The 284,249-nt window shown below is 44.7% G+C and overlaps 5 protein-coding genes, 1 non-coding gene and 1 pseudogene across 13 annotated transcripts; 3 read left to right on the top strand and 4 right to left on the bottom strand.

The window, feature by feature from the left end:
• The first annotated feature begins 6,998 nt into the window (after positions 1 to 6,998).
• Positions 6,999 to 33,341, top strand: FNDC7 (fibronectin type III domain containing 7). The gene is made up of 12 exons (XM_066353332.1): positions 6,999 to 7,061; positions 7,569 to 7,587; positions 13,739 to 13,993; positions 14,761 to 15,021; positions 15,438 to 15,695; positions 18,858 to 19,112; positions 21,519 to 21,776; positions 22,319 to 22,573; positions 24,066 to 24,320; positions 27,548 to 27,808; positions 29,306 to 29,335; positions 33,310 to 33,341. Exons 1-12 carry the CDS (start codon positions 6,999 to 7,001, stop codon positions 33,339 to 33,341), a joined length of 2,202 nt encoding a protein of 733 aa, XP_066209429.1.
• A 4,393-nt stretch (positions 33,342 to 37,734) lies between these two features.
• STXBP3 (syntaxin binding protein 3) lies at positions 37,735 to 84,870 on the top strand. The gene is made up of 19 exons (XM_066352720.1): positions 37,735 to 37,893; positions 48,511 to 48,560; positions 49,140 to 49,221; positions 52,245 to 52,321; positions 54,903 to 54,981; positions 56,744 to 56,844; positions 58,657 to 58,811; positions 60,519 to 60,609; positions 63,567 to 63,691; positions 65,658 to 65,753; positions 65,882 to 65,939; positions 68,101 to 68,166; positions 70,529 to 70,609; positions 71,702 to 71,840; positions 72,127 to 72,233; positions 72,773 to 72,865; positions 76,737 to 76,822; positions 81,161 to 81,309; positions 82,842 to 84,870. Exons 1-19 carry the CDS (start codon positions 37,845 to 37,847, stop codon positions 82,934 to 82,936), a joined length of 1,779 nt encoding a protein of 592 aa, XP_066208817.1. The 5' UTR covers positions 37,735 to 37,844; the 3' UTR covers positions 82,937 to 84,870.
• LOC136383685 (U2 spliceosomal RNA) lies at positions 57,656 to 57,840 on the bottom strand. The gene has a single exon (XR_010747493.1). It is a non-coding gene; the product is annotated as a U2 spliceosomal RNA (small nuclear RNA).
• Positions 84,871 to 138,550: 53,680 nt separating the features above from the next.
• GPSM2 (G protein signaling modulator 2) lies at positions 138,551 to 196,710 on the top strand. 3 transcript variants are annotated; one of them, XM_066353341.1, is made up of 16 exons: positions 138,551 to 138,807; positions 155,840 to 156,125; positions 166,187 to 166,408; positions 166,753 to 166,888; positions 167,183 to 167,325; positions 167,994 to 168,117; positions 168,200 to 168,315; positions 171,717 to 171,872; positions 172,700 to 172,808; positions 173,598 to 173,727; positions 176,438 to 176,508; positions 183,574 to 183,750; positions 185,368 to 185,536; positions 186,286 to 186,500; positions 193,352 to 193,575; positions 196,615 to 196,710. In XM_066353341.1, the coding sequence occupies exons 2-16, from the start codon at positions 156,070 to 156,072 to the stop codon at positions 196,688 to 196,690; spliced, it is 2,124 nt and encodes a 707-aa protein (XP_066209438.1). In that variant the 5' UTR covers positions 138,551 to 138,807; positions 155,840 to 156,069; the 3' UTR covers positions 196,691 to 196,710. The 3 variants fall into 3 exon arrangements, with proteins under 3 accessions (XP_066209438.1, XP_066209439.1, XP_066209440.1); XM_066353342.1 differs by lacking the exon at positions 155,840 to 156,125; XM_066353343.1 differs by lacking the exon at positions 196,615 to 196,710 and having other exon boundaries at positions 193,352 to 196,285.
• CLCC1 (chloride channel CLIC like 1) lies at positions 195,353 to 223,838 on the bottom strand. 4 transcript variants are annotated; one of them, XM_066353346.1, is made up of 12 exons: positions 223,701 to 223,838; positions 216,381 to 216,521; positions 215,890 to 215,991; positions 212,281 to 212,388; positions 209,195 to 209,416; positions 208,857 to 208,997; positions 207,476 to 207,569; positions 205,032 to 205,129; positions 204,620 to 204,766; positions 200,061 to 200,402; positions 198,006 to 198,266; positions 195,353 to 195,632 (listed from the first exon to the last, which is right to left on the bottom strand). In XM_066353346.1, exons 2-11 carry the CDS (start codon positions 216,507 to 216,509, stop codon positions 198,045 to 198,047), a joined length of 1,605 nt encoding a protein of 534 aa, XP_066209443.1. In that variant the 5' UTR covers positions 216,510 to 216,521; positions 223,701 to 223,838; the 3' UTR covers positions 195,353 to 195,632; positions 198,006 to 198,044. The 4 variants fall into 4 exon arrangements, with proteins under 4 accessions (XP_066209443.1, XP_066209442.1, XP_066209441.1 ...); XM_066353345.1 differs by having other exon boundaries at positions 198,017 to 198,266; XM_066353344.1 differs by having other exon boundaries at positions 195,353 to 198,266.
• On the bottom strand, positions 200,545 to 201,939 carry LOC136383433 (proteasome subunit alpha type-1 pseudogene; annotated as a pseudogene).
• A 5,083-nt stretch (positions 223,839 to 228,921) lies between the features above and the next one.
• WDR47 (WD repeat domain 47) lies at positions 228,922 to 283,821 on the bottom strand. 3 transcript variants are annotated; one of them, XM_066352844.1, is made up of 16 exons: positions 283,331 to 283,821; positions 271,255 to 271,390; positions 269,975 to 270,141; positions 267,766 to 267,849; positions 263,861 to 263,945; positions 260,950 to 261,752; positions 254,384 to 254,510; positions 246,962 to 247,140; positions 244,569 to 244,829; positions 241,634 to 241,709; positions 238,972 to 239,129; positions 235,787 to 235,956; positions 235,064 to 235,234; positions 234,163 to 234,294; positions 232,177 to 232,395; positions 228,922 to 229,938 (listed from the first exon to the last, which is right to left on the bottom strand). In XM_066352844.1, exons 3-16 carry the CDS (start codon positions 270,130 to 270,132, stop codon positions 229,796 to 229,798), a joined length of 2,766 nt encoding a protein of 921 aa, XP_066208941.1. In that variant the 5' UTR covers positions 270,133 to 270,141; positions 271,255 to 271,390; positions 283,331 to 283,821; the 3' UTR covers positions 228,922 to 229,795. The 3 variants fall into 3 exon arrangements, with proteins under 3 accessions (XP_066208941.1, XP_066208940.1, XP_066208942.1); XM_066352843.1 differs by lacking the exon at positions 271,255 to 271,390; XM_066352845.1 differs by lacking the exon at positions 271,255 to 271,390 and having other exon boundaries at positions 254,384 to 254,507.
• Between the last annotated feature and the right edge of the window lie 428 nt (positions 283,822 to 284,249).

Here is a 284,249-nt window from a genome sequence, read left to right as displayed (position 1 = left end):
AAATGATGTGTCCGAGGGCAGGAGGGATGTCTGGGAGTGGTGGAAGAATGGAGTATGAATGAGTGCCCATCAATCCCATATTGTCCAATTGTCCTGAACACTCAGTCCTCCATATTTCTTCTCTACATCACTAAACAATTCTTTTCTCTACAGTGGCAATTTTAAATCTTTGCTAGTTTCTCAAGTCCCCTGCACATCCACACTTATTCTTACTCCACATAGAGAGACCATCAGGTAAAAAGTCAACTTTCTGTTTTCTCTCTAATATGATAACTGGGGTTTAATCTTGGACCAAGAATAAGAGATGTCAGTCTAGAAAAGTAGAAAGGACCCTTTTTATTTGCATTGTTTCCTAATGGAACTGCTCAGCAGTAACACTCGTAATCTGTTTTAACAGCAACCAAGAAGTTGACATTGGCCAGAAAACAGTTGTTAACATAAAATCATTGTGCTTCCAGACCATTGCTTCTCCCTCTTCTCTAAATGTCCTCAATCCTCTAGAGTTTAGGCCTTCAGATTATACCATCCACTATCCCTCAGTTGTTTGTGTCACCCACAGACCTCAAAAGATACTCCCCTAGTATTTAATATGTACTCGAAGGGTTTAACAGATGACTCAATACCTCCTCACTGCTCCTGCCTTAATTCTTGTGTTCCAGTACCAACCAAACAAACTTTCCAATACTCAGGTCTCAGTGTCTTGATCTGACCTCCAATGATATTTTTCCCTCCACCCAACCTGTTGCCAATTCCCATGGTTAAGCCTAGAACTGGACCAATAACTGAAACTCCTCCAATTTCCATTTCAAACATCCCATACTGTAATCACCAACTCCTATATTTTTTGTTTCCTCTAATATCCTTTCCAACAATCCTTTTTTTTTCTTGAGAGAGCAAGAGAGGGGAAGAAGAGAGATGAGAAGCATCAACTCATAATTGCACCACTTTAGTTGTTCACTGGTTGCTTCTGATGTGTGCCTTGACTGGGAGGCTCCACCCTAACCAGTGACCCCTTGCTCAAGCCAGCAACCTTGAGCTCAAGCCAGTGAACTTGGGATCATTCATGTTGATGATCCTGCACTCAAGCTGACAACCTCAGGGTTTCGGACCAGTGTCCCAGGTCGATGCTCCATCCACTGCGCCACCACTCGTCAGCATCTTTTCTCACATTTCCTTAATTCCGTTGGGTTCTCCCATCTCTTGCCCCTACCAACTTTTCCTTCTCCGCTGCAGCCCCTTCAGCATCCATTGTAAACACCTTGGAGTGAAATGGTTGAGTCATATAATAGGTGTATGGCTTAACTTTTTAAAGAGATAGCCTAATTGTTATATAGTTGTACCATTTTCACATTCCCACCTGGTATATTTCCAGTTGTTCCACATCCTTGCCAAGTTTTCTTTCTAATTTTAGACACCTAGTAAGTATGCGGTGGTATTACATTGTGGTTCTAATGTGCATTCTTCTGTGACTAATGATGGCGAAGAATTTTTTCATGTGCCTATCTTCTTTTGTGAAATGTTTGTTCAGATAGTTGTCTATTTTTTATTGAGTTGTTTTCTTATTATGAGAGTATATACATGCGTACATACAGTTAAAGTGTTTTAAATAAAAAATCTGAGGGACCCTGGTCGAGGAGCTCGGTTGTCTAGAGCGTCATTCCAATACGCCAAGGTTGCAGGTTTGATTCTTAGGACACATACAAGAAGGAACCAATGAATGCATAAATAAGTGGAACAACAAATCAATGTTTCTCTCTCTCAAAATCAATCAATAAATTAATTATTTAAACATATTTTGGATGCAATTATTTAAACATATATACTATAGCAAATATGTAATTTGCAAATATTTTTTCCCAGTTTGTGGTTTGTCTTTTTATTTTCTTACTAGTGCAGAAGTTCTTGATTTTGAAGTCTAATTTATTAATTTTTATTTATTTATTTTTTAAAATTAAATTTAATGCAGTGACATTGATAAATCAGGGTACATATGTTGAGAGAAAACATCTCCAGATTATTTTGACATTTGATTATGCTGTATACCCCTCACCCAAAGTCAAATTGTCTTCCGTCACCTTCTATCTGGTTTTCTTTGTGCCCCTCCCCTCCCCCCATCCCCTCTCTCTCCTTCCTCTCCCCATCCCACCCCCCTGTTACCATCACATTCTTGTCCATGTCTCTGAGTCTCATTTTTATGTCCCACCTATGTATGGATTCATATAGTTCTTAGTTTTTTCTTATTTACTTATTTCACTTCATATAATGTTATCAAGATCCATCCATGTTATTGTAAATGATCCGATGTCATCATTTCTTATGGCTGAGTAGTATTCCATAGTATACATGTACCAAAGCTTTTTAATCCACTCATCCTCTGACGGACACTTGGGCTGTTTCCAGATCCTCGCTATTGTGAGCAATGCTGCCACAAACATGGGGGTGCATTTCTCCTTTTGGAGCAGGTCTATGGTGTTCTTAGGGTATATTCCTAAAAGTGGGATAGCTGGGTCAAAAGGCAGTTCAATTTTCAATTTTTTTTTTTTTTTTTTTTTGGTATTTTTCTGAAGCTGGAAACGGGGAGAGACAGTCAGACAGACTCCCGCATGCGCCCGACCGGGATCCACCCGGCACGCCCACCAGGGGGCGACGCTCTACCCACCAGGGGGTAGATGCTCTGCCCCTCCGGGGCGTCGCTCTGCTGCGACCAGAGCCACTCTAGCGCCTGGGGCAGAGGCCAAGGAGCCATCCCCAGCGCCCGGGCCATCTTTGCTCCAATGGAGCCTTGGCTGCAGGAGGGGAAGAGGGAGGCAGAGAGGAAGGAGGGGGGGCAGGGGTGGAGAAGCAAATGGGCGCTTCTCCTATGTGCCCTGGCCGGGAATCGAACCCGGGTCCCCCGCACGCCAGGCTGACGCTCTACCGCTGAGCCAACCGGCCAGGGCCTCAATTTTCAATTTTTTTTTTTTTTTTTTAAAACCATTAATGATCTTTATTTATTTTTTTTTTACAGAATTTTTTTCATGATTTTTAATTTATTTATTATTAATTTTTAGAGAGGAGAGGGAGAGACAGAGAGAGAGAGAGGAGAGACAGAGAGAGAGAAGGGGGGAGGAGCTGGAAGTATCAACTCCCATATGTGCCTTGACCAGGCAAGCCCAGGGTTTCGAACCGGTGACCTCCGCATTTCCAGGTCCACGCTTTATCCACTGCGCCACCACAGGTCAGGCTCAATTTTCAATTTTTTGAGGAATCTCCATACTGTTTTCCACAGAGGCTGCACCAGTCTGCATTCCCACCATCAGTACAGGAGGGTTCCCTTTTCTCCACATCCTCGCCAGCACTTATTCTGTGTTGTTTTGTTGATGAGCGCCATTTTGACTGGTGTGAGGTGATATCTCATTGTGGTTTTAATTTGCATTTCTCTAATGATTAATGAGGTTGAGCATTTTTTCATATGTCTATTAGCCATCTGTATGTCCTTTTTGGAGAAGTGTCTATTCATTTCTTTTTCCCATTTTGGATTGTTTGTCTTCCTGGTGTTGAGATTTACAAGTTCTTTATAAATTTTGGTTATTAACCCCTTTAGATGTATGGTCAAATATGTTCTCCCATTGTGTAGTTTGTCTTTTTTATTGTCTTGTTCTTTTTAGTTTGTCTTGTTCTTATTGACTTTAGCTGTGCAAAATCTTTTTAGTTTGATATAGTCCCATTTGTTTATCCTGTCTTTTATTTCACTTCCCCGTGGAGATAAATCTACAAATATATTACTCCGAGAGATGTCGGAGAGCTTACTGCCTATGTTTTCTTCTAAGATGCTTATGGTTTCACGGCTTACATTTAAGTCTTTTATCCATTTTGAGTTTATTTTTGTGAATGGTGTAAATTGGTGGTCTAGTTTCATTTTTTTGCAGGTAGCTGTCCAATTTTCCCAACACCATTTATTAAAGAGGCTGTCTTTACTCCATTGTATTTCCTTACCTCCTTTGTCAAATATCAGTTGTCCATAGAGTAATTTATTAATTTTTTAATGGATCATGTTCTAAGTGTTGTATTTAAGAAAGTTTTTTCTCCTGACCAGGCAGTGGCACAGTGGATAGAGCGTCAGACTGGGACACGGAGGAAACCAGGTTCAAAACCCCAAGGTTGTTGGCTTGAGCACGGGCTCACCAGCTTGAGTGTGGGGTCACTGGCTTGAGCATGAGATCATAGACATGACTCCATGGTCACTAGTCACTGGCTTGAAGCCCAGGGTCACTGGCTTGAGCCCAAGGTCACTGGCTTGAGCAAGGGGTCACTCACTCTGCTGTAGCCCCCAGTCAAGGCACATATGAGAAAGCAATCAGTGAACAACTAAGGTGCCACAACAAAGAATTGATGCTTCTCATTTCTCTCCCTTCCTGTCTGTCCCCCTATCTCTCTCTGTCTCTGTCAAAAAATATTTTAAAAAAAGAAACCTTTTCCTAAGATCAAAAAGATTTTCTCTTATTTTTTTCTAGAAGTTATATAGTTTTAGGTGTTACATTTCAGTCTGTAATCCATTTTGAGTTAACTTTTTATAAGCCGTGAGGTATGGATCAAAGTTCGTGTTTTTTATACATGGTTATCAAATTGTTTCAGTATCATTTGTTGAAAAAACTGTCCTTTATCCACTGTGTTTCCTTTGTACTTTGTTGAAAATCAATTGTCCATATATGTGTGCGTCTGTTTTTGGACTTTACTCTGTTCAATTGATCTGTTTATCTTATCTTGATGCCAATTCTTATAACTAATGTTGTCTTAATTACTGTAGCTTTATAAGTCTTGAAGTCAAGGAGGGGTAAATTCAGCACTTTTTACTCTTGGTTGGAAGCAGAGGTCTAACGGATGATTTTAATTTCCGCTCCACCATTTAATACGTGTGTGATCTCATACAAGTCAGTTAATGTTTATTTATCATTTATGCACTTGTTTATTGTTAGAATTAAATGTCATAGTGCTTGAATTAAATGTTAATATTATTAAGAGCCTGGGCCCTGGCCGGTTGGCTCAGCGGTAGAGCGTTGGCCTGGCGTGCGAGGGACCCGGGTTCGATTCCCGGCCAGGGCACATAGGAGAAGCACCCATTTGCTTCTCCACCCCTACCCCCTCCTTCCTCTCTGTCTCTCTCTTCCCCTCCCGCAGCCGAGGCTCCATTGGAGCAAAGATGGCCCGGGTGCTGGGGATGGCTCCTTGGCCTCTGCCCCAGGCGCTGGAGTGGCTCTGGTCGCAGCAAAGCGACCCCCCGGAGGGGCAGAGCATCGCCCCCTGGTGGGCAGAGCGTAGCCCCTGGTGGGCGTGCCGGGTGGATCCCGATTGGGTGCATGCAGGAGTCTGTCTGTCTCTCCCCGTTTCCAGATTCAGAAAAAAGAAAAAGAAAAAAAAAAAAAAAAAAGCCTGAACTGGGGAGAAGGCTCTGGAAATAGAGGGTTGGAGCTGCAGGGCGGAATGGGATGGGTGGCTTTACTGGGCTCACCAAGGACCTCTCACTGTCTTTCCCAGCGTGGGGACATGTTCCTGCCCTTTCATCTTTATTTTCTTCTTTTGAGATATAATTGAACAACAAAAAGAAGATAAAATGGACAAACAGTGTGTGTAAGTTTGAGGTGTACAACGTCTTGGTTTGAAACATTTATATATAGTGTGTCCATAAAGTCATGGTGCACTTTTGACCGGTCACAGGAAAGCAACAAAAGACCATAGAAATGTGAAATCTGCACCAAATAAAAGGAAAACTCTCCCAGTTTCATACCTATTCAGTGCAGTTCGATGTGGACTCATGCACAGATTTTTTTAGGGCTCCTTAGGTAGCTATCCCGTATAGCCTCTACAGACTCGTCACTGACTGATGGCCTACCAGAACGGGTTTCTCCACCAAACTGCCGGTTTCCTTCAACTGCTTATCCCACCGAGTAATGTTATTCCTATGTGGTGGCGCTTCATTATAAATGTGCTGATATTCACGTTGCACTTTGGTCACGAATTCGAATTTAGCGAGCCACAGAACACACTGAACTTTCCTCTGAACCGTCCATACCTAGACTGGCATGGCCATGGGCTGCTCTGATGTATACATGGTGTTATGTCATCATCTGCACATGCGCGCATGCTGCCACATCATCCTACAGAAACTGGGAGGGTTTTCCTTTTATTTGGTGCAGATTTCACATTTCTATGGTCTTTTGTTGCTTTCCTGTGACCGGTCAAAAGTGAGCCATGACTTTACGGACACACTGTATTATTACACTGTGATTATTACTGTAGCGTTATCTAAGTCTATCACATCATTAAATTATCGTTTATTGTGTGTGTGTGTGTGTGTGTGTGTGTGGAAAACAGTTAAGACCTAGTCTCTTAGCAACTTTTAGGTTTATAATACAGCATTGTGGACTGTGCTGTTCACTAGATCTCCAGGACTTCTCTATCTACTAGTTATAATTTTGTACCCTAAGCCACACCTCCCTAATGCCCCCATTCCAATTCCCTCCCCAATCACCTTCAGTATTGAACTTTTGCAGCAAATGGCACAACAACTTCCAACAGACACAATCATAAGAACAACAAAGGTGAAAAAGGATAAATCAAACTGGTTAGGATCTCCAAGTTAGAAATGATCATTTCCCTATCTCAACTATTTTCTATACAGCTTTGTAATATTTTTATTTAGAAACAAAAGTTTTCTTTAAAAGAGAGCATTCTACGTATTACCTTCAAACCCAGCTTGCAGGAGCTTTTTGGCCAGCTTGGCGTGGCTTTCTTCCACTCTCTTTTTTTTTTCAGACTTTGCAATACCTGTCCTTGCCTTTCTCCAAGTGGCCCTAGTTACAGGTCAGCTCCACACAGAAGGGGAGGAGCTACTCACCAGGGTCTGTTCCCAGCATCACAGCCCCACATCCCGGCGACCTACGGTGCTGCCCTCCTGGGGACCAAAAAGGACCCTGATCACGCATGCTACCGTGTTCCCTGTGAGTGCCGTGTCCAACACGATGGCAGGTGGGCCCAAGAAATGTTTGTGTTTGATTGGATTCAGTCTTCTCTGTATTAAAATGGTGAGTTGACCATTCTAACCTTCCTACAACTATTTAGGGGTAAAAAAAAAAAAAAAAGATGTTCATTATCTTTCTCTTTTAGGGCCCAGGGGGTGAGGAGCTTAGAAATCAAAGTACTTCGGGACCATACCAAAAATTGTATGCTTGTGTGTTTGAAATGTGATACAATTTTCTAGAGAAAAAGAACAGAATTATCATTATATTTTAAGAACAAAGATTTCTGAAAAATCTGTCAGCAGCTACTGACTTAGTTCAATAGGTAGATTCAGGGAGAAAAATGAAATAGTAATAAGATCTGCCTCCAGCCTCTGAATTCTATTTAGGGTGGTTTTGTGGTAGATTTGAGTGTTGGGGATGATTTGTACAAAGAAACACTATGGATTGGAAGATTGCTTGCATGATGTGTAAAAATGTGTGATGAATTTATCACCACTCTGATTGATGTCTTACATTTCCCCAAATGGTGCTTTTCTTTATGGTTCTAATTTTCTAAACTTTCCTTTTCAGGTTGCTTCAGCAAAAACAGGTAAAGTTGTTGAAAATACAAGTTTACCCATCCCATCTTGGATTTTAATTTTCACTGTTAATTCTTAGGCTACTGTGAAATATAAAGGGCATACCAAAAACAAGTATTCAATATTTTCAGTTGGTTTGGTTTTTTTTTAGTGTGTGTGAGTTTTCTAGCATGCGTGAGAGAGAAAGAGATAGCAGGAATAGACAGACAGGAAGGGAGAAAGATGAGAAGCATCAACTCATTGTTGCAGCCTCTTAAGTTGTTCATTGATCGCTTTCTCATACGTGCCTTGACTGGGGGGCTCCAGCTGAGCCAGTGACACCTTCCTCAAGCCAGTCAACCTTGGGCTTCAAGCCAGCAACCTTTGGGCTCAAGCCAGCAACACCATGCTCAAACCAGCAACCTCGGGGTTTTGAACCTGGATCCTCAGCATCTCAGGCCAATGCTCTATCCACTGTGCCACCATCTAATCAGGCATATTTGTTCTGTTTTGTTTTGTTGTAGTATTCAATATTTTCTGAGCATTAAACAAATACAGAACAAACAAACAAAACAACAAAGATAAGTCCTTGTAAGATGGTCTTGAGTACTGAAATGTATGCTCATGTAGCTATGGGTGCTATGGATTTTCTCAGTAAAATATTACAATAACCATGATTGCAGTCAAAGAGGCAAAATTTTAGTCTTACTTAGTGAAGAGTCTAATTTACCATATTTCCTCATGTATAAGACACACCATTTTTCGAAAAATTTGAGGTCTAAAAACTTGGTGCATCTTATACAGTGGTTGTGGCATTTCAAATGCCATAGATGGAACTGAGGACGAGGCAATACATGAAGACAGTGATTTGCCATCAGACACAGATTAGGACAAGCTAATGTATGGGAGTTTCGACAGTGATGAGGAGTTGTATGAATTTTATAATGAATAAATCTTGAGTTCAATAACTTTATGTAGCCTGACCAGGTGGTGGCACAGTGGATAGAGCGTCAGACTGGGACATGGAGGACCCTGGTTCGAAACCCTGAGGTTGCCGGCTTGAGCGTGGGCTCACCAGCTTAAGCGTGGGGTCGCTGGTTTGAGCAAGGGGTCACTCTCTCTATTGTAGCCCGCTAGTCAAGGCACATATGAGAAAGCAATCAATGAACAAATTAAGGTGCCACAATGAAGAATTGATGCTTGTCATCTCTCTCCCTTCCTGTCTGTCCCTCTCTCTGATACTCTCTCTGTTTCTGTCAATAATAATAATAACTTTATTTAATACTTTTTAAAAAAATATTGGTCCCCAAAGCTAAGGCATGTCTTATACATGAGAGAGTCTTCTACATGGGGAAATATGGTATATAACTTTTCTTATTTGTCTTCTGAAGAATTAGAAAAGGAAACTAGAAATGTTTTTACTAAAATATCCTGATGTGATGCTCTACTTTGATAAAAAAAAAAAGATTTTATACTTCAAATATTACATACTTAAAATACAGGCAATGATAACTCAGAGAGCTGGAGAAAGGCTTTCTTTAAAAAAATTTTATTACCATTTTTCTTGAACAAATGAGTGAAGGCATGGAAAATGTCCCTAATGGCCTCTTCTAGCACCTACATTCTAGAAATCTAAGCCCCCAGAATAGAACTTCATATGCAGTGGGATTAGATGGTCTGACAGGACCTTATAATCTTGATTCTATCACCAGTAAACTCTCATAGCAATTCAACATAAGAACAATTGTAATTTATTATTTTATCTCTACCATAGTAAAGGAAGTATAACTAAGGCAATTTCAAATTTGATATTAGACATATGGCTGAGCTATAAAGTGCACGCATATGCAATAGATTTTTAAAAATCATTTCATGCTTTATTCTTATTCATTTATCTTATTCTTGAGAAACCTTCAGAATTGACCAAGAAGCTATTAGAAGGACTATTTGGCCCATATACAGAGTGATGTTTTCTGTTTTTATTTTTGTTTGTCTGTTTGTTTTTTAGTGAGAAGAAGAGAGAGAGAGAGAGAGAGAGAAACAGGGACAGACAGACAGAAAGGGAGAGAGTGGGAAGCATCAATTCATTGCAGCTCCTTAGTTGTGCATTCATTGCTTTCTCATATGTGCCTTGACCAGGGGGCTACAGCAGAGCGAGTGACCCCTTGCTCAAGTCAGTGACCGTGGGCTTTAAGCCAGTGACCTTTGATCTCAAAGCCAGCGACCATGGGGTTATGTCCATGATCCCTCTCTCAAGCTAGCAACACTGCACTCAAGCTGTTGAGCCCATGCTCAAGCCAGATGAGCTCATGCTCAAGCCGGCAACCTCAGGGTTTTGAACCTCGGTCCTCAGCATCCCAGGCCAGCTCTCTATCCACTAGACCACTGCCTGGTTAGGCTATAGAGCAATTTTTTTTATCAGTGGCTTTAAGTGGACACAACATAACTTTGCTATCTCTTAGAGGACCCAGGACCCACTCACTGAACCCCAAAGGAGACCCTTTTTCACTCCTCACTATTGGAGAGGAAGAGTAGGCAGGCTGAGATACTGGTGAGGCTGTTAATTGATAGTCCTGTCTTTTCTATAGAAGGATGTATGTTATTGACACTGTGTAGGAGGTTTCCTTTTGGGTGTGTGTATTTTGATTCTCTTTGGGCTCTGGCGTCAGCTGTCTGTGTCTGGGCCCCAGGCTGTGCAGGCTAATTTAAATCTCTTGAGTTGGTAGAAGGCACAGATGCTGAGCATCAAAGGGTTTCACTTCTGACTCATTGCAATGGCTGATCGCACCTCTGGGGAATGACGTTTTCTCTTTCATCACTGTGTAAGTGGGCCAAACAGAACTGAGAAAGAGTGAAGACCTGCTGCTAATCTATGGAACCCTGCACATCCCACTCAAGCTGTTCTGCGCTTTAAGGGATACAGTACAGAGGTGTTGATCTTCTTTCACTGCTGTTCCTGTTCAGATCCTGCCCTAGAACCAAGTGATAAACAGGCAAACCCGTAATCTATCTCTCCAGCTTTGCATACCCCAGCCTCCTCAGGATGCCACCTCCCCTCCCACCCCCACCCTTTGGCAGTGCCAGGCAGTCTGGCTTTTCTAAACCCAAACTTGCTCATCCTGGTACACACACACACACACACACACCCTTGTTACCTTTCAAAGTCCTGTTCCATACACTATTTCACTTCCTCTTTACAGCAGTCCTAAGATGTGTTCTACATTTCTACGTATATCCTAATTATGTAGGAATTGTTAATATTCTGCATTCTCCAGGGCAAAAACTGAGGCTGGAAAAGCTTAAATGACTTGCACCTGTTCCCAAGCAAAAGTAAATGGCTTACACCCAGATACAGTTCCTGAAGTCAAACCCTTGCTGTGTTTTACCACACAACCCTGAGTTATTTTTTTATTCAGGGATAGGAGGGGAGGAAGAGACAGAATCCCGCATGCACCCTGACTAGAATCCACCCAGCAAGCCCACTAGGGGGCAATGCTCTGCCCATCTGGGGCACTGCTCTGTTGCTCAGCAACCAAGCTCTTCTTAGTGCCTAAGGCAGAGGCCAAGGAGCCATCCTCGGTGCCTGGGGCTAACTAGCTCTAATCAGTCATAGCTGTGGGAGGGGAAGAGAAAAGGGGGCAGGGGGGAGGGAGGGGTAAAGAAGCAGATGAGCGCTTCTCCTGTATGCCCTGACTGGGAATCAAACCCAGGACATCCACATGCCGGGCCAACACTCTACCATTAAACCAACTAGCCAGGGCCTCTTTTTTTTAATTTTTTCTTTTATTAAATTTTTTTAGATTTATTGATTTTAGCAAGAGAAGAAGGGAGAAAGAGAGAAAAAGAGGAATGTCAATCTGTTCCTATAAGTGCCCTGACCTAGGATCAAACCTGTAACCTGTTTGTTTCTAACCCACAGGTTAGCTAGAGCCTGTGGGAGGAGGCTCCAACCAACTGAGCCACCCAGCCAGGGGGACCCTGAGTCTCACCTGCTGAAACAGGTTTCCTGCATCACTCTTGGGCAGATATGCCTCTCCCTGCTCAAGTCAGTGGTGCCAGTTTTGCGGAGTCTTTGGTCCCCTTGATAGGTCTGCGAGGAATTTGTCTGTGTCCCCACTGGTCTTTTATATTCCTTTCCAACCACTCCACAAATGCACTTTCAGGCCTCCTGGTCAATGGCTAGTTTGGTTGTCATTTTCTCAGGAAGTCATTCCATTTCAATGAGCAAGACTGGCCCACGTAGAAGATGAACCTCGGGGACAAAGGAAACATTAGGAGTGGAGTAACACCACAGGCTTAGAGAAAAGATGCCGTGTAACACAGGACAGACGCCTTGGGCGGCAGGAAGGGGATGCATGTGTGGGAGGAATGAAAGGGGGAGCCCCTGCTGGAGCTGTCTGTCCTGCAGGTGGGAGAGGGGACATAGTGCTCCTGCCAAGCCAGCTTCTGCTGACAAACGGCTAAGATGGGCAGGCCTGCAGCCCCCCCCCCCCCCCAGTGTATAGAATCATCATGATTTTCTTCTGATGGCAATGGAGACCGTCCTGGGTGATGTTCAAGGAATGCCTGGCCAGGGCACAGTGGAGACTTTGTTCATCCCTGCAGCACGGTTCTCTCTGAGCCGCTGCCAAAGCCAGCTCCCCGGGCTGTTGGTACAGAAAGAGGAGGCTGTCTGTATCATGCACATAGAAATTTGGCAGGTGGGGGCGGCGGGGGTGTGTGTGTGTGATATTGGCGAGTCATACATGTGATCTGTATTTACTCTTCCTCCTCTTTGCCCTCGAGTTATGTTTTGAATTTGGCATATAGTGATTTTACCCAGCAAATGCTCTGCGTTAAACATCAAAGGCCAGGTGCCAGTTTCAAACCTGAGACCCAGCTATTTTTGTTTGACCTTTTCTTCCACTTGGATTTATATCTGGGGCTTCATTGTGTCTGTGGGTTTTTGCAAAGTGGCGAATCTGAATACCATGCTGTGTCCCCTCCTCCATACTGAAGGTGCGGGAATGCCTTGAACGACATGAACATTCATAACACCCTGGAAAACCACGGCCAGGCCCAGGTCAGGAGGGAGCACAGCAGCCCCTATTAGGCTGAAGCAGATACGCTGATAAGGAAAGGGTGAATAAGGTTTATTTTTATTTTATATCAAACAATCTGAAAATGGTGCCATTCTAATGATGCGAAAAAAAGTACGATGGCATAATTCTAAAACAATATTCAATTCTCCCTGCTTCCTCTATTAGATTTAATGCTATTTTTGAAAGTGTGGTAAGTGCATGAATGGAGACTCAGCCAGGGCAGAGGCGGGGAGAGAGGTGGACCCTCACTGGAGGCGGTGGGGCGCATTTATGGGGCAGGGAGTGGAGATAGTGGCAGAGCAGGCTGGGAAATTCCCAGGATGCCAAACTAGAGTAGAATCTATTTTTTATTTTTATTATTATTATTATTATTAATTTTAATGGGTGACCTTGATAAAACAGGGTACATATGTTCAGAGAAAACATCTCTGGGTTATTTTGACATTTGATTATGTTGCATACCCATCACCCAAAGTCAAATTGTCTTCTGTCACCTTCTATCTGGTTTTCTTTGTACCCCTCCCCTCCCCCCCTCTCCTCCCCCCCTAGAGTAGAATCTTCTGGAAGGAAGTCCCTTCAAGATCTTCCCCTCCTCTTAGGGATCTTTTCTCACAGCCATTCCCACTTTTATTTAACTCTAAAAATACAAAAAGTGCAAATTGCCCTGGCTGGATAGCTCTGTTGGTTAGAGCATCATCCTGAAGCACAGAGGTTGCTGGTTCAATCCCCTGTCAGGGCACATACAGAAACAGATCAATGTTCTTGTCTCTCTTTCTCTCTTTCCCTTCCTCTCTGTAAAAAGTCAATTAAAAATTTTTTTTAAATGCAAATTATCCCAGAGGCCAGTGGGATAACCTCTTTGACATCCCATTAATGAAAGGTTTGAACTTTCTGGCTCTCATGGGGAAGGTAGCTTTGCCTTTCTTTTCTTTTCTCTTTTGTCTTCTTTTCTTTTCTCTTCTCTTCTTTTCGAATCTGGAATGTAAGGGCAGAGTCTATGTCTGAGGATGGTGTAAAAATGATGTCATTTACAAAGTAAAACAATGAAAGAACTTGTTCTTACAGGTGTCTGCCTAACATACAACTTCCAAATCTCTTTCAGCTCCTGATATGCCCACTATTGATCAAGCCTATTCAAAAATCAGCAACAGTATCACTGTGGAGTGGGCTTCAGTGCCAGGGGCCACCAGCTATCTCCTCACGGCCAGAGATGGAGACACCGTCGTTGAAACTGTGGTGGCCAATTCCCCAGGCACCGTGACGGGCCTGAAGGCTGCCACCTTGTACCAAATCACGGTCAGTTCCATCAGTGCTGCTGGGAGAAGCCAGGCATCTGCTCCAAAGCAGGCAAAGACAGGTAGCTGGATGCCTCTTCTCTGTAGAGCCATGCTTGTGGCCTGGGTCACTTACATGCAATTGCATGGTGTAATTTTGTTGTTGTTGTTGTTGTGGCATGATATAATTTTGTGTTATGTGAGTGCCTATGGGTCAGGGCCCAGAAGTAAAAGCCACCAAATGATGTCTTTTGGGAATGTGATCATCTGTGAAGAAGGTGGTATTTAAATTTAGATGCTTTGCTCTCCTGGGCATCTTTAAAAGCATCCCTGCTTATAAATCTCTGGAAACGGGGTTTATGTTTTTAACTTCAGTTATCCATCAAGACCATGCTGAGTTAAGACACACAGAAGGATTCTGCTGCATTTTGACTTGTTTGGAATAAAAACATTTGGAGTTTGTCATCCGCATAACTTAAGTGGATTTGAAAAAGTTGTAACTAGGCATATTTCTGAAAGTTTGTCTGCATAGTAAGATAAAATAAACCATCCATTCCCCCACTGACTTATATTATGATGACAGGGATGTTTTATCTAATTTCTTACCATCCTGCTGTTTCAAGTAACGCCTCCTATTAGAACTTCCCTGTTCCCCATTCTTAGGCTGAGCTATTTATAATGAACACACATTTAAATGGCAGTTCTTCATGAACTCTGCCGTGAATCCTTTTGCAAAGCAAGTCATTATTTCACAATCTGGATCATCAACCTCGGAATACTTATTCCTAAGTAGGAACTCCCCTCTGCCAGACTTTTGTCACGCCAACAGACGTGTTTCTGTCTTTTGCAGTGTTGGCCGCCCCGATTCTGGAAGTAAGCTCTCCAAGTTCAGACTCCATTCTCGTGCAGTGGGAAGCCGTATTCATGGCCATTGGATTCTCTGTGTCCATCATGCGAGCCAATGGCTTGGGTAGAATGTGGAAGGAGAATACCACGAACACCGCCTTGACATTCACCAGTTTAGACGCGGGGACTCTCTACACCATCAAGGCCTATGCCTGGAATGTCAATGGAACCCCTGGGGACGACTCCACCTGCAACCAGAGAACCAGTAAGGCTTCTCAGCCCAGCCCCCCAAACCTCCTTTTTGATTAATGAGAGGGGCTGTGCGTGGCAGAGCACATCCAGAGCAGTGTTAAGGGATAAGTACAGAGCAGCTGGCAGCAGCTATTTAAATTTATTATCAGTTTATTTATAGAGCCTTGACTGCTCCCCTTGGTAGTTGAAATGCTTACGGCATGATTAAAGAAATGCTGATTCTATAGAGGCTGTAATTAGTAAAGATGACATCAGTAGGGTCAGCCCTAATCCAATATGACTGATGTCCATACAAAAAGAGGAAATTTGGGCCCTGGCCAGGGAGAGCTCAGATGCCTGGAGCACCATCTGATTAGCCAGGGTTGCAGGTTCGAATCCCGGTTAGGTTTGAGGTGACGGCAAGATCATAATAGTTTCTCAACAATGTAGGTCCTCGTGCTCCAGCCGACATTCAAGTCTCTTTCGATAGCGGGGCTCTGACGGCGTCTGTTTCGTGGGCCCCGACAGAAGGAGCCTTCAACTACACGGCGGTGGCCCGGAGCGAGGCCTCCGAGCTGCGCTGCAGCACGGCGCGCAGCGCCTGCACCATCGCCGCCCTGCGCTGCGGGACCGAGTACCTGGTCTCCGTGTCGGCCGGCAACGACGCGGGGTGCAGCAGTTCAGCTTCGCCAGTGGCCCTGACCACCGGTAGGTAACCAGGAGCCAGGTCGCCACAGCGCGCTGGCGAGCCAAAGTCACTGCCGTGCGGGCAAAAGGGGTCCCCAGACCCTGTTGCAGAACACACCGCAAGAAGTGAAAAACGAAGGCCCGGTCGGAATGAGATCATTGAGTCGGACGGACCGAGGAGTTGGAGTAATCAAGCTGATAGGGAAACCAGATACTGTGTGTTAGAACAAGCAGACTTCTTTGAAATTTCGGAGGCCTGGCTCCTACCCCAGCCCTTCCCCTAGTTCCTCTTCCATTTGTCAAGTTGTCAAGGTCCCAGTTATGCACAGTTTGAACTGCCCTGCAGCAGAGTGGCCTCCTCTCCGCATCATGTTTGGCAGACCTAGCGTTGGCGGGAGCGGTTTTTTAAGATAAAGATGGGCTGTCTGTCGTCCTGAATATGCGTTTAGATGGCCCCTCCGTTTATTCTTATCAAAGACATAAAGACACAACAGAGGTTTTATGTTTATGGAGGTTTACGCCTCTGTTTAGAAATATCGATGTGTTTGGGGGATGAGAACAAACATTTAGTGAAGACCTACTATATCCCGGGCATCATAAATATAGCATTTTTTTTTAATTCTCATGTGCATTCAATGATGTACGTTTCATTGTTTCCCTTTTTAGATAAGAAAATTGAAGCTCAGGGAAGTTAAATCATTTTCCCCCCCCAAGGGCCCAATGACATTCAGTTCCTGAACCATCTGGAATTCCAGTCCAAGTTTGCCCAATTTCAAGTCTCTAAGCCGAAGAAAATGTAGATAACTACAATAATATTCACCTTACCCCAAAATTCTAAATGATATCATTCTAAATAGAAAAGGCAGAGAGGAAAAGAGCCATGATCAAGCAGACAAGCTCTATTTCACAGGAAAAACGTACAGTCAACCTTTTAGATCATAAATAAAATCATAATTACGTTAAATCAAATCATAATTATGTTAAGGTCACTGATAATAGCTTAGTGACGTGATGTCTCTTTTATCAACTCCAATTTAAGGTAGAAATGGTCACGAGGATGGGATAGCAGAGAGCGAGGGAAGAGACGGTATACTTTTGCTTTGCTTTTCATCTGGAACCTCCAACCCAGGAATTTGTCAAAATGAGCACAAAGGAAATGGGGAGGGGCTCCCGCTCTGTGTTCCCTAGGGCGTTCAGAAAACATGGAGCTGGCCTGACCAGGCAGTGGTGCAATGGATAGTGTCGGACTGGGATGCAGAGGACCCAGGTTCAAGACCCCGAGGTCGCCAGTTTGAGCACGGGCTCATCTGATTTGAGCAAAGCTCACCAGCTTGGACCCAAGGTCGCTGGCTTGAGCAAGGGGTTACTCGGTCTGCTGTAACCCAATGGTCAAGGCACATATGAGAAAGCAAGCAATGAACAACTAAGGTGTCGCAAAGAAAAACTTATGACTGATGCTTCTCATCTCTCTCCGTTCCTGTCTGTCCCTATCTATCTCTCTCTCTGACTCTGTCTCTGTAAAAAAAAAAAAAAGAAAAGAAAACACGGAGCCGTTCCTTTGGCCACAAACACGCGACTAGGCAAGAAAGGTGATGCTGTAGACATCAAGGGAATGGGCACTGTTCAGAAAGGAATGCTCACAAATGTTCCCATGGCAACAGTGTCACCCAGCATGCCCTGGGCATTGTTGGAAACAAGTTAAGGACGAGAGTCTTGCCAAGAGGATCAATGTTTATATATTGAGTATATTAAGCATCCGAAGAGCCGAGATAGCTTTCTGAAAAGTGTGAAGGAAAATGATCAGAAAAAGAAGGAAGCCAAGGAGAAAGAAAGGTACTGAGGTTCAGCCGAAAGGTCTGCCTGCTCCGCCCAGAGAGGCACCCTTAGTCAGTGAGAGCCCGTGGGGAGGACTCTGAGCTGCTAGAGCCCGTTCCCTAGGAACTCATGCCATGATATGTATATAAAGAAAAACAGAACCCAAAAGCAAAAAACCTCTGTACTGTTAAAAATGTTTCTCTTAATTAAGTAGAACTGTGTTCTTCGCTCCCCCCAAAAATATTTAAATAAAACTTTGTGTCCCAAAAATAAAAAAAAGAAATACACTGTCAAAATCCCAGCGGTTCTGCCTGATCAGGTGGTGGCACAGGGAATAGAGCGTCGGACTGGGATGCGGAGGACCCAGGTTCGAGACCTCGAGGTCGCCAGCTTGCGTGTGGGCTCATCTGGCTTGAGCAAAGCTCACCAGTTTGGACCCAAGGTCACTGGCTTGAGCAAGGGATCACTCAGTCTGCTGTAACCCCACTGTCAAGGCACATATGAGAAAGCAATCAACGAACGACTAAGGTGCCACAACAAAAAACTGATGATTGATGCTTCTCATCTCTCTGTGTTCCTGTCTGTCTGTCTCTATCTATCCCTCTCTTTGACTCTAGCTCTGTCTTTGTAAAAAAAAAAAAAAGCCCAGCGGTTCTGAGTTCGTCAGCTAATGTTAGAGAGAACCATCCAGTGTGTTTCAATCTTGGCTGCACATTGAGAGATTAAGAGCACCCGGAGAGCTTTAATAAAATCCTGATGGGCTGGCCCCACAGAAGACCAATGAAACAGAGTTGCAGGGAATAGAGTCTGGATATGAGTAGTCTGTAAAAGCCCCTCCATTGATTCTAACATGCATCCAGGGTAAAGTGCCATCAAAAGGGTCCTGCACAATTATCGGTCCGGGAGGCATCGCTGCAGTTTGTATGCAATGCAATTAGTCACAATCATGAGAACGACCTTATCAATAAAAGAGCTATGTTTAGAAAGTTCTATGTGTTTCCTGGGGCTGAGAATTGTGTAGTCTATTTTAGGAAGATTTCTATTGGAGCAGACTAAAATTTTAAAAGCTTAGAGCTCGAAAGAATAAACTTTAGTTGAATTCATTCATTCAGAAGACTTCATTCTTTGCTGATCCTGGCATCGCCTTAACACAGAAACAATATTAATGCAATATTAACCAATCCATGCCTGTTTCTGACACAGTCTGGCATGCATATGTGAGACAAACTTTTTAGGACATGTGAGAATGTCTCACTGGCTTGCACATACTGTTTGATGTCATCTTCGTCCATAGTGCCCTGTATCTTGGACAGTTGCAAAGATGCAAAGAAAATCTCTCACGATTGCTTATTATTCATCATTTCCTAGTTGCTTGTGCACCTGGAAGAGTGACGATCCAAGAAGATCCCCCTGGCCACCTGTCCGTGTCTTGGTCCAGCGTAGACCTGGGTGATCACTACGTGGCCTTTGTGAAGAGCGATGATGGCTTGGAGGTGCACTGCAACACGTCCCTCACCCGGTGCAACTTCCTGTCTGAATGTGGCTTCACTTACTTTATCAGTGTTTTTGCCTATAACAAGGCAGGGCAGAGTGCTTTGGGTGATGTGTTCAATTATACCACAGGTAGGATGCCCTTGATGCTTGTAAAGGAAGTTCTGAGTTTGCTCCACTTAGCAATAGAATGGATCGCTATTACATAGTCTTCCTGGGGTCATTCTAGGGTCAAGAACAAAATGTGAATCTCTTCTTTCACTTTTTTTTCCAGACTAGGAAATTTTGGTTTTGTGGACCCAGGCTTAACAAGAATGCAAGGTTGCAGAGTGAAAAGAGGGATGAGAGTGTAGTTGTTCAACCCTACTCTGAAAAACTGAACCCTCCACCAGAGTGTACTTGGTGTTCAGCATTGTGCAAGAGATTGAACGGGGTGCAATCCTTGGTGCAAACCAGAAAACAGAGATGCAAAGATGCTAGTAGTGTGGAGGGCTTTGCAGAAAGACACCTGGGTTCAAGTCTGAACTTGACCACCGACTTATTTGCAAAATGAAGACAACGGCATTGACCTTACTAGTTCCTTAGTCTCCTCCGCTGCAAATTGGGGCAAATAACAAATAATGAGAAAGTGAATATGAAAAGTGTTTGTATATGATAAGGCACAATGCAAATATTTTTATTAATATCATTATTATTGTTACTGTTAATTTTGTCCCCTAGGCTTGGATCTTGTATGGGGCAGGGATTATATTTTTGGGGGTTTTTTTTGTTTGTTTGTTTTTTGTTTTTGTATTTTTCTGAAGCTGGAAACGGGGAGGCAGTCAGACTCCCGCATGCGCCCGACCAGGATCCACCTGGCATGCCCACCAGGGGGCGATGCTCTGCCCATCCGGGGCATTGCTCTGTTGCAACCAGAGCCACTTTAGAGCCTGAGGCAGAGGCCATGGAGCCATCCCCAGCGTCCGGGCCATCTTTTGCTCCAATGGAGCCTCAGCTGCGGGAGGGGAAGAGAGAGACAGAGAGGAAGGAGAGGGGGAAGGGTGGAGAAGCGGATGTGTGCTTCTCCTGTGTGCCCTGGCTGGGAATCGAACCCTGGACTCCTGCACGCCAGGCCGACGCTCTACCACTGAGCCAACCGGCCAGGGCGGGATTATATTTTATTTATCTCTTCATCCTCAGTGCTTATCATAGTGTGATTGGTATATGAGAGATGCTCAATTTTTGAAGAATGAATGGAATGAGTGACTTAAAATTAGCCGACTATACTTACAGATAAGAATACTACACTATAACTATGTAAAAATCAATACTAGCTGGATTCTAATACATTTTTACCAGGGTGAGGGAATCAAATCATCAATGCCTTTGGAATTTGGAGTAAGCGGCCTCCTGGTCTCAAGAACACAGGGGGTTCTTCTGGAAGGAGTGACCATGAATTGGGTCTTTAAGAATGGGTGGGATTAAAAAAAAAAAAAGGCTGATCAGGCGGTGGCGCAGTGGATAGTGATAGACTGGGACGTGGAGGACCCAGGTTCGAAACCCTGAGATTGCCAGCTTGAGCGCAGGCTCATCTGGTTTGAGCAAGGCTCACAAGCTTGAGCCCAAGGTTGCTGGCTCAAGCAAGGTGTCATTCCATCTGCTGTAGCCCCCAACCCCCATCAAGGCACATATGAGAAAGCAATTAATGAACAACTAAGGTGCTGCAACAAAGAGTTGATGCTTCTCATCTCTCTCCCTTCCTGTCTGTCTGTCCTTATCTGTACCTCTCTCTGTCTCTATCTGTCCCTGTCACAAATAAAGAACGATTGATGGGATGTAAGTGGGGTAGAAGCATCCTAGACACACTCCAAGCTGTCCCCATTTGTCTGTGAGGTAATGTAAGGTCTCTTCTAAAATCTATTTATATAAGCCCTGGCCAGATGGTGCTGTGGATAGAACATTGTCTCAGCACACTGAGGTTGCAGGTTCGATCCTGGGTCAGGGCACATTCAAGAAGCAACCAATGAATGCACAACTAGATGGAACAACTAATTTTTCTCTCGTTTCCTTCTCTCTCTCAAAATCAATGGGAAAAAATCTACTAATATAATGATGCTGTCTGTCCTCCTCTCTCCCCCAGCCCTGTTCTATCTGGTTTAGTGTCTATAAAGACAGATAGGATCTAGAATTTAGAGGAAGTATGGTTTTGTCAGGCAGAAGAGGGGAATGACCTTCCCACAAAGGGGTCAGCAGTCTTCGAGGCACAGAGAAATGACAGCACAGGTGTACTGGGGCATTGAGGAGTCTGGTGGGGCAGGGGACCACCCTAGGAGATGCAGCTTGAACATGATGGCTTGTAACGAACTTGAATGTCATGCGTAGAGGATTTATCCTCTACCTACCGGGTGTTAGGCCAAGTTCAGAGCTGGACAGACCTCTCCTGAGAGTCTTGTGATAATTTAGGACAGTGACAGAGTCTGTGCACGGGGAGGTCAGTGTCCCCCTGTGACCACATTGCTTCTGAGCTGACCTCTATCCTCTCTCTGTTCCTTTGTCCAGCTCCCTGTTGTCCCAGTGACATTAACCCAGTGTTGGTGTCCAGTGACAGAGTGGAGATCGTCTGGTCTCCGGTCCGTGGTGCCGAACTTTATGAAACCAAGGCTGTGGACGGGTTCAATGTGGTTGAGTGCAAGGACACCGTTCCCGCCTGTACCCTCTCAGCTCTGGAGTGTGACACCGAGTACAATGTCACGGTGTATTCCTTCAGCGAAGTCCGGGGCAGCAACACGTCATGTGCCTCTCGATTCATAACCACGGGTATGAGACAGCTACAGTTTCACTCACTGACCTCTGCATGACCCACCACAGCCCTGTCCCCCAGGACGGGCCTTCAGCACCAACTATCACAAAGCTGACTCCCACTAACTACTCTTTGTGGAGACTGTTAGAGCCCCTGTCTTCCCAAGGAGGGGCAGAAGAGAAGGTGGGAGAGGGAAAGTGGGAAAAAAGAAAACAAGAGAGGAGCCTGTGGGGATGGTGGAAGGGTTTACCTGTCAGCCATCCACACCCCCCACTTGTAAGGGCCCAGCCTGTATTCACACCAGGAGGGTTATGACGTTAAATGTTTGCCTTAATTTCCTCTGTTTGTGTAGTCCAAAACGCTCCTTAACGTTTTCTGCTTAGTCTGACGTTCTAGGACCCAAACCCATTGGTCAATGGCAGCAAGGTGTCCACGCCTGCTATGGTTGAAAGTGACGCTGATCTCATCCCCCTGGGAGAAAATCAATCCGTTTCAGAGCCAATGGCCCAGGTGGTATATTTGATCTCACTGTTTCAATTAACCATCTAAACTCTCTTAGCTCCTTGCAGTCCTGAAATCAAGAGTGTGTCGGAGGACGCCTTCTCCGCCATCCACGTGCGCTGGAGATCCAGGAACCAGGGCGCCACCTACACGGTGACCGCCCTGGGCGAGGAAGGGCTGTACCGGTGCAGCAGCGCCGGCCAGTCCTGCACCCTGGGGGGCTTGCCCTGCGGCTCCGTGTTCTCTGTCACCGCCGTGGCCGAAACCCAGGCGGGGCGGAGCCTGCCCAGCTACCGTGTGCCCCTGGAAACAGGTACGTGGCACCCCCAGCCCGAAAGCTGACTGCGGTGGGGTCCTGAGGAACTGTTTCAGTTTGTGAATTTTTTCATGTGATCTACCTTAAGTGTGATAGAAATACATTAAACTCAGAGGCCCCGTCTCAGAAAATAAAACTGTCACCATTTGGACACAGACTCTGTAAAAGTATCATCAGAGGACTCTATTCATACTCTGACATCAAAGGGGGAATGCGTTGACTCTGCAAAAATATTTGTTTAAATGCATATTCCCCCCTGACACAATCCACCAAAGCAGCTAACAAGTGACCAAGAGCTGGCTTTTATTTATTTATTTATTTATTTATTTATTTATTTATTTATTTGGCTTATAGCCCCTTTTACATCTTTCTCTAAACAATGCTTTTCAAGTTTTCGAGTTTCTGTTTCCTAATTGGTAAGGGTGGGTAATGGGTTAATTAATTCTGCAAAGCCCTTTCTCTAGGACCTGCTGCATTGTAAAAGCAGGATGAGAGAAAGCTGTTATTGCTTCATAGTATTGTGTGTGAATGAAATTTAGGACACTCCTTTAAAGCCTTTGGACATTATTTTCTCTTGTACACAATGATAGAAGGCACTTTGGACTATAAAAGTTGAAATGGAAAAGGCAACAGTCTAGAGACAACTCCTAAGACGCAGGAAAATTCTGCATATCCCTATATTCTATATAATGGGTCCCTAAGAATAACACTTGGCTGTGGTATTCCTAGGTGGCTAGGAATATTTCAAGATTTTTTTTTTTTTTTTTAATGAGAGAAAGAGAGGGAAAAAAAAGAGAGAGAGAGGTGCGGAAGACAGACAGGAAGGGAGAGAGATGAGAAGCATCAACTTGTAGTTGCGGCACTGATTGCTTCTCATATGTGCCTTGACAGGGGGGCTCCAGCTGAGCCAGTGACCCCTTGCTCAAGCCAGTGACCTTAGGATCATGTCTACGATCCTGTGTTCAAGCTGGCGACCTCGGGGTTTTGAGCCTGCGACCTCAGTGTCCCAGGCTGATGCTTTATCACTGTGCCACCACTGGTCAGGAAAGCTTTTATATCAATTATATACTATAAATTGCATGAGAAATGCAAAATACATTTAATTACAAATGCTGTGCAATGTAATATTAGGAGAAGGCGTACATGCAACTGCTGCTTTAAAATTTGCGACTGGAACTGTTAAAGTTGGGGGACAATGGAGTGTTTTCTTAATCTGACAATAATTGAGTGGAACCTCATATTACCCACAGCCACTTAGTGAGCTGTGTTCTTGGGGAAAGCACCCACTATATATTTAGTTGATGTTAAATGATGCATCAGAGTAAATGAGATTTTGCTTGACAAAAAAAAAATTTTCATGAACAATTGAAGGTTTGCAAAATTTAGGCTATTGAATAAAACACAGACAAAATACCATCGTGTATCCTTTTTCACAAATAAAACTCCATGGAAATTAACCTCCAGTTCTTTCTCTTTTTCTTCATTGAAGTGCCATGTTGTCCAGCCAATCTGACAGTAGCTCAGGTCACCCAATCAGTCGTCAACGTGAGCTGGACTGTCGGGACCGGGGCCCTAACCTATGTGACAGTTCTGGAGTCACGCACTGGACAGGCTAAGTGTCACACCCATCAAAACCACTGCCTCCTGGGATGCATCACATGTGGCGTCAATTACACAGTGGCCTTAAAAGCGATTAGTGCCACCGGGTTGACCGCAGACTGCACCTACCAACGCTATTCCTCCAGTAAGTGAGCTCTCAGTTCTAGCTTTACGGTATCGATAAGGAGCTCGACTCCCCATTATACATCCAGGCTTACGACCTTCCTTCTCATTTAAAAAGATGCTGTATCCCTACCTACCTTACATTATAAATTCAGATTGTGTTCCACAAAGTTTAGTTTTCCCCTTGACCTAGAACGTCGAAGCTCCAGAGGCTGCCGTCGACAGTTGACGAATGAACTTCCCTGGTGACAGGTTCAGGGACACATTTTCTGAAGAGAGGACAGATTTTTGTACGACGCAGCCCCCCGCAGCAGAGTAACTCAGCCTGGCAGGGTTTTTGGAAAGCACTTAGAGCTGACATTCTATTTGGCTTGAGTTTTTCTTCTCGTTCTTTCTTATTGTGCTACTACCTCTCTCCTAAACCATCCCAGGTCCTCTTACGGTTTCTTCTTTCTACAAGCTTAAAGAACGCTGTCTGCTGACAGTGGTTTTTTTTTTTTCATTGTTGTTGTTTTCTTTTTACTGACAGTGTTGTATGTCGTTCTTCACAAAGACCAAGCCATCAGGGAAGAGCGGGTGAGGGAAGAGGCACCGGTTAGCAAGTGGGGTTTCTCTCGTGTGACTCTAGTCCACCAAAGTGGCTGCTTGCAGCACTGTTTTGACAAAAACGGAGGATATCTCTTGGGCCAAATGGGAAAGAGCTCCATGATCAGTTAGTTATGTCTGTCCTGGGGCATGGGACAGGCGAGTTGACATATACTTTTGCCATCCCAGGGGTAGTAGAAAGAGTCTGCAGCTAGGAGTCTAAAGACATGGCTTCTCGTAAGCTCTGTTGCCTTATTTTCTCGGGTTCTGTTTCTGCACTGGGAAGAGGAGTAAGAATAATCATAATGTGAAAGCATTTATAGCGTACGACAAGTATGTAAGCTGGTCTAGAGTGTCTTTTGGCACATTATCCTTTGTTGGATTTGCTGCCTAAGTTCTCACCCTGATATCCAGTTTTGGGAAGATATCTCTTTGCTTAACTTAACAACCCCCCCATTTAAAATTTTTTATTTATTTATATATATATATTAGCAAGAAAGAGAGAGAGAGAGATAAAGGAAAGGAGAGAGATGAGAAGCATCAACTTGTAGTTGCAGCACTTTAGTTGTTCATTGATTGCTTCTCATATGTGCCTTGACTGGGGGTGCTCCAGCTGAGCCAGTGACCCCTTGCTCAATCGAGTGACCTTGGGCTTCAAGCCAGTGGCCATAGGATCATGTTGATGATCCCACACTCAAACCAGTGACTCTGCCCTCAAGCTGGTGAACCTGTGCTCAAGCCAGTGACCTCAGGGTTTTAAACCTGGGACTTCAGCATCCCAGGTCGACACTGTATTCACTGCACCACCAGTCAGGCCCAAATTTGTTCTTTTTTTTTTGTATTTTTCTGAAGCTGGAAACGGGGAGAGACAGTCAGACAGACTCCCGCATGCGCCCGACAGGGATCCACCCGGCACGCCCACCAGGGGCGACGCTCTGCCCACCAGGGGGCGATGCTCTGCCCCTCCGGGGCGTTGCTCTGTTGCGACCAGAGCCACTCCAGCGCCTGGGGCAGAGGCCAAGGAGCCATCCCCAGCGCCCGGGCCATCTTTGCTCCAATGGAGCCTCGCTGCGGGAGGGGAAGAGAGAAACAGAGAGGAAGGAGAGGGGGAGGGGTGGAGAAGCAGATGGGTGCTTCTCCTGTGTGCCCTGGCCGGGAATCGAACCCAGGACTTCTGCACGCCAGGCCGACGCTCCACCACTGAGCCAACCGGCCAGGGCCTGCCCAAATTTGTTCTTAAAGAATAAATCCAATGGGCCTGATTATCTATAACTGAATTTTTTATTATTATACAATGACACTTTTTAAAAATTGATTTGATTTGAGCTAGAGAGGGAGAGATTTGTTGTCCCACCCATCTATGCATTCACTAGTTGATTCTTGTACGTGCCCTGACTGGGGATTGAGCCTACAACCTTGGCATTTGTGATAACACCCTAACCAACTGAGCTACCCTGCCAGGGCTATACAATAACATCTTTATTTTAGATACTGAGAAACTGACTATTTGGTGTCCTGCTTGACACCTAATGTATGACCTGCTCAAGGCATTTGGAAAAGAAAAAAAGGTACTAGTCAGCTAGCATGGATGAAGTGTGATCAGCAAAGCTTGGTCACGGGCCTGCTGTGTAAGTGACTGCTCCTCTGGTGTCATGCTCAACACGATAGGTCTTTTCAATAGAACTGAAAGCAGTTCCTTATATTTAAATTCAACCCCACTAAGATCATATGAAACTAGGGTATTCTGAAGGCTCTTGACAGGGATTCTGGGCATTTGACTCATAAGGTTTGACTCATGCACAACACATATCTGCCAAGTGTGGACTCTTTTTGGGGAAAGAGAAACAGAAAGGGAGAGAGAAATGAGAATCATCAACTCATAGTTGTGGCACTTTAGTTGTTCACTGATTGCTTTTCATACATGCCTTAACTGGAGGAGGGGGCTCCAGCCTTACCAGTGACCCCTTGCTCAAGCCAACGACCTTGGGCTTCAAGCCAGTGACCTTAGGGCTCAAACCAGCCACCATGGGATTGTGTTGATGATCCCAGGCTCAAGCCAGTGACCCTGTGCTCAAGCTGGCGAGCCACGCTCAAGCCAGAGACCTCAGGGTTTCAAACCTGGGACCTCAGTGTCCTAGGTCAACACTCTAGTCACTGCACCACCACCAGTCAGGCAAGTGTGGACTTTTTAACTCATTATTATTCTCTATTACAAATCCATGCCGCCTGACTGGTGGTGGCTCAGTGGAAAAGGATCTCTCTGGAATGCTGAGGTCAACGGTTCGAAACACTGGGCTTGTCCAGTCAAGGCACAGGGGAGAAGCCACTACAAGTTGATGCTTCCTGCTCCTCCCTCCCCGCCTTTCTCTTTCTCTCAAATCAATAAATAAAATCTTAAAAAAAAAAAAAGTTTTTAAAAATCCATGTCCCCCACACATATGGATTTCTTTCCTTTTTATAGTCTAGTGCATTTTTCTAAACTGTTTTTGCACATATGTTTCTAGTCACGTGGCCCACTGCGGAAAGGACTGACTACCTCGTCAAATCTTGCTCTGACCCTGTATTACTTAGACTAAGTAATCCTAATTGTCTCCCCCGTAGTAATACAGGCCGTGGGTGTGCGCGATGGGAACAAAGGGTCTGTGTCTGTGTTTTCATCCTCAGGTGCCTGCTGCCCGCTGGGAGTGAAACTGTACAGGCTGGGCCCTGACGGCATCCGGGTTGGCTGGCACGCTGCCAGGGGCTCCGCCAACTACAGCACCGACCTCTATGGCTCCAAAGGCATCTTCACATGTTCCCCAAGCCCCGGCCTCAGTTTCTGTGACGTCACCGAGATACCCTGTGGGGATGTCTACACCGTGATGGTCTCCCCAGTGGCTGAGACAGGGCGGAAGCTCACTTTCTGTCCAAAAAAGATATATTCAGGTAGAGCAACTTAGGACCTTCTGTTTGAAACTAACCCTCGACTCAGCCTACGAATTTAGACCTGGGGCACTCACACTTACCTGTGGGGAGGAAGGTCAAAGAGGGTGTGACATTTCTACATCCTGTGGGCAGATTCTGGCTGCTGGGGACCCCCAGCCTCTTTGGGATCATGATGCTTTTATTATTATTGTTTGATTTGGAGACACTACCTTCCCTCTCCCTCTCCTCTCCTTTAGGAAAAGGACCAGATGCTTGCTGCATAAATAGTAAAGAAGCTCTAAAGTGATTTTCTGCTTTGGAGATTTGGGGATAGATTTTTAACATAGTCTTAGAGATAATAATAGACATCCTGGTATATTAGAAATTAAGATACTTGAACTTTAATTTGCTCAGATTCAGACTCATGACTGAGAAAGAGTTGGAGGATCAGAAAAAGAAATTTATAAATCATAAGCTAGATTCGGCAATACGTGATCACAAAACATGACTGTCAGTCAGTGGGTGCCGTCACAGGAGAGCTGGTAGGAAACGTCAGCAGTTCCCCTTCTCTGCGTTCCAGCACCCGCCTTCTGCTGCCTTGCCCAGGGCATAGCCATAGAGTTTTTATATATGTCTAAAAAAAGAAAAGAGAGAGAGAGAGAGAGAGAGAGAGAGAGAAAGAAAGAAAGAAAGAAAGAAAGAAGAAAAGAGAGGATGAAGAGGATAAATAACAGCTTGGAAATCTTGACTGGCAACCAGAACCTGAAATTTCCAATTGCTCATAGGTGACAAGAAGGTGCGAGAGGGCCCCTGGGGATGGCACCAGGCCAGCTCCTTGTCACGCAGTGTTCTCACTGTCCTTGGCTGTCACGCTCTGGTTCCTTATTTTTTCATTATCTTGTCCACAGGACAAGCTGGCCCAAAGCTTGGCCCTGTGGGAAGGGACAGGAAGAGGTTGTTGGGATGGGGATGAGCTCTCAGGAAGAAGAGCCTGCACACTCATAACAATATTTCATCATATCTGCATAATGTTGTACAGTTTGTCAAGTGTTTTCACATTGAATGCTCAAAAAACATGTCATTGAATGAGCTCAATTTTTCTGGTAAAAACCATGCATATGGGGAAAATTTTATGGTTTTTTGTTTTCTTCAGTGTTGGTGATGACTTACTCTGATAATTAGGACAATACTGTAAAAGATAATAATGAGTAATATTTATCGAGTGCTATGTGCCAGCCACTATTATTAGGTCTTTACATGTATTAACTGATCCTTATTGCAACCCTGTGGAGTTGGCATCCTTCTTCTTACCACTTTATAGATAAATTGAGGCACAGAGAAGTGAAGTGACTTCCCCAAGGTCGTCCTGCTAGTGGTTTGTCTCCTTCTCCCGTCACCCCAACTGGGTCTTACTCATCCTACGGTTCACTTTCCCTTCATTCTTTCTCAGGTTTTATCTTCCTCACCTTAAACGTATCAATGAGCAGAATTTAAATGCGGTGTTTTTATTTCTTGCAGTCACCTGCTCCGGAAGTACACTTGGAATGGGTAAGTCATTTTGCTCCCGAGTGAAACAAAAGGGAGTTTCTTGGTTGCACTTTAGGGTGAGAGTGAAGTCGGGATCAAAGGCAGATGCTAGGGTGCCTGCTTCTGGTTGGACAGATGTGCCCAGTGGAAGAAAAGGGGCGCTGAGAGGGAGGCGGGAGGAAAGACGATGCTCACTGCCTGCTTGCGTGTGCTGGTCCCGTCTGGGCTGTTCTGCGTGCTCCGCGGAGGCCACTGCTGGGCCAGGCTGCGGGGACGACACGCAGCATTGGATGTGCCATCCCAGTCGGTAGCACGTGCTGCTTCATGAGGAGTGCTTGCCGCACTCTTCTAGGGGCCGCTTGAGTTTGGGCCTTGGAACAGCCCCTCCCTGGGAATATTATAAGCCCCAAACGACAGACGGGACATGCGCGCATGCACACGTATTCCGGGTCAGACGTGCCTCCCGGTCTGGGCCAGCTTCCCGTCTGCAGTCTCTCTCCGGGGCTGCAGTTCCTCTCCCAACCACCGCTGCTCCGAGCACCGCAGGACACCTGCAGGTCTGAAATAAACATAATACCTATTGATTTTTAAAGAGTTTCTGTTTCCAGTGACTGCAGGGAAACAGGTCTAGCTTATTAAAAAGAAATTGTGAAGAAACGTCTGAGTTATAAAAAACTACTTCAAAGACACTCCCAAAGTACTAATGACCTAGTCTTCCTTGAAACGCCACAGGCCTAGGTCTGCATTCTTGGAACCTATTTCTAGTATTAGAGCTGGGTTTCTTTTTGTTTTTAATGTTTTTATTTATCTATTTTTAGAGTGAGAGAGGAAAAGAGAGAGAGAAATATATTGACTTATTTTTCCACTTTTTCTTGCATTCATTGGTTGATTCTTGTGTATGTCCTGATGGGGGATCGAACCCACAACCTTGGCGTATTGAGCCATTGCTCTGACCCACTGAACTGCCTGGCCAGGGATATAGCAGTTTTTAATCAGTGCTTTCCTGAGCTGTGGAGGGGAAGTCAAAGCATCTTAGGGGTTCTTAGTAGGAGAGGAGTTGTGTTATATACTGGCTTCCCTAAGATTTTGTTAAAGAATGCTTTTTTTTTATAATTAGTTTAAAAATATATGTTTTCTTTTGAGAGAGAAGAAGGGAGAGAGAGAAAAGCACCAACCTGTGGTCCCACTTAGCTGTGCCATTGATTGCTTCTTACACGTGCCTGGACTGGGGCTCACCAATGACTTTGGGGTCAAGCAGGTGCAATGCCCCCAGATGGAACTCCATCCACTGTGCCACCAACCAGGATGCAATGTGTTTTGGGTGTTTTTTTTAAGATTTTATTTATTGCCCGACTGGTGGTGGCGCAGTGGATAGAGCATGGAGCTGGGATGCTGAGGTCCCAGGTTCAAAACCCCGAGGTTGGTTGCCAGCTTGAGTGTGGGATCATTGACATGATCCTATGGTCGCTGGCTTGAGCTCAAAGGTTACTGGCTTGAGCCCAAGGGTTACTGGCTTGAGCCCAAGGTTGCTGGCTTGACTAAGGTGTTACTGGCTTGGCTGGAGCCCCTGGTCAAGGCACCTATGAAAAACAATGAATAACTAAAGGAAGATAACTACGAGTCGGTGCTTCTCATATCTCTCCCTTCCTGTCTGTCTCTTGCTCGCTAAAAAAATAAGTAAAATAAAATAAAATTATTGATTGATTTTACAGAGAGAGGCAAGGGGTGGAACGAGAAGTAGTTGCGTTACTCTTCAGGGGTCCCCAAACTTTTTACACAGGAGGCCAGTTCACTGTCCCTCAGACTGTTGGAGGGTCGCCACATACAGTGCTCCTCTCACTGACCACCAATGAAAGAGGTGCCCCTTCTGGAAGTGCGGCAGGGGGCCGGATAAATGGCCTGAGGGGGCTGCGTGTGGCCCGCAGGCCGTAGTTTGGGGACGCCTGCTGTTCATTGATTGCTTGTCGTATGTGCCTTGACCTGGCAAGCCCTGGGTTTTGAATCAGCAACCGCAGCGTTCCAGGTTGGCGCTTTCTACTCATCACGCAACCACAGGCCAGGCCAGGGCTCAATGCTTTTTAAAAAATGCTTTGAAAACCACCACTCTTAGACTTTGCTACTCGTCACCAGAAAGCTTGTTCAACAAGTACAATCTCAGCCCCGCCCTGATGTACTAACTCCCAGCTGGTTCACATGCATGTTCAGGGTTGAGAAGCCCTACTCAGTAGTAGTTCCCAGACCTTGGTGTGTATCAGAAAGTCCCGGAGAGCCAAGAGAGAATGGAGAGGCCTAGGCCTGTTGAAGTGGGACGGGCCTCTGTAGTTCTACCTGGTTCCCAGGAGATTCTGATCCCGGAGAAGTATGAGAAACACTTTTCTGGGTCACTACGTCCCTTCTCCTGTTCCTGTCGTCTGCCCTGATCATTGCTTCTTCCTTCCTTAGCCGGCTCCCGTCTCCAGCCTGACACCTGCCTCTTTCTTTAAATAGATCCTTGTAGAAATCTTGCAAGACCCTCAAAAATAAGAATTAGCTGAGTCATGTGAGGGCCTCTGCATCACACGCAGTTCACCATGTCGCCAGTGTTGGCACTTTTCTCTCTGCACACAGGACCGGTCACATTAGGTCTCTGGGTGACACGGGGCCTCCTGACATGCTAGGGGCCGCCTGGGAAATTTTGTTACTGTAAGACTTTTGGCTTTCTTTGACTCTTGGATTTTCCTAAAGATTTTCTTTCTTTGTTTATTATTTATTATTATTATTACTTCTTATCCTAAAACTTTTAAACAGTATGAATGGATCTTTTAACGAGACAGATCGAGGTTCAAATCCTGCCCCTCTCCACTTGCCCTCAGGCAAGTTGCTTCAGTGATCTCCAAGCCTAGGTTTTCTCAACAGAAAATGGGAATAAACAATCACCTCCTAAGATAGTGTGAGGATGAAATGAGATATAAATGTTGGACCCAATGACAGACCCACAGTAAGCACTGAAAAAATGGAAGTTATGAGCCTTGGCCGGTTGGCTCAGCAGTAGAGCGTCGGCCTAGCGTGCGGGGGACCCGGGTTCGATTCCCGGCCAGGGCACACAGGAGAAGCGCCCATTTGCTTCTCCACCCCTCCGCCGCGCCTTCCTCTCTGTCTCTCTCTTCCCCTCCCACAGCCAAGGCTCCATTGGAGCAAAGATGGCCCGGGCGCTGGGGATGGCTCTGTGGCCTCTGCCTCAGGCGCTAGAGTGGCTCTGGTCGCAACATGGCGACGCCCAGGATGGGCAGAGCATCGCCCCCTGGTGGGCAGAGCGTCGCCCCTGGTGGGCGTGCTGGGTGGATCCCGGTCGGGCGCATGCGGGAGTCTGTCTGACTGTCTCTCCCTGTTTCCAGCTTCAGAAAAATGAAAGAAAGAAAGAAAAAAAAAAAAAAATGGAAGTTATGAGTATTCAGTATCAGCTTAAGCGCATATCACATTCTGTTATATTATGTGCCAGTGATTTACATCTGATGAGCTACTTCTAAGATATTTGCATTTTAACCACAGTCTTCATAATACCCTAACTCATTGGTTCTCAAACTGTGGTCCCAGGGCCAACAGCATGGGCAACATCTGGGAACCCCCTAGAGGTGCAATTTCTGGGGATCCACCATAGACCTACTTAACCAGAGATTGGTCTTTGGGCCTTGTCAGGGCCCAGACTTAATTGTTTATTTTACTGATTTTAGAGAGAGGAAGGGAGAAAGCAGAAGAGAGGCAGGAACATCAATCTGTTCCTCTATGTGCCTTGACTGGGGATCAAACCGGCAACCTCTGTGATTCCGGACGATGCTCTCACCAACTGAACTATCCAGCCAGGGCAGGGCCCAGATGCTTAATTGGTAACTTTCTTCCTGTGAGATAGCATTTCAGATCAAAACGCAAATCTAGATCTCAGAGATGTTTCAGGACTCTTTAAGAAAATGTCTGCATATTTCACGTATCTGTGGCCTCTTCCTCCCTGTCCGTCTCAGTGATTTACAGAGGGAAGAGAAATGCAGAATGACAGAGCGAGCCTCAGATGACCACGGAGACTTGATTGACCTAGTGAGTAATTTGAATTGACATCGTGTGACTCAAAGGCAACATTTTTTGTTTTTGTTTTTAAAAATTCTCCCCACATCTTTTGCAGGGTTGTCTCAAATATTAGTACAACTTGAGATGGAAAAGATCTATTAGAATACACAATGTATCTAGGATAGGACAAACTCTTTAGAAGAACAGCTCTGACTACTTTCTGAGAGCAAGGGCAGGTGTGTCCTCACCTGCGCAGGACTTCAAGATGGGCTGCAGAGAGGACTCAAGGGAGACATGGATCCAGAACGTTCTCTGGAAAGCGGCCAGAGCGAGCCGGCATGCTGGGAAAGTCCTGGACACGTGAAAAGTCTGCTTAGGCGACTCCTTCTGAGCTCTCACCTCCAGACGCACCACAGACTTCAACGCACCCACTTCTTAAGTGACCATCGACACCAGCACCAGCCACATAGGCCTCTAACCATTCAAGGGCTGGGATGTTCGCTCCCAGAGAAGGTGAGGTCAAGCCACCAGAGACACCACTCACCTCCAAACAAACCCCGAGGACTTCAGCATAGGGTAGCCAGCAGCAGCTGCCTGGCCACCTGTATTAACACCCTCATCTCAAACTGGGAGGAAGCATAGCTGCATGCAGGCTTCACCAAGCCAGAGCATCGGGTGATCTGACCTCTGCTGAAGCGCCTGGGAAAGCTGAGCTGCTGGCCTGTTGCTAGAAGGATCGCAGCCATGCGTTTAAATGTGCAAAGACTTGGGATGGAGAACAGCCAGGGGCAGGGCCTCAAACTGACATACATGCATCTTTTTCTGGGGTGAGGGGAGGGCCATCAATCTTGTTGGATGTATCCCCCACTCATACTGTAACAGTTTTTTCATCTTTGGAGAGGAAAGGCCATGATTATATATAATATAATCTGTTGTACCTAGAAAATTGTGTGTCCCTTGAATGCCTGTAAACTTATTATAAAATGGTACAAGTAGGACTCGTGTAGCACACACACAACCGAAGTGTTTACTCCCCCAAAGTACAGTATAGCTGTGAGGCCATGAACTAGTCAGGAACAACCACAGCGTTCTGTCCAGAAGGAATTGGAGTGTGGAGTCGGGATTCAGGTAAACTGAGAGAAAGGGCAACCTTCCCGATTTCTGTCCTCTTTCCCTTTCTCTGTAAGAACGATGAGACATATATAACGTGTCACTGATGGAGAGACATGCCCAGAGCATCTGCTCTTGCAAAGGAGACCAAACACAGATCTATAACAATGAAATTTGCTGCCTCAGAGAGCCCGCATGTGGAGGGTTGGCTGTGGTCCACGGCTGTTCCCAGAAATGAACGGGACTTGGGCCGGGGCACCCACATCATTCAGGGGACTCATTACTTAATATAGACCCCCAGGCACCTCCCCCCCCCCCCACACACACACACCAGAGATTCTAACTCAGGAGGTCTGGGACCAAGCCTGCGAATCTGTGTTTGTGACCAACTCACCAAGTGATTCGGACCTGTGGCCACGTTTGGGAACTTTAAAAGGCTTGCCTTGGTGAACTCGTCCTTGAAGCAAAATTTCAATAATGGGAGGTTGAGAAGTGTTCAAGGATAACTGAGGCATATTCAAATTTTTTAGTTTATTTGGGCAGAAATTGATTTGAACTTGGCAGCTGCAAGCTGGAAGTGGTTAGGAGCCTCCACTGATGGGAGTAGGGGGAAAGACTTCTATAGAGAAGAGGCTGAATTAAAGCAAGATAGTGTTTGATTGGCTATGGCTCAAGCTGTTGCCTTATTTGGAAAAGCCTAGTTGGCTGTTTGTGATTGGTTGTTCTTAGATTTTGATTTCTTATCTTTGAGGTATTTATAGGCTTAGGTAGGTCGCTAAGGTATCAGAACCACCGCAGTCTAATTAATTTAACAGAAGATACAGGACTGTGGTATTGAGCACAGGCTGATGAGATCTAGAGGGTTCAGAGTGGGTCCATGCCCTGGGAGGGCATCCGTGAACTGGGGCAGCTTTCTGGGCTGTGGTCCAGAGCCCATGTGAGACTGTGCTAAGCCCTGTCGCCAGCAGAGTGTGGACTCTGAATCAAGCAGTGTCCATGGCTGACCGGAACAGCCAAAGAGCCGAAGGCAAAGGCCAAGTGGAAGGCCAGGATCCCTGGTTCTAGGACACCAGAGGGCTGGGACCAGGACAGCCATATGGAACAAACACCAGGTCACAGAAAATGAAATGACTGTCTACTTAGCTAGGCATCAAAGGCTGGGCTGCTTTGGTCAGGATTCCACAGAGGTCAGTATGGCCCACGCCGAGTGAACATAAAACCAAAACATGGATGAGTGTAGCACATACTACACACTTCTGAATGCTTTCCACATGCTCATTTCATTCTCATAACAACCCCATGAGCTGGAAAATAATATTATCGCCTTCATACAGGGAAGGAAAGTGAGACCCAGAGAGGTCAAGTAATCCACCCGTGTTTACACAGCTAGCCAGTTCAAATATAAATTCTCAGGGGGCCAAGTAAGTATGTAGCATTAATCAGACCTGCTAATCCATGATATCTTTATGGAAAATATTTCTCTGGATTATCATGATTAAGTCATCAATTATGAATGAAGAAGACCCGGGGATAGGATGGTGAGCGAGTGACTCTAAAGTAGAGCTTTTACACTCAGCTCTTGCTTGTTTTGGCTGTTTATCCACTCTGTAAATTGTACGAAGATTTTTCATTCCTGACCAGTGTCGGTGGACTTTACCTTCATGCCATGTGTCATGTTCAGGAAATTCAAATTCATTGTTCGATTTGTTTAGGCAAACAAACTAGAGGAGACTAGAGAGACAGCTCAGAGAGGTATGCAAAGCCCAGGGAGCAAGGGGGGCGGCGGTATTGTAGGACGGGATTGGCAATGGTCTTGGAGCCATCTTGTGGCCTTTCATGCCTTATTTAATTCCTCTGATGTTTTCACGTCTGTAAATTGGCAATGAAGATCATCTTGTTGGGTTGTTGTGAGGTTTCAGGTTATAGTCAACACATAAGTGCAATGGAACTGAGGAGTTTGGGGTCACACCGCTAGTGAGATGCACAGCCAGGCTGTGCAGGGTGTGGATCTGTGTCAGAGTGTGACTAAGGCCCACACTTGCTATTTTATACGGCCTGCCACCCTGGAATCTAGTCTTCAGGGGCATGAGACCTGGCTGCACCCCATGTGATGCAAGTCAAACTTCCTACCCAGAAGGACCTTTCTGTGTCATTCCTGGACACCTGGTCATTCTCAAGGGAAAGGAGATGGAGGCACTTCATCCACCTCCCTTGTCTGTCTTAGTTTAATCTTACAGGTCAAGGAGCTGCACTTCTAGAAGGGTGAGTCTGCCCTGGCAGAATGTCTCAGTGGTAGAGTGTCGGCCCAGTGTGTGGATGTCCCAGGTTCAATTCCTGGCCAGGGCACACAGGAGGAGCATCCATCTGCTCTCCACCTTCCCCCCCTCCTTTCTCTCTGTCTCTCTCTTCCCCTTCTGCAGCCAAGGCTCCATTGGAGCAAAGTTGGCCCAGGCGCTGGGGATGGCTCCATGCCCTCTGCCTCAGGCGCTAGAATGGCTCTGGTTGTAACAGAGCATCACCCCCTGGTGGGCATGCCGGGTGGATCCTGATCGGGCCTATGCGGGATCTGTCTGCCTCCTTGCTTCTCACTTCAGAAATATAAAAAAATAAATAAATAAATAAATAAGCCTGACCTGTGGTGGCGCAGTGGATAAAGCGTCGACCTGGAAATACTGAGGTCACCGGTTCAAAACCCTGGGCTTGCCTGGTCAAGGCACATATGGGAGTTGGTGCTTCCAGCTCCTCCCCTCTTCTCTCTCACTGTCTCTCCTCTCTCTCTCTCTCTCCTCTCTAAAAATGAATAAATTAAAAAATAATAAATAAATAAATAAGGGTGAGTCTGCACTGTCCTGTCTTTTTCTTATGGCTTGGGACTAGCAGAACTTGACTTACAATTTAAAACATAAAAAAGAAATAACGAGTGCATTTGTTTAAAATTTTCAGCAGTTGAATCTATTCAATTAAAAGAGGTCAGGGCTCCAGCTTCATTTCTTATATACTCCTTGACTGGAAAAACCATTCATGCTGCTAAAAATATTACGTGGAGAATCCCTCCCTTCTATAGTACCAACGAATTCAACATTTCTTAGATTGTGCCTGCACGTTTTGTTGTTGTTTTTACTTCTGACGTCACCCGACGTCGAACCCTAGGTGATCCAGGCTCCCGCTAGGGGGCGAGCGAGCGCCCACGGAACTTCCAGCCGCTCTGCGCAGCCTCCGCCCAGGGGTGGGCGGGAACCCCGTACAGATGCGCATGACGTCACCAGAGGGCGCGCCCGAGTGGGCGGGGCCACCCCGGGCCACCCCACCCCGAGCTCCCCTCCGCGGGCTGAAGTAGGTTGCAAGCGGCAGGCGGCGGCGGCTAATCCGCGGCGTCGGGAAGATGGCGCCGCTGGTGACAGAAAGGGGGCTGAAGAACGTGGTGTGGCAGAGTGAGTGCGGTGGGGGAGGGGCTGCGAGAGAGGAGGCCGGCGGCGCCGGCCTGGCGTTCCTGCCCCAGACCGGCCTCCCCGTGGGGGCCGCCGCGGACACTTGTTGCTCCGGGACGCACGTCCCTGCGGGGACTTCCTCCGCTTCCCTTCCTGACCCCGTTTCTGGGCAGGGCAGGGCGCGGGGACGCAGTCTGGTCGCGGCGTCGGGCGCCCGCTTGCCCGGCAGGCGCCGGCCCGGAGCCCCGCCCCGGTGAGCGGCCGGCGCGGCGTTTCCTGCGCGCCGTTCCCTGCGCGGGGCTGGGCCGCGGCCCCCGCTCCGCCGCGGCGGCCGGGCCGGGCGCGCCCCCCGCCGGGGGCGTCTCCCTCGGGGACGGTCGGAGCCCGCGCCCCGCGCTGCAGGTCCCGAGCGCCGCTTCTGCTTTGGGACCGTGTTAGGACCCAGGTCGGGGTTACTACTCCAGTTTCCCGTGTCCTTAAAAAAGCAAAACAAACAGCTTGCTGTCAGCTCACACCCCCTTCCGCCGTTCCTACGGGGCCCCCTAGGTCCACAGTTCTCCAGCGGTCAGATCTCGGGGCGCAGCCGCGCCCTTCCACGCGCGGGGCAGCTCCCTGTTGTCAGGACGGTGCTGCTTTCTGGTGACGGCGGGCGGCCACTGGCGTCACAGCCGCTGCGGACCGAGGTCTGCCGGGTGGGAGAGGGCGGACGCCACCGAGCAGGCAGAACCACCCTGCTGGGCATTGCTGGAGGCAGAGTTAGGGTCTAGCCGTGGAAAGGGAGCAGCGTCTAATTAGTTGTTCTGACTCCGGCTGGTGGGGCGAAGAGCAGAAATGACTGCGTTAAAATTCTCGGAGTTACAGAGTTCCTTGCGTGACATTGAAACTCAGTTGAAATCAATAACTGCCATTGTGTGAAATATACCAGGCACGGAAAGACAAGTGTATAAAAGAGAAGGAAAAAAGGGGAGGAGGATTACGAAAACACTTTTTAAAAAAATGGATAATTATTGGCTTTATGTTTTTCAAGATTTACGTGGCTGACTTTTTTTTTTTTTTTCCCCTTCATTTTTCTGAAGCTGGAAACAGGGAGAGACAGTCAGACAGACTCCCGCATGCGCCCGACCGGGATCCACCCGGCACGCCCACCAGGGGGCGACGCTCTGCCCACCAGGGGGCGATGCTCTGCCCCTCCTGGGCGTCGCCATGTTGCGACCAGAGCCACTCTAGCGCCTGGGGCAGAGGCCACAGAGCCATATCCAGCGCCCCGGCCATCTTTGCTCCAATGGAGCCTTGGCTGCGGGAGGGGAAGAGAGAGACAGAGAGGAAAGTGCGGCGGAGGGGTGGAGAAGCAAATGGGCGCTTCTCCTGTGTGCCCTGGCCGGGAATCGAACCCGGGTCCTCCGCACGCTAGGCTGACGCTCTACCGCTGAGCCAACCGTCCAGGGCCCGTGGCTGACTTTTAAGATATGGTAGTTTTTTAAATCGCAGCTAAACAAGAGTTACATGAAAACGGGGAAGGAATTGTGTTGAATAGTTTTTAACGTAAATTCTGGTCCTTAGCACCAGCATTTATCAAGACAAATAAAAGGGTTAAAGTTAGTAATGCCAGTCTCGATAGCATGGAAACTAGGCAGGAGTGGGAGAGTTTAGAGGTAACATTTTCATCCTCTGAGGCAGCACCAGGATATCTAGATGGGAGAGTCAGATGAAGGAGACAGGAGACTGAATGGAAGGGAAGAGACACGAGAGTACGAAGTAGTTCTTTTTTTTTTTTTTTTTTACACAGAGACAGAGAGAGAGTCAGAGAGAGGGACAGATAGGAACAGACAGACAGGAACGGAGAGAGATGAGAAGCATCATCAGTTTTTCGTTGCGACACCTTTGTTGTTCATTGATTGCTTTCTCATATGTGCCTTGATCACGGGCCTTCAGCAGACGGAGTAACCCCTTGCTCGAGCCAGCGACCTTGGGTTCAAGCTGGTGAGCTTTGCTCAAGCCAGATGAGCCCGCGCTCAAGCTGGCGACCTCAGGGTCTCGAACCTGGGTCCTCTGCATCCCAGTCCGATGCTCTGTCCACTGCGCCACCACTTGGTCAGGCCGAAGTAGTTCTTAAACCCTGGCGGGGCAGCTCCTCAGCTGGTTAGAGCTTTACCTCCCTACACCAAGGTTGGGTTCCATCCCCCTAGGCCCTAGGGGCACATACAAAAATCAACCAATGAATACATTAATAAGTGGAATAACAAATCAATGTTTGTCTCTTTCTCTAAAAATCAATAAGTAAAAACATTAAAAAATAGTTGTTACAATCTTTTTGTAAATAGAAACACAACAGGGGCAAGATACTGCAGTTCCGTCAGCATTTGGTGAATAGAGAGAGAGAGAGAGAGAGAGAGAGAGACAGAGAAGGGGAGCCTCAGATCTATTAGCAAAAGATGATGGGGTCTGAAAGAAATGAGGAAGGAGTCTCCTTTGAGGAGGGAGATTCATACATTTGACTGGGAAAAGGCCTTGCTAGGCTGAAGATAGTGCAGGTAGTTCAAGGTAGAAAGCTAAATGATGTTCAATTTACTCACGAAGTAGGGAGAAGGGAACTAATTGTTTTGAATGTTTACTCTGTGCCAAGCACTCTGTACACATATTAACACTTAGTGTTAATCTCTGATTCACAGCTTTTATAGCTGCATTATTCAAAATAGTCAAAAGTCAAAACAACCCAGATGTCCATAGATAAATAACGTGTGATATTTCACACAATGGAATATTGTTAGGCAATAAAAAGGAATGAAGTACTGATACATGTAGCAATGTTGATGAACCTTGAAAAAAATTATGCCAAATGAAAGAAGCCAGTCACAAAGAGACACATATTGTATGAAATATCTGGAATGGACAATCTATAGAGACAAAGGAAATGAGTGAGGGGGTGGGGATTCAGCCATGTTAGCTAAGATGAATGGTTTCCTTTTGGAGTAATGAAAATGTGCTAACATTGATTATGGTGAAGGATGCACGACTGAATATACTGAAAGCTACTTAATTGTACACTTTGGGTGCATTACAGTTGACCGTTGAACAACACAGATTTGAGCTGCACGCATCCATTTATACAATAATTTTTTCAATAATTTTCCTGTACTGTTTCCGATCTGGGGTTGGGAGTCTGCAGATGCAGAGAGCAGATGATACACATTGATCTCTGCCATTTTATATCGGGGACTTGAGCAGCTATAGATTTTTTGTATGTGTGTAGGTGAGGGTAGAAGGGCTGAGTCATCCTGGGACCAGTCCCCCACTGATACTGAAGGACAGCTCTAGAAGTTATCTCTTCCTGGGGAGTCAAGTCATGCATGGATTTTTGACTGCACGGAGGTGGTGCCCCTAACTCTCCGCATTGTTCAAAAGTCAACTATAGCCTGACCTGTGGTGGCGCAGTGGATAAAGCATCTACCTGGAAATGCTGAGGTCGCCGGTTCGAAACCCTGGGCTTGCCTGGTCAAGGCACATATGGGAGTTGATGCTTCCAGCTCCTCCCCCCTTCTCTCTCTCTGTGTCTCCTCTCTCTCTCTCCCTCTGTCTCTCCCTCCCCTCTCTAAAATGAATAAATAAATAAAAAATAGTTAAAAAAAAAGTCAACTAAATGTGGTATGCAAATTTCATCTCAATAAAGCTATTTAAAAAAACCTGATAAAACTATTAAAAATAATTTTAAAAACCTGATAAAACTATTAAAAATAATTTTCACACCCTGGTCTTTTGGCTGCAGGGTTAAGCTGTGACATGTCTGTGACTTTTTTTTTTTAATTGATTGATTTTAGGGAGAGAGAGAAAAACACTGATATGTTATTCTACTTATTTAAGCATTCATTTCATTGGTTGACTCTTGTATGTGCCCTGACTGGGGATCATACCACAACCCTGGTATATTGGGACGATGTCTAACCAACTGAGCTCTCAGGTCAGGGCGTGTCTATGCCTTTATGTTTAAACCTTAGTTGGGAGCCCAGTCTGGTTCAGTAGTCTCCTAACTGAGCCTGTAAGTCCTTGTTCTTCCTCACTCCAGTCACCAGGCCAGTCGCTGCCAGGATAATTTTTCTGTAACAGTAATGTGATCTGCAGGGCTGGAGCTTAAAATTCAGAACAGACCCTAGCAGAATGCACTGGATAACAATGCTTGTTAAAAGTCAACAGTAGAAGCCTGACCAGGCGGTGGCGCAGTGGATAGAGCATCCATGGTCGCCGGCTTGAGCCCAGAGATTGCTGCTTGAGCAAGGGGTCACTGGCTCGGCTGGAGCCCCCTCCCCTAAGGCACTTGTGAGAGAGCAATCAATGAGCAACTAAGAGTGCCACAATGAAGAATTAATGCTTCTCATCTCTCTCTCTCTAAAAAAAAAGTCAACAGTAGATCAGTTTATTTTATTTATTTATTTTTTAGCCAGAGACAGGAAAGGAGAGAGGAAATGAGAAGGATCAACTTAGTTGTAGTACTTTAGTTCATTGACTGCTTCTCATAGGTACCTTGACCAGGAGTCTCCAGCCAAGCCAGTGACCCCTTATTTAAGCCAGCGACCATAGAATCATGTCAGTGATCCCATGCTGAAGCTGGTGACCCTGCACTCAAGCCAGCAACATTAGGATTTCAAACCTGGAACCTTGTGTCCCAGGTTGACACTCTATCCATTGCGCCACCAGCAGTCAGGCAACAGTAGATCAGTTTATAAATTCTCCCAGTTTTAGCTACCTGAAGTCACTAATTTATTCAGGAAATATTATTGAATTCCTATAGAAATGCAGCAGAAGGTAGACAGGTTCTCAACTTTCTTGAAGCTTGCATTCAAATGGGGAGTAATAGAAAATAAATATGTAAACAAAGAATTAACTATTTCCATTTGTGATAGGAGCTACTGAAGGAGGTGGATCAGGAAAGGTGTCTCTGAATAGGTGACATTTGAGCTGAGTCCTTTAGATCTTATGTTAACATGAGAAGGAACTAGCCATTAGGCACTACCCTTTAAAAAATAAACTGCTTTGGTGCAAAAGGTACATTTATTTGCAAAACTAATTCCCATACTTAAAATCAATGACGAGTGCTTGGTATTTCTCATTTGTCACTTTTTGCTACAGGGAAATGGTAGCAAAACTGTCTCTGATAAAATAAAAATGTTTTAATAAAATATGTTTAATTAAATAAAAATATAATGAAGGCCTGACCAGGTGGTGGCACAGTGGATAGAGTGTCAGACTGGGATGCAGAGGACCCAGGTTCGAGACCCCGAGGTTGCCAGCTTGAGCACAGGATCATCCGGTGTGAGCAAAGCTCACCAGCTTGGACCCAAGGTCGCTGGCTCGAGCAAGGGGTCACTCGGTCTGCTGAAGGCCCACAGTCAAGGCACGTATGAGAAAGCAATCAATGAACAACTAAGATGTCGCAACGAAAAACTGTTGATTGATGCTTCTCATCTCTCTCCATTCCTGTCTGTCTATCCCTATCTATCCCTCTCTCTGACTCTCTTTCTCTGTAAAAACAAAACAAAACAATGAAGTTTATTTAGAAAATAAACATGAGCCTGACCAGGCGGTGGCGCAGTGGATGGAGCATTGGCCTGGGATGCAGAGGACCCGGGTTCGAGACCCCGAGGTTGCCAGCTTGAGCGCGGGCTCATCTGGTTTGAGCAAAAGCCCACCTGGTTTGAGCAAAAGCTCACCAGCTTGAACCCAAGGTCGCTGGCTCAAGCAGGGGGTTACTCGGTCTGCTGAAGGCCTGTGGTCAAGGCACATGTGAGAAAGCAATCAATGAGCAACTAAGGTGTTGCAATGCGCAATGAAAACTGATGATTGATGCTTCTCATCTCTCTCCATTCCTGTCGTCTGTCCCTGTCTATCCCTCTCTCTGACTCTCTGTCTCTGTAAAGTAAAAAAAAAAAAAAAGAAAATAAACATGACAAAACAACAGTAATTAAATCCACCAAAAGCAAGTACAAGCCACTATCTTTTTCCTTTATTCAATACAATCTTTTTTCTTTCTTGTCTATAAACAGTAAACTAATCTAATTTCTAAAATTTGTATTTTAGAGGAAACTTTATAGAAAATGAAGCTAGAAAAATTATAAGTATTGCCCCTTTTCCCCTTTTTTCTTCTAGTCTTTATATAGCTTCATGTATATATATTTTTTATTATTTGTCATTCCCTGGCTACCTTTTTTAAAACATTAGCATATTTTCCATTCTCCTTTGTAATCGTTATAGTTAACATTTTAGTCGTTATTAAATACTTTGATGTGGCAAAAAGTTTTTATTTATTTTTTTAATTAATTTTAATGGGGTGACATCAATAAATCAGGGTACATATATTCAAAGAAAACATGTCCAGTTTATCTTGTCATTCAATTATGTTGCATACCCATCACCCAAAGTCAGATTGTTCTTCGTCACCTTCTATCTAGTTTTCTTTGTGCCCCTCCCCTCCCCTCCCTCTCTCCCTCCTTCCCTCCCCCTGCCCCCCCGTAACCACCACACTCTTGTCCATGTCTCTTAGTCTCGTTTTTTTTTTTTTTTTTTTTGTACTTTTCTGAAGCTGGAAACGGGGGGAGAGAGAGTCAGACAGACTCCCACATGCGCCAGACCGGGATCCACCCGGCATGCCCACCAGGGGCGATGCTCTGCCCCTCCGGGGCATCCACTCCAGCGCCTGGGGTAGAGGCCAAGGAGCCATCCCCAGCACCCGAGCCATCCTTTTGCTCCAATGGAGCCCTGGCTGCGGGAGGGGAAGAGAGAGACAGAGAGGAAGGAGGGGGGGGGTGGAGAAGCAAATGGGCGCTTCTCCTATGTGCCCTGGCCGGGAATCGAACCCGGGTCCCCCGCACGCCAGGCCGACGCTCTACCGCTGAGCCAACCGGCCAGGGCCTTAGTCTCGTTTTTATGTCCCACCAATGTGTGGAATCCTGCAGTTCTTGTTTTTTTTCTGATTTATTTCACTCTATATAATGTTATCAAGATTCCACCATTTTATTGTAAGTGATCTGATGTCATCATTTCTTATGGCTGAATAGTATACCATAGTGTATATGTGCCACATCTTCTTTATCCAGTTTTTTTTTTTTTTTTACAGTGATTAAAGCCTTTAAGCAAACTCTTGGCCAATACAGCAAGAATCCATAAAAGAGTAGTGTCCTTAACAAGTTCACTAAGTCCAAGTTGGCCCCAACACCATGCCAAGTCCCTGATAAGTGCAACCCAACGCCAGTTCAGTCTGTTAGGAGCTGTCACAAGGAACAGGAGTCCAGGAAAGGTCCACATCCAGGAAAAGTCCACATGGCACTGGAATTGTCACAGTTCTATACTTTGCAGCTCACGTCCAAGTCCCAATCACCACTGCTTCTAGCTGGTAATGATTCAGGTAGACTGGAAAAGCCATCTGCAGCATGTGTGGAGATGGAGCTTCTGTTTTCCTCTGCCTGGAGTGATGAGACCAGGTTGCTTTTCCCTGGAGCTCTGCGACTGTGGCTTGGTAAAGAGAACCTTGGGATACTCTAAGTTCCCGCCACGCGAGTCTCTCCCGGCTGCCGTTCACTCGGGGAGCTGGGCAGCCCTCTCCGCGTTTCCGCTTTTCCTACCAGTCTCAGTGTGGCTTCGTCAGTGTTCCTTGGTTGAAGAGTCCTCTTAGTTTAGTCCAAAGTTGGTTTTTCCAGATGATAGTTCTTAAAATTATTTTGTAATCCACTTTGGTTCTGGGAGGTGGATGTTGGTACGTCTGCCTACTCCAGCGCCATCTTGTCTTCTCCCGCAAAAAAGTTTTAATAGCAGAAAAGGTTGTAGAATAAAATCAACCTAGCTCTCAACCCAGACCCCTATCCTTCCTCTTCAAAGATGAACACTCTTAGGTTTTTTTTCTAAATTCTTGAAGTTTTCTATGCAAATATAAGCATGTATAAAATATGTTTTTGTTTTAACCAGTTATCTTTCTTTTATGTCTTTTTTTATTCTGGTCACATTTTTTTTTTTTTTGTATTTTTCTGAAGTTGGAAATGGGGAGGCAGTCAGACAGACTCCCGCATGTGCCTGACTGGGATCCACCCGGCATGCCCACCAGGGGGCGATGCTCTGCCCATCTGGGGCGTTGCTCTGCTGCAACCAGAGCCACTCTAGCGCCTGAGGCAGAGGCTATAGAGCCATCCTCAGCGCCCAGGCCATCTTTGCTCCAATGGAGGCTTGGCTGTGGGAGGGGAAGAGAGAGACAAAGAGGAAGTAGAGGGGGAAGGGTGGAGAAGCAGATGGGTGCTTCTCCTGTGTGCCCTGGCTGGGAATCGAACCCCAGACTTCTGCACTACAGGCCGACGCTTCACCACTGAGCCAACTGGCCACGGCCTGGTTACACTTCTTTAAGTTAACAATCATTTCAGTTTGAGGCATGTAGATTCTTAGTTCTGTATTGTGTATTGAATTCAGTCCAAGGAGAGATGAGCTATAAGATTTGTGGAAAACTGAAGGACTGCTGGGGATTATGGGAATCGGGGGAGAAGTTTGTCAGAGTACAAACCCCCACTTAGAGGACGAATCTGTTCTGGGGTAATGCACAGCACTGTGGTGACTGTAGGTAACAATACTGTGCTGTGTACCTGAGAGTTGCTAAGAGAGTAGATCATGAATGTTCTCACCCCAAAAAGAAATGGTAATTATATGAGGTGATGAAAGGGTTAACTAACACTATGGTGGTAATTATATTGTAACATGTATATGAAATCAACACCTATACTTAAAAGTTACACAGTGTTATATGGCAGTTATGTCTCAGTAACATTGGGGGAAATAAATTGAAGGACTGAGCTGATGAAACTTTGATGATGAATATGGTCTCTGAGGAAGAGTTTAAAGCAGGCACTGCAAAAGTTGAGCAAAGTCAGTCTTGGGATATACTGTAGCTATATTTGGAGTGCTAGAGAACTGGACATAGGTCAAGTAATTTTCATTAGTTTTTAAAGGAAATACCTTTTTAGTTCTGTAATTTTAGTTGATGTTGTTTCCTCTGATTCCTTTTCAAACATACCTTACCTGTGACCACATCACTTTTTATGGATGCCTCTAATTATATTTTAATTATATTTCATTTATTACATGCTACAAAGTACTACAATTTTCAAAATTAATTGAAAATTAATAAAACCTAGTAAATGTAGGAAATTGTCTTATAAAGTAGAATAAGATATTTTTGTGTATTGTCTATGTATATTCTTTAATATGTAAGGAAAAATAGTGAACTAATTTTAAAAATATATTTAGTTTTAAAAATTATTGCAGAGAACATATTAATAATTATTGATTGCAAATCAAGACTCTATATATTTGTATCCTAATGTTGTGACATATTTTATTAAAAATTAAAATGTAGTAAATCAGGAAGAAAACTATTTACCCAGTTTTGATTGTCAGATGTACCTGTAATTTAGCAATGGGCTAGTTAGGGATAGTCTTATGGGTTTTTGTTTCATCTTACTTGAGATGTAAGTAAATAGGGGAAAACAAATCAGATAATACTTTTAGAAATATTTATATTTTCCAGATGTTTATATACTTAAATATATTAGCCTTTTTTATTATACTCTTATTCTCAAAAGTTTAAAAATATAGCACAATTTAAATGTTACCATATAAGTTAAGTATTAAAGAGAACTGGATTTCTCCATAGAATTTAACAAGTATATGTGCTTTTCATATCGCTTAGCAGAATTTCTTTTATTTATTTTATTTTTATTGTTTAGTGAGCAGGGGAGAGGCAGAGAGACATACTCGGCATGCGCCCAGACCAGGATCCACCCAGCAAGGCCACTAGGGGGCGGTGCTCTGCCCATCTGGGGCCATTGCTTCATTGCTCAGCAACGGAGCCATTTATTTAGTGCCTGAGGCGAGGCCACAGAGCCTTCCTCGCTCTGGAATCAATCGAGCCATGCTGGAGGGGAAAAAAGGGAGGGAGGGGTGGAAAAGCCAATAGTCGCATCTCCTGTTTGCCCTGACTGGAATCCAACCAGGACATCCACACACTGTGCCTACGCTCTGCCACTGAGCCAACCAGCCAGGGCACTTAGCGGAATTTCAAATTGGATTGTTTCCCCAGCCAGCTTGGACCTTTTGAGTAGTTATTCTATTATTTTATTATATTTCTGGGGTTTTTTTTGGTTTTTTTTTTTTTGTTTTTTTGTATTTTTCTGAAGCTGGAAACGGGGAGAGACAGTCAGACAGACTCCCGCATGCGCCCGACCGGGATCCACCCGGCACGCCCACCAGGGGCAATGCTCTGCCCACCAGGGGGCGATGCTCTGCCCCTCCGGGGGGTCGCTCTGCCGCGACCAGAGCCACTCTAGCGCCTGGGGCAGAGGCCAAGGAGCCATCCCCAGCGTCCGGGCCATCTTTGCTCCAATGGAGCCTTGGCTGCGGGAGGGGAAGAGAGAGACAGAGAGGAAGGAGGGGAGTGGGGGTGGAGAAGCAAATGGGCGCTTCTCCTTATGTGCCCTGGCCGGGAATCGAACCCGGGTCCCCCGCACGCCAGGCCGACGCTCTACCGCTGAGCCAACCGGCCAGGGCCTATATTTCTAACTGTTGATTAAAATTCTTACCTTTTTTTTTTTTCAGAGATAAAAGCAACAGTGTTTGATGACTGCAAGAAAGAAGATGAATGGAAGGTAAAATTTGTATATTTTGCCCTTATATTGAGGATTTTAATATCTTGGCCCCATTACACTTCTATAAGAGTAGAGTCTGGACCCATACTGCTTCTGTTCAAACCCTTGTTTCACTTAATAGTGTGGGCACATTACTTGTCTCTCTGTTTCCTTGTCTATAAAGTGGGGATGGTAGTACCTCACAGAATAGTTGTCAATATTAAAGTGAATTAATCCATAGAAAATGCTTAGAACAGTGCCTAGAACCATTATTATTAATTCTATAAAGTTGTACTTTATAATTTTAAGAAAATTTGATGTTAAGCATAACATACATTTAAAATGAACATTCCCTACTTCAGAATGGAAGTATTTCAGTTTGCTTACTTGTCTGTAATACTACATATGCAAATATTGAGAAATGGAATCTCTACGTCATACAAGTTAAAAGATGAGCTGGGATCATTTTATCTACTGTCCTGATATTTTAATTTTATGTTATAAAAAGTTTATGTTTGAGTCAATTTAATGGATTAAATTTTTTTTGGTGAATTAGCAATCAAATATTTATACTGTTTTTCAACTTATATTCAATTTAAGATAATGCTTTTAGATGAATTTACCACTAAGCTTTTGGCATCGTGTTGCAAAATGACAGATCTTCTAGCAGAGGGAATAACTGGTAAGTGTTACCAATACTCATCATGAAAACATTTCTTACTGTGACTGGAAAGTTCTGAGTATTAATAGACTGTAGTTAGTAATTTTGTTTCTAAGCAGGGTCTAGAAATAGAGAGAGAGAGAGAGATTTTATAACTCTAGCCAAATGAGTTTGGGAAATAGCGTTGAACAGAGCTAATCGGGTTTCTTTAGGACTGCGGAGTCTCTTCTGGGCCCCGGCACAGGTATAGTACGGATTCAGTTTTCTAAACTCCCTTGGCCACAGGGGGCTGCTTCTGAGGAGTGCTTCACAGGACTGTGTCGGCAGGTGGCTGTGGGCTGTGCTCAGCACCCTCCAGAGTCAGCCAGGCTCCCCTGTGGGCTTTTTTGTTTCATTTTGTTCTTTTTTTAAAAATTTTTCAGTTACAGTTGATACTATTATTTATATTAGGTTTAGGTGTGGTTTACTGTGGTTTAATCAAAATCATGTCTACTAACGTGAACTTGCCCCAGTCCCTTAGAGTTCCACAGAGGCTCTCCTGAGAACCCCCTCTGTGAGCCCGGGCCTGGCGGGTTCAGTGAGAACCCCCTCTGTGAGCCCGGGCCTGGCGGGTTCAGTGAGAACCCCCTCTGTGAGCCCGGGCCTGGCGGGTTCAGTGAGAACCCCCTCTGTGAGCCCGGGCCTGGCGGGTTCAGTGAGAACCCCCTCTGTGAGCCCGGGCCTGGCGGGTTCAGTGAGAACCCCCTCTGTGAGACCGGGCCTGGCGGGTTCAGTGAGAACCCCCTCTGTGAGCCCGGGCCTGGCGGGTTCAGTGAGAACCCCCTCTGTGAGCCCGGGCCTGGCGGGTTCAGTGAGAACCCCTCTGTGAGCCCGGGCCTGGCGGGTTCAGTGAGAACCCCCTCTGTGAGACCGGGCCTGGCGGGTTCAGTGAGAACCCCCTCTGTGAGCCCGGGCCTGGCGGGTTCAGTGAGAACCCCCTCTGTGAGCCCGGGCCTGGCGGGTTCAGTGCTCGGACTGCTCTCCTCCAGCTCATTCTGGAAAATACTCAGCAGCTCAGTACTTGTCTTGGACTTTTAAACAGTAGATGAGAAAAAAATGCACATATAATGCTACTTCAGGGGAGTAAAGTCAAGTAAAAAACTTTAAAAAATTAGACTGGGAATTAGATGATTTCTTTGTCACTATGACAGGAATAACCATAAAAACCTTTCTTCTTTCATCATTTAATGTCCACTTTTTAAAGAATTAAAGAAGTGATACTTTCTGTTATTGCTAACCAGACATTTCAGAAGATTTCCAAAGTCTGTGTTCCAATCAGATCACATATTTTCACACTTGAACACATCTGTTAGTCTCTGAGCATAATAGTGTGTCTAGTGTAAGGGCACCGTTAGACCCCTCCTTTTGAGTATGAAACACTAAAACTGAGGAAACACAGATTCATCCTGGTCAAAGATAAAATTACCGCTGTGGGGAATGGACATAAAAGTAAAATTAAGTGTTTTCTTGGAAATCTTATTTGCTATCCTTCCTAGTAGAAACTATGACAAACTTGTATTTTTCTAGTATACAGTCAGGATGAGAAGACGTATCCTCATATTTAAAAGAAAAGTCCAGCAGTGTCCTCCCTTGCATGTCAGATTAATGCTTTTAATTCTTTCTAGGGCCTTGCCAACACAAGCCTTGAAAGATGGGCTCTCTTGGTTTGTAGAATACTTTAGCTTTAATAGATAATTTGACAGCTTAGAGTTTACTAGTTTAAATTCACATGATTTTATGTTAGGTACTTTAATAAACTTCTTAATTCACTAGTGAAAATATGTGAATTTACAAATTATGGTAATGTTTCTTTCTTGAAAATTGTTTTATAATATTAATGTGTGGTTTTAAAAAAATAAGAGTTAATTAGAAATTATTTAAAGAATATTATAGAACTATAGTTAAAAACTTGGGTCTGGAGTTGGACAGATCTGGCTTGGAATCCCGCCTGTTCTATTTTATATCTGTGTCACTTGGACAAGTTACGTAACTGCCTTATTTTCTTTTTATTTTACTCATCTGTTGATTTGAGTGAGAGAAAGAGAGAGAGAGAAAGCGCATTGATTGCTGTTCCACTTATTTGTGCATTCATTGGTTGATTCTCGTATGTGCCCTGACTGAAGGTCGAACTCGCAGTCTTGTTGTATAGGGACAGTGCTCCAACCAGCTGAGCTACCTGGTCACGGTCACTTCACTTCTTCAAACCTCAGTTTCCTCACTTGTAAAATACTTACTGAGTTAGTATGAGGTTTAACAGATAAAGGGCTGCTATCTGGTATCATACTTGCTATTATTATAGTAGAATGTTTTTAAAAAGAAATACATATTTTAACTTTTAATGCATTTTTCTTGGTTTCTTCATGGCATGTTGATCACTTATGCTGGTAGATCTAATTATGAAGTAACTGCTTTAGCTTCTTCTCTCAAGATGAGCACTTAGTCCAGAGGTTAGCCTTAGGGAAAACACATTTTTATGATTTTTTTATAATATAGTCTTTTTTTTTTTTTAAGTGAGAGGAGGGGAGATAGACTCTTGCATGCACCCCGACCGCGATCCACCAGGCAACCCCTATATGGGGCACACCCTCGAATCAACCGAGCTAATTTTTAGCGCCTGAGGCAGGGAAAAAGTAGCAGATGGTCTCTTCTCCTGTGTGCCCTGACCAGGAATTGAACCCGGGACTTCCACACGCCCAAGCAGACGCTCCACCACTGAGCCAGCCAGCCAGGGTCATCATTTTTCCCATCCAAACACTAACCAGGCCCGACCCTGCTTAGCTGACGAGATCAGACGAGATCAGGCGCGTTCAGGGTGGTATGGCCGTAGATTGGGGTCATCATTTTTAAGATTTTTTTAATTTAGCAAATGAAGGGAATGTTAAATTAACCATGATATCTAAATATGTTTTTCTGTTATAAATTAGAAGTACAATAAACATTATTTAGAGAATGTTTTGAGAGTATAAATATGTGTTTATATAAAATGACCTTTTTTATTTTGTTAGTTGTGGAGAATATTTATAAGAATCGGGAACCTGTCAGACAAATGAAAGCTCTTTATTTTATCTCTCCAACATCAAAGGTGAGTATTTTGAATCTTTAAAAAGTGTTTTCACTATTGACATGATTTTTTCATAAAAAATTCAAAGTAATATAATATTCTTTATTGGAAAAATAGTGCCATAAACTGGACTTCTTAGGAAAGTTTTCTGTTAGAAGGTTGTTCCATTTGCACTCTCCTCGCTAAGAATATGTAAGTGAAAAAATTCCCATCTCCTCCATATATGAGAGCAGAAGTTAATTGTATAAAGTGTTAGGGTTTCTTTGAATAATTTGTGATTCATTCAGTTCCTATTCAGCCATAATGTTTACAAGGATAGAAATATGCTTAAAAGACATAATCTTGGATTAATCATTTATCTTAGTGATTTTTCTAGCATACATATGTGGATATGTATATACACATGTATGTGTGTAGCTACGCATACATTGTTTTTTTTATGCCAAAAGAATTTCTTTAGCTTATAATCCAATCATAATTTAACTCATACTTAAAGCCAGACTTTTACAGCCAAATAAAGTATCAAACTTGTTTATTCTGTCCAATATCTGAGAATGCATTTTCCAGCACATCCTCTGGCTTATTCCCATATAGAATGTTAATTTGACAATTCCAGTTTCCTTTCTTCTAACTCTGGCAGACAGTAAGAAAAAAACCCATATATTCACTATTTAATCTCTAGATATTGATGGGTTTTAATGACATTTTATATCTTATTTGTTATATCAGTTTATAAGATAAAATTCATGGTTGAAAAAAATGCAAGCTAAAAGCACCATTTTTTCACCTAATAAGTTGGCAGAGGGATATTTTCTTAAAAGTATATATGTATAGAAATCTCACGTTTAGTTATTGGTGGGTAGTGGAGCAGCAATTACTATAAACTGATGGGAGTATAGATTGATACAGCCTTTTTTGGGAAATAATTTGCTGTTCTTTATCAAGAACCTTAAAATGACCTATATTCTCAAGTTTATTATAAAGAAGTAATCAAATATATGGTCATATTAAATTCCTAGCAATAAATAAATCCAATTAAATTTTTAGCATTAACAAATAATGGTGTGATAGACTGTGTGGCCATTGAAAATGAAGTTTCTAGGATATTTTAATGATCTAAAGTTTATCTTTAATGTTAAGTGACAAAAGCAGGATACAAAATTGTATATTCAGTAAAGGATCAAAGGACTCAGAGAAATGGTACCTTAGTGTGACTCCTTGTTCTACTACAGCCAACTCCATTTCTCTTCTTGCCCTTAATTACCTATTGGATTGTACAGGCCTCTGGGTGCAAGTGAAGTTAGGGGCTCCTTGCACAGTGGTGGGGAAACCTGGTGTGAGACTCACTTCCTTAGGGGCTGGGCAAGCACTCGGAGGCCAGACCAGAGAGTTCCGAGGCAAGAATCAAAAAATGACAGATTTCAGAAGAGTTTGGCTCTAAGAGATCTGTGAATCCAAGAGGACAGTTCAGTTGGTGTCTCAGAAAAGCCCAAAGCCCAGGTGTCTGTTGGCTTTTATACCTTAGCCCTCAGGAGGAAAACTCCTGGGCCTTCCTCCTCTGGTATCAGTGTCTCTATTTAGGATACTCCAACGACTGAACTAAGCTTCGAGTGAGTTGACCAAGAAAAGCAACCACGTATCTAGTTGGGTCAAGCTGCTAGAGAGAGGAAGTTCAATAGGAAGAAGGAAAATGTGCATCTAGCAAAATACAGCTGTGCGGAGAGAAGGATGGCAATCTGGACGGAGGAATAGTGAAGAGTGCACGTAACAAGATTCTAATTAGCACATAAAAAGCTTTCTGCAGCCAGAATTCTCAGTTAAACAGTTAATTGAAGAAGAGGAGAATGACTTGAAATTTGAGTAATAGCCTGACCCTAGAGGATCAAAATGGAATCTCAAAGAAAAAAAAAAGAAAGAAAACAAAATCCCAAAAATCATGGGGGGGGAAAGAGACTTGCAGGATAGATTCATGAGATCTAACAGAAATATGCTTTAAGGATTTTCGGAAGGAGAAAAGGGGACAGATGAAGGAGAGAGAATTAAATGTCTTATTTTTTTTGTTTCTAGAACATTGCATTTTTAAAACTAGCAGTGTGGGGTCGTATTCTACTAGACTGTATTACCTGCTGTTCCTCCTCCTTGCAGTTACCTGCCAGCCTCTGTCTGGGTTTTCCCTCTAGTCCCCTGACAGTGTCAGCTCCTAGCTCAGTGTCACCCGCTTCCACACTCTCCAGCTGTGGTCTCAGAGGTTTCAGTGTCTAGGTAGACGATACTTCCAGAGCGTCCGAGGACTTGTCCTTGATCTGTGTCTTCCAGTGGTCTTGCCTTGCGTGTTGCTGCGTCTTCCCAGCAGCCCCTTGATCGGTTCCGGGCCTCCTCATCGCCACGTGGCTGTTCGTCCGTGCGGCCTCGCTACTCACTGCATTTCTAGCTCTCTCTGGCTAGACAGCGTAGCATCTTAACAAATGTTTATAAATTACACTTTGAGATAGTTCAGGTTTTATTTTATCATTGAGATAAAATAATCTTAGTTATTTCAAAAACTAGCAGGGTTAAATTAGAATTTCATGAAATATATATTAATATCTAATCTTTTTTTAAGTCTGTAGACTGTTTTTTACGTGATTTTCCAAGTAAATCGGAGAACAAATATAAAGCAGCGTATATATACTTCACTGACTGTAAGTAGCTTTGCAAAAATCATTGCTTTATTGTTTTAAATCCTGTTATTATAAAGTATTTCTAATAATATGCCACTACCAATGATTTTCTATTCCAATTAGGTTAGAAAGAATAAAAAATATAAGATCTTATGTATCCTAATTTATGCTAAGGTGATAAGATATTAAAAGAAGTCATCCCAATCTAGTTTCAGAAGACAATCATTTTGCTGGCATACAGAGTTGGGGGCTTTGTGGAGGGGGCAAGCCCTTAAATTCTGTGCTGCTCACAGGAAGAATTATTTTTTAAATCAAAACTTCAGTTGAGGATTTGATTATGTAATAAGAAATAAGACCATTTGGGAGGGCACTGAAGCAACTGCCATGCATTTGGCCAATATTAAGGGAGAAAATTTATCACACTTGTCTTACTACGCCCTACATTCAAATAGAAAGCACCTAAATGAGCGGATCACAGAGAAGTTCCAAGACACACATAATTCTGTTTTATGTTCTATCTTACATAGTTACACTGCTAAGTAAAATGTCATTAATCTCTACTATTAGAGATTAATCACTTTAAGTAGTATGTTATTTTTCCTGTTAATTATTATTTATGTCGTGCCTAGTAGTAGTTTGCATTTTTTTAAAAGTGTCATATAAGTGCCTGGCCAGGCGGTGGCGCAGTGGATAGAGCATCAGACTGGGCTGCTGAAGACCCAGGTTTGAGACCCTGAGCTTGCCAGCTTGAGCGTGGGCTCATCTGGTCACCAGCTTGGACCCAAGGTCGCTGGCTTGAGCAGGGGGTTACTCAGTCTACTGTAGCCCCATGGTCAAGGCACATATGAGAAAGCAACCACTGAACAACTAAAGGGCCGCAATGAAGAATTGATGCTTCTTATCTCTCTCCCTTCCTGTCTGTCCCTATCTATCCTTCTCTCTGACTCTCTCTCTGTCTCTGTCAAAAAAAAAAAGTGTCATATAGGTATTTGTCATTTAAGTAATGGAACTGATAAAATTTAATGAATGTGATCCCTTTTAAGGAATCTTGAGGCTAAAGAACTTCATGTTAAAAGACATAAGGAACTTGGGGTGGTGAACACACAAAGCAGTGTACAACTGATGTAGAATTGTATACCTGACACCTGTATAATTTTATTACCCAGTGTTACCCCAATTAAATTTAATTAAAGAAAGACAATATGCTAGAAGCTAATGGCTGATATCCTAACCTAAATTTAATGGAACTATCAACAGGTAGGTTAAAAGGGGGAAGAAAAAATGGGATGTAAAGAGGTCCAGAACTTACAGGTTTAGAGTCTTATCATTTCTTGGCATCAAAGAATTTCCTGTAATTAAAGAAAAAATGCACAGTTTGTGTGGTGTGGTTGCACTTAGTGACCGACTTAGAAAAGTAGTGTAAATTCCTACGAAGTTCTGAAGGTCCTACAAGATTTTGCTAAGTCATGAGTTAGGTCCTGCTTTTCCTCCCTGACAGTTTCAGTGTGCTGTGTTAGCAGCTTTCTGAGGAAATAGATCTCAGGTCGTGGCTGATGGGGATGGGGCAAGTGTGATTTCCTGTAGAGCCCGCTCGACTAGGGTAGACCTGCTCTGTAAAGGGCAGAACAGTGTTCACATGTTCTCCGTCCTCATAGCAAATTACTTTGTGAAGGTCAGTAGCTTATATAAAATAAATATTTCTAGATGTTAGAATGATGTATTCAAAAGAGGAAAAAGTTAGATGGAGTTATATGCTTTATTTTTTTCTTTTTTATCCTCTCAGTTTGCCCTGATAGTCTCTTTAACAAAATTAAGGCTTCTTGCTCCAAGGCTATAAGAAGATGTAAAGAGATAAATATTTCCTTCATTCCACTTGAATCTCAGGTACTTTCTATTTTTTTTTTAATTTTAGTTCATAATGGACTTTAAAATTTGATTTTATGAGCTTATTTGTTAACAAGGTATTTTTTACTTATGTGTTTTTAATGTTTTACTTACGTACTTGGTGAATTTTGAACGATCCACAAAGAAACATTTCCCATGAGGAAGGTAAGAACATGAGCACTTTATTAGAATACAACATTAATAATATTTGGAGTTTAAATGTCACATCTGCCAGTGTCCTGTGTATGTCAAGTTTTACAGCACAATTTGATTATGAGATCAAATGATTTTGAACACAGTCTTTGTTAGACGACTTTGAGCAGCTCATTAGCTACAGCTGAATCTGAGGTTCAGGCTGCTGCTGGTTGCGATGGGCTATTTTTTTTTTTTTTTTTCATTTTTCCGAAGCTGGAAATGGGGAGGCAGTCAGACAGACTCCCGCAAGCGCAGGACCGGGATCCACCCGGCATGCCCACAAGGGGGCGATGCTTTGCCCCTCTGGGGCGTCGCTCTGTTGCGTCCAGAGCCATTCTAGCGCCTGGGGCAGAGGCCACAGAGCCATCCCCAGCGCCCGGGCCATCTTTGCTCCACTGGAGCCTTGGCTGCGGGAGGGGAAGAGAGAGACAGAGAGGAAGGAGAGGGGGAAGGGTGGAGAAGCAAATGGGCGCCTCTCCTGTGTGCCCTGGCCGGGAATAGAACGCAGGACTCCTGCACGCCAGGCCGACGCTCTACCGCTGAGCCAACCGTCCAGGGCTGAACGCCGCTTTTCAACAACCCTCCTGCTTTTTGCACCAAGCACCTTGGCCCCCATGGGGGGTGCACTGTTCCCGGAAGTACTGCAATACCGGGTTGTGGAGTGGACGGAGCAAGCTCCTATTCCATCTCCCAGCTCCAAAAATCCATTTAATATATTGTCCTTGGATAGACAACGTATCAGATATTAAACTGATAAGAACAGATACTACACTTGATCTTAGCCAAAGGCCGAGAAGCGATCGATGGGCTATTTTAAGAGAAATGAATGTGTGAAAGGAAATGCAATTAAGTTGATTCATAATTCATCCGTTATTCTATAATGTTTATTATGTACCTATTTTTACACTTAATTCATTATCTTAGGCTAAGAGGGATTACTGTTGTTTCTAAAAAATAAAATAAAAATTAGTTTAGTGGGGAATTCTTAACCCCAATTAGAGAGCTGCTGCTTTCATATTCTTCAAAGAGCACAATTTTAATAAGTATCTAATCCAGTTCTTTGCACACAAGTAAGTGCTTTGTTAGTTGAATGAATAAACATGTCTGTGAGGTCACTGTCCATCTGATTAAGACCAATACTGTGGCGCAGAGTTGTGTCTTATTAGGAAATATATCTCTATTTTAAGACAGAAAGAGTACAAGCTAAAGGAACGAAGACATGTCAACTATGGTTATTCTCTAGAAAATTTTTATGCCAAATATTTAGACCAATTTTGGTTATATTTCTTTGTGCCAAGTATTAGATACTTTAGTTTGATTGCCTCAGATTCCTCCATCTGTTGCACAGGTAGTGAAAAGCACAGTGCTATCTGTATATGACACGAGAATTGAAGGAGAGAGGTAGACTAAGCAGGAGAGGAGAGTGAGAAAGAAAGGATGAAATCCAGATGACAGAGAATGAGATTTGATTAAGGTAAACACACAGTTGTTTCAGAAAACGCCATGGTTAGTGCAAGTATTTTTTTTTAATGTCCCAAACAATAGTCACATTTTTCTTGCTAAATTTTAAAAGTCAAGTCTCCACATTGACAGTGTGACTTTTTTTGGCTCACTTAGGTCTATACTCTTGATGTGCCAGATGCGTTCTATTACTGTTACAGTCCAGACCCCAGTAATGCAAATGGGAAAGATGCCGTAATGGAGGCGATGGCTGAGCAGATAGTCACAGTGTGTGCTACCCTGGACGAGAATCCCGGAGTGAGGTACAAAAGGTAAGACACTCAGGAGTGTCTCTTTATGTTCTGATTTCTATGTGCTTTCCAGCAGAGGCAGGTCATGTCTGTGCTTATGTGTATTGGTTTGCAGAATTTTCCTTGTAAAATTACGCTGTACTGATAGGAGATTTAAAGTGTGAGGTTTAAGTTTCAAATTAACTAATAGCCTCTGTTACTGAATTTTACAGCTTAAATTTGGAATGATTTGTAGGCGTGTATTTTTTAATGTTTATTTTATTGATTTTAGAGAGGGAGGAAGGGGGGAGAGAGAGAAGAGGCAAGGATCTCACAATCTGTTTCTGTATGTGACCTGACCGGGGGTCGAACCAGTAACCTCTGCTTTTCTGGACAGAGCTCTAACCAACTGAGCTATCCGGCCAGGGCTGCATGCATATTTTTTCATAAGTTTAAGGAATGCTTGGAGGAAATATCTTTGTTGCCATATAGGGGCTACAGTCTTACACTTAATGTTTCATTAAATTTCCACCAAATTTAAATGGTCATATTATCTGGATACTGGTTATAGTATCTAAATATCGATGGTATCTAAGCCTCTAGTGATTATTGTTCCAATTTTGGAGTCTGTGTTGCCAAAGCCAAAGTGAGCACCTTAGTGGCTATCTTTTTTCTTTTTTAAAAAAATATTTTATTTATTGTCTCTGGCTAGTGGCTCAGTGGATAGAGTGTCAGCCTGATGTATGGACATCCTGGGTACAATGCCATGTTAGGGCACACAGAAGAAATAGCCAGTGGCTCTGTTAGTTCTTGTGTGGCTCCGGGCACTGAGGATAGCTCCCTTGGAGCGGATCAGCTTCGGGCGCTAAAAATAGGTCAATACTCAAGCACTGGCCAGATGGATCCCCATCGGATGCATGCGGGAGTCTGCCTCACTATTTCCCCTCCTCTCACCTAAGTGCAAAGTAAATAAATAAAAGAGTGATATGTAAGATTTTATGTAAAAGACTATATTGGAAAGTTGACTAAATGTTAGCACGCAGGGAAATCTCACGCTTCTAATGGAGGGATAAATGGTCAACTAATTTGGAAAATAATATGGTAATATCTAGAAACGGTGAAAATGTACACTATGACCCAGCAGTTATACTTTTAGATGTAATATATTTAGAGAAACATGTATGTGGTGATATATGTACAAAGATTTTTTTCAACATTGTTTGCAATAGAGTAAAATTGAGAATTATGTACTTAAATATCCATCTTTAGGGGAATGAATACATAGCATTTAATAAAATTAAATGATAGAAGTATATATAGAACTAAAATGAATAAATTTGGTGCTATGCCAATACATTTAGATCTCAAACATATATATAATAGTAAGACTGTATACTGTTAAAATATATGTAAAACATATATATAAATAGTAATGGCAGGAAGAATACACACTGAATTCATGATAGTGGTTTCCTTGGGGGTGGAGAGGGTAGAGGTAGGGAAAAGACCAGTAATTTGGAAGGGAATAAAGGGAGCTGCAATTTTATTTATAGTTTTTCTTTATAGTAAAAAAATCAAGCACATACGATAAGATTTACATGATAAAATCCAGACAAATGGGTATAACGTTCTATTTGCTTTCTTATTATATGACCTTTTCTATTAATAATTTGCATGGTGTACTTTTAGAATTCAGCTTTATGGTATTGTCTTGAAAGATAATTGTTTGAACATTTTTTTCATTGTTAGTAAACCTCTAGATAATGCCAGTAAGCTTGCCCAGCTTGTTGAAAAAAAACTTGAAAACTACTACAAGATTGATGAAAAGAGCCTAATAAAGGTAATGTTTAGAAGGCAAACAGCGATTTTGCATAAAGTCTGACATTTTTTTATAAGCCAAGGAAACTATTGTTTATTTTCGGTATTGATTTGGGAATCATTAGCATAGATTTCCAGTATTGATTTGAGAATCATTAATATGGATGGTAGTGGTAACCTTAATAGCCAGTGTGGCTTAGTGGGGAAGATGAGGAGTCTGCTGGTACTGTATCCAAATGCTGTCTCTACCATTTAATTCATAGATGTGTCAATTTGGGCAAATTATGTAACTTCTCTGTGCCTAAGTTTTCTTATCTATAAAATGGGGCTAATGAGAAAATACCTATTTTATAAAGTAGGGAGAGGATTAAATGAGTTGATATGTATGTAAAGTTCTTAGAATAATACTTGCCTCTGAGTAAACACTTGATAAATAGAGTGATTTCTGTTATTACTAGCTCTGTGACCATGGACAGGCTATTGACTCTGAGTTGTATTTTCATATGTGAGGTGGATGATATAACATATAGCTTGTTTGGTTGGTATGAGGATTAGGTGAGTTAACATGTGTTTGGCACATACAGTAGGGTTTAATAAATGACAGCTGTTACTATCTTACGAAGATAGTATAAAGTAGTCACAGACTAAGGTTGGAACCCGGGGAATACCAGCATTTAGACATCACTGGAAAACGAAGAGCCTGACAGGTGGCTAGAGGGCTAGGGAACCATATTACAGTAGCTAAGGCATGAAAGGAAGAGACTGTAGGATTGTTTAGAGGAGGAGACAGGCAAGGAAACCACCAATTCCTACGCTGTGTGATGAGCGGAATGTGGGAGGAATACATAGGATGTAGTGGGAAGATCAGCTGGGGCTTCCAGTTCTCTCACAAGTCCTGGAAGGCATCCTGGAGGGGGAGGCCCTTGGGCTTGAAGAATGTGATAGAAGAGGGATTTTTTGTTAGATAACAGGTATTTTGAGCAGAGGCATAGAGAAAAAGGGCAAAATTCACAATCAAACACCTTGACTATAATGGAGGGTGTAAGCTTAGGTGTATTGTTACTTTAGAAATTTTAAAGTTACTAGTTTTTGCTTTGGAGGTCAAGTGAAAGCTGTTGGTTGTAGTTATTAGGACAATGGCTCAGTACACAGAGCATAGTAAATAGTCAATAAATGTTTTTTGAATGAGGGAAGGGCTATATAATCAGTGTGTTAATAAATATCCTTTAGTCCTTTATGATTTCAGTGGAAAAAGGCAAACCCCACAAAAATAAATAAGTAAAATAATTCTTTCCATTCTTCCTGCCTGGAAAATTATAATTCTTTCAGATGCTTGATACCTTTCTTCCCTTCATTCAAGGACCTGACAAAGTGCCATCTCCTTTTTGAAGCGTTTCCTGACTCTTCAGGTCAAGTGATGCTTCCTCCCACATCCTATCCTAACCCCACGCCCTGATACAGCAGTTCTTTCTCCTGTTCATATTTCTGAAGACTCATACTTACGAAGTGCCAGGCTGTGCTAAGTGTTTCATGGTATCATTACATTTCATCTTTACAATAATCTTTTTTTTGTAATTTTTAAAAAGATTTTACTTACTGATTTTTGAGAAAGGAGAAAGAGAGAGAGAGAGAGAGAGAGAAGGGGGGCACACAGAGGAGCAGGAAGCATCAACTCATAGTTGCTTCTCGCATGTGCCTTGACCGGGCAAGCCCAAGGTTTAGAACTGGCCACCAGCACTCCAGGCCCACGCTTTACTGAGCCACCACAGGCCAGGCTACAGTAATCCTGTAAGCAGATGTTCCTACTGTATTTTGTTTTACAAATGAGGAACAAATTAAGCAATTTGCCCGAAGTTATACAGCAAGATAGTGGTCATGGCTGCATTCAAACTTAGATCTATGGTTCCCAAAAGTCAGTGTTTCTAAATACTAAACCATATTAAATAAGGTTTATTTAAATGAGTCAGTGGTTAATTACACATTTTTTTAAAGATCCATCCTGCCTGACCTGTGGTGGTGCAGTGGATAACACGTCGACCTGCAACACTAAGCTTGCCAGTTCAAATCCTTGGGCTTGCCTGGTCAAGGCACATATGGGAAGCAACTACTATGAGTAGATGCTTCCTGTTTTTCCTCTCTCTCTCTCTCTCTCACCCCCCTTCTCTCCAAAAGTAAAAAAAAAAAACAAAGATCTATCCTATGTGATTGACATCTGCTGTATGTAAATATATAGGAAATGTTTGTCTAATGAGTCGTAGGTATCTTACTGCTTTGAATAATCCAAAGAATTAATTACTTTTTAAAATGAAGTATGAAAGATACTGATATTAACACTTATTTTTCCCAGCACTGGTTATTCACTGTTTAATGATGAGTGCTGTTTGTGAATTAATGAGAGTAGGCTCTCAGTAAGATTTATCATCTAAGCTGGCATCAGTGTTCTCTTTAAATAGCATGATGGTTAAGAGCACGGGCTGTGGAGTGAATCTGACCTGGGTCAGAATCTCTGTTCGGCCACTTACTAGCTCAGTGATGTGGGCAAGTTAGTTTTAAACCTTCATGCCCTCATTGTCAAGTGGGGATAAGATCCCTGTCTCATCCGGTTGTATAAGAATAGCATTTGTATTTCTTGCTTAGCAATGTGTAGCACAAAGAGATCAATGACAGCTACTTTTCATAATTTATATCAGTTTTAGTGTTTATGCAGTTGAATTCCTAAGAAAATAGATTTAATACAAGCAAATATTATTTTTTAAAGGAATTTTTACAATAGTATTGAGCATATCCTCAATCTAATTACAAAAGCTTTTGGTTTTGTAGTCTTGGTTTCTTTTTCCCTGTTGTTTTACTCAGCCTTTTCTGCTTTAATATAATGTGACAGAACTTAGAAAAAGTCTGCTTTTGTTTTCTAAGATAATCTAATTGTGTTCACACAAAGAAATGAAAGTTTCTTAAGATAATTTTATCTCATTATTCCAGGGCAAAACTCATTCCCAACTGCTAATAATTGATCGTGGCTTTGATCCCGTGTCCACTGTTCTGCATGAACTGACGTTTCAGGCAATGGCCTATGACCTGCTGCCCATCGAGAATGATACATACAAGCAAGTATAACTTGACGGGCATGTAACGGGCTGATACAAACAGGATTAAGAGCAGTTTGTGATTCTTGTAGGCACCAGAAATCTAAAGCCTTTTTTATTCCGAGGCTTTATCCTTCTCTTTCGCCTATAATTGTCATTTATTAAAAGTATCTTGACCTTCTAAGTTAATGGGTAATTAGACTGCTTTGAAGCTTTTTGGTGTACTTGCTTTCTAAACTATGTGTACAACAAAACTACATTTAAGCAGATGGAATTTTGACTTCACTTAATGTTAAGAGTAAATGCCAGGCCCACTGCTGTATTACTGAAGTGGAAACCATATTCAAACTGGCAAGGCAGTAATTATTCTGCATCACACCCCCAAAAGTATCTGTATGTGTGTCCTGTCAGTGCAGTATATTCTGAAATGTTAGAAGATTGAACAGGATATCTAGTGAGATACACATAGTGTTATCCATTTTGGTACCTCTTCCTGACTTTTAACTCTGACATAAGCATATTTAGTTTAATTTTTTTCATTGATTTGAGAGAGAAAAGGAAATGGGATGGGGGGGCGCTAAGAGAAGCATCAACTCGTTCCACTTAATTGTTCCATTTAGTTGTGCACTATTGATTGCTTCTCATACGTGCTCTGATGGGATTGAACCCATGACTGTGGCATGCCAAGACAATGCTTTATCCACTGAGCCACCCAGTCAGGGCCATATATTTATTTTAAAAGTAATGTCAAGTAGAAAGTTAAATGAAAAAATGAGGTACCTTTTCTATCAAGGAATTATTTTACTGTATCTTTTTTTTTAACCCTTTGAGTACTACAAACGTTCATGTACATCCTCATGCCTCCTGACCATCCAGAGTGCAATCATAGATGTACAATGGCAACATTAAAAAAAGGCAAATGTTTGTTCTTCTTGTTTTCATAATTGGTTATCAAACAAACATGATTTTAAGTTAATAAAACTGTAACTGGAACTAATTTCATTAAAAAAAACAAAACTCCTGGGGGTCAGCTAGCATGAAAAAAACTCACTACTCAAAGGGGTAATTAAGTGAGAGGCAGAAAAGCAGAGAAACAGACTCCCACATGTGCCCTGACCCAGGATCCACCTGCCAAGCCCCCTACAGGGTTATGCTCTGCCCATCTAGAGCCACTGCTCCATTGCTCAGCAACTGAGCTATTTCAGTGTCTGAGGCGAGGCCATGAAGCCATCCTCAGCATCCAGGGCCAACTTGCTCAAACCATTCAAGCCATGGCTGCAGGAGAGGAAGAGAGAGAGTGAGAGAGAGAGAGAGAGGGGAGGGGGAAACATGGAGAAGCAGATTGATTAAAAAGAAATTTTTTTTTATTTTAGTGAGAGAAGGGGAGGTAGAGAGAGACTTCTGCATGTGCCCTGACTGGTATCCACCTGGCAAGCCCACTAGGAGGCGATACTTTGCCCATCTGGGGCCATTGCTCTGTTGCAACCGGAGCCATTTTTTAGCACCTGAAGTGGAGGCCATGGAGCCATCCTCAGAGCCCAGGGCCAACTCGCTCTAATTGAGCCTTGGCTGCAGGAGAAGAGAGAGAGAGAGAAACAGGAGTGGGGGTGGAAAAGTAGATGGGCACTTCTCTTGTGTGCCCTGATAAGGAATCAAGCACGAGACATCCACATGCTGGGCTGATGCTCTACCACTGATTTTGGTTTTATAAAATAACATTTTGCTAACCTAAAACTCTTCTGATAATGACAGCTAAATCTAACATTTGAGGTAAAAATGTCTTGGTAGGCATAGCACTTTGATTTTTAATATAAGGATTGCAATATGTCTTAGTTTTGAGTAGATATTTATTCATGACCCCCATAAAGTAGTGGATAGTTCTCTTCAGTTCTTGAGCTATGTCTTAAAATCATTCTTTATATAAATGTTTCTTCCACTTTTGGGAGGAGAAAAATAATCCAAATGTTTTCCCTCTGCCTCCTTGTAGATATAAAACAGACGGGAAAGAAAAGGAAGCAGTCCTCGAGGAAGACGACGACCTGTGGGTCAGAATCCGACATCAGCACATTGCGGTGGTGTTAGAGTACGTGGGGCTAGTCTCGTGTTCATGCATATTGTTTGGGCACTAAATACCTGAAAATGCAGTTTGTAATCTTAAAGTGTCTAAAGAATTACACCGTAGAAATGTAAACAATTCTCTCAATTTGACAGGGAAATTCCCAAGCTTATGAAAGAAATTTCATCAACAAAGAAAGCAACAGAAGGAAAGGTAGGAGTCTTATTTAACTTTCAAAATAATGATGAAGGTGAATTCTTTTTTTTTAAGTGAGAGAAGGGAAAATAGGCTCCTGCATGCGCCCCAGCTGGGATGCACCCCTGTCTGGGGCTGATGCTCGAATCAATGGAGGGGAAGAGAGAGAGAAGGGGAGAGGGAGAGAGAAGGAGATGGTTGCTCTTGTGTGTGCTCTGACTGGGATCGAACCATGCCCGGCCAACGCTCTCTCCACTGAGCCAACCGGCCAGGACCATGATGAAGATGAATTTTAAAGTTTGTTTTAGCCCTGGCCGGTTGGCTCAGCGGTAGAGCGTCGGCCTAGCGTGCGGAGGACCCGGGTTCGATTCCCGGCCAGGGCACACAGGAGAGGCACCCATTTGCTTCTCCACCCCTCCGCCGCGCTTTCCTCTCTGTCTCTCTCTTCCCCTCCCGCAGCCAAGGCTCCATTGGAGCAAAGATGGCCCGGGCGCTGGGCATGGCTCTGTGGCCTCTGCCTCAGGCGCTAGAGTAGCTCTGGTCGCAACATGGCGACGCCCAGGATGGGCAGAGCATAGCCCCCTGGTGGGCAGAGCGTGGCCCCTGGTGGGCGTGCCGGGTGGATCCCGGTCGGGCGCATGCGGGAGTCTGTCTGACTGTCTCTCCCTGTTTCCAGCTTCAGAAAAATGAAAGAGAAAAAAAAAAAAAAGTTTGTTTTAAACTTTATTCTATCTATTGAACTTTGCATTTTGGGAGATTTTGAACACACAAAAGTAGAGAAAACGAACTCCCATGTACTCACTACCTAGCCTGAGCAGTTAGCAACATTGTGCCTATCTTGCTTCATTAAAGTTTATTTTTAAAAGGACATTTAGATACTTCCATTGATGCATTGTGTTAGGTGTTTTTGTTTGTTTTGTATTTTTCTGAAGTGAGAAGCGGGGAGTCAGGCAGACTCCCGCATGCACCCAACTGGGATTCACCCGGCATGTCCACTAGGGGGCGATGCTCTGCCCATCTGGGCCATTGCTCCATTGCAACTGGAGCCATTCTAGCGCCTGAGGTGAAGGCCAGGGAGCCATCCTCAGCGCCCAGGCCAACTTTGCTCCAATGGAGCCTTGTCTGCAGGAGGGGAAGAGAGAGACAGAGAGAAAGGAGAGGGGGAAGGGTGGAAAAGCAGATGGTCACTTCTCCTGTGTGCCCTGTCTGGGAATCAAACCCAGGACTTCCACATGCTGGGCCGACCTTCTACCACTGAGCCAGTCGGCCAGGTTTTTTATATTGAGTTATGATTTTCCTAAATATTGTATGTAGATATTATGGGTGGTACTTACAGAGGCTCTGGATGACGTTCTCTCAGCAGAGAGGAATGAGTTCTGTTCTGGCAGGTAGTTGATTTGCTGATGATTAACCTTGATTCGGTTGAGACATCATGTAGGCTTTCTTGTGTTGAGTGGACTTCAGCCTTGCTCTTAGTCTGAAGACATAGTTCTAGGACTGACTGTCTGGAGTGTTCACTTAGGATCTACTTGGTGTGGAATCAGAGAGTATTGGTATTTTCTTAGCACTAAGATCCCTCTGAAATCTCTGTCCAGCGCTTGGCTACCCAGCAGTTGTTCTGTGCTGGGCCTTTAAGAGTTATGCCCTGTGCATGTGCCGCTTAGTGTTGGGCCAGGGGACCAAAGGCAGTCAATCCCTCTGTACATCTTTGAGTTACATAGTGACCGGCTCTTTTCTCCCTAGCACCCTTTCCCCCAAATCCTACCTTACCAGTTTCTAACTTGAATCTTTTCCCCCTCTGCCAGAGAGACTTGAATTTGAACTCTTGATTCCTTTCAGTGTGTTCTGGAAGTGTCCCAGGGAAAAGCGGGGTTTAGTGCAGGATCACCTTCTGTGCTTGCCTTTGCTCAGGTGTCTTAGCTGTGAGCTGTTTCTTATTCATTGCCTGAAAGCTGTTGTCTTACTTGTTCTGTCCGATCGTGTTTTTGTTTATGGAGAGAGAATAATTTTGATATCAGCTACTTTATTGTGATTGAAACTGAAACATTTTAAAATTAGTTTTCTTAAATGTGTCAGATATTTAGTAAATTAATAAATATTGAACACTACAGGACTTTAAAGTTGTTATATATAATAACTAAGTCATAAGCTGTTTTTAAAATGTTTTATGTTTTCCTAGACATCACTTAGTGCTCTCACCCAGCTGATGAAAAAGATGCCGCATTTCCGTAAACAGATTTCTAAGGTAAGCAGAATGCACGTGAGATACCTTACCATATATTAGTCCATCTGTTCTGTGGTCAAGTTTAGCAGTGCGTGTCATGGAGTACTTGGTGTTAGTTGTCCTGTTATTCTAGTTCTGAGAAATATCCCAAATAACTAAGCTTTCCAGTATTATTCTAGATTTAACCATATCCAACTTAAACTTTTTCATATCTTTGTCTTGAATAGCCATACAGAGAATGTTTTAGCATTTATCAGCTTAATAAGAACATTTAACATTGGATAGACTGGTGATTGTTATTCTATTTGGTTCTTTAATAGTTATTTAGGAGTAAACTGTGTGGTCAGATAAACTATATTTGCTGTTCTAGTTTTGTTTTATTATTTTTATTTTTTGCATTTTTTCGAAATTAGAAGTAGGGAGGGAGGCAGTCAGACAGACTCCCACATGCACCTGACCAGGATCCACCCGGCATGCCCACCAGGGGGTGATGCTCTGCCCATCTGGGGAGTTGTCCGTTGTGGCCGGAGCCATTTTAGCACCTGAGGCGGAGGCCATGGAGCCATCCTCAGTGCCCGGGCCAACTTTGCTTCAATGGAGCTTTGGCTGCAGGAGGAGAACAGAGAGAGAGGAAGGAGAGGGGGAAGAGTGGAGAAGCAGATGGGTGCTTTTCCTGTGTGCCCTGACCGGGAATCAAACCCAGGACTGGGCCAATGCTCTACCGCTGAGCCAACTAGCCAGGACTTGCTGTTCTAGTTATTCTTATCAGTTATCAGAATAATTGTTACATATTTTTATCATATTGTACCCTAATTATGAACCAGTAATATAAATTCAAAGTTTTTCTGCTAGACTTTAAGGACTTGATTTTTTTTCAAGATTTTTTTAATTTAGAAATTAAATTTAATGGGATGATATTGATCAGTAAGAATACATAGGTTTCAGGCAGGTAAACATCTCTGTAGCATTTGAACTGTTGATTATGCTGTGTGCCCATCACCCAAAGTCAAATCATTTTCTGTCACCATATATTTGTCCCTGTTTACTCTCCTCCCCCCTCCCCTACATCCCCTTCCCCCAGTAACCCCTTCACTTTTCTCTATGTCCATGAGCCTCAGTTTTTTTATATCCCTCCTATATGAAATCACATAGTTCTTAGCTTTTCTTGATTTACTTGTTTCACTCAGTACAATGTTCTCAAGGTCCATCCAGGTTATTGGAAGAGTGGAGAAGCAGATGGGCGCTTCTCCTGTGTGCCCTGACTAGGAATCAAACCCGGGACTTCTACACGCCAGGCTGACGCTCTACCGCTGAGCCAACCAGCCAGGACCAAAAGAAATTTTTTTAATGTATTGATATTTAGAATGTGACGAAGGTAGAGAGTCAGGGAGAGATAAGCATCAGTTTGTTGTTCCACTCAAGCATGCTGTCATTGGTTGATTATTGTATGTGCCCTGAAGAGGGATCAAACCCGCAACCTTGGCGTGTCAGGACAGTGCTCTAGCCAGCTAAGCTACCTGGCCAGGGCTGAAATTAAAGTGCTTTCTTTCGGTCAGCTATTTCAATCCTTTTCATCTTGTGGCACACATAAACTAATTACTAAAATTCTGTGGTTCACCAAAATATGTACTCTTTTGTTGACCTGACCAAAAAAAAAAATTGATATAATTTTGATTCATTCATATAGACAGCTATTGTGTTTGCTGTTGTCATTTTTTTATTTGACAATCTAAAGGAAAAGAGGTCAGTGCCCCTGGCTAATCAGATATTGCATGCTTATTTATTTTTGTTACCACGACTAATTTAGTAAGGTCTTAACATCAGAAACTATAAAATCTGTAAAAAAGTTAGAAATTAGAAGCTATAAAAGAAAAGATAGACATGGTTACAAAAAACTAAAAATTTTATATGATGAAAGTATAATGAATATAGTATATGAAAAAGTTAAATGATAGACTTGTATATTACCAATAATACTGCTAATAGTCAAAACACTCTTACAAATTAATTTAAAAAGTGTAAGCAACCTAATTAAAACAATAGGAAAAGGCAGTTCACAGAAAAACAAATTGATATGGCTAAAAACATGTAAAAGGTTGCTAAAACAGGACTAGTTCAGGAAATGTAAATTAAAGAAATACTATGTCATTTTTTAAAGTTCTTAATTTTTTCAATTGAATTTATTGGGTTGACATTGGCTAATAAAATTAGCTAGGTTTCAGGTGTACAATTCTATAACACATCATCAGTGTGCTGTGATACATTGTAAATATATATTGTGTGTTCACCACCCCAGATACTGTATGTTTTAAAAATTGTTGCGGCATCACTGAAAATTGCTGCTTTAAATGATTGATTTTTTTTTTTTTTTTTTGCTTTTCAGCAAGTTGTCCATCTTAATTTAGCAGAAGACTGCATGAGTAAATTCAAGTCTAACATAGAGAAGCTCTGCAAAACTGAGCAGGTACGGACAGTTAGAAACTCCTAGTTCCACAATAGATTTCCCGGGTGAACTTTCCAGGGTGAAACCTGACTCTGCTCACACAGTGTGTCCCGAATCACACCATCTCTCTTAGAGGGGGACTCACCTGTGCCATCTTTAATACGTCGTTCCCCACCAGTATTAACAAGCAGCTGGACGACACCATAGTAAGCAAAGCAAGGCCTTCCTAGTCAGTGATTTTTGGTTGAATGGGATGATGTGTGTTTGGAGCATTACTTCAGGTGGCCTGGTGGCAGGCCGGTCTCAGAGGTGCAGCATTGAATGTAGCATCCTGCACGGTGCTGGGCAGGCACAGTAAACTTGTGTAAGAAGCTTTTTGTAATGGGGAACTTTAAATCAATGCTGTCACAGGTGTCCTCAAACTTTCTATAAAAACCACCCACCTTTGCAGTGCTGGTCAACCTGGTCCCTACCACCCACTAGTGGGCGTTCCAGCTTTCATGGTGGGCCAATCGCGATGCCGTTTGGTTGCTCTGCTACTGCCCACCATGAAAGCTGAAACGCCCACTAGTGGGCGGTAGGGACCAGGTTGACCAGCACTGCAAAGGTGGGTGGTTTTTATAAAAAGTTTGACAACGCCTGGTAGTTTTAAATATTCCTGCAGTCACATTAAAAAGATGAAACAATTATCATTAATTTAATATATGTGGCTTCACCCAATCATTATATCCAAAACATGATCACTTCAACATGTAATCAATATAAAAAATTGATTAGTGGACTAGTTGACATTCTTCCCTTCACACCGAGTCTGTAGAACCTGGTGTTTTCACTCACAGCACATCTTACTGCAGACGGGCACGCTTCCGTGCTCCGGGCCACCCGTGGTTCTGGCCACCCCGCTGACACCGGTTGATAGTAACGGTTCCTTTCTCTCTGGATTAGTTTTTGACTTTTTACATTTTCTCCAATCAGTAGTTTACACACGACGCTCACATTTTCCTGTGAAATGTCATCAGTATTCCATTAAAATTTGGCAAGATTTTATCATGGATATTTTTAACTGGAAATGAATTGGGGTTATGGACCGCTGACGGTGTCATTTCCATTAAGGACCTGGCACTTGGCACTGATGTGGAGGGACAGAAAGTGAAAGACTCCATGCGGGTGCTCCTTCCAGTTCTGCTCAGCAAAAACTACGATAATTATGATAAAATACGAGCGGTCCTGCTGTATATCTTCAGTAATAATGGTAATGGAGACTTTATTCATCTTCATGAATATACAATACCCAGCTCTAAAATCACATCGTAGTAAGTGATTTACTAAAGATCATAAGAGAATTTTAGAAAATTCAAAGGTGGTAGCTGAAATTGCTTAATATAAATAAAAGGAAAAATATAAAATTGGGAGAAGGTTGAAGGGTATCCGATTTAAATGTTTGCTTCCTATTTAACAAGCATTATTTGTGGGTACTATCTGAAACCTAGAAATGATTGTGATAGCAATTATATGACTCACGTTTTTAACTATCTAAGGAACTACGGAAGAGAATTTGGACAGGTTGATCCAGAATGTAAAGATAGAAAATGAGAGTGACATGATTCGTAACTGGAGTTACCTTGGTGTTCCCATTGTCCCCCAGGTAAGAAATCTTACATTCTGTATATACTGATGTGTATGCACGTGTGGGTGTTTGCATTAAATGTTTTCTTACATGGGAATTCATGTGGACAGTCTTCTTAATTTCACTCTATAGATTTGGTAAGTAAAAAATTAAAATTTTGTTTCCCATTTGTAATTTGGACAAATACATCTTCCTCTGAATTTATGCCTGATAGCTTCTGTTGTGATTTGCTATTTATGCTTTTCTCTTTGTTATTCATTAATAGAAAATTTTGAAAGAATTATTTAGAATCTCACTCTTTCCCATCAAATTTTATAGCACCTTTGAGTAAACATATTTTCTGGTACTATTATAAATTTTATCATTAAAGCAAAAAATACTATATAGTCATGTGTCCACACCTGTTCAGATTATTTGAGTAGGCATTTCCATTCTTAGTTTTAATTAAATACAACATAGTATATGCTGTATCTTAAATATTGTGGTTAGAAAACTTAATAAAAGAGTATCACTAAATAAATTATTGCTTTTTCAATTTTCCCCTCTAATTATATTAGTCTTCACAAGGCAAACCATTAAGAAAATACCGGTCTGCAGAAGAAACTTTTCAACTCTCTCGATGGACTCCATATATCAAAGATATTTTGGAGGTAAAATTCATTACATTTTACTTATACCCTGACTGCCTTTCTGTGGAGTATTCTTTTTTATTTATTTATTTTTATTTTTATTTATTTATATTTTTCAGAGACAGAGAGGGAGTCAGAGAGAGGGATAGACAGGGACAGACAAACAGGAATGGAGAGAGATGAGAAGCATCAATCATCAGTTTTTTGTTGCAACACCTTAGTTCATTGATTGCTTTCTCATATGTGCCTTGACCGCGGGCCTTCAGCAGACCGAGTAACCCCTTGCTGGAGCCAGAGATCTTGGGTCCAAGCTGGTGAGCTTTGCTCAAACCAGATGAGCCCACGCTCAAGCTGGTGACCTCGGGGTCTCGAACCTGGGTCCTCCGCATCCTAGTCCGACACTCTGTCCACTGTGTCACCACCTGGTCAGGCACTGTGGAGTATTCTTAGCTCTCTGTAAGTGTACCTGTCAGTCTGACCCTATTTATAAGTCAGGAATTTTCTGCGTTACTTGTGGGTTCACAAAAGAAGGCTGTATCTGGGCTCTAGGGAGGAGAGGAAACTCTTGTGTGTTTGTTTGTTTGTTTGTTTGTTTGTTTGTTTGTTTTACAGAGACAGAGAAAGAGAGAGAGAGATAGACAGGGACAGACAGACAGGAACGGAGAGATGAGAAGCATCAATCATTAGTTTTTCGTTGTGCATTGCGACACCTTAGTTGTTCATTGATTGCTTTCTCATATGTGCCTTGACCGTGGGGCTACAGTAGACCAAGTAACCCCTTGCTCGAGCCAGAGACCTTGGGTCCAAGCTGGTGAGCTTTTGCTCTAACCAGATGAGGCCGCGCTAAAGCTGGCGACCTTGGGGTCTCGAACCTGGGCCTCTGCATCCCAGTTCAGTGCTCTATCCACTGCGCCACCGCCTGGTCAGGCTGTTTGTTTATTTTTTATCTTTTATTTATTGATGCTAGAGAGAGAGAACATCAACTTGTTTTTCCACTTATGCATTCATTGATTGTTTCTTATATGTGCACTGACCGGGGACCCTACCCACAACCTTTGGCATATTGGAACAACAGTCCAACCAACTGCTATTTGGCAAGGGCTTGGAGAGGAGACTCTTTTTTTTTTTTTTTTTTTTGTATTTTTCTGAAGCTGGAAACGGGTGGAGAGAGTCAGACAGACTCCCGCATGCGCCCGACCGGGATCCACCCGGCACGCCCACCAGGGGGCGACGCTCTGCCCCTCCGGGGCGTCGCTCTGCTGCGACCAGAGCCACTCTAGCGTCTGGGGTAGAGGCCGAGGAGCACATCCCCAGTGCCCGGGCCATCTTTGCTCCAATGGAGCCTTGGCTGCAGGAGGGGAAGAGAGAGACAGAGAGGAAGGAGAGGGGGAGGGGTGGAGAAGCAGATGGGCGCTTCTCCTGTGTGCCCTGGCCGGGAATCGAGCCAATCGGCCAGGGCAAGGAGAGGAGACTCTTAAAGATTCTTTCCTTGAAGTCCTTAAAGAAACACCACTGATTACATCCAAATAAATAAATAAGCAAATAGATAGATAGACTGACAGATAAATAAGCATGCTTTACGGAAAAAAACTGCTGTTGTTTTAAATGTATTTGTTATTAAAATGTAAACCTCACTATAGCTTGCTATTATATCCAACAGGTAAGGTTTGTGCTATTAGTATCGTTTGCTTTTAGAAAATATTCAATTGTAGGAAATTAGAAAATAAACTAATAAAGATTATATTATATTATGAACTCAGTCAAATAGTAACATTGATTCTTCAGTCATAATTATATAGTTCCATTTATTCTAGTTTTCCTTTGACTTAAGCTACAATTTCTATTTTCCCTTAGGATCTGATTGGGTACAATTTATTACTATATTTTTTCTGTTTTGCTTGGGCTAATTTTATGTCACACGTGCTTAATCATAGATGAAAAGAAAATTTTGAAGAATTTAGTCTTTATTTTCTGTAGCATATAATTTTTATAATGATGTAGAGCTAACTAGTTTTTCTTGGCTTATATTTTTAAAATAAGAATTAACTGTCTTGAACCCTTTAACAAAGATTTGCATTTTCAAGATTTTATTTATTGAATTTTTAGAGAGAGAGAGAGAGAAAGGGGGGAGGTTTTTCAAGATTTTATTTATTGAATTTTTAGAGAGAGAGAGAGAGAGAGTGAAAGGGGGGAGGAATGACAAGCATCACCTCATAGTAGTTGCTTCCTGCATGTGCCTTGACTGGGCAAGCGCGGGGTTTCAAACCAGCAACCTCAGCGCTCCAGGTCAATGCTTTATCCACTGCGCCACCACAGGGCAGGCAAGGTTTGCATGTTAAACTCAGAAAATCCACATTTGGCTCAGTGGTAATCTAAGACCTTCAGGATTTCTCCTGGAACTTGGTTTCTTCACTTCCTGCAGTCTTACTGAAATACGCGTGTACTGCTGAGTCCCCTGCACCCACTCACTAGTACCATTTGTACCGCCATGCTGAAAAGCAGCGGTCCCCAACCTTCTTTGATCACGTGCGCTTAACCGTAGAAAATATAAGCGTGAGCCTACAGCATGACTATATAAACTGTATACTGTAGTAATAAAACGTATACAGTGTATCCATATGCATAAGTATATCATAAAATATAACCCTAAGAAAAAGGAGAACTTTTAAAATGAAAATTCGCCTTATTCCTACAGATTGTCTTGTTTACCCTGGGCCAGAGGTGTACATCTTGTAGAGACACTGCTCTGATGGGTGAGGCCTGGACTCTCCGGAAGTCTCAGAGCTGTGTCAGCACTAGGATGGTACTTAGAAATCCCGAGGACTCTGGGCCTAATGGTTCTGATAAGATGCCTGGAACCCTCCCACCATGGGGGGACCCTCCCAATGAAGAAATGTAGGCATGCAATAAATACTGGTTTAATAAGTAAGTAAGTGATTACATTAACTTTTGAAGCAAGTGAGATTTGTAAGGTTCAAAGAAAGGGCTAACCTTACTTTATTAAAAATTTATATATCAGCCCTGGCTGGTCAGCTCAGTCGGTTAGAGTGTTGTCCCGAAACAAGGTTGTGGGTTCAGTCCCCAGTCAGAGCACACACAGGAACCAACCAGTGAGTGCACAACTGAGTGGAACAACAGATAAATGCTTTCCTTCCCCTACCCCCTCTCTCCCTTCCTCTCTCTGTCTCTCTAAAAATCAATCAATAATTTAAAAAAAATTAAGTCCTGGCTGGATAGCTTGGTTGGTTGGTGTGTCTGCCCGAAGTGCAGGGGCTGCTGGTTCGATCCCTGGTCATGGCACATACCGGAATGGCTAGATGTTCCTGTTCCTGTCTCTCTCTCTCCCTCTCTCCCCCTACCTCTCTTTTTTTTTTTTCCATTTTTCCGAAGCTGGAAATGGGGAGGCAGTCAGACAGACTCCTGCATGCGCCCAACCAGGATCCACCCGGCATGCCCACCAGGGGGCGATGCTCTGCCCCTCTGGGGCGTTGCTCTATTGCATCCAGAGCCATCCTAGCGCCTGAGACAGAGGCCATAGAGCCATCCTCAGCGCCCAGGCCATCTTTGCTCCAATGGAGCCTTGGCTGCGAGAGGGGAAGAGAGAGACAGAGAGGAAGGAGAGGGGGAGGGGTGGAGAAGCAGATGGGCGCCTCTCCTGTGTGCCCTGGCCGGGAATCGAACCCTGGACTCAAGCACTCCAGGCCAACGCTCTACCACTGAGCCAGGGCCCCCAACCACTCTTTAAAATTAAAAAAATTTTAAAAATTAAAAAAATTTATATATCCTTATGTTCTTTGATTGTAAATACATATTTTTAGTTTTATGCAAAAGAAGTAAATAAAAGTATTTTGGAATTTATTTTCATGATGGTGTTAACTCTTTTCTTCCCTAGGATGCCACTGATAATAGATTAGATTCAAAGGAATGGCCGTACTGTTCCCAGTGCCCAGCAGTGTGGAATGGCTCCGGAGCCGTGAGGTAAAGCTGTACATCAAAGTCAGGGACATTTTTCCGATGCTGCTGCACACCAGTGATTGAAATGATACACTGGTTCTCTTTCTATTGGCAACTCTCCTTGAAGCATATGTTTTTTCTTTTTATATAATTGTGTATTTCCTATAATGAATATGCAACGCTTTATAAAAAAACTTAACAAGCAGTTTTTCTTTATAACCTGTTTTAAGTTAAGTCCAGGTAAGCAATAATGAAAAGGTACTTTATTATGAAAGGTACTTTCATGAAACTTTAAAGAGTTTTTCCTCCATCATTCTTCACATAGCAGAGGGCCCAGTGTTTTTTGATAGTTTATTTGTTGATGAAATACTTGAAATATTCAGAAAGCTACGGAGAAGATTACAATGCCCACCTTTATCCTCAGTGTCAGCTTAACAAATGAATCTTCATAAATTTGATCCAAGCTTCCTGTATCTAAGCCTCCGACTTGACTGTTCTCCCTTTCCCTGTCCTGAGCTTGGTGTTTGTCACTCACCCGCATAGCTCTGTGCATTTTCTACAGATGTTTATATTCTTTCTTGTGTGTGTGTGACCGAGACAGAGAGAGACAGAGAGAGGGACAGATGGGGACAGACAGACAGGAAGGGAAAGAGATGAGAAGCATCAATTTTTTGTTGTGGCACCTTAGTTGTTCATTGATTGCTTCTCATATGTGCCTTGACCAGGGGGCTACAGGAGACCGAGTGACCCCTTGCTCGAGCCAGCAACCTTGGGCTTGAGCCTGCAACCTTGGGCTCAAGCTGGCGATCTCAGGGTTTCGAACCTTGGTCCTCCATGTCCTGGTCTGACACTCTACCCACTGCGCCACCGCCTGGTCAGGCATATGTTTATATTCTTAACAGTATATGTAGAGTTGTGTTTTGCAGAATTTTTGTCTTGGTCTTTGGCTTTCAGCAGTTTATGGTATGTCTGAGTGGTTCTCTGTATTTATTCTATGTGGGCTTTATTGAGTTTCTTGGATCTGTAAGTTAATTCTTTTTATCAAACTTGGGACATTTTTATTACTTCTTCAAATTACTTTCTGCTCGTTTGTTTCCCTTTCCCTCCTCTTACGAAGTTCCATTGCACAGATGGGGAAGATCTGACATAGCCTCATGAAGGCTCTGTTCACTTTTCTTTCTGTTCAGGTGTGATATCTGTGGATCCATCTGCAAGGCTCTGGGTTTTTTGATTTCTCAAATCTGCTATTGAGCCATCTAGTGATTTTTTTTTCATTTAGTTATACTTTTCACATTTAGAATTTTCATTTGTTTTTGTTTTTAGTTTCTGTTTCTCTTTTGAGATTCTCTATGGTTAAGTTGTTAGCATAATTTTCTTTAATTCTTTAATCCTATATAATACCTGCTTTGAAATGTGCTAAATTCACCAGCTGGGTCCACTCACTTGATGGGTGTTCTGACCTTATGTAGGGTGTTGTCTCCCAGTCCCTACTTACATGATACCGAAAGCTTATCTCCTTGTTCAACAGGTGAACACCTATAAGCCCTTCGTTGGCTAAGATTAGACTAATACTCCACAAGGCAGACTCAAGTCCATTTACCACTCTAGTTTTTTGGGGTTTTTTGTTGTTGTTGTTGTTGTTGTTGTTTTTTACAGAGACAGAGAGAGTCAGAGAGAGGGATAGATAGGGACAGACAGACAGGAACAGAGAGAGATGAGAAACATCAATCATCAGTTTTTCGTTGTGGTACTTTAGTTGTTCATTGATTGCTCTCTCATATGTGCCTTGACCGGGGGCTACAGCAGACCGAGTGACCCCTTGTTCAAGCCAGTGACCTTGGGTCCAAGCTGCTGAGCTTTGCTCAAACCAGATGAGCCTGCGCTCAAGCCGGCGACCTCGGGGTCTTGAACCTGGGTCCTTTGCATTCTAGTCTGATGCTCTGCCTGGTCAGGCTACCACTCTAGTTTTTAGCTTCCTCTGTTACTGCTGACTCTTGAAGATTTCTCTGGTTTACCTTTTACCTTAATCTGTGCCTTTGAAAGATATTTGCTCTTATTTAACCAATGCTTCTAGGTGCTTTCTAGAGAGAGAGGTTCAGGATCTGGTGATTAGTAAATTTTTTATCTCTCAGGGTGCAAAAAAATAGCAGTGTCTTACACACGTATGTGGAACAAATGAAATGTAATCTCTGTCCTGAGCTTGCTCTTCAGAACTGTAGAGATTCCTAGAATCACGTCACCCTTTGTGCAGTCTGTCTCCTTAGTTTTCTTTCTTACTCTGATCCTTTATCTTTTGAAAACTGTTTTAAGCCAGAGTTGCACTTTTCATACGTCTTTGATTTATTTTGTGTGGTCACCGAGAGTATACTTGTTCCTGTTCATCTTTCTTTCAAAACTAGCACCTAATTCTCTTCCCCTTTCTTTGTTATTACCTCCTTGTTCCTTAAGGTGGCAGATGGCAGTTGTCATTCCAGGCTAGGCTGAGACTTATTACAGGTGCCCTGTGGGATCCTCCCCTGCAGGGTCCTGGAGGGCATCTTGGGCATGGTTTCCAAAGTGGCAACAAGATGATCCATTGGGTGCTTATTTTTACCTAAAAAAGGGAGGATTTTAAAAATAGGGAGAAATATGCTTTATTACTATACACTAGTACACATATATGACTTATAAACTAATATGTATTTTAATAGATGTATATAAATGGTTATTTTGAAATATTTATTTGCTTTTCAAACGTAAGCTCACATTTTTTACCAGTGGGGCGTGGGAACCGGAGGAGCCGATTCCTCTGGTCTGGACCAGTGCTGCCCAGTGGCTCTTCCTTGCAGTGACGGAGATGTCCTGTATCTGCATTGTCCGGTTTGGGAGACACCAAACACGTGGAGCCACTGAGCGCTTGATATGTGCCCATTGTCACTGAGGAAATGAGCTTTTAATTTCATTTTAATTAATTGAAATTTAAAGAACTTTGTGTGGCTAAGTGGGTGCTGTACTGGACAGCGCATATCTACAGCCAGCTGGGGAGGAAGTGGTAGAAATAACGGCTGCTGTTTATCGCGTGTTTTCGTGGTACCAGCCTCCATACCAGTGTGTTCTGTACGTTACTTCATCTAATCCTGAAAACAACCCTTGGGTTTAGAAGGTTAAGTGACTTGCTGAAAGTTATATTGAATTAGAAACAGGATTGGAGTTGAAACCCAGGTCTCTCTTTTAAGAGCTTTATTGAGGTATATATAATTGACTTAATAATATTTTATGTGTTTAAAGTATACAACTTGATGTTTTGATATGTATACATTGTGAAAAGATCACTACAAATATATTCATCACTTCACATTACTGTTTCCTTTCCTTTTTGTGTCTATGGTGAGAAGACTTAGTTTAAGATCTACCCTCTAGGCCCTGGCTGGTTGGCTCAGTGGTAGAGTGTCGGCCTGGCGTGCGGAAGTCCCGGGTTCGATTTACGGCCAGGGCACACAGGAGAGGTGCCCATCTGCTTCTCCACCCCTCCCCCTCTCCTTTCTTTCTCTCTCTCTCTTTCCCTCCTGTAGCTGAGGCTCCATTGGAGCAAAGTTGGCCCGGGTGTTGAGGATGGCTCCATGGCCTCTGCCTCAGGCGCTAGAATGGCTCTGGTTGCAACAGAGCATCGCCCCCTGGTGGGCATGCTGGGTGGATCCCGGTTGGGCACATGTGGGAGTCTGTCTGACTGCCTCCCCATTTCCAACTTCAGAAAAATACAAAAAAAAAAAATCTACCCTCTTGGCGACTGCAAGTCTCCAAGACAGTTTCCTTGACTGTAGCTCCCAGGCTGTACGTTAGCTCTGGACGTATTCACGCTGTGTAACTGCAGCGGGTGCCCTCTGACCAGCGCCACCCTGTGGCCTCTCCCCTCAGCCGCTGGGAGTGCTGCTGTCTTCCGTCCCTCCCACCACCTTACTCTGTGGAGTCCCCACAGGGGGGTCCAATTCCGGGTCAGCTCCAAATCAGGGCCTGTGACACTCCCCGCCCCCGTATCTTTAAAGCCTGTAGTTTGTGCTACCTTCTCATTTCTTTAACTTCAGGGAGTCATAGACTTTTTAGATACATTATTTCTTCCTATGAAAGAAGTCAGAGAGGGTGTTAGCTCTGTTTTGGAGGTGAAAGTGCTGAGCTAGATTATGAGTGATTTGTCTACACTATCAGATCAAAATTAAACTTGCAGCGGGGCTGACCTGCCTAATTCCTGGTGCCCAGTCCTTACACGGTTGTTTCCTAAAACCAGTGTACCTGGTGCCAACTTTGAATTTGCTTGATGCAGACCTTTTGAAAAGTCTGTCCGCAGCAAGGATTTGGAAGTAGGACATGTTTGTGTTTTATTTTCAGTGCTCGTCAGAAACCCAGAACTAATTATTTAGAGGACCGGAAAAGTGGGTCAAAACTGATTGTTTTTGTTATTGGAGGAATTACATATTCTGAAATGCGTTGTGCTTATGAAGTTTCTCAGGCACATAAATCCTGTGAAGTTATTATTGGTAAGACTTGTTTTCCTCTTTTCTATTTTTTAAAACAAACTCTAAATACAAAAATATATGTGTAAAACTTTATCTTGTATTTTACATTTAGAGCTGAATGATTGGAAGCAGAACACCTGTTTTAATCAAAGTGTGTTTTATCTAATGTACTAGAGATTTTTCCTGGTTGACCTTTTGATAATTTTCTTTTGAGTCTCCAGTTTTTGAGGGAATAAGCTTCAAAATACTACATTCTTGGCCCTGGCCGGTTGGCTCAGTGGTAGAGTGTCGGCCTGGCGTGCGGAAGTCCCGGGTTCGATTCCCAGCCAGGGCACAAAGGAAAAGCACCCATCTGCTTCTCCACCCCTCCCCCTCTCCTTCCTCTCTGTCTCTCTCTTCCCCTCCCGCAGCCGAGGCTTCATTGGAGCAAAGATGGCCCAGGCGCTGGGGATGGCTCCTTGGCCTCTGCCCCAGGCGCTAGAGTGGCTCTGGTCGCAACAGAGCGACGCCCCAGAGGGGCAGAGCATCGCCCCCTGGTGGGCATGCCGGGTGGATCCCGATTGGGCGCATGCGGGAGTCTGTCTGTCTCTCCCCGTTTCCAGCTTCAGAAAAAAATACAAAAAAAAAAAAAAAATACTACATTCTTTAAACATTAAATACGTCCTTTCAAATCTTAGGTTCTGTACTTTTCTTGCTCTCATGATTAAATAATTTTTGAGACATTTCTACAGAAATATTTTGATTTATTTTGTGAATGTGGACCTGACATTGTCAAGGCCAATACGTGGAATTTCGTTTTAAGAATTTCCGTCTCAGGCCCTGGCCGGTTGGCTCAGCGGTAGAGCATCGGCCTGGCATGTAGGAGTCCCAGGTTCGATTCCCGGCCAGGGCACACAGGAGAGGCGCCCATCTGCTTCTCCACCCCTCCCCCTCTCCTTCCTCTCTGTCTCTCTCTTCCCCTCCCGCAGCAAGGCTCCATTGGAGCAAAGATGGCCCGGGCACTGGGGATGGCTCTGTGGCCTCTGCCTCAGGTGCTAGAATGGCTCTGGATGCAACAGAGCGACGCCCCAGAGGGGCAAAGCATCGCCCCCTGGTGGGCATGCCGGTTGATCCCGGTCGGGCGCATGCGGGAGTCTGTCTGACTGCCTCCCCGTTTCCAGCTTCGGAAAAATGAAAAAAAAAAAAAAAAAGAAGAAGAATTTTCGTTTCAAAGCCACTGATACATAAACTGTCCTGACCCAAGCTTCAGTCCTCAGCGCTGCGTAATGGTTCTCTGCGCCCGCACAGTGACTGTTACGTCATGAGGGTAGAGTAACCTCTGTCAGTACTGGCACAGCGTAGACAGAGCACCAGGAGCGGCGGTGTTTCTGAAGGTGAAGAGGAAGGATTGAAGTACTACAGTCTAGGCAGATTTCAGGACGGCGTCATATAAAAATTTTGTTAAATTGCCCGAGACTGCCAACTTGGGATATTTGAAGGATAAGACAGTGTAGTTAGCCAAGGAAAATCAATTTAACTGCTGGCTTCTGAAAATTTATTTTTTTTCCTACCAGGTTCTACGCATATTTTAACACCCAAAAAGCTGTTGGATGACATAAAGATGCTGAATAAGTCCAAGGATAAAGTCTCCATCATTAAGGATGAATAGTGTTTCAGGAGTGGGGGGAATTCTTATTAATACTCTCAGCTAAGCCAGATTCAGACGGTGTTGCTGTTATACAGTTTAAACAATGTAAATATTTATGGAATAACGACTTTTCAAATATATTTTCTAAAGGACTGCTGCTTATGATTACATATAATTGGATTTGCCACTTCTAATAATTTAAATATTGTTGATACTTTCTTGATAATGAGAAATATTAAAATGCTTTCAAAAGGAAATTTTTTCATATTTGGAACAGAATATAAGAGTTATGGGTAATTTTTCACAGCTACGTGTGTACATACTAATTACTTGTTAGATACTTATCTTTTATGAGGAAATATAGTTTTTGGCAAGAGAATGATTTTAAATGAAAAGGTTATAAAATTAAAAACTAAATGTGTATGTATATAGGACGATTTTCTAAAAGTACAGTTTTTCTTTCAACTGAAATTCATAACTTTTATATGTAAAATAATTGCCGTAAAATTAGAATGATTGCTAGATAGAACACAATTTTATATAACTTTGAAATCATGTGTGTTTAAATTGGAAAACCAAAAAAACCCATGAACATTCTAAGAAAAAAAATATTAGTAGTTACAAAATTATCTTTGTTTTGGGGGGAGAGGTCAGGGAAGTTAGGAAGTTTAAACGGTCTAAGCTAGGGAGTTAGAAGGAAGAAAAGGAATGTACCATAATTTTCCCATCAAGATAACCTATTGATTTAAAAAAACTAATGTAACGTGTGTGAAGTTGGGCAGTACTGTCACACACCACTAAACAACAGGGATACTTTGTAAGAAATGTGTCATTAGGCAATTTTATTGTGCGACATCGAGTGCACTTACACACAGTAGGTGGTACAGCCTGCTGCTCCCGGCTGCAAGCATGCTACTCTACAGAGCAACAGGAGATTAAACAGGCACAAGAGAAAGTGAGGCAATCGAGAGACATGGCAAACACAAGACATACGAGGTGGTGGCTGGCATAGCACAACCTATGTTATTTTATAGCGAAATTTTTTTATAAGTAGAAAGAGTACACTCTAAATTAATACTAAAAAGTACAGCAAGCACATAAACCAGCAACATGGTTGTTTATTATCGAGTGTTAGGCACTGTACATAGGTATATGTACTATACTTATATAAGTGGCGGTGCAGTACGTTTGTTTACACCAGCAGCGCCACAGACACGTGAGTGATGCGTTGTGCTGTGATGGGATGGCTCTGATGTGCCCCAGTGGTCGGCAGACTCATTAGTCAACAGAGCCAAATATCAGCAGTACAACGATTGAAATTTCTTTTGAGAGCCAAATTTTTAAACTTAAACTATACAGGTAGGTACATTCCTTACCGAGGTAGCGCCTACACGTGTTATTTTGTGGAAGAGCCACACTCAAGGCGCCAAAGTGCCGCGTGTGGCTCGTGAGCTGCGGTTTGCCAACCAGGGTGCCAGGCGATGCCATTGTTCAGTCCCATAATCTCAGGCGAGCACTGTGTCTGTGTGGTCCCTTGATGACCAAAAACATCATTATGCGGCCCATGGCTGTATAAGGGTCTGTCCGTACATGTTGTACAGAGGGACCGTGTTAACACAGGTGAAGTACGTATCACACAGAGGGAACACCCTGACTAAATCCTTAGTGTCCTGTCATAGGATGGATCATAATTCTATATACTACTCGTCTTCAGAGTTCTGCTTTTACAACTAATGCTGCTTTGTTGGGGTACAGACTTCCACAAATATTTCTATACTATAAATTTCTAGCAGTGCCATAGCTGCTCAAAGTATTTAAAATAATTAATAACTGCACCATTTTTAACTTTTATGTAGATAAATTCATCGCTTTTCCTTTGTGGCTCCTGAGTTTTTATATTGTACATAGAAATACCTTTGGCACCCAACATTATTAAATCATTGTTTCTCCTAGAACATTTTGATATACTCATTTTATTTTTTACAGATAACTCCTCCATCTGGGATTGATTTTAGTGTGAGAATGTATGCTAGGTATTGTCTCTTAGCACTTGGCATTATGCCCTGCCTCTCGACTTCTTTCCAGAGGGGATGAAAAGCTAAAACTGCTTTGCAGACTAAAGGTAAGGGTTCGGAATGGATTAGATTCGCCAGAGATTTGCACTTGGCCCGATTTGGGAGGTCAGGCAGAGGCCCTGCACCGGAGCCGTGCCAGTGGACAGGAGGTGTTTGTAGGAACCAGACTGCACGTGTTAGTGTCTGCCACCTGCTTCCTGGGTATGAGGCAATGCTGGTAGCAGCTGCACCAGCCTTCTGTTCCCTGGGTCACAGATGGTGATAGGGCCTTGAGTCCAAAAGTGTGGTGAGCCCAGTTTCTGTCCCTCCAGAGTATCTGTGATTTTTAGGGACCTAATTCTCGGTATGAAATCCTTTTCTGTTTGAAGTCTCCAGAGGAATTGCTGTTCCCACAGTGAACCCTGACTGATAGGTATTTCACAGGGATCAAGCTTTATTTCTTTCTAAACAACCAGCTATTTACCAAGTTTTATTGGGTGCCGAGACCAGCTTAGCAGTGGGTGTGCACAAAAGGCAGGCACTGTGGGACTTAAGAAAAAACACGGAAGACACAACAGAGAAAAAAGATGGGTACGGGGGACTCCCAGCCTCTGGAACTGAGAGCCCAGAGCTCTGCAGCCTGGTCGTATTTGTTTCTTTAATCAGCAAACAAGTCAGCAGAGCGTAGGCTCAGGAACGGAGAAGGGTGCTTTCACTAAAACCTGGCAGGGATGCAGGAAGTGGCTGAAAGGCGCAGAAGCTTCCACTAAACAATCTTATCGGTGCTTACGGGGCCAGCGTCCTGCCCCCGCGGGACTTGGCATTCCGAAGTCTGCGCCAAGGACGTGTGCCAGGGCGGCATTTCAATTTCCGGCCGTTTTCCCTACAATTGGGGTATTCCCTTTTACCCCAACTAATCTGAAATGCTATCTTCATCACAGAGTAAATTTATGTTTGTATTTTGGTCTATTTCTGAATTCTGTTTTATTGATCTATAGTTTGTATTTCTTTTCCCCTATTTTAATTCATCTTACGTTTCAATATATGGTGGATATAATCTCTATTCCACCCGCCTCAGTGATCACTTTGCCCTTTTGCACATATATTTCAGGCTTAGACTTGGAGAGACCCTCTGCTTTCTAAATCTCTTACTGAACTTGAAGACAAGCGATCATCTCCCATAAATTCCTTAGTATAAACTGATCTCTCATCCCCCAGAATTAGCACTTACAGATTCTGATATCAAGACCCTGAAAAAAGGTCCTGTGGTTGGAGCTGAGAGCCCCGCCCGCTGTCTCTGAAGCCCCGTGGCTTCCTGTGGCGGCGTGCTGGGTCTGGACAGGCCGGGCTCCACTGCTCACCCTCTCAGAACACAAAACCGCAGCAGTTCACAGCGCAAAAGTTTCTGGATTCGAGCCCAGGCAGCCCAGGTTCTGGTAGCTTATGTTGTAAGACGCGCTGCCTTCGTACCTCAGCTGAGTTGTGGGTGCCGGGGACCCTTTGTGAATCCATCAGGATGGATGCAGGCAGGTTTCTTTTAAAGTCAAAGGAGCAAGAAATGCCTGACTCCACAGCAGAATTTCTACTACCAGACTTTTTGGGTATTAAATGTTTCCATTGATTTGAGAGAGAGGTGAGGAGAGAGAGACAGACAGAAACCTCAACTTGTTCCACTTAGTTCCATTTAGTTGTGGACTCATTGGTGGTTTCTCATATATGCCCTGACCGGGGACCCAACGCACAACCTCAGCACACCAGAATGACCTTCTATCCACTGAGCCACCCAGCCAGGACGAGGTGTATTTTAAACAGTTCATTAATCATAATATTACTCCCTGGCTTGGTAGCTCAGTCGGTTAGAGCGTTGTCCCCATGCACTGAGATTGCGGGTTTGATCCCAGTCAGGGCACATACAAGAGTAACCAATGAATGCATAAACAGGTGGGACAACAAACTGATGCTTCTCTCTCTCCCTCTGTCTCAAATCAGTAAGATTACAATAGGAATGAATGACAAACAGATGAGTTGGTTAAAGTGGATGGCTCGAGCTTGCTCCTAAGGAGGTAAGAGCTGTCCCCTCACCCTGCTGTGGGTCCTGGATCCCTCCGCAGGAAGCAAGCACAGAGGCCTCCGCGGTGGAAGCTGCCCAGTGCCGGGACCACACCACCGCCCTCAGCAGTCCTGGGCTCCGTGACTCAGCACTTAGAGAGACAATTACTTTTACTCAACAGGCTTGTTTTTCTGGTTTTCTTACTGCAGCAGAATCAGAAGAGAGGTCTGCCCGCGCTGACACAAGGAAGTTGCGTGAGGGAGGAGACGCGAGGCTACAGAATCAGTAAATATAAAACTACCTTTGTACGTCCCAGCCTGCCAGCACTGTCCCAGCACGCCGTAGGGACGCTGCCCTACTTCTTCCGTTCCGGGATCAATCATGTTGCAGTCGTCAAGCAAATGTAAAATTACATCAGAGGACGATTTAATAAATATTAGCAGAGACGGTTATAATTTTAACTCAAAAATGACTACAGTAGTAAGTGTCTCTAAAGGACACGCTGAGGGATGAGGAACATTCGTTTATGGTCCTGTCTAGCCTGGGTCCCAGTGCCCGGGGACTTGTAACTGTGTGCAAAGTTGTGTTCACGTGTCGCTCTTCCACGGAGTGTTAGGGAGGGAGAGGCCGTGGCTTTCATCAGCTTCTCAAAGAGGAGTGAACCCCAGAAAGGCTCAGACCCAGTGAATCGCCTCAGAACACTGAGCCAGAGAACCGTGTGCTTTTCCACCTGGGAACAGGACAGTGACAGGCACAGAACGAGTTAGCAGTTGTCATTGAATTTAGGTATGTGGTGACCCTGCGCGTCTCCTACACACACAGTTGAAGCTCGTCTTTCCTCTTGAAAGACCGCTGTCCGTTTCCACTGCCTTCCTGATAGTGCCACAGCTTAGAGTGGATCCAGCTCATCAGAGTCCACCCTCTAGCCTCTGCTTCATCTGCCCGGGCACCTGAGACTGGTCTCCAGGCCTCGGAGTTAAAAATAACCCATTCTCCGGCCAGCTAGACCAACAGCAGCTGCCGTGGTCACCACACAAATCTTCCAAGTGGGAAGGGATTCAGCTCTTCTTCCCACCGAGCAAAGCTCTGGCGGTTGGGGAACCGTTTCTTGAACATTTGGTGTGAATGCAGGCCCCGGGAAAGAGAGAGAGACCCAGTCATTTGCTGCTGTCATTAGGATGGTGTAACTCAGTCTTCAGCAAATCCTAACCTCATTCTGACAGTCTGCATGAAACGTCAATTTCCTGAATCCATGGACACGGCTCTAATGAGTTGTTTTCACTTTTGCCCAATTTTTTTTTATTTTTAATTAATTTATTTATTACAGAGACAGTCAGAGAGAGGGATAGACAGGGACAGACAGACAGGAACAGAGAGAGATGAGAAGCATCAATCATTAGTTTTTCATTGCACGTTGCAACACCTTAGTTGTTCATTGATTGCTCTCTCATATGTGCCTTGACCGCGGGCCTTCAGCAGACCGAGTAACCCCTTGCTGGAGCCAGCGACCTTGGGCTCAAGCTGGTGAGCTTTTGCTCAAACCAGATGAGCCCGTGCTCAAGCTTGGCGACCTCAGGGTCTCGAACCTGGGTCCTCTGCATCCCAGTCCGACAGTCTATCCACTGCGCCACCACCTGGTCAGGCTACTTTTGCCCCAAATTTTATGAACCTCTTGGAGCTGGGACTATCATTTTCGCATATTTCTGACTGTGAGAGATCTGTAGTCAAATAATTTACAAGCCTATCGGAGGGTGTCATACAGTACAGGAAGTTCATGGGAGGCCCCCTCTTCCCCCAGGTTCCCAGCTCTGTTTCCTAGAGGCCCCCCGAGCACTTCTGTGTCCTTTCCAGAAAGCATGTGTGCCCTTTGAAAAACACACAAGACACACACATGTATTAGACGGCATCTTGCTTTCTCACGGCCTTGCCATTTAATCCACCTCACGCTTCCCAGAGGCTGCAGAGTGTCAGTTGTATGGCTGTCTTTGTTCACGGAAGGTCGCGGAGGATGTTTGGGTTTGTTCCAGTAGGTGCTGTTCCCATCAGGGCTGCATGGCCGTCCTCCCTCCCACATCAGGGCCTGCTGTGAGTCACCTGTCACCTGGGAAGTAAACTGCTAGCGGTGGAAAGGGCACATAGGACTTGATAGAATTTCCACCAATTTATACTTCCCCCAGCAGTGTATGGGGCACCTGTCTGCCCATCCCACTGACAAGGGGTTTTCCAAGCTTTTTTTTTTTTTTTTTTTGGGGGGGGGGGCTATACTGAAAGGTAAAAATACATTTTATTGTTTGATTTCTTTTATTATGAGTTTGGAATAACATTTATTTTAAAATAAGTACTTGTTGATTTTTTTTTAATAATCAGAGATTCCCTTTTTTTTTTCATTTAAGTACTCTGTGTTCCCCATCTCTTACGATTTTGGCATTTTCTCTAGAAATTCATCCTCCTAAATTGGTGTAATAAGTAAAATATTGGGGGGGGGGGAGATCAAGATTTCTTTGCATTAAAAAAAAAAAATCCTCAGTTGCATTGCGTCAAACTAGTATTTCAGTCAATTCCTCCACCTCTGCACTTTGGCAAGATCTTCTGTGATAGTTCTGATCATTTGATCAGTAGTTTCTTTCAAAACCATTGCTGTCCTCAGGGCGTAATCCAAAGATGAGCTTAAACCCTGCAAAGGAAGGGTGCACACATTTTAGTCACAGGAACTTACTGCTCCTGTTAACTGGCTCTCTCACGCACTGCGAGGTGGAATTTTGGAGTGCTCTGTTTGCCACAGGTCTGTTTCTGTTTTGGAGGGTTAGTTTCCTAGGAAACCAGCCTGAGATGGAAGATATTTTTTAGGGCAAGGGGCAGAAAACAGCCCAACATGTGACTGAGGAGCATGAATCAGAGGGTGAGGTCAGCACCCCGCTGGGCTGTCAGCCCTGCTGCAGAGCAGAGGTCTGGGAGAAAGAACAGCTCGTGGGGGCCGCTGAAGGGGACAGAGCCACTGAGAGGGCAGGGATACAGCGCGGACACGCAGAAGCATTTGACAGTGGCCTGGGATTAGGGTTCCTGATTCAAAAATAGCACGTGGCTGGCAGCTCCAACCCATGTCATTGGCACAGGCACATGAGCGGCAGGGACAGCCTCTGCTGTCTTCTCGCCTGGCCCAGGGGACCCTGTAGCCGAGGCACCACCCACAAAACTCATTCTCCGGGAAGTTTCCCTTGGAACCGGTTTAGGAATGACAGACACAGCATGTGGCTGCTCCGGCTGTATGTCGTGATGTCAGTGCTGAGCAAAATTGTTTTTAGCAGAGCAGTTTGGGATGCCTCTACACTGTAATCGTTTAAAAGCCATCAATTTTGTGGTCATCAAGACCAACCGTACAAGCTGCAAGGGTTCTAGAATGTTCTTTCTGAGTCCTCACCTCAGGCTTCGTTTCGCTGGCACTGCTAGGGGGTCTCACGGGTTTGCTTCCAGAAGTCCTGCCGGGGTGGGAATGCGGTGAGGGCGTAGCCAGGTCTGAACTGCAGGCTGTGGGAGCCTTTGGACTTTCTCTGGAAGGCAAAAGCACATCGGTACCCGTGTGAAGCACCCCCTGCCCTGGGCGGGTCGGTGTGCCCTGCCATGACCTGGTGTGCGGGTTGGCGTGCGGAGGCCGGGCACCCTCGGCCTGCTGCGGCCCTCACGGTCCCCTTGTGGCTGACCACAGCTGAGCTGCAGAAGGAGGTAGTTCCTGTGACCGTGAAGGGAGTTTCCTCCTGGACCCTGTCTCCTTTTCTCTTGGCACAAGAGGAGGCAAAAGTCCAGAGAGGTTTTGATTCGGGTTTCGTTGTTTTGGGGTCTGCCTTCTCCCCTGCATGTTTACAGAGCAAAGCGCACCACTCTGCCCGGCGCAGGCTCGGAGTCTGCTCGTTCCGCACCAGCGGGGCACTCCCACAGCGGGCGGCCGCGACAGTAGGAACAGAAAGGCAGCACCTCTTTCAACAGGCTCCCCTGGACCGTGACGCCGTAACTAGGAGGCTGTTCCTTAGTGATGGTTCCGAGTCTGCGCCTGCGGGGGTAGGGGTTCCGGGGTTCAGTCCCGTAAAGGGCGCTGCGGGGAGTTATGCTTGGCACAACCCTGAGGGGCGCCACAAATCCCGGCCGGGCGGGTGGGCCGTGGGCCACCCTCCTGTCCTCCCCGCTCGAGGCTCCTGCTCAGCGCGGCTTCTTTGGTGCATACACCTCTGTGAGCGGACCGCCTCCGGAGAGCCTGACTTCAGGTGCTCGGGACTCGTCGCCGCCCTCCACCCCCTCCCCTGCCACGTTAACCACAGTTGGATCTGTCCTCCAGCTGAGAGGGGGTTCAGTGCCAGCCCCCGCTAGTGAAGACTCTGGGCAGGGCGGCTCAGGGGACAAGTGTGGGCAGCAGAGACCTCTGTGCCCACACTGTCACTCGCTGCATCAGCAGTAATAGCGTCACTTGGAGTGCTTATGAGCCGGTGTTTTTCTAAGTGCTTTCAGAGTATTGACTCAGTCCTCAATGAATTCAGCACTATTGTTAGTCCCATTTGGGGAATAATGGAGCAGCACAGTGGGGAAAGGGAGGCACGGAGAGGTAACACAACCTGCCCAAGGACGTAGAGCCAAGGTGCAAACCCAAGAAGTTTCCAGAGGCCCCCTTCTCAGAAACACTACACCACTCCCGGCGAGGGCAGTGGGTTCAGACTGAGATGAGAGCGTGGTATCAGAGCCGCACCACTCCTGAACACGCCAGGGGTCTCTCCACGTCAGAAAGCTCTCTTAGACTGGCGTGCTCTCTTCTCCCCCCACCTCCCCCTGCCGGTTTATTCATACGTGTCCTTTGGAGCTGAGCTTCCCCAAATTAGACAATAGCACCCTGAACGCCCTTGCAGGCACTCACAGACACTGCCTCCTCTGCCAAAACGGAGCTCTGTGAGGCAGGGACAGTAGTCGCCTTTGTCACTGAGTTCTCCGTGGCTGGTACAGCACCCTGCTGTTGACACAGATATTTGTTGAGTGAATAAATGAGCGATTGAAGAATTATCCAGACTTGAGTTTGAATCCTGACTCCGACCTTGGGCAGGAAGTTTAATGCACTAAGCACATAGTATGCACCCAACCAATGGGTAGCCATGTTTATCATTACTACTAATAAAATAATACTTACTTTCCTGGAACAGGCTCTTGTGCATCTTGAGGGGATTTTGAATTTGCTGTCTGGGAGTGGATCCAGTTTGGTTTTGAACAAGCTGAAAAATGTTGGCTGTGGTTAAATTTAGATCAAATATGATGCCCAAATGGTGGCTATGTGGGTAGCATTTCCTGAACTTTTCTATGTGAATGAAATATTTCATGAAAGTTTAATAATTAAATAAGAAAATTGGGGAACATAGAAAAAAAAGAACTTTCTATCAAGTGTTCTGAATTCAAAGAATCCAGGAAAATAAATTTAATTTTTAAAAGGAGTTTTATTGGCAGACAGGAGACCAGGAGTCTAGACTCCCTGGGTGCTGCTGTGTGACCTGGGCATGTTGTCTGACTTTTCTGGGCTCAACGACTTCATCGGAAAACGGAGGGATAATATCTCCCAAAAGGTTGAACCAAGTGGATTCCTGAATCCTCTCCGATGTTAGGAGCAGAGATTCTAGCAGTCAGAAGCTCACACGTCACTAAGACAATTCTAGAAAATAGGTACTAGACAGAGAGGATAAATGTTTTAAAGCCACCCCTTTCGCCTCCTCCCTCTTTCTCGCCACCTTCCCCTCTTTCTCCTTCCAGGTCTCTGTCTTGTTCGCTGGTCTCCAGTAGCGAGACTTCACTCCTCAGGAGGCCCCGTTTGACAAGGGACTGGGAGAGGTTGTCCCTCAGGCACGGACATCACGACAGTACCAGAAGGTCCAAACTCAGTCACGTTGACCACCCAGACTTGAGTCGTGATGAACGAAGACACTGATGAGCTCAGTCTCAAGCCTTCGGATAGTCTTCAAGTACAACTTTGGGTTTTATTTGAGACAGAAACTCGGAGCTGGAAAAGACCTTGGGGTCAGCTGGCCCGGTTCCACCAGTCTGCTACCCGCCATGTTCTGACAAAGCACGCCATCTCCCAGCGTACAGAGCGGTTTCACGACCTCACGCCACAGCCTTCTCCATTTTCTGTTCATTCCAGGTTCTGGAAGGTTCTTTTTTAACCTTGAGCCAATGACACCTCCCTGTGGCTTCGACCCTCTCGACCACCATACAGTTACTAATGGAGTTCAAGGTCACATTCACATGACCCGGGGGCTTGCCTCATCCATCTATTGGAGTAACGGTTCTCATGAGCTGCAGACGCAGAGACCAGGACAGTGGAGAAATCTGCCCTGTCAGTTCTGCAGCCACTGATGTCACCTTGACAGTACATCCAACCGGATGATGTGGCAGCTGAGGTCAGTCAGGTAAATGCCACGGTTGAGTCCTAGGCCTTCCCGGCCCTGTCCCCAGAGAGGGGGAGAGCGCTCTGAAGGGGTGACCTTGCCCACAGGAAGGGGTGTCAGAGAACCGGGGATGGCTGTCCGTGGCAGAACAGGGAGCGCTTCCCTCCCGCCTCGCTGGCTGAGCACGCCCCACTGCGCTCAGCGCCACCACACTCTGCTGCGAGGTCCCCTTGTCACGGGCGGGCGCCTTCCTCAGCGGGTTGTGAGCCCTCGGCAGGGAGGGGCCAGGTCTTCATCTTGACAAACAAATGCTTGTGAGGTTTTAATTTTTTCCTAAGCAAAATAGTGCACTGAGGTGACCAGTGATGTTTAAAGAGTGTGAAAATAGCCTGTTTGGCCTGACCAAGCGGTGGTGCAGTGGATAGAGCATCGGACTGGGACGCGGAGGACCCAGGTTCAAAACCCCAAGGTCGCCAGCTTGAGCGCGGGCTCATATGGTTTGAGCAAAGCTCACCAGCTTGAGCCCAAGGTCGCTGGCTCGAGCAAGGGGTCACTCCGTCTGCTGTAGCCCCCGGTCAAGACACATATGAGAAAGCAATCAATGAACAACTAAGGTGTCACAAAGAAGAGTTGATGCTTCTCATCTCTCTTCCTTCCTATCTGTCCCTCTCTCTGTCTCTGTCACAAAAAAAAAAAAGAAAATAAAAAGAAAATAGCCTGTTTGTTTACATGCTGACTCTCGGTGGGGATGTATTTATAGCTTTTGCACTCCAAATAATAATAGTAACAGTGACAATTATCAGATTGGTCCCTTGTTCAGCAAATGTTTATGGTTCCTTACCAGATGTCACTGGTATAACACTAACTTGCTAAGTCCTTGGTTAGGATCTTGAATCTCCCAGCCCCGGCCTGACCTCTGGCCACCCGGATGCCAGGCCAGGTACCTGGTGGCCGGCTGGCGGGCGAGGCCCCCTGTGGACAGAGTGGCTGGTGTGGCGTGGTCTCCCATGCCCGGAGACTCGGCTGTTTACAAACACGGGGTCATGCAGGCGATGTACTTACAAGGTGAAGAATGTTTATTTTCGTTCAAAAAGCGGAGCTGGACAAAGGGGCTTCCTGCGCTGTGACTGAAGTAATTCTGCCCTGGCGTGTTGTATCTGTAATGGAATTCTAAAAGGCAAAGATGAAACCTGTGACCCATCGCTCTGGAACAAACAGCCGTCCCCACCTGCCTTCTTCCCAGGCCCCAGCCACCCTCACCTTTAGGTGGCCCTCCACGGCGGCCCCTCGGGGAGTCGGCAGTCTTGGTGGCGCAGGCCGCACGTCCATTACTTGGCAGTCCGAGTCCTGCAGCAGGACCTGAGAAAACCCACGTCACACAGAGGAAGGGTGAGCCTCTCGCTTACGGCCAAGTGTGGTGTAGCGAGTAGAGCTCTGACCGCACGTGGGAAGCAGTGGAAACCACGGTGCTTACCTCCCTGGCTGTGTTACCAAGGGGAGTTTCCAGCCTGGGAGTGGCATCTGTGACCCCCTTCTGACAGCTGAGCGATGTTTTGAGAAGTGACAGCTCAGATGAGAAAGTGTCAGCTCGCCTGGCACATGTGGGCCTGAGCGAAGGCCCCGGAATTATCAGCCCGTCTTGCTTTTGGAGTCACGTTTCCAGATTTGCCCCAATAGGCCCGCATTCTCTTCTCAGTCCCTGCTGTGGCCCCAAGCTGTGTTCTGTCGCCCAGGCAGTGGGATCGATGGTTTTCCCCCGATGTCAATCAAGCCCGGACAGGAACCCGAATCATGGCTTTGCCCTCACAGTGCTGGAAGTAGGGAGCGGAGAGGCCGCTGGTGGGGGGCATGAGTCTGGTGCCGGCCGAGGGGTTGTCCAGCAGGCTCTGGGCAGCGGAGCCTCCAGATCAGGCCAGAGTGTGGGAGCCCGGGCACGTCAGGCTTGGGTGTCCAAGCAGCATCTGGGCTCCGGCTCCAGGGGAGATGAGGCCAGAGGACAAAGCCCCTGCCAGTGCTCCCAGCCTCGCTGCGTTCAGGATCGCACTCCCTCGCAGCACCCGTCATCTTCCAGAGTGTAACTCATAGACGAGGGGAGCTTTAGAAAGGTTTTCTTCTTCCCCAAATCGCACTCAGTCCAGTCATTGGCTGCCTTTTGAGCCTGAACCCAAGGAAATGACCAACAGAGGACAGGGACATACCTGGAAGGCTGTGTGTGCAGTGGAAAGAACAAGAGATCAGACAGGCCTGAATTTGAAGCCTGGCTCTGCCACTTAGTTGTGAAGGTTGGACATACGTCCACGTATTCTTTGACGTGTTGTTGAGGAGGTGGGATGGACTCAGTGATGCCTTCTCACAGAGAATAAAGCGATAGTGAGGCTGTGTGACTTCCGAAGCTAGGCCACAACGCTGAAGTTTCCAGTCTTGTTCTTTCTCCTGGATCGCTCGCTCGGGGGAAGCCTGCCTTAATGACACTCAGGCAGCCAATGGCCATGTGAGTGGCCATCTTGGAAGCAGATTCTCAGCCCCGTCAAGCCATCAGGTGACATCGTGCTGGCCAGCATCTCACCTGCAGCCTCGTGAGAGACACCGAGCCCAGACCACCCAGGTGAGTTGTTTCCAAATTCCTGCCCCACAAACTGAACAGTAAATGGTGTCTTGAGCCATTAAATTTTGGGATGTTTTGTTACCCACCAGTAGATAACTGATACACCACTGCTTCGACCCTGGCAAATCACTTAATGTCTCTGAGCCTCTGTTTCCTTACCATAGAGGTAATAGTTGCTACCTCACAGGGGTGTTTGTGACCGTTAAATTATACACACTGGGTCAACAGTTCTCAAACTTTTGACTTCAGAGCCCTTTTATACTCATAAAATTGAGGACCCCAGAGACCTTGGGTGTACGTAGTTTTCCTACCCTGTATCGTGATATGTGTCACTTCATATACCTGTGCAGGAAACTGCCCCCTGCTGGAGAAGAGCTGTCCTACAACTTCAGTCAGCAGAAGATGGATCGGTAGAGGAGTATCTACCTATAAATTTCAAATCATTTTTGCTTGTACGAATCATTTCCATCTTTCCAAGACTGAATGGGCAGTATTGAGGCTTTAAAAAAAATCGTTTTTAACTTATTATATAATTTAAAAACAACAATAATCCATTTCGTATTTAAAAAAACACACACATGTTTTTAACCAAAAATCTTTTGAAAATAAAAAAGAAAATGAGAAGAGTGGCATGTTTCCTGTTGGGCGAGAATCTGGACCGTCGGGCCTAACATGGCAGCGGCACCCATCGCAGCAGGCCACTCGGTCTGCGGCCGCGCCGGCCTCGCCCGGACGGAGCTAGAAAGAGGACTCGTGGCTCCCTGGGAGGGCCTCAGGGACCCCCACGGGCCTCCTGGCCACGCTTGGAAAAGCTCTGCTCTGTTACTGCGTCTGGTATAGTAAGCGTTCAATCAGTGAAACCTATTGGTATTATTAGAACTCGTGCCCTGGCTGTGGTAGCTCAGTCGGCTAGAGCATCGTCCCAAAGCACAGAGGTTGCCATTTTGATCCCTGGTTGGGGCACATACAGGAGCAGGTTGATAACTCCAGTCTCTCTTTCTCTCCCTTCCTCTCTCTAAAATCAATAAAATAAAAACACTTTTAAAAAAAGGAGATGTGTCATCCACAGAGAAGGAAAGCACTGAATGTGACGTAGACAAGACCCTGGCTCGCAGGCTGCACGAACGGAGGCCCCCTTGCTGCAGCCCTCGTGGGCTCTCTGGCCCCGGGCTCCTCACGTGGAAATGGGGCAGATGAGGCTCGGGGTGATGTCCATGCTCAGGAGCTGCCCGGGTGGGCAGGCATGGCCCTGCCTCTTGCCGCCCCAGGCCTTCTGCCAGGGGACTTCCTGCTTATCTCTGAGACAAGCTCCTGTGACTGAAAGTCGCTGAGGTCATGCCCCGTGCTCTCTGGGTCCCCTCCCGGCCCTCACTTTGTCCCCCTCTCTGAAGTGTGAATGGACAAGTCAGCAGCCACTCCAGTGGGTAAGCGCTCAGGTGGCCCTGGGGTCACACTGGAAGGTGACGGCACCGAACTGGGGCCACCTGAGGACTGAGTTCACAGAGTCCTGCAACTGCACAGAACAGGTCCTGGCACGTTCACCCTACCTGACCATGTCGAAGTTAAATCTATTTAGTTTTTTATACATTTTGAGTAAAAAGTACAGCATGCAACACCCCAGCCTAGGCCACACTATTTGGAGTGGCAGATGGCCAGCTGACCCCCCCAGGAATAGACCCCAGAGTGGGGGCCAGAAGACGGAGCACCCGAGGCCCCAGGCCCCCCAACTTACTGGGCATTGAGTCTGGGTGCAGTGCCTGTTCCGGAAGGGCACGGGGACTCCGCCCACAGCTGGTCCTCCTGTGGCCTCTCTCCTCCTGCCTTTGTTTCCTAAGGAAGGTGCATAATAAGGTCCCGTCAGCTCTCGGTAAGCTAGGACAGAGACAACGAACGTCATTTCCCGTGTCAGAGCCTGGAACCCTACGGCAGTGGCTTATCCTCAACACAGGGGTCCCCTCGGCCTGCCTGGTCGAGACTTCCACCTGAGAAATCCTACCCAGCACACTTGGGCCTGATAAGAACATACTCACCAAACATTAAATCCGCTGTGTTCCCTGGAGGGTAATAGCTAATCATCACACATGCTTACACAATAGAGAAATTTGAAGTTTGGAATGATAAAATTTGCCAGGGTTTTTTTCATATTTATGTCTCAAAATCAGTTCTGCTCAGGGGAGCCGCTGTGCTGTCAGTACGGGTCACACGGCTTTGACTCGGGAAGTACAAGCCGAATGTGTCCCGAAGTCCATAGCGTGGATGTCGTCCAGTGTGTGTGGGGCTAGAGTCTAGGGGGCACCCGGGCTTCATCTTACCCGTGCGGGGCCACCAGAGGCATCAGAAAGATGCCCTGCACTTGTCGCTGAGCCGATGCGTCCTGTGACCTGTCAGCTGCTGCCGAGTCCCTCTCTCCCAGAAACTCCAAATCCTCCAAAGGAATTCTAGTAACAACTCTTACAGCTCTGGCTCAGCCTCCGGGATACAACAGCCCCCAGGGGAATTGCTCGTTCTTGGTGTGGAGGGCACCGTGCCCCAGAATCCTGGTGGGAGTGGTGACGCAGGAAGGAGGCTGCTTCCCAGGGGAGGGTGTGTGCCCTCGGAGGGAGCTCTCGCCAAGTGCACACAGGGCTCGCTGGGCCGAGTCTGTGGGTGGGGGCTGGGGAGCCAGGCCCTTCCCGCCTCACGGAGAAACACGCAGCCCCCCTGAGTCACATACTTTCTCACACCTCGTTGGCTTGTTGGCTCTCTCCGCCCTCCTCCTCTGGGGCATTTGAACATCTGCTCTCCAAAGTGGAAAACCTGGCTCTCACTCAAGTGAGTTCAGTCCCACACATGACTTTCTTTTTCTGCCTCTTCCAAACGCCTTTGTGCACTGCTGTCTTCCTGCGGGGCAGTTCTGCTTGAGAAGACAGTTCTAGCAGCTTCAATCCCATGTTCCGCATCAGAAATAACACAAAGGGACAAGCACCTGACATGCCGCCTCGGTGTCATTTATCTGCTCACACACCCTACTTTGCAAATACCCTGCAAGCACTGTCCATCAGCAAGCTTTGTAAAGAACAGACCATGGGAGAGAGAGCTCATCTTCTAAGAGTAAAGAGTGCAGTAACCCTCTGTTCTGTTAACTCCTCGGGGTTATGTCCTGGACCAAGATTCAGTTTACTAATCACAGTATCTCCTCTCCCCAGCAGCGGGCTCGCTGGTAGGTCTGGTTTTACCCTTCATTGCACTTTTCTCCCCGTCTTGTCCATCATAACGGAGTAAAGTTAGTCTAGATTCTAGTCTAGTCTAGACTAGAACATCGGTCTCCCTAGGGTCCAGGCTAGGAATTTGGAGAAGCATTTAGTACCTTGAATGCTTAGTGAAAATGTTTTCTAAATGTAAACTGTTTTTATTATACTTATTAAAAACCTAAAAAAAATCCAAAATACATATTTTAATTCAATAAAAATAGTAAGCCCGGGATGACTCAGGGAGTCAACACCCTCAGTGCCCCTTGGGTCTACGCTCAGAGCTGATGACTGACATCTTGGTTTAAGGTCCTGAGCCACACCCGATGGCAGTGAGCACATTTTAGCGCAGAGACCATGTTGGGGGGCAGGGGACTCAGTGGAACACCGAGGACGTGTGCCGTTCCCGCGGTGGAGTGCTTCCTAACAGGAAACCTCAGTCTTTCAGGCCTTGCCGGCCGCTGCTGTCAGAGTCCAGTATGCACGTGTCCTAGTGGTTGCCAAACAGCTCCTGCCTCCTTGACCCTTGACCCTTGACCCTTCACAGCTGACTCAGCCAGGCTCTGGCCTCAGCCCCGTGGTGCCTCCTGACCTCAGAGGTGGCGCCTCTCAATCGATAACTGATCGGAGCTTTGAATAAATGATTCCGAATCCACTGGGCTAACAATTGCTCTAAAACATGAAGGATTTCTCAGGGTTGTTTATCTACAGCTTTGTACACAATTTACAACTTACTGCCTTGAAGATCTCTTGCTGAGTAGCAGGGAGAAGGAGCCGTGTGATGTGGGGTAAGGTTTCTTTCTGGTGGGAGCAGGGGGAGGGGGCAGAGGTGGGACCCAGCAAGGAAGATTTTCACTGGGCACCGGGAGAGAGGTGACTGGAAGCTGGTACCCAGTGGTGTAAAACAATACTCTGTTCAGAGGCGCCCACAGGACAAACCACCTCCCGGTGCTGTAGCCATGATTCTCAACCAGGGGAGACTGAAACAGTTCCTAACAGGGCTCCACCCCTGGCAAGGCTGAGACCGCAGGTGGGGCTGAAGCGTATGCAGGATTAAGATCCTCCCTGGTGACTCTGATGCTGTCCCCAGTGGAGAGCCACAGCTGCAGGGATATGTGAATCGGGAGGAGGCTGGGCTCGGTGCCTGGCCCTGATCTGCGGTCCCGTAACCGGGCCAGTGGCTTCTGGCCCCCGGTCAGGGAGCTGACGCCCACGCCCACTGGAGCACTATCCCAGGCCCGGCTCCCACCCACCCTGGGGGTTCAGCGGCCAGATGCCCTCACCATTCAAGGACCCGGTGGCACAAGGCACAGCTCCAACCGGTTGTCTCTGCGTGGTCCTGCCTTCCGGAGGCGTTGTGGGGGTCCTCCTGCACCACAAAGCACACAGCTGTGGCTGTGACCAGGGAAGTGACTCCCCCTCCCTCTCCCCCCACCGCTGGCACACAGCCCAGCGAGCAGCACCACTAGGCCCAACTCACCAGGTCGGGCGGGCCCTCTTGGACCTGCTCAATCAGCTCAGCTGGGCCTGCGCTCGACCGGCCTGGGGCTTAAAGACCCCCACCCCCACGCCCCGCCTCGACTTCTTCCCTCTCCACACCTTTAAAAACCGAGTTTACAGATGAGAGGGTCCTTTCCCCTTTTTATATCCCTTAGTTTCAAATTACCCCAAGCTCCGCCACAGTATGAACCGATTTTAGAAGATAATTTTTACATATATCCATCTGACCCTTGGCTAGCAGAGCTCTAGAAGCTTTTCCAAAGAAATACATTCCCCTAAGACTTAAAACAAAGTCTGGGGACTGTCTAGAGGCCTCGATTCCTGTTGGCCTGCAAGGGCCGACCCCGCCCAGCGTGGATTTCTTACCACGGCTTTACTTAGGCAAACAGAAGAGAAACACACCTTTCTCACCATTATACACATCAGCCTGTAAGCATCACCGTGCAGATGGCTTTTTCCGTATTTGAATTACTTCCTCAGGCAGCGTCTGGGTCAAAGGTTGCAAACGCGTTTGTGTGATGATATGAATTGCCAAATGGCTTTCCACAAAGGGACTAATTAATTACACAGCCACCAACAATGCGGGCCTCTCTGCAACCGCACCTTCCTCTGTGCCAGGAGTTACTTGTTGAAAATGGTTTTGTTAATTTAATGGGGGGGGGGGGGCACCTTGCGTTAATCAGCCTGTCCTCTGATACGAAAGGAGATAAATGTTCGCCCGGATGCCTGTTTATTAGTCGTATTTCCTACTTGTGACTTTTTAGTTTATATCTTTCGTCCATTAATTTTTTGGAGGGTTTCGGGGTTTTCTTATTCATAAAAACAAGCATTCGTCGAGCGCTCATCGTGCCAGGTGCTTCTCCCTGGCTTCCTGTGCTTCTTCCCATGTCCTGGCCCCTGCTCCCCATCTAACGGAGAATAACCCGAGGCTCAGAGCACGGAAGCCGCCGGCAAGGCCACACGGAGCAGCAGGTAACACACAACTGGGGGCAAGGCCACATGAAGCAGCAGGTAACACACAGCTGGGGGGCAAGGTCACACAGAGCAGCAGGTAACACACAGCTGGGGGACAAGGCCACACGGAGCAGCAGGTAACACACAGCTGGGGGACAAGGCCACACGGAGCAGCAGGTAACACACAGCTGGGGGACAAGGCCACACGGAGCAGCAGGTAACACACAGCTGGGGGACAAGGCCACACGGAGCAGCAGGTAACACACAGCTGGGGGACAAGGCCACACGGAGCAGCAGGTAACACACAACTGGGGGCAAGGCCACATGAAGCAGCAGGTAACACACAGCTGGGGGGCAAGGTCACACAGAGCAGCAGGTAACACACAGCTGGGGGACAAGGCCACACGGAGCAGCAGGTAACACACAGCTGGGGGACAAGGCCACACGGAGCAGCAGGTAACACAACTGGGGGCAAGGCCACATGGAGCAGCAGGTAACACACAGCTGGGGGCAAGGTCACACGGAGCAGCAGGTAACACACAGCTGGGGGGCAAGGCCACACGGAGCAGCAGGTAACACACAGCTGGGGGACAAGGCCACACGGAGCAGCAGGTAACACACAGCTGGGGGCAAGGCCACAGGGAGCAGCAGGTAACACACAGCTGGGGGGCAAGGTCACAGGGAGCAGCAGGTAACACACAGCTGGGGGACAAGGCCACACGGAGCAGCAGGTAACACACAGCTGGGGGGCAAGGTCACAGGGAGCAGCAGGTAACACACAGCTGGGATCTGCCCCTCCCCCACAGGCCATGTTCCTTGTGCCCTTGGCAGAGTACTTCGTCTACGAAAACCCTCATATGAAACTTTCTTTGCTCGTAACATTTCCCCAGGTGTCTGCCTTTATAAAAAAGAAAATTGTGGTTTCAGTTTTGCAAACATAAAATGTTGATGTCAAAGAGGAGGTGGAGCCCTGGCCGGTTGGCTCAGTGGTAGAGCGTCAGCCTGGTGTGCAAGGGGTCCCGGGTTCGATTCCCAGCCAGGGCACACAGGAGAAGCGCCCATCTGCTTCTCCACCCCTCCCCCTCTCCTTCCTCTCTGTCTCTCTCTTCCCCTCCCACAGTGAGGCTCCATTGGAGCAAAGATGGCCCAGGCGCTGGGGATGGCTCCTTGGCCTCTGCCCCAGGCGCTAGAGTGGCTCTGGTCGCGACAGAGCGACGCCCTGGAGGGGCAGAGCATCGCCCACTGGTGGGCAGAGCGTCGCCCCCTGATGGGCATGCGGGGTGGATCCGGGTCCGGCGCATGCGGGAATCTAACTGTCTCTTCTCGTTTCCAGCTTCAGGAAATACAAAAAAAAAAAAAAAAAGAGGAGGTAGAAATGGCCAAGACACGTGAAAATGGGTTAAATTTTACAAGAAGTCAAAGAAATATAGCTTAGAACCACGAGGTGCCGATTTCCACCCATCACTTTGTCAAAGACAAGGAAGAAGAACCACAACGGTGGTGTGGGCCGAGGTTGGAGGCACTCCCCAACGCGGGGCGTGGGCGTGGGCTTGGGCGCTGGCCACACCTGCCCCAGGCCAGTGGGTCAGGATTTCCCGTGCGCCCTTGGGCCTTTATTCTAAGGAAATAACCACCTACAAAAAAGTTTGCATGCAAAATGATGTTACCTGGGGAAAACTAAATGTCCATTAGTAAGGGATTGGCTAAATGAGTCAGGGTACATCCATACAAGGCAATACAATACAGCCCTTAAAAGTGAAGCTGTAGCCTTATGTTCAGTGACGGGTTGAGATCCCCACAATTTAATGTTAAGTGAACAAAATAAGAGCACAAAACAACCCATAGAAGTAAGATTCCATTTTTGCAAAAATGTGTGTGAGTCTTCAGAGAATAAAAGACCGGGCTGAAATATGGGAACATATTAGCAACAGCACAAAAAGACCATTTAAAAACAAAACAAAAAAAACTTAAAATACTAGCAACAATCTGTGAAATAAATATTCCTTATACTTTTCTCTATTTTCTGATTTAGAGGAGGGGCCATCAGCGTATCTTGTTTTTGTCATTTAAAAAATAAAGTTTTTCCCCCAGTGCTTTCTTTGATCACTTCCCGGCACCTCGCATTTAGGGCAGGTTTACCTTGCAGACTGTGGGGAGGGGTGCCCCAGCCCGGAGACTCAGGGTCCATGTGCTCTGAGCCAGTCTCCTGACCTTTCTCAGCTCCCAACTGCTCTTGTGCAAGCAGTCCTTGCAAACTGTAAAGCTCTGAACCAGCAGAATCATTAATTTACCACTTCTTATAATTTTGTCATCATGTTAGACCGCGGGGGTTTTAATCCCGGTGTTTCCCGTTTATTCATAATGAAATCATCTCAAGTGCAGCCCCTGACCAGCTGCACTGGCCTCACCTGGGAGCTTGTTAGAAGGAACCGCGGAACGCAGGGTCACGCAGACCCAGGGTCACGCAGACCCAGGCGTCGGAAGCCTGCGTTTCTATAGGCGCGCGGGTGACTCCGCCGCCCACGCCCACGCGCGTGGGACCCTGCTCTAGAGCAGCGGCCCCGCGGGCTTCTGGGTGCTCACGGCGTGGGCACCGCCCCCGGGATGCCCTCCGTGCGGAGTCTGCTGGTCTAAGGACTGTCCGTCTCAGGGTCCCGTCAGCAACGCCGGCCCGGGCGGAGGGTCAGCGCCGTGACCTGGACGGAGCAGGACCGGCCGCTGGACGTTACCCTGGAATCCGAAGACGACCTCAAGGCCACTTGATCTGGTTGGTCTGGATTTGGGGGGGGGGGCAGTTTGTTAGAATCCGGTCCTGAGGTACCTGGGGCCCGGCTTTGGGGGATTCTTTGGTTTTCCTTTCATCTGAAGAGTCGTAGAAGGTTTAAATTCAGCACCCCTGGGTGGGTGGGAAGGAACACTTGGAGTAGAGTGCGGTGGGGACATCCTGTGGCCACTCGCCCTTTGTCGTCTTAGCCGTCCGGCCTCCCGCAGAGGTCCTCTGGGCGCTCGGGGTGGGGGGAGCCTGAATGGGGGGGTACAGGTCCCTTCTAAGTGGAGCCACTCGGACCCTCCTCCAGCGGGGCTGCGTAGGAAGCGCCTGTCGCTGTACTGTTCTTGCAGGGACCTTGGGGGCAGGGGACCAGGTCCTCAGAGGAGGGGGCCTCCTGCATCGTGCGGGGGCGCCCCTGTCCCCAGGACAGGGACTGACGGCAGGTGCGCCTTGGGAATCTGGGGAGGCACGCTGAGCGACATGTTAGGGCTGCAGCCCCGCGACAGGTGACTTTAAATCATTCCTGCATCCTGGTGCAACCCCCGGGCACCATCACCTCCCACCGCCTGGCGCCCGGGACTCCTCCTCCAGCTGCCTCTCCCTGCGCCCCAGTGGTTCGAATGCGGGGTCCTCTGAAAACCTTGCTCCACCCTCTCTCCCTAGTGACCCTGCCCTCCCACGCTGAGTGACTTCTCATCATATGGCGGTACTAATAGTCCTGGTGGCTGACATCCAGTTACCTAATACACTTTCGGTGCGCTGGACCCTGTTTTCAGCACTTCACCTATACTATATTAGCTCACCTGAACCCGGTAACAATGTCTAATCAGCTCCCAGGGGATGTCCGTGCCGCTGGTCTGGGGGAAGCACTTGGACGTGGTTTCATCAGGGGTGGGCGCCCTGGGTCTAAAACGGTAACGGCCAAATTATAAGCAGCGCTCAGTAAGAATTTGTTGGTTCAGAGCTTCACAGTTTGCAAAGATGTGGCGGAAGGGGAGTTGGAAGCTTAGACAGGAATTATCCTCATTTTACAGAGGAGGAAACTGAGGCACAGGGGTTATGTAACTCCCAAGGTCACAAAGATGATAGGGGACAGAGCCAGTTTTGGACGCCGGACATCACAAGGAAATGCATGATCACTTCCTGTGTAGCCCTTTTAACCTTCTGTAATTACCTGTCAGTTTTATTGGTTCCTGGTGTGCGTCCCTCACTGAAAGAGAAGCGAGTTGGGGGCAGGAGGTTGTTTATGTCTCTTACCCCCCATTCTGAGAAAAGTGTCTGGTGTTTAGCCATAAACATTTGCTGAAAGAGAAACCAGTAATACTAGCAGTAGACTCTTTCCAGGGCTGCTTATCGCCAAGTGGTAGAGTCCTCATCATTTCATGGCAGTGCTGGGACCAAGTCAAGAAGAGCACACCCAGACCAGAGGGAGCTGCTGGGCGGGGCTGGGCTGGCGCCCGGGCTCCCACACACACCCCGCTGCCAATTCCTCGGCCCCGTTCCTGGCTGCAGGGGTAACATGCCCTGAGTCTGGGAAGCTGCGTGGGAAGCGCTCACGGTGCTCCGAGTTGACTATTCTGAGCACTGAGCCTTACCGGGCATTCGGTCAGATGTTTGGGATACAAAGGCACAAGCACAAATGAGACACAGTGTTATGGGGACACAGACCAAGCAAAGAACCCTGCCTGGGGTGGCCCGGGCGGGGAGGGGGCTGGGTGTGAAGTTATATAAATGGCCTAGCTCGGCAGCTGGGCCTTAAAATGAATGAGATTGTGCCAGGAAGGAAAGTGTATTGAAGACAAACCCACTCCTGGCAAGGCTAACATTTATCCAGGGTGGGGCAAAAGTAGGTGTACGGTTGTTTCTATGGAAAATAAGACAATAACTAATAATTAATAATACAAGATTAACTCATGTGTTTCACATACTCGCGACTGTAAACCTACCCTTGCCCCACCCTGCATAACTTCCAACATCTGGTCCTTAACTCTGACAAAAACCTATTTCGAGTCTTGAATATCAGCCGTGGGCTGTGTCTTTAAAGTACTGTCTGAAACAAAAGAATCAATTTTGGGCAATTATCCCAATGATTCCATTTCTCAGAATTTTAATTTAGTCTGAAATGTTCTGATCGTGTGGAGAGACAGTGGTGATTGATTTGAATTCCTAATCTTGCAGCCTGAAGACAATCCGAAAGAATTTAGCTCCAGAGAGAGAAAGTGCAGACGTGGGCTCGTGGAAACAGTTCTTGCGCCGAGTGTGTTATTCTTGACTCAGAAGAGCGAGTACAAAACCATTAAGGGGGAAAATGATTTCTTCCAGGCACACTCCACAGAACGTTCGCATTCATCCAGAAGAAACAGCTTTTCGGCTGTTCATCAGCTTAAACTGCATCGTTCCAGCCTGAACTAATCCGATATTTCAAAACCCAACACTTGAAATAGCTTCTAAGTTTTCCAAGCTGGTTCCATTTTAAATTATATGATTCGTGGGACTTTGGGAAGTTAAATTTTATGAAATATGAAAATAGAATTCCACAATTCCGTGAATTAGGAGTCTGTGAATGTGCAGAAACCATTTTTCCTGGCATGAGATTAGGCTGTAGGTGGCTATCTTACCTCCTTTGAGGATGGGGAGGACGTGGACGGCAGGTCATCCGTGGTGGTCGGGAGGCTCGCGGGAGCGGGGCTGGCCATGGTATGTCTGCCTTCGGTGTTCCCTTCAACATCTCCAGCCGGCATCTCCAACTGGAAGATCCCACCTTCCACTTTCCTAAGTAAACAAAAACAGGCCTCTTACAGGGTGTGCAGCCACATTCTAATTAGTGACAACAGTTCTTGCATGTAGCATTGATCTGTATGATTAAGTGGTCTGTCCTCAGAAAGGAGTGATGGTGGATAATGATGACAGGCACCCTGTTTATAGCTAGCTTTACTTCGATCGGAGGCCTGGGGCCTCCTCCTGATTTTTTTATTCATTAGCTGAGTGTCCTTGGGTAAATCACTTAATCTTTCTGTGCTTCCAGTGTCTCAACATTAACAAAGAACGTGTAAAGTCTCCCATGAGGAAGCATGCTCCTGGCCCTGGCTGGATAGCTTGGGTGGTTGGAGCCTCGGTCCCGAAACACAGAGGTTGCCGGTTTGATCCCGGGTCAGGGCGCACACAGGAATAGCTCAGTATCTCTCTCTCTCTCTCTCAAATCTATAAAGAAATTGACCAAAAACAAAAAACATGATCCTGGACAGGAATACTCATTGCAAAGGTTTTAACTCTCCCCAAACTACTCTGTGAATTCAACACAATCCTGAACCAAATTCTAATGGAATTTTATTAAGGAAAGTTGGTGAGGTGATTATAAAGTTTTAATAAGAAGAGAGTGCAAGAATAGCTAAAGAAAGTTTGAAAAAGTAGGAAGCATTTCAAAATAGATACTAAATGATAGTTGTTGGAAACCGCGTGGTTAACGTGGAAATGGAGCCCTAGGCCAGTGGGGTGGAACAGACCTATCCTAATACCCACGGAGATTCTGCATATAATAAAAGTGGCCTTTCCAACCAGTGGAGAAAGCCGGCCTGTTCATTCAGCAGTGGGACAAAGATCTAAGCATGAAAAACCTATTGATAATAAAATAAAGTATAGGGAACTATGTTCTACCCTAGCAGGCAGAAGAGGGTTTGGCAGGGGACCGGGAGAGACTGGAAATTTAAAGAGAAACGATACAGCAAGCCGGAGGTCATGGGACGAGACAGGGCTGGAGAGGTTGGAAAGCGAGTGAGTGAAGGAAGGAGGGGGGCTGACACATGCAGATCTGGTGATGGAGAAAAGTCATTTCTGAGGGGACCTGTGCCCCTTTCTGGAAGCAGAGACAGTAACACCAGGGAGACGGGCGATGGAGGGAGAGCCCCGTTTCTTGGCTCCTTGGCTTTGGGGTCGGTGTGTGAAACAGTCAAGACCTGCAGACTACGTTCTGACAAACAAGGCTCAGGACACCAGCCCCCTTTGCATCTTCTCTCTTAAAGGCGATAATAAGAAGGTTTTAATAAGAGCTCAACAGTTGACTTCAACAAGTGATCGATCAGTCAGTGAATTTGCAGAATTCTTTCCCTTGCAGAAAGCTACCTGCTGTGACCTTTGGGCTCAACACCTGGAAGGTTCTGGACATACCAACACCTCAAGGGGCTTCATGGGCTTCTGCCGATTGACATGTTACCCATGCGAGGACGAGAGGACCAGCCTCAAACTGAGCAGCTTGCTGAGCTGAGGTGGCTTTACTGAGTTTGGGGAGAGGCTCCGGTACAGGGGATGTCATTGCACTTGCAACTCTCTCAGTTTACCCTGGCGCCAGGCACAGTGTGGGTGTCATCGGGATACAGAAGGCATGGGTTGCATAACTTTGTTGTAATGTGCTCACAGGCCTGTCTTTAAAACTCCTGCCAACGAGTGGGATTCCTTGGAAAGTAAATATCTTTACTCTGTTTTTAAACAAATAGGGAAAACATGTGGAGATTTTTTTTTTTTTTCTCCTGGAAAAAAATCATTTTAAAACCCCATCCTTACTGTCTAATTACACGGTATTGAAATAACACTAGACAGAGGTTCCATTCATTTTGAAAAAGTAAAATTGTACTTTGGGGCGAGTACCTCAGGTCGCAAGTGCTAAAAGGTAAACCATTAAAATATTTTGGCATCTAGGATGACTCGTGTAAAAATGCCATGAATAGAAAGAGCTGAACTTAACAAATATCGAGCCCACTAAATGGATTCTTTTAATTCATAGCAGGAAATTATATGGAAACAATCCCAGCCTTGATTCCTGGAATACATCTTAAAACTATTTGGGTTGGAACAAGAGAGGACCACAGTGCCAGGAAAATGTCCTGTTGGAAACTTCGGTGTGAGCAAGCGTCCAAGTTTCTAGTGTGGATTAACTAGGGACTCATTGGACTTTAAGGGTTTTTTTGTCTGTTTAATGTTTTTATTTACTGATTTTGAGAGAGAGAGAGAGAGAGAGAAAAGAAAGAAAGAAAGAAAGAAAGAAAGAAAGAAAGAAAGAAAGAAAGAAAGAAGCATCAATCTGTTTGTTCTACTTATTTATTCATTCATTGGTTGCTGCTTATATGTGCCCTGACCAGGGGTCAAACCTGCAACCTTGGTGTATGGGGACGATGCTCTAACCCAGGGATCGGGAACCTATGACTCACAAGCCAGATGTGGCTCTTTCGATGGCTGCATCTGGCTCGCAGACAAATCTTTAATAAAAAAAAAATAACGTTAAAAATATAAAACATTCTCATGTATTACAATCCATTCATTTCCTACCGCTCATGTTCATGGTTGCAGGTGGCTGGAGCCAATCACAGCTGTCCCCCGGGACAACACCAAATTTTTATTGGATAATGCATAACATACACGGGTTGTTGTATGGCTCTCACAGAATTCCATTTTAAAATACGTGGCATTCATGGCTCTCTCAGCCAAAAAGTTTCCCGACCCCTGCTCTAACCAGCTGAGCTATCTAGCCAGGGCTGACTTTTAAGTTTTAACATTTTCCCTTTGTTGGGATCTGTGGGTCCCTCACCCGAACACTAACCAACCTGACAATAGTCCTCTCCTGCTCACTGTCCCTGTGGAAATACCTGTGAATGAGAAAGAATGGAGAGAAGGAAGACAGAAGGAGCTTGGAGAGGGGAAAGCCGTCTGGGCTTACGCTGTGTGCCTCTCTAGGGTTCTCTTGTGTTCTTCTGGGTCTCAGAACCAGTTACAGTGGTACCTTGAGATACGAACAGACCAACATACAAATTTTTTAAGATACGATCTGCGACTCGGTCCATACTTTTGTTCTAGATCCGAGCAAAATTCTGAGATACAAGTGGTGGTTCGGAAAGCTGCCACTAGTTGGCGTGTTGGCGCACGGGTCCTGACTGACTTACGAGCTCGGTTACAGAACGAATTAAGTTTGTATCTCAAGGTACCACTGTACAATGAAACCCAACAAAATGCAGACCCGTGGCACAGTCGTTTCCTTCAGGTGACAACTGCTCGTTTTGGGCACGCCAGCTGAGTCATCGCCCAGCTGAGTCATCGCCCAGCTGAGTCATCGCCGGGCACAGGACCTTTCCCAGAGCAGGGATTCCTTCCTCTTTGTTGCATGGGGTGACACCTGTTCACTGGTGGCACGTTTCTTTACTAACCCTAGACCTTTCTGGACCGTTGGTGTCTCTCTGAGCACTAAACCAGCAGCCGCGTCAGAACCCCACCTAAAGGAGAGCTCTTCTCCGACCCTTCCGCCTCTCGCGGTTTAACCCTGACCTTTCCGGATCGAAGTCACTGGCGGCTGGGGGTTCCTGCTTGTGGACTCGCTGCTGTAAAGTCAGATGCTTCTCCTTGTCGGCCACAGACTCCTGCTCCAGCAGTTCAAGGTGTCCCTGCACTTTCTCCAAGACCTGTAGCAGAGAAGTCACTGTGGTCATTCACACAGAACCCCATGGGTTGTTTTTGCCCCAAACCAGTGAGGGTGTACCATCCTTCTCCTGGCCAAGGTTTTGTTCCAGAGTCTGAAACCTAAAACACAGACAGGAGCCACCTCAACATTCACACAACCCTCGTCGCACAAAACCAAGATGTTTAGCTTCTCATTTCTCTCCCAGAACCCAACCAGAGGCCTCTGGGGTCCCCTAATAGGACATCAGTAATCCTACGTATTTGCGATAATAATCCTACATATGTATTTGCAGTAATAGTTCCACATGTTTGCAGAGTGATTTTTAGCTCCTAGAGCACGCTCCCCCATTCATTATCGCATTTGATCTACACACCAGTGTTGTAGATGTTGCAAAGTAGATTTTTTTTTTTTTTTTTGGTATTTTTCTGAAGCTGGAAACGGGGAGAGACAGTCAGACAGACTCCCGCATGCGCCCGACCGGGATCCACCCGGCATGCCCACCAGGGGTGAAGCTCTGCCCCTCCAGGGTGTCGCTCTTTTGCGACCAGAGCCACTCCAGCGCCTGGGGCAGAGGCCAAGGAGCCATCCCCAGCGCCCGGGCCATCCCTGCTCCAATGGAGCCTTGGCTGGCTGCGGGAGGGGAAGAGAGAGACAGAGAGGAAGGAGGGGGGGGGGGTGGAGAAGCAAATAGGCGCCTTTCCTATGTGCCCTGGCCGGGAATCGAACCCGGGTCCCCCGCACGCCAGGCCGACGCTCTACCACTGAGCCAACCAGCCAGGGCCACAAAGTAGATTTTATTATCCCGGTTTTATAGCGGAGGAAATTGGAGCTCTAGGAAGTAGTAGTATGTTTAATGCCACAGAGATCTTAAAAAGGGACTGAACTTAGAGGACCTGGGTTGAGTCGGTGGCACTGAGAGGGTCGGATGGGGAAGAGACAGCTAGAAGGTTGGCCACAAGCTGTGAACGGGTCTTCCAGACGCCACTGCACCCAGCGTCACCCGGGGGAATGTCTAACCGCGCGGGTCAGGGTCTTGTCTTGAATTGTAGAGGCTTTAGCCCTGCAGCCCCAGGCGGTAAGCATCCCGAGCCCTGCCGGTGTCTGGCCCTGGGCTGGCAGTGTGAGAGACTCAGAAGTTACACCAGTCACAGTCCCTAGACTCAGGGACTTTATTCCAGTTGGGGAAAGAGACTGTGGACCGGAGTTCTTCGCCACGGCTCAGTGGAAGAAGTGAGACTTACGTCAGGCTCGAAGGATGGGCAGTGCTCATGGAAATGGGGAGGAAAGGGTGATTTGAAGAGAGATTCCCAGGAGCAAGAGTAAAGCATGGTGGGGTGAAAGGATCAGACACGCCAGGGTTCAAGTTCAGACTCTGTCACCTACTAGTTGTCTGATTTTAGTGACCTGGAACTCTATACTTCAGTTTGCTCATACTGTGAAAATTAGATGAGGTAATGCTTAGCAGGAGCATAGTGCATACTCAGTAAAGGGAAGCCATCACCACCATTGTTGATTCTTATCATTGTTAAGACTGAATAAACAAGTTTGGAAACATACTGGCTCTTGGGTATAAAAAATGGCAAGTGTGGGATATGTTCTCCTTTTCTCCCCCAGATCCTTCCTCCGTCTTTCTCCGCCCCTCCCCGAGGCTGACCTTCAGTTGACAGCCTCAGCCGGAGGGAGGGGCTGCAGGAGGATGGGCTAGGGGTCTCCGTTTCCCTGATTCCCTCTGCCCACGCCACCATGCCTGCCTGTCTCTACCAAAGGCCACAGAGCTTGTCAGCTACTCCACAGCTGCAGCTACCCCCTCGGGCTCCTTCCCCCGTCCCTTCTGCTCCACTGTTGTTCCGTGAGGTCCTTCCCGTTGTTCATTGGTCTCCCTTAGCCTTGGCCACGCTGTTAAATAACGCCGTGTTCGACTCTCCCCGGTGACTCCACTGCAGCAGGCCACCCAGGTCCCGCCGGGCCGCTGACTGACTCTGTAAATCTCACAGACAATGCTCAGGGTTCTAGCGTGGGCCCTGGGCAGGATGTGACAGGCGAACCCTGGCGGAAATGAGGAATTTGGAAAAGCTAACAGCTTTGAATGAAGATATCTGTATCAACAAATTCTACCTTGTTGAACGAGGGAGAATTTTCAGCAAGAGCGGGATATCCGAGGTGACACGAACATTTGGAGGGATGGGTGAGAAGTTAGGACTAGTAATTGAGGAACAGGTAGCACAAAACTGACGTTAAAGCCACAAGAAAAGAATTCAAAGGAAGGAGAAAAGAGAAGGAAACCAACCATAACTTATAGTTTAGGGTCTTGGATTTTGAGTCTCAGAAGAAGACAGGACACAGTTTCCTCACCATACATGTTCCTCGTTTAATTCTCATAACACCTCTGAGACAGGAAGACAGTCTACATGTCTGAGATCATACAACCAATATGCAGAACTAACGAGGACGGCTCCAAAATCAACATGCATTCCCCTGCGCTCTGCTGCTCCGGCCCCGAGAAGGTTAGCTCCAGCCCTGCATGGCCATCTTCCAACACCGAACCAAAGGGGCCTGGGACTCTCAGACCACGGCTGACCCTGTCAGGAGGCACCTCTCCTCTCCTTCCCAGCACGGATCCCCACACGCCCCTAACAGCAGGAAGAACTGTCCTGAGTCGAGGCCTCAGAAGGCTGGTGCCTTGAACCCGTTCCCCCTGCTTTTCTTGGCCCTTTAAAATTCTCTCTTCTCCCAGTTCCCGAAAGCCTGGGTTTTTGGAGACTGCCTTTATTACTCACTGCTCAATTCCTCTGGCAGTCTGGCGTCCACAGAACCACCACTTCATTGAAACGGGCTGGCCAAGGTCCCTCGTGACCTCTGGTTGCCAAACCCAGGCACGCCTTGCTTTCCTTCCTTCCTTGAACACTGGATGGTGTGGCCCACTCCCCGCTTCTTAAAGTCCTCTGTTGATCTCGGCTTCTGCAGCTCTGCCCCCTCCAGGTCTGCCTTGACCTGTTCAGTCATTCCTCATAGGCCTCCTTGTGGGCCCTCTTCTTTCCCCTCCCCTGGTTTCTATTTCCCATGACTCTAACCTTGGGCTTCACTGCTTCCTCCGTGTTTTTTTGTTTTTTTGTGTTTGTTTTTTTGTTGCTGTTTAGATTTTTTTATTTATTCATTATAGAGAGGAGAGAGAGAGAGAAGGGGGGAGGAGAAAGTGAGAGACAGATTCCTGCATTCACCCTGACTGGTATCCACCTGGCAACCCACCGTCTAGGGTTGATGTTCTGCCCACCTGGGGCTGCTCCATTGCTTGGCAACCAAGCTATTTTAGCACCTGAGGTGAGGCCATGGAGCCATCCTCAGCGCCTGGGACCAACTCACTCCAGTGGAGCCTTGTTGCAGGAGGAGGAGAGAGAGAAAAAAAAGAGAGCAAGAAGGACGGGGAAGAATGAAGAAGCAGATGTGCACTTCTCCTGTGTGCCCTGACTAGGAATTGAACCTGGGACTTCCACACGCCGAGCCGATACTCTATCACTGAGCCAACCAGCCAGGGCCTACTCTGTGTGTTTGCCTGGGCAATCTCATATATGCCATAGCTTCAACCCACACCCATATCCAAATTTACACTACTGGCCCAAACAAGTCTCTGAGGTTGAGACCCATTGCTCTAATTGCCTCCTGGACCTCTCCAACTGTATGTCCTATAGGGAGCTTAAAGTGCCCCACACTGAACTTGCCTCCTGCCTGCCTCCCACACCCATTCTGAACTGGATCCTCCATTTTTATTTCTGACCGTGGTTGCCCACGCTGGAGATCCGAAATCCTTCCAAGCCTCCTTCCTTCCTGTACTCGCCCCTGTCGGTCTGCCCCCGCTCCTGACAGCCTTCGGCTGAGCCCCCTCATGCTCTGGCCTCGGTTCAAGCCCTCCTGGCTTGTTCCCTGGCTGCAGCTTCCCAGCCAGGCTCTGTCCCGGAGGCCTTGCCCGTGGGCCGCGCCCTTTCTTGGCTTTAAACCCTCCCGTGTTGCCCTCACTCAACCTCAGGCTGAAATCTAAGCTCCTCAGCGTGGTGCACGGGGCTTCACCGTGTCGTCCCCGACCCCTCTCCACACGCACCCTGAGCTCCGTCTGGTCAATGTCAGAGCCGTGCGGTCCTCACACTCTCGGCACTCTCTGGGCCCCGGGCCCCTGTACCTGTGGGTTCCTTTTCCTGGATCACCCGTCACCCACTACTCTGCCAGGCTCACCCAGACTCGTCCTGCGACACCCAGCTCGGAAGCCACTTTCGGGGAGCCTTCCAAAGTGCCCTGCTCCGACGGGCAAGGGTGAGCCCCTTCTAGGCTGCCCTCAGCGCCATCGGTAATCTTCCCCAAGCTGCACGGCGCCTGGCTGCTTACCAACCTGTTGTTCCGAGGAGACTGTAAACCGCTTGAAAAAGAAATAGTCTCACCGTCCAAATCCCTAGAGCCTGGTACAGAGCCTGGGGTGTAGGAAGTACCTGATACATTGTTGGTTGAATGAATGAATGAACAGGTTATTTAATTAGTATGGTGAGTGAGTGAATAGTGAACCGTGTCTCCAGCATTTGGATCCTCCCGCGTCTGTCTGTGCCGTCAGGTTTCTGCAGCACAGCCTCCCCTGAGCTTCCCTTGTGTCCTTCCGTCAGGACTTCCGACCACCTGTCCTGCTGTTGACCCAGTGGCCCAAACTGCATCCTCAACGTCGCCCGTTTCTGGCTTTAGCAGCCTCAGCTCTGGGCCCCATGGCCAGGGTCCACCCCACTTCCTGCGACCCGGGCACTGATGAGCAAGGCTGTGGTGGCTACAGCCCAAGTTACTGATTTGATTGAATACAACAAGCAAGGGTGTGAAACCCGAAGATTTTGATCTGAAAAGCACAGCTTCAAGATCAGTTTTAAGTTTCCAAAGTTTTACATATTGAGTGTCCAGAGCCTGGCAATTCTTGTAACCTGTGTCCCCGAGGCCCCGTCACCCCTGGCTGGGCTTTATAACCAGCCCTTCCTGACAGCAGCTGGGCTGTTCCCTTGAACCTAGCCCAGTCCCAGATTTATTACGGGGTGAGTGGTGAGGAAAAACAGCCATAAGTAACAGATCCCAGAGAAGGAGAGAGAGGGCTGCACACACAGAGAAACCCAATTCTAAGCTCACTTAGCCCCTGCAAAGTGAAACCCCTGACCTCAAATAGTCGATGGGCTCTGAGTCTCAGCGTGTTGGGAAGGTGGGTGGGGAGAGGGGTGGGAAGATGGGGTGAAGGGGAGAGAGAAAACAGCACACATTAAACATGAACACAATTTTGTACTAAAGAGTTACCCTAGAACAAACCTGAAATAAGTTATTGTTTCCTTTTTTTTTTGTATTTTTCTGAAGTGAGAAGCAGGGAGGCAGAGACAGACTCCCACATGTGCCCAACTGGGATCCACCAGGCATGCCCACCAGGGGGCGATGCTCTGCCCATCTAGGGCATTGCTCCATTGCAACTGGAGCCATTCTAGCACGTGAGGCAGAGGCCATGGAACCATCCTCAGTGCCTGGGCCAACTTTGCTCCAGGGGAGCCTTGGCTGCAGGAGGGGAAGAGAGAGAGAGAGAGGAAGGAGAGGGGAGGGTAGAGAAGCAGATGGGCGCTTCTCCTGTGAGCCCTGACCAGGAATCGAACCTGGGACATCCACACACCAAGCCAATGCTCTACCACTAAGTAAACCATCCCTTAAGGATCTTAATTCAATTCCATTTAGCATTAATCACTAAGGGCAGGATATATGTATGACACAAGGTCAGGCCTCTGGGGGAAGTCGGGGCTCTGGAGAGCTGAAGATAAGATTGCTGCCCTTAACTTCCAGCAAAACGTTGCCACCAGAGCATCTCCCCTCCTGCCAGTGCAAAGCCCACGCGGGGCTCTAACGCCCTGTGTGTTTACCCCTGTCAGAGTCCCTCGGGAAGAGTTTAAGAGCTCACTAAGTCATTACCAGCCGCTTGTCTCGCACGTGGCAGGGAGAGTCCTGTGTAATGCTTCTGGAAAATTCTTTCACCTACAGTGAAAAAAAAAATACAGCATTTCATTAATGGCACGGTGTTCCGTGTTTGAATTTGGTTACTTCTATTATTCATAGCAGGCTTTAAAGGTATTACTTTATTCTCCAGTTGTTTGGTCTGCTCTTTCAGCTCCTGACACATCTTCTCCCCTTGGGAGAGCTTTTGGAATATGTCAGAACTTGAGGAAGGGCCTTTCTGAGAGGTTGGGGCCAGCCTGAAGAGACTCGTCTCGGATTCTGTTCCTGTGTAAGGAAGAACAAGTTTTGGCTACCATTCATCTCAAGTTCCGTGCAGATGAAGTACTGAAAACAGATGTCAGTGACAGTCACCACCATGTGCTATTTATTTACTCACTTATTTGAGATTGTATTTATTTATTGATTTTACGGGGTGGGGGGCGGAAGAAGTATCAACTCATAATTGCTTCACTTTAGTCGTTACTGGCTTGTTGCTTCTCCTGTGTGCCTTGACCAGGCAAGCCCAGGGTTTCGAACTGGCAACCTCAGTGTTTCAGGTTGATGCCCTAGCCACTGTGCTGCCACAGGCCAGGCACCATTTACTATTTAAAAAAAAAAAAAAAGTTTTCAAAATGTGTATCTAACTGAAAGAAGTTTAACAACACTAGTACCTGTGAGATGTCCTTGGCCGATATGTACTGTGGGCTCCATCTGCATAATTAAGGATAAGGAAACATTACTGCTGAGGCTGATCAATGACATCACTATCCCCCATGACCTGATGATGTGTTCTGGTCACAGAGGCAGCCCAGTGCTGTGTCAAGAGCCAGGCCCTGATGCCAGGGTTGAACTGCTGCTCTCTGACGCTTGACCTGCTGGTGACTCGGGGCGATTCCCACGTCGCTACAAACCTCACGTTCCTCAGCAGTCAGATGGGGAGAGGAACCGCGCCTACCTCGCTGGGATGTTACCAGGATTGAATGTTAAGTACTTAGCATCCTACCAGGCACGCGGTAAGCACGGAGTACATGTTAGCTGTTACTACTGTCCACGTCTAGGGGGAGAAACAGATTTCCGAATTCTCACGATTGGAAGCAGGCTGAGCTAAATGCCCGACGGACCACGGAACAGAGGACAGGGAAGACTGATTGGGGGTTCCGGGAGGCCCTGGGGCCGAGGGGCACTGAGGCCGTGAGAACCAGCAGGTCTCTGGCGAGCAGAGCGGGAGGCCCCGTGTAAAGCAGGAGTTCGGCCTGTGCGTGCAGGGGCTGAGGGGGGTACGGGGCCAGCCAGGTAACTGAGGACGACTTCTAGGGGCGGGAGCTCGGATGTGAAGGGTAGGATGAAGTTCAAGATGGGGAACTCAGATTCAGGGTGGAGGAATTCGGATTTTATTCCAGGATGTGTTATTGCTAGTCCAGCCCGAGTCCTCCCACGAGGGCCCCCACTGGGCTTCTGAGAGGTCACAGTACTGGGTCAGAACCGGAACCCGGAACCTACGAACTAGACCGTGGACACGAGGCCCCGATCGTGTGTTTCCTGGGACGGCCTTCACTTACCTCCGCCCGCTGCACAGGCCCGGCCGTCGGTCTCCTCTGCTCTGCTCCCTCGAGGCGGCTTGGCCCCCACAGGCTCTCCAGAATGTCGCGCACAAGCGCTAACCTCTCTCTCAGTCCAGGAGCGAAGCTGGCTTGTTTCTCCACTTGGTCCCTTTCGGGGATGTTCCCGCTGGGAGCGGCGGCGGGGAGGTCAGAGCCCCGGCAGTGGCCGCGGTGGAGTCTGACTCCGGGGCCTGCGCCGGTGGTTTCCTTCGGCCGCGCCCGGGGTGCCTGCCCCTGGCGACCTGGCTGTGCGTTGCTGGGACTCTTGGTTTTAGTCAGAAACTGGGGGCTCTCTGGACGGCAGCTATCTGCAGTGGCCCCGGGCTGTCCTAACTCAGAGGCGGCTCCTTCTGTCGTGGCCGGAGCGTCACCGGTCCTATCGCCGCTGTCACCATCCCTCTGGGGGCTGCGCTGGTCGGCGAGTTCTGGGGTTTGCTCTTGTGGCCAAGAACTCGTAACATAACGCACAATGATGTTTTTAACAACGGCCTCATCAAACCCGTCAGCGTTCGAGATCTCTGGGAGAGTTTCACTGTTAATGCCTGAACCTTTTAAAAACTCCTCTTTGGACAGATCGTGCTGCAAAATGCCAGAAACGCCTGGCTCTGCGAGGTCTCTGTTCGCAGGACCACGGCGGCTGGGGGAGCCTTGTGGCTCTTGGTCGGGTTTTTCCTTGACGGCGCGCTCGGGCTTTTTATCCAGAGCCGGGGCCGCGTCCGCGTTTCTGCGAGTCTCTGTCTGGGTACCCCGATCCTGACGGTCCTCTGCTGTTGAACTAGTTTGATCTGAGACATCAGGGAGGGCATTTTTCCAGGGAAAGCTGTGATCATCGTAAGTCTTAGTTTGGGAGAAACCCCCATCGTCAAGCAGATCCTCCCGTCGCCTCGAAGTCCCCGCTTCTGAGAAACGGGCCTCGTCCATGCGCGCAGGCTGACCTCCGTCCTCGGCGGCGGCCCCGGTGTCCTGAATTGTGACACCAGGGTGTTCTGGCTTTCACTGCCTGTCTTCACTGTGTGTTCTGTTCTGTGCAAAAGAGGAGAGCCTGGCTGTGACCGCTGTCAGAGTGACGTACGGAGCTGGCTGGTCCTGCTGTCTGTGCCGGAACAAAGTGGAGAAATTGCTATAAGCGTGCAGGCCGAGGCCCAGCTGAGAGCTGTCCCACCTGCTGTGGTGTGGACACAGCCAATGGGCTATAAGCCGGGGGGAAAGCAGGGTTGGGGGGGGGTCAACATTTCACTCATTAAATTGAGGAAGACATTGGTCTCTGGTTAGTGACCAAATATTTATCAACCTCTCGCAGGAAATGCTACTTATTTGGAATTTATTTTCTCCCCGAATCGGAGCTTGGGACGCAAGTAAAGGACCGATTTCTAGAAGTCCTGCGGCATCCCTTTTCCACACGTCCCTGTGGGCCCCGAAGCTGTGTGACACTAAAAGCAGGCTCGGCGAGCACGTGACCTCCACCCCTCTGTCCTGGTGCTCTTCCCTCCGTCCTGGTGCTCTTCCCTCCGTCCTGGTGCTCTTCCCTCCGTCCCCACAGAGGCTCAGGTTCCCGCCTTCCCCTGGGAGGGTGGGGAGAAGCGGGACTGGCTGACAGGACGTCCCTCTGAGCACTGGGACCCGCCTGCCACCCAGCCTCCCTCTTCGGGTTAGAGCTCGGGCAGTGGGGCTGCCTGGCTCCGAGCACCCCCAGAAGTGGCCAGCCTGGGGGGGTAGCAATGTATCTTGGGGGTGCCCCTGACACTGGTCAGAGCAAAACCAGCCGCCATGTGGTATGTCTTTTTTTTTTTCTTCTTTTAAACAAAATTAAAAACGTCCTTCTAGAGATCTCTTCTTGATTTGTGAACTTTTGGTATAACTCCTCGGAAGTAGTAAGATTGCCTCCAGTTCAGGGGGAGTCGCTGAGGCTCTGACTCAGCCAGGGGACCCGCAGCCGCCGGCCCGTCAGTGACCAACTTGCCCACGTAATGACGGGGTGGCTGAGTGGCTCGCTGCGGCCCTCTCCCCATCTAGACTATTGTGAATCTATGAACTTGTGATGACCTAAAGATCTAAAGTAATGTTTCACCCCCCCTAAAAAAAAATGGAACTGAACTCTCCAAGAAATAAGGAGTACAAACTAATGTGGTAAGACATCTATTATATATTGTACAAAAATGTTAATTTATAAGTAGCTGCCAGTGTTATTAGAGAACTCAGATCCAAAGATATTTTGTTGACCCTGGCCAGGTAGGGTGGAGTGTTGTCCCCATATGCCAAGGTTGTGGGTTCAATCCCTGGTCAGGGCACAGGCAAGAGTTAACCAATGATGTCAAGGATACATGGAAGAACAAATCAGTGTTTCCCTCCCCCTCTCCCCCAACCCCTCTCTCTCTCACCCCTCTCTCTCCCTTCCTCTCTCTCTAAAAATCAATATTTTTTTTTTAAAAAAAAAGGCCCTGGCCAGTTGGCTCAGCAGTAGAGCATCAACCTAGCATGTGGAAGTCCCGGGTTTGATTCCTAGTCAGGGCACACAAGAGAAGTGCCATCTGCTTCTCCATCTCTCCCCCTCCCCCCTTATCTCTCTCTTTCTCTCTTCCTCTCGAATGCTTTGATCAAAGTTGGCCCTGGTGCTGAGGATAGCTCCATGGCCTTGCCTCAGGTGCTAAAAATATTTCAGTTGCCAAACAACAGAGCAGCAGCCTCAGATGGGCAGAGCATACCTGGTAGGGGACTTGCCAGGTGGATTCCAGTTGGGGCACATGCAGGAGTCTGTCTCTCTGCCTCCCTGCCTCCAAGCCTTTCAATAATAATAATAATAATAATAATAATAAAAGATATTTTATTTAAAGTGAGAGAGAAGGAGGAAGAGGGGAGGGGAATCATCACTACAGCATCACTTTAAATTATTTACAGCGCCCAACATTTACCGTACAATGAGAACGATCTTCATGAACACGAACAGCACTATAGGCTACTCCAGCTCGAGTGGAAGAACAGGGACAGTGCTTCCCAGGGAATCGGAGGCACAGTGGGAAAGCAGAGCTGAGAGACCTGGATTTGAAGTCCAGCTTCCCTACTCGGGCTTACGTCATTGGGCAAGTTACTGAACTTTTCTGAGTCTTAGTTTCTTCTTCTGAAAAGTAGGAATAATGACAGCTAGTTCACAGGCTTGCCAGGTGAACGTGAGCTAGTAATGCATGGAAAGCTCTTGGAATAGCACTCAGCACAGAGTGAGCATTCAGTAAATGGTAGTTTAAAAGGGGAAAACAGGACCAGCCTCAGTGTCAGCATACTGGGGAATGCCCAGGTACAGGAGGCAAGGTGCTCTTCAACTGTGGGGATGTTTAACGGACAAAGGAAGAAATGGCATGCAAGAGACAATGTCTCTGTAAGAGCCTTGAAACTATTTTAAAATCTCCCTGTAAATAAATTTATTATTTGATGGTGAAAACTCCCACTAAATAATTTTAAGCAAAACATTGTTTAGGACATCCAGGTGGCCAACGGGTGCATTAAAAGATGTTCAGTATCACTAACCATCAGGGAAATGCAAATCAAAACCACAACGAGCCATCACCTCACACCGGTGAGGGTGGCTGTCCGCAAGAAGACAAGTGACAGGTATTGGCGAGGATGTGGAGAAAAGGAAACCTTTGTGCACTGTTGTGGGGATGTAAATTGGTGCATCCACTATGGAAAACAGTGTGGAGGGTCCTCAAAACATTAAAAATAATCTACCATATAATCCAGCAATTCCATTTCTAGGAATAGACCCAAAGGAAATGAAAATGGGACGTCAAAGGGATCTCTGTCTGCATTCCCGTTTGCTCACATCGTTCACAGTAGCCGAGAAATGGAAAAAAAACTCAGTGTCCATCAACGGATGAATAGATAAAAAAGATGTGATCTATATAAATATCATAGAGTATCATTCAGCCACGAGAAGGAAGGACACCCTGCTGTTTGTGACAATGTGGATGGATGGACCTTGAGCACATCAAGCTAAGTGAAATAAGTCAGAGAAAGACAAGTACTGTCTGATATCACTTCTATGTAGAATGTAAAAATAGCCATACTCATAGAAACAGAGTAAAATGGTGGGTACTCAGGGATGGGGGTAGGGGGGAAGGACAGATGTTATTTAAGGGCACAACCTTAAAAATGGTACATGAGCCCTAGAAATCTAGAAATCTAATATGGTATAGTGAATATAGACAACATTATATTCAAACTTGCTACAAGACTGGAACTTAATTATTTAACTCACTGAAAAGAAATGATAAGCCCTGGTCGGTTGGCTTAGCAGTAGTCAGCTGGTGTGTGGATGTCCCGGGTTCAATTCTCGGTCAGGACACAAAGGAGAAGCAACCATCTGCTTCTCCACCCCTCTCTCTCCCCCTTCTCTCTCTGTATCTCTCTCTTCCCCTTCCACAGCCTCGGTTGGAGCAAGTTGGCCCGGGAGCTGAGGATGGTTCTATGGCCTTGCCTAGGCACTAAAATAGCTCAGTTGCTGAGCAACAGAACAACCATGCAAGATAGGCAGAGCATCACCCCATAGGGGGCTTGCTGGGTGGGTCTCGGTCGGGGCGCCTGCAAGAGTGTCTCTCTGTCTCCTCGCTTCTCGCTTAAGAGAAAGAAAAGAAAAGAAATAATTATGTAACTCGATAGAGGTGCTAATTATCAGGAGACTGGCAATTATATAATCACAATATATAAATGTATCAAATTAACATTCTACACCTTAAAATTACACATTTTAATTTTATGTGTCAAATGTATTTAAAATTTTTTTTAATAGTCCAAGTTTTGAGGGAAAAATCAGACTCTCTTGAAATGTCGCCAGAGAAAAGAAAAAGATGAATTCTAGTTTTGTAGGACTCTTAATGACGTGAGCTACAGCCCCAAACTCATCCTCACGCCTTTTCTGCATCTCGAGGTGCTAATGGCAGAGCTCCAAGGAAGAACAGACCCTTTGCCTACCAAATGCCCGTTCCTAAAATATCGTTCCATTTAAACTGATAACATTTATTTTTTTGCTAGAAGTCTTTTTAAACTAAGAAAAGAGAGACCACCAAGATAAACCAGAAGCCTGAGGAACTCTCCCATTACACAGAAGAAAGCAGCTTGTTGTCATTATTGTTATTCCCTTTTTGTTTGGGTACAAAATAGCAACAAAAAAAAAATTTTTTTTTTTCTGGTAAAAGACAATCTACATTCTTAGCATTGTGAAGGGCCCCTTACAGCTAGCTGGAAGAAACAGGAACATCTTCCCACAAAGGTAGCAGGCTCCATCTTGGACTCCAAAGGTTCCTTCAAAGAGATTCTGGTCGGAACCCAACAGAACCCAATTTGATGACTGAGTTGAGGCGGCCACACTGGGGCGGGACTGATTATGCAGCCCTCCTGGCCATTGTGTGCTCAGCGACAGCTCACAAGTGACCTGGGCGTGAGCACAGAGCAGACAAGGCCAGCACGTGCCAGGGGCCCAGCCCTGTGCAAACACGGCGGCCTGTCCCCCATCAGGAAGGGACCGCGGGCGCTCACCACGCGGACGGCCTCACTTCATGATGACGTCTGCATCTGGTTCTGACGCGCTGACGTAAGCTCACTCGCTTGCCCCATTTCCGAGAAGAAGAAAAAACTGTGGCTGGGTGGCTGGGAACCTGCTGAAGTCCGTTCAGCACTATGTCTACAGATGGAGAAACCCAGGATCTTTCGTGCTTAGAGGCCGTCGACAGCCAGTGAATCATTGTCTCTGGCTGGTGAGTGATGTTTGGTCTACTTGCTAAGCCCATTTAGTGATCATACAAATGTTAGGTATCAGAGGACCGTTTGCGTCCTCAAAGGAAAACTGTGGGGTCACGTGCCTGTGACAGTCTCTTCATCTCACCCCCGGTAGCCTCTGTTCTGTGTCTGCGAGCTTCCAGACAGCCGCATCTGACCCTGGCACCTTCCCTGCCTCCCCGCACTGAAGTACCAGCCCATAATGCTCTCAGGCCCTGGACCTGGCTTCCAGCATCTGCCCTCCTGGCTATGATGAAAATCGGAGCTGACTTTTGGAGGCAGCACTTCCACAACCCAAATTCCTCTTACTCGTCTCCACATGCGTCATTAAGAACATGAATAGACTGCAGTGAGCGGCATTGAGTGTGCAACGCCATGGTATTTTGTACTGCGTATGCATCTCGCAGTCAACACAGATTGGTAAGGCTGTGGCAGTAGCAACAGAAACTCACCTCTCTCAGGGTCTCTGGACAAGACGGAGTGAACCAGTCGGAGGGCCTTGCAGCACAGATGAGCAGTGCTTTCATTCAGAATCACCTTGCCTGTTTTCAGGAGCTGGAAGTTGGCTGCAATCAAACAACAGAACAGAAATTAAGCTTCAGAATTGTGGTGGGCTTGCTTCTCCTGGGTTCCGTCAACCGCAAGAACTCAGCTTTTGAAGATTACGTGGGGAACTTCTGATGTGATCTAAACTTCAGTTTGGGGGGAGGGGCATCATTTCAGAGCGTTCAAAAATACTTAGTTGGACTCTTAATTTTCAAATTCTCTCCCTCTAATTCCTAGCGAATAGGAGAAGTCGCAGAATAGTGCGTGCTAGGCCACGCCCAGAGGTCAGGTGTCTGTGGATTTGGTATCCAGTGGATGGTGTTTCTAGATTAGAATATTTTCAATGGTAACATGAGCCAGGCTCCCTCCGCAGTGACTGCCTTTGGCGACACTCTGGTAACCCTATCAGCAAACTTGATCTCAGAAATGCGGGTGCCCACAAATGCATCAGGGTCTACAACGGTAACCATACACCCTTCGGTGTGGCTTCAGGCTGTCGTCGTTGAGTGGCAGAAGGGAGACACTGTGGTGGTTACAACAAATGGATCCAGTCCTCCCCGGAGAGCCAGAGAGATCTATTATTTATAGTCTTAGAGATGGAGGCCTCTGGGAGTGCAATGAGTTTGATGACCAGCCGTTACAAATTAATTAGCTGGGAACTAGTCTACAAGTCAGAACAACAACAAAAATTTTTTGAAACTGAGCAAAGCAGTATTGAGAAAAGTATCTTGGTATTTTACCAGCAGCCTTTGCTTCTTTCTCTTGACCTTTGAGAGGTCAGCGCTGTCTTTTTATCCCATTTTCCCATTGACGTGCCCACATAATTATCATAGAGCGTGTAATTTGTACTGGAAGCCATGAACCTTTACTGTGCTTTGGGGACATTTAGAAAACTCTTGCCAATTAATTTCCTAAGAATAATTCTAATGACAAATTTTAAAACACTGATTTAAAGAAATAAAATAATAATAAGACTTTGTCTCCTTTCCCTAAACTTTCTAGCTTAAGTTTGGCAACCTCTGCCTAGAGATAAGAAGAGCCAGAATATTTTAAGAAAACTCTTTTTCTTTTATTTAAAGACATCCTTCTCTCCCCTGCCTTTCGCTCCCAGCCAAAAGGAAGAATGTTGACTTAAAATGATAAATTAAAAAAAACATACTGTATAAAATGTCAAACATATTGTATAACCGGATCTATGGTTCTCAAAGTGATTTATAAAACATGATTTTGAAAAAAAAAAAAAGTCTATCCTTGTGTTAGGGAAAAAAAACAATCTAGAGGATGAATTCCCCAAATCTCAATGTGCTAGGCTTGCAGGTAAATTTTATTTTCTTATTAGAACTGTTCATTCATTTATTAAGAAGATTTTTATTGAGTATACCTATTAGTTGAAAGTCACTATGCTAGATCCTGGAATGAAGGGGAAATGTAGAAAATGGTTAGGAGCGTGGACATGGGTGCCAGAATGAGTTTGTAGCTAGGCTGTACATACTACCCACCAGCTGTACAACTTTGGGCAAATTGCTTAACTTCTCTGTTCCTCATTTTCTCCATCTGTAAAGTGGGGATATTAATAGCACTGCCACATAGGGTTGTGAGGATTTGGGGAACTGATTTTTTTTTTTAAAATCAGCACTTCATTGCACTTAGTATGGGCCATATACTGTTTGGAGAACTTTACAAATATTCATTAATTGCATGCAAAGGATTTAGAGTGTTGTATATTATATAAATGGTCATGCGTGCTGTGAGAGATAGGAAAAGGAAATGAGACAGGAAGGGAAGGATTTCTGGAGAGAGGAGAGGCAGGCAGGGCTTCCAGAGATGGAGCCAGAAGGATGCAAGGCTGGCCCTGCAGAGCCCAGCGGAGTGGTCCCAGCCGGGGCAGGACTGGGGGTGCGCACACCTGAGGCTGGAAGAGAACTCTGTATGTTGTGGGGGGGAGGGTTGAAAGGAGCCAGGGTGGGTGGTGACTGCAGATTAAGGACAAGGACATCTTCCCGATATGAGACAGGTCGTGGAGAGAAAATGAATGGAACCGGGTGATGTGCTTTGTCACGCTTTCTCCTATCAATATTTTCCTAGTATTTTACAGCAAATATCGGGTGAATCATCAGGAAAATGGCCCCAGAAAGCAAAGGAGACAATTGACCTGAAAAGAAATATACATGGCATTTAAAAATATGAAAAGTTGATTACTTTCAATTAGAACAGTTTGTTCTGCAGGTTAGACCAGCGATTTTCAACCTTTTTCATCTTGTGGCACACATAGACTAATTATTAAAATTCTGCAGCACATCAATATATATGATATGTATATATTTCCAATCTGACAAAAATAAATGTATAGGTATAATTTTTATTTACTTACACTGGACAGTTATGTTGGTTTTGTCATTTGAGTTTTTTTGTTGTTTTTTATTTGACAATTGGAGGAAAAAGAGCTCATGGCCCCTGACTAGTCAGGCGGTGCATGTTTTAAAATTTCTTGTGGCACACCGGTTGAAAATTGCTGGTGTAGACATCTGTAGTCCACGAACATTTACTGAGGACTGACGAACCACTTGCCATGGTTGTCTGTCCCTCGTACAGGCGCCTCCTGCTCTGGGGACAGCAGGCCGTGAGTTTGAATCACGGTTCGGTCACTTGCTAGGTCCACAACTTCGGGCAGTTCACCTAACCTGTCCAAGCCTTTTCTTACTTTGCAAAATGGCGATGACAGCTTTACGTCAAAGGGTTCATGTAGAGATAAAATAAGATGATGCCTGTACTAAGTCCAGGGTCTGTCATGCAGTAAGGCAGCAAATGGCAGCCATTTACTGCGGAACCGAAGTCCTCCCGTCGCATTGGTCCCCCCCCCCCCCCCCCCCCGCCGCGTTGGTCCCCCCCCCCTCCCGCAGCGTTGGCCCTCCCGCCTCATCCATCCTCCCGCCTCATCAGTCCTCCCGCCTCATCGATCCTCCCGGCTCAGCGGTCCTCCCACCGCAGTGATCCTCCCGCCTCATTGGTCCTCTCACCACAGTGGTCCTCCCGCCTCATCGATCCTCCCGCCTCATCAGTCCTCCCACCGCCGTGATCCTCCCGCCTCATCGGTCCTCCCACCGCAGTGGTCCTCCCGCCTCATAGGTCCTCCCGCCTCATCAGTCCTCCCACCACAGTGATCCTCCCGCCTCATAGATCCTCCCACCGCATCGGTCCTCCCGCCTCATCGGTCCTCCCGCCTCATCGGTCCTCCCACCGCATTGGTCCTCCCGCATCCGGAAATGTGTGAGAGAGGAACACTCTCCATGTAAGCGGGGTGTGCTGGACTTGGGTTATATCTACTTCAGCTTTAACGCATGCAGAGAGTTTAGATCACTGTGTGGCACATAATGTCTGATAAGTACTAGCTTTAAAAAAATTATGAACGACTACATAAAATATATCTTTCAGTACTTTACAGTTTTAGCTTTTGAAGTCAATCTGTATGGCTTTCTATAAGAGAGGACGATTTGAAATGTAAATTATGCCCTTGTAGAAAATAACCCCCATTTTTTGTATAAAGCACAAAGCTCTTCAAATAGTAATCAAATAGACCCTACCACACACACATACATACACAATGATGAAGTAAATATTACCTAGTCCAATGCTATAATGCCAGCTTTATCAAGACAGTATTAGCCGCCGTATTAGAATACAAGAGGTGACAGCCACAGAAAAGGTAAACAATACCTAATGTTTAGCCTTTTATCATAGGCTAGTGTAGGCTTAATAGACACTAATCAATGAGGACGCCTGCACCCATGCAGGTGCGGTCTTTCCTCCCCCTCTCACGCCTGTCTCGGTATCATCATCTGAGCCACGGGACCTCAGTGCAGGGCTAAGCAGTTTAGGACCGGAAATAATTACCTGCTCAAGAGATGGAAATAATTACCTGCTCAAGAGATGGAAATAATTACCTGCTCAAGAGATAACAGTACTTTGCATCTTAATGAACCTTTTTAACCAAGAAGATCCAGCCACATTAGAGACTCTAAGCACCTGCAGGGACTTTTTTTTTTTTTAATATATTTTTTAGATTTTATTCATTTTTAGAGAGAAAGGAGAGAGAGAGAGAGAGAGAGAGAAGTAGGGAGGAGCAGGAAGCATCAACTCCCATATGTGCCTTGACCAGGCAAGCCCAGGATCTCGGACCAGTAGCCTCAGTGTTCCAGGTTGATGCTCTATCCACTGTGCGACCACAGGTCACCCGCAGGGACTTCATGAGCATCTTCCTTGAACTCGGGGAACAGATTGGAGGCCAGGAGGCCCCTAAGCCAGAATCACACCGCAGGTCCCTGACAGCGAGAGGTCGGTTTCTTGGATTCCAGTATTAGGTGGGATGTGAAGCAAGTGAATGTTTACTGAGGGCCTACTATGCGCTAGGCCCTTTGTACCATCTCATCCATCCTCTCACAGTCCCCCCAAGACAAAGGCTATGCCATCCCTCCATTCAGACGAGGAAGGAGCTCAGAGGAGTAGCGAGGGTCAGTGTGGTCCCAAAGCCACCTTGCTTCCCCTCCTCTCAGACCACGTGCCACTCAGTGGAAGAAAAAATAGACATGGTCAGACTCACTGCAGCTTTTCTTTTTTTCTCTTTTTTTTTTACAGATACAGCAAAAGTCAGAGAGAGGGACAGACAGGAATGGAGAGAGATGAGAAGCATCAATCATCAGTTTTTCATTGCGACATCTTAGTTGTTCATTGATTGCTTTCTCATATTTGCCTTGACCGTGGGGCTACAGCAGACAGAATAACCCCTTGCTCGAGCCAGCAACCTTGGGTCCAAGCTGGTGAGCTTTGCTCAAACCAGATGAGCCCGCACTCAAGCTGGCGACCTTGGGGTCTCGAACCTGGGTCCTCCACATCCCAGTCTGACGCTCCATCCACTACACCACCTCCTGGTCAGGCAGCTTTTCTTTTTTTAACAGATGTAATTCTGTTAGTTGATTCTATTGCTGCTGTAACAAATTATCACAAACTTAGTATCTCCCAGCTTCCAACAAGGCTGATTATCTTTCTGTGCTGGAGGTCCGAGTCTGCAACAGGTCTCACTGGGCCAAGAACCAAGGTGTCCGCAGGTTCCCGGGGGCAGCTCTTGGGGACAATTTCCTCACAGCTTCCAGCTTCCCTGGCCTGTGGCTCCTCCTTCGTCTTCAAGGTCAACATCACAGCATCAGAAGCTACTGTACAAATGCCTCCCTTTTTCAAATTCTGCTGTGATTACAAGATTGAAGGCACTCAGATAATCCAGGATTGTGTCCCCATCTCAAGATTCTAAGCTTGCCTGACCAGGTGATGGTGCAGTGGATAGAGCGTCGGACTGGGATGTGGAGGACCCAGGTTTGAGACCCCGAGGTCGCCAGCTTGAGCGCGGGCTCCTCTGGTTTGAGCAAAGCTCAGCAGCTTGGACCCAAGGTCACTGGCTCGAGCAAGGGGTTACTCGGTCTGCTGTAGCCCCACGGTCAAGGCACATATGAGAAAGCAATCAATGAACAACTAAGGTGTCATAACGAAAAAAAAACAAAACTAATGATTGATGCTTCTTATCTCTCTCTGTTCCTGTCTGTCTGTCCCTATCTATCCCCCTCTCTGACTCTGTCTCTGTAAAAAAAAAAAAAAAAAAAAGATTCCAAGCTTAATCACATCTGTAAAAGTCCCTTTTGGGATTCAAAGTACCAGCTGGCCAGGTTCCAGGGATGGGCGTGGGCATGTTTGGAGCCACATTTTGCTTACCACGGCTCTCCTGTTATATTTGGAGAGTTCTTAGAACACGAGCATTCGTGCCTTGTCATTTCATCCCCAAGCAGTATCTCTTGTACTTCCGAGAGGACAGGTACCCTCAGAGCCCCTCCTAACGTGGACCTTTGTCATCCCATGGAGCGCATTTGTGGAGATACAGTAAATACTGGAGGGAATGCCTCAAAAGGAAGAAGTTTTTAAAAAAATGACAAATGAGAACTATTGACATGCAGTTACATGGATAGATTTCAAAATAATTATGTTATTTGAAGGAGGACAGACTCCCCCCAAAAAGAAACGAGTACATACTGTGATGATTCCATTTTAGTGAAATTCTACAAAATGCAAAGTCCGTAGTCTATAGTGACAGAATGCAGGTCAGGGGTTGCCCGGAGGCGGGATGCAGGTTGAGGGAGGGGTGACAAGGCACGAGGAAGCCTGGAGGGATGGTGGACAGGTCGGTTGTAGTGATGGTGCCACAGGTGTGTACCTATGTCCTACCAATGTCAGAACTTAGTGACGTGTACACTTCAAACATATGCTATTTATAAGTCAGCTATAGCTCAATAAAGCTGTTTTTTTTAAAAAAAATAACAATATAGGAAAAGAAACTTTAGAATACTCCCAAGCAGACAAGAACTTCATAAATGAGGTTACAGAGCCCAAGAGAAATTGTATCACTCTGCAGTAACTTTATCTATGTAGCTCTTCAGAAAATTCTAAACACCTCTTTCAGATGTTATCATTCTAGGATGGCGCATTTGGGTGTTTATTTTGCATATTGTCTAAGCTCCTTAGCGTGACTTGCGAGGTCCTTTGTGGCCTCCAACCTCTCCAACCTGTCTTCCAACCTCCACAGCTTGATTCGAAGTTCATGCTTCAACAATGCCAGGCTATTTATAGCTGCCAAGCTCACCTGTTTTTTTTGTCTCCATGTGTTTGAATGTGCTGCTCTCCTCTCCACCTGGATCGCCCTTCCTTGGCTGGGAGAGCTCTCACCACTCCACCCCCTCCATCCCTCCACAGACTTCCTCAGTTGCACTTTCCCCACCGTATTGGCGTGACTTGTCTCACATCTGTCTCTGTCACCAGCCCACCTGTACTCCCAACCTTGGCGGATAGCAGAGGCTCGACAGTTATCTCATGGAGTTAGAAATCCTCCCAGTATGTCACAGAGACACACGTCAGAGCCAGTGGGGTGTCTGTGGGAGGGACACTGGCCGGCAGAGGGGTTTGGATGTTGACAGGCCAGGGGGGAAAAGCACGGCCAGGAGGTTGGTGGCAGTGACCCCTCCTGCAGCCCGCCCCAGCTAGAGCTGCAGGATTTCAGACACATGCGGGGTTTGGGTCATTATAGCTCCTGGACTTGGAGACAAGGGGTGGGGGTGGGGGTGGCACAGGCTGCTGGCTTTCAGTCCCCGGAGACCAGGGTACACACGAGGCACAGAGCTTCCTGTACAAAGAAGGATCACATCCAACATGCCAACGGGGCCTTTATTAAGAAACTAAAGATAAAAAGTGTTTTCTCTATGAACACCAAAAACATCCTCTCCCTTAGCGTGTCAGCGGAGTGCAGAGCACCCCAGGGAACACCAGCGTCCTGTCCCCAGCTGCAAGCACCCGCCCTGCTTGGCCCCGCCCAGCCTGCCAGCCACGTGGCCTCTCACTCCTCCCCCACTCTGTTCCCCGGGCACCCGTCTCCGGCCCCTCCAGGCTGTTCTGTTCGCTCTGCCTGAAGCGTCTGCCCGCCTTCCTCCTCCACCTGGTTCTTTCTCTCTCATCCCTCAGCACGTCGCCTCCTGCAGACCTTCCCTCTCTCCTTTACGAGGTCCGGTCCCTGTGATGCAAGCCTTCAGAGGGCTGTGTGTGTCTTCTCGGCAGCGTTCATCACAGTCATAAAACACTGATGGGAGGACAGGGGAGGAGGCTGGGAGGAAGGGAGACCCGGTTGCCTGCTTGGGGAGAGAGGGAAGAGGCTACGTTATAAGACACCAGCCTCTTCCTGGCTCAGCTCCTTATTAATTGAGCCCTTGAAGATGTTACCGAAGTGATTTGAACCTCATTTTTCTCAATTGCAAAATGGGGTTGAAGGGTGTTTGCGGAGAGTCGATGAGACAGGTATATAGAGGGCCTCACCCAGTGTCTGCCCTGTGGTGGGTGCTCAGTGGATGTCAGAACCCCCCCCCCCCCAGTCCTCAGATGGAAGGGCGCGGAAGCGTAGACGTTTAACTGAGAAAGCTGGACCGAGAAGAAGTCTTATACCTCACATGATAGAAAGGGGGGCGTCTGTGAGCCTTCCAAGTGGGTTTGAGGGGCTGGGAGAACTCGCAGGTACCTGAAGGAGAGCCTGTGGACGGGTGGGGTGGGGTGGGGGGCAGTTGTAGTGGGTTGTAAGCGGAAGCGATGCAGCGAATTCATAGACACTGACGTGGTCGTGTTGCTCAGTAGTCCTGAAAGATCTGCTGTTCCCTGCACAGTCCCGCCAGCATGCTAGCCAGGATCTGCAGGAGCGGTACGCCTGGTTTCGTGGAAGGAATTTGAGCTAACTGGGAGGTGAGGCACCTCAAAAGTACTGGCTTAGTTCTTTCTGTCCTGCTGAGGTCCTACTGGTGCAAAAGCAAACAAGCAAAGAGATTGGGTGGGAAGGGTCAGCCCATCTATCTGAGGTGGGGTCCAGCCACTAAGGTAGAAAGAATGCTAACTGACTGCAATTTTGATTCGTATGACTTGCCTGTCAAAAGGAACCTCTGGGCACGTTTGCAATCCTATAATTAAGAGTGATAATAGTGTCATAAAGCAGAGGGTATTTATTATCTTCAGAGGAGAACATCGGAGTACGCATACTATCCTAAAGGCAAACAGGCTCTTAGAAGTTAGGGTAGTCATGACCATCTCTCCCTTCCTCCCTAAGCAATCCACCCTACTAAGTGACCTTGGAGTAATAGGGTGTTAATAAGTTTCATTGTGCAACTTCTCTGGCACGTGACCCCACGTGAATTAAAAGCCCTGGCTTGCTTTGCTAACCGGCAGCCTCCAGATCTGCTGGAAAGCGGCGATATTGTCCACCTCAACTTTGGAGAACCCCCAAAGTTAACCCTGCCCAGGAAAATGGGGCTACGTCCTGGTTAAAGCCTTGAACTGCTTACTTGCTTCTCCTCGTCAGGCTTCGTAAACCTTCTTTGTCCCTAAAGCGTGGCATGGTTCACCTGCTTTTACCGACTCCTGTCTTGGGTTTAAAATGGGAAGTTCTGCATCCTGGGACCCCCTCAGCCCAGGAATGGTTAGTTAGTCAACCTGTTGTAGAACAGAGTCCCTCACCCCCGCCAAACCCTAGCCTCTCTGTTATCCCATTACCCCTGAGCCCTTAATTCTGTTTTATATCTAAGTTATTGTTTTTGTTTTTGTTGTTGTTGTTTAATTCAGTGAGTGTCAGGGAAGCAGAGACAGTTTCCCACATGCACCCTGACTGGGATCTACCTGGCAAGCCCACTAGGGGGCAGTGCTCTGCCCATCTGGGGCGTTGCTCTCTTGCTCAGCGACCTGAGCTCTTCTTAGTGCCTCAGGTGGCCATGGAGCCATCCTCAGCTCCTGGGGGCAACTCATGCCAATGGAGCTATGGCTGCAGGAGGGGAAGAGACAGAGAGAGAGAGAGAGAGAGAACTGAAAGGGGGGAAAATGGAAAAGCAGGTGGTTGCCTCTCCTGTGTGCTCTGACTGGGAATTGAACCCAGGACATCTACACACCAGGCGATGCTCTACGACTGAGCCAACCGCCAGGGCCATTTCTAAGTATTTTTTATAGAAAGCCACAGAGAGAGACACTTATGGGGAATATGCAAGTCCATGTTAATTTTTTGTTTTTAACCTTTCTTTTTTTATTGCTTTATGTATTTTTGCTTACTATATAAATGTGAAAAGTAGAGGAAAATGTAAAGAGTCAGAATGCTTCAGTATAATTCCTTCTAGGGTACAGTAAATGGTTTACATGGTTGGGCTTATAATAATATAGTTTTGCAACATGCTTTAATTTTTTTAATATCAAGAACATTTCCCCATGTTATTAAAAACTTTGAAATAAATACCAGTTTCAATAGTTATATCCACTACATGGCTGTATTGTGATTAATCATTTCCCTAATGACAGGCATGTGGGTTATATCCAGTTTTTCAATGTTTTAAAATAACAGTAAACATCCTCATCTGTGTTTTAAGTTATTTCCTCAGGATTGATTCTTAGGTGGGATAATATTATAATAGATTATAGATATTTTAATGCTCTTAAAATACAGGGTAGGGCAAAAATAGGTTTATAAATGTTTGTATGGAAAATAAAAAAGTAATTAACAAATAATAATACAAGAATAAACTCTGTTTTGTGTACTCACAACTGTAAACCTACTTTTGCCCACCCTGTATATGACATTGATTTCAAAAAGTCTGCCCAAGTGACATAGAGTGGAATATTGATATAGTCTATATAACACTGAGAAGTAATGTTAAAAAAAACTTTATCAATTACAAAAAAGGTATCCCAATATATATATTTTTATTTTTATTTATTGGTTTCAGTGAGAGAGGAAGGAGGAGAGAAAGAAAGACAGGAACATCAATCTGCTCCTGTATGTGCCCTGACCAGGGATTGAACCAGCAACCTCTGTGCTTTGGGATGATGCTCTAACCAACTGAGCTATCCAGCCAAGGCCCAATATTGTTTTAATTTGCAATACTTTTTTTTTTTTTTTTTTTGTATTTTTCTGAAGTTGGAAATGGGGAGGCAGTCAGACAGACTCCCGCATGCGCCCGACCGGGATCCACCCGGCATGCCCACCAGGGGGCGATGCTCTGCTCATCCGGGGCATCGCTCTGTCGCGACCAGAGCCACTCGAGCGCCTGGGGCAGAGGCCAAGGAGCCATCCCCAGCACCCGGACCACCTTTTGCTCCAATGGAGGCTCGGCTGCAGGAGGGGAAGAGAGAGACAGAGAGGAAGGAGAGGGGGAGGGGTGGAGAAGCAGATGGGCGCCTCTCCTGTGTGCCCTGGTGGGGAATCGAACCCGGGACTTCTGCACGCCAGGCTGACGCTCTACCACTGAGCCAACCAGCCAGGGCAATTTGCAATACTTTGATAATTGATAAGGTTGGACATTTTTCAGCAGGAGAGTTGGATAGGGTATCTAGGTCATTATTGTCAGAAATGGAAGTCTACAGAGTGATTTTCTTCATTATTTAATCTGAGAAAGTCCAATTTTTCAGAAAAGGTAAAAGCATAATATATGAATAGACTAGTATAAGAATAGTGTATCTATATGTATATATATCTGCAAATATCTTTTACTAGACTCAATTGTTAAATTTGGTTTATTCTCTTTTTCTTTTTTGCTGAACTGTTTGAATGTACGTTACAAAAGTCATAGTGTTTTACCCTTAAATATTTCAGCTTACATTTTGTAAACAATGCATTCTCCTATGTGATCATAATTCCATGTCACATGTCAGAAATTAACAGTAATGCCCTAATATTATCTAATATACAGTCTATATTAAAATTTCCCTGATTATTTCTTAAATGACTTTTATGGTCCTCTCCTCCCTTTCTCTCTCGGATTCAGGACTCCATCAAGATTCATCTTTTTTGGTTTCTTTCTTTTTATGACATTGATGTTTTGGAAGAGTCTAGGCTAGTTGTCTGGTAGATTTGTCTCAAATTCTGGATTTGTTTCACAGTGCTCTTTAAAATACACACACACACACACACACACACACACACACACACACACACACACACACACACATATACACACATGAAGTCATTCCCATGCTGAAAATTTCCCAATGGCTACTACAACATTTAGAGGAGAAGGCCCAAACTCGTTAGCTTGGCTTCCAAAGGAAGGCCTCTGTGTCCTGGTATGACCTCGTCTCCAATGTTCTCCTCTCGCTCGCTTCACCGAAGGCACAGTGGCCCGCGCCCAGATTCTCAAACCCACAAGACTTGTCCTCACAGGACTTGGCATTAGCTGTGCCCCTTGCCTGATGAGCTCTTCCCTGAGCTTTGCTTAAAAATTGCCTCCTTCTTATCATTCAAATCTCATTTGAATACCGTCCTCTCACAGGGACCTTTCTTCCCTGGACCCTCAGTGTAAAGCGGTCCCTGGGTCCCTGACCCTCACATTACCCAACCTTGGCTTCTCTGCCTGATACCTCTCACAACTGGATATTTTTCTTCTTTTTACTGAACTCCATGAGAGCAGGGGCTGTGTCCTGTCTTGCTCATTGCTATGTTCCCAGCACCTAGAACGGTTCCTGACACGTAGCAGAAACTAAATACTTGCTGGATAGCGTAATGAGTAAGCTGAAAGTGAGGGCAGAAAGCGAGCCAGCCGTTGAAAGAGCCTGGGGACAAATATCTAGGCAGAGGGAACAGCCAGGGAACCCCCGAGACCTGGTCTGTTCTGGGGTTCTTGGAAGTAGGGGGGGGGGCAGGAGGGGACAGGTTGATCAGGACAAGATGACTGAGGCTTTGTGGGCCATGGTAGGAAATTGAGATTTTATTTTAAATCAAATGTGAGGTCACTTCTCAAGTAGAAGGGTGATGTAATCTGATTCATGCCTTTAAAGAGATCATTTAAAAGATAATTCAACTTGGAAAAAATGGAGATAACTAATCTGGGCGATAGGAAATCACATGTGTTGGAAAAGATTTGCAAGGGGGAAGTAATGATTCAGTGGACGTTTCTAACTTGATATATTGTATTTTCTTTGTGGCTTTCACATCAACACCCAGGAAAGAATTCATGAGTAAGAAGGAATCTTAATGCTACGTGTGAGATAGCACAGCCAGCTAATTCAGTGGTTGTTTTTGAGTACCTGATATTAAAGGTAATTGTTGACAATAATGATAATAGCTATCATTTACTGAGAGCACTGTGTTAACCACTTAAAACTTGCCTCGCTGAAGCATAACAACCACGCTTATGGAAAGAAGACTTACTGCATTTTACAGTTGAGGAAACTAGGATAGGTCACTTGTTCCAGGCCAATGAACGAGTCAGTGGCAGAGGTGGGACTCCAATGTAAGTCTAGTTTGATGCCACAGCTATTATTTTAACCAGTTTGAGAAATGGTGTTTGGATCAGTGGTTATGACCATCATTCAGAGAGACTGAACCTGGGGGTTTCTTTAACATACCCTGAAGCTTACAGAAGCATTTACATTTCATTTCATAGAGTATTATCTATTGGAGAAATAGTCTCAGTAAATCGGTCAGATTCTTTAGCCCAGAGAAACTCTAGTCTTGGTATTTTTGTGAAGAACAATCTGACACCTATTTTTTCATTAACTTGATAGGGAGAGGGAGTGAATGGAAATAAGATTTATTCTGCCCAATGTATTTGGAATGTAGCTACCCTGTAACTGAGTAAAACCGCCTCCCAGGTTTCCCGGGAACCACCTAAGTTTGCTTTTTTTAACAGCTGCCAACGCCAGGATGTGACAGCCTCCAGAACTGAGGCCGCCTTGTTCAGACCTTCACACGGTCCCTCTGTTCCTTTCACAGAGGCCTCTTTTTCTCAACCCGCAAATCCCACTTGGGGGACCGGTTCTCAGGCCTTGAAGAGCCCTAAGGGCAGGAGGCACTTGTTTGGGGCTCCATCTTTTAAAGGGGTCTGGACTTCATACCGTCTCTGAAGAACTCTTTTGGGACGATATCGTCGCTCCACCCACAAATTAGTGTTTAAAGAAGAAATAAGAGGACAGGAAAGCAACGTCACTTTGGTGGTCGCAGACAGGTCCCGGAGCAGGGGAGGACCCAGGCCCCCCGGGGTCCAGCTCACACTGACACTCAAGGCCCCGCCCCTCCCACCCGGCCCCGCCTCCCGCGCCGGCCATTGGCTGGTCCGAAAGACGCGGGGCGTTGTCGGTTTGAATGGGAGCGACTGGCGCTGTAGCGCAGGCGCAGAGGGCCCAGTAAGGGTGGGCGGTGCTGTGGGACCCCTGGCAGCGGTGGGACCTGCGGGGCGGGAGAGGAGAGCCCTGGGAGCTCTGGCTCACGTGACCTGTCGCAGCGGCGGGCGCTCGGGCCTCCCGAGGTGCCCCTGCCTAGCCAGGCGCCCGCGGCGGGACCCGCCGGGGGAGGGGACGCGGCCACCCGCCTGTCGTCCGAGGCGGCGGCTGCTGCAGCTTCTCCTCGTCCGCCGCCCTCCGGACCCGCCGGCCCGCGGGAGGTGAGTCCCGGGGGCGCGTTTGGGGTGGAGGGGGGGGTGACAGGGAGTGTGCGCGCGCGGGGTGGGCTCCGTGGCCGGGGTTTGGGGGCGACCGCCTTTGTTCGTGGCCCGCCCCGGCCGGGACGGGGCAGAGGAGCCGCTCCAGGACGGGGCTCAGCCGCGTTCTCGTCGGTTTTTAAACGCGGCTGGAGCTTAACAGCTGCGCTCGCTGCTCATTTTAAATAAAAAGTAGAATGGGACACAGTGACTTTCGGTGTTTTCTGAGTATGAGTCACATACGTTAAAAACCCTCAGCCCCGTGGAATTGCACCCCGGGCCGATCGCATGCACCTGGAGCCGTGCGCGTGCAGCAGCCACCTGCGTTTACCACCCCGGAATTCGGGACCCTTGGGGCCCCTCCCATCGGTTTACCGTGGAAACTGGTCGTTGCTGCAAAAAGTTTTAGTAAGCCTAGAAGGGTAAGAAAGCCCTTTCCTGAAACTCTGTAGAATATCTTCGAGTAGGAAAAAGTGGACAGACAGCCTGTAGTTTCCTTGTTTGAATGGTAGCCAGGTAGGTCCTTTTAACTACGGTACATAGTATCATTTGAAGTTGATTAAAGACGAGTCAGGATGGAAATTTTGCCTTAATGCATAATTTAACCCAAGCGTAGGTTCTTGGCTCCCTTTTCTGTCGGCCTGTGGAGGAGTCGGCAGTGGTGCGTGCGGGAAGGCCACCCCCTCGGCGAGCTGAGTTTTCTAGCTGCCACTTGAGACGGGTGCACCGAAGATTTACTGCCTGATAACCAACCGCCAGCGCGGTCGCCGCTGATAAGAACCACTCCTGCTTGCGCTGGCTCTATTCGAGAAGCAGCTGTGGCTGATGGTTTAGAAGTGAGTAAGCAGCTTGCAGGGAAGGTCACTGTTGGTGACCTGGCTGTGTGTAAAGGGGGGGGGGTTCGGGTTGAGGGACAGTCTCGAACTTGCGCTTCTTGACACCTCAGCGTGGATTCGCTCCAGCCAGCTCTTTCTCCTGCTATTATTTCTAGAAGGAGTGGAGCGGCTACAAAGTTAAAAGCTGTGTGGTATTGTGGTAGAGGCTTTTCCCCCAAAGTCCTCTTTGGCTAGATAAGCAGTTGTATTTTCTTCCGTTTTTAAATCAGCATTGGGTGTTACAAATGTTATAGTTTAAAATAAATCTCAGACTTAGTAGGCTAATTACAGCAAAGATAAGCTATTGACTTTTTTTTTTAATGGCCTTGTTCTTAAGGAGCACATATTTCTAAGATTTACCGAAAAGATACAATTTGCCATAAGTTCTCAGGAATTTAAATATCGAAAACCTGCCATAGAGAGGTTGTTCTAAACTAGTCTAATCGACATGTTCTTTTTTTTGTTGTTTGTTTGTTTGTTTTTTACTAGTAACAACAGCAGCTATTATCATTACTACTAGCTTAATGGAGTACTTTTAAGTAGCAGAGCCAGGCATTGGGTTAGGCGCTTTATAAATCATGTCTCTAATCATCACAACACATGTTGGTTAAGTATCATTATGCCCAAACCAACTCTGAGAGTTTAACTAGCTTAAGATCATATAACTAATAAGTTGCCCTGCTGATATTCAAACCAGAGCCTGATCCCTGAGCACATGCGGTATTGCTTTGCTGTGTTTGAACCTCCCCCAGGTTTCGGAATCCATTAGAGGGATATAATCCTGTGTTTAAGGTGCCTGAAGGTGCAGTGTTTTGTTGTGAACTGTGCAGAAATATTTCAGTCTTTCTTTTAGGGCTGCTGTCTTTTTTTCAATACCTTATAAGTCACATAACATTTTCAAAATTCTTTTTAATCATCTTTTTAAAAACATTTAAGAAAACCCAACACTTTCCTGAGTTATTTACATGAATGTGAATGTACTCTTTAGTGTAGAGAAGTGTGTTAAACTGTGGTTTTCTCAATGTTATAGCAATCTTTGCTTCTTTGTAATAGTTCCGTTCTTCCCAGGCAGGAAATCAAAAAAGTTTGTTGGATGTCAGTTGTGTGCAAAGCAATTTGTTTCTGGAGTTTTTGCAGTATCTTGTTCTGACTCCCTATCTGTTGCTGCCTGTTGGACTTCACACAGATCCAACTTTGCTATTCCTTCCTTGAAAAACTGTAAGGTTCCCCTTATGTAAACACAAGGCCAGACAGGTGCTGCCGCCGCATATTCCAAGTCCCACCTGGTTTAGGAGTCTTTTACTTCTCTCTCCCTACGCCTCCCCCGAGGGCTTGTCCTGGCAACGTTGTGTCTTCCCACTCCCCCTGCTTCTGAGCCATTCCCTCCATTCACCCAACAAAGGTCTGCTGGTCCTTCATGGTGCAGGACAGATTTTATTTCTTCCAAAAAGCTTTCCTTAGCCCTTTTTACCAAGAATCAGCCTTCCCATATCATCTCCTAACATTACCAAATTGAACTGAATCATTTTTGCAAAGAATGGTGTAACTTTTGGAAGGAGAAGACAATTACATTTTCCTGTGAAGAATTCTTAGTTCAAACTCTGTTAGGGATCCCATTTAGGCATTTCTAATCTTTTTGCATTTGGGTTTTATTTATGCTTAAAAATGTATTTAAAACCAGTTTTGGACCCTGGCCTGTTGGCTCAGTGGTAGAGGCCTGGTGTGCAGGAGTCCTGGGTTCGATTCCCGGCCAGGGCACACAGGAGAAGTGCCCATCTGCTTCTCCACCCCTCCCCCTCCCCCTCTCCTTCCTCTCTGTCTGTCTCTTCCCCTCTCGCAGCCAAGGCTCCATTGGAGCAAAGTTGGCCTGGGTGCTGAGGATGGCTCTGTGGCCTCTGCCTCAGGCGCTAGGATGGCTCTGGTTGCAACAGAGCAACGCCCCAGATGGGCAGAGCATCGCCCCCTGGTGGGCATGCCAGGTGGATCCCGGTCGGGCGCATGCAGGAGTCTGTCTGACTGCCTCTCCGTTCCCAACTTCAGAAAAATACAAAAAAAACAAAAACAAAAACAAAAAAAAAACAGTTTTGCCTGGTCCTGTTAAGAGAACTGACTTATTGGCATTTACATAACTTAAGAACAATGTTCAGTTGAAAAGACCACTTCTCAGCCCTGGCCAGGTAGCTTAGAGCATGGTCCTGATATGCCAAGGTTGTGGGTTCGATCCCCAGTCAGGTCTACGGCCATACCACCCTGCATGCACCCGATCTCTTCTGATCCCCAGTCAGGGCACAGACAAGAATTAACCATTGACTGCATAAATAAGTAGAACTACAAATCAGTGTTCTTTTCCCCTCTCCCCCTCCTCATAAATCAATCAATGAAAAAGAAAGGACCACTTTTTTTCTACTTTACTTCTGAGTTTTTCATAAATATATTAATTGATTTAAGCTGATAGCTGACCATCATTGGTACTAATAAATGGCTATGGGTCATATTATCTTGTGATGTGCTAACCACTTTTTCTAAAGTTGTGTTCTCTCCATTGTTTACTAATTAGTATTTATCTTTTTCTGACATACTGTCTTCATACAACTATTTTGAATTTTACTTCTTTGAGCTCCTTTTTTTTTTTTTAATTGAGAGGTGAAGAGGCAGAGAAACAGACTCCTGCATATACCCCTACCGTGATCCACATGGCAAGCCCCCTTGCAGGCGATGCTCTGCCCTTATGGGGCCGCTACTCCTTTGCTCAGCAACCAAGCTATTTTTAGCACCTGAGCCAAAGCCATGGAGTTTTCCTCAGTGCCTGAAGCCAACTTGCTGGAACCATTTGAACCGTGGCTGTGGGAGGAGAATAGAGAGAGTGAGGAGTGGTGGAGATGATCACTTCACCTGTGTGCCCTGACCGGAATCGAACCTGGGACTTCCACTCACTGGGCCAACACTCGACCGCTGAGCCAACTGGCTAGTGCGAGAGCTCCTATTAATTGTGTCATGTTGGTTCATTTTGTGTAGGCCCTAAAAAGATAAAAACAAATAAATAAATTTATATTTATTAACAAAAGATTACATATGGATCAGAAAGGGCAAGGACTTACATGTATGCAGGGGTTTTTGTTTGTTTTTGTTTTAGAAATTGGGTTGTTTTAGAAATTGTTTCATTGATTGATTAGTGTGAATGGTCAGTGTTTTTGGATTACAGACGTTTTCTTGTGATCCCTTCATCTTATAACCTAAACAATCATTTGGAAAGCACTGAAAATATAATTGGCATTGATTAAAATTTTAAATGTCCTTTTTTAAAGTCATCAATGTGTTTTTATAAACTTGGTATTATAATATGTATATGTATTCAGAATTTTGTGTTTATAATAACTAGAAAATTTTGCATTTTTCTTATGCAGGTTAGAGATTTGCAAAAGGTTACTAATTTTACTAATGGATTAAAAGGACCATCTCTAAAGTTGTCTTATAGGAGGGAGAATTAACATTATATTTTTGCAAACTATGGGCTTCAGTTTGATGAGAAATAGAACCAAGTAATAGGGATAAAAATACTATCAATAGTTTATTCTAATGAATATATTCCTTTTTCCTTTAGTTGAACACATTTATATTTTTATTTTTTATTTATTTATTTATTTATTTATTTTTGTATTTTTCTGAAGCTGGAAATGGGGAGAGATAGTCAGACAGACTCCCGCATGCACCGAACCGGGATCCACCCAGCACCCCACCAGGGGCGAAGCTCTGCCCACCAGGGGGCGATGCTCTGCCCCTCCCAGGCGTCTCTCTGTTGCGACCAGAGCCACTCTAGTGCCTGGGGCAGAGGCCAAGGAGCCATCCCCAGCACCCAGGCCATCTTTGCTCCAATGGAGCCTCGCTGCAGGAGGGGAAGAGAGAGACAGAGAGGAAGGAAAGGGGGAGGGGTGGAGAAGCAGATGGGCGCTTCTCCTGTGTGCCCTGGCCGGGAATCGAACCCGGGACTTCTGCACGCCAGGCCGACGCTCTACCACTGAGCCAACCGGCCAGGGCACACATTTATATTTTTTAATGTAAATAAGTAATCTTGTTGGAACAGGACTTTTGATTCAGTTGCTGCTTCACAAGGGTAAAGGTAGCCAAGATTAGGGATTTTGCATAAAATAAATTTCTTGAATTTATTTACTTATTTATTCTTTTGAGAACGAGAGAGACTGGGAAGCATTCATTTGTTGTTCTAACCGACTGAGTTAACCCGCCAGGGCTTGTCCTTGGAATTTTTAAGCAACTGCTTCATCCTCTATTGAATTGTGATTACTGAGCATAGTGATTACAAAACAGTAGTTTAATTTATTGATTTTAGAGAGAGTGGGAGAAAGAGTGACATCGACCTGCTGTTCCACCTACCCACACATTGACCGGTTGATTCTTCTATGTGCCCTGACCGGGGATTGAACCCACAGCCCTGGCGCATGTGGATGACACACCAACCAACTGCTCTATCCAGCCAGGGCCACAAAGCAGCACTTCGAATTAGTGTTTCACTGGCGTAATTCAGATGGATTCCATTGATGATTTATATATAGGGCTCCTTAGCCCTGGCCGGGTAGCTAGAGCATGAGCTTGATACGCCAAGGTTGTGGGTTCTACACCCAGTCAGGGCACATATAAGAATCAACCAATGAATGCATAAATAAGTGGAGCAGCAAATTGATGCTTCTCTCTCTCCCTTCCCCTCCCTCGTTCCCTCCATCCCTCTCTATCTCAGCCTTTCTCTCTCTCTCAAATCAATATAAAAATGAAAAGAGAGCCCCTTTCTAGTTTACAATGTCACGAAAAACATTCAGTATTCAGCTTCTTCCTAAGTTGCCAGGGACCGTTAGACCCTTGGAAGTCAAGAGACCTGCTGGTGCCTCTGCAGTAGTGACCCAGCCCTAGTGCCTGGTGCGGGGTTGGAAACTGCGCGGAATTACAGATACTGTGCATTCCTCATACAGTGGACTTACACTCGGCCTTCCTCACTGTTCAGTCGCACTGCTAAGAGGAAGGCTTGAAACAGTCAAATCTTTCTTGTAGATGACATTTTGTTTTAGTATTTATCTAGTTTGAAATTTCATATATGGCTTTCATTAGTATTTTGGTTGTGCAGGGAGTGTAATTCTGTGGTGTCCTTTTAGTGGTATATGATGGATAAAAATATAAATGTTCCTCACTAAAATGGGAAGTTTATGTATAAAGTAGTCCCCACTTACCCTTGGGGGGTGGATTGGTTCTAAGACCCCCAGTGGATGCCTGAAACCAGGGACAGTTAAACCCTGTATTTATTGTTTTTTTCCCTGTAAAAACATACTTTTTCATGAAGGAAGCACTTTACAGCCTCTCTGGCATATCCGAATTGCCAGCATCACTACTCCTGCCCTTTGGGGCCATTGAACACAAGCAGGTGTGCGCTGCACTCAAGCGGATCACAGCGGAGGACGCAGAGTGACTGAGGGTGGGAGGCGTGCGCTGCACTCAAGCGGATCACAGTGGAGGATCCTGAGTGACTGAGGGTGGGAGGCGTGCGCTGGCCCAGGGAGGATTCATGTTCCCGGCTGGGGAGGGGGGATGTGAGAGAGTCCACCATGCTTCTCAGAACGGCGTGCAATATAACATTTGTGAATTGTTGTTTCTGGAATTTTTCACTTAATGTTTTTGGACCACGGTTGACCGCAGGTAACTGAAACTGCAGAAAGCAAAACTGCTTGTAAGGGGAACTACTGTGAGTCAGCTGTTTAGAATGGTGAGCTTTTAGGTGTAAACATTTGAAAATGAAAAGCAATTCTTATATTACTAGAATTGATTTTGGATTTTAGTACACTGAAATGGTTGCATTCATTGTTTTATATTTTTAATGTCCACAGCTCTGTACCTTACCTATATTTTAAAAAAAATATGCCAAGAATAAAAATGAGTTTGAAATTAATAGCGCCTTTATTTTACATGTATTGGATACCTTTCATAATGACCCATGAGAATTAATTTCAGACACACTTGGGAACCCTTCTCACTGGGGAGTATACCTCTAAGATATAGATTTATTTGGAGTCTAGAACCATTTTAATCTATATTTTGAAATTCTGTTTATTTAGCTAATTGAGAGTCACAAAGGGCTTATTAAAAAAAATTATAAAAACGTGTATGTGCCAGCAGTTACACTATTAGTTACCCTTGTTTTCTAAACTAACTTGTCCTAACATTTCACAACTAACATTGATTGTTGCAGACTTCAAGATAAGCAAAAAATTAAGACTTAGCCTTAATTGGAGTACATGCTGTAGTAGTATATATTTGCTTAAGGCAAACTTTATTGATACAGTTTTACAGCATAACCTGTAGCAAATTTGTGTTTCTGCAAAATGATAGCAAATAAAATGATTTGCTTGACTAATGCTGTAATTGTTATTATTTGGGGCTGTGTAACTCACATTTGATACATATGACATTATCAGTGAACATGAAAGCCATCTTCAACAGTATAGGTAAAGGTAGATATGCACACACATTATCTTGAGTTATCTTTAGTTCACAGTATTATGCAACAGCTTGAGTATGTTATTGGCTTATAGATTGTGTTGAATAAAGAATCAGAACTGTTATGCGTTGCTCTAATTTTTTTCTCCTATTACAGTTTCTCTAATTTTGCTACTGACTCATTGCAGTGATAACATTTAGATCTCGTTGGTACTTTTTAAAAATTTTAGTTTTTTTTTAAAATTTTTTTTTTTGTATTTTCTGAAGTTGGAAACCAGGAGACAGTCAGACTCCCACATGCGCCCGACCGGGATCCACCCGGCATGCCCACCAGGGGGCGATGCTCTGCCCATCTGGGGCATTGCTCTGCTGCAACCAGAGCCATTCTAGTGCCTGAGGCAGAGGCCATAGAGCCATCCTCAGCGCCCGGGCCAACCTTGCTCCAGTGGAGCCTTGGCTGCAGGAGGGGAAGAGAGAAACAGAGAGGAAGGAGAGGGGGAGGGATGGAGAAGCAGATGGGTGCTTCTCCTGTGTGCCCTGGCCGGGAATTGAACCCAGGACTCCTGCACGCCAGGCCGACGCTCTACCACTGAGCCAACCAGCCAGGGCAAAAAATTTAGTTTTAAAGCTGTGCAAAAACTCAGGAATATCAGCCACTCATTTCTAGTCTACAACCCCATCCTTTGCCATTTATCAAATTTTATTGATTTCAGCTTATCTCAATCTTGATTTTCTTTATTTTTTCAGCTATTATTTGTGAATATAGCACTTTACCAAGTGCAAGTTTAATGTAAAGTATCCCATTATTTCTCCTCTCTGAAGTATCACTCTTGCAATCCAATTTGTCAGTCACTGTGTCTATTCCTACTGTTCCATCAGGCCTCAAAATTGGAAATCCTTTACTTAATTAAACAATTTTTCAGTTACAGTTGACATACAATGTTATTAGTTTCAGGTGTACAATGTAGTGGTTGGGCATTGTTAGGATTGATGAAGTGATCACCCACGGTAAGTCTAATACTCACCTGGCACTGGACACGGCTATTACAATGTTCTTGACTCCATGCCCTGTGCTGTGCTTTACATCCCGGGGGCTGTTTTTATAACTGGCCTCTTAATCCCTCTTCCTTTTCAGCTGTCGCCCCTCTTCTCTGTCCTCCCTCTCATCATGAACGGATGTTGGATTTTGTCAAATGCTTCTTCCACATCTGTTGATGTGATCATATGATTTTTATCCTTTATTTTGTTTATGTAGTGTGTCCTGTTAATTGACCTGTGGATACTGTACCAGCATGGCATCATGGGAATAAATCAAACTTGATCATGATGTATGATTTTTTTAGTGTATTGCTGAATGGGTTTACTAATATTTGAGAATTTTTACGTCTGTGTTCAGCAGAGAGATAATGTCTTTGCCTACCCTTGATATCAGGGCAATGCTGACCTGTAAAGTGAGTTTGGGAGGCTTCCCTTCTCTTCAGTTTTTTTTTGGAATAGTTTGAGGAGGTTAGGTATTAATTCTTTGAATGTTTGCTAAAATCCACCTGTGAAGCCATCTGGTCAGGGTTTTTTGTTGGGAATTTTTTTGATTACTAATTCAGTTTCATTAGTAGTTATCGCTGTGTTTGGATTTTGTTTCCTGGTTCAACCTTCAAAAATAGTATGTTTCTAGGAATTAATCCATTTTTCCCCAGGTTGTCCAATTTGTTGGCCTATGATTGTTTGTAACATTTTCTTATAGCCCGTTGTATTTTAGTGATGTCGGTCGTCACTTCTCTTTGATTTCTGATTTTATTTATTTATTTGGGCCCTCTCTCCTCGTCTTTGTGAGTCTGGCTAGAGGTTTATCAGTTTTGTTTATATATATTTTTTTCCCCCTTTTGTGACAGAGACAGAGAGAAGGACAGATAGGGACAGACAGACAGGAAGGGAGAGAGATGAGAAGCATCAATTCTTCATTGCAGCTCCTTAGTTGTTCATTGATTGCTTTCTCATATGTGCCTTGACCAGAGGGCTACAGCAGACTGAGTAATCCCTTGCTCAAGCTAGTGACCTTGGGCTCAAGCTTTGCTCAACCAGATAAGCCCACACTCAAGCTGGCGACCTTGGGGTTTCGAACTTGGGTCCTCTGCATCCCAGTCTGACGCTCTATCCATTGTGCCATTGCTTGATCATGCTTGTTTATCTTTTTAAAGAGCCAGATCTTGGTTTCATTGATCTTCTGTATTGTTTTTGTTTTTATAGACTATGTTAATTATTTCTGCTGTGATCTTTAGTATTTCCTTCTGTTCACTTTGGGCTTTGTTTGTTCTTCTAGTTCCTTTAGGTGTAAAGATATATTGTTTATTTGAGATTTTGTTGTTTTTGAAGTAGGTCTGTATTGCTATGAACTTTCCTCTTAGAATACTTGGTTGTGTCCCATTGGTGTTGTGTTTTATTTTATCTCAAGGTAGCTTTTTATTTCTTTATCTCATTAACCCATTTATTGTTTAGTAGCATGTTGCATGTTATTTAGCCTGTTTTTCAGTATTCTTGTATTAATTTCTAGTTTAGCCTGACCAGTGGTGGCACAGTGGATAAAGCATTGACCTGGGACACAGAGGTCCCAGGTTCAAAACCCCAAGGTCACCAGTTTGAGCACAGGGTCTCTGGCTTGAGTGTGGGATCATCAAAATGACTGAATAGTTGCTGGCTTGAGCCCAAGGTTGCTGGCTTGAGCTAGGGGTTACTGGCTCTCCTAGAGCCCTGCCTCCCATCAAGACATGTATGAGAAACAATCAATGAGCAACTCAAGTGCTGCAACTGAGTTGATATTTCTCATCTCCCTTCCTCTCCCTCCCTCTCTCTTTCTCTATCCCCCCCTCTCCCTATCTCCCTCCTTCTCCCTCTCTCCTTCCCCCTCCCTCTTTCTCCCTTCCTCTCCCTCCTTCTCCCCTCCTTCTCTCTCTCTCCCCCCCTCCTCCTCCCTCTCTCTCTCTTTCTCTATTTTTCTTTCTCTCTCACACTAGAATAACATCCTAGGTTATACCATTGTGATCAGAGAAGAGGCATGATATGATTTTAATAATATTAAATTTATTAGACTTGTTTTGTGGCCCAGTAAGTGGTCTGTCCTACAAAATATTCCATGTGCACTTGAAAAGAATGTATATTCTGTTGCTTTGGGGTGAATTGCCTTAAAATATCAATTAAGTCTATCTGGTCTGATGTATCATTAAGGCCACTGCTCCTGGTTGATTTTCTGTCCGGAAGATCTCTCCAGTGATGCTGACGGATTGCTGTATCCCCTGCTCTGATTGTTTTCCTGTCCATCTTTCCCTTTATGTCCGTCATCGTTTGCTTTATACATTTAGGTGCTCCTATGTTGAGTGTGAAGGTGTTTACAAGAGTTATAGTTTCTTGTTGGATTGGTCTTTTCATTATTAGGAAATGCCCTTGTCTCTTGTTCCAGCCCTGTTTTAAAGTCTATTTTGTCTAATGTACTGTAATTCTTGCCACCCCAGCTTTTCCTTTTTTTTTAATGGAACAGTTCACGACCCTGCATGTCATCCTCGCGCAGGGCCGTGCTAATCCTCCGTGCGTCGTTCCAGCCCCCGTGTGTGCTGCCGCAGCGAGCCCAGCCGGGTTTCTGTGCTGTTGTTCCCATTCACAGGAAACGTCTTCTCCATCCCTTTATTTGCAGCCTTGTGTGTCTTTGATCTGCAGTGGGTCTCGGTACACCGCAGGTGTGTGGGTCTTGATGTTTTTATCCCTTCAACCTTCAACCTTCAACCGCCCTATGTCTTTTGATTGGATCACTCGGCCATTTACAATTAAAGTAATTGATAGGTATATAGTGTTTGCCATTTTATTGTTTTCTGATGTTTTTGTTCTCTATTCCTCTCTTATTATCTTGTATGTTGATGACTTTCTGTAGTGTTGTGTTTAGATTCCTTTCTCTTTGTTTTTTGTGTATCTCCTATAGATTTATGGTTTGTGGTTACCATGTGCTTCATATATACCAAGTTTTGTTTATTGTCATCTATTTTAACTTGATGGTGACTTAATTCGAGCACATTCTAAAATCAGTACAATTTTTACTCATTTCCTTTATGTTTATGGTTTTTTGATTGTTTTTTTTTTTTTTCTGAAATGAGAAGTGGGCAGGCAGAGAGACAGACTCCCACATGCACCCACAGGGATTCACCAGACATGCCCAGCAGGGGGCAATGCTCTGCCCATCTGGGGCATTGCTCCGTTGTGACCAGAGCCATTCTAGCGCCTGAGGCAGAGACCATGGGGCCATCCTCAGTGCCCGGGCCAACTTTGCTCTAATGGAGCCTCAGCTACGGCTGCGGGAGGGGAAGAGAGAGATAGAGAGGAAGGAGAGGGGGAGGGGTGGAGAAGCAGATGGGCACTTCTCCTGTGTGCCCCAGCCAGGAATTGAACCCCAGACTTCCACACGCCGGGCCAATGCTCTACGGCTGAGCCAACCTGCCAGGGTTATGTTTATGTTTTTGTCATGACTTTTTTAAAATCTTTTGTGTGTGTTAATTAATTGTTTACTTACTGTTGTAATTACACATGCTCTTTCTACTTTGTCCTTTTTACCTTTATAACAGCTTTATAGTTGGTTGATCCAATTTTTCCCAAGCGTTTGCCTCTATTGGTGAGAATTCTCTTCTCTCTTATAATTTTTTAGGCATATTTTTAATCTTTTCTTAAAGAAGTTCCTTTAACATTTCTTGTAAGACTAGTTTAGTGATGAACTAACTGTTTGGGCTTTTTATTGTCTGTGATCAGAAGTGATCAGAATCTCGTGAGCTCTCCGTTACTGCTTGGCATGGCCTCTCACGTCTCAGCGGGCATTCTTCGCTTATCTCGAGGGGCTCTCGGCCTTACTGCGGAGTCCAGTACTCGGCCGCTCTTGGGCCTGACAGCACTTTCTTTGGGCACTAATTTCCCACATCAGTCAGATATTCTGACGTCAGAATAACTTTTCTTACCTTACTTGTCACCGGCCCACTAGAACCAAGCTCTGAGCTTTCTCTTCGTTGGACTTTGTTTACGACACTCTTTGCCTTTATTTATACTCCTGCCATAGTTTTCTGTGTAAACGTCCTGCCTTTGATTTTGCATGTTGTTCCTTACACTAGCCGTCTTGTTCCCACTCTGTCTTAGATAAAATGTAATTAGAAGCAGGAGTTGGGATTAAGCGTCTACAATGATTAAAATTTCTTCTGAGAGCCAAGTTTTTTAAACTTAAACTATACAGGTAGGTACATTCCTTATCGAGGTAGCGCCCGCACGTGGTAGTTTGTGGAAGAGCCACGCTCAAGGGGCCAAAGAGCCATGTGTGGCTCACGAGCCGCAGTTTGCCAACCAGGGACCTAGGGTAGTTACTTGAGGTAATTCAGAAGTGGGTGTTTTGGCATCTTATTTTATTACCTTTATTATTACTATGATGTGTATTTATTACTGTAAACTATACCCTGAATTTTAATATAAAAGAACTTCAATTTTGCAGATTCTTGATCCTTCCTCAGTATTTAACCCTACTCACATTGATAAAGCGCTACTTTATCTGACTTTAAACATTACAACTGAAAGGGATGTGGAGAATTTGAGTATTGTACCGTAGAGGGAATTATTAGGAGAAGAGAAGTTTAAAGAATTTAAATAATCTAAACTAGAGGCAAGGAAAGTCAATTACAGGGTGTCCTCGGGTTACGACACAGTTTCATTCCTATGACAGTGACATAACATGAATTTTGATGTAAGTTGAAACCCACCCTAGCTTAAGTCACTGACCTAGCCTAACACAGTTGTAAAACCATAATCTAGAACATAGAAACATAAGTAAGCCATAGGAAAAAGGAAAAAGGACATAAATATACTGTGTGTCCACTGTCCTGTAGTAACAGAAAAAATGACAAAAAATGAGTGAAAAAAAGTTTCTTACCTTTATTCCCGTGGTTGGCTTGCACACTGGACGGTGGGAGAGAGTGACCTACTGGGAGGAGGAAGCTGGAGAGGCAGGAGAACCTGCAGAAGGCGCTGGAGACACTGGGTCAGGTGAATCAGGATTGCCTAAGGGACAGGGGACACTGGAGATGATTCTACCTGTACTACAGGTGTTCATCTCGAGAAGCTGCTGATGTAGAGGGTACAGGATCTGTTGCAGGCCTCTCTACCTTCTTAAAGAATTGTTCCAGGCTAGTCTGGAAGGTTGATGACTTCTCGTCCAAAATCTGCCTATAGCATTGCAAGGCATCTGTAACAGATGAAAGACTCAGGCCTCCATTTATTTAAGTTTTAATGGGAGTGAGCATCGTAAACTCGAAACGTTGTATATCGAGACTGTTGTAACCGAGGACGCCCTGTACATTTTTTGTCTGATGGGTGTTAACCAGTTTATAGAGTATACTTAAAGAATCAGACCAAAAGTTATTGACATTTGAGTTGCAGTCAGGAGTAATTGAGATAAATTGAAAGAAGTACAAAATATATAAATGTAACTCTCTATCCCTTATTTTATCCCATCGCCTAGTTTGCAAATGTTCTGCCAATGGAGTAGAGCAGGGCTAGGATTTGTTTACTCTGGTTGCGTACCTTGGACAGTGCCCGGAAGTCCACTGAGCTGTCTGACCCGCGTCTGCCCTTTGACTTCCTAATTGGGTGATTAAGTGTGAGGCAATCAGTGGTGTACTTGTTGATCTTTCTATATGCTTCTGTTAGTTTCTAAGGTGTGGGAAAACTTATTGCTTTCTTTTTATGGTTCTACATTCAGACCAAAAGATGCGGTGAGCTAACAGTTTTTGTTAGTGAGGTTTTGGAGCACTTTTAAAACCTGGGAGAGGCTAGTAAGGATATATGTGTTCCTTGCAAATTACTAGTTACAAGTCTTAAAGGAGGTTGGAGGTTAAACTTGACAATTTCTTAATATTCTTTCAAAACTATAATTTCAACTCCATTACCTGGTTATGTCGTTAAATTTTCTTACCCTAATGAACAATTCATAACTTGATATTTGTTGCAAATTTTATTAGTGTTAACCTAGTAACACTAATAGATATAACACTAAGATCTAAAGTATGTGTTAAATATGAAGTGGGTTTGTTCACTCCAATGTAGTGTAGAGCATGAATGAACACATTGTTACTAAGTTGGTTAGAGTTCTTGCAGCATGAATCATTGAATCAAGAATTGCTTGTTTGTTCAATGAGTAATTTTAAGGACAGAACTGTTACTTAATTATTATGAAGATTGCAGGGTAAGAGGGAGAATTTCTTTTGAGAATAGTAAAACCATACTATAAATTGTCCTAGTAAAATGGTGAATAGCATTCTCTGTCTTTTTGCTTTTTTAAATTATTCCTAAAATGTTTTTCTATGCAGCCATTGTTCCTTTAATTTTTATTATTTTTATTTAAAGTTCCCTCCCCTTACCCATTCGTCTATGGTAACCATCATCTTCTTTTCTACATCTATGAATCTCCTTCTGTTTTGTTTATTCTTTTTTTTTTTTTAGGTTACATATATAAGTGAGATCATGTGGCATTTGTCTTTCTCTAACTTAATTCACTTACCATAATACCCTCTAAATCAGGGTAGTCAACCTTTTTATACCTACCGCCCACTTTTGTATCTCTGTTAGTAGTAAAATTTTCTAACCGCTCACCAGTTCCACAGTCATGGTGATTTATAAAGTAAGGAAGTAACTTTACTTTATAAAATTTATAAAGTAGAGTTACAGCAAGTTAAAGCATATCATAATAATTACTTACCAAGTACTTCATGTCAGATTTTCACTAAGTTTGGCAGAATAAATTTTTATAAAACAACTTACTATAGTTAGATCTATCTTTTTATTTATACTTTGGTTGCGCCACTACCGCCCACCATGAAAGCTGGACCGCCCACTAGTGGGCAGTAGGGACCAGGTTGACTACCACTGCTCTAGATCCATCCATGTTGTCACAGATGACAACATTTCATTCTTTTAAATGGCTGAATAATAACTCCATTGTATATATGTATACCGCATCTTTTTTACCCATTCATTATTGATGGACATCTAGCTTCCATATCTTGGCCATTACTAGTGATGCCACAGGGCATGTAGGAGTGCATATATGTATTCTTTTGAATTAGTGTTTTTATTTTCTTCAGCTAAATATCCAGAAGCAGAATTGCTGGGTCATATGACAGTTCTATCTTTAATTTTTTGAGGCATCTCATACTGTTTTCCTTATAGTTGCACCAATTTACATTCCCACCAACAGTGCACGAGGGTTCTCTTTTCTCCACAGCCTCCCAGCACTGGTTGTTTGTTGCTTTATTGATGAGAGCCATTCTGACAGGTGGGAGGCGATGTCTCATTGTGCTTTTAATGTGCATCCCTGATGATCAGTGATGAGCATCTTTTCATTGTCTATTGGCCATCATTGGGAAACTTCTGTTATAGTCCTCCGCCCATTTTTAAATCAGATTGTTTGCTTTTGGGTTAAGCTGTGTGAGGTTCCTTACCTTTTCTGATATTAACCCTTTATTGGATGTATCATTGGCAAATATCGTCTCCCATTCAGTAGGTTACCTTTTCGTTTTGTCGATGGTTTCCTTGTGTGCAAGTTTTATTATGATGTAGCCCCATTTGTCTACTTTTTCTTTTGTTTCCTTTGCCCGAGGAGACATTTCCCCAAAAATATCACTAAGAGTGATGTCACAGAGTTTACTGCTTATGTTGTCTTCTAAGGTTTTATTATTTCAAGTCTTAACATTTTAATCTGCAGTCTATTTTGAGTTTATTCTTTTATATTGTGTCAGAGAGTGGTCCAGTTTTCTTCTTTTGCTTCTATCTGTCCAGTTTTCCTGACACCACTTATTGAAGTGACTGTCTTTACCCCATTGTATATTCTCACCGCCTTTGTCGTAGACTAATTGACCATACAGGTGTGGGCTTATTTCTGGGCTCTGTATTCTGTTCTGGTGATCTGTTGTCTGTTTGGTGCCAATGCCAGCTCAGAAGGGAAAGCAATGTGACGGGTTAGGTTGGCACGCCCAGGAGACTTGAAGGCTGTCCCAGTGCCCTGTCTCAGGCTGGGTGGTGGTGAATGTTGTCATATCATTCTACTATGCACATCTTTCCTGAATTTGTTGCTCATACTCAGTATTAATAAAAATATTTTAAAGGCCTAAAGGAGTTCAAATAGACTCTACTTTGAGAGCAAATGAATATAAGTATAACTTAAATATCAGCACACATAATACATTTACAGAGTTTGGAATCAGCTTATTCAGACTATTGAATTTTCATTTTACTTGTTAATAGCAGTTTTTAAAAGCTCGAAGTATCACAGTTTTGTTTTAGATGCTAATAAATAAAGTCTATATTTGTTTATAATAGAAAACATTACATAAAATGGTATTCCAAACCAGTTTAAAAATTAAACTTCAGTGGGGTTCTCACATCTCACATTCACACTGATTGGAAGCTCCGTGGTGACATTAGGCCTTTCGTTGTTTTCTCCTGTGACTGACAGGACAGCCGTCCGGGGTTGGCGGTGTGATTATTGTGGAGCGTGGGATGAACTAGGTTATTCTTTAAAAACGGGACTCCAAGCAAAGCATCTTGTATTCCTTTTGCAGAAATGTTGCTGAGGTGATGCCCAGAGGGCCAGAGGTGCAAGGACTGGGGCCACGCTTTGCGCCTTTAAGCTGTCTGACACTGACCTCCTTTCACTATTAATAACGAAGAAGCGGGGCTTAGGGTGCATTAACGCCAGTGCATTCGTGTGCTAACCGGACAGTGTGCGGCCGCACTTCTGCCGTGTAAGGAACTGGACTGGCACGAAGGACTCGGCTTGTAACATGCCTCGATGGAGGAAAATTTGATAAGCATGAGGGAAGACCATTCTTTTCATGTTCGTTACAGGTAAGACCACTGCTTTCTTCGTGGGTGATTTTTAATCCTTGTTTAAATGTGTCTTTACCTCTGGTCATTTCAGATTCAACTTTGAAAATATATTCAAAATATACCAGCTATAGTTAGTATCCCCTAGAAACAAAGTTTTCTTTTGTTGTGACTGTTGTAAGTTTTTATGTCCTTTCAATAGGAAAATGGTAGTAGAGACTATTTATTTATTATTGTTCTGTGGAAGAGTTTATGAATACTTACTTTGTATTTTTTATAACTATCTAAATATAAAATTGAAAAATATTTCTCAATCCTTGGCAGCAAGAGATGGATTTAGTATTGTGGTCAGCTGAATGACCTAGATTTTGTGTTACAGTTTTTAAATGGTGATCTTTCTAAATGGGCTTTTTAAAAAATGGGTATTAATATTGGAATGTGTGGTTACTTTTCTAAACATGATAAGCTAATAGCCAGTTTAATATTTAGTGTTGAAATATTAATGATATTTCTGATAAATTTGGAAACAAAGCAAGAATATCTGCTTCACTATTATTTAACATTTACTCTGGAAGCTCTGGCCATTGCACTGAACTGTAAAACAAGCACAAATATTAATATTAGAATGGAAGATAATTTTTAGTAAGGTGATTAGATACTAATAATTTTTTAATTTATATTTGTAGCGAGAGAGAGACAGGGAGAGAGATGAGAAGCATCAACTCATAGTTGTGTCGCTTTAGTTATTAAAAATAATTAATTCTGCATTTTTGGACACAGTCGCAGAAAGCGGGGAGTTGATCCGGACTTCCCTCTCGCTCTCTGTGTCCAGTGTGAGGCCTGCCCGTTTTACCTCCTGTGTGCTGCTCACAGGCACTGCCCGTCTGAACCCCCCACCACCTGCTGTCCTTCAGTCCCCCGTCCACTTCCCTAGACTCTCCATCCTCCATGCTCATCCTCTTGCAAATCCATTGTTTTGAGTTGCCACTGGAGGGCGCAGTCTGAACACAGAGCTAACCACGGGACTCGGCTCGGTCCCACGGCGGCTCCTAGTCACCTGCCGGGCAGAGCTAAACTTACAGAGCACACCCGGCCTCCGCCACCCAGCCTCCACCTGTTCCTCCGTCCACCCTGCACGTTGAGCTCTGGTTCCCTGAGTCTGGCATGCTGTTCCCTGTCACGGTGCCTTTGCTCACATTACACCTTGAATGCCTTTCCCACTTGGTTAGTTTAGCTAAATCTCCTCAATAGCCAAGAGCCAGTTTGGCCGTGATCTCCTGGAAACTATTTCTTACCTCCATAGTTGGTCTGCGGGCCTCTCTCTGCTCCTGTGGTACCTCTCAGCACCAAGTATATTAAAATGTAGTGTATCTGTTTGTATAAATGTTTATCTCCTCCTCCCTCGCCTCTCCCGTCTTTGACCACTAGCTCCCATAGGGCAGCCTAGGGGCCTGGCTTGTCCTCTGTCTTGGTCCACATTTGATGGACTGGCCACTGAACTTCACTGGACACACCATCAGGTGAACCTAGCAGAATGTTTTTGTCTTGCTAAACGTTTTCAAGAGTGGTGTACCTCTTAATTCTGTAAGTGCAGTCGAGGAGGAGTGGATTGTACCTCTATTTGTCGGAAGGTCGTGAAGTCCAGTTTCCATGGCACAGCATAGGTGAAACATGGCTATACATTGGTATAGGATAGGACTTCACCAAAAGAAACTTAAAACTCTGTAACTTTTTAGTAAGAAGGTGCCAAACAATCCCCTGGCATCCTTAGTGCTACAGGACCAGCATTCTGTACGTGATAGGATTGTTGTATAATTGCAGGTGATAGCGTGTATCCCTTAGGTCAGGAGTCATGGCCCAGCCTAAATTATTAGGCTACCCAGGAACCACTTACTCAGCATGTGATGCGTGATCCGTCTGGCTCTTTCATTGTGGAGGTTCTCATCCGTCCCTGGACTTGATCATTTTGATATGAAATAATTCTTTGGACACTAAAGAACCTCCTGAGAGGTGTTAGGATGTTTTATGACATATTTTGCAATGTGATTGTGATGGTAGAGAGAAATGGAGATCAACGGTAAAATGGAATTATTTTGATAAACTTGAAGTAACTGTTCATCTTTTTAGGTAGGATAAATAGTATTGTGGTTATGTTCTTCTTAAAGTGACTCCTTTTAGAGAGACATACTAAAATATGTAGAAGTGAAATCATGCTTTCTGGAATGCACTTGAAGAGGACCCGGCCGAGGGGGTGAGGACGAAGGTGGGGCGGAAACACTCGGGGGAGGGTCCCCACGGGTGACTGCTGATGCTGAAGGCTGTGTCCGGCCCATTGACTAGTTTCTCTGCGGGTGTATTTCTTTGAGACATTTTGTTCATACTTGTCAACTATGAATAATAAACATCTTGATACTTTTTAATATAGTAAAAACTTAGCCTCTTCACATAAGTTGTAAAGGAATATGTTTTTGGTGTTGGAGTCTTCGGCTTTGCTAGGTAAACGCGGTTATTAATGATACTCTTTCCTGAAGCTCATGTGAGGTGACGTGGCGGGTGGGGGAGAGCGGGATTTGGGGACAGGTGAGATTTCATGTCTCAGCTTTGCAGGAGCTTAAGCAGGTCACTCCGCCTGTCTGCGCGTGTTTCCCCTCTGTACCGATGTACCTCTCTCAGAGGGTTGTTCTTTTTGATTGTTTGTTTTTTCTTTTTTCTTCTTTTTTTTTTTTTTTTTTTTTTATTTTTCTGAAGCTGGAAACGGGGAGAGACAGTCAGACAGACTCCCGCATGCGCCCGACCGGGATCCACCCGGCACGCCCACCAGGGGGCGATGCTCTGCCCATCCGGGTGCATTGCTCTGTTGCGTCCAGAGCCACTCTAGCGCCTGGGGCAGAGGCCAAGGAGCCATCCCCAGTGCCCGGGACATCTTTTGCTCCAATGGAGCCTCGGCTGCAGGAGGGGAAGAGAGAGAAAGAGAGAGGAAGGAGAGGGGGAGGGGTGGAGAAGCAGATGGGCACCTCTCCTGTGTGCCCTGGCCGGGAATCAAACCCGGGACTTCCACACGCCAGGCCGACACTCTACCACTGAGCCAACCGGCCAGGGCCTCTTTTTTCTGAAGTCGGAAACAGGGAGGCAGTCAGACAGACTCCCGCATGCGCCTGACTGGGATCCACCTGGCATGCCCACCAGGGGGCAATGCTCTGCCCATCTGGGGTGTTGTTCTGTTGCAACCAGAGCCATTCTAGCGCCTGAGGCAGAGGCCACAGAGCCATCCTCAGTGCCCGGGCCAACTTTGCTCCAATGGAGCCTTGGCTGCAGGAGGAGAAGAGAGAGACAGAGAGGAAGGAGAGGGGGAGGGGTGGAGAAGCAGATGGGCACTTCTCCTGTGTGCCCTGGCCGGGAATCAAACCCAGGACTCCTACACACCAGGCCGACACTCTACCACTGAGCCAACCGGCCAGGGCCTTCTCAGAGGGTTGTTTTCAGAGTTGAATTTGATATAACATGTAGTAGAAATCATTTTTAAAACTCAAGTTTTCCCATCAAAATTTAAATCAAGATGATTTTGCACTGCTTTCACTTCTACAAAAGAAATTAGAATAGCGGACACAGGTGGTGCACAGAATGAATGAATACTGTAGGCCCAGGATGGGTGATGGGCAAGGCCAGCGCCCACTTAGAACACAGAGGGCGGAGCCCAGGCCTGTGGATTGACAGCCAGACCAGACAGAGCGTGGAGAAGGGCAGAGCAGGCTTGTTTTGGATCTTAAATCTGGAATCCCATCTTGTATTCTTGAATATACTGTGAGCCCTTTGAGCGGAGAGTCAGATTGGTACGTAATTGGTCTTAAATCTTTTTAAATGACATAGAATCAGTATTCTAATTCTCTTCTGCTTCCATTGATGTACGATCAACACAAGAAACCAAAATTAAGGAGGTGAAGGAAGAAAATATAGTATGGAAGAGAAGGTAAAAAAATAAAATAAAAATTAAGGGAATTAAAATGATGTGCCTTTGTGCAAGAAATGAGGAATTGTAGCTATAATGTTCAGTCATTTAGCGAAAAGGAAAACATTCCTGTCCAGGATAGTATTAATAGTTCTGATTGTTTATAGTTACTAGGAATGTACTTTCTTCGATTAGACCACTCGCTGGGCCGTTAGGAAGAGTAAAGGGAGCTCTGCACGTGGAGCGTGGGCCTATTTAAGGGAGAGGTATTTTCCTGGTGTGCCTTCTGTCCGTGGTTTGTTTTCAACCCCACTGGTAAGCAAATGAAGTAATTCTATTCTCTCATAGAGACAGGATATGAAATTACTTTCTCTGTTACTATTTAATGACCTTCTAAAATATTTATAAACCAAACCTGTCTTAACAATTTTGCAGTTAGATATATTTGATTGAGGTGTTGGAGATTTTGCCAGAATATTGACTTCTTTCTAATAAACTATGCTAGAGCCACAATATAGCTCAGAATTAGTCATAAACTCCAGAGTCTTGGCCTTTATTTCAGGCATCAGTTACTGAGATAACTTTTCTAACGCAGTGTGTTCTATAGGGCAGTCTTGTTCCACAGACTTCAAGGACAGCTGGATAGCCAGTTTGCTATCACTGTTTCCAATGAGAATTACACCTTCTTAAAATTCTGTAGCATATATGACACCATTCAGCCAATAGCCAAATTTTGTTAACTGCAACATCATTTGGATTAATGCTTCCAGTATAATGTTGTATAAGTTTAAATCCAGAAGGTCAGGTATTTGTGGTGAAGACATTTATTTGAGGAAGACAATACTATTCTTTTTTTTTTATGGTGAGAGGAGGGGAAATAGCAAGGCAGACTTCCACATGCGCCCTGACTGGGATCTACCTGGCAACCTCATCAGGGGCTGATGCTCCAGTACCAAGCTATTTTTAGCACCTGAGGCTATTGCACTCCAATCAAGCTATCTTCAGCACCTGAGTCCACACTGTAACAAATCGAGCCACTGTTTGCAGGAGGGGAAGAGGGAGAAAGGGGTGGGGGGAGAAGCAGGTGGTCACTTCTCTTGTGTGCCATGACTAGGAATCAAACCAGGATGTCCATATGCTGGGCCAATGCTCTATCCCAGGGATCCCCAAACTTTTTACACAGGGGGCCAGTTCACTGCCCCTCAGACCGTTGGAGAGCTGGACTATAAAAAAACTATGAACAAATCCCTATGCACACTGCACACATCTTATTTTAAAGTAAAAAACCAAAACAAGAACAAATACAATATTTAAAATAAAGAACAAGTAAATTTAAATCAACAAACTGACCAGTATTTCAATGGGAACTATGCTCCTCTCACTGACCACCAATGAAAGAGGTGCCCCTTCTGGAAGTGCGGCGGGGGCCGGATTAATGGCCTCAGGGGGCTGCATGCGGCCCGCGGGCTGTAGTTTGGGGACCCCTGCTCTATCTACTGAACCACTGGCCAGGGCCAACACTTCTGTTTTATGTGGATGCAGGCAAACACTGTTGTGAAGTCCTAATTTGTGTGTCCGGCATGTGCAGAGCTGGTTCTGCCTTCTCCCTGATCTCCCAGCTGGCAGCTGCCTCACCCTGACCTGATGCTGCTGCGTGGGGGTGTCCCCTCCCCCAGCCACCACCCCGGGAGTCATGGGCTGCATTAGTATTCCACTGAGTGATGGCATGGAGTATTTTTAACCAGTAATCTATGAAGGACATTTAAGTTGTGGTTGTTTTCCCTGCTGTGAAATGAACATCCTTTTACATATGACTTTTTATTTGTACTCATGTAGCTGTTATGTACATATTTTGTAGCAGTGAACTCACTCTCTCTATATATGTATATGTATATGTGTGTGTGTATTTACATAATTGGAATCCTGCTTAAATTTGAAAATTTTAATAAAAAAATAATGTATTTTATATGTAAAAATATATTTCCTGATTTTTTTCCCTATGATAATATTTAGTTCAGAGGTTTCAGTATTTAGATAAGTAAAGAAAACTAGTTAAGATACTTCATCTAGCAAAAGCACCCTTTAATAAAATCATACTGTGCCCTGTCCCAGTTGCTCTTTTGGTTAGACGTCGTCCTGATATGCAAAGGATGCTGGTGGATCCCTGGTTAGGGTGCATGCAGAAACACATCAGTGTTTCTGTCTCTCTCTCCCTGCCTCTCTAAAATTAAAAAATAAAATAAATTATGTTTTCATATATTACTGTTTTGCTGACTCATTTGTCTTCACACACAGAACACCATACCAGTAACCTTATAAAACCCTAAACCAAAAAACTATCATCTTTTTCTTTCTTTTTTTTTTTTTTTTGAGTCAGACAGACTCCCGCATGCGCCTGACCGGGATCCACCCGGCACGCCCACCAGGGGGCGATGCTCTGCCCCTCCGGGGGGTCGCTCTGCCGCGACCAGAGCCACTCTAGTGCCTGGGGCAGAGGCCAAGGAGCCATCCCCAGCGCCCGGGCCATCTTTGCTCCAATGGAACCTTGGCTGCGGGAGGGGAAGAGAGAGACAGAGAGGAAGGTGGGGGGGGGGGGGTGGAGAAGCAAATGGGCGCTTCTCCTATGTGTCCTGGCCGGGAATTGAACCCGGGTCCCCCGCACACCAGGCCGACGCTCTACCGCTGAGGCCAGGGCCTATAATCTTTTTCTTTTATGAAATCTTTCATCTTCAAAAATATCTAGCCCTGGCCAGTTGGCTCAGTGGTAGAGCATTGGCCTGGCGTGCGGGAGTCCTGGGTTCGATTCCCAGCCAGGGCATACAGGAGAAGCGTCCATCTGCTTCTCTACCCCTCCCCCTCTCCTTCCTCTCTGTCTCTCTCTTCCCTTCCCACATCCGAGGCTCCATTGGAGCAAAGTTGGCCCGGGTGCTGAGGATGGCTCTGTGGTCTCTGCCTCAGGCGCTAGAATGGCTTTGATTGTAGCAGAGTGAAGCCCCAGATGGGCAGAGCATCACCCCCTGGTGGGCATGCCGGGTGGATCCCGGTCAGGCGCATGCGGTAGTCTGACTGCCTCCCCGTTTCCAACTTAAGAAAAATACAAAAAAAAAAAAGAAAAAAAATATCTAAAGGACAGTTTTCACTTGAGAAACACAAAAGTAGACTTTATTGTGTATTTGAAACAACATAAATATAACAATTTAAAGTTTCTGATTTCAACTTTCCATATGCTTTAAATCGCCCTCCTGTATCTAACTGACTTGGTCTGATGGTGAAGCAAAATGCTAAATAGAGGTTTACTTTGCATTATTTTGCCTAGATCCACGAATGACGGTGAAATCACTAGTCTAACTATGAACAAACAGTAGCCTTTGGCTAAATCATTTGAATTAAAAAAATATATTGTATATATTCCTGATGTAAAAGATGAAAATCACGTATCAAAGATGACGACGAGAATTTGCTCCTCTGAACCAGAGGTCAGCTGTGAACCTTTGTAATTGGCTGTCTTCATCTTAGGCCAGGTTTCCTTCTGGCTTCATCAGAGTTTTTATCCACTTCTACAATTCCATTTTAACTCATGGCTCTAAGTACCTAAAAGACAGCACCTGGAAAAACATGTTACTTGACCTGCTACTAGAAATGCAAACGTATAATCATTTTGGAATGAATTTTGGGTGAATGGATGTTTAATTCACATTTCCTGTTAAAGCAGTGATTCTCAACTTGTACACTGAAATTACCTGGAGGCTTTTAAAAAATACTATGGTTAGACCACCCATGCAGAGAGTGGGACCCAGCATTGGTTTTATTGGGGGTTTTTTTGTATGTGAGAGAGACAGAGAGAGAGAGAGAGATGGGGGTGGAGATGAGAAGCATCAACTTGTAGTTGCATCATTTTAGTTGTTCATTGATTGCTTCTCATACATGCCTTGACCAAGGGACTTCTGCTGAGCCAGTGACCCCTTGCTCAAGCCATCAACCATGCAGTCATGTTTATGATCCCACACTTAAGCTGGTGAGCCCGCACTCAAACTGGTGACTTCAGGGTTTTTGAACTTGGGTCTCAGTATCCGAGGGCGACACTTTATCCACTGTGCCACTGCCTGATCAGGCTACATGTTTGTTTTAATGTGCATTAGAAAATAAACATAAGGCCCTGGCTGGGTTGCGCAGTGGTTCAAGTGTTGTCCCAGCACACTGAGGTCATGGGTTTGACCCCCCAGTCAGGGAATGGAAGAGAAGCAATCAGTGAGTGCACAACCACGTGGAACAGTTAAGTGGAACAGTGAACTGATGCTTCTCTCTCTTTCTCTACCTCTCCTCACTTCCTCCCTCTCTCCTTCTCTATCTTTCAAATCAATGGAAAGATTTTTTTAAATTAAACATAAGTATCACATCAAACTCAGTTTCACAGATACTGCTTTGGATGAAGCTAGTTTTTTGTTTTTTAAAGGACATGTGTCCCTGGCCAGTTGGCTCAGTGGTAGAGCATTGGCATAGCGTGTAGATGTCCCAGGTTTGATTCCCAGTCAGGCACACAGGAGAAGCACCCATCTGCTTCTGTACCCTTTTCTCTCTCTCTCCCTCTCTCTCTCTCTCTCTCTCTCCCCCTCCCTCTCTCCCTCTATTTCTCTCCCTCTATCTCTCCCCCTCTCTCCCTCCTGTAGCCATAGCTCGAAAGGTTCAAGCAAGTTGGCCCCTGGTGCTGAGGATGGCTCCATGGGCTCACCTCAGGCACTAAAATAGCTCAGTTGCTGAGCAACAGAGCAGTGGTCCCAGATGGGCAGAGCATTGCCCTGTAGGAGTCTTGCCAGGTGGATCCTGGTAGGGGAACATGTGGGAGTCTGTCTGCTTCCTTACCTCTCACTTAATAAAAAAAAATAAAAATAAAGAGTGAATGATTAGGGAGTACGTAGACATGGCAGAAGTCACAAAAATATTGAAAAACAGTGGCAACTTCAGTGAAGGGCACCTACTAAAGTTTAGGATTAAAACCCAAATGTCAGTTCTCTTTCCCCCTAGATATATTTCCAGTTATTCTTTTGGCTTTTAAAATCCAATGACAGGCTGAGAATCATAATTTCTGCAAATCTTTAAATAAGTTGTTGCTTTCTAACGTCAAGTTTCTTTGTGTGTGTGTGTGTGTGTGTGTGTGAGAGAGAGAGAGAGAGAGAGAGAGAGAGAGAGAGGAACAGACAGGGACAGGCAGGCAGGAAGAGAGAGAGATGAGAATTTCTTCATTGCAGCTCCTTAGTTGTTCATTGCTTTTTCATATGTGCCTTGACCGGTGGGCTATAACAGAGCAAGTGACCCCTTGTTCAAGCCAGCGACCTTGGGCTTCAAGTTGGCGACCATGCGGTCATGTCTGTGATCTCACGCTTAAGCCAGTGACCCCACATGCAAGCCAGATGAGCCCACGCTTAAGCTGGCAACCTAGGGGCTTCAAACCTAGGTCCTCTGTGTCCCAGTCTGACGCTCTATCCACTGCGCCACCACCTGGTCAGGCTAACGTCAAGTTTCTTGACACTATTTTTCTCTCATGGAAGCGAACTTGTAGATGAGGATATTTTGCTCCTCTGCTTTAAAGTCCAGGTGACCGTGTGGTGGTAGTAAAAGGAAGCAGTGCATGAGAGTGTGTGTATAAAGTTGTGTGCAGGAAACGGGAAAGGCGTGGATAGACAGACGCACGGACAGACAGATACGTGGGGCTACCTGGCTCCCTGGCTCAAAAAGTGTAATTATAGGACTTCACTTTTCTCAGGCACCCCATTGTCCTCAAACTCTCAGGAAGCCTTTGTCTGCCACAACTCAGAAGAGTTTAGGAAACACTACTTTGGGTTCTCTCGTTGGTAAAGTGGGTTGCTGGGTCTGTGTGGGGAGGCTGTGGCAGTGGCTCCATAGAGAAATATTTACACGCAAAGACTGGAGGCTCAGACATTTGAATAGGCAGTTGAAGTCTTGCTGTAAATAACGGGTTACTGTTGTATCAGTCATGTGTATACACTTCAATTAGAGAGGCCACTCTTCTGAGCAAGGGTGGCCACAATCCACATTTAAATCGTGTTACTGGAAGTTGAAAACACTGTGGTGCAGTTATAACATGATGTTGTAAAGTCTGTCCTATGTAATTTTGTAGAATGGAAGCTTCCTGCCTAGAACTGGCTTTGGAAGGGGAACGCCTGTGTAAGTCAGGGGACTGCCGCGCTGGGGTGTCGTTCTTCGAGGCTGCGGTGCAGGTGGGGACCGAGGACCTGAAGACGCTCAGTGCCATTTACAGCCAGCTGGGCAACGCGTACTTCTACCTGCACGACTATGCCAAAGCCCTGGAGTACCACCACCATGATTTAACTCTCGCGAGGTGATGACGTCAGGCTTTTATGTCCTTGCTCCCTGTCACTTTCAAAATGTTTGTATGCGATTTAAAAAACTAAATACATTTAGTGAGTTCTAATTAAATAGCATTGCATTTTAAAATCAGTCTTTAGGCTACGTTTAATTAAATGAATGAAAAGGAGTGAAATAACTTGGGTTTTATTAAATGAATGAAAATGAATTAAACTTAAATACAGCAACGTAAGTTCTAAAGTAGGTTTCAAGGCTAATGGGTCCTGCTTACCTTGAGGATATTAATAGTCCTCTAGAGAAAACCCTCCTCTGGCCACTTTCTCTCAATACAGTTTGCTTCCTTTCTTGCTTCCCCAGGACTATTGGAGACCAGCTGGGAGAAGCCAAAGCCAGTGGTAACCTGGGCAACACCTTAAAAGTCCTCGGGAATTTTGACGAAGCCGTGGTTTGTTGTCAGCGACACCTCGATATTTCCAGAGAGCTTAATGACAAGGTAATAAGGAAACGTGTTTTTCTTTTTGTTGAAATTGTTTTGTGTTTTCATTCTATTCAGTCATTCTGTAGTTCATCTAAAAGTTAATACCAAAAAAAAAAAAAAAAAAAAAATTCACAGAAAAACAGAAGAAAAATAAAAATACAGATTTTTAAGTGGAAGGAAAAAGTAAATACTGAGCGGTCCTCCCTGAGTGAGCATTTGTCGGGGTGTGTTTGGCTGTGATGGGCACGTCATGCCGGCCCTCGGACTGCAAACTGTAAAAATGAAAGCTCCGCTGCCGTCTTGGTCCAGGTGGGGGAAGCCAGAGCGCTGTACAACCTCGGGAACGTGTACCACGCCAAGGGGAAGAGCTTCGGCTGCCCGGGGCCCCAGGACGCGGGCGACTTCCCCGAGGAAGTGAGGAGCGCCCTGCAGGCAGCCGTGGATTTCTACGAGTGAGTCTGGGCCCCGCAGTGACCCTGACCCGCGGCGACCCTGACCCGCAGTGACCCTGACCCTCGGTGACCCTGACCCGCAGTGACCCTGACCCTCGGTGACCCTGACCCGCAGTGACCCTGACCCGTGGTGACCCTGACCCGCGGCGACCCTGACCCGCGGTGACCCTGACCCGCGGTGACCCTGACCCGCAGTGACCCTGACCCGCGGCGACCCTGACCCGCGGTGACCCTTACCTGCAGTAGGCTCTAAGGCGGGCAAAAGCCGGAAAATGGGCCCGCAGGTAAAAATGAACCAGTGTGGCGCTAGTAGCCTAAGGAGCGCCGGCTGACAGCAGAGCAGTGCCGCCTAGCCGCCGGAACGGGGAGTGTCTGGTTAGTCCGCTTTCCGGGGTGAGTTCAGTCTCATCAATAGAGTTTCAGGGAACTTCTTAGCTTAGGGGTTTCAGGGTTAACTCCGTCCCTGCCTCTGGGCAGAAACCTCTCTGGATGGTTTAGTAAAGTGTCCCCAGCCACTTTCTATAGCTACCCTCCATCATAGACATATCTTTAAATTGGGGCACATTGTGGATGTATGCTTGTTTTTTTCTGATAAAGAGACCTAGATTTGTAAATCTAATCAGCAAACCCCTCATCTTACTTTTTCACCATCTTTTGCTATCACTTAGGGAAAACCTGTCCCTAGTGACTGCTTTGGGCGACCGAGCTGCCCAAGGACGTGCCTTTGGAAATCTGGGAAACACGCACTACCTCCTCGGCAACTTCCGGGACGCGGTGATCGCTCACGAGCAGGTGGGGCGGGGCCGTGTTCTCCAGGGATGAGATGATTCTTCACTTGGTCATAGCTGTGTCTAATCAGCGCTTTCTCTTTCAGCGTCTCTTTATAGCAAAAGAATTTGGGGATAAAGCAGCCGAGAGAAGAGCATACAGCAATCTGGGAAATGCATATATATTTCTTGGTGAATTCGAAATGGCTTCTGAATACTACAAGTTAGTCCGCTATTTCTGTGGATAAATGTGAAATGAGCAGTATGCGGTCCTGTGCGCCCCAGACGGGGTCAGCACCTGCTCTTTGCTGCACGTTGGCAGTGGGACTGTGGGCTTCAAAGCCTCGGTTTCCGTATCGGTGATGAAGAGAGCAATGCCTCGCTTTGGGGATTGTTGCCAGGATCTTTAAGTGCTTACTTAGCAAAGTACCTGGCACAGTGCCCAATAAATATTAATGTACCCAAGACTTAATAGCAGCAGTGTGACCCCTTTATACATTTATTGCTTTTTATCTTTAAAACTGGTTGTTGTTTTTTTTTTGTTTTTTTTTTCAGAGACAGAGAGAGAGAAAGGATAGATAGGGACAGATAGACAGGAAGGGAGAGAGATAAGAAGTATCAATCATTAGTTTTTCGTTGCAACACCTTAGTCGTTCACTGATTGCTTTCTCATATGTATCTTGACCGCGGGCCTTCAGCAGACCGAGCAACCCCTTGCTCAAGCCAGTTACCTTGGGTCCAAGTTGGTGAGCTTTGCTCAAAGCAAATGAACCCGCGCTCAAGCTGGAGACCTCGGGGTCTCGAACCTGGGTCCTCAGCATCCCAGTCAGACGCTCTATCCACTGCGCTACCACCTGGTCAGGCTAAAACTGGTTTTAAATGAAATTCTTAACCTTGTTCAGCGTGGGCAGTATGCATATTTACATGCTTTTTTAGCTCACTTTGAAAACAGGTCACAAGAAAGCCTGGTGACAGAAATGTGCCCGTTTCCCCAGTGGGCACTGTGTTTGTCCATCCATCCCCCTCTCTGCCCACCGTTGGTCCTTGCTCACACAGGTGGCATCCCCGCCCCTCCTGAGGCGGGTCTCTCTGATCTGTCCCTGGACTGGGAACGTAGGTGACAGCAGCATCCGGACCACCTTGGGCGGCCTGGTTGTCGGAGTTTCCCCTGATTAGCGGGGACTGAAGGCTACAGACTTGGCAGGAGCCAGTGTGGCCGAACCAGAGACAGGGAGACTGACTGTACTTCACTGTTAAAGGACCCAGTGAGCCAGTTCTGAAGGTTTCATCTAAAATAGAGGCAGAGTTGCTTTCGGTCCGTCTAAAAAACTAGAATGTCACCACTTCATTTTAAAATGGTTAATATTTGTTGCTTGATTAGATATGAAATATCCTCCTAAATAAAATATATCACTATATAAGGAGTATATATTGTGATTTTAAATATAAATTTCTTAGATTTTAAAGCTAAAAGACATAGAAAAGTCTTAGTAAGTGCTGTATTTTAGTAAATATTGAAAAGCTCTCTAATAAAGTAGATGATAGCTATTTGACTTAAAAATGATTATAAAAACTCATTTCCTTCTCCTACCCCAAGCAGGTTCAAACTCATGAACTTTCCGTGTTTGTAACCAATATTTGGGACCTCTCCTTTGTAAATATTTCCAGGGCTTCACAAAAAGACTATCCCAACATAGATCTACATCTGTCAGGATGAAAAAAGCAACTTAGTAAAGCTACTTTAGTCATTAAATTTGGTTCCAGGAGGATTTCTGGCCATTACAAATGACCTTGACCCTCAGTGAAAGTGGATTGCCAGGGAGAGTCAGGATACAGGATCTGATGTCAGCTGCATTAGTCTAACAAAAATGTGTGAGGACAGGACAGGCAGCGTTAGAGCAGGTGTGTGGCTTCCCAAGGCCACAGCTTTTCAGGTATCAGTAAACATAACATTTCAAGTTTGTTTGCTTAAAAAAAAATCACATTATCATATACTTATTTTTCACATACTATAGTTATAAATGATGTATTTCTATACTGCTCACAAAAATTAGGGGATATTGCCTGACCAGGCGGTTGCACAGTGGGTAGAGTGTCGAACTGGGACACAGAGGACCCAGGTTCGAAACCCCAAGGTCACCAGCTTAAAGCGAGGGCTCATCTGGTTTGAGCAGGGCTCACCAGCTTGAACCCAAGGTCACTGGCTTGAGCAGAGGTCACATGGTCTGCTATAGTCCCCCCCCCATCAAGGCACATAAGAGAAAGCAGTCAATGAACAACTAAGATGCCGCAACGAGGAATTGATGCTTCTCATCTTTCTCCCTTCCTGTCTGTCCCTCTCTTTCTCTCTCTCTCTCTCTCTCTCTCTCTCACACACACACACACACACACACACACACACACACACACACACACACTAGGGGATGTTTCAAAATGAATATGAAACTATAAAATATCCCCTACTTTTTGTGAGCAGTATATTTGGCAGAAATTCCAGGGAAGAGTCATTTAAATTATTGGATCCAAAAGCACCTATAGCTTTAAGCACTGATGATAATAAACAGTATTAACATTTATTAGCATCTACTGTGAGCAAGCTGTTATTCTTAGTGCTTTGTATATACCAATTTAATCCTCACAAAGCCCCGATTTTACGTGTCAGGAGTAGGGCACAGGGAAGCTGGTAACTTGCCCCAGTCACTGAACTAAGTTGGCATTTGAACCCAGAAAGCCTAGCTCTGCGCTCTGTGCCCTCAGCTGCTACACCAACACCTCACTGACCATTCCCTATGCACCAGGGAGACTGGTTTATGGGTTTTTTGTTTTGTTTTGTGACAGAGAGGGACAGATAAGGACAGACAGATAGGAAGGGAGAGATGAGAAGCATCAATTCTTCATTGCAGCACCTTAGTTGTTCATTGATTGCTTTCTCATTTGTGCCTTGACCGGGGCGCCACAGCAGACCGAGTGACCCCTTACTCAAGCCAGTGACCTTGGGCTTCGAGCCAGCGACCATGGGGTCATGTCTGTGATCCCACGCTCAAGCCAGTGACCCCTCGCTCAGGCTGGTGAGCCTGTGCTCGAGCTGGCAACCTCGAGGTTTCGAGCATGTGTCCTCCGTGTCCCAGTCCAATGCTCTATCCAGTGTGCCACCACCTGGTTAGGCTGGTTTAGGCTTAAATGTAGCACTTAATTTTCTTCATGAGTCGGTGACTAATGACCTACACATAAGAATTTTAACACATTTTACATTTTGACAAAATGTGAGGGCAACAGTATGGCTGAAAAGAGGTTGGGGAACAATGGCTCTAACAAGTTCCTGTCACAGCGACAGGGACAGTCTTCTGAAGTGTTAGAAACATTGTGCTAATATTTAGACGCACTTGATCTCATTGTCACTGCTCCTCTTCTCTGGAGATTAAACGGGGCTCAAATTTATTATAATAGTCGGGATTTGCTCCTCTTTCAGAGGCGCCTTTCTGTTCTGTCGGATGCAGTGGGGGGCGGGGGCTGTGAGGCTCTAAATCAGACCGCCTTCCTTTCGGACGCAGGCGGAAAAGGGTTCTTTGTGATTGTAGCCAAAACGAACATGGCCACTCTGTAAGAACTGACTTCTTCCCCTAGAAAGACCCTGCTGCTGGCCCGGCAGCTTAAAGACAGGGCCGTGGAAGCACAGTCGTGCTACAGCCTCGGGAACACGCACACGTTACTGCAGGACTACGAGAAGGCCATTGACTACCACCTGAAGCACCTGGCCATCGCGCAGGAGCTGAACGACCGGTGAGGCGCTCCCCGTTCCTAGTTACGGCACATGTAGATAGAGACCTTGTTCAGTTCCTACAGTTTTCCCTTTGTTTTCAATAAAGTTTTTTTGTGTGTGTTTCCTTTTTCATTCCTTTTTAAAGGGCTTCTCTGTTTGAATAACACCCTCTGTCTGTTACTGTTTGAAGGGCTAGCATGCGTTGGAGGCATAGCCTGGTTCCACGTAGCCTTGAACCCAGCTCAGGAAACAGGTCACAACCTCCACTGCCTACAGGGGTCCCCCTGACTGATCAGCGTGGCTGGGGTGACCTTAGATGTACAGCCCGGAGCGAGGGGGACAGCTCCCACTCAACTCCAGCAGGGGCGAGGGTCCACTCTGTCCAGTTCCTCTTCTTTTTAAGAGAGAAGCTAGAAGTCCCAAGTTGTCTATGAAGTCTTCTGAGTGTTGGTGGCTACTGCCTTTCTCTTACTGAGTGACAGCATATATGTGCAGGCCTTGAGCCTGTGGTGTTCACTTTAGGAAACCAGACTTTTACCTCAGGGGGTGGGTTCTCTCCCCGATGGCGTTCAGTCACGGGCTGCACAGATAGAAGATGGGGCAGGTGACTAGGAGACCTGTCCCTGCGATTTATTATTGTACAATAGAGTGTTTAAAGGGGGTGTTTTAATACTTGGCGGTGAGTTTTCGGTATTATCTGGGCATTCTAGTATGTCTCTAGTTATTATGATGGTATGTTCTCGATATCAGATACCAAGTGCAGAGGTTGTCTGTGCTTGAACCACCGCTGGGGGCCCGCGCCCCGCGGACTCCGCTAACGCACCCACTGCGCTGTGGTCTTTTGTAGGATCGGGGAAGGAAGGGCGTGCTGGAGCCTAGGGAACGCGTACACGGCTCTCGGGAATCACGATCAAGCCATGCACTTTGCTGAAAAGCACTTGGAAATTTCAAGAGAGGTATGAGGCTAAAAGCTGCTGCCTGTGCTTGTGACTCGCCGCTCAGCAGGGGCAGTTACTGCTCTCGAGTTACTGCTCCTGTAGGGCTGGGCGGTGAGCCCCACTGCGGACTGTTCTCCGCAGAACTGCAGCGGCTGAGTTCTGCTCAGAGGCACGTGGGCACTGGCCACGGTGTAGGAAGGCGAGGCTGGCACCCGGGAGTGGAGGGGCGGGGGTGGGGTGGGGCCCCGACCCCAGCTCTACGCCGAAACGCCCCCTTTAGAATCAAGGCCTGGCTCCTGTCACGCTTCTGCCACCTGCTGGCCGAGCTGGAAACAGTTCTGAGTTCCATGTCTCATCTGTAATATGGGAGTATCTCTCTTAAATCATTTTCAGGATTAGAGATAATATATAAAAAAAGCACCTAGGATAAGGTCTAATGCTATCTTAATAAATAAATGTTAATTGTTACTACAGTATGGATATAAAATATTCTAGGGAACCTTAATTCATATGAAGCCAAGTTAATGTGAGCCACATTATCTAACATGCTCACGGAGATTAAGAGCAATCTAATATTCCGAGAACTAAAGAGCTGACAGAACGTAATCCGCTGTCCTGTCCTGTTTCAGAAACTCCTCCCCCCTTTCCCTCTCTCTTAAAACCATTTCCCATCCATCTTTCCCTGGAGGGGTGGGGGGACATTTTATTCAGAGTCTCATAATTCTAGTATAACTATTTTCACTCACAACATTTTAAACTAACCTTCACCATTCTTTGTCTTTAAAACACCAACGCCTGTGGTTGTAGGTTGGGGACCTAAGTGGTGAGCTCACAGCGCGGCTGAATCTCTCAGACCTGCAGATGGTCCTTGGCTTGAGCTACAACACCAACAACTCGGTCATGTCGGAAAATATGGAGATTGACAGCAGCGTGCATGGTGAGCAACAGGTCTTCAAAAGCCAACGCCTTCACCCTCGGGTTACATTTAAATTAGTCACTGGGTTTACCATATCCAGAGAGAAGATATAATTTGGACTCTCAACATTCTATTAACATCAGTTAATGAAAGTAAAGATTCAGGAGAATTTTTTTTTTTTTTTTTTTTGTGACAGAGACAGAGAGGGACAGATAGGGACAGACAGACAGGAAGGAGAGAGATGAGAAGCATCAACTCTTCACTGCAGCTCCTTAGTTGTTCACTGATTGTTTTCTCATGTGTGCTTTCACCAGGAGGCTACAGCAGACCTAGTGACCCCTTGCTCGAGCCAGTGACCTTGGGCTCAAGCTGGTGACCTCAGGGTTTCGAACCTGGGTCCTCCAAGTCCCAGTTCGACTCTCTATCCACTGCGCCACCACCTGGTCAGGCCAGGAGAATGTTTAAAGACCCAAATTTGGTTCTTTATTTTTTTTTTAATTTTTTTAATTTTTTTTTTATTTTTCTGAAGCTGGAAACGGGGAGAGACAGTCAGACTCCCGCATGTGCCCGACCGGGATCCAACCAGCACGCACACCAGGGGCGACGCTCTGCCCACCAGGGGGCGATGCTCTGCCCCTCCGGGGCGTTGCTCTGTTGCGACCAGAGCCACTCTAGCGCCTGGGGCAGAGGCCAAGGAGCCATCCCCAGCGCCCGGGCCATCTTTGCTCCAATGGAGCCTCGGCTGCGGGAGGGGAAGAGAGAGACAGGGAGGAAGGAGAGGGGGAGGGGTGGAGAAGCAGATGGGCGCTTCTCCTGTGTGCCCTGGCCGGGAATCGAACCCGGGACCTCTGCACGCCAGGCCGATGCTCTACCACTGAGCCAACCGGCCAGGGCCAAATTTGGTTCTTTAAAAAGACTAGCCTGACCTGTGGTGGCGCAGTGGATAAAGCGTCGACCTGGAAATGCTAAGGTCGCTGGTTCGAAACCCTGGGCTTGCCTGGTCAAGGCACATATGGGAGTTGATGCTTCCAGCTCCTCCCCCCTTCTCTCTCTCTGTCTCTCTCTCCTCTCTCTCCCTCCTCTGTCTCTCTTTCTCCTCTCTAAAAATGAATAAAATAATTAAATTTAAAAATAAAGACTAACAGATCTATAGCAAGATTAAATAGAAATGCAGATATAGCTGCAGCCGAGATGAAAAAGAAACTATCCTGAATAAGTTTGTAAAAAACACTTGAAAACCTAGGAGAAATGGACAATTTCTAGAAAAAAAAACTTACCTAAACTAAATCAAGAAAAAATAGAAAAGTCTACTGGTGGAAGTCATGTGAACGGCATCGCTGATGCCCAAAACCATAAGGAATGACCGGTCACACACAGACTGCCCACCAGCACAGGACCTGGTCCGGGAGGGTTTTACAGGGAGACCTAGCAGACAGTCAAGGAAACTGATTCTGTCCTTCCACAAAGTTCTATAAATGCAAAAGTGGGAACACTTTCTCAGTCTTTCTGAGAATAGTATAACCTTACTATCCAAACTAGACAAGAACAATACAACAGAGGTAAATAATAGGCCAGTCTTCACTTGTGAACACAGATGCAAGTGGACTGAACATTAGGAAATCAATTACTGTGATTCACCAATAAACAGTGAAGGAGAAAACAGCCCAAATATCCAAAAGCATCATTAATTCCATTAAATGGTTGTGTTAAATGTGCATGTTCTATGAAAGGAGTATCAGATTAGAAAGAGTAAAATTCAGTTAATGTGAGAGAAATCACTGAAACGTCCGCCTATCACAAGCCTGAAAGTAAAAGGACAGGCAGCCCCCTGCGGACAGCTCATCAGGAGAGGCTCGTGTAGCTGTCGGCAGCAGATGAAATGTCCGCTAAGGCAAAAGATCTTATTAGAAACAAAGACGGTCACTTCACAGTGATTATCTACTCAATCTAGGAAGACAGAAGCTGTAAATCTGCATGTTCCTGCTAAGCCAGTGACAAAGCTTCAGTGTGCATGGAGCAAAGCTGAATACACCAAAGGGAGAAATGGGGAGATCCATAACCAGAACGGGAAATTTTAACACATCTTATGTTCATACTTCTTTAAACCACTCCCCGGGTTGTTTGGGTTTTTTATTTTTAAGAAGCTGGATTATTATAAAATGCCTTTTCTAAATTAAGGGGTAATGTTAGTAACCAAAGTTAGCTTCCAACCAAAATGTAACTTCCTTACATCAGAGCATTTGGGAGGCGGTATATATTCTATTTTTACGTAGTTGGTATGGAGAATTATTATTAGAATGTGAGAGGGAGAGGGACAGAGAGGGAAGGAGGGAGGGAGACAGGAAAGGAAAGAGATGAGGAGCATCAACCCGTAGTTGCATCATTTTAGTTGTTCATTGATTGTTTCTCATACGTGTCTTGACCGGGGGGTTGCAGCTGAGCCAGTGACCCCTTGCTCAAGCCAGCGACCATGGGATCATTATTCGCTGATCCTGCACTCGTTTGCAACCCCAGGGTTTTGAATCAGGGATCTTGATGTCCCAGGCCAATGCTCGATCCACTGCCCACCACTGGTCAGGCGAGAATTGGTCTTAAAAGAACACGTCTGCAGATGTATCTTCCTTCCCCGGGTTTGTGTAACAGACTAAACTCAGTAGCAAATAATGTAGTGATGCTGAATTTGTAGTCCTAAGGTCTCCTTGGTCTCTTCAAATGACTTTCTTTAACAAAGGTGCACGCCCCAAGTTTGGACGCCGACACAGTATGGAAAACATGGAACTTATGAAGTTAACACCTGAAAAGGTTGGCAGTTTTTATGTTTTAAATTCTTGAACTGTTACAGTAAAATTGCTTAGTAACTTTTAATTTAAATGAAATAATTTTTTATAAAATTATAAAATAATTTAGTGTTCAGTTGATTCTCATTATTCGTGGATTCCATATTTACAGAGTTGGCTATTTGCTAACATTTACTTGTAACTTCCAAATAAACATTCATGGGGCCTTTTTCCCTATGTAAGATCTCATTTTTGTAAATTGAGGTTATATTAATTTCAGATGTACATTTGTATATATTGTGATATATCGCAAAATATCATGGAAAGTCTAGTTAACATCCGTTACCCTGCATACAGATGTTTGCTGGTGTTGAGGACTGATTTACTTGTAGCATCTTTCAAACACAGGATTACCTGCAGCTGCCGTGCTGTACGACTTCCTAACTTGTCTCACAGCTGAAGTTTGTGCCTTTCGGCTTCCTTCACCCCCGTCATCCCTCCCCGCCCCCTTTGCCAACCATGCATCTGTTCTCTGCGTCAGTGAGCTTGGGCTTTTGTTTTGTACATTCCACATATAAATGATATTGTCTAGTGCAGCGGTTCTCAACCTATGGGTCGCGACCCCGGCGGGGGTCGAACGACCAAAACACAGGGGTCGCCTAAAGCCATTGGAAAATACATATTTATTATACAATACATTTTTAAATAAAATATGTATTTTCCGATGGCTTTATGGCTTTAGGCGACCCCTGTGTTTTGGTTGTTCGACCCCCGCCGGGGTTGCGACCCACAGGTTGAGAACCGCTGGTCTAGTGTCTGTCTCTGTCTCAAGTATTTTACTAAGCATAATGCCCTAAAGGTACCCCATGTTCACAAATCGTAAGATTTCATTCATTTTTAGGGCAAATGTTCCACAGTGTACACACACACACACACACACACACTTCTCAGTGACAGGTGGCTTTTAGAAAGGTGCCAGTAGGCAGTTTCACCATTGTGCAGACATCTCCGTGTGCACTTACGGTAGACAGACAGCGTGCGGCCCACCTGGGCGCGCGGTGCAGCCCATTACTGCACCACACGAGAGAATGAGGCAGTGGAGATGCAGGAAACAGACGCGTGCGGCTCCTGCCACTGCAACACAGCAGTGTTTATAGCTGACTTTTATTAAGTAGAAAGAGTACATTCTAAAATAAAAAGACACAACCAGCAACATGGTGCCTCATTGTGACGGTTCTGCGCTGCACATAGCGGTGGGCCCAGCACTTGCATGCGGCAGCGCCACCATGAACACGTGAGGAGTGCACTGTGCTACGAGGTCACCAGGCGAGAGGAATTTTTAAACTCCATCATAATCTTATGGCACCACCGTTGTCCCCGTGGTTGACCAAAATATCATTAGTGATGCATAAACTTACGCCACCATTTCTCTATCGCCCAGCAGCGGACACCAGGGTGCTTCCCTGTCCTGGCTGTTGTAAATAATGCTGCAGTGAACAGCACTGCACGTACCTTTCCAGATTAGTGTGTTCGTTCTTTGCATGAGTACGCAGAATTGGAACTGCTGGCTCATATGGTAGTTCTAGTTTTAATTTTTGAGGAACTTCCATACTGTTTTCCACAGTGGCTGCACCAGTCTACATTCCCACCAGCAGTGCACGAGGCTTCCCTTTTCTCCACATCCTCGCCAGCACTTACTTGTTTTTTGATGATGGTCATTCTGACAGGTGTGAGCTGGTCCCTTACTGTGGTTCTGAATTGCATCTCCTGATTAGTGATGTTAACTATCTGTATGGCCTCTGGGGAGAGAAGTCTGTTCAGATCTGCTGCCCATTTTGTAATCTGGTGCTTTTGTGTGTTAAGTAGTATCAGTTCCTTATAAATTTTGATATAAATTATACATTCAGTAAGGGGTTAATAAGTATTTCTCCCATTCAATAGGTTGTCTTTTCATTTTGTTGCCAGATGAGAGGGAGCTGGTGGGCAGGGTGAAAGAGATGAATTAAGTATAAATTGGTAGATACAAAATAGCCACGTGCTACCAAGTACAGCCCAGGAATGCAGCTATTGTGTAGTAACTATGAATGGGCCACGTGGACAGCAGACGCACAGGGGAGGAGGCAGTCACTTCATGTTATGTAAATGTCTAGTCACTATGTTGTACACCTAAACTAAATGTTCTACTTTTAAAAAAAGTTAGGTGTATTGGCCTGACCTGTGGTGGCGCAGTGGATAAAGCGTTGGCCTGGAACACTGAGGTCGCCGGTTCGAAACCCTGGGCTTGCCTGGTCAAGGCACATATGGGAGTTGATGCTTCCTGCTCCTCCCCCTTCTCTCTCTCTTTCTCTCTCTCTCTCTCTCCCTCACTCCTCTCTCCCTCTGAAAATCAATAAATAAAAAATATATATATAAAATGTAACAACTACCAAAAAAAAGTTAGGTGTATTTAAAACAGATCATTAAATTCCTGATTAGAATTTTTGCCTGTTGAGAATTTAGTATTGTTAGTAAAACCAGCACAGTTCTATTGACAAGAAAATTGCTGCTGTTGTGTTTCACATGTTAAATTTTATGGTTAAAATTTTACACATTCAAATTTCCAGTTGTAATAGATAGTTAAGTAACACCTCCAGAATAAAAAAATTTTGGCTTCTCGCCTGACCAGGCGGTGGTGCAGTGGATAGAGCGTCGGACTGGGATGCGGAAGGACCCAGGTTCAAGACCCCGAGGTCGCCAGCTTGAGCGCGGGCTCATCTGGCTTGAGCAAAAAGCTCACCAGCTTGGACCCAAGGTCTCTGGCTCCAGCAAGGGGTTACTCGGTCTGCTGAAGGCCCACGGTCAAGGCACATATGAGAAAGCAATCAATGAAGAACTCAACGAAAAACTGATGATTGATACTTCTCATCTCTCTCCATTCCTGTCTGTCTGTCCCTATCTATCCCTCTCTCTGATTCTCTCTGTCCATGAAAAAATAAAAAAATCATTCTCTAAAAAGACAGACAAAAAACTTTGGCTTCTCTGATATTCAGATTTTATTTTTATGGGATTTTGGCAAATTTTATTTTTTACTGATTTAAATTTATTGTTTACATAGATTCATGTCCCATGGAATACATCCCCGCCACCTCCGTGTTCCCCTCAACATCCCCCTTGCCCCCCTCCCCCCTTCCCTCCAGGATTTGCTGTCCTTCTCTCTATAACACTTGTTATGTATATATAATTTAACCAATCTCTTTCCCTTCTCTGATCCCATCCTCTCATCCCCTTTCCCTCTGATCCCTTTGATCCCACCTCTGCCTCTATTTAGTTCCTCAGTTCACATTGTTCATTAGATTTCATATATCAGTGAGATCATATGATACATATTTGTCTCTCTGCCTGGTTTATTTCACTTAGCATGATAGTTTCCAGGTCCATCCATGCTGTCGTAAAAGGTAAGATTTCCTTCGCGAGCACACGTGTGTGTGTGTGTGTGTGTGTGTGTGTGTGTGTGTGTGTGTGTGTGTGTCTGTGACAGAAACAGACAGAGAGAGGGACAGATAGGGACAGACAGACAGGAAGGGAGAGAGATGAGAAGCATCAATTCTTCGTTGTGGTACCTTAGTTGTTCATTGATTGCTTTCTCATATGTGCCTTGACTGTGGGGCTATAGCAAACCGAGTGACCCCTTGCTCGAGCCAGCCACCTTGGACTCAAGCTGGTGAGCCTTGCTCAAACCAGATGAGCCTGCACTCAAGCTGGTGACCTCGGGGTCTCAAACCTGGGTCTTCTGCATCCCAGTCTGATGCTCTATCCACTGCGCCACCACCTGGTCGGGCAAGATTTTCTTCTTTTTCATGGCCCCATAGTATTATTCCATTGTGTATATGTACCATAGCTTTTTTTTTTTTAATAAATTTTTATTAATGGGATGACATTAATAAATCAGGGTACATATATTCAAAGAATACATGTCTAGGTTATCTTGTCATTAAATTATGTTGCATACCCCTCGCCCAGAGTCAGATTGTCCTCCATCACCCACTATCTAGTTTTCTCTGTGCCCCTCCCCCTCCCCCTCTCTCCCTCCTTCCCTCCTGCGTCCTCCCTCCCCCCACCCCTGGTAACCACCACACTTTTGTCCATGTCTCTTAGTCTCGTTTTTATGTTCCACCAATGTATGGAATCATGTAGTTCTTGGTTTTTTCTGATTTATTTATTTCACTCCGTATAATGTTATCAAGATCCCACCATTTTGCTGTAAATGATCTGATGTCATCATTTCTTATGGCTGAGTAGTATTCCATAGTGTATATGTGCCACATCTTCTTTATCCAGTCTTCTATTGAAGGGCTTTTTGGTTGTTTCCATGTCTTGGCCACTGTGAACAGTGCTGCAATGAACATGGGGCTACATGTGTCTTTACGTATCAATGTTTCTGAGGTTTTGGGGTATATACCCAGTAGAGGGATTGATGGGTCATAAGGTAGTTCTATTTTCAGTTTTTTGAGGAACCACCATACTTTCCTCCATAATGTACCATAGCTTTTTAATCCACTTGTCCACTGACAGATACTTGGGCTGTTTCTAGATCTTGGTTATTGTGAACAATGCTGCCATAAACATGAGGGTGCATTTCTTCTTTTGAATCAGTGCTATGGTGTTCTTGGGGTATACTCCTAAAAGTGGGATGGCTGAATCAAAAGGCAGCTTCATTTTTAATTGTTTGAGGAATCTCCATACTGTTTTCCACAGTGCCTGCACCAGTCTCTGCATTCCCACCAACAGTGTAGGAGGGTTCCCTTTTTTCCACATCCTCACCAGCACTTATGTGTTTTTTGTTAATGAGCGCCATTCTGACTGGTGTAAGGTGCTATCTCATTGTGGTTTTAATTTGCATTTCTCTAGTGACATTGAACATTTTTCATCTGCCTATTGGCCATTTGTATGTCCTCTTTGGAGAAGTGTCTATTCATTGCCCATTTTTAGATTGGATTATTTATCTTCCTGGTGTTGAGTTTCACAAGTTCTTTATAAATTTTGGTTATTAACCCCTTATCAGACATATTGTCGAATGCTTTCCCATTATGTGGTTTGTCTTTTTATTTAGTTCATATTGTCTTAGCTGTGCAAAAGCTTTTTAGTTTGATATAGTCCCATTTGTTCATCCAGTCCTTTATTTCACTTGCCCGTGGAGATACATCAGCAAATATATTGCTGCGAGAGATGTTGGAGAGCTTACTGCCTATGTTTTCTTCTAAGATTGTTATGGTTTCACGACTTATATTTAAGTCTCTTATCCATTTTGAGTTTTTGTGAATGGTGTAAGTCAGTGGTCTAGTTTCATTTTTTTGCAGGTAGCTGTCCAATTTTCTCAACACCATTTGTTAAAGAGACTGTCTTTACTCCATTGTATGCTCTTACCCAGGGGTCCCCAAACTACGGCCCACGGGCCACATGCGGCCCCCTGAGGCCATTCATCCGGCCCCCGCTGCACTTCCGGAAGGGGCACCTCTTTCATTGGTGGTCAGTGAGAGGAGCATATTGACCATCTCATTAGCCAAAAGCAGGCCCATAGTTCCCATTGAAATACTGGTCAGTTTGTTGATTTAAATTTACTTGTTCTTTATTTTAAATATTGTATTTGTTACCGTTTTGTTTTTTTACTTTAAAATAAGATATGTGCAGTGTGCATAGGGATTTTTTTATAGTTTTTTTTATAGTCCGGCCCTCCAACGGTCTGAGGGACAGTGAACTGGCCCCCTGTGTAAAAAGTTCGGGGACCCCTGCTCTTACCTCTGTCAAATATCAATTGTCCATAGAGCTGTGGGTTTATTTCTGGGTTCTCTGTTCTGTTCCATTGATCTGTATGCCTATTCTTACGCCAGTACCAAGCTATTTTGAGTACAATAGCCTTGTAGTATAACTTGATATCAGGAAATGTGATACCACCCACTTTATTCTTCTTTTTCAAGATTGCTGAGGTTATTCGTGTTCTTTTTTTGGTTCCATATAAATTTTTGGAATATTTGTTCTGTATCTTTGAAGTATGTCCTTGGTATTTTAATGGGAATTGCATTGAATTTATAAATTGCTTTGGGGGCCCTGGCCGGTTGGCTCAGCGGTAGAGCGTTGGCCTGGCGTGCAGGAGTCCCGGGTTCGATTCCTGGCCAGGGCACACAGGAGAAGCGCCCATCTGCTTCTCCACGCCTCCCCCCCTCCTTCCTCTCTGTCTCTCTCTTCCCCTCCTGCAGCCAAGGCTCCATTGGAGCAAAGATGGCCCGGGCGCTGGGGATGGCTCTGTGGCCTCTGCCTCAGGCGCTAGAATGGCTCTGGATGCAACAGAGCGACGCCCCAGAGGGGCAGAACATCGCCCCCTGGTGGGCATGCCGGGTGGATCCTGGTCAGGTGCATGTGGGAGTCTGTCTGACTGCCTCCCTGTTTCCAGCTTCGGAAAAATGAAAAAAAAAAAAGGGAAAAAAAATTGCTTTGGGTAATATGGACATTTTAATGATGTTTATTCTTCCTATCCATGAACACGGTATATGCTTCCACTTGTTTGTATCTTCCTTGATTTCTTTTATCAATGTTTTATAATTTTCCAAGTACAAGTCTTGAATCTCCTTGGTTAAATTTACTCCTAGGTACTTTATTTTTTTTGTTGCAATAGTGAAGGGGATTGTTTTCTTAATTTCTCTTTCAGACAGTTCATTGTTGGTGTATAAAAATGCCTCTGATTTCTAAATATTAATTTTATATCCTGCCACCTTGCTGAATTCATTTATCAGGTCCAGTAGTTCTTTGACTGAGACTTTAGGGTTTTTGATGTACAGTTTCATATCATCAACAAATAATAGTTTTACTTCCTCTTTTCCAAGCAAATTTTCTTAGGTTCTTTAAAGCCACCATATTGTTTTGATAATGAGAAATCCACCATATCTATTTGGTACAAGCTGTTGAATACAGTGAGATGTCCTGGCGAAAATTTATGGAAAGATCTAAGCCTCCCCCACCCCCAGTGCTAATAAGTGGATCCAGGTTCCCAATGGAGGAAACCAGAGCCAGTTTGGGTTTCGTGTCCTGCGTTACATAGACGTTTATATTTCTGCAGGTTCAGAACTGGAACAGCGAAATTCTGGCTACACAAAAACCTCTCCTTGCCAAACCTTCTGCAAAGCTCCTCTTTGTCAACAGACTGAAGGGGAAGAAATACAAAACCAGTTCCTCCACTAAGGTTCTCCAAGATGCCAGCAATGCCATTGAGCACCGAGCTCCGAGTTCTCAGAGGGTATGTTTACAATAAGCCCGAGTGCTGTGAGGACAGCCATCCGCCCTCACCCACGTTTTCCTCTGGAAGGTTTCCGTTACCTGTGCTCAACCGTAGTCCAAAACTCTAAATGGGAGACTCCAGGATAAACACTTCATTTTAAATTGCATACTGCCGTGAGCGGTGTGATGAGTCTCGTGCTGTCCTGCTTGGCCTAGCCCAGGACACGAATCACCTTTGTCCAATGCCTGTTACGTAAGTCACTCTGTAGCTTAGTCACTTAGGAGCCGTCTTTTTTCTTCTCTTTTTTTTTTGCATTTTTCCGAAGCTGGAAACAGGGAGGCAGTCAGACTCCTGCATGCACCCAACCGGGATCCACCCGGCATGCCCACCAGTGGGCGATGCTCTGCCCCTCTGGGGCATCACTGTTGCATCCAGAGCCATTCTAGCGCCTGAGGCAGAGGCCACGGAGCCATCCTCAGCGCCCAGGCCATCTTTGCTCCAATGGAGCCTCGGCTGTGGGAGAAGAGAGAGACAGAGAGGAAGGAGAGGGGGAGGGGTGGAGAAGCAGATGGGCGCTTCTCCTGTGTGCCCTGGCCGGGAATCGAACCCGGGACTCCTGCACGCCAGGCTGACGCTCTACCACTGAGCCAACTAGCCAGGGCCAGGAGCCATCTTGATTGTTAGATCACTGTCAAGGTCCCACAGTGCTTGTATTCAAGTCACACCAATTTCACTTTATAATGGCTCCAACATGCACAAGTAGTGATGCAGGCAGTTTGGCTACAGCAGAGAAGAGGGACATGGCCTGGGTGTGTGCCTATGTCACTGATACTCAGTAATTCACTTGGGACCGGAAGCAGTGCCGGCAAGTCTGAGGTGCATTTCTTCTCTTCAGTGAGAGGAGGAGAGGCAGGGACAGACTCCTGAGTGTGCCCCACTGGGACCCACATGCATGCCCACTAGGGGGCATTGCTCCGTTACCACTGGAGCCATTCTAGCACCTGAGGTGGAGGCCATGAAGCTATCCTCAGTGCCTGGGCCAACTTGCTCTAATCAACTCACACCTGTGGGAGGGGGAGAGAGAGGAAGCAAGAGGGGGAAGATGGAGAAGCAGATGGGCACTTCTGTGTGCCCTGGCCGGGAATCGAATCCGGGACTTCCACATGCCAGGCCAACGTGCTACCACTGAGCCAGCTGGCCAGGGCTTGAGGTACATTTCTTTAGCTTTAGAAATACAAGGATTAAAAACTAAAATAGGCCTGACCTGTGGTGGCGCAGTGGGTAAAAGCGTCGACCTGGAACGCTGAGGTTGCCGGTTCGAAACCCCAGGCTTGCCTGGTCAAGGCACATATGGAAGTTGATGCTTCCTGCTCCTCCCTCTGTTCTTTCTATCTCTTTCCTCTCTCTTTCTGTCTCCTCTCTCTAAAAAAAAATGAATAAATAAAAATGTAAAAACTAAAATAACTACAAACGCTTTTTGTTAGTTGGATTGAAATAACTTATTAATATTTTTTCAAAGAAAGTGCCAATTTTTATTTTTAATCATCTGTACCTTTTGCGTTCGAGTATATCAACGTTATTGTTTCTATTCCTGGCCTGAGGCACTGATGGAATAGTTTCTCTCGATTATTTCAGAAACTCAGCGCAGACACGGTCGGAGACGAAGGGTTTTTTGACCTCCTGAGCCGGTTCCAGAGCAGCCGGATGGACGACCAGCGCTGCTGCCTGCAGGAGAGCCGCGAGCCGGCCCCCAGCACGGCCCCCGGCGCGGCCCCGGCCACGCCCCCGAGCGGGGCGCTGACAGGTGAGCCCCGCCCCTCCCCAGACTGCGCAGTTTCCGAAGCTCCTGCGAGCTGTACTCTGAGCACCTGGTTCTCATCCTCGGGCTAGTAACAGCCCGAGTCCAGGTGCATCTGACACGCTGGTGCTTGTACCAGGCAGGCTTGGCCTCACCTCCCCCAGTTTACCTGTATTTCCAGTCCAGTGCACTTCTAACTTGCTCACACGGCAGCCTGTTTCTTTGCACTGGGATAAACTCGTTAGGACACAGTGACATGTACCATAGATGTAAAATGTAGGAGCAGCCAGGACAGTGACACTAAGGCCTGGGGTCTAAACTGGCGACTCAGTTCCTGTTTCAGCCACTGAAGGACGTGACCCGAGAGTGAAGCGTGCACGCGGCACTTAACTCTGGGTTTGGTCAGGCGAGCGGTTCCTATCTAGGGCGTGAAATAAAACCGCTCCCCTTTGTCCTGGTCGGACGCATTAGGTAAGAAACTGGCGTATTTCCCTCCTAGCACGCAGCCCTGAGCCCGGAAAGGTCCCGTGGGGTGGGCGCCGGGTGACATCTGAACCAGCAGCAGCACACCCCGAGGTTCCAAGACGCACCCCCCAGTGCCCGCTCAGCAGGAGGCCGGCAGGTGCTGCAGGAAGACAGCAGTTATTGTAATAGTTATTAAGTAGTATGAGTTCCTTATAAAGTAAAAAAAACAACTATGTTAACCCCTGTGCTGAGAGACGTGGGAATGTGTGGGCTGTTTCTCCTGTCCACAGCACCATCTGTCCCCACGGTGTCCCCCAACACGGATGAGTTCTTAGATCTCCTTGCCAGCTCGCAAAGCCGCCGGCTGGACGACCAGAGGGCCAGCTTCAGTAACCTCCCAGGCCTCCGTCTGACACAGAACAACAGCCAGTCGGTCCTGGGCCACCTGATGACAAACGACAAGGAGCCTGATGAAGACTTCTTTGACATCCTCATCAAATGTCAAGTATGTGCACCTGCTTATCGTTCTGTGTACATCTCAGGCCCTGTCGAGAGCTCGGGCAGAATCAGAATTCCGAGTCGGGAGGGCTCGTTTGTGTGGGGGACGCTTTGTAGTTCTGGCTGGGGCGGCGAGCAGACTAAAGGACATGGGACAAAACCTAGAAACGAGCTCCTCTTCCCAGATTTTAGGAGACGGCGTCAGGAGCGACAGCGATCAACACAGGGCCCGATAGTGATGAGAAAAAGAATGCTTATTTCCATTAAGAAGAAACAATTCTCCTGCCTGGCCCCAGCTCTTATCTGTGTCTCATTCATAAAAAGATGAGATAATAAGTACTACCTACCTCTCATTCATTCAACAAAAAAATTATTGAACACCTCTTGGGTTCTGGGTCTGATAAGACACTGGAGATACACTTGCTCTTTAAAGCATCCTGCATTTTAGTGGGAGAGGTGTTATGTTACATGTACAGATAGAGTACGTGTCAGGGCCCGACGGCCGTGTACAGACGGAGTGCGGGTCGGGGACTGATAGTTGTGTACAGATGGAGTACGGGTCGGGGACTGATACTTGCTGTAATTAAAACAAGATAAAGGGCCAGTGGTTTCGGGAGTGTGTTTTAGATGTGGTGGGCAGGAGACAATGAACAGAGATCTGAATGAGGTGAAGCAGTCAGCCCTGTGAAAGAACATTCCAGAAAGAGATGGCAGGTCCAAGGAATGGCAGAGTGGCCACCGTGACCGGTGTGGAGTGAGTGAGGGGTGGGGCAGAGGTTTGAGCCGCGGTCTGTGATGAGGGCTTGTTCTAGGTGTGATCATCCGGCTGTTTTTGAAACACAGAGTGGCAAAGGGTGTGAGTGTGGAAACCAGTGAGGGACCGACGCGGGGGTTCAGGCAAAGACAGTGGTGACGTGACTAGAGTGGGGGCAGTACTCAAATGAGGGATATAGTTAGAGGTTAGGATTGATGGGCAAGACCCGCTAAAAAACTGGATGTGGGCACGAGAGGAAGAGTCAAGGACGGCCCCTAGCTTTGTGGCTTGAGTAACTGGGTGAATGAACAGCGCCACGCAGTGAAATGGAGAAGCCGATTTGGGGTTCTGCTTTAAGACACAGAAATTCGGGGTACCCAGTCAGACAGTCAGGTTGAGAAGGTAACTGGATATAAAAATCTGACCCCGAAAAAGCCGTAACCTGGGAGTCATCAGCAGGGAGCCGGTATGAAGCCCTGGGAAACAGACAGGGACAGAGGCCGGGGCCCCTGCACTCCAGGACCGACCCGGGCGAAGGCACTGAGCCCACGCCCAGCCCGAGTTGGGGGAGCCCGAGAGAGGTGGAGCCCAGTGCAGCAGGTATTTTAAAGACCGTTCGACTGTGTCAGACGCTAAGAAGCCGAGTAAGATGACGGTTGAGCTACTAGATTTGGCAACACGGAGATTTTTTAGTGACAGGGACACGGATCGAGGGGGTGTGCTCATGAAGGAAAGACAAGAAATAAATCAGTTGGAGGGGCACAGAGGTGGGTTTTCTTCTCACCCAGTGGACACAGGGAGGGGTGCAGCATGCGTGCTGACGGACATGTCAGGCAGGGAGCGGCATGGCAGACGGTGGCCGAGGGTGAGTGTGACACGTGCAGCGGGAGCAAGCAGGAATCTCAGCACAGTGAGAAGCAGGCCAGACCCTGTTTGAGGAAGCGGAACAGGTGATCTTTGTGAAACTGAAAGTGTACTGACCAATGACAGTAACAGGCTTGCAGACCTGTGCTGAGGACTCATCTGAAGTTCACGGTCACTGAAATAAGACCGGTCAGTACAAGTATTAATTTTCTCAGGTCATAACCAGCTGCGTAAGGAGAGAGATTTAATCAAGGCTGGTCTTCTTGTGCCTGGGGAACAGGGTAGGGCAGAGAGGCATATGGCAGGGAATGCTTTGGAATCTAGGCAGGAAATGAAATGTGTTTGATCCCAGTGGACACAGGCAATGCCAGAGCCACACACCTACAGGTAATACCATCTACAGCAATGAAGCAAACGTGGACAGAACTAAAGGGACAGACATTGCTGCAGTAATAGTGGGAGAGTCTAACACCCACCCCACTCTCAGTATGGGTAGGACGACCAGGCAGAAGATAGGAAACAGAACAGAGGCCTTGAGCAACACAATACACCGGCCCTGTCTCACACTCAGGAGCACACACACTCAAGGGCACAGGGGACGTTCTCCAGGTAGACTACATCTGTGACAGGCCACAAATACAGTCTCAACGGGTTTTTAACAGATATCACACAAAGTATCTTCCCCAAAAACAGGGATGAAGTTAGAAGCAATAACAAAAGGAAAACCTACAGCATAATGAGTACTAGATATTCTAACACAGGAAGTTAGAGCTGTTAATGCTTCCATTAAAAAGACCTCGTCAATAACTTAAGTTTACAAACTAAACCTATAATCAGCAAAAGGAAGGAAAAAATGAGAGCAGAGAGAGAAAAGAAAAATAGAGAAAATCAAAACCAAATGCTGGTTCTTTGAAAAGACTGACAAACCTCTAGCTAGACTAAGAAAAGACAAGGCTTAAATTACTAAAATTAGAAATGAAAGTAGGGGCATTATTCCTGATACTACAGAAATAAAAATTATAGAAGACCGTGAATGGTTATTCGCTAACAAGCTGGATAACCTGGATGAAATGGACAAATACCTGGAACACAAAACCAGGAAAATCACGACCAGCCTGACTGTGGCGGCGCAGTGGGTGGAGCGGAACCAGACTGTTGAGGTCGCCAGGCTGGGGTCCCCAAGGCTGCGGTTTGAGGCCCCCCGCCCCCTGCTCAAGGGATGTATGAGAAGTAATCAATGAACTAAAGTGATGCAACTGTGTGAGTCGATAGCTTCTCATTTCTCTCCTCCCTCCTTCTCTTTCTAAAACTAATTTTTTAAAAAATCACAAAGTAGCCTGACCAGGTGGTGGCGCAGTGGATAGAGCTTTGGACTGGGACGTGGAGGACCCAGGTTCGAAACCCCAAGGTCGCCAGCTTGAGCACAGGCTCGTCTGGTTTGAGCAAAGCTCACCAGCTTGGACCCAAGGTCACTGGCTCGAGCAGGGGTCACTTGGTCTGCTGAAGCCCCCCTTCCCAAGGTCAAGGCACATGAGAAAGCAATCAAGGAACAACTGAGGGGCCTCAACAAGGAATTGATGCTTCTCATCTCTCCCTTCCTGCCTATCTGTCCCTCTGTCTCTGTCACACACACAAGTCACGAAGTAAAACAGACCCATAATTTAAGGAAATTTTATCAATAATCAAAACCCTCATGCCAGAAGGCCTTGGACCTGATGATGCCTATACGGTGAATCCTATCAAACATTTAAAGTATTACTATCGATGCTTCTTAAACTGTTGCAGAAAATCTGAAGAGAAGGGAACACTTCCTCTGACTTAGATGTTGCTTTAGGAGGCCAATACGTTGTTCTGACACCCAAACTAACAGGATATTGTGAGAAAACTACAAACCAGTATCCTTTTTGAATACAGATGTAGAAATCATCAACAAAATCCTGGCAAGCAGAGCCCAATAGCATATTAAAAGGGTTATACACCACAACCCAGAGTGATTTATTCCTGGATGCAAGGACGATTCAACATATGGAAATCAATCAGTGTAATATACCAAATTTCTAGAATGAAAGGAAAAACACACAATCATCTCAACTGACATAAAAAGCATTTGACAAAATTTAACACATTTATATGATAAAAATACTCCAAGTAGGAATATAGGAAACCATTATAACATAGTAAAAGTTATTTATGAAATAAGCACAGTTATCATATTCAATGATAAAGGACGGAAAGCTTTTCCCCTAACTCCTGGAACAAGGCCAGGGTGCCCACTTTATACAACACAGAACTGGCAGTTCTGCCCAGAGCAGGCAAGAAAACCAAAGCATCCAAACTGGAAAGGAAAAGGTAACAGTATCTTTGTTCAGAGATGAGACTTATATGTAGACAATCTAAAAGATTTCACACCAAAACACGTTAGAACTAAGAAACAAATTCAGCAAAATAACAGGACATAAAATCAATATCCAAAAATGTTTTTCTACACTAACAATGAACAGTCCAAAAAGGAAATTAAGAAAACAGTCCTAGGCCTGACCTGTGGTGGCGCAGTGGATAAAGCGTCGACCTGGAAATGCTGAGGTCGCTGGTTCAAAACCCTGGGCTTGCCTGGTCAAGGCACATATGGGAGTTGATGCTTCCAGCTCCTCCCCCTGTCCTCTCTCTATCTCTCTCTCTCTCCCTTCTCTCTCTAATAAAAATGAATAAATAAAATCTAAAAAAGTAAATAAATAAAAAATTTAAAAAACAACACAAAACCAGTCCTAGCCCTGGCTGGATGGTTCAGTTGGTCAGAGCATCGTCCCAAAGAAAACAACCCCACTGGCAATAGCATCAAAAACAATTGACACTCAGGAATTAACCTGGGAGGCGACCTATAGCTAACCCGTACAATGTAAACTACAGAGTGTTTCTGAAACTAAGAATGACATAAACATAAATGATTGTTGGTGGTGTTCATAGGTTGAAAGACTAATAAATTGTTAATACCACCCAGAGTGTGATCTACGTAGTCAATGCAATCCCCATCAAAATTTCTATGACAGTTTTACAAAAATAGTAAAACCTACCCTAAAATTCACACGGAATCTCAGAGCATGCAAATAGGCATTCTTAGGCAAGAAAATCAAAGTTAGAGGACTCCTCGTGATTTCAAAATTTACTGCAAAGCTACCGTTACACAAAGAGTAGACTAGACATACAAACCAACAGAAGAGAGAGCCCAGACACAGCCCTCGCAGAGACAGGAAATAATGGAGCGGAGACCACTCAATGGGAAAGCAGTCTAACCGACAGGTGAAAAGCTGGATGTGCACATGCAAAAGCTGACCCCTCACCAGACAGACAGCTAACTCAAATTGCATCAGTTTAAAGTATAAAACTTCTTGAAGAAAACAGAAGGAGAAAGCTTCACGGCACTGGGTTTGGCAGTGATTTCCTGGTCATGACACCAAAGGCACAGGTAACAAAAGAGAAAACAAATTGGCCTCATGAAAATGTAAAACTTTTGTACATCAAAGGACACACTGTCAGCAAAGTAAAAAGGCAACCACAAAAATTATTTGTAGGCCCTGGCCGGTTGGCTCAGTGGTAGTGCGTTGGCCTGGTGTGCGGGGGACCCGGGCTCGATTCCCGGCCAGGGCACATAGGAGAAGCGCCCATTTGCTTCTCCACGCCCCCCTCCTTCCTCTCTGTCTCTCTCTTCCCCTCCCGCAGCCAAGGTTCCATTGGAGCAAAGATGGCCCGGGCGCTGGGGATGGCTCCTTGGCCTCTGCCCCAGGCGCTAGAGTGGCTCTGGTCACGGCAGAGCATCGCCCCCTGGTGGGCAGAGTGTCGCCCCTGGTGGGCATGCCGGGTGGATCCCAGTTGGGCGCATGCAGGAGTCTGTCTGACTGTCTGTTTCCAGCTTCAGAAAAAAAAAATACAAAAAAAAAAAAATTATTTGTAAATCCAGAGTACACAGAACTCCAAGCTAAGAACAAAAAATCTTATTAAAAAATATACAAAGAACACAGTAGTCATTTCTCCAGAGAAGATATAGGAATGGCCAATAAACACAGGAACAGATGTGTAGCATTCCAGATCGAAGCCACAGTGAGATCCAGCCTCACACCACTAGGACGGCAACTATCAACAAACAACAGAGTCGGCAAGGCTGTGTAGGAGCTGAAACTCCTGCACTGCTGGTGGAACATAGTGGTGCTGCTGCTGCTGCGAAGACAGCACGGTGGCTCCTCAAAAATGTAACGGAACTGCCATGTGATCCAACATTCCTATTTCAGAACATACACCCACGGAATGTGAACTGTATCAACAAGCCACGAGCCCACCAACAGGTTAACATAAAATCTGTATAGACAGAATCCAGTATTTTCCCGCCCTAACAAGAAAGGAAATTCTGATATGCAGTGACATGATGAACCTTCAAGACATGCTGAGAAATGAGCAGTCACGGAAGGACAAACACCGTAGGACTGAGCAGAAGGCACACTGGTGGCTGCGGGGCTGGGGGCACTGGTCAGTGTTGCAGGTGAAAGCTGTCCGGGAGGTGGCTGGTGGCCATGGCTGTGCAACACGGATGTACTTAAAGCCACTGAGCTGTACGCTTCAATATGCTTAAAACGGTAAATTTTGTTTGTTTATCACTATAAAAACTTACTAGAGTACCAGAGAACATGACTTGGAAAAATTGGAGGCAGTGGTCAGCAAGGGATGTTTGAAATCTTCATTTTCCAGGTGGTGCAATAGGGAGAGTAAGTCTGGCCTATATGACCCAGCAGGCAGTGCACGAGGCAGGAGGACACGCAGGGGCTCTAGAAACTCAAGTGCCCAGTGTTGACGACTTGGAGGACAGAGAAATGACAGTAACTAGGACAGGAGAAGCGCAGAGGGGCCGGTGGGTGTGGAGGGCGGGGCCTGGGCTCTCACGGGAAGGCGTTTCCGAGGGTTTGGGAAGTGTATGCACCGGTGCCTGTTGTGACAGTTACAGTCTCTAGCTGTCATGCCTGGACACAGCTGCCCTGTGTCTTAACCTGACCAAATCTATGAAGCTGTGCTATACTCATGATACTTGTTATGTAAGTCATTTTAAAGGAAAAAATTTGCTAGGTTTCCAATCTCAGGTAAGTTTCTGAGAAGAGGCACAAAAGGCAACGTCCGAAGCCACGTTTCCTGTTGTAGATGACAGCTCGTGCTCCCTCCCGCAGTACTGTTTCCATCTCTTTCTGCTGTGCTTCCAGGGGTCCAGGTTAGATGACCAAAGATGTGCTCCACCACCTGCTGCCACAAAGGGACCAACGGTACCAGATGAGGACTTTTTTAGCCTTATTTTACGGTCTCAGGCGAAAAGGATGGACGAACAGCGAGTTCTTTTACAAAGAGATCAAAACAGAGACACTGACTTTGGGCTCAAGGACTGTTTGCAAAGCAATGCTCTGCTGGAATTTAAAAATTCAGGGAAAAAGTAAGCAAACCACTAGTTCCTGTGGATTGTTTTAAAGTGACCGTTTCCTTTCAGAACACTGCAAGGAAATTCAAGCTGTTTCTTTTCTCCTAAGAGGAGACATTATAGCACTATAGTACAGCTTAAAATGTTTGAGAGTGATATAAGATTTCAGCTTCATAGTCTAGATTAATGACATCCTTTGGACACTCACGTGTTCCGGGGTGGACGTGTCTTATAAGGTGCTTCATCAACTTTTGTGATTTCTGCTTGGGACTGTGTTCTTTGGCAACTTGTTAGATCGTTTACCTGTATCTGTAAAGTAGAAAGTTCAGTGAATCCTAGACTACAATTTAATCCTCTTGCTAACATTTTTAAAACTTTCATTGACAATGGCTTTTTTAATACTTGACCATCGACGTAGATAGAAATTACGTTGTCTAGTAATAATGTACTTGACCGTGTAAAAAAGTTCTAGTTTTATAAAAATCTAGGCATCCCCCCCAAAAAAAAGAAAATCTGTTTTCTATGTATTTTTAGGCCAAAGCCATTATGAAACAGACTTAAGAAATAAACAACTTTAGCATGTGTTGGGCTCTTTGGTAAATAACAAAATAGTCACATGCCACTCAACACCAGGGACAGGTCCCGAGAAACGCCGTGTGCTGTGCGCAGACCTGGGCGGCACCACCGCTGCCCGGCCGAGCTGCTGTGCACGCACGACCACGCGCAGTCTGCAGCCCGGCTCCGCCAGACACGTGAGGAGTTGGCTGCGCTGTGTCAGGATGGCTAGGGCGTCACTAGGGATGGGAATTTCTCAGCTCTAGTACAATCTTACAGGACCACCATTGTAGACGTGGTCTGTTGTCGACCAAAACATCGTTACATGGCACATAAGCATATATATCCATGTATGTACATATGGTTCAAAATTGTATCCTCTATTGCAAAATACCGCTGTAAAACTTTTTAGCACCTGAAAATCAAGTACATGGTTATGTCAAGGACCTGGGCCCCCAAAATAGGAAACTGATGAAACTCGTAAAACTGAAGAACGAAAGATGTAGGCTAGAACCCCAGTTGTCATTAAGCCTCCTCCCAGACACTGAAAGGTGTTAACAAGGACACATAACAGGATGTGACAGAGAGACAGTTTAGCAAAAACAGACTGGGACAGAGCCCAGCCTGGACTCTAAGGCTGGCTGCACGCTGCCAACGCCCACCCCTGGGACCGCTGGAGCTCCTTCACCTCTGGGGGCTTCTGACTGCACAGCTGGGGACAGGTCTCGGGCTCTTTCTAACACTCCTCCCAGTGATTCTGATCAGCAAACAGCGAGAACACTTCTCCAAATGGCCAACATGTAAAATAATCAGGAACCCTGGCTGGCTATCTCCCCTCCTCTCACCTTAAAAAAAAGAAAAGAAAAAAGAACCCGGGCGGCTAGCTCAGCTGGTTAGAGCATTTTCCCCATATGCAAAGGTTATGGGTTCGATCCCCACTCAGGGCACATACAGGAACAGATGGATGTTTCTGTCTCTTTCTCTCCCCTTTCCTTTCTTAAAGAAATAATTTTTAAAAATAAAGAACAAAGTTACACAATCTGAAATTACATCATGAGCTCAGGGGAAAAAAACTGTCAGAAATTTGGTCGAAAGTACCCAATACCTGGGTTATATATGATTTATATATGGTGTATAATGTCCTAAAGTTGACACATTTTAAAAACTGCACGTAAGATTCATGGGGCTTTTTGTTGTAAGAATCTTCAATGAGCACAGACAGGCATACCAACCAGAGTAATATAAAAGTAAGGGTTTATTTTGTGTATATGGTAGTTCTTAGATGCTGTAAACATTCAACATTACTCCATTTAAAAGCTGTCTACACCATTCTGATTTCCCTGAAAGCTTGTCGCTAGAACCCTTGATGTTAGTGATAAACAGTGGCTAGACAATCAGTAAGCCTCTTCTAGCTGTAAACTGGCCTTGGCAGTTTGAGTTGCTTTAGCAGTTTTCCCTGTCTTGCTATCATTCAATGTGCTGGCGGCACACTGCCTTGTTTCATCCCCAACGGTCATCTGTAAGGGAAGAATACAAAGGTGAAATTGTACGTACAAGTTCTTTCCGCAGGAGGGCAGAAAGCACTAACCCCACTCTCAGGCTCCGGCCTACCACCCGAGGCCCGTTTCTCTTCGAATTTGCTTATGCTCAGGTGACTTCCGTCTTAGCAGTCCCCCAAATAATTCTATTTTCCCCAGTCCCCAAGTGTAAAAAGGTTGAAAACCACTGATCTAAGGCCCTGGTTGGCAAACTGCGGCTCGCGAGCCAAATGCGGCTCTTTGGCCCCTTGAGCGTGGCTCTTCCACAAAATACCACGTGCGGGCGCTACCTCGATAAGGAATGTACCTACCTATATAGTTTAAGTTTAAAAAATTTGGCTCTCAAAAGAAACTTCAATCGTTGTACCATTGATATTTGGCTCTGTTGACTAATGAGTTTGCCAACCACTGATCTAAGTGATGATTCAAGAAGCCAATAAAAAGGATTATTCTACATTTAATGTAAAAAAACACACCAGCAGTACAGCATAGGGAATATAGTCAATAATATTGCCATAAATATGTAGAGTGCCAGGGAGGTACTGAAAATATCGGGGGACCACTCTGTAAAATACATGGCTGTCGAACCCTATGCTGCCCACCTGAAACTAATATAAAATATTACATGAAAACTAATTGAAAAACTAAAAAAAAACCCCCACCAAAAGCCAGAAAGCAAATACTCTGAACAAGTCCTGTTTACTGACACGTGCCTGAAGGAAATTTTAAGACTATCCCGGACAGGCAGCATCCTCATTAGCAGCTGGACTCAACTCTCGGGGTGAAGATTACACAGACGCCACCTAAATGTACGTGAAATCTGCTTTCCAGCGAGGTACCAGCGAGATTTATAAATGGTTTTTAGTTTAAAAGGAGTAGTAGTATTAAAAAGTCAGAATAACTCAAAATATTGATTGTATCACTTGTCTACAGTTAAGAAAAACTCAGTTTTCCCCATCAGGGTCTTCTCTCTAGAGATTGTTCAACACGGGACCTTGCTGTGGCCCAGACAGCACGACCTGCCACCGTGTGAATAGGGTACGGTGCCATCTGACAGCCTCACTGAGGGGGTTCTGCTCCAGGACAGCGGGTCTGATAAAGCCCGTGCGTCCCCTGGGGGGAGACAAAGCCACTGAAAGCCTGGTCACTCTGTAAACTGAGTGCCGACCCACCATGCCGTGTGGTCTCAAGCCCCCCGCACTCTTTGGTCTCGTAGGAAAGTAAAGGGGGTGAGGTGGCAGCCCCAGGGGCAGCTGCGGGAGCTAGAGATGCAGGTAGAACGGGAAATGACACAGCCACCTGGATCTATGGGTGGCCCACGCGGCTCCAGTGGACTTTCCTCAGAACCGGCCAGCCTGTGGGTGCCTCCCAGCCCCAGAGTGCCGTGCACCGTGAGCAAGTTCTCCTCCTACTGAGGTGGGGGTGACAGCACTTCCACAGGCAACACACACACTGGGTAGCTGGTTCCCACGTGTACATGTCAACGATAAAACTTCTTTTTCAATGTCCCTAATACCAACTGGCTTCTTTAATTATTCAGTTAGTGATGCCTGCCTTATGTTCATCCTGACAGGGGTCAGGAACCTTTTTGGCTGAGAGAGCCATGAACGCCACATATTTTAAAATGTAATTCCATGAGAGCCATACAACAACCCGTGTACTTTACACATTATCCAATAAAAATTTGGTGTTGTCCCGGAGGACAGCTGTGATTGGCTCCAGCCACCCGCAACCATGAACATGAGTGGTAGGAAATGAATGGATTGTAATACATGAGAATGTTTTATATTTTTAACATTTTTTTTTTTTAAGATTTGTCTGCGAGCCAGATGCAGCCATCAAAAGAGTCACATCTGGCTCACGAGCCATAGGTTCCCGATCCCTGCTCTATGAGATCCTGTTCCAAAATTAGTATTTCAGAACTTAATGGGATCTATCTTAACATCAAAAAGATAAAATAAAACATGAAAGAAGTTAAACAAAAACAAATACATTTGTTGATTCTGATTGTCAGTAAAAATTTGATGTTTAAGTTGGCACCTTTGTAGTAAATGTCAGAATATCAGTACTAAATAGTTGTGAAGAGTAGCCCTGGCCGGTGGTTCAGTCGATCTAATGCCATCCCAGAGTGCCAAGGTCACTGGTTCGATCCCAAGGGTGCTGGCTTGACCCCAAGGTTGTCAGTTCGAGCCCTGATCAGGGCTCATATATGCAGCAATCAATGGCACAACTAAGTGGAATAAGTTGATGCCTCTCTCTCCCTCTCTCTCCTATCCTCTCCGTCCCACCCTCTGTCTCTCTCTCTCAAAAAAGAAAAGAAGTTGAAGAGTATACGTTACAAAATCCCATTACAAAAGGGTGACCTCCAAGCTGCGGCCAGTCCGTGTTCCTCTAGCCACACAGGCTGCCAGCTGGGTCGCCTCCCCCTGCTCCCACGGCCGGGGGGGCTGCGCCGCCTTCGCCGTCTGGCCGGAGCGGGGCCTCTCCCACAGCAGGTGCCCCTTCTCCAGCCACTGAGGCCTCCTGGCCGGGCACAGGCTTAGCAGGCTGCTGGCTTTCACTGCTGCTCTCTGATGGCGGGCTTTTTCCTGGGTCCACACCACTCTCTCTGGGCTAGAAAGTAGGGAAGGACATTTTGTTTCAACTGTTTAATACAATGTGAAGGTTTAGTATTAATCATATTTAACAAGTTGCTATGCAAATCTGATTCTTTCAAAGAGCTGAATTATAATGATATAAATATTCAGCCTCCTGGACCTACAAACGGAGGAGTGGGACACTTAGGACATGCTACGTGGTGAAGAGGACTGGCGGCCAGTACTGCTGACTCCCCCTGCCAGGTGAGAATAATTCACTTGACAAACACTTACTGAGCACATACTACGTTCTAGATGCTGGGGATACTGCAGGGAGAGACCAGATAAAACCCTCCTCCTCACCGGAACTTACAGTAAGGTTGGGGAGGGACTTAGGCAAAACAGGAATTAACAAAGCATCAGGCTGGAAGTGCCTGGGGGTGGCAGGTCTGAAAGGTGCCCGGGAGTCAAGGCCTGAAGGAATGAAGCACGTGGCTCCGGAGGAGGACTCCAGCTCACCACCAGCCAGCACAAGGCTCTGAGCTTAAGGACTGGTCAGAAGGCCCTCAGGGCCTGGGCGAGCGAGCTGAAGGGGCCCATGCGGGACAGGCGGGCATGCGCAGAGAGCCAAGGCCCTGGGCTACCACAGCAACTCTGCCTTTCCCTCCAAGTGGGTGGGAAGTCACCGGAGGATTCTGGAGATGAGTGGCAGATAAGCATGAACAAATGAACAGCTGAAAGGAACAGGCCCTGGCCTGTTAGCTCAGTTAGTTAAGAGCTTCGTCCAAAATAAGGTTGCAGGTTCAATCCCTGGTCAGGGCACACACGGGAAGCAACCAGGGAGTGCCCGACAGTGGAACAACAAACGAATGCTTCCTTTCATCGTCCTCTGCCTTAAAAAAATAAAAATAAAAATTAGCCTTGGCCAGATAGCTCTGTTGGTTCAAGCTCTGACCCAGAGCACAGAGGTTGCTAGTTCGATTCCTCAGTCAGGGCAAATGCAGGAGCAGCTCGATGTTCCTGTCTCTCTCTCTCTCTCTCTCAAAAAAAACCCCCAAAAAACAAACACCTTCAAGTTTTCTAGAAACATGCAGATATTCCTCTTTATAGGGAACTCCATGGGAATGGAGTCTATAATTTCCTCTGCTCTATGATGTTCGTAACTATTTTTCAAAGGTTTACAGTTGCAACTTAAATTTTGCAAATGACAATTCAAATTCCTGTCTCAAAGAGAAATGGAAATGCCCCTTTAAATGGTCAGTAAAGGTGGGGGTAAGGCCTCACCACTCTGCAGGGGAAAAGCAGTGTCGCCCGCCAATGACACAGAAGGTCTGGGAAGGCGAGGTCCCCCGAGACTCGGGGCTCTGCGTGGGCTCAGGCCGGTCTGCAGCGAGACCCTCCTTCTCCCCCCAAAGGCAGAGGGGTCCGTCAGGCTCACATGCTCACTGGCTGGCTTCCTATAAAACTTCACATGAATTTCCATCTGTGCTAACAAACTGTTGTTAAAGAGTACTTTAAAAATAAATCTCAGCCCTGGCCAGATGGCTTGGTTGGTTAGAGCTTCACCCTGAAGCTCAAAGGCTGCCAGTTCGATCCCCAGTCAAGGTACATACAGGAACAGATCTATGTTCCTATTTCTCTAAGTCAATAAATAAAAGCAAACCTCATTTCTTCTAAAGAGGCTGGACTAACTTGACCAGAGAGGGGAAGAGAACTGAATAACTACTCCGTTACTATGACTGGGACAGGGCAGGTCAGAGATACCCACAAGGCCTGGGGAAGCACCGAGGCCGAGGGCAAGGGCACGGAAAGTGAACGGTCGCCGACTTACACTGGGCAGCACCTCGGGGCGCTCGTGTGGCTCTGCATCTGGGACATCAAACGCCCGGAGCACTTCGGGGCTCTTGTGGCCAGTCTGAGAGCTCAAGTCAACATCTCTCTTTCTCAAAACATCTCTTCTACCCTCATACACTGTGTCACCAGGGCCTTGCTCAGCGGGGCTAATCTGGCCCCTATAATAAAAATCTGCGTCACCTGCTCCAACATGAGGTCTATAATCAATTCTCTGCTGCTGGCGCTTGTCACCTGGCTGAAGGGCCCAGGGTGGTTCTCTTCTGGGACCACCTAAAGGTCTCAGCAGGGGAAGGGATTTTCCAGCACCATAGCAGAAGGCCTAGAAGGAAAAGACATACACATTCCTGAGCACTTAATGGCTGGCTTACAACACAAATGTGAGGGTGCTAAACAAAATTAAACCATTTAACTTGGGGCATTTATAGACATAAGCATGTTAATTTGTTTGTTTGTTTTTTTCATTACAGGCCTCTTCTTTAATGCAGGCCCAGAATAGTCCATAGAAATTGAGGAATCATCAGTATTAAGTATATTTCAATCAGCTGGACACATCTTTTTCTAACCAACAAATGAAACAAGTCTGTTTCACAGTTGTCTTTAAAACCATAAAGACCCTATGTTCTTCATATAAAAACATTAATTCAGATAACTCTACTTTCTAGAAAACGCTCATATAGACCCTCTCAAAGAAAATACATCCTATCGTACGGTTTCAGTGAAGTCGCTTGGGGGAAACATCTGGACTGATGGCTAAAACATACCATTCCAGCACTGCATCTTTGGTTCAAAGTATAGATTCCTGGCATCGGTACACGTTCCTACACTCTTACCCCCTTGGGAACACACGTACAGACCGGGGAATTATCACCTAATGCACTGTGGGGCCACCAGCCTTTTCAGCAGATTCACCAGCAGTGGAGCACGCTCTGCCTTTCTCTGTGGCCTTTCTTCAAGACCTTCCAGGAATGGAGACACTTCATCATCATAGACTGTCAACTCCAAGCCTTTATGAACAATTCCAAGGCAAACATTCAGTACAGGTAGGTCCTGTGCTGCAGGAACTGTCTCAAAGCACGCAGACCATGCTTCCCAGTTCATTAAACTGCACTCCACAAACTGACACACGAGCTGATTGAGAACAGGCTCCAGTGGACGTAGCTCTGCAGTCAAAACAGTTAGCAGAGGGACAGGTTTGGACATTATCAGGGCCCGTATCATCATAAACAGCAATAAGCAGCCCAACACCATATGGTCTTCAGCCACATCTTTGCATTGGTACCTGGGTCTTGCTTCCAATTACAGATACAAGACGAGACACAAGAAGAGGTCTGTCAAATACAAGTCTGGAATCCAAACCCCTGTGTAATAAGATTACACAGCAGACTGGCATCAGCAGTAAGTCCCGCAACTGAGATACCACTGTGACTGTCAACACGGAGGACCTCTCTGACGCGCCACAAGCTCTGACCACGTCCTCTTCAGTGCAGCCAACACTGCGTGGTGTCTGATTTCAGACCAGCTGCGCAGTCTCGACTGACAGCTTCCACTGCATGTTCAGTTTGATGAATCCTGCCGTGAGGGCTCCAAACAGTGACGTTTTTGTCGTACTGGCTGCAAAACATGGTTCCTATGCAAGCTTAGCTGTCGCGTCGTGCAAAGCTGCGGATCAAGGAGTGCAGCCCACTGGACACATTTTGATTGGATTATAACAGCGGCAGAATGGCGTTCAGGCTAAAGCCTAAAAATCTCCATTGGAAGGTACTGATAATTACGTGTATGTTGTCTACCTTCACAGCCGTCATATAAGGTAAATGCTGAAAACTGTTCAGAATTGTACATCATTATGAAAACATTCTCCTGCAGGTTAGTTTTTTTTATTTATTTATTTATTTATTTATTTTACAGAGACAGAGAGAGAGTCAGAGAGAGGGATAGACAGGGACAGGCAGACAGGAACGGAGAGAGATGAGAAGCATCAATCATCAGTTTTTCGTTGTGCGTTGCAACACCTTAGTTGTTCATTGATTGCTTTCTCTTATGTGCCTTGACCGTGGGCCTTCAGCAGACCAAGTAACCCCTTGCGACCTTGGGTCCAAGCTGGTGAGCTTCTGCTCAAACCAGATGATCCCACGCTCAAGCTGGTGACCTCGGGGTCTTGAACCTGGGTCCTTCTGCATCGCAGTCCGACACTCTATCCACTGCGCCACCGCCTGGTCAGGCAGGTTAGTTTTTTTAACCAATGCAAACTTGGCTTCTTCCACAGCTACAACTCAACAGGCTTTGAGTCATGGTCCATGGAGCTGCCAGGCAGCACTCCTCACAGCGGCCGGTGGAGCCTGGAGGACCCGAGGTTCCTGCGGGATCCGTGAGGCCAATGCTTCCTGCACAAGCACTCCTCACAGCGGCCGATGGGGCCTGGAAGGACCCGAGGTTCCCGTGGGGATCCGTGAGGTCAACGCTTCCTGCAACACGCACTCCTCACAGCGGCCGGTGGGGCCTGGAAGGACCCGAGGTTCCCGTGGGGATCCGTGAGGTCAACGCTTCCTGCAACACGCACTCCTCACAGCAGCCGGTGGGGCCTGGAAAGACCCGAGGTTCCTGCGGGATTCGTGAGGCCAACACTTCCTGCACAAGCACTCCTCACAGCGGCCGGTGGAGCCTGGGAGGACCCGAGGTTCCTGCGGGATTCGTGAGGCCAACAATTCCTGCAACACGCACTCCTCACAGCGGCCAGTGGAGCCTGGAAGGACCCGAGGTTCCCGTGGGGATCCGTGAGGCCAATGCTTCCTGCACAAGCACTCCTCACAGCGGCCGATGGGGCCTGGAAGGACCCGAGGTTCCCGTGGGGATCCGTGAGGTCAACGCTTCCTGCAACACGCACTCCTCACAGCAGCCGGTGGGGCCTGGAAAGACCCGAGGTTCCTGCGGGATTCGTGAGGCCAACACTTCCTGCACAAGCACTCCTCACAGCGGCCGGTGGAGCCTGGGAGGACCCGAGGTTCCTGCGGGATTCGTGAGGCCAACAATTCCTGCAACACGCACTCCTCACAGCGGCCAGTGGAGCCTGGAAGGACCCGAGGTTCCTGCGGGATTCGTGAGGCCAACAATTCCTGCAACACGCACTCCTCACAGCGGCCAGTGGGGCCTGGAAGGACCCGAGATTCCCACGGGGCTCTGTGAGGCCAACACTTCCTGCAACACGAGACACGAGCCGCTCACTCTGCTGAGCTTAAGTGGAGTCTTCTGGGCTTCCGTGACATCCCCTTCCTCCCTCTGACGGCTCGTGAGCTGTGTGCTTGCAGGGACTGGTATTTTAAATCCTCTCACATGGCAAATATCAATAAATAAAATCCCCACAAACAGTTCTTAAGAATGTAAGGGTCCTGAAAACACAATGTCTGTAAATATTTGAAGACAGAGCAGCAAAAGGCCTCTTGTTAGGCAGATGAAATGAGAGATGATAGGTTGTGCATATCATTTGTGTCAAACGATTTGGATGTCACCTAACAAAACCATACCCTACACCGCTGACTCCTGTAGTAAGAAACCAAAACCAAAGAGAACAACCTCCAGGTGAACAGAGCACAGTGAACTCCGTGTCCGTAGGGAAGACAGCCCTTTAATAATCCCCCCAGCACATCTGAGTTCTTTACACTTTGTTTTATGTGACAACTGCTTCATTTGGATAAGGGCTAAAAACCATCAGCACAGAAGGCTCAGGACACTATGGATGAGTGACGGAGTAACATTTCTTAATTAACATCTCTCAGGTCCCCAAACCGCCAGTGGGCTCGCCTCCGCCCCCACCCTCCTGACACCGCTCACCAAGGCAGGCTCTTCCCTGCTCAGCATCGCAGAGCCGCAGACTGCAACGCGGGGGCCACTCTCAGAGGACACGAATGACTGACTTCGTGTGCACTAATTCACTGAGCGCAAAGAACCATTAAGGTTCTTTACATGGTCTTTTTTAATTTAATTTTTAAAATTTATTATTGCATGTGGTGGCCCAGTAGATAGAGCGCCAGCCTGAAACACTGACATCACTGGTCTAAATCCTGCGCTTGCCCGGTCAAGGCACATCTGACAAGCAACCAATGAGCAGCTGAGTGAAGCAACTACTCATCCCACCACCCTCTCCCTGTAAAATCAATCAATAAAATCTTTAAAAGAAAAAAATTCATTGATTGATTTTAGAGAAAGATGAAGAAAGAGACAGACAGAAACACTGATCTGTTTCTGTACATGCCTGACCGGGGATCAAACCCGTGACCTTTGTGTACCAGGATGCTGCTCTAACCAACTGAGCCACCTGGCCAGGGCGGAAGCTCTTATTTTAAATCACTGCCATGGCATCAACAATCCAACCGGAGCACCACATCCTTGCTCAGAGGAACACAAGTGGAAGTAATATATAAATAAAGCCGTACCACCTAAAAGTCATCCTTTCATACCTGTAGGCGTGACTTAACCTGTTTATTAGGCTTCACGGAAGTCTTGGTTCCGCAAGTGCTGTGACGGTCAGCGGGGTGCACTCACCAGGACGGCCACGGCCATGATGGCCAGCACGGGCACCTGCAGCATCACCGGGATCTCCTTCATGAGCTCTTTGATAAATTCGCCAGTTCCTTTTCCAATGTGCTTCAACGGCTCCGTGACAAAGTTGGTAAACGTCACAGCAAATGCCTAGAAAAGGTAAAAGCAACTTCATTATTTTTCACCCAGAGGATGGAGGCACATATGTTCCAAAATTCACTGGGCACTGAAGTTATGTTACATAAGTTAAAATGCTGTCATATGCTTTTAAAAATGTGAAAATCACTGTGTAACGGAAGTACTTTTTTTCTAGGACAAAGGTTTATTAGATAATTCTTAAAAACAATTTTTTTATATATTTAAGGGATTTTTGACTTATTTTGTATAAGTAATTTTTATAAAATACATTCCTTACCTTTGTCGGTGGGACCAACCAAACAGGGTTGACTAACAAGAGCTCATAGTATTTCTGGCATGGGTCATCCTTAAAGGTCACTGAGCTTCTAAACCATTCTATTTGGAGAAACAGACAAAAACACCGAGATGTTTGTAAAAAGCTGCATTTCATTCCCAAATAAGACAATGCTTTGGTTTTACCCTCACCACCACCAATCAATTTCAGACAAAACTAAAAACAGTCAGTATCACTGAGAATAAATTCACAAATATGTGTCCTGTAATGCCAATTTAAAAACTTTTTCATCTTCTGTCCCAAATCCATTCAAATTCTACAAGTCTTATGCAGATAAAATATGTTATATAAAGATTTCTAAAAGGTAACAATTTGAAAGCTGTTCTTTACACACACACATGAATCCATATGAAACTGGGACTCTGAATAAGACCAGTGGTCTGTGTCAGTCACTGTTGGGCATAGCTGGGCAAGATGCTACCCCTGGGGAAATGGGGGAAGGGCACACAGGATCTCTCTATAGTATTTCTTAATAACTACCTGTGAGTCTACAGTAACCTCAATAAAATTTCAACTTAAAAGTCAGTTCTTTCCTTATTTTATAAACAAAGTAGAACATTAGTTCTCCCCATTTTTCTAACTCGGGCTTATATTACATACTAGCCTGGCCCGGAGGAGGCCTTTAGTTATCCTTGGAGCCAGGAGGCAAGGCTAGGTTGGTTTAGTTTCCATAGCGTTCAAAGAAACAATTTTGGACACCATAATTATAGAATCTGTTGAAATTCTATTCTGGATAGGTCATCATGGACTTGCATTTATTTATAAAGTGTCTTTAAACATGAATTAAAAAATATAGTAAAGCTACAATGTAAGATTTCATAAGTCAATATAAGATTAAGTCTAAGTGGATATTAATTCATATACATAGATTCACTTCTTTAATAAACTTATACTTAGGACCTCAAATGTGCTGGACACGCTATGGACAGAGTGGGCACAGTCCATCGGAGGAAGACAGATACCATCAGTCAGCGAATGCAGTTTCATGCCTTCCCTGTGACGTCACGCGAACTCAAACCCACTGGTCTGAAACCTAAAGCTTTTATTTTATATTAAAAAAATTTTAGATGCTGCTTATTAGCTTGGTAGTTTGGCTTTATAAATCAAAACCCTGGTAAATATTTTTAATATTTTCCTCATTTTAAGAAAAATATAAATACATGTTTATTTAACAACTCTAAAAACCCCTTTCCATTTATATTAAAAAAATTTTAGATGCTGCTTATTAGCTTGGTAGTTTGGCTTTATAAATCAAAACCCTGGTAAATATTTTTAATATTTTCCTCATTTTAAGAAAAATATAAATACATGTTTATTTAACAACTCTAAAAACCCCTTTCCATTTATCTTCCCATCCCAATCCAGAAAATAAGATTAGGAAACACAGTCAAGACATATAGTACTTTAATATAATTAAAATACACGATACCCAGGGGTGGCAAACGTAGGTTTACTCTGAGTACACAGAGTTTATTTTTGTATTATTTTGTAGTATTATTATTATTATAACTGTTTTGCTCCCCCCTGTATATATATCAAGGGCCAGCAGAGAACAGAATCCCCAAATATAACCATGAGAATTAAACTTACGTATTATCCATAAATACAATCAGTGTTCTCTGGTAATTTAGGCTACCCTAAAGGAGTAGTAAGTCAAGATGCCACTCGGATACGGTGACTTTTTGCACTTTTACATCTCCATGTCATCATACTGACAAGCTGAGAAAAATGTCACCCAAACATAAATCATTCCATTTATACACATAAAGCACAAAAGTCAGAAATCTGGGTTAATTATAAGCATTCTTACTGATCCAAGCTATTAATTTTAAGGTAATTTACTTCTCTTCACCATCTATACTTGGAAATTATCAGACGCTGCCGTAATAAAGGCCTTTTTTCCTTTACAGGGTTAGTTAAGAGTAAAGGGGGCCAGATACATGGTGATGGAAGATCTGACTTCAGGTGATAAACACACAATGCATATACCAATAAAACATCACAGAACTGTACACTTAGAAACAATATAATGTTATTAACAGATGTCACCCCAATAAATGTAATAAAAAAATCAAGTCATAACAAAGAGTCGAAAAATAGTAATTTATTATTAATAATGATAATTTGGGAACAGTAGTGGAAACACCACTCAGGAAACTTGCAGAGAGTAGATATTTGGGTAAGGCTAAAGAAGACATCTCTTGCTGTGGACTTTTCCTTGATTTAGCATTGAAATCTAGGAGTCTCCTTGCATATTCGTCTGATATTAATGATCCAGTCATGGAAAGACTCCTTCTGGCATTTTATCATTCTTTGTTATTTTTAATATTTTATCATTCTCAGAAATTCTATTCAAAATGAGGCCCCGCGGGCCAGCCGCACCTTACCCCAGAGACTTCCGGCCCAGTCCATCTTCTCCACGCACACGTTGCTGAATGGCTCCATCTTGGCCACTTCGGCCTGATGCTGTGCGAAGGCCAGCTGACCAACATCAAAAGGGCACCGTGAACTGCTGAGAACAGTGCTTACATCTCCACCCAAAACACCTTAGTTCAGATACCAGGTTGTTTAAAAAATTTTAATACAAAAAAATACATCTGTTATTTCTAAAGAGTAACTATTCTCAGCTCATGGCAAATCATGGTTTTGGCCCTGGCCGGTTGGCTCAGTGGTAGAGCATCGGCCTGGTGTGCAGGAGTCCCGGGTTCGATTCCTGGCCAGGGCACACAGGAGAAGCGCCCATCTGCTTCTCCACCCCTCCCCCTCTCCTTCCTCTCTGTCTCTCTCTTCCCCTCCCGCAGCCGAGGCTCCATTGGAGCAAAGATGGCCCGGGCACTGAGGATGGCTCTGTGGCCTCTGCTTCAGGTGCTAGAATGGCTCTGGATACAGAGTGATGCCTCAGAGGGGCAGAGCATCGCTCCCTGGTGGGCGTGCCGGGTGGATCCCGGTCCCCGTTTCCAGCTTCGGGAAAATGAAAAAAAAAAAAAAAAATCATGGTTTTAATGCAAAAAGTACAGATAAAGACGTCAACTGCCTTCTCTGTAAGTAATTACAACGAGGAGGGAAAACTTTGTCACTAAATAGCTTTAAAAATTTAGTTCAAATATCGTTCATATCATGCCCTCAACGTACAGTTACATGTTAAATGACTACTTCTTATTTCATGGTAAAACGGTGTTTCGCTTTGAATGGTTTTCAGCACAAATAATGTAACTTTTATATATTAAGGCCCCAGGGGAAATCAGTGAGATAACAATATTCAACCAAAAACCTTCCTTCCTTCAATTTGTAAATGATTGCCAGTGTAGAAGGTATGGAACTTAGAGCAAAAGGTTTAAAAAAAAAAAATCACAATTTTATCAGATGAATTCATTTATATTTTAAGTTCATCAGACTCGCCGCGCTAGAAAGAGCTAGACTTTCCCGCAGTGCTTACGCTCCTTGGACAGGAACAGCGCCGTTTCCTTACATGTCTACATAGAGCAGGCCCCGCCCCCTTGGGGTTTATAGTTAGGGTTAAGGTTCAGCATGATCCCAATTTTAAAAGAATTAAATTTTAGAATCATGAATATCAGAATGAACTTTCTTCCCCACTAACTAGTCAAGGCCCCAAACTGGCTACAGCCAAGCGCTTGCCCATGGCCCTCTCCCCATGCCCACCCACTGCCTCATCGGAGGCAAGTCATGCTCTAGTTCTAAAGGGTGATCTCTTTTTATTTTTTATGAAATAACATTTTAAAACTTTAAGAGCTCCCACATAATTAATACCTTGTACAAATATATCCAGTTCCATCCAAAGCTGAGGAGCACACTGACGCCCAAGGCACGTCTCAGCTGCGTGTACCAGCGCACGTAGGTCCACAGCTCGGTGGCCACCAAGCCCACGAGGCAGAGCAGACACAGGAGCACCTGGGAAACAGCAGCGCAGCCGCGTGACCCTCAGGCCGCCAGCAACAAACCCGGACTCAAATACGCAAAACCGTTTGTGCCATTTTGCTGCAAGGTCACCAGCACAGTATGAGTGACTTAGTACAGGTTCTCAACATAATCATGGTGAAGTTTAAATAACCCAAAACCTGTGCATCACGCCCCCCAGCCCAGCTTACCATAAACACACTATATGGATCCACACCAAAGGAATCTTCAAAGCGCCATTTCCATGCTTCAAAATCATGAAACTTAAAATTAATTAAAATATCACTCAGTGCATCATCCAAGGCACCCGACTTCCAGTCTTCTCCACTGAGAAACTTCCGTATTTCTATCAAGGTCTGTCTTTTAAGGATAATCTCAGCATCATAATGCATATCATCTTTATTTTCATCAGGCTAAATTAAAGTTGCCAAAAAACAAACAATAGGAAAGAGAATTTTACTATATTACTCAGTGAAACATTTTAAGGTGAAAGCCAATTTAGAACTAAATATATAATTAGTTCACAAACAAAATGACAAGTACAGAACCACGATCTTTCAGAACCACCTGACACCTGGCTGAATGGCAGTCCTACAACTAGGGAGTTAAAGAAGAAGCCGCATCGAGTCTGGTAGAAGGGGCGGGTGGGCTGCTCTCACACCCACGTGGGTCAGATAAAAATCGGGAGGATATCTCACTCAGCTGCAGAGGTCCTCCCCTGAGGAGTGAGGGTCCCAACCTCACACCAGGCCTCGCAGCCCAGGGTTCCAGTGCCAGGAAGAGAAGTCCCCACAATGTCTGGCTGTGAAAACCAGCAGGGACTGAGGCTGAGGGAACGGAGGCTGCTGGAGTCCCAGGAGCTCCTCTGAAAGGGCCCGCTCGTGGACCTACTCATGGACCTACTCGGACTCACTTCCCCTGAGCTCCAGCACTGGGCAGCAGCTTGAAAAGCACCAGAGACATGCGAGGAAGAACTGAATTGTCCGGCATCAAGGCAAAAGCTGGGGGTAGGGGGCAGCTTGCTCCCAGGCAGAAGTTCTGGCAGAGGTCAGTGTTCCTTTGATGACCTCTTCCCTCCACAGAGATGGCAGGGGGGCACCACAGCTGAGACTCCATCAACTTGGCTCACAGTCTGCCCCGCTCTGGCGATTTTGAGGCCCCGCCCCACCAAATCGCAGGCCCGCCCAAGCTGTTTCTGGTGGCTTTTTAATAGGAATGGCCAGTCTTGACCCCTGCCTCAGATTTTCCTAAAATCTCTCACACAAACATCTGGCCTCAGCGTGCACCCTGCCTCTGCTAAGTGGCCCCATCCCGGCACTGGCAGCAGCAGCCTTGGGCCACAGCTTGGCCTCGCCTGGGCACCTCCGCGCCCAGCACGAGTAGCAGCTGCCTGCAGATCATTCTGTAGCTCAAGCTGAGTGGCCCACAGAACACAGGTGGTGGCTGACCTTGGCCTGTACCTTCCCGGAGGCCCCAGAGCCAGGGCACCTAGTGGACAGCTACAGACCACCCTGAAGCACCAACACCCGACCACCACAACTGACACGCTCAGGGCAGACTCAGTGGGAAGCAGAGCCCTGCTGCAGGAAATCCTGCTCTGGGGGCGGGGCTCCTGGCTCCTGGCTCCTGCACAGCTGGTCCTCCGCGCAGTGAGAGGGGCTGGGAGGTGGCCGGAGCCAGTCCTCGCAGCTCATCAGCCTGGAGGTAAATCCCTCCCACTGACGTGCCACAGCAGTCAGGGCTCAACTACAAGAGAAGGGGGTACACAGTGCACACGGTCGGGGGGACAGCCCTCAAATGCTCAGCCTGGGTGATCCAGGGGGCTGTAGGTGCCACTGGACCCTACAGAACACCGACATTAGGCCACTCCACAAAGCCTGGGAGAGGCAGCAGCTCTACCTAATACACAGAAACAAACACAGGGAGGATGTAAATGAGAAGAACAAGAAACATGTCCCTAATGAAAGAAGAGAACTCCAGAAAAAGAACTAACAAAATGGAGACAAGCAATCTACTAGATGCAGCGTTTCAAACATTAGTTATAAGAATGCTCAACGAACTTAGTGAGAACCTCAACAGCATAAAAAAGAACCAGCCAGACCCTGGCCAGGTAGCTCACTTGGTTAGTGTCATCCCAATATGCCATATTTGCAGGTCAATCCCTGGTCCGAGCACATACAAGAATCAACCAATGAGTGCATAAATAAGTGGAACAGCAAATCAGTGTCTCTCTCCCCCTTCCTCTCCCTCTAAAATCAACCGATCAGTAAATAAATTGGAAAAGTTTACTTGAAAAAAAAGGTCCAGTCAGAGATAAAGGATACATTAACTGACATGAGGAGTAATTTTCAGGGAATCAACAGGGTAGAGGACGCCAGGAATCAGAGCAGTGATTCGGAACATAAGAAAGCAGAAAACACCCAATCAGAACAGCCGAAAGACAAGCTCCAAAAGCATTGAGGACAGTGTAAGGAGCCTCTGGGATCAAGTACACCCACATATGCATCATGGGGTGCTGGAAGGAGAGCGAGCAAGAAATTAAAAACCTATTTAAAAATATAATGGTGGCCTAACTGGTGGTGGCGCAGTGAATAGTCGGCCTAGGAAGCCGAGGTCCCGGGTTCGAAACCCAAAGGCCAGCAGGTTCAGAGTGGACTCATCTGGCTTGAGCGCGGGCTCACCAGCTTGAGCGCAGGATCAACATGACCCCATGGTCACTGGCTTTAAGCCCGAGGTTGCTGGCTGAAGCCCAAAGTCAGTGACTTGTCTGGGGCCCCCCTCCCCCCATCAAGGCACGTATGAGAAGCAATCAATGAACAACTAAAGTGCCACAACTATGAGTTGATGCTTCCCATCTCTCTCCCTGCCTGTCTCCCTCTCTTTCGCTAAAAATAAAACAAACAAACAAACAAAAACAAGTAAGGGTCAAAACAAATCCTTACCAAGTCGGGAGTTTAGTAAGTGTCCAACTGTTTGATATGGTTCAAATAGCAAATATAAACCACCACCCACCCCCAATTCAACTAAGTGGTTCAGCAGTGCATAGAGTTGAACAAGTAAAGCCCAGTGGACCAGAATAAAGGAGTGGTCTGCATGGCCTTCCACCAGACCTCTGCATAGCGGGCTGCTGCATCCTGCACAAATGGGTTCTGAAAAAAAGTCAGGCAGCTACTCTCTGCTAAAGCACCAATGATGCTCTATCACTGCTTTATGTAACCTGAAATTAATAATGAAAATATCCCTCCACACTGATTAGTATCACTCCACCAATACTCACAAGTCCAAGTTTCTCAGCTTCAATTAAAATCTTATTTAAGTATCTCCTAAAAATAGAATTGCTTCGAATTTCATAGTCTTTCCTCTTTTTGTTTTCACATGCATCAATCTGCAATCACAAAAAAAGAAAATCAACAGTTAGCAACAAGTTTAATATAAGGATCAAGTCTCTAACCGAGTGGCCCCATGGAGACAGCAAGGTAAGGTGCTGCTTATTTTTATCAAGTGTGCATTAAAACGCAGAGCTTGTCTGCTGCCTGTGGGCTCTCTCTGCAAACAGCAAGCAGGCAACAAACGAGGAGCACGCATCCAGCACTGCCCTGGCTTTCAGCAATTTTACAGCTGAAGATCATAAAGCAAGAGGGCAGCGGAGTGGATAAGCACACCTGGACCAGTCTCTCTCTTTGTAATGACAGACAGTAAGAAGGGAAGGAGAAAAAGGAAGGAAGGGAGGAAGATATATGAAGAGACAAAAAGAAACAAAGACAGGACGAAGCCAGAAAGACACAGCAAAGAAATTCTTGAATGTGCACATTACTTCCGGCCTTGTATTAGCGTCTCCTGTCAATGACTGACCATCCCCTACTACACGGGACACTTCGGGAAGTCAGGAACCATGGCTTCGCCACAGTGTCCTCCACATGACAACGCTTCACATCAATCTTCATTAGAACAGATGTCCTCTGAACGTAGCTGTACAAACACCACAGTGGTCAAGCCACCGACTGAGGGCAAGGCCTATCTTACAGACATTAGACCTTGTGATAAGCAATTTTATTATTTTTTGTATATTTCTGAAGTGAGAAGTGGGGAGGCAGACAGACAGACTCCCGCATGCGCCCCGACCGGGATCCGGCTGGTAAGCCCACCAGTGGGCGATGCTCTGCCCATCTGGGGCAATGCTCTGTTGCAACCTGAGCCATTCTAGTGCCTGAGGCAGAGCCATGGAGCCATCCTCAGCACCCTGGCTGATTTTGCTCCAATGGAGGCTTGGCTGCAGGAGGGGAAGAGAGAGATAATGAGAAAGGAGGGGGGAAGGGGGAAGAAGCAGATGGGCGCTTCTCCTGTGTGCCCTGACAGGGAATCGAACCCAGGACATCCACACGCCAGGCCAATGCTCTATCACTGAGCCAACCAGCCAGGGCCAGTGATAAGCAATTAAAAATAAAGTATTTTTTTAATTGATTTTATAGACAGGAAGAGGCAGGGGAGAGAGACAGGAACATAGACCTGTTCCTGTATGTGCCCTGACTGGGGATTGAACTGGCAACCTCCGCTTCAGGGCAAAGCTCTAATCAACTGAGCTATCTGGCCAGGGCTAGCAATTTTTATTTTTTAACTGGGTTTTCTATGTTGATTTTTTTATTTTTGTGTGACAGAGACAGAGTCAAAGAGAGGGGCAAATAGGAACAGACAGACAGGAAGGGAGAGAGACGAGAAACATCCAATTCTTCGTTGCAGCTCCTTAGTTGTTCTTTGATTGATTTCTCATATGTGCCTTGACCAGAGGGGGACTATAGCAGATCAAGTGAGCCCTTGCTCGAGCCAGTAACCTTGGTTGGGTTCAAGCTGGTGAGCCTTGCTCAAACCAGATGAGCCTGCACTCAAGCTGGCGACCTCAGGGTCTCGAACCTGGGTCCTCCACATCCCAGTCTGACGCTCTATCCACTGCACCACCGCCCGGTCAGACAATTTTTACTTTTTAAATGACTGTGTACCATGAGTTGAGCTGAACATGGAAACGGGCCTAATGATACAGAAGATAGTAATGAGTACAAACTCAGGATGGGACACTTTAGAGAAGTCGTGTGGCAGTTTCCACTGCTTTCAAGCAAGGTTTATAAACCTTTAAATGAAAAAAAGAAAATTTCTCTTTAAGAGAAACAATGAATTTTTTTTTGAGAGAGAGAGAGAGAAAGAGACAGGAAGGGAGGGTTAGAAGCATCAATTTGTAGTTGCTTTCACTTCATTGGGCACAGATTGCTTCTCATTCGTGCCTTGACCAGGACCGTGCCAGTATCCTCTTGCTCAAGCTGGTGAGCTCTGGGATCATGTAGACAAGGTTCCTGCTCAAGCCAGCGACTTGAGCCCAAAGGTCGCTGGCTTGAGCCCAAGGTCACTGGCTTGAGCAAAGAGTCACTGGCTCGGCTGGAGCCCTCCTCCCATCACATGCAAAGGCACGCATGAGAAGCAATCAATGAACAACTAAAGTGCCACAACTATGAGTTGATGCTTCTCATTTCTCCCCTTTCCTGTCTGTCTTTGTCTCTCTCACTAAAGAAGAAAAAATAAAAGAATAAAACATATAACTTGTCCCAAGAAATTTTCAGTTTGATAATTACAACATGAGATAAATATTACAGGAAAAATAAAAGAACTACTTTTAAGAAAAGACCAGGGTAACACCTGACCAGGCAGTGGTGCAGTGGATAGAGCATCGGACTGGGATGCTGCAGAGGCCCCAGGTTCGAGACCCCAAGGTCGCCAGCTTGAGCACGGGCTCATCTAGTTTGAGTAAAGCTCACCAGCTTGGACCCAAGGTCATTGGCTCGAGCAAAGGGGTTACTCGGTCTGCTGAAGGCCCGCGGTCAAGGCACATATGAGAAAGCAATCAATGAACAACTAAGTTGTCGCAACGTGCAACGAAATACTAGTGATTGATGCTTCTCATCTCTCTGTTCCTGTCTGTCTGTCCCTGTCTATCCCTCTCTCTGACTCTCTGTCTCTGTAAAAAAAAAATAAATAAAAATAAAAAAAAATAAAAAAAAAAAAAACAAGACCAGGGTAACTAAAGAAAAAATAGTACACAGTTGACCCCTGGATAACATGGGTTTGAACTGTGCAGGTCCACTTATACTCAGATTTTTTCAATAAATACATTCTGTGGCCCTGGCCAGTTGACTCAGTGATAGAGCACCAGCCTGGCGTGTGATGTCTCAGGTTCGATTCCCGGTCAGGGCACACAGCAGAGCTTATCTGCTTCTCCACCCTGCCCCTTCTCACTTCTCTTTCTCCCTAACCCCCTCCTGCAGCCATGGCTCGATTGGAGCAAGTTGGCCCCGGGCACTGAGGATGGCTCCATGGCCTCCGCCTGAGGCACAAAGAAGAGCTTTGTTGCTGAGCAATGGAGCAACACCCCAGGTGGGCTTGCCAGGTGGATCCTGGTGGGGGCACATGTGGGAGTCTGTATCCGCCTCCCCTCTCTCACTGAAAAAAAAAAAAGAAAAAAGAATACATTTTGTACTATAAATGTATTTTCTCTTCCTTATGATTTCAATAACATTTTCTTTTCTCTAGCTTACTTTATTGTAAGGATATAGTATACAATACATATAACATACAAAATACATATAAATTGACTGTTTTCAGAAGGCTTCTGGTCAATGGTATGTTATAATAGTTAACACTTTGGAGGAGCCAAAAGTTATACAGAGAATTTCAACCGTGTAAAGGGTTGGTGCCCCGAACTCCCATCCTGTTCAAGGGTCAACTGTATATATTATATCAATTGTACAGTATGTAGAAACAAAAACAATGTTAGCAAACAGAGAAAGAGAAAAACTTAACATACTATAAATAATATAAAATCCATGAGTGAAAAAAATCTAACCTTATGAGTTAAAGAATCAAGTCTGCTGTAACATTCCGACAATTCATCAGCACGTGACAGGTCTTGATTGACCTCGTTTTTCTCTGATATACCATATTTCACCTAACGCAAAGTAGAGAAAGATTTTATTTCTTTAGTTAAGTTGCAAAAATAGTCTATTATTAATGAAGACTAAAATTTTAACTTCATTTTTTCTGACTTTGCTTGTTATATTCTTCAATCATACTGAATCACCCAAAAAGTCTCCAATTTATATACAAGCTAAGAACTAAAATCAAACTAGTTTGCTATCTGATGGCTTTACATTCAAATTCAAAACAGAAATAACCAGGTGGGGTTGAAATAATCTTTGACTAAGAGTATCATGAAAGATTCTGTATGATTGCTAATCATGATACATGACTCATAGTGCTGAGTGAACACCAACAAAAGTAGACTGTTTCCATCATAGCACTGATAAGGTCTTACACACATGTGCATTTTTTTAGTACCTGAGATTTTCTCATTGTTCCTGAAGCAGCATCATAGTTCAGCATGTCCGTGGGGTCAATCCAATCATCATCATGAGCATAACCAGTTAACAGCCACAGACATTCACAAAGGAGCAGAGAACACAGCATCCTGCATGAAGGCTAAAACCAATTTTTAATACATATAATGAAATATAATTATTTTTAAAAGAAATTGTAATAACTACTTCCTTCTATGCTAAGATAATGCTTTCTTTCTGAACTGAAATAAAACTTAGTAAGAGTATTCACAAATAAATATACACATACATGCATACATATTCTAATTGAGACAAAAAAAATAGGGATTTTTCATATGATTCAGCAATTCTATTCCTAGGTATGTATCCAGAAAAAATAGAAATGTATTTCCATACAAAAACTTGTACACAAATATTTATAGCCATATTATCCACACAGTTACAAAGTAGAAACAATAAAATGTCCATTAACTAATGAACAAAGAAAACATGGTATATCCATATATGGAATATTACTATGCCATAAAAAGGAATGAAATGTATTTTTTAAGAAATGAAGTATTGCCTGACCAGGTGGTGGCGCAGTGAATAGAGCGTCAGACTGGGATGTGGAAGGACCCAGGTTCGAGACCCCGAGGTCGCCAGCTTGAGCGCAGGCTCATCTGGCTTAAGCCAAAAAAAGCTCACCAGCTTGGACCCAAGGTCGCTGGCTCGAGCAAGGGGTTACTTGGTCTGCCGAAGGCCCACGGTCAAGGCACATATGAGAAAGCAATCAATGAACAACTAAGGAGTCCCAACGAAAAACTGATGATTGATGCTTCTCATCTCTCACCGTTCCTGTCTGTCTGTCCCTATCTATCCCTCTCTCTGACTCTCTCTGTCCCTGTAAAAATAAATAAATAAAAATTAAAAAAATTAAAATTAAAAAAAAAAAAGAAATGAAGTATTGATACATGCTACAATATGAATGAACTTGGAAAACATGCTATGTCAAAGAAGCCAGTCACCATACATTATATGATTCCATTTATATGAAAAGTCTGGAACAGACTTAGTAGATACTTTGGATTGGGGATAAGGGACAAAAGGTGGTAGTTCAATGGTACAGGGTTTCTGTCTGAGGTGATGAAAAATAATCTAAAATTTTGGCATTGGATGCACATATCTGTGTATACTAAAAATCTTAAACTTTAATTTTTCCATTGATTTGAGAGAGAGAAAGAGGAAGGAAGAATGGGACGGAGGGAGGGAGGGAAGAGGAGGAATGAGAGGGAAGGAGGGAGGGAGGAGGAATGGGAAGGAGGGAAAGAGGGAGGGAGGGAAGGAGGGAGGAAGAATGGGCAAGAAGGAGGAAGAATAGGAGGGAGGGAGGGAGGAAGAATGGGAGGGAGAAACATCAATTCGTTGTTCCAGTTAGTGGTCCCATTTAGTTGTGCACTCATTGACTGCTTCTCATACATGCCCTGATGGGGATCAAACCAACAACCTTGGTACATGGGACAACGCTATCCACTTAACCACCTGGCCAGGGCCAGAATTGCATACTTTAAATGGATGAATTGTATAGTATGTGAGTCATTTCTCAGTAAAACTTTAAAAAAAAACACAAAAAAACAAAGAGGTATTTTAACCAAATTGTTTCCCCACCCCAAATTTTTTTAACACTTGGGAAATAAGAAAGGTGTAAAATTAAAATTCAAACCCAGGTCAAGATGGTGGAGTAGGTAAATGCTGTGCTTGCTGCCCCCCAGGACCCCATCAAAATCACAATTACAGAAGAACCATCACTGAGAACCACCCGCACGCAGACTAGCTGAACATTGGTAACTAAGGGTTTAAGGAAGCCACAGGGAGACTGGCAGGGGGGGCAGAGACAGAACAGGCTGGTCCCGCACCCACAGTGTGACAAGTAAGAAATGGGAGGCATATCTGGGCTGCGAAGGTCCCCCTAAGGAGGGAAGTGTCCCCGCCCCACCTGGCTCCCTATGCCAGGACACCTGTGCTGGAAGAGGAGACCCCGTAACACGGAGCTGTAAAACCAGTGGGGGTGGCGACTGCGACAGACAGGGCACTGCTGGAGGCCTAGATGGTCCCCTCAAGGGGCCCAGGCAAAAACGTGCTCACTCAGACTCCTCGCTCCTCACAGACTGGGCTCCAGTGCAGGGGTGGCAGCTGGAAGAGCACCAGGGACACGTGGGAGGAACAGAACTGAGGGCTTCAGGGTGAGAGCTGGAGGAGCCGGGCGGGACAGAGCGCTGGAGGCACCACTGCTCCTTTGTTGAGCACGCCTCACGCAGGGTGCAGCAGGTGCAAATCTAAATGCTGCAATAACACGACTAACATTTGCCCCGCCCCAGTGATTCCCCGAGACCCTGTCCCACTCAAGTCACACGCCTGGCCCCTGCCACTTGCCACACAGGTAGCCTGCCACAGCTCTTGCTGCAGATTTTCCTAAAATCTCTCAAAGGTCCACAAACACCAAACAAGCTATGGCTGGCCGTTACTTTTTTTGTTTCATTCAATACTATGATTAGTTCCAGGTGTATAACACAATGGTTAGAAAATCATATACTTTACGAAGTGTTCCCCCTGGTACTTCCAGTACCCCCGGCACTGTACACAGTTATTACAATATTAGTGCCTCTACTCCCTGTGCTGTACTACCTCTTGTAAGTGGCCCCAAACTCAGCACAAGCAGCAACCAGTGTCAACTTGCATTGTAATTCTCATAAGCCTGTGGCCCCAAGCCAGGTATGAGTTGCAGCTAGTGCTGGCCTGGAACGTAACTTCAACTAACTGGCCACAAACCTGGCACAAGTGACAGATGGCCTCAACAAACATTGTGGTGCCAACCAAAGGGTCTCAAGCCTGGCACTAGTGGCAGCTGGCCTCTGTTCACAGCACAGCCTCCTCTCAGGTGCCTTCCAGCACAAGTGGCAGCCAACCACAGGTCACTTTGTAGCTCCCATTAGGTGGCCCAGGCTAGGCACAAATGGTGGCTGACCCTGGCCTGCACCAGAGCCCCTCGCAGACCCATACACCTAGTGGCTGGCTCAGACAACACCAGCGTACCACCCAACCAGCTCCACAAAGGACACACCCAAAGGGTGAACTTGGCCGGCTCCAGAGCCCTGGTGAAGGCAAATCCTGCCCCACTGGGTCAGCCTGGACACAACAGCTTCTCCATGCAGTCACGGACAGCCCTCACAGCCAGTCAGCTTGAGGTTCAATCACACCCACTGACGTGCCAACAGCCATCAGGGCTCAATGAAAATAGGAGGGCACGCACATCCCACACAAGGGACACTCATGGAACACCCGGCTCAGGTGAACAGGGAGACTGTGTCACCAGGCCCCATAGGATATGTACTACATTAACTAGTTCACTCACCAAGTCTGAGACATAGAAGCTCTACCTAATACATAGAAACAAACACCAGAAGTCAGCCAAAATGAGGACACAAAGAAACATGAAACATGTCCCAAATGAAAGAACAAGACAAAACGCCAGAAAAGGAACTAGAGTCTAGTTACTAGACAATATGGAGACAAACAAGAGACAATCTACCAGACACAGAGCTCAAAACACTGGTTACAGGATGTTCAATAAACTTATGGGAAGAACAGATGAACTCAGACCCTCAACAAAGACAGAGAAACCATAAAAGTCATAAATGCAATAAACTATAACTAAAATGAAAAATACAGTAGAGGTAATTAACAGAAGATTAGATACAGCAGATCAAATCAGCAATCTAGAAGACAAGGTAGCAGAAAACACCCACCACCAACAATAATGGAGATATCATTAAAAAGAAACTCAGAACGAGAGACTAGTTTTCAGTAAAAGTTCAGCACTCATTTGTTTAACATGTACTAAATGCACAGTGGATTGGGCACCGTCTTAAACAAGAGGGATACCAAGGAACTAGACCAGCAGGTCCTCTAAACGGTTAAAAACTAAGTAGACAACAAACCAAGTGTTTGAATTGAGCAGACTCTGAAAAGATGGAAGGGTATGACATCAAGGCTGCAGGAAAGGTTCTTCACAGGCAACATGGTTTGAAACTACTTCAGAAATGGTGAAACAGCCACTAGAATTTCAGGAGTGTCACTGTGGGGCGAGGTCGGAGCACGGGAAAAGGGGAGGAGACTCAAGAGCCTGTCAGGCAGCTGAGTGTAGACGATGGCCCCCACAAAGTCATGCTATTGGTCACCACTTCACTTTCTCAACCATGAGCAGAATATGAAGAGCTTTATTCAGGGCCAGAATCAGCAATGCCAGAACTGAGGAGAGTAAGAAGCTAACGAAATTTCTTCACAAGTGGAATAAGGAAAATGAAACAGAAAAATTCAACAAGGTCAAACAATTTGAGCAATTTACAGCCAGCTAATGAATCACAAGTTTTTATTTGGAAGCAAGTAAGTTTACACATTCCAGACCCTCCAGGAACAGACTGGACTCACTCCTGGTCCCTTTCCAATGACGGCCAGTCTTTAAAAATGAAACCAGAAAATAACTCTAACTCCTTTTTATGCATATTATGATGAATCAACATATTGAATGACACACCTAGAAAGCCAATGAATATTCTGTTTAGACCTCCTCTAGATTCCCACGGGCTAGAGAAAGATAAAAAGCCTCAAGACAAAGGACCCAGGGACACGCTTTAGGGCACGCCCATACCATTCTCTCTTACTCTAAGTGTCCCCAAGAGACGTGCAACCAGGGGAGCACTGGGCAGCTGCAGCTTGTCACAGGCTGACCCCCTAAACCTGTCTCCAAGGCCCCGTTTTCTCTAACTTCAAAGCAACTGTGCTCAGGCTCTCTCCTGTTGCTTTTTCTATCCTAAGCATTTTCTTCATTGCACTGTCCCCAGCTGTAGTAAACGTACTCTCAAAATCACTCGGACTCACGTTGTGAAATCTTTTCTACCAAAAGAGCCCATTACAGCTGGCCCCAGGCCGACCTACTCTGGGCCCATTCCCCATCCAGTAACAAATGATGAAAGATCAAGAAATGAGGCCCATCAGTGGAGTCAGCTGCAAATTCAAACCCTCCTGCCAAATCCCTGGGCTCCCTGATTTAAGGGTGGAAGTTCTCGAGAAATCTTACAGTTGACTTCACGTTTTCTCCAATCAAAGCTGCCCCTAAACCTGCTGAAGACCTTGTTAAAAATCATTCTGATTGAGTAACTTAGAGGTGGGCCTGAGATTCTGCATTTCCAAAAAGCTCCTGGTGATGGCCGAGATGCTGGCCCACAGACCACGCTCTGAGAAGTGTTAAAGGCAAGTAACTAACCATCCTATCTATGTTGGTTTAGCTCAGTAATTTTCAACCTTTTTAATTTCATGGCACACATTACTGAAATTCTGTGGCACACCAAAAAATACATTCTTTGCTGACCTGAACCCCACCCCCAAAAAAGGTGTAATTTTCATTCATTCACACCAGACAGCTATTGTTGTGTTGGCTGTTGTCATTTTTTTATTTGACACTCTAAGGGAAAAGAGGTCAGTGCCCCCTACTAAATAGTCAAGTATTGCATGTTTTAAAAATTCCTGCAGCGCAGCCATTGAAAATCACTGGTTTAAAAAAGCCCGTCAATAGATGACTGGATAAAGAAGATGTGGCACATATACACTATGGAATACTACTCAGCCATAAGAAATGATGACATCGGATCATTTACAGCAAAATGGTGGGATCTTGATAACATTATACGAAGTGAAATAAGTAAATCAGAAAAAAACAGGAACTGCATTATTCCATTCGTAGGTGGGATATAAAAGCGAGACTAAGAGACATTGATAAGAGTGTGGTGGTTGGGGGGGCACAAAGAAAACTAGATAGAAGGTGACAGAGGACAATCTGACTTTGGGTGATGGGTATGCAACATAATTGAATGACAAGATAACCTGGACATGTTTTCTTTGAATATATGTACCCTGATTTATTGATGTCACCCCATTAAAAAAAGAAGAAAAAAAAAAAGAAAATCACTGGTTTAGCTTAAATGGTGGCACCTGTGATTGATTGTACTGTTTGTTGCTAATAATCTCTCTCCTCTGCCAGTTTCTACTTTTTATTTTGTATCTGCATAAGGCTTTAACACTAACATTAAAATTATAATAGACCTGGCTGGGTAGTTCGGTTTGGTCCAAAAGTACAAAGGTTGCTGGTTCGATCCCCGGTCAGGGCACATACTACAGGAACAGATTTGATATTCCTGTTTATCTACCTCTGTCTCTCTCCTTCTTCTCTCACTAAAATCAATAAAAAATTATTTTTTATATATATATATAGTCTTTATATATTTATATATATATAGTCTTTCATTACTCTACCAAAGACTGCTACATACATTCATCATTTAATTCTTACAAAAAGTCTTGGAAGTAGTCCTGTTGTTATCTTCATTTCATGGATTAGGAAGACAGGTAAGGTGCCCAAGGTCACTCAGCTTGTCTGTGAGAGAAGCCAGACTGACTCTACCTAACCTGTCTCTCTGAGGGGAAGGTGCTAGTGGCCGCGAGGGGCTCTCCAGAGAGGGGAGAGAGGAGGCACCGCTGGATCCACCTGTCTACACAGCGGGCAACACGGGGAGTGGGCTGGGACCTGAGCTACTAGCCCGGAGAGCTACCAAGGAAGACGAAGACCTCCAACGAGACTGCCAGCTACTCGGTGGAAAGAGGCAAAGCGCATCTGATACCGATGAATTTACGCGTTGAATGAGAAAGACAAGGCTAACGTGGATAGTAGGGTCAAATTCCGTAGTAACGTAGCGCGGTCTAAATGTCAGGGTTTGGAGTTGAGTGCGCGTGCGCAGCGCAGTTCCCCGGGGCCGTAGCTCCCAAACCCGAGGGAGAGCGGGGCTAACGCTCCCGGGCGAAGACGACGCTGGGGAGGCGGCTCCGGGGCCACACCCGCCTCGCCACTGTCGCGGAGAAAACCTGACGGGTCTCACCACCCACTCACAAACACACATCTCTAACTTCTTACACTTAAATTGCGTTTGGAGTTTTTCAAAATCCACCATCCCACCTCCAGATCCGGGCTATTCTGCGAATGGCATTTGTTCAAGCGGCGCGTCGAGTTCTCGGAGATAACCCGAACCAACAAGAGGCGGCGCTCGTTCGGGCCGGTTCCGCCCGCCTCCCCGGGCCGCTCTCGGAACCGCGGCGCGCCGCAGCCACCGCAAAGGAGGCGGCCCGCTGGCCGGGGAGATGAGGGCAGGTGGCTCGCCCGCCCAGGAAGCCGCGGCCTCCCCGACGCCGCAGCCCGCCCGCCCGCCGGCCGCACCAGCACAGCGACACTCACGCGTGCCGCCGCCCCCGGGCCTCTCCAGGAAGACGGACACCCGCCGGGGCAGCCGCAGGAGGTGGCCCGCCGCCTGCGCGAAACGCTGAGCGCTTCCACCGACGTCTAGCCTCTCGCGCGTTTTCAACGACTCGCTCGGCCGGCAGCTGTGCGTCCTTCCCGGGCGCGCCGCTGATTGGTCCGCCGGGGGGCGGGGCCCACCGCTGTGGGCCGGTTCTCCGCCGGGAGCTTTCTATTTTATTTTTGTAAGGGACTTTTTATTTTCATCTGCAGGACACTCTGCAAATGACAATTTACACCGAAGCCAAATATATAAAACGGATACGAAGCATATTTTTTGTTTTGGTTTACTTTATAACTTAAAATGTGTAACATTTGCAATAAGACCGGAAGTCTATTTTGAGCATAATATTTTCAATGGTGTATATGATGAATGAAAACAATAGTCCTGTGGGGCGAGGCCGAGAGATTGTTAGTCTTGAACTGCCGGCCTTGCAATCTCTGGAAACTCTCCAAAGAGAAAAGGATGAGTTTTACACAGTAGGAGAAAATAAGAGATGTAGGCATCATTAGCAACAAATTTTAAAGTGTCTTAAAATTTGGAATATAATGTAGAACTTGAGTGTGCATGTCGCTTATTATAATTCTTTAAAATTAAAATACACCTGCCTGACCTGTGGTGGTGAGGTGGATAAAGCATTTACTGAAATGCTGAAATCTGGGTTGGAAACCCCCAATTTGCCCAGTCAAGGCACATACCAGAAGCAACTACTACCAATTGATGCTTCCTGCTCCTCCCCCCACCTTTCTTTCTGTCTGAAAGCAATGAAATCTTTTTTTTTTTTTTTGTATTTTTCTGAAGCTGGAAACGGGGAGAGACAGTCTGACAGACTCCCGCATGCTCCCGACCAGGATCCACCCGGCACGCCCACCAGGGGGCGACGCTCTGCCCACCAGGGGGCTATGCTCTGCCCCTCCGGGGGGGCGTCGCTCTGTTGCGACCAGAGCCACTCTAGCGCCTGGGGCAGAGGCCAAGGAGCCATCCCCAGCGCCCGGGCCATCTTTTGCTCCAATGGAGCCTTGGCTGCCGGAGGGGAAGAGAGAGACAGAGAGGAAGGAGAGGGGGAGGGGTGGAGAAGCAGATGGGTGCCTCTCCTGTATGCCCTGGCCGGGAATCGAACCCGGGCCTTCTGCACACCAGGCCAACGCTCTACCACTGAGCCAACCGGCCAGGGCGAAATCTTTTTAAAATAATACAAGTAAAATACACATGACATAAAATGTATCATCTTAACCATTTTTAAGTGTGTAGGTCAGTGATGGGCAATCTTTTGAGCTTAGTGTGTCAAAATTCGGCAAAAAAACTAGCATAACTCAGGTGGTGTGTCACTTTGTGAAAAAAACCATAATTTCGCGATATTTATAGTTTAAATAACAAAAATGTATAATTGTAATATATAACTGTATTTAATAAACCCAAAACTAATTATTTAACTTACCTGCTTAGTGACTTCTTTGTTCATCTGTCAGTCGGTCTCTTTTGTTGGTCTTGATATTATTTAACTTGTGTGGGGTGCTGTGAACTAAGATAAGTGAGGGGGAGGGGGAATTCTTTAACTAATCTGCCTATTAGTGACTTTTTTATTGCTCAATTTCATTGGCTAAATCTTCAATTGAAGGTTGGTATTTTGTACACTTCAAGCCCAAGTAACACTACTAACTTCATCTGTCAATCTGTTTCTTTTGTTGGTTTTGATATTATTTAACGCTGAGAATAGGTCTCACAAAAGTACATAGAGGGAAAAATTGTGAATAAAGCCATTGCTATATATTTCAGGGTGCTAAAAGTGTCTTGTAATCGGTTCCAGGCACTCCAAATTTCCTGTTCGTAGTGGCACTCCTCTTGATTCTCCAAGAGGCACCTTACCAGATTCTCAAGCTTTGACCTCAAGACGACAAACACCTGAGCCCAGATGCTGTCTTGAAATTCTGCAAGTTGCATCTTATTGTAAATTAAGATGGCTGCCACTATTTCTAATGGCGGGAAACGGCACCCAAAGCACAGGCCCTTGCCTCTCCCAGCCTCCCCCTCACTTATCTCAGTAATGATGGTCAATTAGAAATCCAGGACACCCCAGAACAGTAGATTGGATGATGGTTGCTGTGGTTATGTGGTTGCTGGTAAGGGCGATCACATGACCCCCAGAGATGTGTCCCCCCGGGGCATTCTGCTGCTCCCTGCAGCCGGAAGTGAGGTCAAAGATCCCCTAACGGCCTAACCGGAAGTCCCAGGACTAGACACTCTGTGCCGGAGTTCTGTTGTTTTGGCCTATAGACCTCCGGCACAGAGTGTCTACACTACAGCAAATGTTTTATCCTCAGCTACCGCACCTGGCCGTGCAGGAGCCGAGGATGAAACATCCTTCTCGGCATGCAGCCCCATACTTCTCTGGTATGCGGCCGCATGTGGCGGCGTGTCAGTGCCGACACGCATGTCATAGGTTCGCCATCACAGGTGTAGGTCATTGTCATTAACTACTTCACATTGTTGTGCAACCATCACTACCATTCCATCTCCTTAACTCTTTCATCCTGCAAAACTGGAATTCTGGACTCAGTAAACAACTCAATTACTTCCCTCTGACAAACCTTTCCGCTTTGTATCTCTATGAATTTGACTACTCTAGGAACTTCATGTCAGTGGACACAATACAGTATTTGTCTTTTTTGTGGCTTATTTCACTTAGCATAATATCCTCAAGGATCATCCATAATTCAACAACTGTCAATTTTTTTTCCATCTTTAATACTGAATAATATTTCATTGTGTTATGTAATAAAGTTTGTTTATCTACTTTTCTGTTGATGGACTCTTGGGCTGCCTGCACCTTTTGGCTACTTTGAAAAATGCTTCTATGGCCTACACACGGTGGTGCAGTGGCTAAGGTGTTGACCTGGAATGCTGAGGTTGCCGGTTCAACACCCTACCCTTGCCTGGTCAAGGCACATAACAACAAGCAACTATTATGAGTTGATGCTTCCCATTCCTCCCCCCCCACCTTTTCTCTCTCCCCTCTCTCTAAAAATCAATAAAATCTAAAAAAAGAAAAAAGAAAAATGCTGCTATAAACATGAGTATACAAATGTCTCTTTAAAGCCCTTTTAGTTCTTTTTGGTATAGATCCAGAAGTGGGAACACTGGATCATATGGTAGTTCTGTTTTTCATTTTCTGAGGAAGCACCATACTGTTTTCTACAGTGGCTGCACCATGTAACACTCTCACCAACAAACAGTGCATAAGAGTCCCGGTTTTTCCACATCCTCGCTAACACTTTTCTTTTTTATAGTGGACATCCTAAAGATGTGAGGTGCTTTCTCATGATTTTCATTTGCACTTCCCTAATGATCAGTAATGTCAAACATCTGTTCAACTGGCTTATTGGCCATTTAAAGAAATGTCTATTCAAGTCCCTTGTCCGTTTTTAAATCAGGCTGTTTTGGGGAAGGAGGTTGTTATTGAAGTATAGGAGTTCTTTATTCTGGATATTAACCCTTTATCAGTTACATGACTTGCAAATATTTTCTCCCATCTCATGGGTTGCCTTTTTACTTTGTTGATTGAATCCTTTGGTTTATTGCAATTTAAAAAAGTAGTTAAACATTTTTAAAAATCTGAGTCAGATCTCTGAAGCTTCTGCCAAGGAGTTAAGAACTTCTGTGCTACCCTTCCATCTCCACTGTCCTTCCTGGCAACCCAGCTGAGAAGGGTCCAGACAACACAGATCCTTCCGTTCTCTCATTTTCTCTTTCACATGAACCTCCCAGAATCTATTCACCTCCATGCAAAAGGCAGTGTGGAGACACAGAATAGAGGACCTATGTAACCAGATACTTATTGAAGTAAGATAACTTCTAGTGCTTATTATCTAATATGTTGCAAAATGGATTCCACACCTCACATATAGAAGGATCTTAAAGTTTACTGCTTGATAGTGATGAAGGTGGAATCCAAAATTTTATGAAAATTTTTTACCATGAAATGAGCTGATCCACAGCAAGAAATTGACCTTTTCCCCAGTTTTAAACTTAACACTAATGACCTGCTATAATATCTAATATGTGTAAAACTAAGCATCCAAGTAAACTAAAGAGGAGACCGTAGCCTATTTTTAGCAGAGCTCCCTTCTGCATGCCCGAGAGGTAGGAAAACTGTGTACCTACTGAATATCCACAAGCTAATTTACATTTTTTTCTTTTTATTCAGTGAGAGGAGGGGAGGCAGAGAGACAGACTCCCACATGTGCCCCAACCAGGATCCATCCACCCCGCAAGCCCACTAGGGGGGTGATGCTGTGCCCATCTGGGATCTGAGCTCTGCATAGTGCCTGAGGTGGAAACCATGGAGGATCCTCATTGCCCAGGGCCAGCTTGCTCCAATTGAGCCATGGCTGCAGGAGAGGCAGAGAGAGAGAGAGAGAGAGAGAGAGAGAGAGAGGGGCAAGAGGGGGAGGGGTGGAGAAGCAAATGGGAGCTTCTTCTGTATGCTCTGATGGGAATGCACACACCAGCTGATGCTCTACCACTAAGTTAACCAGCCAGGACCTCCATTTCTTTCTAAGAGCACTTAGCTCAACACATTTGTTGCCTAAGTTAGAATTTATACATTTTTCCAGGTATTTATCAATCAACTTTCATAATAGATTCAAGATAGAAAGTTCTATAGATCTTGAATAAAAAAGGTAGAAGACGTGCAAAAGTTATGCCGTTACCAAAGGCTAAAAAGTAAATTAGCAGAAGAACTTTAGAAAGAAACTAAGAAATTGATTGCTCATCCACGGGACCACACTAGCTTGAAAGTCATTGACGCTGAGAAACAAGAACAGTTTTAGGTGTCAAGAGGTCTTTATTGAAATAATAGCACAGTTACACTTCTAATACCCTTTCCACTTGTGTACAATAGCTTAAAAAGGCTTGCTACATACAGTGCACAGACAGTTCAATAATGAGAACCAACTCAACTGCATTGGAAATAAATAAAATAGCCTATTTAATAATTTAAAGTAAATTACTGTACAATATGAAAATAAAGATACATAAGTGTTAGGATCTATAATGCCGTAGAAATAATCATTATTCTGCATTACCATAAAACAGTACAAGAAAAAAAATCCAAATAAGCTTTTGGAGTGCAAAGTTTAAAGTTTCCATTTTTAAGTTCCCATGCAGACATAGCATTTCAAGCCATGCTACAGTCTATGGCGAAGTTTTCACTGTTAGAGGAGAAACGCTAGCTGGTAGACTGACAGTACCGCCGCGTGCTGCGTCACACCCACCGCTGCTCTGCTTCTACAGTACAGTTTGGAAGGGAGGTATCTTGTTTCATTCAAAAAACTGAAATCAACAAGTTTCTGAAACAAACATATTTACCTTTTAAGCCTGAAAAAAAAAAAACCCGAATGTGATAAAAATAGTAATTATATCCCTGGGTTAAGTAAAAGAAAAAAGAAAAGGCCTAAACTACATAATGAACTAAGAAGCAGTTTCCCATCCATCTTTAGACTCCAGAATGATCCTCAGTGAAAACAACTTCTAAGAGACGTAAAATTCTGACCTCTAGCTGACAAGTGACACAATATCATGGGGTCGTGAGAAAAGCAAAAGTAACTTCTGAACACCTATGTTTAATCTGTGTAGAACCTGGTTGCATTACACGTAATAATATGCTTACAGTTCAATTTCAATGTGTATAGAAAACTGTTATTTCGGCAAAGACCAAGGAATGCTTTAATACTAAACCGTAAACACATCGTCCTCCTCGCCTCGGAGTGCACACCGACAACATGAGAGCGCTTCCGCAGACTTTGGCAACACGACGACACACAGCGGGTCACAGCGGCACGAGCTCACGTGGAAGACCCAAAGCACTGCAGAAAAGCACGCCCAACAGCTCCTACCAAAGAGTCCCAAGGTCAAAGAGGCCTCCTCATGCTAAGCCGCTTTCCTGGTCAGTCTGTGTTCTTCAAAATTGGAACTGTCACAATCGGTAGTCTTAAGTCCCCGTGCTTTCACCGCCTAGACTGACGCTGGGTGTGCTCTATCCACTGTACGTCCAGAGGGTTACAGTCCTGTCTGCAGAGGATGACAGGAAGGACAGGTCCTGGGTGTGCCATCTGCACTGAATCACTTTATCCTTGTGCTCCCCCACCACCATGATGGGAAGCTGTTTAGTGAGGTCTCCTAAATTAAAGAAGAGAAGAGATGATTTTACAGTACAAAATAAGTATGATATATGTTATAGATTTCACAGACTTCCTGTTTAAGACATGGTATAAAAATCCTAAACTATATTAATACAATACATCGAAAGATTTAAACAGGGATAAGTTACTGAATACTTACTGGTTAGTAAGTGACACAGCTGCCACGGGCTCCCTGAAACCTGAGCTGAGGTCTCCCTGCCTTCAGGGCCACTACCTCCCGGTCCTCTGAAGGCTTTCCTTCTCTTCCTGACCTAAAGGTTTGGCCAGTCTCAGGAGTCAGCCTTCAGATCTCTGTACGCTTTACCCCTCACTCCCAGGATACTTAATCTGGTATCATGGTACCACTCCTTTTTTTTTACTATTTTATTTTAATGGAGTGACATTGATAAATCAGGGTACATATGTTCAGAGAAAAACATCTCCAGATTATTTCGACATTTGATTATGTTGCATACCCCTCACCCAAAGTCAAATTGTCTTCCGTCACCTTCTACCTGGTGGTACCACTTCTGATTCACACATATTTCATCTCCAACCTTGACTCCTCACCTGAGCTGCAGACTAGTATCTAAATAGCTATTCAACATCCCACTTGGTTGCCTGTCAGTCATCTTAAACTTAACTTGTTTAAAACGAAGTCTTGATTTTCTTGCCCACACCTGTTCCTGCCCCATCTCAGTTCATGGCACCATCTGGTTGCTCATGCAAAAGCCTAGTTACAGGCAGAGTCCTTTTTCTCTCACTCCCCAGCCTTAATCCAAACACATTCAAGTATACCCCAAGCTGTCTCCTCTTACCACTTCCACCTCTATCTACCCCCTAGTCCAAGCCACCGTCACTTCTCACCTGAACACTGCCAACAGGCTCCTCACTGACATCTATGCTTACAATCCATTCTCCCTACAGGACTCATAATTACCTTCGTAAAGCGCATCTTCCACAGGACCTCCACTATGCTCCAGTAAATGCCAGAAACCCGCCTTACATAGTCTGCTCTCTCTCCCTGGCTCCCCAGTCACGCTGGCTTCTGCAGTGTCACAAACATGCCAGACTTGTCCCTGCCTCTGCATCTTTACACTCGCTGCGGCCTTCTCCTCAGGCCCGGGCATGGCTTGCTCCTTTCTCATCAATCAGGTGTCTGTGGAAATGGCACTTCCGGAGAGACCCAGTCCATCCTCCGGAAGCCAGCGCTCCCTACCACCCAGTCTCTCTCTCCTCCCTGGCTAACTGTTAATGGTGCTTACCAATCCCCGAAATTACATCACGTACTGGGTTACTTTCTACTGACGGTTAAAATGTGAGCTCCATTAAGGAGGAAGGTACCTGTTTTACTCATCTCTCTGTCCCTAATTGGTACACAGACTTGCTTAATGCTTAAAAATAAAACTATATACCAGGGGTCCCCAAACTTTTTACACAGGGGGCCAGTTCACTGCCCCTCAGACCGTTGGAGGGCCGGACTATAAAAAAAAACTATGAACAAATTCCTATGCACACTGCACATATCTTATTTTAAAGTAAAAAAAACAAAACGGGAACAAATACAATATTTAAAATAAAGAACAAGTAAATTTAAATCAACAAACTGACCAATATTTCAATGAGAACTATGCTCCTCTCACTGACCACCAATGAAAGAGGTGCCCCTTCCAGAAGTGCGGTGGGGGCCGGATAAATGGCCTCAGGGGGCCGCATGTGGTCCACGGGCCGTAGTTTGGGGACCCCTGCTATATACCGTACTGAAGACACAATTACACAGATTACATACCCTTTTAAAGTAGAAGCAAAGAGTACATAAATGCATATTTTAATATTCACCATCATTGAACTCAAAATGATTCAGTGTAATAAATATTGATTCTTTTAAATATTTTTTTAAATTGTATTTATTAACTTGAGAGAAAGAGAGAGAGAGGAATATCGATCTATTCCCGTATGTGCCCTGACTAGGGATCAAACCCGCAACCTCTGCACTTCCGGATGATGCTCTAAGCAACTGAGCTATCTGACCAGGGCTCTTTTAAATATTTTAAAAATTATTTAACAATAAAAAGAAGACATTTCACTGAATTTATTTAATGATTTGCCATAATTCATCTCAATACAGTGCCAATAATTTTTTCAGTAAATACTATAAAACTAAAATTGTGTAGAGTCAAGTTCCCAAACAGAAAAGGACAGGCTAAAAAGAAGCAAAGAGGTCAAAGTGCATCACCTTGTAGGTCTGTCACCTTTATTTTCATGTCGTAGGATCCTGTTAGCAGGTAGTGGGCCCCGGGGGAGAAGCGAACAGAGCGAACGTCACTGGAGTGAGGGTGATAGCTTTGGACTGTCCTTCCTCCTCTGATGTCATACAACATGCAGCTAGAATCTTCTTGGCCCGTGGCTAAGAGACGGCCGCTGGGATCTACAGCTACGGAAGCCACTGCACTGCCTGAAAGCAGGAGAAATGGAGGTTTCGATGTGGAAAAATCAACAGAGCTAAACTACAACAGCTAATTATGTTGCTGAACTATGCATACACTAAAAATGTCATGCAGCTTACACACTGCTCAGTTATGGAAAAACCCAAATTAGCAGTCAACCAATAAACAATGGTATCCTTTTTATAGGCAAGGTACAAAGCAATATTCTGTGAGAAATTAGTTAAGTCAATTTTTTTCTTTTTTTCATGAGAGGAGTGGAGACAGAGAGACAGACTCCTGCATGTGCCCAAACTGGGATCCATCCGGCAAGCCCACTAGTGGGCGATGCTCTGCCCATCTGGGGCCATTGCTCCTTTGCAACTGGAGCTTTTAGTGCCTGAGGCAAGGCCATAGAGCCATCCTCAGTGCTGGAGGCCAACCCACTCGAGCCAATCGAGCTATGGCTGCGGGAGTGGGAGAGTGTGGAAGGGAGAGAGAGAGAGGGGAGGAGAAGCATATGGGCTCTTCTCCTGTGTGACCTGATGGGGAATCAAACCTGGGACTTCCACATGCCGGGCTGACGCTCTTCCACTGAGCCAACCAGCCAGGGCCTTAAGTCAATTATTTTTGTCGTGTGGGAGAGCCCTGCCTATAGATGAGCTACTTTACCTAATGCTGGGTAAGTGCCCAGAAATAGTCCCATCCCAGCTTACAGTACAGTGTAGAAAATGTCTTTAAGCAACACAGGACTAACTGACAACAGGAACTGAACAGAAAGTGAGCTCTGAGTCCACAGGCTGGGCTCAGAATTAGGGCTGGTACCTTAATTCTAGACCAGGCACCAATGGGGCTGGTTCTCAGGGGATGAAAGAATTGTAATCATTAACTATGGTTTGTAGCCCTTCAAAGCTCAATCCTGCCAAAATAAAATCTCACTGCTTCATATTTAATTTCTCACTAATTTAGTTTTCTCCTTGGCAAGGGAAAAGTGAATATAAGGTTGAAAAACACCACTCTCGACCAAAGTGGCCTGGGAAGATGTCACAGAAATAAAGAAATGTACGTTAAACCCTGAAGAATAATAAACAGTAAGAGAGAAAGAGCGAGAATGTGTGCATATATGTATTACACACATATAATTAAAGAAGGTTATTATGGTCAGGAAGAATTACATGAGAAAACATTTACAGAGAAAGTAATGAAAACATTTAAACATATGGCAGTTGGCTGGAGTTACTTGATGAGAAGTTAACATAAAAGGGAGCTTGGAGCTAAGACAGGACAGGCAAGTTCGGGCCAGACCATCAAGCATCTTGAAAACTAAACAGCAGAGTGTGAACTTGTTCCTGTGCACAGTGAAACGTCACTCCAGTTATTTTGTTTTTGTTTTTTAAGTAAGTGGAGGAGAGATAGTGAGACAGACTCCTGCATGTGCCCTGACCGGGATCCACCCAGCAACCCCGATCTGGAGTCGATGCTCGAATCAACCCAGCTATCTTCAGCACCCAGGAGTCAACACTCGAACCAATCAAGCCACTGGCTGCGGGAAGGAAGAGAGAGAGAAGGGGGAGAAGGAAGGAGGGAAAGAGAATCATATGGTCTTTCTCACGTGTGCCCCTGACTGGCAATCAAACCTGAGATGTCTGCATGCTGAGCAGACACTCTATCCACTTGGCAAACTGACCAGGGCCTCCTGCTACTTTTTTATCATATATAGTGCAGGGGAGAGGAAGTACATAAGTGCAATTTATAGTTTCTTTCTCATTTAAATTCATATAAATTCCAGAAAAACCTACCAGTCCCATGGAATGTTGTGCCAACAACACGAACACAGCTTGGTACTCGAAGGTCCCAGAATCTAACAGTCTTATCTTGGGAACCAGATGCAATCATCCAGCCACTCCAGGTATAAAGTGCTAAAATATGTCCTGTAAAAGGTCACATACCCAGTTATTACTATGGAACGGTCCTTTTCCATAACACAGTCAGAGCTAAGTACTCATTATTATTGGGCATGTAATGGTCTGCTTAATCAAATATACAACGTGATAGAGATTTTCCACACACACACACACACACTGGCTGTATATATTAAAATTCAGTAAAACACACATCAAAACCATAATGAATGAAGTTAATCTCTTTTTGGTTATTCAGTATTTTAGGATGTCATAATTAGTACTAAACAAATATTTTCATTTGAGGCTGAGGCAACAAGGGTCTCAGCCCATGTTCACAGATGTATAAATAAACTTCTTATAAAATTTAAAAAGTATATATTTTCATTTGAAATGATGGCAAATTTTCCACAGAGGAAGCATAGGACTGTGGGGTTAGATGACCAGCTTTGAAAGGCAGACATGAAGTTGTATTTCAGTTCTGCACATTTAGCTATAAGACACTCGGCAAGTCATTTGCCTTTACATGTATAAGATAGAGACACACTTCCTGCCTGCAAAGGTTGTTGTGAGGGTTAAATGAAGAAATTATGTGTACAAGTAAAGGACTGCACACACAGGGAAATGTTAGACATCCTTACTGTGTTATGTAAAGTTCTCCATTTAACTTTCTGAAAGAAAAATGTTCTGGCTTGGAGAAGTCTATTTTGATGAACTAGACCCCGTTATGGAAATGCAGGGGCAGGGGAAAGCATCGGTTGAACACAGGAAAGCAGTGTCCGAGACTGGCGTCACATACCGGTATGTCCGCTCAGCGCGTGCAGGCCCTGTCCTCTCTGACAGTCGGTTGTGTAGATGTTACAATCCCCTGCTCCGGCACTTATCAAAATAGCTCCACCACTCTCCGGACCCTCCATAAACGCCAAGTCTCTAATTGTCCCATCATGCATACTAAATTCCAGATCAGGTCCTGAAACAGCAAGGAGAATTAAGACAAAAAGATGCTGCTCAATTTACTGTGATAATTTGAGATTGCTAAACTGCCTCAAAACTGACCAAGAATAATGGCAGAGTGGTATGGGTTATGTCTGCACTTAGGGTTGATGTTACGATCAATTTCACTTTACTGAGCAAAGAACTTCAAGAAATCCAAATGCTGGTTCAGTTATCATCACTGAAACAGAGCTATCTGGAGCATTATTTTCTTATCTTTTATCCCAAAGAAAATGAAAGAGAAGAAAGATACTGCCTAGGAAATGTACATTAATACAATTCTGGTAGTTATTTTAAAGTTAGTTTTCTGATAACAGTAATTTTCTAGGGATTAGACACCACCTGGCCATCTGTAAGAACTTGCTTTAAAAAACATGTCGGATAAATACAACTAAGCAATTCGAATAGAAACAATTTTAAGGCTAGACTCTTAGATTTTGTTACAGACAGTAGAGATATGTGAGAGCTAGAACATGGGGACAAGATAAAAATACACTGGGGAGCTACTGCTTGCACACTCGGGCCCTACCTGTTGCATTGCAAGTCTCTGCATTGAAGGGCAGCACTTTGACGTATTTGTCATTTGATCCTGTCGCTAATAACTGTCCACAAGGACTCCAGGCCACACAGTAAATGGATCCTTTATGATGTTTATTCCTTTTAAAACGTACCACTGGCTGCTTAGGAGTGTCATGTGCACTAAAAATAAAAATAAAAATAAAGATATTTCAAGTTCTTGCTTGCTAAAGTTAATGACTATAAAGTTCTCTATCATGGCTATTCTTGTGGGAAGGAGCAAAAAGAGTATGACAACACGGTGATAACAATTTTCAAAATCTCAGAAGAAATGAAGTTAAAGCATATTTAAAATCCAAAAGCAAAATTATGGACATTATTCTAATCTCTTATTTCAGACCACAGTATGTTTTTTAAAACTCTTCATTTCAGATATTTTTCACAGCTTTTAACTTGGAAATACAAAATAATTTTTAAAAGAGCTAAGGATGCTTTCAAACTAAAAAAATTGAAGAAGCATTTGTTAAACATGTAGATAAGCAACTGCCGGGGGCTAAAGAAAGGCAAGGAAAGGATAAAAAACAGAGGAGGCAAGAACTCTGTCCAGAGTTCAAAATCTGGCTGGGGCAGGTGTCCCGGCTATCACTCACAGCAGGGTAGTCAACCTGGTCCCTCCCGCCCACTAGTGGGCGCTCAAGACTTCATGGTGGGCGGTAGCGGAGCAACCAAAGTAGAAATAAAAAGATAGATTTAACTATAGTAAGTTGTTTTATAAAGATTTATTCTGCCAAACTTAGCGAAAATCTGACATAAAGTACTTGGTAAGTAATCATTATTATATGCTTTAACTTGCTATAACTTTTATACATTTTATAAAGTAAAGTTACTTGCCTACTTTATAAATCACCATTACTGTGGAACCAGTGGGTGGTTAGAAAATTTTACTACTAACAGAGATACAAAAGTGGACGGTAGGTATAAAAAGGTTGACTACCCCTGACTTACAGTAAAGTATGATGATAACATCAAGTCTATGGAAGAAAATGTACAAAAAGGCCCTGGTTGGTTGGCTCAGTGGTACAGCATAGGCCCAATGTGTGAAAGTCCCGGGTTCAATTCTAGTCAGGGCACACAGGAGAAGCAACCATTTGCTTCTCCACCCCTCCCCCTCTTGCTTCTCTCTCTCTCTCTGTCTCTCTCTCTCTTCCCCTCCCACAGCCATGGCTCCATAGAACGAGTTGGCCCTGGGCACTGAGGATGGCTCCATGGCTTCCGCCTCTGGTGCTAAGAAGAGCTCAGTTGCTGAACAACAGAGCAATACCCCAGATGGGCAGAGCATCATGCACCAGTGAGCTTGCTGGGTGGATCCTGGTCAGGGCACATGCAGGAGTCTAACTCTGCCTACCCTCCTCTCAAAAAAATTTGTTAATCAAATTTATTTCCATAAAAATAGCTTTCTTTACAAACAGTCTGTAAAACATCTGTGCTAGCATAAGCAATACCAAAAGGAAAAACAGTTAACTGGAGGTCAGGTTAACCCTAACACATAAGCCTCGGCTCTGCCTCCATGGTCAATGCTGCTTTCCATTCCCTGGTCTGGGATTCTGCCCGTTCTCTCTCACGTATTCCTACTTAACGATCACCAGGAGCACCAATAAATTACATCACCATCATCTAACATGACCCCTATTCCCTTTCCCACCCTTTAAATGCAATTGCAGTCCAAAAGTCTAACCTCCAAAATGCAAAGAAGTAAATAATCTCACCCCTTTGTTCTCCAAACTAGAATTATAATAAGAAAGACTAAAGAGTGATTTTTTTAAAAATCCACAACACATATAATATGTACTGCTTTTTATACCTAATTTTTTTTTTTTAAGATTTGATTTATTGAGTTTAGAGAGTGGAAAGCATCAACGGGTAGTTGTTGCTTCTCAAATGCGCCTTGACCCGGTAAGCCAGGGTTTCCAACCGGTGACATCAGCATTCCAGGTCGACACTTTATCCACTGAGCCACAGTCAGGCTTATACTTAAAATGTTAAAGACTTGCAGCTTGTTTTGTCTGGGTGTTTTTGCCTACTGGCATGAAAAGTCTTCCATTTGCGGGATTCATTTCTCTAATCACAAAGCCTACCAAAGCCTATGGTCTTTATTACATCAATTCTGGTAGTAAAAGCCTTAACAAATTGACACAAAGAGAACCTAATCAAAGAGTAAAGAGTTGAAATTCAGTTTTCTGTGAGGTTTTATGTACATCTAAGCTATTTTCTTCCGTAGGAACTTTAAAGAATTAGTTGTACCTGTAATAGATAAGATTGTATTACCATTTTTAGTGGCATATGTCTTTGAAAACATACGCCTTATTTTCAAATTCCATAATCTGCTGAAAAGAGGATAAAATCACAGTTAGGCTGACTAAATGAAAATGGAATTTTTGTGGGCCAAAATAGTCAAATATCACCAATTTCATATAGTTAAACCTAATGTTGATACTTCTTTGAAGCTATTATTATAAGAAACTTTATTTTCTCAAACTCTTTAACTAGCATCATTTTCTCATCTTACATAATTTAATTGCAATATAAGAGTTTGTTGTTGTTTTCTAAGTGAGAGGTGGGGAGGCAGAGAGTCAGACTGTGCCCCAACTGGGATCCACCCCATGAGCCCCCCACCGGAAGATGCTCTGCCCATCTGGGGCTGTTGCTCTGCTGCTCGGCAGCCGAGCTATTTTAATACTTAGAGCAAGGCCATGGTGCCATCCTCAGTGCCTGGGGCCAACTTGCTCAAATGAGCCATGGCTGCAGGAGGGGAAGAGAGATAGGGGTAGGTGGAGAGAAGCAGAAGGTCGCTTCTCCTGTGTGCCTGACCAGGAATCAAACCCGGGGCCTTCCGTACGCAGCAGATGTTCTACCGCAGAATCAACCAGCCAGGGCCTAAGAATCTTTAAAATTAAAAAAAAAAAAAATACAAAAACCATAGAAATAAAGAAAACTAGAGTTAAATTAACAATGGCCTAATTGAAAAGATTTTAATCAATGATTCTTATGTATATTTCTAAGCATTGAAAATAAAAATCTTAAAAGAACTCAATAAAAGGAAATAAAAATTAAACACTTGAACAATAATTCTTAGAAAGGAACCAATATAGATAAATTAAAAACTAAAGCAAGACAGGCAGTACAAACCATCTCCCTTACCTTGGGTCAATGACCTCTGGATAAGCACATACTCTCAGCGTTTTTGAATTTGAGCCGACAGCATACAAACCACCACCTGGATGAAAAGCCACTGCTCTAACAGCCTGTGTGTCTTCTAGGGTATTAATACAAACAAACTGCTTTTTTGATTTGTCATCCTATAGAAAGAATGAATGTAAAAGTTATCTTATAAAAAATGAATTTGAAGGAATTCATCCCTATCTCATTTTAAATTCATCTAAACTGCATTATTCACTTTATGTTCACTACCTACAATCTTTCATTTATTTTTTTAATCATACATTTTTTTATTTATTTATTTATTTTTAATCATACATTCTTTTAAATGGCAGATCCAAATAAACCCAAATTTTCCCATTTTTCAATAATCACTAAACTAAGCTCAGATAGCTTATAGAAATTCAAGTTCTTCTTTACTTATTATGACATAATATAAAAATATGAATTCCCATACTGTCAAGGGAAATAAATATAGCCCACATATATAGTTCTTACAAAAAGAACAGACCATCATGCCTGACCAGGAGGTGGCGCAGTGGATAGAGCGTCAGACTGGGACGCAGAGGACCCAGGTTCAAAACCCCGAGGTCACCAGCTTGAGCATGGGCTCATCTGGTTTGAGCAGGGCCTACCAGCTTGAGCCCAAGGTCTCTGGCTTGAGCAAGGGGTCACTAGCTCTGCTGTTGCCCCCCCAGTCAAAGCACATATGAGAAAGCAATCAATGAACAACTAAGGTGCCACAACAAAGAATTGATGCTTCTCATCTCCTTCCCTTGCTGTCTGTCTGTCCCTCTCTCTGTCACCAAAAAAAGAACAGACCATCATTTGTGTTTCTAAAAGTAGGCTATAAAGGACTACTCTTTAACACATGTAGGGTAAAAAAAAAAAAAAAAGAAGTTTGCCATTATTTCCGTCAATGAATACATTACTATTTCAAACTGAAATTGTAAAAAACCCTTCTTAAAATTACAAAAATGATTTTAATCAGAACATTTTATTTGAGCCTCATTTTTATTTCCAATTGTCAGCTGTCTGCCCACAGCCCCATTCTGAGGAAGGCAGGTTGAAGCAGTTCTGCACAAAAGCTTTGGTGACTCCTGCCTTTGGTGTTGCCGGGTGCCACCCTGCTACCCTGACCAGGAATGACTGGACCTGGGACAGGGACCACTACTGGGTGCGGTCAACAAAGCCAACCCAGTCCTGTCTTTGTGAAGTATGAACACCAAGTACATACACTTCAGTTCTGGTTGTACCCTGAGAGCTCTGGGACCCACAGTGACTGTATCAATGAAGAGATAAGGCCACTGTCTGCCCAGACTTTTATGTATTCATGCAATACATCGTTGTGGGGAAGCAGGGGGGGAAGCCTGATGTGTGTCACATGTCTGCCTTGTGTAACTGAATGAATTTGATTAGAAATGCTACATTTTTTATTAATCCATATATAAGTAATGTGACTATTTGCCAAACAACATGGGTAGATAAGAAAAAAGGGAGAGAAATGACTAAGAGGCTATGGCACATTAATAATAATTACTGGCCCTGGCCGGTTGGCTCAGCGGTAGAGCGTCGGCCTAGCGTGCGGAGGACCCGGGTTCGATTCCCGGCCAGGGCACACAGGAGAAGCGCCCATTTGCTTCTCCACCCCTCCGCCGCGCTTTCCTCTCTGTCTCTCTCTTCCCCTCCCGCAGCCAAGGCTCCATTGGAGCAAAGATGGCCCGGGCGCTGGGGATGGCTCCTCGGCCTCTGCCCCAGGTGCTAGAGTGGCTCTGGTCGCAATATGGCGACGCCCAGGATGGGCAGAGCATCGCCCCCTGGTGGGCAGAGCGCCGCCCCATGGTGGGCGTGCCGGGTGGATCCCGGTCGGGCGCATGCGGGAGTCTGTCTGACTGTCTCTCCCTGTTTCCAGCTTCAGAAAAATGGAAAAAAAAATAAAATAATAATAATAATAATAATAATAATTACTAAGATTTGCTTTATACCAGAAGAGGCAGAGCCACAAATAAACATTATCTGCTCTTCTCCAGTGTGTGTTAAACTTTTTTAATTTGTTGTTATTATAAAAAATAGAGTTCACATAAAAATCTACATTTCTAGCTTTTCTTGAAAAATCAAAAGAACTGAAAACACTAGGCAAGCATAAAATATTACTAAGTACTTATCACAAAAACAGTCAACTTTACTTATTTTTTGTTACCTGTTCGGTCCCATTAGCATCTGAAATATAATGGCTTTGTCTATGGGGTTAAATGTGAACTCCAGAAAATATTGTAAGATAGAGTGACGCTATGTACTGGTTAGGGAAGCATGTCTGGTTCCAAAGTAACTCACACATGGATGAGAAGCCCCAAAGCAACATAAATAATCCCTGAACAAGTCACCGCCGGGTTCAGAGAGCAGTGCACAGCCTCCGCTCACTACTGGGCCATTAATATGAATACCCTCAAATGTGCTTTCTGAGACAACCTCTTCACTTAGCCCAGCGAGAGCTCAGCTACCTTGAGATAAATCCCAGCATTGACAATAATGGTTATTTTTTAAATGGTCTATTCTTTGAATTAAGAATTCCTTAGTAAACGAACTTTGCAAGTATATATAAAAACAATGAAAAACAATGAAACCTCCTCCCCCAAAGTATTACCTCTTCCCCTTTTGATCTTGACAGATTCCCTGAAGAATCTCCAACAGGTGGCTTAATGACCAAATGTTCTGATGAGCTGTGTGAACAGAAATTCAAATAGAGTTTACTCTGAACATCTAAATAGAAACTTACCCATTCAATTGCTAATACTCTTTTTTTTTTTTTTTTTTTTTTGGCAAACTGCCTTTCACTGTCCCCAAAGTTATTCTCGGGAGCCATTTATTAAGAGGCTCTGGACCCAGTGACACCTAGCATATTTGTAAGGAGGGAGTGAGAAGCCATTCAGCATTCCAGGTCAATGCTTGATTCACTGAGCCACCACAGGTCAGGCGAGAAGCCATTCAGGAAAGGAGATTAAGTCAAAGTCCGCAAGTTTTATAGTAAAATGTCAAGTCCCTTTCCCCTGCTTAGTTCCAGAATCCTGGTTGCTACGATTAAGTCCTACCCCAGACAGGGACTTGAATTGCTCTTTATGAAAATTATCTGGCCCAATAGGAACAGACTACCAGAAACTGAAAGTTGAGGGTCCCACCATAAAACAATGTTTCCACTTAATCACTTTTTTGTGAGGTCAACAGGTAGATGCATTCATATGTGTAGACCTTCATTCTAGACAGCATTTTTTAATGCCTTACTATTGACAAATAGTCAAGGATTCCCAGATACTTGAAGAAAGCCTTCTAGATAAAACCCAGAGACTAAAACAAACAGAAAAGGGAATTTGTAAGAAGAGAGGCAATTCGGGAAACAAATGCTACAAAGATATAATTAAAATCCTTAGAAATATAAAGGGAAACAATGAATCCAGAAAATAAGAAAAAGATCTATAAAAATTTTTTTTAAGGAAAATTAGAAAATAAGAAAGAGCTTAGAAAATAAAAATATGGTGGCAGCAAAAAAAAAAAAAAAAAAAATCCAGAGTGGAAAAGTCAGCAGATCTCATACAAAAGATCAGGTCAAAATGGCATCAGACTTCTTAACAAGAACTGAAACAGTGATGCCTTTGAAACTCTGAGGAATGATTTCCATCCTAGAAGTCTATACTCAGCTATGCTAACAAATCAAATGTGAAACACGCAGACATTCAAGGTTTCAGAAACCTCACCTCTGATGTGCATCTTTCATGAAACTACGTGAGATCCTGAAAACAGGATCCAACAGAGGGAAGAGAAGGGAAAGGAAATTCCCAGAAGGATACTGAAAACAAGCCCCAGGACTCTAGGCCTGAATACAATGGTCTAGAAGCAGAGAGCATAAAATCGAGCAGGAGTGATCCTGGAGGGATGTCTCCAAGGGGGGGAAAATGGAAAAGAGAAAGTACCTGATGTTTTTACCGTAATAAGAGAAGGTCTGTAATTTCACAGTCTGTCAAACATCTGCAGAGAGTTTAGTGAGAGGCACTAAGAAAACTAAGCATGGGCGCGCGCGCACACACACACACACACACACACACACACACACAGCAAAAATGAGGCGATTACTGTCCCATGAAAAACAAAGAGTTTCATGAAAAAGAAATATAATCATATTATATACTAGGTGACTGTGTTGCAAAAAACATTTACAGTGTTAACACTGAATACCGACTCAAACAAAAATTGATATACACTGGAAAGTAGACAAAATGAGTGTGTTGAAGGAAGTAGAAATCATGGACAAAGATGGGGATTCTCTTTTATATTAAGCCTTGAAAAGTGCTCTTTGTCTTTTTAAACCATGTGTGTGTGTGTGTGTATATATATATATATATTACTTTATTTACTGATCGATTGATTTCAGAGAGAGAGGAACGGGGAGAGACAGAAATATCAGATTCTGTTCCTGTACGTGCCCTGACCAGGGATCGAACCCACAACCTTTGCGTATTGGGATGATGCTTTAACCAACCTAGCTATCCCGCCAGGGCTGTATAGTACTTTGATAAAAATAAAAATTAAATATTAAAATTTGAGTTTTACTTTTGGGGATATATAACTGTTACAGAAACTGCAAAAAAAACAACAACACAAAAACCCTACATTAAACTTAGGTTCTTTAGTATAAAACTAAAGTTTTTGTATAAAAACTAGAGTTTTTGTTTTATTTTTAATTAAATTTATTGGGGTGACATTGGTTAATAAAATTATATAGGCTTCAGGTATATAATTCTATAATACATCACTGTTTTCTGTATTGTGTGTTAAAACCAGAGTTTTGGATACTAAATATAGAAGGCTGATTCCTATAAGCAGCCAGATGCCAAAAGCAAGTTACATGTTTTCATATGAATCTCTCTCAAAGGTGCTAAATGTTCAAAGTAGATGAAGAAAATGCTCTATAACTCTTCCTATTGCATAAATTAACACTTGTTTACTTACTATAGCAAGACAAAAAATTCTCCCTGACTAGTGAAAACGTTGATGAGCAAAAAGTCTTCAACTGTTGTAAGGGGCAGAGCTACCAAGACTGACTTGCAGCCATCATTCCACCATGTTATAAAACAACTTCTGGTGCCCTGGAAGTCTGTGAATGACATCATTTGTTGAAAGATACCAATGGCAAAAAAAGAAAAAAGAAAGAGAGAAAAAAGAAAATCAGGGAGATGATAAAGCCCAAAACTGTATCATCTCTGAATTAGTTGGCTTACGAGAAAAATAGAATTGTCTTGGTGTGATAAGAAAGCAAAAAGAAAAATAGGGCAATAAAGACCCATAATAGACAAGTTAGTAGAAGAGAGTACAAACAAGTGAAGGTGGATCAGAAAGAAATTTGGTAGGCAAATGAGCTCCAAATATTTTTCCTTGTAAGGCTCCAAAAAGAAGTTTGAATTTTGATATCTCTTTCTATTCATTTATTTTTTTTATTGGGGTGACACTGGTGAAGAAAATGAATTTCCATATTTCTACTGATTAGTAGGAAGTTAATGTTCCCAGGTTTTACAGAGTAAAGCACTTACATTTGGTTTCCACAAGAAAGGGATTCCGCAGGAAAGGGTATGTGATTAGTTGATCCAGGATTACGAGGAGTGCTTGTGTAAGTGTTTGAGGCATCCTGTGTTAATCTCTGACCAGAATCTTGGGATGGTGTAGCAAAACTGATGATAGAAGAATTATTAGATCCATTGCCTTTGTTCCCATTACATTGCTGGTTGAGTGTGGATACCTCATTCCCAAGACTATCCATTCCAATATTTAATTCACCAAGCTTTTGAATGGACCTATAAATTAAAACAAAAGTATATTAAAATATAAACTTATACTCCTAACATATAAAAGATTAAACTTTGAAAAGGTAAATAAATACATGCACATACAAAATATAATCTGACAAGTTTAGTACTAAAAAATCACCATCTTCATTCAGCTTAAGACATAACCAAGATACTGAAAGACCCACAGGTTCTACAGAATACCACTGTAAAGGAGATGGCTATAATGGGAATCATTTATTTTTCCTTTTAAAGATTTTATTCATTTGAGAGAGAGAGAGAAAGAGAGAGAAATAGAGAGAGAGAGAGAAGGAGGAAGGGAGGAGCGGGAAGCATCAACTCATAGTTGCTTCTCATATGCGCCTTGACCCATAAGCCGGGGCGTTGAACCTGCGACCTCAGTGCTCCAGGTCGATGCTCTACCCATTGCGCCACCACAGGTCAGGTGGGAGTCATTCACTTTTTTTTTTTTTCCATTTTTCTGAAGCTGGAAACAGGGAGAGACAGTCAGACTCCCGCACGCGCCCGACCGGGATCCACCCGGCACGCCCACCAGGGGCGACGCTCTGCCCACCAGGGGGCGATGCTCTGCCCATCCTGAGTGTCGCCATGTTGCGACCAGAGCCACTCTAGCGCCTAAGGCAGAGGCTACAGAGCCATGCCCAGCGCCCGGGCCATCTTTGCTCCAATGGAGCCTTGGCTGCGGGAGGGGAAGAGAGAGACAGAGAGGAAAGCGCGGCGGAGGGGTGGAGAAGCAAATGGGCGCTTCTCCTGTGTGTCCTGGCCGGGAATCGAACCTGGGTCCTCCGCACGCTAGGCCGACGCTCTACCGCTGAGCCAACCGGCCAGGGCATCCAGCTGTTCCTGTATGTGCCCTCATCAGGGATCAAATCGGCAACCACTGTGCTTTAGGACAATGCTCTAACCCAGTGGTCCCCAACCTTTTTTGGGCCACGGACCGGTTTAATGTCAGAAAATATTTCCACCGACCGGCCTTTAGGGTGGGACGGATAAATGTATCACGTGACTGAGACAAGCGTCAAGAGTGAATCTTAGACAGATGTAACAGAGGGAATCTGGTCATTTTTTAAAAATAAAACATCGTTCAGACTTAAATATAAATAAAACAGAAATAATGTAAGTTATTTATTCTTTCTCTGCAGACCAGTACCAAATGGCCCACGGACCGGTACTGGTCCACGGCCCGGGGGTTGGGGACCACTGCTCTAACCAACTAAGCTATCTGGCCAGGGCCATCCATTCATACTTATAATAGACCTGTTTGTTCTCTAGATTTTTATAACATACTTACTTTTTAATATAATTTCAAATTCCAACCTCTAAAGAAACTGAGAATAGCTTTCAAACAATAATATGTTCTACACTAAACCTAAATTACAAGAAATAATTAATTCTACTTATAAGTGTCCTTAAAGGAAGGATAAACCATCTTGAATAGTTTAACTTTCTCCCTAAGGACATACACACCCACCACTACTGGGATTGCCTTCCCTTTTAGCTTATGCTAAATATCTGCTTTCACTGGAAAATAAAACAAGAAATAAAATCGCAACCATGATTTTTATAAATATGAAGAAGACATCAAAGAGTCAGAAGTGGCAATTCATCAAATTAAGATAATACTGACAAGCCACTGACTTGGTCAGAGGTGCTAAGAAAATGATCCTCAAATCAAATGTTCAGAGGCCTACTTAGATTACCATTATAACATACCATTTAAAAATTTTTTAATTAAAATTTTAAATTTATTGTGTGAATATGCATTCAAGTGTCCCACTCAATAGAACACCTTCAACCCCCAACAACGTGCCCCCATTAACACATTCCTTGTGTGAAGCTTGGACACAGGATCAATTGCAGGCTCATTGCTTCCAGCCTGTGCTCCGAACCACCACACTCCTGGGCTCTTGTTGCTTTGATATGAAGGGACATTGAAGAAAAGGACACACTAGATAAGCCCCTAGAATGCAGTGACTTAAGATATGTAACTCAGTGTTACTTCAAACACTTCAAAACCCTTAAAAATTCCAACCCTACAAGGAAAGTAGCACTTATAGCATGTTTCTAATAGCTTTTAAATAATAATTCCTTACATTTAAGAGAAGGACTGAAAGACCAACCTGCTGAGGAACTGTTCGGTGAGATTCTGCTGCTGATCCGGGCCCTCCTCCTGATTCACGCCTCCTTCAAGCAGCATCTGCTGGTATATCTGTCGCTGCTGCTCTTTCTGTTCTAAATGCTGCTGGTAGCGTAATCTTTGCCTATAATATTCTTGAAATTGTTCTGTTGAATCTCGAAGCTTAAAAATATTAGAAAAATATATTTGAGCTGACCATGATCGAATATGTCCCTAATCAACAGTAACTTCTGTAAGTGCTGAATAAAGTAGACAAATAACTATATTTAACAATTAGAAAATTTGTAATGTATTGCTCTTTGAAAAACAGTATAGCACCCATGAATCTTAATAGTTAACTGAATCAGTTAATTTGCTTTATTCCATAGCAAGAGACCGACCAAAATGAATGGTCATCCTGGATCCTTGACTATCCCAAAATAAAAATACAGCCTGGCCTGACCTGTGGTGGCGCAGTGGATAAAGCGTCAACCCGGAAATGCTGAGGTCGCCGGTTTGAAACCCTGGGCTTGCCTGGTCAAGGCACATATGGGAGTTGATGCTTCCAGCTCCTCCCCCCTGTCTCTCTCTCCTTTCTCTCTCTCTCTCTCTTTCCTCTCTAAAATGAATAAATAAATAAAAATTATTTAAAAAAAAAAACAACCTGACCAGGCGGTGGTGCAGTGGATAGAGCATCAGACTGGGATGTGGAGGACCCAGGTTCGAGACCCCAAGGTCACCAGCTTGAGCGTGGGCTCATCCGGTATGAGCAAAAAGCTCACCAGCTTGGACCCAAGATCGCTGGCTTGAGCAAGGAGTTACTCGGTCTGCTGTAGCCCCAGGGTCAAGGCACATATGAGAAAGCAATCAATGAACAACTAAGGTGCCACAACGAAAAACTAATGATTGATGCTTCTCATCTCTCTCCGTTCCTGTCTGTCTGTCCCCCTCTCTTTCTGTCTCAGTAAAAAAAAAAAAAAAAAAGTATACAAAATAAAAATACAAATTATAGTGGTCACAAGGGGGACATGGTTAGAGAATAAGAATGTAGATAAAGATTAATAAAAATTTATATTACTTGAAAAAAACACTTACTGAGGGACTGCATTAATATTTAACAAACACAATATTAACCTTATCCAACATTTAACTGAAGCATGTAATGGTTTAATAAATTACTCTAGAGCAGTGGTTCTCAAACTTTTTGAAGTCGGGGTGCATTTAAAATCCTACAAATAATTGTAGGTGCACTATATACAAATTTCTGAGAAATATGTAATAATAATTAAGTCAAATATTAAAGAAAAAATATAAAGTCTAAGTGTGCTTTTATAGTAATTAAACAAGATAAATACAACAAAATCAAATTTATTCTGACATTAAAAAACATTTTTATGTTACATTTTTTTGAGTTATGCTTTTTAGAATTCGTAAAAAAAGAGGGGTTAAAAAATAAAATGAGAAAAAAAGTTATCTTTTTATATATATAGATACATTCTTAGTAAGATTTAGTAAATTTGGCAGGTCCCAGCACAAATGAGTTTTTTCATTCTTGTGTTTATGAGAAACATGAGCCTGATGTGTCCTAGCAATTTCTTCAATGTTTGGGCATATATATGAAAGGCAAACTCTCATTTCCTCGTCAATACATTGAAGAATTCCTCTCTTTTTACTCTTAATAGTGTTGAGGATAGAAAATCCTAATTCACATAAATAGGATGTTGAAAACTGTAGCGAAATATTCAAAGCTTTTTTAGATATTGCCACATATTCTTCTTTTATAGAAATCCAAAAGGCTTCAAGAGACAATTCCTTATGTTTAATCATTAATCCAAAACCCTTACCGTACATATAATCTTAACTTTACACCAAACAAAGGATAGACGAAACTTGCCTCCAGTCTTTCTGGGAAACATGGGGGATAAACAATCCAGCACCACAGCTTAACAGCCTTTTGTAACCTAATCAGGCAAGTGAGGTGGGGTGTTGGGCAGACTGTCAGCTTACAGCTAATTCTCCACACCTCCGTCCCCCCAAAATCTAAACTCCAAAAACCCTGTTGGTTTTTTGGTCCCCAACAGGCACATATTTCTCTGGAATACCATAGGGTGCACCTGGAAATCTAGGGCGCATCAGTACACACTTTGAGAACCACTGCTCTAGAGTGAAACAAAATTTCCCTCAACAATAATACTTTAATTCAGATATCAAATGGAATAAATGGGTGTCAAACTTAGCAGTCTCAACATTCCTACTTCACCCCTCTAAAACAACAGTATAGCACTCACACTCACAGGACTTAAATATTTAGTGAATTCCAATATTGGCAAAGAAAATGTCCTCTGTCAAGTTGGAGTCTGGTCATACCATATGGATCATGTGAACAAAACAACCACCTCTAAAACTGGTCAACAATAGCTTAACCAGGAGCCTTGTACAGCTAACTAAAGCTAAAATTCTCTCCCTTTTCCAGGACATAGTAACGATCTTCCCCTATTTCATAATTTTTAACAATAACTTAAAGATGAAATTATATGTCCACTTAAAAAATTTTTATTGTGATAAAATAAGTATAAAATTTGTCATTTTAACCAGGTCCAAATGTACAGTTCAGTGGCATTAATTATATTTACCCTGTTGTGCAGCCATCATCACTATTTACAAAAATTTTCATCACCCAGAACAGAAATTCTGTAACCATTAAGCAATAATTTCCCATTTCTCCCTCTTCCAAGCCCCCAGTAATCTCCAATCTAATTTCTGTCTCTATAAATTTGCCTATTCTAGATGTTTCATATAAATGGTATTAATGCTTGTCCTTTTGTGAATGGCTTATTTCACTCAGCATGATGTTTTTAAAGGTTCATCTATGTTGTACATATAAGAACTTCATTCTTTTTTATGGCTTGACAATACTTCCTTATATAGATATACCACTTTTGTTTACCTGTGGTTGGACATCTGGGTTATTTCTACCTTTTGGCTACTGTGAACAATGCTGCTACGAACATGGATGTATAGACTCCCCCTGAGTCCCTGGTTTAATCGGTTCTGGGTATATACCTAGGAGTGGAACTACTGGGTCACATGGTACTTCTACATTTAGCATTTTGAGGCACCACCAAACCACAGTGACTGCACCATCTTCTATTCCAACCAGCAACATAGGAGAGTTCAATTTTCTCCACCTCCTCACACCACTTGTTGGTTTCCACTGCTTTGATTTTACCCATTCCAAGAGTTGGGAACTTATAGTCATTGTGGTTTTGACTTGCATTTTCCTACTGACTATTGATATTTGGCATTTTTCATGTGATTATTGGTCATTTGTATATGTTCTCTGGAGAAATGTCATTTAAGCCCTTTTTAAAAATTAGATTGACTTTTTCTTGTTGAATTGTAGTACAGGCATACCTCAGAGGTATCACAGGTTCACATCCAGACCACTCCAATAAAGTGAGTATCTCAATAAAGTGGATCACATGCCATTTTGCTTTCCCAGTGCATATAAAAGTTATGTTTACACTATACTGTACTCTATTCAGTGCATAATAGCATTACGTCTTTTTTTAAAAAGGGGTAAAAAACGGCCCTGGCCGGTTGGCTCAGCGGTAGAGCGTCGGCCTGGCGTGCGGGGGACCCGGGTTCGATTCCCGGCCAGGGCACATAGGAGAGGCGCCCATTTGCTTCTCCACCCCCCCCCCTTCCTCTCTGTCTCTCTCTTCCCCTCCCTCAGCCAAGGCTCCATTGGAGCAAAGATGGCCCGGGCGCTGGGGATGGCTCCTTGGCCTCTGCCCCAGGTGCTAGAATGGCTCTGGTCGCGGCAGAGCAACGCCCCGGAGGGGCAGAGCATCGCCCCCTGGTGGGCAGAGCGTCGCCCCTGGTGGGCGTGCCGGGTGGATCCCGGTCGGGCGCATGTGGGAGTCTGTCTGACTGTCTCTCCCCGTTTCCAGCTTCAGAAAAAAAAAAAAAAGGGGAGGGGGGTAAAAAAAAAGGGGGGGGCTACATCCCTTAATTTAAAAATACTTTAGGCCCTGCCTGTTAACTCAGCCTTCCCATATGCCAAGGTTGCGAGTTTGATCCCTGATCAGGGCCCATCTGGGAAGCGGCCAATGAATGTACAACTAAATGAAACAACAAATGAATGCTTCCTCTCCTCCCTCTATCTTTCTCTATCTTTCTCTCTCTAAAAATCAATCAACAAATTTAAAAAAACACTTTATTGCTAAAAAATGCTGTCATTTGAGTCTTTCAGCAAGTCATAATCCTTTTGGCACCAATAGACTTACTGGTGCAGAATTGCCACAAATCTTCCATTTGTAAGAAACGTAGTATCTGCGAAGCAATGAGTGAAGTGCAATAAAATGAGGTCTGTCTGTGGTTCCTTGTACATTCTGGATATTAAACCCTTATCAGATATGTGATTTGCAAATGTTTTTCTCATTCTGTAGGCTATCTTTTCAGTTTCTTGATAATGGCCTTTGATACACAAAAGTTTTAAATTTTGGTGAAATGCCATTGATCAATTTTTGTTTGGTGCTCATGCTTCTTGTATCATATCTAAGAACACATTACAAACTCCAAGATTTACCCCTATGTTTCTTCTAAGAGTTTTATACTTTTTGGAAGTCTTTAAATATTTGGTAGAATTCACCATTAAAACCATCTGATTCTAGACCTTTCTTTATTGGGAGTTTTTGTTTCACAGAGAGAGAAACACAGAGAAAGAGGAAGGAGAGAGAAAGGAACACTGGTTTGCTGTCCCAGTTATTTATTCATTCACTGGTTGATTCTTGTATATGCTCTGACCAGGAATCAAAGTCACAACCTTGGTGTATCAGGGTAACACTCAAAGCAACTCAGCTACACGGCCAAGCGGCAGGTTTTTGATTACTGATTCAATCTCTGTTATAAATCTATTGAAATTTTCTATTTCTTGAGCCAGTTTATGTATTTGTGTGTTTCTAGAAATTTATCCATTTCATCTAAGTTATCTAATTTTTTGGCTTACAATTGGTCATAGTAGTCTCCTGTAATCCTTTTCATTATTGTAAGGTTGATAGCAGTGACCCCAGTTTCATTACTGATCTTAGTTATTTATGTCTTCTCTTTCTTTCTTTGTAAGTCTAGCTAAAGGCTTGTCAATTTTGTTGATATTTTCAAAGAACCAAATTTTGGGTTATTTATTCTCTCTGCTGTTTTCCTATTCTCTATTTTATTTATCACTCTTCTAATCTTTATTACTTCCTCCCTTTGCTAGCTCTGGGTTTAGTTTGCTGTCCTTTTTACAGTTCTTCAAGACATAAAGTTAAACTACTGATTTGAGATCCTTCTTCTTCTTCTTCTTTTTTCTTTGCGACAGAGAGATATATAAGGTCTACCGGAAAGTTCTGTCCGTTTTTGGAATAAAACAAAATACAAATTTTTCTTACCGTCAATAAACTTTATTAAATAATATATTTCCACACCAATCCTATCTTCCGAATATGGTCCGAAATGGTTTGCTGAGCTGAATTAAGCCTTTCTGCGATCTCTGATGTTGTCAGAAAAGGATCTTGCTCCAACATAGTCTTAACAACATCATCATCGATCAAAGATGGTCGCCCAGAACGTTGCTTATCAGAAAGGTCGAAATCATCTGTTTTGAATTTTTCAAACCATCTTCTGCATGTCCTATCAGAAACTGTACCTTCACCAAATACTTTCAATAAATTTCTACATGCTTCTGTAGCATTTCTTCCTTGTTGAAATTCATATACAATACAGTGGCATAAATGAACTTTATCAGTAGCCATGGGTACACTATCACTTCACACATAAGACTAACGTAAATCAACTTTGTTTTAGTTAATTTGCTATGTCAGTGTGTATACATTAAGTGGTAAAAATAGAGAGGCACACATGTGCCAAATAAACGTGCTTTCGTGTCGAAACTTGTTGTGATAGATATGGACAGAACTTTCCAGTAGACCTTATATATAGACAGAGATAGAGAAAGACAGGAAGGGAGAGAGATGGAAAGCATCAACTCGTAGTTGTGTCACTTTGGTTGTTCAATGATTGCTTATCATATGTGCCTTGACCAGGTGGCTCCAGCCGAGCCAGTGACTCTTTGCTCAAGCCAGTGACCATGGGATCATAGATATGATACCACGCTCAAGCCATGACCTTGAGTTTTCGAAACTGGGTCCCCAGCATTTTCAGGTGGATACTTTATCTACTGCGCCACCACTGGTCAGCTGAGAGATCCTTCTTTTTTAACATAGGCATTTATAGCTATACATTTCCCCCTGGGCACTGCTTTTGTTGCATCCCATAAGTTTGAAATATTGTATGGTTTGGTATGTTCTTTTTATTTTTATTAGTCTCTAAGGATTTTCTAATTTCTCTTGTGATCTCTTTTTTGACCCAGTGGCTAAGAGTGTTATTTCATTTCCACAAACTTGTGATTTTTCCAATTTTCCTCCTGTTATTAATTTCTAGCTTCATTCCACTGCAGCCAGAGAAGATATGTGGCATTATTTCAATCTTTTTAAGGTTATCGAGCTTTGTTTTGTGTCCTAATGTATTGTTTATCCTGAAGAACGCTGCACATGCACTTGAGAAAAATGTGTATTCTGCTGTTGTTGGAGTGTTTTATAGATGTCTGTTAGGTCTAGATAGTTCATATGTTGTTCAAGTCCTCTATATCTCTACTGATCTTTTGTTTAGGTGTTTTATCCATTACTGTAATTGAGGTATTGAAGTCTTTGACTAATACTACATAACAGTCTATTTCTCCCTTCAAGTCTGTCAGTGATTGCTTCATATATTTTGGGGTTCTGTTGTTTAATACAAATATGCATTTGTTCTTTTAAAAGCAATTTTTCTATTTTATCTTAATATTTAGTTGAAAACAAAGAAAATTTACTCAACTAATTAAAACTACCTAATTTTCACCATTTCTAAGTGTCCTGTAAAATAAAATTTATACCCTATTTCATAATTTCCTTTCAAAAAACCATAGAAAAATAATCTGGAACTCTAAAACCCTAAATAAAAGTCTTATCCTATATTACAGATGTTATGATTTCTCATTCATTAAGTCTAAGTAGTAAAATATAAAGAATATATCTTAAAAATATGTCATCCATATTTAATGCAAGTTCAATCATTTGCGTCCTGAAATATTTAAGATTAATGTCAACTATGTAGTTTTATATTGTTAATGAATTCACCTGTTAAGAATGCTCCAAAGTGCATAATGACAAGTAAAAATACCATATATTCTTAAAAGAGAGGAGAAAAAATGAGCTAATTAATAAGAAAACCTAGATACTGTCTATTTCCAAATATCAGAAAAAATTTTATATAGTCTACCTAAGCAAATATTATCACATCTTACAAGGAGAATAAGTCTAAAGACACTGGGTGTAGTAAAAACTACCTCATTTTTTTCTTGCTTAGCTGGTCCTGGATTCTGTGCTCCGTTCGCAGGCTCTTTCTCTGGAACGGAGCTCTGGCCCAGGACTTCGCTGTTGCTCGGCCGCTGCGCCTCGACAGGTGTATCGCTTCTTCCAGAAAGGCGCAAGAACACAAAAGGGAAAAGGTGAGGGTGAGGGGAAAACACATTTTAGTAAGAAAAATTTTATTTCCAAACTATTAACATTTTCCATTCTGTATGTCAGACATATCAAAGTACAGGTCTAGGATTCAGGAAAGCAGAGCGAGACGGTCATTTTCTCGAAGGCAGCGTTAGTTATGAGCCTTGTACTTGCAAGCACCGGAAATACACACACACACCCAGAGGAGGAGATGGAAGGAGCTGGGAAGAGTTTTCAGCTACTAGGCTCAGTGTTTATCAAATGCACAAAAATAGATTTGTTATTTTTCTTTCTTCTCTTAAGTATACTAGTAAAAGGCTTTTAAAAATAGAATGTGCTTATAATGGGTGAGGCACTGGATTACTAAGCAAGGAGGGCTCCCATCTGAAATAAGATGTGTGGCCTTGGGGAAATCACTTACATTCTCCATGGCTCAGCTATGTCTATAAATTGAAGGACAGGACGGATAGCCGAATGCCTAAATTCTCTTCATGAACTCTTTTTTGTGTGTGTGTGTGTGTGTGTATCTTTCTGAAGCTGAAAACGGGGAGGCAGTCAGACAGACTCCCTCATGCGCCCGACCATGAGGGATCCACCCAGCACGCCCACCAGGGGGCGATGCTCTGCCCATCCGGGGCTTCGCTTTGTCGCGACCAGAGCCACTCTAGCGCCTGGGGCAGAGGCCAAGGAGCCATCCCCAGAGCCTGGGCCATCTTTTGCTCCAATGGAGCCTCGGCTGCGGGAGGGGAAGAGAGAGACAGAGAGGAAGGAGAGGGGGAGGGGTGGAGAAGTAGATGGGCGCCTCTCCTGTGTGTCCTGGCCAGGAATCGAACCCGGGACTTCCGCACACCAGGCTGACACTCTAACACTGAGCCAACCGGCTAGGGCCCATGAACTCTTAATTTGTGGGGGGGTTTATCCAAATGTTTGGATTCTTTACCTAAACATTAATTTTTTCCTCCAATATGTTTCAACAAAATATTAATAACTGTTGAGATTTTATTAAAAGGCTTTCTTTGGTTTATTTGCACTTAACATAAAAGCTAAACATACGTCTTTCCAATATTTTTTTAAAAGATTTTATTTATTCATTATAGAGAGGGGAGGAGGGGGGAGGAGCAGGAAGCATCAACTCCCATATGTGTCTTGACCAGGCAAGCCCAGGGTTTTGAACTGGCAACCTCAGCATTTCCAGGTTGAAGCTTTATCCACTGCGCCACCACAGGTCAGGCCTTTCCAACATTTTTAATGTATGCTAATTAGTAAGCTTGACACCTATATATGTCAGATTGTTCCTAATATTCTTCTAAAACTTCTACATTTCATAGACTCTTTTCAACATTTTTAACAATTAACGTCATTCAAGGATGATGAGTATCCAGACATTTACACAGATTATAAGGCACTGTGGGAATAAATAGAAAAGTAAAATGATTGTTGCCTTCATGAACTTTAATTATGAAGTGGCTTCACAATGGCCTCTCTGGGCAAAAATATGAAAAATTATCAAAATATGGAAAATATTAGGCTATAAACTGGTAATAACCGTAAGATAAAGTAGAATTTATAAGAATTATTAACTACAAATCAAAAGAATTATTAACTAGAGAATCAAATGACCTTCATAAAGTAACATTTAATTTTGAAATTTATATAACACTTCGGCATGTATTATCTCATTTAACTTGCACAATAACCTGTGAAATAGGTTATAATTCCCATTTCGCAGATGAGAAAACATATCTAAAAAACAAGTGATTTTCCTGAAATTGCACAGCTAGTAAATAAAGCTAGGACTCGAATCCAGGTCTTCAGACTCCCAATTCAATGCTGGCCTATGACTAAGGATTGTTTGTTTTTGGTGGGGGGGGGATTTATTTTTTTTCTTCTTTTCCAAGTGAAAGGAGGAGAGATAGAGACAGACTGCCACATGCACCCCGACCAGGATCTAGCTGGCAACCTCCAACTGAGGCTGATGCTCTGCCCATCTGAGGCCATGCTTGCAATTGAGCTATTTTTAGCACCTGAGGCAGAGGCTCCACAGAGCCATCCTCAGCACCCAGGGCTGATGTGCTCGAACCAATCAAGCCATGGCTGTGGGATGGGAAAAGACAGACAGAAGGGGGAAGGGGGAGGGAGGAGAAGCAGATGGTTGCTTCTCCTGTGTGTCCTGACCAGGAATTGAACCTGGGACATCCATACACTGGGCCAAAGCTCTATTACTGAGCAAACTGGCCAGGTGGGGGGTGGGGGGGCATTTAATTTGAAACCATTCATTTGAATAACAAAAGCTTACATATTTCAACCGATCTTTCTTTTTTGTTTTGTGTTTCTGTTCAAGTGAAAAGATACCCTTCAAAATACCACACACTCCTTTACAGACCTTTCTTTCTTGTTTATCTTCTTGTTCACCATAGTAACTCAATCACTGTATCCTGGATATAGTATGATGCTAACATGTAACAGACACTCCAGTATTTTTATTTTATTTTTATTTATTATTATATTTTTCAATGAGAGAGAGACCGACAGGAAGGGAGAGAGATGAAAAGCATCAACTTGCTGTGGCACTTTAGTTGTTCATTGATTGCTTTCTCACACCTGCCTTGATGGGGGAGAGGAGCTCCAGCTGAGCCAGTGACCCCTTGCTTGAGCCAGCGACCTCAGGGTCATGTCTATGACCTCACGCTAAAGCCAGCAAACCCACGCTCAAGCTGGATGAGCCTGTGCTCAAGCCAGCTACGTCAGGGTTTCAAATCTGGGTCCTCAGAATGCCAGGTCAACACTCTATCCACTGAACCGCTGCCTGGTCAGGCCACTCCCATATTTTCGAATAAATACTGACTTCAAGCATGTATTACCATAAAAAGAAGTCTCTTCAAGTGGAATTATTTTTTAAAAAATTGATTTTGAGAGAGAGCCAGACAGACAGAAACATCAATCTGTTTCTGTATGTGCCCTGACCGAGGATCAAACCACCAACCTTTGCGTATCAGGACAACGTTCTAACCAACCGAGCTATCTGGCCAAGGCTCATGTGGCAACTTTAACATAATTGATCTAATTGAGCTTCCCAATATTGTTTTACTTACACCTAATATGTTTTTAAACAAGGTAAACTTTTCCAAAGTAAATGTTGTACTTTATCCACAGCACAGTAGCTCTCCTACAGCATGTTACGAGCAGCCTTTTAACACTTTGTCCTTAGCAAGGGTCTGAACTTGGAAGGGGAGAAACTGAAGTTTATTAAGTACCAATCACATGCTTGCCACTTTGCTAGCAGCTTTCTTTTGTCTTTGCAAGTCAGCACCCTATTTTACAGAGGTTACTGAGACTCAGAGAGATTAAACAACTGTCACGAGGTCACACAGCTAGTAAATGACAAAGCTATTGTTTGAACCCAAGTCTGATTCCGAAGACTACATTCATTATTCCACATTGCCCTGCCTCCTGGGTTTTCCAGTTCAGGCAGGACATGTTTTCTGGGTTATTGGTGCTGTTCAGCTAACAACACATGTATTACCTACTTTCTGAGATACCACATTTTACCTCTGCTTCTCTCGTTGTCTAATAAGTTCCACTCGACTTCTCTCTTTATCAGTCATTCTTCAAATCCTGTGACTTTCTTTACAAAGGCAACAGCACACATACAGTCAGAGTTGGCTGGATTTTTGTGCATCTTTTCTCTATAAAGACAATCCCACTGATGTACAAGTCCAAACACGCCATTCACTGTACTGACCAAGAAGCGCATGTCAACCATGTACTCAGAATATCAGCAGTTGCCGCAGAACTGAAGCCCAGCATCCCACCCAGTGAGATATTTCCCTAAAGGGATAGGAAAATCCAAGGAAAGTTTAGGAGAGTCTCTACCAGTGCTCAAGATTCTCTATTCCTTTGGGATTTAGTTAATCGGATGCTCCTTATGTTAATAACACTCATCCATTTTCATCACTAGCTAGTATCTCTATCTTTCAAATATGAAATATAGAACAATTAGAGCCTTAGGAAGTAACTCCACACTGACCAATGGTGGCACAGTGGATAGAGCATCAACCCAGAACGCTGAGGTTCCTGGTTCAAAACCCTGAGGTCACTGGCTTGAGTGTGGGATCAAGGTCGGAGGCTTGAGCAAGGCGTCACTGGCTTGGCTTGCGCCCTCTGGTCAAAGCACGGATGAGAAGCAATCAATGAACAACTAAAGCGATGTAACTACAAGTTAACGCTTCTCACTCTCACTCTCTCTCTCAAAAAATCAGTAAGTAAAAATTTAAAAATAAAGTCACTCTAAGCTTTAGGAAGTCCCCTCACTTAACTGATCCTAGAATCACCCCCTCTCTTTAAGAAACATTAAAGAAAGTATCTGCCTGACAAGGTGGTGGCGCAGTGGACAGAGCATCAGACTGTGACGCAGAGGACCCACGTTTGAAACCCGGAGGTTGCCACTTGAGCAAGGACTCACCAGTTTGAGTGTGGAGTCACTGGGTTGAGCGTGGGATCACAGACATGACCCCATGGTCGCTGGCTTGAGCCCAAAGGTCGCTGGCTCGAGCAAGGGGTCACTCGCTCTGCTGGAGCCCCCGGTCAAGGCACATATGAGAACGCAATCAGTGAACAGCTAAGGTGCCGCAACGAAGAACTGATGCTTCTCATCAGTCTCCCTTCCTGTCTGTCTGTCCCTATCCCCTATCCATCTCTCTCTCTGTCTCTGTCACAAAAAATAAGAAAAAAGAGAGTATCACAAGCACCCTCCTACAGCCTCACAGCAACTAAATAGAAAACGCTCACATGTATAGTCAGTCTGTATTTCTTGTTCCTACACTAAAGATATCCCCTTGCTTTAATTAGAAACAAATTTGAGCCCAGTGTTCCTTTGTCAATAAAGAATACTTCCAATTATCCTATGTGAATATGAAAGGTTTAAGTTTTGTGCTCTTGAGTGCTCTTTCAATAAATTTATTGTAGTCAACATTAACACTTCATGGTTATCACCTCTCAGTATAAGAAACCAGCCATATGTCCCAATGGGTTTCTTGGAAAAGCAAGGCAGGAAGTTTCTTAGATCTGGAAATACAGAACTGCTAATCAGGAAATTATTATTTCATGCCAGGTTCAAAGGAAAAACTGAGTGGTGTCTTTAACACTATTTCCTTCATGTATACATAAGGAATTACTAAAAAAAAATAGTAATTGGAAATTTAAATAACCAGAGGTTTATATACACAGATGTTCAATACATTGCTATTTATAGCAAGGAAAAAAGTGGAAACAATCTGCTGCCTACAATAAGGTATTAGGTAAAAGCATGACACAGTTGTACAATGGAGTTCTACAGATATCATTCATTAATCACTGATCTCAGTAAGTGTTTACAAAATAGGAAAATATGCATGATCTATTAAGTGAAAAAGCAAACTACATGAACATATACATGGTACATTCCCAATTTTAAAAAATATTCAAAAGACTGGTCATCTAAGGATGAGCTTGTGTGGAATTTTAGTTCTCATATTTATATTCTTCTATAGCTTCCAAAATTTCTTCAATGCACATGTACTGCCTTTACAGCCAGTAAAAGAATAATATAGAATATAAAAACAAAGATTCTTTCCTGTAATTTTAATTATCAAAATTTTAAAGCCCTTTGAAAAGTTTATCTTATTTTTTTTATTTTAATTTTCCATCAATTTAGGAGGGCAGGGGGAGAGAGGGAGGGAAAGAGAAAGAGAGAGAGAGAGAGAGAGAGAGAGAGAGAAGCATCAACTTGTTGTTCCACTTGGTTGTTTCACTGAGCTGAACACTCCCTGGTTGCTTCTTGCAAACGCCCTGACCAGGGGTTGAACCCATACCCTCAGCGCTCAGGGACAATGCTTCATCCACTGAGCAACCCGGCCACAACCCCTCAGTAACGTTTTCAGGGCTAACTTTCAACTAAAGGGATCAGAACATTAAGAAAACGCACACACGACAATTAGATTATCTCACACTTGTGATGATTTCCTATTTTTTTTTTTTTTTTTTTTTCATTTTTCTGAAGCTGGAAACAGGGAGAGACAGTCAGACAGACTCCCGCATGCGCCCGACTGGGATCCACCCGGCACGCCCACCAGGGGCAACGCTCTGCCCACCAGGGGGCGATGCTCTGCCCATCCTGGGCGTCGCCATATTGCGACCAGAGCCACTCTAGCGCCTGGGGCAGAGGCCACAGAGCCATCCCCAGCGCCCGGGCCATCTTTGCTCCAATGGAGCCTCGGCTGCGGGAGGGGAAGAGAGAGACAGAGAGGAAAGTGCGGCGGAGGGGTGGAGAAGCAAATGGGCGCTTCTCCTGTGTGCCCTGGCCGGGAATCGAACCCGGGTCCTCCGCACGTTAGGCCGATGATTTCCTAATTTTTTATGAGCAAAAACTTACCGTTCCGGGGATTCTTCATAAATACTGTGACATTCTGTGTTTTCAAGCATGAGACTTCTACTGAGGTTTTGTACCCCTGGATAATGGAAGTTAGCAAAGGAGTGTGACATTGGAGAAGTTTTGTTCCCTAGGTCTGAGATTCTCTTATCGTGACTGGTCAGTCCACAAGTGAGGCCGTCTAAAGCAGGATTCAGAGAGCGGGTCATGTAGGCATCGGCTGACTGAGGCCTTCTCATCGGAGATGATGGATAGGGAGAAAGTTTACTGATCAGAGGAGTCAAAAGATCAGCATATGCGGCTTTCGTGGGTTTCAGGAGTTTGTCCACATGAATATTAAGCATCTTCTGCTCAAAAGCACAAGAGAAGACAGAAGATGGGAGATTCTGAAGCCAAGACAATAAACTCAGATCCAAGTCGTCACAACCATTACCACATAAGAGGTCAATGCCAAGAAGCACTTCGCTTTCTGTAATTTCTTCTCCAGTTGCTTTACTTTGACAAAATTCTACGCAACATTCATAAAGTAGGCCCTTCATGACAAGCTGAAATAAACGATTGTTACTTGCTTTAAAACCAGCCTCACTTAGCTTCCTATCAGCAGGGATGAATTCTGCAACCATGACACAGGCCTCTTCAAAACAGTGAACTCGTGCAGTGCTGGGATTCCAGTCCTTAAATTCGGCGTGATTGGTCAGACGAGGCAAAGTCAAAAGCAAACAGAGCTTGCTATAATCATCTTTAGAAGGACAGTACTCTTCTAGGGCATGTAAACATTGCACAGCTTCTTGCATGGTAAATTCCAGCTGTAAGAAAAAGGTAAGTTATCGCTATAAAGAGAGATGCTGTGAAATATGAAAACAACGAGAGTGTTCATTCAAATACAAAGATCCTTTACATACTTTTATAAACTATTCCATTGCAAAAGGATAACCTCTGGAGTCACAGAATACTCATATAATTTTTAGGATATTTAACAACCTTCAAGTCAGAAACCAAAATGATTTTCACTATTAAAATAAAAAGAGTAGCCTGACCAGGCAGTGGCGCAGTGGATAGAGCATCAGACTGGGATGCAGAGAACCCAGGTTCGAAACCCCAAGGTCACCGGCTTGAGCACAGGCTCACCAGCTTGAGCTGGTCGCTGGCTTGAGCGAGGGATCATAGACATGATGCCATGATCACTGGCTTAAGCCCAAAGGTCGCTGGTTTGAAACCCAAGGTCGCTGGCTTGAGCAAGTGGTCATTCACTCTGCTGTAGCCCCCCCTGCCCCACACAGGTCAAGGCACATATAAGAACACAATCAATGAACAACTTCAGAGCTGCAACAAAGAATTGATGTTTCTCATCTCTCTCTCTTCCTGTCTGTCCCTATTTGTCCCTCTCTCTGACTCTGTCAATAAATAAATAAATAAATAAAGATTAATTAATTTCATTAATTAGCATGTTAAGTTGTAGGGGTTTTTTTGTATTTTTCTGAAGGGAGAAGCAGGGAGGCAGAGAGACAGGTTCCCTCATGCACCCAACAGGGATCCACCTGGCATGTCCACTAGGGGGCGATGCTATTTCCATCGGGGCTGTTGCTCCATTGCAACTGGAGTCATTCTAGCACCTGAGGCAGAGGCCATGGAGCCATCCTCGCTCCTGGGCCAACCTTGCTCTAGTGGAGCCTTGGCTGCAGGAGGAGAAGAGAGAGATAGAGAGAAAGGAGAAGGGGAAGGGTGGAGAAGCAGATGGGCACTTCTCCTGTGTACCCTGGCCAGGAATTGAACCTGGGACTTCTACATGCCGGGCTGAAGCTCTACCACTGAGCCAACCAGCCAGGGCCAGCACATTAAACCTTTATCTGTAAAAATAGTGTTGTAATCCAGGTTTGATTATTATATTCAAACATATAATTTTTAAGGATAACAACTGAGTTTTCTAAAAATGGAAATGGAAGAGTACCAATATTCAATTGTTTATTGAATGGTAGCTTGCTACCACTCTATAGCTTGTCGAAAAAAGCAAAAGAGCCACTTTCAAACTTGCATTAGGAAAATTTGTGAGGAAAGAAAACAAATCAAGAGAAGGAACATCTTATAGGCCATTTGCTACGAGAACAATGCAAGGACAGAACAAAAGGAAGCTTAGCTGAGAAACAAATTATAATAATTTATACAGTAAATATCGTGTCATAAGCTTTTAATGACATAAAGAACCTTAGAGCTTTCATACTCCAGCTTCTCTATCTTACATATCAGAAAAGTTAGGATGCAGATTTAACCAAAGTAATTCGGTCAGTTAGTGACAAAGACAGAATAAAAATGAGGTATTCTGACTTACATTCCAGTGTTCTTGCCACAGTTAAACATCATTATCCGGCCAACATTTCTCTATTACCCATGAAAGTGCTCACTGTAATGATTCATTTCAATGAACGCTTACTTCCTGGCACTTAATAAAAGTTTCATTGGTTTTAGATGTAACCATACTAATATTAAAACTTGAAAAGTAATTCTCTAATCAAAAAGAATTCAATACTACTGAGTTTATATTGTCATAAAGAACCATTTTATCAGAAATCCACTTCTGGATCACAGGAAATACTGAAAAGGCAGAGGAAGAGGTAAACACAGTCCCCCTCTGGGAGAGGAAGGAAACACTGACAGAGAGTCACCCAGTCCCATCTGAACAGAGGGCGCACATGCTCTCCCACCAGCTAGCTATCCAGTCATCACCTCTGCCCAACCAGGGGACGAATTCAGACTCACTACAGAGCGAAAGTGCTGGAACTGCGAAGAAGCAGATCTTACCCCAAGCCGGCTCATAAAAACTTCAAAAACTCATGATACCAATCTTTTGTTTTAGTGAATAAAATACTTATGACTGAAACAAGACTAGGGCGCAAACCTTCAGGAATAAAAATCTTACATGCTGAGGCTCATCTTCTGCTGACATCGCATTGTTAACACATAAAGCTTCTAAAAACTTCTGCTTCAGGATGATATAACGGAACCTGTGAAAAATAAAGTGTGACGCATTAAAATGATTAAAAAGCTGAATTACAGCCATGTCAAGGACTAGGAATGAAAATTCAACTTCCTGAAGCAAAATGGGAAAAGTGTGTCTTAAGGAAGTAATTATTTCTTTTAAAAAAAAAACTTAAAAAATTAATCTTCTGCCTGACCAGGCAGTGGTGCAGTGGATAGAGCGTCAGACTGGGATGTGGAGGACCCAGGTTCGAGACCCCGAGGTCGCCAGCTTGAGTGCGGGCTCATCTGGTTTGAGCAAAGCTCACCAACTTGGACCCAAGGTTGCTGGCTCGAGCAAGGGGTCACTCGGTCTGCTGAAGGCCCACGGTCAAGGCACATATGAGAAAGCAATCAATGAACAACTAAGGTGTCACGACAAAAAACTGATGATTGATGCTTCTCATCTCTCTCCGTTCCTGTCTATCTGTCCCTATCTATCCCTCTCTCTGACTCTCTATCTCTGTAAAAAACAAACAAACAAACAAAAAAACTTCCAATGTCTTATACATCAAATGTACCGATAAGTTACTATAACTACCTTTGCTTTCAGGAAATTCTTAAAATATTTTATGAAGCTTATCATATTGAAGCCATAATAAAAATAATTTCAGTAGCAAGTCATCTCAATTCAGTAGCAAGAAATCCTAAAAGGAAGGATTTCTATTTCCAAAATTAAATCTAAACAAAAATCAAGTTTTTATGGAAAATGTCAAATGCAACCTAATATGAAATCAAAATCCTTTATATTCAAAATATTTTGTTTTTTCAAAATATGACCTTTTTTCTTTTTAAACATAAGAATAGATTAATAAAAATATAGCTGAAAGGGTAAGGGGAAATGAACAGCATTTCTAAAAAGTCATAAAATAAATACTTAAAACATTTTAGGAATTTTCAGGCAGGAAAAAGGAGAGCAAAGAGTCTACTTGTCTAAGAATAAAAAAATGTTGGCTAAAGTGTTTTTAGCCTGACCTGTGGTGGCACAGTGGACAAAGTGATGACCTGGAACACTGAGGTTGCCAGTTCAAAACCCCACGGTTCCCCGGTCAAGGCACACACAATAAGCAACTACTATGAGTTGATGCTTCCAGCTCCTCCCCCATTTCTCTCTCTCTCCTCTCTAAAATCAATAAATAAAATCTTAAAAGAAAAAAAGAATTTCAAAAAAGTGTTTTAGAGAATTGAAAGAAAATAATAATAAACCTTCAATCATTCTGTCAACCATTGTTGTAGCAGCAACTATGATATGTGTCCAATAAAACAAAATCCCTGTCATCTAACAAATTGTATGAAATTTGTATAGGGTTCAGCAAGGTCTCAAACGCATGTGAAACCAATACAACCAGAAAACGTGGGTAGTAAAAGACAAGTCTTATAAGAACTGACTCTTGCCTAACCAGGCAGTGGCGCAGTGGATAGAGTGTCAGACTAGGATGTGGAGGACCCAGGTTCGAGACCCCGAGGTCTCCAGCTTGAGCAAGGGCTCAGCTGGCTTGAGCAAAGCTCACTAGCTTGGATCCAAGGTCACTGGCTCGAGCAAGAGGTTACTCAGTCTGCTGAAGGCCCACGGTCAAGGCACATATGAGAAAGCAATCAATGAACAACTAAGGTGTCGCAATGAAAAACTGATGATTGATGCTTCTCATCTCTCTCCGTTCCTGTCTGTCTGTCCCTATCTATCCTATCCCTCTCTCTGACTCTCTGTCTCTGTAAAATATAAATAAATAAATAAATAAATAAATAAATAAATAAATAAATAAAAGAACTGACTCTTGGGCCCTGGCAGGTTAGCTCAGTTTGTTAGACTTTGTCCCAAAGCACAGAGGTTGCCAGTTCGATTCCCAGTCAGGGCACATAAAGGAACAGACTGATGTTCCTATCTGTCTCTCTCCTCCTTCCTCTCTTGCTAAAATCAATTTTTAAAAATACCATTAATTTTCCCATTGATTTGGAGCACTTCTAGATGACAAGTTGCATGTATTGCATGTCCTTCAATTATACAAACCTACTTAATCAACAATGTCTATATACAGAAAGTCACAGGGCCATATCTGAGCAGTTGTTTCTTCACAATAGTATGAAGATTTTACAGATGTCATTCCATTGTCTCCTGACCTCCATTATTTCTGACAAACAGCTGTGTTTGTATCTTTATTCTCTTGTATGTAATGTTTCTTTTTTTCTGGTTGCTTTCAAGAATTTTTTTAAAATTGAGATATAATTGACAATTAGTTTCAGATGTACTATATAATGATTCAATATTTGCAAAATAATCACAAGTCTAATTAACATTCATCCCTATACATAGTTATAATTTTTTTCTTGTGATGAGGACTTTTAAGATTTATTCTTTTTTTCCCTGATTTAATTAATTTATTATTGTTTTATTGATTTTCATTGTGTTTACATAGATTCTAGTGTCCCCCTGAATGCATTTACTATAATATTTTAGCAACTTTAAAATATGCAATACAGTATTAACTACAGTCACCATGATTTTACATTACATTACATCCCCAAGATTTATTTCTTTTATAACCAGAAGCTTGTACCTTTGCGCCCCCGTCATCCAATCTCTGCCTTTGACAACCACAGATTTTCTGTTTATCATCGGTTTTCAGCAGTTTCAGAGATAGCCAAGGATTTGGGCAGATTATACAATAGATGTCGGTGTATTTCTCACTGTGGCTTCCTCCTTTTTTGGATTTGCTCCCCCACCCCAGCTTTTCAGCTGCTCTGGCAGTACCAGACTTTCTGCTGACTTCTCAGGCTGGTAAACTAGAGCTCTCCGCTTCTGTTATAGCTGACACTGTGGAAGGACGCACAGTGCCCGCAACTGGAAGGCCTTCTATCCTGGAATACCACCCTTGAAAGTTCCCGTTCTTCAAGGATTGACTTCCGTCTAGTTGCGTCAGATTTTTCTTGTTCTTCAGGGCTTTGAGATAGTTTTGTTTTTTTTTTGGGGGGGGGGTTGTTTTTTGGTATTTTATCTAGGTTTTACTTTTTTTTTTTTATCTGCAGAAAGGTTAGCCAGACAGAAATGGAACCTCATACTGTTTTTTGGTTCTCCATGCTATTGATAACTGTTTGTTTTGGTAATTCTTCATTTATTTGGAATCGTGTTTCTTTCACTATCACCTGCATTTACATGGCACACTACTGATCATCTTACAAGAGTTAGTTCTTTTTATTTTTATTTTTCATTGATTTTAGTGAGAGAGGAAGAGAGAGAGAGACAGAGAGAGAAACAGGAATATCAATCTGGTCCTACCTGCTCTAACCAACCAAGCTATTTGGCCAGGGCACTAATGGTATTTTTTTTCCATCATTTTTTATTATTTTCTTTTTTCTTTTTTTTCAGAGTTAAGGGTTAATTTTATTTACATTTGAAAAAATATATATATTTCTGAGGACAGGGTTGGACTACATTGACATTTTAGAGAGAGAAACGGATGTCAGCTGACTAGGCTGAATTGTGGCTGGTGTTCCTTTGGAGGCAGCAGAGATAGCGGTGCCCAAATGTAAAACCGAAGGTTTCCTTACTGTAATGCCGGTGGCTGAGGCCAGGCAGGTTCACGCTGGATTTGGGCACACGGTAGAAAAACCGTGGAGCTGGAAGGGGTTGGGCCATTCCTTTTAATAGTCTCACAATGGTGGACAGGCACACAGACAGGGGAAGCCACTTCTCAGGCACACAAACAGCAAAATGCCCTCACAGTGGTGGCAGACAATCCACACGTATTATTTTCTTTTGGTAAACTTCTACCAATGATAAGACACTAAAAACTTCAGATGAAATCATACCTTTTCTTGTCAAATTTTTCCATACATTCTAGAGGCTGAATGAACTGAAGAACTTCATCCCATTGACCATCAAGGATTAGCTGCCTACATAAAGGAAAAACCCAGTATTTATCAAATTTGAGTTATACTAATTAAATGCAGAAAAGATGACAAGATAGCATTAAAGCTTCAGTCTAAAGTCTGCAATGAGATGAACTTTTTACTTGGTTCCTCAACCACTATAATAATTTTTTTCACAACTTATTTGTAACACCATATGCTATCAGAGAATTTGTAAACCTGCAACCACTCCTTGCTCTAATATAGATGTGGTTTTGTTCATGTATGTAAAAACAATGGACTAAGTTTAAAAATTCCTTTATTTCCCTGTTCATTTTAGTTTTAGAGCTATTCTCTATTGCTTAGGGGCTAGTGTGTGGCTGTGTTCCCGTCTCAGTGTTTCTCTACTAGGGGCAATTTGGCAATGTCTGGAGACATTTTCAGTTGTCACAACTGGGGTGCTACTGACATCTACTGGGTATGGGTCAGAGATGCTGTTAAAAATCCTACAGTGCGTAGGATGCCCCTGCCCCCAAACTCATGCACAACAAAGAATTATCTTGCACAAAATGTTAATAGTGCAGAGCTTGAGAAATCCTGCTCTAAATTGTAAATTCTACATCTTTGAGACATTTAGTACTAAAGTCTACACTCTGAGAATGAAAGCAGGAAGGAGTGAGGTCAGGTTTCATCCTACTTTGGGTTCTATGTTACTTCCAAGTGACAAGGCACCCCTACTGAGGCTCTCTTATATCAGCAATCTCCCTCCTTTTGAATGTTCAGAATAGAAAATTTAAAAAGGTAGGACGGGCAGGAGGATTTACACAGGATTACCAACTTTCGATTCTGCAAAGAAGAATCAAAAGAAATAAAAAGCAAGCACAATATATATCCTAATCATTTTATAAAGGGACATGTTAATATTTAAGAACATAGGGAGAGGGCAATTAATTTCAAAGGCCAGCCCTTTAAGATGAATACTTTTAGTTTAATGAAAAACTGAACTGCTTTATAATTCCATGCGTTTCCTCTCAGACCAGCAAAAGTTCCTCACAAACCAACAGGTTCCTGGAGGGAGATATTTGAAAGCCACTGCTAAATTTTAGCAGTAGCAATATTTAAAAGACAGGGCCAAAAGAACACTGCCTCCGGACACGCCTCACTGCACAGGCCTCACTGACCGTCTGGCTGACTGCGCTCCCTGGGGCTCAGTGACATTCCTGACACCAAAGGCAGAGCAGTGCAACAGAGTTTCAATAAACTCCCCTACTATAATAAAGTTTTTTTTTCAAGTTCGTTTTTCATGAATTAGGAACACTTCATTTCTTAAGGCTTTCCAAGTCACAAAATGCACATGTCCAAGAATCTGTACTCCTTGTCAAGGATTTTTATCACATAAGCATAAACTACATTTCTGTCCAGAAATTTGGGTTTTTCTTTTTCCATCCAATTCAAGTTAGGATATATTTAGCTTTCTGCTTTGGCAAATGTTCATTTCCTTTTGCTCTGCAATTCCACCTCCAAGAATCTTGTTCTCATCCAAGATACAGAAAAAAAAGATGCTCAGTAGAACATTTATTTAAGAAAAATTGAAAATTTAATTGTCTAAAAATAGAAGAACCATTAGGAAATTAGGAAAACTGAAAAATTTTTAAGTGTAAATTTGTAATCATAGAGGATCCTTACAATGTTAATGGACACTGAACTATAAATGCAATAAATGGCTGTTATATCTTTTTGATTAGCACAGAAAATTATCAGTAGTGTGACTGGATGGATGATGGGGTGAGTTTTCTTCCTTACTGTTCCATAACAAATATGTTTTATATAATGAATATGTTTTATTCTATGGCTAGTATTCCAAAAATATTTTACCTTTCTTGAGTCTCTGTTTCCTTAATCAAATACTTGTTATGACACGGCTACAAGCACAATGTAGCTGTAACTCTTGTTTTCTTTTTAATGGACCTATAGAACTTACTACTGACAACCTTCTACAGAGAACATTGTTTTATAAATGTTCCAAAATAAAGACAAACATTTTCTTAAATTACACTTACATAGCCTTTTCATGACTGTAAAGATCTACCTGGACTCTACATATTACCTTATTTATGCTTAACATTTCTTTAAAGGAGCTACAAACCTCACAGTACTGATGAACTCATACCTCAGAAAAAGCATGTCATCTGAAAACAGGCCATTTATGACTCCACTTTCCTTCTCAAGGGCCAACATACTAATGTGAAGCTTCTTTGAATTCAAGAAGTCTAAAATTAGCTTAATGATTTCGACCTCTTTTACATTCACTGTTTCTTCAGCCGTCATGTTGATAGCCTAAATATGAAACAGAACAAAACAAAAATTAGTCCTGTTGTTTTATTTCTAAATGCTATTAACCATCTGGAATTTCTTGGAAATATTTAGTACAGATACTTTTTTTTTTTTACAGAGACAGAGAGAGAGTCAGAGAGAGGGATAGACAGGGACAGACAGGAACAGAGAGAGATGCGAAGCATCGATCATCAGTTTTTCGTTGTGACACCTTAGTTGTTCATTAATTACTCTCTCATATGTGCCTTGACCATGGGGCTACAGCAGACCGAGTAACCCCTTGCTTGAGCCAGCAACCTTGGATCCAAGCTGGTGAGCTTTGCTCAAACCAGATGAGCCCACGCTCAAGCTGGCGACCTTGGGGTCTCGAACCTGGGTCAAGCACATCCCAGTCTGCCGCTCTGTCCACTGTGCCACCACCTGGTCTGGCAGTACAGATATTTTAAACTGTAATTTTAATACTTATCAAAACCAAGTCATTCTGTAAGGTGTTATAAAAGTAAAACTATGATTTTTAAGTCCTTATCATTGACAGCTACACATTGGCATAATTACAAATTAATTGATATAGTGTCTGTGATTTGCTTCAAAATAATATAAGAGGGGAATGGGAGGAGATAAAAATGAAACAAGAAAAATCATGACTATTGAAGCAGGGAACGGTTCATTTGCTATGATCTCTCAAAATTCATATGTTGAAATCCTAATCCCTAAAGTGATGGTTTTAGGAGGTGGGGCCTATGGGAGATGACTAGTCAGGAAGGAGGGCAGTGCTCTCATGACTAGGACTAGTGCCCTTTATAAAAGAGACCACAGAAGCTAGCTCAAACCTTCCTCCTTATGAGGGTACAATGAGAAGTCAGCAGTCAGGAAATGAGCCCTCCTCAGAACCTGATTATGCCAGCTAGCACCCTGATCTTGGACTTGCAGACTCCAAAGTTGTGAGCAATAAATTTCTGCTACTTATAGGCCATTATTTTATGGTATTCTGATACAGCAGCCCAAATGGACTAAGACAATATTATTCTTTCTTCTCTTACACATATTTAAAATTTGCCATAATAAAGAATACTTTAAAAGTCACTAATAAACCATGTTTAGCTATGTTGTAAATACCTTGCCCTAGGTATTCATACTCATTCCATAAGCACTTATTGTCTTTTCTCTGTGATATGCATGGTCCTGTCTCAGGAGACACTGGCCCTGTCCTTTAAAAGCTTGTAGTTTAGCAGCAACATGTAAAATGTGATACCTGTATTTTGGAGCCAAACAAAACAAGGCTGGTTAAAATGTGCAACTTTAATTCATATTGGTACTATCAACCTAAAACATCAGTGATATTTCAGCTCTTTGAAATCCCTTCTAACTCTTACCTGTAAAGTCTGCAGTGACACAACAGAGCACATTGGTCATGAACTCATAAAGATTTACAACTAGAAAGAATTCTGAAGATCATTAGGTCAACATCTCATTTTACAGATGAGGTCACACAAGCTAAGTGACCTAAGTTGTTGACGTTTTGAAGTATTAAGGCTCAGAGCAATACCAGCTACCTGCTAAGGGGACTGACTAACTGCAAAGAAACATCAGATAAAACAGACTGTAAGCATATCTTTCTTACAGGACCAACTAACTTGAAGAAAGCTCACAGAAAAAAATAAAAGAAAAGAAAGCTCACAGAAACATAAACACACACATGTGTATATAGGGTTAATGTTTTTCCAATTTGTTTACTATTTTGTCAATTTCTTTCTTCATATTGAAAAGTGAGGTCTAGCAGACTATTTAGAATGCTCATACCGGCCAGGGCACACAGGAGAGGCGCCCATCTGCTTCTCCACCCCTCCCTCTCTCCTCCCTCTCTGTCTCTCTCTTCCCCTCCTGCAGCCGAGGCTCCATTGGAGCAAAAGATTGCCCGGGCGCTGAGAAGGGCTCCATGGCCTCTGCCTCGCGCTAGAATGGCTCTGGTAGCAACAGAGCGACGCCCCAGATGGGCAGCACATTGCCCCCTGGTGGGCATGCCGGGTGGATCCCAGTTGGGTGCATGCAGGAGTCTGTCTGACTGCCTCCCCGTTTCCAACTTCAGAAAAAAAAAAAAAAAAAAAAAAAAGAAAAAAAAAAAGAAAAAAAAAAAAAAGAAAAATAGAATGCTCATATCAGATGAGCACATTTTCTCTCCCACATACAGAATGTGGTAGGGTAAACAAGGGGCAGTGCATGGGAAGATAATTAATGACTCAAATATTTAATGATATCAGACTAAGCTGATCTCACATATCCACCACCACAATAAAGACACCTGCCTCACCTGGCCTGTGGTGGCGCAGTACATAAAGCATCAACTTGAAGCGCTGAGGTCGCCAGTTTGAAACCCTGGGTATGCCTGGTCAAGGCACATGTGAGAAGCAACTGCTGTGAGTTGATGCTTCCCTCTCCTCTTCCCTCCCTTCTCTCTCTAAAATGAATAAATTTTAAAATATTTTAAAAAATAAATAACGCCTGCCCCAGGAAACAGACAAATCCCAAACCTCTCTCCCAACAAGCTAGCCACCCACCCCTCATGCTCTGGGTTCCCTTTGCCGTCTGCTGAGCTTACCACCCTCCAGTTCACAGACTTTATTCAAAAGACAGTAAAATTAATTACATTTCCACTAACTAAGTTCTAATCACATTTCAGAACTGTCTCCCTGAAATTACTTCTGGAGCACAATGATTAGCAATTTTATCATTCTCAAATCTTCAGATAGTTCTTCCTAGCAAAGGAATGGCTCTTACTAATGAAACTCTTAGAAGAAAAGCACATTTTCCCACTCCATCTCTAAGACCTTAAAGGGTACTGCATTTATGTCACTATGTGCCAATCATACAACTTAGTACAGAAATGAGACTACAATTTTCTGATATTGTTCAATACACCCAATGATATTGAAATTTTATAGGCTTTATATATATATAATACAGCAATGGTGAAGCTTATAAGAATTAAAATTCTGGATTGGGTGTTTAAAATACCATATATTTCTATTGGGAATTTCACAGTATAAAATTAAAACTTGAATTTATATACAATATATATATATACACACACACACACACACACACACACACACACACACACACACACACTGTATTTTGCTTAAGTGAGTAGTGGGGAGGCAAAGAGACAGACTCCGCATGTTCCGGACCGGGATCCACCCAGCATGCCCACCAGGGGGCGATGCTCAGCCCATCTGGTGCGTTGCTCCATTGCAGCCAGAGCCATTCCAGTGTCTGAGGTGGAGGCCATAGAGCCATCCTCAGTGCCCAGGCCAACTTTGCTCCAATGGAGCCTTGGTTGTGGGAGGGGACGAGAGAGAGAGAGAGAGAGAGAGAGAGAGAGTGAGAGAGAGAGGAAGGAGAGGGGGAAGGGTAGAGATGGGCGATTCTCCTGTGTGCCCTGGCCAGGAATCGAATTAAAGATTTCATATTATTCAACATTCATTCTAAATGTGCAGTAACTCTGGAGTTACTATGAATCTATAGCAATAGTCATACTTTAAATCTTAACTACAAGTTTAATGCCACCGTCATATCTAATCAATAAAACCTAAGAGAAGAAATTCATTCTTACAAATGCATCTTTTATAATGACTTTATATGCAAATTTTGAAAGATACAGAAAATGTATCCTAGTTAACCCAGAATTGGTCAGGTTTTCAAAAAATTAATTTTAAAATTCAAGGTTTTTTGTGGGTTTTTTTTATTTTTTATTTATTTATTTATTTTTTTCATTTTTCTGAAGCTGGAAACAGGGAGAGACAGTCAGTCAGACTCCCGCATGCGCCCGACCGGGATCCACCCGGCACACCCACCATGGGGCAACGCTCTGCCCACCAGGGGGCGATGCTCTGCCCATCCTGGGCGTCGCCATGTTGCGACCAGAGCCACTCTAGCGCCTGAGGCAGAGGCCACAGAGCCATCCCCAGAGCCCGGGCCATCTTTGCTCCAATGGAGCCTTGGCTGCGGGAGGGGAAGAGAGAGACAGAGAGGAAAGCGCGGCGGAGGGGTGGAGAAGCAAATGGGCGCTTCTCCTGTGTGCCCTGGCCGGGAATCAAACCCGGGTCCTCCGCACGCTAGGCCGACGCTCTACCGCTGAGCCAACCGGCCAGGGCTAAAATTCAAGTTTTAATTTTATACTGTGAAATTCCCAATAGAAATATATGGTATTTTAAACACCCAATCCAGAATTTTAATTCTTATAAGCTTCACCATTGCTGTATTATAATATGAAACACAGGCATATGCTTGATGACTATTAACTCAGAATTATTTTTTTCTAACCACCTATGTTACTGAAACTTTTCAGAGGCTCCAAAATCCTACCTCTATAATTTAGAGACACACACACACACATATACACACAAATAGTCCCCGCTTATCCAAAGGGAATACATCCCAAGACCCGCCACGGATGCCTGAAGCCACTGACAGCACTGAACGCTATATATACTGGTTTTTCTTATACGCACATACCTTCTCACTTAAAGGAAGCCCGTTACGGTTTCCCTTTGGCACATCCAAACTGCCAGCATTACCACTCTTGTGCTCTGGGGCCATCATTAAAGTAAAATAAGGGTTACCTGAGCACAAGCACTGAACACCAGCACAGAGTGTCAGTCTGATAACCAAGACAGCTCCTAGGCGGCTAACAGGCGAGTAGTGTGTGCACCGTGGATACGCTGGAAAAAAGATGACTCACGGCCAAGCAGGATGCAGCGGGACTGTGCGAGATTTCATCATGCTACTCAGAATAGCACACAATTTAACACTTATGAATGATTTATTTTTAAATTTTCCACTTAATATTTTCAGACTGTGGTTGACTAAAGGTAACTGAAACCGTGGATAAGGGGGACTATTGTGCATATTTTTTGTGTGTGTGTGACAGAGAGAGGGACAGACAGGGACAGACAGACAGGAAGGGAGAGAGATGAGAAGTATCAATTCTTTGTTGTGGCTCCTTAGTCTCCTTAGTTGTTCATTGATTGCTTTCTCAGATGTGCCTTGACCAGGGGCTATAGCAGACTGAGTGACCCCATGCTCAAGCCGGCGACCTCTGGGTTTCAAACCTGGGTCCTCTGCGTCCCAGTCTGATGCTCTATCCACTGCGCCACCACCTGGTCAGGCAATACATTTTTAAAGATAACATTTAAGGCCAGGCAGCTCAGTTGCTTAGAGCTGTCTGGATGCACAAAGGTTGCTGATTTGATCCCCAGTCAGGGTACACACAGAAACAGATCAATGTTCTGTCTTTCTCTCTCCCCCCACCTGTCCACTCTCCCTAAAATCAATGAATAAAAATGAAAAAAAAGTAAGCCTTAAGATCTTTAAAAAATAATAACATTTAATTCCTATACATTTTTAATCTCCTTAAACTATTAATCATTACAAAGCTAGAATTTTTGGAGCACAAGTAAAAGCAAAAGCAGGGTGTTAATTTAAGAGATTAAGTATTTTAAATCTAAAAACAAAATATGTGTATATTTTATTCTTTTTTTTTTTTTTTAGCGAGTGAGAGAGACAGGAAGGGAGAAAGATGAGAAGCATCAACTCATAGTTGCATCACTTTAGTTGTTCTTTGATTGGTTCTCATATGTTCCTTGATCAGATGGGTCCAGCCAAATCAGTGACCTTTGGGCTCATGCCAGTGACCTTTGGACTCACGCCAGCAACCTTGGGCTTCAAGCTAGAGACCTTTGGGCTCAAGCCAGCAATCACGGGATCATGTTGATGATCCCACGCTCAAGCTGGTGACCCCATGCCCAAGCCAGATGAGCCTGCGTTCAGGCAGGCAACCTCAGGGTTCAAACCTGTGACCTCAGCGGCCCAGGTCAATGCTCTCTATCCACTGCACCACCACCGGTCAGGCACTTTTTTTTTTTTTAATTTTCTTTTTCCTTTTAAAGACTTTCTTTATTCATTTAGAGAGAACAGAGAGAAAGAATGGAAGGGAAAAGCAGAAAACATCAACTCATAGTTGCTTCCTTTATGTGCCCAGACTGGGCAAGCCCAGGGTTTCTAACCAGAGACCTCAGCATTCCAGGTTGATGCTTTATCCACTGCACCACCATAGGTCAGGCCAGGCATTTTTATTCTTAAATAACATAGTCTCTTAGCTCACTTGCTTAGCATGGTTCAGTGGATCTGTTTAAGACCTATCAAACCTCTGCTGTGTTCTCTGCTCTCAGACTGAACACTTTTCCAGTCAGAAAGCTCAAATATTGTGTCACTGATCTCAGGAGAAACCTGGCAGGTAAGTATGAACAAACAAAGCAGTCCATTCTTTACAACCATTCAAAATGTGAATCCCACTTACCAGTGAGCAATAGTGCCACCACTCAATTATACAATTATTATTAGACATTAGGCAGAGCTAAGAACTCAAGGTCTCCTGACTCTCAAGCAAAACTTTAAGTGTTAATCATGAAAAGAATTAAAGGAGTTCTAATTTTATTTCTTAAGTTATCACAGCAGCAAAAAGGCGAATAGGGTTAAGATGCGCAAATTGCCAGTTATGAAAACTGTCACGGGAATGTAAAGTCAGCGTATGGAATATAGTTAATTATATTGTAATAACTATGCATGGTATTAGGTGGGTACTAGACTTATTGTGGTGATCACTTTGTAAGTTACATAAATGTCTAATCACCATGTTGTATATCTGAAACTAATGTCAACTGTAATTGAAAAACAAAGAAAATTTTTTTAAAATCATCACAGTAGCACATGGTGAAAATTCAAATGTTTATTAAGCAGAGTTTCAATCTATAAACACATGTAAATGAGAAATGTAGAAAGTTTTTAATCTTTTCTTAAATTTTATTTATTTATTTATTTTTTACAGAGACAGAGAGTGAGTCAGAGAGAGGGATAGACAGGGACAGACAGACAGGGATGGAGAGAGATGAGAAGCATCAATCATTAGTTTCTCATTAGGCGTTGCAACACCTTAGTTGTTCATTGATTGCTTTCTCATATGTGCCTTGACCGCGGGCCTTCAGCAGACTGAGTAACCCCTTGCTGGAGCCAGCGACCTTAGGTTCAAGCTGGTGGGCTTTTCCTCAAACCAGATGAGCCCACACTCAAGCTGGCGACCTCAGGGTCTTGAACCCGGGTCCTCTGCATCCCAGTCTGACGCTCTATCCACTGCGCCACCGCCTGGTCAGGCGAAAGTTTTTAATCTTAACATTTGTAATAAAAATTAGCCTGACTGGTGGTGGCACAGTGGATACGCATATTGACCTGGCACACTGAGGTCCCAGGTTCAAAACCCCAAGGTTGCCAGCTTAAGCGCAGACTCACCAGCTTGAGTGCAGGGTCACTGGCTTGAGTGTGGGATCATTAACATGACCCCATAGTTGCTGGCTTGAGCCCAAAGGTCGCTGGTTTAAAGCTCAAGATCACTGACTTGAGCACAAGATCACTGGCCTGAGCACAAGGTCACTGGCTTGAAGCCCAAGGTCGCTGGCTTGAAGCCCAAGGTCGCTGGCTTGAGCAAGGGGTCACTGCCTCAGTTGGAGCCCCTGGTCAAGGTATGTATGAAAAGCAATCAATGAACAACTAAAGTGATGCAACTACAAGTTGATGCCTCTCATTTCTTTCCTTTTCTCTCTCTCTCTCTAAAAATAATAAAAAAATATTTATAATGAAAATTTTACACTCTAATCACAAAATAATGAGACCTCCAGTATAGTTTCTGTCACACCTAAAACGAAGGTACCAAAAGCATGCTTTGTAAAATAGATTAAAATTGTCCTTCATGGTTTTTTTTTAACTCCCACACTTTTTTGTTTTCAAAGCAAAAAGCTGAACTTAAGGTATTTGTATATGATTCAAAAATCAAACTACATAAAAAATTGATTTTCTAAGTCAGTAGATCAACATGCAGAAACATAGAAGGAAATATACTGAACCAAGAGTCACAAAAACTTGAAAATGTACTGAAAAAGACAAAATTATATAAGCATTAATGACTGAAGGACAATAGAGTATATACAACATAATTACCTATTAAAGTTCTTCATCCTTAGCTTTTCTACTTCCTTAGCATTTACATATTTATCACAGAATTCGTTGGAAGGTACTTTAGTCCACTCTCCCGCTTAGTAAAGAATATCCAAATACTTACCTTTGGTGGATGGTCTGCCAACTGCTACATAAATGCCCCAAATACACCTGTGAAAGGCAGTCTCCAAGCGGGTCATCAATGAGCCTACTAGTGTTTACACCCTTTGGTAGCCCTGGCTCCTCAGTGTAGTCCGGATTTAGTGACTCACTGCTACCCAAGAGTACAGAAATCCTGGAATGTCTTTAGAGACTGCAGTATCCATCTTGGGCGTAGGTATGTGTCCTTTCACAGAATGCTCACTCTGGAGGAAGCTGCCACGTCATGCGGCGACCTTATGGAAAGATCCAAGTGACAAAACTAAGAGAAGCCTCCAGGCAACAGCCAGTAAGGAATGGAAGCCCTAAGTCCAACAGCCTAAAAGGAACAGGCCCACACCGGCTGGGCAGGAGATCATCCCAGTCAAGCCTTCAGGTGAGACCACCGTCCTGTGGCCGCTTGACTGCCACCCCGAGGCCTTCGACCAGAGGCACCCAGCTGGGCTGTGCCCGGGTTCCTGACCCTCAGATTTGTTGTTTGAAGCCACTAATTTTGGAGGCAATCTGTTACAAAGCGATAGAGAATACAGAACTTCATATTTTTTTCACAAGTAATAAAGGGGTTTTTTTTCTAATATTGAATTGAAATCTACTTGTGACTTTCACCCTGTATGTCTTCAGGCTCGCAATGCAAGTCTTTTATGTTAAAAACTTCCACACATATGAATCTGACAACAATTATGTTTATTTCCCTACTTCCTCAATCATTTTTCACACAGAGTTCATATTCCCTACATTATGGCCATTCTCCTCTTAACATTTGTTAATCTTCCTCTTAAAACACCTCAAATTGAACACATATACCAGGTGTGGTCTGGTCAGCAACTGCATACAGTGAAACTAACACATCCCATGATGTAGGCAGTATACAACAAACACCTCTAAACAACTAAAATATAAAGTAAAGAGTACCATAAAAGAATTATAAATGAGGCCCTGGCTGGTTAGCTCAGTTGGTTAAGAGTGTCGTTCCAAAACCAGAAGGTTGCAGGTTTGATCCCCAATCAGGGCACACAGAGGAAGCAACCAATAAATGCACGACAGAGTGGAACAACAAATGAATGCTTCCCTTCCTCCTCCCCTTTCTCTCCCTTCCTCTCTCTGCCTTTCAAAAAAAAAAAAAAAATCAATCAATGTATAATTTAAAAAAAATTAATCCCTGACCAGATAGCCCATTCACAAGTGCAGAGGTTGCCAGTTCGATCCCCAGTCAAGGCACACACAGGAGCAGCTGGATGTTCCTGTCTCTCTCCTGCTCTCTCTCTCTCTCTCTGCCTCTCTCAAAAGAAGAAGAAAAAAGGAGGAGGAGGAGGAGGAGGAGGAGGAAAAGGAGGAGGAGAAGAATAAGTGGAAGGATAAGGAGAAGAAGAAGAAGAGGAGGGAGAAGAAGAAGAAATTAAATACAATGGAAGTTCAGAGGGATAATGCGGTTTTCTGCTAAAAATGGGAATGTAGAAAGGGGAAAGGAAAAGGTATTAACATTTATTGTGCATCTACTATATCAGGCTCTGTGCTAAATACTCCTATATAGTATCTACATAATTCTTACAACTCCATAATTTTATTTTACAGATGACCATACTAATGTTCAGAGACACTAGGTACTTGTCTGAAGTCACACAGCAAAAAGTACAGAAGCAAGAATGGGCCAACAGGGTCTATCTGACTACAATCCTGTGGCCTTTCTACTACAACACTGTGACGTCTGCAGGGATAAAAACAGGAGGAGATAATTAGGACTCAAGTACCTTGAACATACTCTCAGTCAGTCAAACTTTTAGAAACTGAAATTCAACTTACGGTATTTCCTAAGCTATGTAGTGATTTACCATTCATTAGTTGAGTGAGTATAAGGCAAGGTTTTTAAACTTTTTTTTTTTAAATATTGATTTTAGAAAGAAAGAAGGGAGAGAGAGAAACATCAATTTGCTATTCTACCCATTCATGCACCCATTAGTTGATTCTTATACGTGCCCTGACTGGGAATCGAACTCGGAACCTTGGCATATCAGGACAACACTCTTACCAAGTGACCCAGCCAACCAGGGCAGCAATTCTTCAGCCCCTCCACAAGGGCTGAAGAAACAGAACATATCTTTAGAGAACCCTTAAGCATGAAGTTTTTGAAGTCTTTGAATTTTACCTTAGAAATTAGTATAAATATTCCATTGTTCAAATTATCTTTTTGTTTTACTATAAAAGCAATACTTTTTTTTTTTTTTTTTGTATTTTTCTGAAGCTGGAAATGGGGAGAGACAGTCAGACAGACTCCCGCATGCGCCCGACCGGGATCCACCCGGCACGCCCACCAGAGGTGATGCTCTGCCCACCAGGGGGCGATGCTCTGCCCCTCCGGGGCATCGCTCTGCCGCGACCAGAGCCACTCTAGTGCCTGGGGCAGAGGCCAAGGAGCCATCCCCAGCGCCCGGGCCATCTTTTGCTCCAATGGAGCCTTGGCTGCGGGAGGGGAAGAGAGAGACAGAGAGGAAGGAGGGGGTGGGGGGTGGAGAAGCAAATGGGCACTTCTCCTATGTGCCCTGGCCGGGAATCGAACCCAGGTCCCCCGCACGCCAGGCCGACACTCTACCGCTGAGCCAACCGGCCAGGGCCAAAAGCAATACATTTTTATCCAAGTTTTCAAGTGAAATAGGTAGCAACTCCCTCAGTATGTGCCATGTTATGTGACCCCAGATTTATCCCTTCACACAGAGCAGCTTATCTCTAATACTGCAAATACTCCTATTTGAAAAGCATAGGTCAAACAGGACAAAGTAAGCTATTTCTTTATAAATCAAGAACCAATGATTCACACTGAGGATTATTTAATACCACATGAAACACAAATCACAGTTATTTGCCATAGTCTATTTTCTAAATATGAGAACCTCCTACTGAAAGCAAAATAGCAACCCTGACCCACATATAGGGAGGAAACACCCTTTTCTCTCTGTCACCACAGTAATAAAGAACCTCTGCTGGGAAGTAAAAATGCACCTTAATAGTTCCCATGACCCTTTTCAGGCTTTGTAAAAAATAAGGTCCTGGACCTGAAAATGCTAAATTTTAATAGATCATGCAGAAAATTTTAATGATTCAAATACTCCACTCGACTAAAAGGTAATCAATAGATGTCTTAATTTTTTTCCATAGTGCTTTCAAATACATTATTCAGTTCAATTTCGGAGCCCATTCCCAGACTAAAACAATAGCAGGTATTATCCCCATATTACAGATCTAGATATCAGAGTCAACAGAAGGGCAAGTAGCTCTTCCAAGATTGTAATCAGCAGCAAAGGGAAACTTAAATCCTGGCAATCTGACTTCCAATTTACTGTGATCTACTAAGGAAAACTGCATCTTTTCATACTTATCTTGAAATGTTTCTCCAACTGCAGCATATATCAAGCCTATCACAGCTGTCCATCCTATAAGTTACTGATAAATTCCATTTCACACAGAGGCTGAACATAATTATGTAACTAGAAACATAGGACAGTACCTCTGTTCTCTTATGATACATTCCTATTACTGGCTTTAAAAGAGAGAAATACAAAGAATCAGGAAGTTGGAAAGTGAGAGAAAATAGGTTAAAATTCCTACACAAAGAATTTCATATTTAGTACACACCTAAAATGAATATAATATTGTATGTCAAATGTAATTATTATTTTTTAATTCTATATAATGGCATCTAAATTCAAGGGGTTTCTTTTAACCTAACAATACAGTATATTGTTATGGCTTAATTATGTGTTTTTTCCATCACTGTATAATATTTTTTATTTTCTATGTGGAAACAATCTACCCCCTAAAACCTAAGGTAAAATTGTTTATTACATCTTCCTTCTAAATGAAACCTTGAGAATATGCCATCTAAAGGAAAATGGGCTCTTAGGCGTTTCTCCTTTCTAGTAAAATTTCAATGCAAACACATGCCAACCCTGGAGACAAAAAAAAAAAAAAATCTACTGAGATTTCCTGTGAAAAAAATATTTCTAGCACATTAAAACCTACATGTTAATTTCTGTGCCATGAACTTCTTGAAGTATTCTATGAAGTCTACAACAAAGGGAGGGAAATAAGTGTTAGGATCACAAGCTATGAATCTGGGCGGAACAAAGACCTCTCCTTTCATTATGCAGAGGACCAAGTTGCCAAAAAACGCTCGACTCAGACACCACGCGTGGTTAGTGACTGCGAGTCTGGGTGCAAAGAAGAAAACATCAGATGCCGGCGAACGCCGCCGCTGCCTGTCCCCCGCCACCGGCCCTTTCGGCCAGGGCCTGGTCCCCACAGCTACCGTCCCAATCCCTTTCTCCCCAATACAGCGAGCCCGCCTAACCCCGAGAGCTCTGCCACCTCCTGCGTCTCCCAGGCAGGCGACCCCCGCCCAGGCTCTACACCCGTCCCCCATCCAGGCGCCGCCCTTTCCCAGGACCCCCGCCCGAACCCCGGAGGCCACTCCCATTGACCACCGAGGTGACAAGGGCCAGCCCAGTCCAGCCCCGCAGGGGCAGCCCGGCGGCTCCCCCTCCTCCCGCCCCGGTGTGCCACCGATCCCCCGGGCTCCGCGGAGGGGCGAGGAAGGAAGAATCGGCACCGTCAGCCCCCATCCCGCCTCTCGGCAGCAGCTGGGTGGGCACGACCCCCGCGGCCGCTGAGGGCTCGGGGACGGGCAGATCCAAGGCGCGGGGCGCCGCTGCGCCCCCCGAGCCGGGCTGGCAGCGATGGGGAAGGTGTGGTCCAGGGGCGGCGGCCTCGCATCGGCCCCGCAGTCCCCAGGTCACGGGGCGGCGCCGGGGCCTCACCCGCGACCCGATCCCGCCCAGTCAGCACCCAAGCCCACCCAAGACCCCTCTCCCGGGCCGCGAGCGCCATCCTGGGGGTCCCCTCTCTTCGAGCCAGGTGGTGACAGGTGGCGACGTGTGACCATGGCAACGCGAGGTGTGCCGCGCGGCCCGCCCCGCCTCCGCCTCCCGGAGTCACAGACCTGAGGGTGAGCCCGGGAGAAGCGGCGGAAGAGAAAGCGGCAGGGAGGCCGGCGGCCGGGGCCGGAGCGGGAACGCGAGAGCGGCGGTCCGGGTTTGGCGTCGGTCCTCCCTGCGCCGCGCGTCAGCCCATCAGCTCGTCAGTCCTTCCTCCGGCTGCCCCTCCCAGGCCGCCGCGGCTCAGCCCAGCCTCTGGCAGACTGCGGCTGTCAAACGGTGCGGAGCACGGTCCCAGCCCCGAGCCCAGCCAATCGCCGCGCCTCCCACAGGCGCCTCAGGACCCCGCCGAGCGAGGCGGCCACGCAGGTGCCTGAGCGGAAAGGAGAATCGGCGGGGCGGGCCGGGCCGGGCCGGCGAGGTGAGGACCCGCCTGGACCGACGGGCTCCGGGCCAGCGCGCCGAGGACCAGCTGGACCCGGAGGAAACGCGGGCGCTGCGGTCGCGTGAGACCCGCAGCGGGGACGCAGACCTCTGGCTGCCGCGACCGTGTGTCTCGCCTTAGCGGGTAGCAGGTTGTCGCCCTCCACAATGTCGAGTCCTCTGGGCATTGGAATTGACTCTTAATACTACGCCTGGTTAATTTATGAATAAAGGCTAGTGAAATAAATCTTGCCTCCTGTTTTCCCAAGCGCCATCCTTCTTGAAAGCTCCAGCAGCTTAATTGCCCCCTTCTTGATTTTGTGATGATCTGCCTTGAAGCATTTGTCAGTTACTGAATACTGAACACGTTCACAGTTTTTTCTACCCCTTCTGGGTGTAAGCTCCTTGGCAGCAAAGCCTCACTACCTCCTACCCCTTCGGTGCACCACCAGTCCATTATCTAGACCAGCCCACACCTGGAAGATCATCACCTGGACCAGTCCAGAAGCTAAGAATGCAGGACCGATTCTTCTCAAGAATGAACTTTTAACTAGGCAATGC

Source organism: Saccopteryx leptura, chromosome 11 (genome assembly GCF_036850995.1).
Source record: "Saccopteryx leptura isolate mSacLep1 chromosome 11, mSacLep1_pri_phased_curated, whole genome shotgun sequence".
Lineage (NCBI taxonomy): Eukaryota > Metazoa > Chordata > Mammalia > Chiroptera > Emballonuridae > Saccopteryx > Saccopteryx leptura.
This window is presented reverse-complemented; position numbering and strand designations above follow the sequence as displayed.

What these genes read in the sequence shown, in the direction of transcription:
- STXBP3 (XM_066352720.1), top strand. Translation starts at nt 37,845, where the DNA reads ATGGCGCCGCTGGTGACAGAAAGGGGGCTGAAGAACGTGGTGTGGCAG. An exon ending in TCCGTAAACAGATTTCTAAG is followed by an intron (nt 68,167 to 70,528) that starts GTAAGCAGAATG and finishes TTTGCTTTTCAG; the next exon opens with CAAGTTGTCCATCTTAATTT. An exon ending in ATCCTGTGAAGTTATTATTG is followed by an intron (nt 81,310 to 82,841) that starts GTAAGACTTGTT and finishes TTTTCCTACCAG; the next exon opens with GTTCTACGCATATTTTAACA.
- GPSM2 (XM_066353341.1), top strand. Translation starts at nt 156,070, where the DNA reads ATGGAGGAAAATTTGATAAGCATGAGGGAAGACCATTCTTTTCATGTT. An exon ending in GCAGCCGTGGATTTCTACGA is followed by an intron (nt 167,326 to 167,993) that starts GTGAGTCTGGGC and finishes GCTATCACTTAG; the next exon opens with GGAAAACCTGTCCCTAGTGA. An exon ending in CCCGAGCGGGGCGCTGACAG is followed by an intron (nt 185,537 to 186,285) that starts GTGAGCCCCGCC and finishes TCCTGTCCACAG; the next exon opens with CACCATCTGTCCCCACGGTG.
- WDR47 (XM_066352844.1), bottom strand. Translation starts at nt 270,132, where the DNA reads ATGACGGCTGAAGAAACAGTGAATGTAAAAGAGGTCGAAATCATTAAG. An exon ending in GATGACATGCTTTTTCTGAG is followed by an intron (nt 267,850 to 269,974) that starts GTATGAGTTCAT and finishes TCCTTTATGTAG; the next exon opens with GCAGCTAATCCTTGATGGTC. An exon ending in CACAACATTCCATGGGACTG is followed by an intron (nt 232,396 to 234,162) that starts GTAGGTTTTTCT and finishes TCCTGCTTTCAG; the next exon opens with GCAGTGCAGTGGCTTCCGTA.
- CLCC1 (XM_066353344.1), bottom strand. Translation starts at nt 216,509, where the DNA reads ATGCTGTGTTCTCTGCTCCTTTGTGAATGTCTGTGGCTGTTAACTGGT. An exon ending in ACTGGATATATTTGTACAAG is followed by an intron (nt 207,570 to 208,856) that starts GTATTAATTATG and finishes GATGTTGGTCAG; the next exon opens with CTGGCCTTCGCACAGCATCA. An exon ending in GGTTGGTCCCACCGACAAAG is followed by an intron (nt 204,767 to 205,031) that starts GTAAGGAATGTA and finishes TACCTTTTCTAG; the next exon opens with GCATTTGCTGTGACGTTTAC.
- FNDC7 (XM_066353332.1), top strand. Translation starts at nt 6,999, where the DNA reads ATGGCAGGTGGGCCCAAGAAATGTTTGTGTTTGATTGGATTCAGTCTT. An exon ending in CACCTGCAACCAGAGAACCA is followed by an intron (nt 15,022 to 15,437) that starts GTAAGGCTTCTC and finishes TCAACAATGTAG; the next exon opens with GTCCTCGTGCTCCAGCCGAC. An exon ending in CCGTGTGCCCCTGGAAACAG is followed by an intron (nt 22,574 to 24,065) that starts GTACGTGGCACC and finishes TCTTCATTGAAG; the next exon opens with TGCCATGTTGTCCAGCCAAT.